Below are 288,358 nucleotides of genomic sequence, written 5' to 3' on the forward strand. Positions count from 1 at the left end.
CCTTTGACACGGTCCGCGCAGTTCGGTGCTTGAAGCGAGTAGCCTAGCTCGGCCGGGTGAAGGGTGAACCTTTGGGTTTGTGGTCTCCGAGCAGCGGGGTGGGGGGGAGCGCTCCCGGCCCGGCTCGGCTCGGCTCGGCTCGGCTCCCGGGACTCCACTAATTTGTCTGACTGGCTTTGGCCAAGGCGACAGCACCAACCCCTCCCCCCCATTCTCCACAGCACCGAGCGCTGCTTGAAGGCCGGCACTGCGCTCGAGCCCCAGGAAATTCGAAAAAAAACCGTCACCAGCCTGGGCAGAGAGTGGGCGGCCGGTGAGAGAGGGAGCTGGCGGAGAGTGGGCGGGTGGCCCGGGGAGAGAGAGAGTGTGGGCGGTCGGGGAGAGAGAGTGTGTGGGCGGCCAGGGGGAGAGAGAGTGTGTGGGCGGCCGGGGGGAGAGAGAGTGTGTGGGCGGCAGGGGGGAGAGAGAGAGAGAGAGAGAGAGTGGGCGGGCGGTCCGGTATACCCCCCGGTAATCCCCCCACCCCCCACCGAGAGCCGGCGTGTGGCTACGGGGCGGCCGACAGGCGCCCTTGTTACGGGGCGAGGAGCCGGAGTGAAGTGAACCGGAGAGAGAGGAGGGACCGGCCATCGCTCAACCCAGAGAGTCAAACACTCTGCAGCGGGCAGACGCTGCCTTTATTATCCACACAGGTAATGTTTGTTTTTTTTTAAATTCTCGGATTAAAGTTAACCGGTGTGTTTGTTGCTAACATGGCTCTGGGATATTGTTTTGACCATTTCTTGACTGGCCTTGCCCTTTCCCACCACTTGTCTCGGCTATCGCTCATTTATAAGGACGGGTTTAATGACAGGAAATACAAGTTTTTATATCTTGCTGAGGGGAAGTGTTATGCTGAAGCGGATGTCAGCCTGTCATGGAAACAAGTCCTGGGACTGCAGGAGGAAATTATAGCAAAAGAAAGCGACCGTGGGAAGAGGGTGACGATTCAGCATTCCGGCCCATGATCTCATCCTTCATTAATTAGCGCCTCGTCCAAGATTCAGCTCTTGTTTATTAATAATGGGAATAAAATGGTGACCAGGACAATCCACAGGAATTTGTCCATCGCACCACAAGGTGCAAGTGGCAACCCTGTGCAGTTTAATTGTAGGAATCCTGTAACTGCTTCCTAAACTGGCAGTTTCTCAACCGTTTAATTTTTTTCGTGTACACAATGAAAATTGACACTTGGAAGTCTTTGATTTGACTTTGAAGCAGTTGGGTGTTTCATAATATACTCGTTGAAACTTAAAAAGCTGCTGTTCAGTCTCAGTTATCTGTCCAATGTGTGAAAGTACAAAGTTCGTCAATGGGTTTGAGTTTAGTTTCTATTTATCAGAATGTTAATGCTGCACCAACATGCATGGCATGAATTTAATAATCTACATAAATGACATTGTAAGCCTAACTGTTAAGTTTGCTGAACTTGTAGAGAAAGCAAGTAAACTGAATTCTCATTTTATTTCTATGTTCTATACATGAGTAATTTGTCATGGCATCTTGTTCCTGCCTGTTCAAGTTAGCGTGAAATAAATTCCCCCAAAATTTTCAATACTGAAACTATGCCTAAGACAAAGACAGCAAAATATGTCCATGATCACAAAGAGTAACTATTTCATCATATTGAAGCCCTGGCTGTGTTAACTATTTAAATTGATATCTGAAGAAACTTAAAGCAATCTGAATTACAATACACTTGCTTGAAGATTTTAACTACCCCTGTAGAACGTTGCTCATTTCAATTTAAAAAAATCTCAGGGTCTTTGCTGTACAACTTGTGGAGTTAGGTGAATAGCTGAACTTCAATATAGATAAATGTGAGGTAGGTAGGATTTGATAGGAAGAGTAGGATGCCACATACTCCTTGGAAATAAGTGTCTAAATGGGGTAAAAGAAGAGAGGGATAGAGGTACCTAGATCATATAGCAACACATCATTTAAAAAAAAACAAAGCATTGGATTACATTTCTAGAAGGATGGAATTGAAAAAAGGTTGTTGAACTTGTATAAAACTTTTGTTGAACCACATGCAGTACTATAAACAGTTCTGGTCTCCACATTATTATCAAAAGGATATAGCATCATGAGAGAAGGTATATCTTTTTTGCACCAGGACGAACCCAGAACTGAGAGTTTCCTATCAGAGAAAAAATGAACAGGCTAGGGCTCTTCTTTCCGGGAAAAAAGCTTGAAGGGTAACCTGATAGAAATATTCAAGATTATGAAAGGGTTTGATAGGGTGGCTGTAGAGAAGGTGTCTCCACTTATGGATCACATTTGAACTAGGGACGATAAGGATAAGATACTCATCAATAAATGCAATAGAGAATTCAGGCGAAACTTCTTTATCCAGAGAGTAGTTAGAATGTGGAACTCTATACCACAGGATATGTTGATGAGGTTCGATAAGGGGTTTGTGTGGAGCATATAAACTGACATGACACCTGTTGGACCAAAGGGCCTGTTTCTGTACTGTAAGAAGCAGAAGTGGCACATAAGATTTCTGCTGTATATTTATGTAACCCGCTGTCCAGCAGTATGAGACACTCTCTGATGTAGGTGCTTTGAGATTTTTTTGATGCCAACATTGTGGCTGTAAAGTATACAACATGAGATCCTTTTCCACTTAAGTTATTAGAGAATCGAGCTGATCTGAGGATGATGGGACTAACTAAGTTAGGAATATGTTTGAATATTTTCTGAACACTGGACACTTAATTTGCTGTTGTTCTGAAATTATATCAGTACGCTTCATACAAATCTATACTGCATTTATCTGTAATTTGTTTGCTGTTATTTTAGTGGATATGTTTAAAACAGATTAGCACCTTCCATTAGAATAGTAGAAAGAGCAACTTCAAATAAATGTATTGCTCATCAATATTCCATGGCATGCATAATTCCAGTGGCCAAAATTTTTTCGCATATGGTGCCACAAAGTTAAATTTTGTTGCCAATATCAATGAAGAAAATTCTTTGAAAATTCTTCACTGCTTCCAATGCGGTTTCCTCTACATTGCAGAGACCAAATGCAGACTGGGTCACTGCTTTGCGGAACACCTTCGGTCTGTCTGCAAGCATGACCCAGACATCCCTGTCGCTTGTCATTTCAACACTCCACCCTGCTCTCATGCCCACATATCTGTCCTTGGCCTGCTGCATTGTTCTAGGGAAGGTCAACGCAAACAGCACCTCATCTTCCGACTAGGCACTTTGCAGCCTTCCGGACTGAATATTGAGTTCAACAATTTTAGATCATGAACTGTCTCCTCCATCCCCACCCCCTTTCCGATCCCCCTTTTTTCCAATAATTTATATAGATTTTTCTTTTCCCACCTATTTCCGTTATTTTAAAATGTATTTCCATCCATTGTTTTATCTCTACCTTTTTAGCCTTTTTCGATCCCTTCCCCCCCACCCCACCCCCCACTAGGGCTATCTGTACCTTGCTCGTCTGGCTTTCTACCCTTAATGTCACCTATAATCACATTCCTTAGATAATATCACCACCTTCAACACCTCTTTGTCCTTTTGTCTATGACATCTTTTGGTTATCTCCAAAACCTTTCCCACCCCCCCAAACCAGCTTATATTTCACCTCTTTTCTATCTTTCCTTAGAGTCATATGGACTCGAAATGTTAACTGAATCCCTCTACGCAGATGCTGTCAGACCAGCTGAGTTTTTCCAGGTATTTTTATTTTTGTTTTGGATTTCCAACATCCGCAGTTTTTAGCTTTTGTATTAAAATTCTTTGAGTGTTGTCCCCATGTTCTGTTGGTCTGTGTAACCATACTGTATTTCCTAATCTTGACAAGAAGCTGTGGAAATCTTCTACATGCTTAGCTCCTACGAAGAAACTTGATTAATTGTGTTTAAATCCATAGTGGCAAGTTGTAAAATTGAAACTAACTACATGTGATGCTGGATTGGTTTAAAAAGAGACTCAACTGACTCAGTGATGCCCTCCTTTACTTCATTAAAAGGTGCTTGCTACTCTACCTGATCTGGCTGCACGCGATTCAAGTCCCCCACAGTCAAATGATCTTGCAAATTGTTCACTTGTCAGAGTAATACAATCTCCAGGTGACCCACCGCCTTCTCAGGACGACTGGAGATGAGCAATAAATGGCTTTTTTGCTCACATCCTGAGAATAAATATTTGAAAAAAGCAACTACCTAAACCATAAATTTATGGCAATAATTGGTGCCTGAACTTTAAAATTTACCTTTTTTAATTTTGAGGTTCCTGCTATGAGACCCAAATCCTGTAATGAGGGTCGCTGCATGTTAACTTTTGTATGGTAGTATTTGTCTGTATACTTTTGCTCAGTATCAATTATATTAGAATTTGCAGTATCTTCAAATAATGTGTGCTGTTTGGGAAATATTTTAAAATGTAATCCACTTCTCCTTCTGAAACATAATTGGAAGAATTTTTGATCAAGAAGGATTTCCATCTGTGTGTGGTTTCCAGTTCATACAGATTATCAAGTTGTGTAGTTGGGGCATAATCCAACTCTGGATGAAAACTATGTCAGATCTGATGTTGCATGGTGTGTAATTCCAGTGCACTGTTGACCTTGGTTTTAAAATGTGCATTGGGGCTTCCTTCGACTTGCGTGTTCAGAGACTGAATGCGCTAAATGTTTACATTTGAAATTTAAGTTTAACCGGTGGGAGGAGTTACTGAGCATGCATGTGAGCTCTGATGAGCAGAAAACTCTCCTGGACAGGAATATTGCAGTTCTAGTCAGGCGGTTTAATCGACATACTGCTATCTAATCTGAAACTGCTACTATAGCTATCAATCATTGAAATGTAATTGCAGCATAAATACAATGGAAGGACTAGTATGAAAATTATATCTACTACTGTGTACATCTAAATTATATCTACTACCTAGTGTGTAGTCACTTAAATATATATATATATTGAAATACGGATAAAAAATTGATGAAAAAGCATTGATAACTTCTGTTATGCAATTGAATCTTCATTAAACTATAATGGTTGATATGGAAAATATTAAAAGTGATCGAAGATTTTACTTTTGACTATACTTGGTATATGACTGTTTCTTCAGCTTCTTGCCTAAATATTATTGTTAGTGGTGTTCTCTTACTGTTGTAATACATTGTGTGTGAGATCTACTTCTCCAACACTCCAAATAAAAATTTTGTTTTTATAACAGCAAATGTGGAAATAAATTCACAAAACAGAAACAAATTATATTTGTACAAATATTTTCAGTTCCCTTCCAAAATACAAATTGCAAACCTTAAAGATCAATATTTCAGGAATTGCAGGAGATTGAAACAAAAGTTAGTGTCTGACATTTATTGTATGTGGCACACAGAACAAATGAGCCATGGAAATCGGCCACAGTAACAAGTCAGCAGTTTTTAACCGAAGATTTTCAGCCCCCTGCTGCAATTTAGATGCCAGTCATCAAGTGGCTTGTGCCTCCTTTTGTTTATTGTAAATATTTTGTTTTCAATATATGAAATAGCCATTACAAAAGCTGAACGTAAGTTCAGTTAAGGAGTTTAGTTTTTAATTTGATTAATTTACTTGGCACTATTGCTAAATCAGATTCACTTTCCTCCTGTACTGTGGTGCAAATATGCTTTTTCCCCCCTCCATTATTTCTCACATTCTACAGGAGTAGGATGAGGTACTGATGGGACCAGAGGCTGGGTTACATTAAGATCTTTTGGACTCTGGGACAACGTGTGTGATTTTCCCAATCCTTTACAAGTAACTTACCCCATTTTGTCCAATTGGTCTGTAGGTAAGTGTTGATTTTGGCTGGTTAAATATACTGATACTTGAGTTCTTCTTAGGGTGCACATAGAAACTAGGAGTAGCATTCGGCCCTTTGAGCCTGCTCCACCATTCATTATGATCATGGCTGATCATCCAACTCAATAGCCAGCTCCCGCTTTCTCCCCATATCCCTTGATTCCCATCGACCCAAGAGCTATATATAACTCCTTCTTGAAAACATACAATGTTTTGGCCTCAACCACTTTCTGTGGTAGTGAATTCCACAGGCTCACCACTCTCTGGGTGAAGAAATTTCGCCTCATCTCAGTGCTAAATGGGCCACCCTGCATTCTCAGACTGTGACCCCTGGTTCTGGACTCCCCCACCATCAGGAACATCGTTCCTGCATCAACACTGTCTAGCCCTGTTAGAATTTTATAGGTTTCTATGAGATCCCCCTCATACTTCTGAACTTCAGCGAATATAATCCTAACCGACTCAATCTCTCATCACATGTTAGTCCCGCCATCCCAGGAATCAGTCTGGTAAACCTTCGCTGCACTCCCTCTATAAGCTCTCCACTGTGCAGGTGATATTCAAGTATAACTTTGAGTTTGATGCTGATTTGCCATGGGATGGATGAATCCTATGCCCGTAGAGACATTTGGTGTTTATTGAAAACAAAAACAGAATTACCTGGAAAAACTCAGCAGGTCTGGCAGCATCGGCGGAGAAGAAAAGAGTTGACGTTTCGAGTCCTCATGACCCTTCGACAGAACTCAGAGTTCTGTCGAAGGGTCATGAGGACTCGAAACGTCAACTCTTTTCTTCTCCGCCGATGCTGCCAGACCTGCTGAGTTTTTCCAGGTAATTCTGTTTTTGTTTTGGATTTCCAGCATCCGCAGTTTTTTTGTTTTTATCTTGGTGTTTATTGAAACTAATTTGATGCATTCTCTTACCCCATTTTGGCAAGGTAACTTTTTCACTGTGTTGTCTACTTGCAGTCAATCTTCAGCATACTCAAGTTTGAGAAAAGATTGGTGTCAATGAGCAATTAGTAGCTCTATAGCCCTGAAAGTGATTTCAAGATTTGCTATTTATGTAGCACCTTTCATGACCACCAGAAGACTCAAAGTGCTTTACAGCCAGTGAAGCACTTTTGAAGTGTAGTGACTCTTGTAATGCAAAAAATGCAGCAGCTAATTTGCACGCAACAAACTTCCACAAACAGCAATGTGGTTATGACGAGATTTATTTTTGTCTGAAGTTGACTGTTGATTGCAGTGTCCTGGTCTCATAAAGATGTTAAAGTAACCCCAGCCTCTGGCCCTGTTGGTATCCTCGTCTTATTCCTGCAGACTGTGAGAAATAATGGAGGAGAGAAAACATATTTTCACCACAGTACAGGAGGAGAATGAACCTTAGCAATAGTGCCAAATAAATTAATCAAAATAAAATAAAATCCAAGCTCTTTAACTCAGGGATAGAAATTGGGCAAGACACCAGGGATAATAATTACCCTGCTTTTCTTAGAAATAGTGCCATGAGATCTTTTTACATCTACCTGAGATGGCAGATGGAACTTTGGTTTAAAGGAACCTTTGACAGTGCAACAGTCCCTCACCACTGGACTAGAGTGTCAGCCTAGGCTTTTGTGCTCAAGTACTGGAGTAGGAATTGAACCCAGAATTGTCTGACTTGGAGGTAAGAGTGCCATCAACTGAGCCACTGCTGACGCACAATATTTAACACCATTGCTTTAGCTGCAGGTTCCAGTTACATCTGCCTACAGTCAGTACATGTCATGGTGCAACTTCTCTCTCTTGCTTAGGTTGGGAGGATCTCTTTCTGTGCAAAGAGTGTCCCATCAGTCAATGCTGAGTTTCCTTTCAAACCTTGATTACTGATATATTGGTACTTCATGGCTCTCTGGGATTCTATGAAGAAGGGTGAATGCTGGCATATGGACAGTTTTGAAATAAATTATCTGTTTCTCTGCAGTAAATACCATTTAATACTGCTGCTTACTGCAAACTTTGGAAATGTTGGTTCTTTTAACTTTTTTGGTCAATCAGCTCTTGTGGTTGCGGAAGTTCAGAATGCGTCTTGATGTTAGAATTTGAACTTAGCCTCTACTGAGTCACAGAATTTTACTTCTTCACTTCTGTACTGCTTTTGTGTAATTTGTTTGTACATGGAGGTTGATTGAAGAAAGTTGAATTACTTAATGATAATGGTTTTCCAAAAACATTTCAATTTTGCATAGAAAACTGCTCCTATTCTTCCTTTTGACACCAAGCATATCACAGAGGTAATCACTGTGTATATTTAGAGTCCCTTGTTTCAATTTCAGTTGTTCCACCTAATCCACACAAGAATTGGAGCATGTTTCACAATGAGGCACTTGGGCACTGAACTTGTGCAAAGCAGCACCACCTGACTAACATGGCCTCTGCACTTTTAAACTGACATTGTGTGCAATAGTTTTCCTGGTTTTGATGGAATACTCCATTGTACCAGCATGTTAACTTCCAAATGAAGACAATACCTGCAGTAACCTATTAAATAATACGTTTGTCTAACCTTGTTGTTGTGGCTGCAAAACAGATGGTGCCTCATTATTATTTTGTGGCGATGTGATTTTTGACATGAGTTATATTTTTAAGAGTAACTTTGGGTCATGTGAGCTTTGCCACTTGTCTTGTGGTTAGCTTGAGGCAATACAAATTAATATTTCAAGGAGCCCTAATTAATAATTATGCTGTAGTTATACATTACTATCAGATTTAACCTGAAGATGAAATACCAACCACATATCCATTCCATCACCAAGCCCACCTACTGTCATATCAATAACATTGCCCAACTCCATTTCCCAGCACCTTTGCACACCTCCCCACCCAACCCCACCACGCCTCGGCTCCAGCTCATTGGCTGCTGAAACTCTTATCGTTCCTTTGTTGCTTCTGTACTTGACAATTCTGCCCTGGCTAGCTGCCCACCTTCCATCCTGGATAATTTTAAGCTCATCAAACCCTGCCTCACCAAACCCTGTTATTGTGGACCTCCGTTGGTTTCCAAGGATTGCTTTTTGTTTTCAAATCCTTGCATGGCCTCACCCCCTGCCTATCTCTGTAACCCCGCCCCCCACCTCCCCCAACCCTAAAACCCACTGAGAAATCTGTGCTCCTCCAATTCTGGCCCATGTTAATCATGGTGCAGCCAAGGCTGCTCTGGAATTCTTTCCCTAAACCTATCCAATTTATTTTTAATTCATTCATGGGATGGTGGTGTCACTGACTAGGCCAGCGTCCCTAATTGCCTTGGCTTACTAGGCCATTTCAGAGGGCATTCAGACTCAACCACATTGTTGTGGGTCTGGAGTCATGTGTAGGCCAGACCAAGTAAGGATGGCAGATTTCCTTCCCTGAAGGATATTAGTGAACCAGATGGGTTTTTTTGCAATAATCGTTTCATGGTCATCATTAGAGTTTTAATTCCAGGTTTTTTACTGAATTAAAACGGTAACATCTGCCATGGTGGGATCCAAACCCTGGTCCCCAGGGCATTACCCTGGATCTCTGGATTACTAGTCTGATGACAATACCACCACGCCACTGCCTCCACGTTGTGAGACAGGTTCGTTTTACCTTACTGATCACCTTTGTTGTTGCAATAGTAATCCTGCTCAGCATTAAAGGAATCGCAGGTTCAGACAATTGGTGCATGTGCTTGACTGAGGAGCCAATGGTGCGAAGCTACCATCTGTGGGATTATGACTGAATGCCTCTAAGTCAGAATCTGCCACCCCCCCCCAAAGTTACTTCTCTACCTCCCTTTCTTCCTTTAAGATGTTCCTGAAAATCTATCTCTTTGACTGACTTTTGGTCATCTGTCCTAATGCTCTTTTTATGGCTCAGAGCTAAATTTTGTTTGATTAAGACTCCTGTGAAGCAACCAGGGTGGTGGGGGGTGGTGGGTAGGAGTGGGTTGCTATTTAGAGGTGCTATATAAATTAAAGTTATTAATTTATTATCAATTTATGGAAATGTACTTCTTTGCGCAAAAATAAAAATTATATTTTGCTTCAGTATTGTCGTGTTGGACAATGTGTTGGAGTGAACTGTTGTCTTGTTACCCCTGATAACCATTACTTTTGGAAAAGTGCTGTGTCTTTTTTTTCCCATTTGCTTATTTTTATTTAAATTGGTGTATAATTTCAGCTTGGCACAGATTTGAGTGAAGTTGAGTCTGGAAGTTGTAGGTTCAAGCCTCAGTCAGATATTTAAGTGCAAAATCTGTGTAGACCTGAGGCAATGCTGCATTGTCAGAGGTTCCATCTGCCAGATAAGTTATTAAGATGAGATCCGGTCTATTTGTTTGGCGTAAAATATCTCACTTTCCAAAAGGTACTACTCAATTTTTTTTATTAATTCATGGGGCTTGTGTGTCACTGGTATGACCAACATTTATTGCTCATCCCTAATTTCCCTTAGAGGAAATGTTGGTGAGCTATCAGCTTGAACTGTTGGCATTTGTGTGATATAGGTTCACCCACATTGCTATTGGGAAGAGAATTCTGGGATTTTGATCCAGCAATTTGAAGGAAGAGTGATACATTTCCAAGTTAGGATGGTATGTGGCTTGGGGGAGAACTTGCAGCTGGTGGTGTTCCCCAATCATCTGCTGCCCTTGTCCTTCGGGGTGGTACAGGTTGCTGGTTTGGGAAGACGCTGACAAAGAAGCCTCAGCAGTTGTTGCAGTGCACCTTTAGGAGGTGCATACTGCAGCTAAGCTTTGCCAGTGGTGGAGAGGGTGGATGGAGTACTAATTCAAGCAGACTGCTTTGTCCTGCATGGTGTCAAGCTTCTTTGAGTCTTGTTGGAGCTGCATTCATCTAGGCAAATGCAGAGTATTTCACGACAGTCCTTACTTGTGTCTTGTAGATTTTTATTTTCAAATCAAATATTTATTGACGAGGCATATTTCTTAGTGCAAAACACAATTAATGCAGTTGTTATTCACTGTGGTACTGACAAAGCCCAATAGGTATTGTGTTTCATTTAAGTTGGCTTCCACCTTGCAAAGTAATCCATTTATTATTGGTGCTATTCTTCACATGGTCACAGTACTATGCTCCTGTGCTATTCCATTACTCCAGCTTCTTGGGATTGTTAACAGCACCGTAATGGGACAGAATAACAAAGAGGAAAAGGGATACCCCCAGGATATTGGCAAAGATCGCTAGCTGTATGTCTGTGGTTCTCCTCCTCCTAGGGGTTTATAAATTAGATCCCACTGCAAGCCCTGACTCAAGACCAGCGGCACTATCGATGGTGGACTGGCTTGGGATGTGAGGAGGTAAGTTACTTGCTGCAGAATCTAGCTTTTCACTTTGTCTTGAAGCAACAGTATTTATTTGGCTGGTACAGTAAAGTTTCCCTTAGTGGTGACTCCCCTCCCTCCCCACTCCCTTCCCTCCCTACTCTCTTCCCCCCCCCCCCCCCCCCCCCCCCCCCCCCACCCTTCCTTCCTCCCCCCGGAGTCTGCTTTGGGCTGCAGTAGAGTGCTTAAGTTGGAGTTTGGCGACTGAGGAAATTTACAGGTTAATTTCTGTCTAAAGCCTAGTCTTTCTTTAATTTAGTAGTTAACTAATAGTTACTGTTTGGTTTGGAAGAAGGTGAGTTTTAGGCCAGCTTTAAAACAGGGTTTATACAGGCTCTGCTTGCAGCTACAACTAGTTAATTGGATAACTGGTTTAAACAGGTTCTTAGAGGCTGGATTCAGAGAGTATAAAAACAGGCCAGCCTACAGTGCTGACATTGTCTACACTTCAGTGCTGCTTTGGGCTGCAGTAGAGTGCTTAAGTTGGAGTTCGGTGACTGAGGGAGTTTGGTGAGGAGGGAATGAGGTGATCCTTTGAGTACTGTGAGTACGGTAAGGTAAGTATTTACTACTTTTATCGCTTATAGCTTTTAAGGTCTTATTTTGTGGTTCTTCATTTGTAAGGGCTATATTCTGTAACAACGAGGAGCAGGGAAGAAGGCCCCTAGAGTAATCAATATTATTTGATATTAAGTATCTTTCAAAAGGTTTAATTTAATTTAAAGGGGTAGGTCATGGCAGGAGAGCTCAAAGCCGTGGTGTGCTCCACTGCTCTATGTGGGAAGCCGGGAACATTTCCAGTGCCCGAGGCCTGCATGCGTGCAGGAAGTGTCTCAAGCTGTAGCACCTGGAAGCCTGGGTTTCAGTGCTGGAGCGGTGACTGGGGACACTGGAGCATCCGCAAGATGGAGAGCATTGTGGGCTAAGAATCCACAGGCAGAAAGGGAATGGGTGACCTCCAGGCAGAGCAAGAGGTCTGGGCAGGCAGTGCAGGAATCTCCTGTGGCTATTCCCCTGCAAAACAGATAGACCGCTGTGGATACTGTTGAGGGGAATGGCATCTCGGGAAAGCATTAACAGCCAAATTTGTTGCACCATGGTTGGTTCTGCTGCACAGGGGAGGAGTAAAAAGTGTGGGAATGCAATATTTATAGGGGATTCAATTGTAAGGGAAATGGATGGGCGTTTCTGTGGCCGCAAACAAGACTCCAGGATGGTATGTTGTCTCTCCTGATGCTAGGGCCAAGGATGCCTCAGAGTGACTACAGGACATTCTGAAGGGGGAGGGCGAACAGCCAGTGGTTGTGGTACACATTGGTACAAATGACATAGGACCTCATCCTTTTTTTTTAACCTAACTAAAAGCAGAATATAGGGAGCTGGGAAGTAAGTTGAAAAGTAGGACCTCAAAGGTAGTGACCTCAGGATTACTACCAGTGCCACGTTGCTAGTCAGAGTAGAAGTAGCAGGATATATCAGATGAATACGTGGCTGAAGAGATGGTGTGAGGGAGAGGGTTTCAGATTCCTGGGGCTTTGGGACCGGTTCTGGGTGAAGTGGGACCAGTACAAACTGGATGGGTTACACCTGGGCAGGACTGGGACTGATGTCCTCGGGGGAATATTTCCTAGAGCGGTTGGGAAGGGTTTAAACTAAAATGGCAGGGGAATGGGAACCTATGCAAGGAGTCAGAAGAGGGGGAATCAAGGACAAGAACAAAAGACAGAAGGGGGAATAAGAAAAGTGATAGGCAGAGAAATCAAGGGCAAGAATCAAACAGGGCCTCAGTGAAAAATAGTGGGAATGGGACAAGTAATGTTAAAAAGACGAGCGTTAAGCCTTTGTGCCTTAACGCTAGGAGCACTCGCAATAAAGTGGATGAATTAACTGCGCGAATAGATGTAATCAGGTATGATATAGTCGGGATTACGGAGACTGGGCTGCAGGGTGACCAGGGATGGGAAGTGAACATCCAGGGAATTCTGTATTTAGGAAGGACAAACAAAAAGGAAAAGGCAGTGGAGTTGCATTGCTGGTGAAAGAGGAAATTAATGTAATAGAAAAGATATTAGCTCCGACGATGTGGAATCTGTATGGGTAGAACTGAGAAACACTAAGGGGCAAAAAACGTTAGTGGGGCTTGTATATAGACCCCCAAACTGTCGTGGTGATGTTGGGAATGGCAATAAACAGGAAGTTAGAGACGCATGCAATAAAGGAATATCTGTAATTATGGGTGACTTCAATCTGCATATAGATTGGGCAAATCAAATTAGTAACAATACCATAGAGGAGGAATTCCTGGAGTGTATGCGGGATGTTTTTCTGGACCAATACGTTGAACCAGCTAGAGAACAGGCCATCCTAGACTGCGTCCTGTGTAATGAGAAAGGAATAATTGACAATCTAGTTGTGCGAGGCCCCTTTGGGATGAGCGGCCATAATATGATAGAATTCTTCATCAAGATGGAGAGTGACTTATTTGATTCTGAGTCTAGGGTCCTGAATCTTAAAGGAAACTATGATGGTATGAGGTGCGAGTTGGCTATGATGGATTGGGAAATGTTACTTAAAAAGGATGATGGTGGATAGGCAATGGCAAACATTCAAAGAGCGCATGGGTGAACTGCAACAATTGTTTATTTCTGTCTCGCGCAAAGGTAAAACAGGAAAGGTGGCCAAACGTGGCTTACAAGGGAAATTAGAGATCGTATTAGATCCAAGGAAGAGGCATTCAAATTGGCCAGAAAAAACAACAGACCTGAGGATTGAGATTAGTTTAGAATTCAGCAAAGGAGGACCAAGGGATTGATTAAGGGGAAAATAGAGTACAAGAGTAAGCTTGCGGGGAACATAAAAACTGACTGTAAAACTTTCTATAGGTATGTGAAGAGAAAAAGATTGGTGAAGACAAATATATGTCCCTTACAGTCAGAAACAGGGGAATTTATAATGGGAACAATGAAATGGCTGACCAACTAAATACATACTTTGGTTCTGTCTGTCTTCACAAAGAAGGACAACAACATACCAGAAATGTTGGGTTTAGTGAGAGAAAGGAACTGAAAGAAATCAGTATTAGTAGGGAAATGGTGTTGGGGAAATTGATGGGATTGAAGGCCAATAAATCCCCAGGGCCTGATAATCTACATCCCAGAGTACTTAAGGAAGTAGCCCTAGAAATAGTGGATGCATTGGTAGTCACCTTCTGAGATTCTATAGACTCTGGAACAGTTCCTACAGATTGGAGGGTAGCTAAGGGAGGTAGCTAAGGCAGAAGGGAGATAGAGAGAAAACAAGAATTATAGACCAGTCAGCCTGATGTCGGTAGTGGGGAAAATTCCAGAGTCCATTATAAAAGATTTTATAGCTGAGCACTTGGAAAACAGTGGCAGAATTGGACAGAGCCAGCATGGATTCACAAAAGGGAAATCATGCTTGACAAATCTACTGAAATGTTTTGAGTTTGTAACCAGTAGAGTTAATGAGGGGGAGCCAGTGGATGTGGTTTATGTAGACTTTTAGAAGGCTTTCAACAAAGTCCCACATAAGAGATTAGTGTAAAATTAAAGCATATGGGATTGGGGGTGTAGTGTATTGAGATGATAGAAAACAAGGAAACAAAGAGTAGGAATAAACAGGTCTTTTTCTGGCAGGCAGTGACTAATGGGGTACCGCAGGGATCGGTGCTATTCACCATATATATTAATGATTTGGATGAGGGAACTAAATGTATTGTCTCCAAATTTGTAGATGACACAAAGCTGGGTGGGAGGGTGAGCTGTGAGGGAGATGCAGAGATGGTTCAGTATGATTTGGACAAGCTGAGTGAGTGGGCAAATGCATGGCAGATGCAGTATAATGTGGATAAATGTGAGGTTATCCACTTTGGTAGCAAAAACAGGAAGACAGACTTAATGGGCAAAAAATCAGAGGGAAAATCGACAATGGGGCAAACTTAGGCTTTGCATCTGAATGCACATAGCATTTGGAATAAAACTAACGAGTTAACAACGCAAATAGAGAAAGATAGGTATGATTTGGTGGCAATTACTGAGACGTTACAGGGAGAACAGGTTTTGGAGTTGAATATCCAAGGGTACTTAGTGTTTCGGTAGGATAGGCAGGAAGGAAAAGGAGGTGGTGTAGCTTTGTTAGTAAAGGAAGAGATCAGTGCTATAGTGAGGAATGATATAGGCACTGGAGAGCAAGAGGTAGAGTCAGTCTGGGTAGAAATAAGAAATAGCAAGGGAAAGAAGTCTCTAGTGGGAGTAATCTATAAGTCCCCAAACAGTAGTACAGCAGTAGGGCACAGTATAAACCAGGAAATACTGGGAGCATGTAAAAAAGGCACGGCAATAATCATGGGTGATTTTAATATGCATATAGACTGGACTAATCAAATTGGCAAGGGTAGCCTTGAGGGAGAGTTCATAGAGTGTATTAGAGATTGTTTCTTGGAGCAATATGTTGTGGGACCAACCAGGGAGCAGGCTATTCTGGATTTGGGTTTGTGTAATGAGATGGGATTAATTAATGATCTCATAGTAAAGGATCCTCTAGGGAAGAGTGATCATAGCATGCTAGAATTTGAAGTTCATTTTGACAAAGCGAGAAACTCGAGTCCCATACTAGTGTTCTGGAGTTAAACAAAGGTAACGGCATAGGCATGAGGGCAGATTTGGCTCTAGTGGACTGGGCAGGAATACTACAAGGCAGGACAGTTGATGAACAGTGGCAGATAGTTAAGGAGTTATTCCATTCCTCCCAAGTAAACTATATTCCAAAGAGGAAGAAAGATGGTAAGAGGGGGGAAAAAGCATCCATGGCTAACCAAGGAAGTTAAAGATAACATAAAGGCAAAAACTAAGACACACCAAATTGTAAAGGCCAGTGACAGGCTGGAAGATTGGGAACTTTTAAAGATCAACAAAGGGTTACTAAAAAAAAAATAAAAAGAGCAAAGGTCTAGCGCAAAATGTAAAAACTGATAGAAAAAGCTGATAGAAAAAGCTTCTACAAGTATATAAAAAGAAAGAGAGCAGCTAAGGTGAATGTTGGTCCCTTGGAGGATGAAACTGGGGAGTTAATAGTGGGGAACGCAGAAATGGCAGAGACGCTTAATCAATATTTTGCCTCAGTCTTCACAGTGGACGACACGAGTATCACCCCAATAGTAACAGGTAGTGCAGAAAGTATAGAGAAGGAGGAACTTAGAACAATCACCATCACTAAAGAAAACGTACTGAGCAAACTATTGGGATTAAAGGGTGACATGTCCCCAGGACCTGATGACCTACGTCCCAGGGTCTTAAAGGAAATGGCAGCGGAGGTAGTGGAAGCATTGGCTATAATATTCCAAAATTCCCTGGATTCTGGAAAGCTTCCAGTAGATTGGAAAAATGCTAACATAACGCCCTTATTCAAAAAGGCTGGGGGGGAGGCGGAAAGTAGGAAGCTGTAGACCAGTTAGTTTAACGTCTGTCGTCGGGAAATTGTTGGAATCCATTATTAAGGAAGTAATAATGGGGCATGTGGGAAAGCCAAAATGCAATCCATCAGAGTCAGCATGGTTTTACGAAGAGTAAATCATGTTTGACTAATTTGCTAGAGTTCTTTGAAGATGTGACAAGCAAAGTGAATAATGGGGATCCTGTGGATGTAGTATATCTGGACTTCAAGAAGGCCTTTGATAAGGTGCCGCACAAAAGATTAATACACAAGATAAGATCACACTGAGTTAGGGGTAATATGTTAGCTTGGATAGAGGATTGGCTAACCAACAGAAAGCAGAGAGTCGGGATAAATGGGTCTTTTTCTGGCTGACACGCTGTAACTAGTGGAATGCCACAGAGTTTGGTCCTTGAGCCCCAACTATTTACAATCTATATTAATGACTTGGATTCAGGGAGAGAAGGTACTATAGCTAAATTTGCAGATGACACCAAAATAGGTGGGAAAGTAAGTTGCAGTGAAGAAATAAGGAATTTATAAATGGAGATGGACAGGTTAGTTAAATAGACCAAAATTTGGCAGATGGAGTTTAACGTGGATAAGTGTGAGGTTATCCATTTTGGTCGGAAAAATAAAAAAGAGACTTATGATTTAAATGGAGAGAACCTTCAGAATGCTTCAGTGCAGAGGAATCTGGGTGTTCTTGTGCATGAATCGTTGAAAGTGAGTATGCAGATATAGCAGGTAATAAGGAAGACAAATGGAATTTTGGCATTTATTGCTAAAGGAATAGAGTATAAAAATAGGGAAGTGTTGTTGCAACTGTACAAGGCATTGGTTAGACTGCACTTGGAGAACTGTGCACAGTTTTGGTCCCCTGACTTGAAGGATGTAGGTGCATTGGAGGAGGTTCATTAGATTGCTTCCAGAGATGAGGGGCTTGTCTTATGAGGAGAGATTGAGCAGTTTAGGCCTATACTCGCTAGAGTTTAGAAGGATGAGAGGAGATCTAATTGAGATTTATAAGATGCTAAAGGGAATAAACAAAGTAGATGCAGAGCAGCTGTTTCCTCTTGTGGGGCATTCTAGAACGAGAGGCCATAGTTTTAAGCTAAGGAGGGGTAGATTTAAATCAGAGATGAGGAAGAATTACTTTTCTCAAAGGGTCGTGAATCTGTGGAATTCACTAGCTCAAAGTGCAGTGGATGCCGGGACGCTGAATAAATTTAAGAAGGAGATAGACAGATTTTTAATTAGTAATGGGTTGAAAGGTTATGGGGAGAGGGCAGGAAATTGGAGTTGAGACCAAAATGAGATCAGCCCTGATCGTATTAAATGGTGGGCAGGCTTAAGGGGCTGAATTGCCTACTCCTGCTCCTAGTTCTTAATTTATAGCCATTCAGATAAGAACATGAGAGGGGGGAATGTGCAATGAGACCTGGGTGTCCTTGTACACCAGTTGCTGAAGGTAAGCATGCAGATGCAGCAGGCGGTAAAGAAAGCAAATGGTATGTTAGCCTTCATAGCCAGAGGATTCGAGTACAGGAACAGGGATATCTTGCTGCAATTATACAGGCCTTGGTGAGACCACACCTGGAATATTGTATGTAGTTTTGGTTTCCTTATCTGAGGAAGGATGTTTTTGCTGTAGAGGGAGTGCAGCGAAGATTTACCAGACTGATTCCTGGGATGGCGGGACTGACATATGAGGAGAGATTGAGTAGGATAGGATTATATTCGCTGGAGTCCATAAGAATGAGGGGTATTCTCATAGAAACCTATAAAATGCTAACTAGACTAGAGAGGGTAGATGCAGGAAGGATGTTCCTGATGATGGGGGAGTCCAGAACCAGGGTCACAGTCTGAGGATATGGGGTGGACCATTTAGGACTGAGATGAGGAGAAATTTCTTCACCCAGCGACTGGTGAGCCTGTGGAATTCGCTATTACACAATGTTTTGACCTAAACTACTTTCTATGTTTCAAGAAGGAGTTAGATATATCTCTTGGGGTGAAAGGGATCAAAGGATATAGGGAGTAAGCGGGAGCAGGCTATTCAGTTGGATGATCAGCCATGATCATAATGAATGGCGGAGCGGGCTCGAAAGGCTAAGTGGCCTACTGCTGCTCCTATTTTCTATGTTTCTACGTTTCACCCGCCTCCCTACCCCCTCCCCTCCCTCCGCTGCCTCCTCCCCTCCCTCTGCTCCCCACTTCCTGATGTCCTCCCTACCCCATTCCTGCTCCCCTCCCTCCCACTCCCCCCACCCTTCCTCCCCTCCCTCCCTCCATCCCCGCCCCATCCCCTTGCCCACCCCCTCCCCCCATCTGTTCCTCTCCTTGCCCGCCCCCCCAATCTCTCTCTGTCCCCGCCCCCCTCCCCAATCTCTCTCTGCCCCCTGCCCCCCTCCCCCATGTCTCCCATCCTCCCCACCCCTCCCGTCCGTCCTCCCCACCCCTCCCGTCCATCCTCCCCACCCCCTATCTCTCTCTGCTCTCACCCCCTATCTCTCTCTGCTCTCACCCCCTATCTCTCTCTGCTCTCACCCCCTATCTCTCTCTGCTCTCACCCCCTATCTCTCTCTGCTCTCACCCCCTATCTCTCTCTGCTCTCACCCCCTATCTCTCTCTGCTCTCACCCCCTATCTCTCTCTGCTCTCACCCCCTATCTCTCTCTGCTCTCACCCCCTATCTCTCTCTGCTCTCACCCCCTATCTCTCTCTGCTCTCACCCCCTATCTCTCTCTGCTCTCACCCCCTATCTCTCTCTGCTCTCACCCCCTATCTCTCTCTGCTCTCACCCCCTATCTCTCTCTGCTCTCACCCCCTATCTCTCTCTGCTCTCACCCCCTATCTCTCTCTGCTCTCACCCCCTATCTCTCTCTGCTCTCACCCCCTATCTCTCTCTGCTCTCACCCCCTATCTCTCTCTGCTCTCACCCCCTATCTCTCTCTGCTCTCACCCCCTATCTCTCTCTGCTCTCACCCCCTATCTCTCTCTGCTCTCACCCCCTATCTCTCTCTGCTCTCACCCCCTATCTCTCTCTGCTCTCACCCCCTATCTCTCTCTGCTCTCACCCCCTATCTCTCTCTGCTCTCACCCCCTATCTCTCTCTGCTCTCACCCCCTATCTCTCTCTGCTCTCACCCCCTATCTCTCTCTGCTCTCACCCCCTATCTCTCTCTGCTCTCACCCCCTATCTCTCTCTGCTCTCACCCCCTATCTCTCTCTGCTCTCACCCCCTATCTCTCTCTGCTCTCACCCCCTATCTCTCTCTGCTCTCACCCCCTATCTCTCTCTGCTCTCACCCCCTATCTCTCTCTGCTCTCACCCCCTATCTCTCTCTGCTCTCACCCCCTATCTCTCTCTGCTCTCACCCCCTATCTCTCTCTGCTCTCACCCCCTATCTCTCTCTGCTCTCACCCCCTATCTCTCTCTGCTCTCACCCCCTATCTCTCTCTGCTCTCACCCCCTATCTCTCTCTGCTCTCACCCCCTATCTCTCTCTGCTCTCACCCCCTATCTCTCTCTGCTCTCACCCCCTATCTCTCTCTGCTCTCACCCCCTATCTCTCTCTGCTCTCACCCCCTATCTCTCTCTGCTCTCACCCCCTATCTCTCTCTGCTCTCACCCCCTATCTCTCTCTGCTCTCACCCCCTATCTCTCTCTGCTCTCACCCCCTATCTCTCTCTGCTCTCACCCCCTATCTCTCTCTGCTCTCACCCCCTATCTCTCTCTGCTCTCACCCCCTATCTCTCTCTGCTCTCACCCCCTATCTCTCTCTGCTCTCACCCCCTATCTCTCTCTGCTCTCACCCCCTATCTCTCTCTGCTCTCACCCCCTATCTCTCTCTGCTCTCACCCCCTATCTCTCTCTGCTCTCACCCCCTATCTCTCTCTGCTCTCACCCCCTATCTCTCTCTGCTCTCACCCCCTATCTCTCTCTGCTCTCACCCCCTATCTCTCTCTGCTCTCACCCCCTATCTCTCTCTGCTCTCACCCCCTATCTCTCTCTGCTCTCACCCCCTATCTCTCTCTGCTCTCACCCCCTATCTCTCTCTGCTCTCACCCCCTATCTCTCTCTGCTCTCACCCCCTATCTCTCTCTGCTCTCACCCCCTATCTCTCTCTGCTCTCACCCCCTATCTCTCTCTGCTCTCACCCCCTATCTCTCTCTGCTCTCACCCCCTATCTCTCTCTGCTCTCACCCCCTATCTCTCTCTGCTCTCACCCCCTATCTCTCTCTGCTCTCACCCCCTATCTCTCTCTGCTCTCACCCCCTATCTCTCTCTGCTCTCACCCCCTATCTCTCTCTGCTCTCACCCCCTATCTCTCTCTGCTCTCACCCCCTATCTCTCTCTGCTCTCACCCCCTATCTCTCTCTGCTCTCACCCCCTATCTCTCTCTGCTCTCACCCCCTATCTCTCTCTGCTCTCACCCCCTATCTCTCTCTGCTCTCACCCCCTATCTCTCTCTGCTCTCACCCCCTATCTCTCTCTGCTCTCACCCCCCTATCTCTCTCTGCTCTCACCCCCCATCTCTCTCTGCTCTCACCCCCCTATCTCTCTGCTCTCACCCCCCATCTCTCTCTGCTCTCACCCCCCATCTCTCTCTGCTCTCACCCCCCATCTCTCTCTGCTCTCACCCCCCATCTCTCTCTGCTCTCACCCCCCATCTCTCTCTGCTCTCACCCCCCATCTCTCTCTGCTCTCACCCCCCATCTCTCTCTGCTCTCACCCCCCATCTCTCTCTGCTCTCACCCCCCATCTCTCTCTGCTCTCACCCCCCATCTCTCTCTGCTCTCACCCCCCATCTCTCTCTGCTCTCACCCCCCATCTCTCTCTGCTCTCACCCCCCATCTCTCTCTGCTCTCACCCCCCATCTCTCTCTGCTCTCACCCCCCATCTCTCTCTGCTCTCACCCCCCATCTCTCTCTGCTCTCACCCCCCATCTCTCTCTGCTCTCACCCCCCATCTCTCTCTGCTCTCACCCCCCATCTCTCTCTGCTCTCACCCCCCATCTCTCTCTGCTCTCACCCCCCATCTCTCTCTGCTCTCACCCCCCATCTCTCTCTGCTCTCACCCCCCATCTCTCTCTGCTCTCACCCCCCATCTCTCTCTGCTCTCACCCCCCATCTCTCTCTGCTCTCACCCCCCATCTCTCTCTGCTCTCACCCCCCATCTCTCTCTGCTCTCACCCCCCATCTCTCTCTGCTCTCACCCCCCATCTCTCTCTGCTCTCACCCCCCATCTCTCTCTGCTCTCACCCCCCATCTCTCTCTGCTCTCACCCCCCATCTCTCTCTGCTCTCACCCCCCATCTCTCTCTGCTCTCACCCCCCATCTCTCTCTGCTCTCACCCCCCATCTCTCTCTGCTCTCACCCCCCATCTCTCTCTGCTCTCACCCCCCATCTCTCTCTGCTCTCACCCCCCATCTCTCTCTGCTCTCACCCCCCATCTCTCTCTGCTCTCACCCCCCATCTCTCTCTGCTCTCACCCCCCATCTCTCTCTGCTCTCACCCCCCATCTCTCTCTGCTCTCACCCCCCATCTCTCTCTGCTCTCACCCCCCATCTCTCTCTGCTCTCACCCCCCATCTCTCTCTGCTCTCACCCCCCATCTCTCTCTGCTCTCACCCCCCATCTCTCTCTGCTCTCACCCCCCATCTCTCTCTGCTCTCACCCCCCATCTCTCTCTGCTCTCACCCCCCATCTCTCTCTGCTCTCACCCCCCATCTCTCTCTGCTCTCACCCCCCATCTCTCTCTGCTCTCACCCCCCATCTCTCTCTGCTCTCACCCCCCATCTCTCTCTGCTCTCACCCCCCATCTCTCTCTGCTCTCACCCCCCATCTCTCTCTGCTCTCACCCCCCATCTCTCTCTGCTCTCACCCCCCATCTCTCTCTGCTCTCACCCCCCATCTCTCTCTGCTCTCACCCCCCATCTCTCTCTGCTCTCACCCCCCATCTCTCTCTGCTCTCACCCCCCATCTCTCTCTGCTCTCACCCCCCATCTCTCTCTGCTCTCACCCCCCATCTCTCTCTGCTCTCACCCCCCATCTCTCTCTGCTCTCACCCCCCATCTCTCTCTGCTCTCACCCCCCATCTCTCTCTGCTCTCACCCCCCATCTCTCTCTGCTCTCACCCCCCATCTCTCTCTGCTCTCACCCCCCATCTCTCTGCTCTCACCCCCCATCTCTCTCTGCTCTCACCCCCCATCTCTCTCTGCTCTCACCCCCCATCTCTCTCTGCTCTCACCCCCCATCTCTCTCTGCTCTCACCCCCCATCTCTCTCTGCTCTCACCCCCCATCTCTCTCTGCTCTCACCCCCCATCTCTCTCTGCTCTCACCCCCCATCTCTCTCTGCTCTCACCCCCCATCTCTCTCTGCTCTCACCCCCCATCTCTCTCTGCTCTCACCCCCCATCTCTCTCTGCTCTCACCCCCCATCTCTCTCTGCTCTCACCCCCCATCTCTCTCTGCTCTCACCCCCTATCTCTCCTTAGAGCATCATAACTCTGAGTTAATTTAAAATAAATGGCTCTTCAGGGAAGTAGAACAGATCATGACTGGTACCATTTTGGTAAATCCTCTCCAAGGCCTTGTCATCATTTCTAAGGGGTGGTGCCCAAATTAGACACATTGGTGTGTGTGTGTGCAAGTGCGCGCGTGCGTGCGGGCGTGCGTGGTTAGGAGGGAGGGGGTTGGGGTACCACAGTATGTTTTTCGCCATTCATTACTACATTCTGCATTCTGTCTTTCAGCTGATTTTATACCCACCACAATACTGCCCCATTCATTCAATGGGCTTCATAACCAGAAAATAGTCTCAGGCCTTATACATTTTCATGATTCTATCCAAACTTTTGAGGATATTTCCACATTATATAAAACTTGTCTTTTGGAGTTATGTACAAATACAATTTTCAGTTTACAAAAATTGTCAAGAAAATGCATTGATCTTTGTAAATGTTCATGTATTTGAATTTGAACTTTTTGATGGAATTTGAACTTTAGATGCAAACTGCTTCCACTAAATTGATGATTACTTCAGAAACCTATTTACTGTTTTGATCTTGGGTCTTTAGCCATCATCCACAAGAACAAGGTTAAATTTGGTTTTGAGCTTTCTTTATAAAGTCAAAGTGAATTTCTGACAGACATTAAGCACAGGTAAGCCCTACTTTATATTGGAAATACTCATATTTTATCAGCATGCAATGCCATTACATAAGAGATCCTTCTCATTGCAAGGTGGATATTGAAGTCACATGATCATTTCACCATTTGTTTTGAGTGCATGTAGCCTGCTGTGCATCATTCCATCATTTGCAGCTGTATATTTGGCTGGCTAGGTACCACACTCAATGCCTTTTCTAACCCCAATTTATCTATATACATACCTTCCTTGTAATATTCACATTCAATTGTATCTAAAAACATATATTAGATTACACATCCAGTTTTTATTTAAACAGTACATTGTTCTGGATGTGTGCACGTAGTTCCACCTGATCCTGTCGCATAACTTCCAAAACACAAACATGCCAGCACCTTTTAACATTGAAAAGCGAGTAAAGGCACATCACAAAGGAAGAGGGAGGAAAAGACGATGCCCAGCCAAACATTGGAGAAATTAGGAGAATGACCAAAATCTGGTGAAAGACGTGGGTTTCAAGGAACACCTTCCTTGTAAGGTGTTCCTTGAAACCCACCTCTTTCACCAGATTTTGGTCATTCTCCTAATTTCACCTATGTTTGGCTGGGCATCGTCTTTTCCTCCCTCTTCCTTTGTGATGTGCCTTTACTCGCTTTTCAATGTTAAAAGGTGCTGGCATGTTTGTGTTTTGGAAGTTATGCGACAGGATCAGGTGGAACTACGTGCACACATCCAGAACAATGTACTGTTTAAATAAAAACTGGATGTGTAATCTAATATATGTTTTCAGATACAATTGAATGTGAATATTATTAGGCCATATATTTTAAATGTCTTTAAATTTACCTTGTTCCTCGTCATAAAGTGCTGAAGGAGTAATTTTTTTTTAGCTGGTTACTGTGCAAATCTGGAATCACTTATTTCAGACTAATGAGATTGACAAAAAATTGCTTATGATTGAGGGTGAGTGGCAGTGAGACATGGAAGTTGCTACTCTAATCTAAAGGTTGTGCTTACAGATGAACTAGGATGGAAGGTGAAGATGGTTAGGGTGTGAATGTTTCTTTGGGGCTGGAACTATGGATAGTGTTGTGCAGGAGAGAGATTTGTATGATCCATGGGTTAAAAATGCACTAAAGCCGCAGACTTGTATAATGTGAAATTTTCTTCACTAAAACAACAGTTGGGGGTAGGGAGTGTAGGGGGGATGGGAGCTACCCACATAAAAACACTAATGTAGAAATGTAAAAGTTGTGCTAAAATAGATGCTGTGTGAAATCTGTTTTATCTCAGTTATTACAATGGAGGAATATAATGGAAATTCATCTTGATCTTGAGAGAGAATCATTCCTGCTTTTTGTTTTCCACACTCGCTGGTAAGTGATTTAAAAGTGGTCTTATCAGAGTAACAAGTATTGTATTTCTTGGTTGGGATTTTGCATAGTCTGGTGTGATGCAAAAAAACCTTGTGCTTGCATAGCATATTTTAATATTTAAAAAAATACAATAAGTTTTACAAGATTGGGGTGAATCTGAGTGACTTATAAAAAGAACAAGTAGGTTCTAGACATTTTTAAAGTAGGTAAAGTGGTTAAAAAGGCAGACAGGTTTAGAAGAAGAATTTTAGTGAAATGAGGGCTGAGGGTGGCAAATAGTAAGCCTCATTCAGAAAAGTAGAGGGTATTGTCAGGATGTACAGTGAGAAGGAGGTTGAGGAGTAGGGTAGAATATTGAGAGAGTTATATATAAAGACAACAATTTAAAATGTTTTGTGAGCCAATGGAGGTCAACAAAGATGAATTTCATAATTGAAAAGAAAGTAGGAGAATCATTGGAGAATAGCCAGTTTATCCTTGCCCCCTCCCCACCTTCTCATCTACATGCTGCCCCTCTGCGATATTATCTATAGGCACAGCGTTATTTTCTCTCATGTATTCAAAAGTAATATATATTAGAAAAAAGAATTAGTCATGAGTAAGAATGCCATAAAATAACACACAAATTGTTGCCTTCATGGCTTGTACAAAGTCCCACTGTGAGTGCAATAAAGTTCTGATTCATTTTTATTAATTGTGTATTGACTAATTGTAGGCAAAATGTTATATTGTTGCTGTAGTTGTAAGTTAGTTTGAGCTGTAATAGATATGGATGATAGTTGGCCAATGCTGTGTCTTTATTCAAAGCAACTTTTATCCCTTTCGATAAGCAACTACCAGCTTGGTTCAATGGGACCACTCTGTTTGAGCCTCATGGGCACCCATTTGTCAAAATTGAGAACATAATCTAGGCTAGTATCTAGGGCAATACCAAGTGAGCACCGAAGCACATAGTGCCGCCTTTTGGATAAACCGTGAATTTGAGGCTTCTCTACTGCTCGGCTAGACATCAAATGCTGCCACTGTATCTTTTAAGAAAAGCTGTGGAGTTTTCCTGGTTAATGTTTAACTCTCAATCAACATCACTAGAACATGGATCATACAGTCATTATGCACCGAAGGAGGCCATTTGGTTCGTCGTAAAGCAATCCAGTCACTTGCATTCCCCAGCTCCATCCTCGTAGCCCTGTAAATTTATTTCCCTCAATTGTCCATCCAATTTCCTTTTCAAATCATTGATTGTGTCTGTTTCCACTATTCTTGTAGGTAAAGTGTTGCAGGTCATTAACACCTGCTGTGTTTAAAAAAAAAATCTTTCTCTCATCTGCCCCTGCATCTCTTGCCCAAAACCAGCATCTTGTCATCTATTGCATTACTCTGTGGACCTTGCTATTATGCATAGCAATTTATGCAATTGGCCGCCATCAAAATAATATTGACTACACTTTAAAAGGTGTTTAGTGGTATGAAGTGTTTTGGGATGTCATGAGGAAGCAAGGAAGGTCATACAAATAACAGCCTTCTTTCTGTACAGAGAGGAAAAATTCTAGTTACAACCCAAAAAAAGTTTTAATTTTATCATATTTGTAATTTCTCAATCCTTTGTTTTTATTTTGCTCAATCCTTTATTGTAGAACCACTCTTAAGTAATAAATGTATTTCTATTATTGCTGATGACGTGATGATCTTGAAGGTAACTGCCAGTAATGGGCACTCCCTTCCTACTTTTGCTATACAGTTTGCTGTTTTTTTTGTTGATAGCTGCTCTGCTAGACTTAAACTGGCACAAAGACAAATTATTAACTTTTTGTGACATTGTTTTGAAAGTTAGACAAAAGTGAAAGGAAAATCAATTTCCTTGTCTCTTACTTGGCTCACATCCCAATTATGTGTTCTACTGTTTTTGGGAGCTTCCTGTGCGTAACTTGGCTGCCACATTTCCTACATTACAGCAGTAACTACATTGTGAATGTTATTTGCCTATATGCGATGGCCACTGTAACCAGGAAATTAACAATCCATTCTCTGCAAGTTACTGATACACAACACATGAATTAAATCTGTCCCCCTACACTGAAGGAATCTTCTTTTGCCATCTCTTGACTCATCTTGCTTCCATTAAAAATCACAGCAGTCTGTTGAATTAAACCAAATTGGTTCTAGCAGATTCCACATTGGATATGAATTAGCCAATATTGTGCCCCTTAATGGATTACAATATCGAACTGTCACTTGTAGTAAGTTAGCACTCTTGATTCAACTTTCTAACGAATGTTTAGTCCAAGCATCTTATGAGCTTGTGATTTTGTTAAATTGGCTACTGATAGCTTACTAAAAAAGCCCTGGTGGCAGTGATCTGCAGTGAGGAAGCTATTAACTAAGAGATTGTCTGTCTGATCTGGCTGAGTGGGAATCAACTACTGACCTGATCAGTTTCACTCCCTGCCATTTCATCTTTGTTAATAACCATCACAAGTTGTGGTGGATGGGGGATGTGGTGAGTGGTGTTGGGGCCATGGATGTGTGGGTGACTGAAGCCAGTGGGGCTACCTGAAGTGACTTTATGATGGATAATCACACTTTAATGAGATGCAAACAGCTGCTCGACGTGCCCCAAATAGTTGGCGCGTTTAACACTGTTTAAGTGCGTCTTTTGTAATTGACTCCTATGGTGATAGCAAATTTGGCCGTTATCGTCATTTGGCCAATATAGGCTGCTCTCCAGGATCAGTACTAAATGCGTGCTTTGCATCCCTCTTCACAAAAGAAGAGGATGCCCTCAATAGCACATTAAAGGAGAAACCCTTGTCAGAACCCTCAGTGGATTTTGTTGAAATAAGCTCCTGGCAGTGCTCTTTTATAGAATGGCAGTTTGTGAGATTCTTTTTTAATCTTTGAACATTTATCACAGATGGTGAGCTCTTGCTGTCCAGCTACACAATTTTAATTGAATTAATGTTGGTTTTTTTTACCCTGAAATTTGCGGTGAGTTGATATGTATGATATGTTTGGAGTTGCCACAATACTGCAGAACACTTTGTTTATGTACCTGTATTTCCACCAGTGAACTGGTGTTCAAGTGAAGCTGTCAGACTAAAATTAGTAAGTACTTGCATTTGCTTTGGCAAGGATAAATATGTACATATAAAGGTGATGTACCAGTGTATGGCTTTCTTGGGTTAGAGTAACCAATATAGTACGGTTATGTAACATTTAGCCTTCATCTTATTTATTCTATAGGAGTCAATTTTGTCAATCATTGGAGAAGAATCCAGAACCAGATTCATGGGGACGGTACTATTGTTCCATAAATCTACTCTGAAACCATTGCCTTTATCAAGGTCTTTCTTTATTGATTCCAATGAAATCTCTTTAACGCCTAATACCAGCCCTCCCATTGCTAGATTTGTAGACCAAGGCTGTTAATATTTGCTGGTCTGGATCCTGTTTCCAATTGTTAGCAACAGGCTGCAATGTTGGGTCAGTTCCTTGGCAGAGAAGCATGAATTACTCTGCAATGTCCTCAACAACATGGATTTATTTTTGAGTTCCAGGAACCTTGAAGAGTCTGGTGGAAGAGTACATTATTACCTTGCTTATTAGTATCATAGAAACTTGTTTAAGTAACTGCTTATTTAATAATTTTCTAACCTGTTTCTCAATATAAATCACAAGTTGTGATATGCAACAGAAGAAATAGGACCACATAAAACAACTCTGGGCACCACACTTCAGGAAGGATGTCAAGGCCTTGGAGAGGCCTTTACCAAAATGATTTTAGGGATGAGGGTGTTAAGTTATTTGTAGAGTCTACAGAAATTGGGGTCACTCTTAAAGCGAAGAAGGTTAAGGGGAGGCCTAATAGAGGTATTCAAAATTGAGGGGGTTTTTTTATCGAGTAGTGAGTAACTGTTTCTTCTGGCAAGTGGGCAAGTAACAGATTTATAGATTTAAATAATTGTCAAAAGAATGAGAAATCTCTTCACATAGAAGGTTGGCTGCAGCCAATGTCAATTATGGTAAGCCCCTTCTCTTTTCATTTAGCTTCATCTTTTGTATGAAAATTCCAATCAGCTGATTTAATGTAGTCTTTTCCAGCGTGTCCCATGTCATTTGGGTCCTTTTTTTATATTCATTTGTTGAAACTGGTGGTGAGCCATCTCCTTAAACCATTGCAGTCTGTGTGAAGGTACACCTAGAATGTTGTTCTGTGAGAAGTTCCAAGATTTTGACCCAGTGATGATAAATGAACTGCAATATAATTCCATGTCAGGATGGTGTGAAATTTGGAGAGAAATTTGTAGATGGTGGTGTTGTCATACACCTGCTGACCTTGTCCTTCTAGGTGGCTGGGGTTGCAGATTTGGAAGATGCTGCCAAAGGAACCTTGCTGAGTTGCTGCATTCCATCTTGTTGATAGTATGCACTGCAGCCACGCTGTTGGAGGGAGTGAAGGTTTGCAGGGTGAATAGGTGCTCGTCCTATGAGTTGCTTTGTCTTGAGAATGTTGTTGGAGCGGCATTCGTTTAGGCAAGTGGAGAGCATGCCATCACATTCATGACTTATGTTTTGTATATGTGGGAAGGCTTTGGGATTCGGGAGGTGGCCTTTCCCTGCTCCTCCTTGTGTTTAAACTGAAAAAGGGGTAGATTGAGGCAGAATGTAAGAGAGCATTACTTGAGGGTGGCCACTTTTTGCAATAGCTTACTAAGGGAGATTATGGAAACAAGTGACTTGGATGATCTCAAAGTAAAACTGGGTAAATATGTTGGAGACACACATTACTGTTTCTGAGATGTGGGTGATATTGCTATCATAGTATGTATGCTTATTATCCTGAGTCACAGTGAGCACATTGAGTAAATCATTAAGGATAAACTGCTTAAGGATGGAAACTTTACCTCCTTGAAAGGTATTATTGTACCAGTTGGATTTTCATGACAAACTGGCAGCTCTCCTATGAGGTTGTGAAACTTGGAACCTGAAAACCCACCAAGAAAAGAAACTGGATGCCTTTGACACCAACTGTTCTTGAAAGACTCTTAGCCTATATTTTAGGAAGTTATACCCAGCACTGAAGTAAGAAAATTCTCAGAACAGCCTCTAGTTTCATTATCATCTGCAAAAGATGGCTCAGCTGTCTTGGCCATGTCACCTGATTTTCATCAACATGGCCTGCTCATCAGGACATGCAGTGGGCTCCTACTGGATGGAAAAGAAGAGGGTGACCCAAGATGAAATGGTGCTAGATTGTCAGTAGAGATCTCCAGCTGGTGAACAGAGGCTGGAACGTTGGCTGTGGTTAGGAGAGAATGGGGTGCTTTTTCCACCTCGTGTGTCTCTAGATGTGGGAGCTAATAGGTTTAAGTCTGACAGCTTATATGGTTGTTTGTTGATGCTGGTCCAAAATTATTGAAAAATATTGAATTCAGTTTCATAAACTGCCATGATGGGAATTTAATTCACAATCTGTGGTTCCCACCATAACCACTACTGGGTTGTCACCATAATCAGTTTAAAAGGTTGAGTTTGACTGCCAAGCTCTGCAGTGTGGAAACCTGCTCCGAAATACATGCTGAAGTACAAAAACAATTTTTCTTGCCAAGATATCTTAACTCCTGTCTTCCCTCAGCTTCTTCAGTGAACAGCATCTGATCCTCAGTGAGTTCAGCCACCAGGCCAATGCGTAATGATGTGTCTCCTGAATTTACTGCTCCCTTAACCTTCCTTAAACTCTCCCTCCATGTGAACTCCCCAACTCTCATTCATGGCCACCCCTTTGACCTTGTCACCTTACATGGTCTCACAACTCCTATCCTATAAATCACTCATAAAGCCATTTCAGATCACATCCTTGTAGGTAAGGGTCTGAAGCATTTGCAACAATCTTCAGCCAGGAGTGCCGAGTGGATGATTCAGCTCCGCCTCCTCTAGAGGTTCCCAGCATCACAGCCAATTTGATTCATTCCACGTGATAGTAAGAAACACCCGAAGGTACTGCATCCTGCAAAGGCTATGGGCCCTGACAATATTCTGGCAAAAGCACCGGAGACTTTTGCTCCAGAACTTGCCATGCCCCTAGCCAAGCTGTTACAGTACAGCTACAACACTGGCATCTACCCGACAATGTGGAAAATTGCCCAGGTATATCCTGTACACAACAAAAAGCAGGAAAGGCCCAACCTGGTCAATTACTGCCCCATCAGTCTCCTCTCTGTCATCAGTAAAGTGATGGAAGGGGTCATCAACAGTGCTATCAAATGGTACACGCTTAGCAGTAACCTCACTGATGCTCAGTTTGTGTTGTGCCAGCGTCACTCAGCTTCTGACCTCATTACTGCCTTGGTTCAAACATGGACAAAGGAGCTGAACTTCAGAGGTGAGGTGAGAGTAACTACCCTAGACATCAGTGCAGCATTTGATCGCGTGGGCATCGAGGAGCCCTAGCAAAATTGGACTCAATGGGAATCAGGGGGAAAACCTCCACTGGTTGGAGTCATACCTAGCACAAAGGAAGATGGTTGTGGTTGTTGGAGGTCAATCATCTCAGTTCAAGGACATCATGGCAGGAGTTCCTCAGGGTAGTGTTTTAGGCATAACCATCTTCAGCTGCTTCATCAATGACCTTCTTTCCATCATTAAGTCAGAAGTGGGGATGTTCGATACTGATTGCACAATGTTCGGCACCATTCGCAACTCCTCAGATACTGAAGCAGTCTATGTCCAAATGCAGCAAGACCTGGACAATATCCAGGCTTGTGCTGACAAGTGGCAAGTAATATTCGCACCACACAAGTACCAGACAATGACCATCTCCATCTTGCCCCTTGACGTTCCCTAGCATTACCATCACTGAATCCCTTGCTATCAACATCCTGCGGGTTACCATTGACCAGAAACTGAACTGGATTAGCCATATAAATACTGTGCTACAAGAGCAGGCTAGAAGCTAGGAATCCTGTGCTAAGTAACTCACCCTTTGACTCCCCAAAGCCTGTTCACCCATCTACAAGATTGAAGTCAGGAGTGTGATGGAATACTCTCCACATGCCTGAATGAGTACAACTCCAACAACACTCAAGTAGCTTGACACATCCAAGACAAAGCAGCCTGCTTGATTGCTACCCCATCCAGAAACATTCATGCCCTCCACCACCGAAGAGCAGCAACAGTGCATACCATCTACAGGATGTGCAGCAGAAACTCACCAACGTTCCTTAGGCAGCACCTTCCAAACCCACGTCTGCTATCATTAGAAGGGCAAGGGCAATAGATACATGGGAACATCACCACCTGGAAATTCCCCTCTAAGCCACTCACCATCCTGACTTGGAAATATATCACCGTTCTTTCACTGTCACTGAGTCAAAATCCTGGAAACCCCTCCCTAATAGCACTGTGGGTGTACCTACACCACAGGGACTGCAGCGGTTTAAGAAGGAAGCTCACTGTCACGTTCTCAAGGGCAATTCGGGATGGGCAATAAATGCTGGCCAAGCCAGCGAAGCCCAGATCCCATAAATGAATTTAAAAAAGCACTCTCTGCCCACATTCCCCTTCCACACCCAACACTACTTCCTTAGTATTTTTCCCTTGGAAAAGACAAGCCCCCCCCAACCCCAATTCACTTGCAACTGCACTTTCAAAAACCCAGCTGTCTAGCCCTTGGCCCTCCATTTGCTGCAACATTTCTACAGCTACTCAGCACCTTCACCTCCATCTTTGCCATCGTCCTCAATAAAACAATTACTCACTGTCACCCTGACATTCATCTGGTATGGCCCTCATCCCTGCTCCCTTAAGTCCAAGGTTGAGACTCTCAGTGGGTGAGGGTGAAGTGAATGAGAGCACCCTGAGACTGGGACTGAGCCAGACACACACAATCCTACCCTATCACACTCTAAAGGTCATGTTTGTTTATTTATTAGTCATTTTTAAAAGTGATCAATTTATTGCTTTGATTTTTTTTTGCTCAGCTAGTTGTTTCTTTTCATACCTCAGCCTTTTCTTTTAAATTCATGTTCAAAGTTGTGCCAACCCTTAACTTTCCGGAATTTGCTCATCGGCCCCTTGAGTGAGAAAAACTTTGAAATGTGGCCCCCGCCCCCCCGCCAATGTGAGAAGGTTGGACAAGCCTGCACTGGAGGATCAATGCTCACTTTGGTTACTCTTCTGTCCTTTTTAAATACTTGTAGAAACTCTTATCTGTTATATTTCTAGCTCATCCTCTAATTTCTCCCTCCTTTTTTTTTGGTAATTCTTTGCTGGTTCTTAAAATCTGTCCAACCTTCTGACCCGCTACTAATCTTAGCGGAATTGTACAGTGTTTCTTTCAATTTGATACTATCCTAAGACTTCCTTATATAGCCAAAGATGATGCATCCTTCTCAGAGAGGCTTTCTTTCTCACCTGGATAAATCTTTGCTGAGAGTTGTTTAATATCTCCTTTAAAGTCTGCCATTGCATCTTCAGTGTTAGTTTTTAACCTAATTTAACAGTTCACTTTAGCTAACTATGCTTTCATACCCCTTTATTAACCCTATTTATGTTTAAATGCTATTCTTAGACCCACGCTTCTCACTTTTAAAATGATGTGAAATTCTATCATGTTATGATTGCTTTGTCTAGAGGCTTCTTAACTCTGAGGTTATTGATTAATCCTGTATCATTGCACATTACCAAGTTTGGAACAGCCTGCTTCCTGGTTGGGGCCTGAATGTACAGCTCTAAGAGTTGTCCCAAATATACTCTATGCACTCATTTTTCAGGCTCCCTTTGCCAATCTGATTTGTCCAATCTACATGTAGATTAGAGTCACCCATGATTATTGCAGTATCTTCCTTTCTTGCATGCCCCAGTTACTACTTCCTGTATACTCTCCTACCGTGTAACTATGTTAGAAGGCCTATAGGCAACTACCACATGTGGTCTCTTTCCTATTTCTTATCTCTACCCAAACTGATTCTACATCTTGCTCTTGCAAGTAAAGGTCGTCTCTCATGACTGTCATCCTTAATTAACAGAGCTATCCACCACCGTTCCCTAGCTTCCTGTCTTTCAGAAATGTCATATATCCTTTAATTTCAGAACCCATCATTGGTCACTATGCAACCATGTCTCTTATCGGGTCATACATATTGATTTCTTTGTGTTAACAATTCATCCAATTTTTTTTACAAATGCTGCATGCCTTTTAACTCTCTTTTTACTACTTCTGCAATCTTATTGTAGCCTTATCTGCTGGTGCACTCTTCAGTTTGCATGTTCTGTTCTTTTTGTTATCATTACCCAAATCGCTACCCTGCTATATTACCTTGTCATTTCCCTTTAATTTACCACATCTCCCCTCACTTAATTCCTGACCCCCACTGTTTAGTTTAAAGCTCTCACCACTGTTCTAGTTATAACGATTTGCCAGAACTCTGGCCCCAGCATTGTTCAGGTGAAGACGGTCTCAAGGGTACGGCTCCCACTTGCCCCAGTACTGGTGCCAGTGCCCCACGAATCCAAACCCACTTCTCCCACACCAGTATTTGAGCCATGCATTCATCTCTCTATTCTTATTTACTCAATGGCAATTTGCTCCTGCCTCAGGTAATAATCTGGAGGTTACCCACTTACTGCAACTGCATCACCTGCCCTGCCATCTTTATTACGCGTTAACTTAATTTTTCTTAATTTATAATTAATAAACTCTACAACTAGTAATAAGCTTTACTATTGCTAGCAATTCTTGCCACGACTAATAAAACCTTATTAATAAATTACCCATGTTTCGGAAGATTATTTTTCTTATTTTGATTAATGTTATATTTACCTCTAAAATTCCCTAGATAAGAGAAAATGCTCACCAACCAATCACTTTTGTTAATATGTCATACTTCACTTTTCTTTGGAATGCTCTGAACCCACAGACTCAGCGCCTAGCTCTTCAAACTCTCGCCACTGTCTCTAGGTTCTTCTTTTAATGGTAGAATCTAACCAATAATTATACATATTTTTTAATCTGACATTTGGGAATACACTGTTGGGTGAAATTAGAGAAAAGTCTTTTTTCTCTCTTGCGTGTTCTCCCATTTGTGCCAAATATCTCTCTCTTTTCTGTCTCATTCTTTTTTGTTTACTTGCTCAAGCTCTATTTCACGATCTCCCTGCCTTTTGACTTAATTTTTTTCTCTGCCCACCCCTTTCCTACTGTCCAGATCGATCTAGTTTTTGTTTTTCACTTCCTCCCTTAAGTCTTCACCACATATATTCTTGTTCAGCCCCTCTTCTCTTGCTGCATATCTCTGTGTATCCTGTTCTGGCTTCACCTAGAGTCATTGAATGTTACAGCAGAAAAAAGCTGATGTGACCAAGCAAGTCTTTGCCAGTCTATTCTTCTCACCCTTTTGTTTCCCATACTCTTTTTTAAATATTACTCTTTTTTAATATTGCTCTTTTTTTAAATCTATTATCTAACTTTACTACTCATGTTAGTTCTCAACCTTGTCATTTCCCATGACCTATTATTTCTCTGATCCCTAGGGACAGGACCATCTTCGACCACTTTCTTGTATCCCTCACAATTTACATTACCCTATTCCCTTTCTACACCCACTCCTGGAAGAAAATGTCTTCAACCAATTCACTTACAACTACTGTTTAAAAGTTTCAAATAGCTTTCGACCCTCCATTCACCATAACACTTGTATAGGATGTCAGTTGCTAAACCACTCTTCTGCATTTATAATTTTCTCTGAAGACCTGTTTTGAGTAAAACATCTTTACTCTCCTGTCCTGGTTTCTCTCCTGTCCTTCTTCAGTCCCTTAAGTCTAATTGTGTACAATTAGAAGCTATCTGGGGCCCGCTAGTTTAGTCAGATTGGATTGCATTGAGCACTATCGGAACTCTATCTTTTCTGTTAAATCACCCACTACTGTGTGATCATCCTAGATAAACCCATAACTACTACTTGTGCTACCAACCATGTTCTTTAAACTCATCTTCCCTGGCCCCTCTTCTTGCTTCCAACACTGGTGTTGAGCTCCTGGGCTTTTTTTATGACCCAGCTTAGAGACTACCCATTCAACTGACTTTGCTGCTTCTCCTGTTACTCCTGGCCTCCAAGCCAAACTTGCTCTCAACCCCAAGACACCCCATCTCTTTAACCATTATGCTTGCAACTCCTGTAGCTTTGCTCCCGCCTCTTTCTTCTCCACTGCCCCTTTAAATTCCCTTATGTATCCCTTGCATATGTTTCCCTGTGCTCCGGTATTGTCCCTTGCTCTTTCAAAATGGTCGGCTTCATCCACCATCCCATTTTGAAAAGCTGTCCCTCAACCCTTCTGTCCTTGCAAATAAGTGCCTCATTCAAGCTTCTCTTTTCTCTCAAGTCCTTGAAGGTGTTGTCACTTCTCAAATTCATGCTCACCTCTCCTGAAAATATGCTTCTGTCCTCAATTTCACTGCCCTGCCTCTCCGTTCACTCTCTTTTAAGACCATCCTTCAATATCCATCTCTTTGACCAAGATTATTGCTCACCCCAGGCTCCATCTTTGGCATATTGGACCAGGAGTAGACCATTCAGCCCTTCAAGCTGTTCCACCATTCAGTTAGATAAGAGCTGATCTGGACCTGAATTCAATCTATCCAACTTGGCTCTGTGACCTTTAATACCCTTCCCTAACAAAAATCTAACAACAGCATTGTTGCAATTTTCAATTGATCCCCAGCCTCAACTTATTTTTGGGAGAGTAAGTTCCATATTTTAACTACCCTTTGTGTGTCAAAGTGTTTTCTGGCATCACACCAGAACAACTTAGCTCTAACTTTAACATTACGCCCTCTTTTCTGACTCCTTCACCTGGCAAGTCAGATAGATAGACTGAGAGAAACTGTCAAATTCTTTAGTCATCTTAAATACCTCAATTAGATCACCCTTGGGTATGCAAGCTTAGTTGATGTAGCCCTGGTATTGGTCTGATGAATCTGTGCTACCCTTCCCCTGAGGCCAATATATCCTTCCTTTGGTGCAGTGCCCAGAACTGAATACAGTGCTTCAGATGGGTCTAACCAGAGCTATACAGCTATAGCCAACTTCTGCCCCTTTGTATTGCAGCCCTCGTGGCCTTTTACAAAAAATACTCTTGATCTATCTCCCTTAGGTACAAAGTGGATGATCTCATACTTTCCAACATTGAACTCTCTCTGCCACAGTTTTGATTACTTACTCAGTCTATCAATGTCCCTTTGCCACTCTCTGCTCCCAGTTACACAACTTGCTGTGCCACTTAGTCACTTCGTGAAATCAGAAAATGTGAATATACAGCTCTCTATTGCTTCATGGAGTCATTGGTAAATGCAGTGAAAAACTGAGACCCCAGTATAGATCTCTGGGGGGACTCCACCAGTCATATCCTGCCAATTTGAATAGGTACCCATTATCCCTATTGCATGTTTCCTACCCTCAAGCCAATAAGTTGCCTCCAATTGCATGCACGCTCATTTTTGTTACGTGTCTGTCTTACATGGAATCTTGTCAAAAACCTTCAGGATGTCTCTGTAAGTAACATCCTACAGATAACCCCTTATCCACCATGTTAGTTACCTGCTCAAAAATATTCAAATAGAGTCATTAGACTTGACTTATCCTTTACAAATCTTTGTTGGCGCTCCCTGATCAGCTCATATTTGTTCTTAATAACAGATTCTAGTAACTTCCCAACAACTGATGTTAGACTGATGGATGTATAATTTCCTAGTTTATTCTCCTACCCTTCTTAAATAATAGTGGCATAGACAGTTTTCCAATTCATGGAGACAAGTTCTGGACTTGCCCACAAGAGGAAATATCCTTTCCATGTCCACCTTGTCAATACTGTTCATGGTTCTTATATACTTCAATCAAGTCACCCCTTAGTCTTCTAATCTCCAGTGGAAACAAGTCCAGTCTATTTAATCTTTCTTTATTAAACAGCCCACTCATTCCAGGTATCAATTTAGTAAACCTCCCCTGAACCGCCTCCAATGCATTTACATCCTTCCTAATAGAACTGTGTGTGTATCTACACCACATGGACTGCAGCGGTTCAAGAAGGCAGCTCACCACCATCTTCTCAAGGACAACTAGGGATGGGCCCAGCCAGCGAAGCCCACATCCCATGAATGAATAATAAAAAAAGAGACTAAAAGTGCACACAGTATTCAAAATGTAATCTCACCAATGCCCTATAAAAACTGAAGCATAACATCCTTACTTTAATGTTCAATTCCTCTCATTATAAAGGATAGCATTCCATTAGCCTTCTTAATTACTTACTGTACCTGCATACTAACTTTTTGTGACTCATGTACCAGAACACCTAGATCCTTCTGCACCTCGCAATTCTGCAGTCTTTCTCTATTTAAATAATACTATGCTTTTTTTATTCTTCCTGCCATACTGAGCAACTTTACATTTTCCCACATTACACTCCATTTGCCAGATTTTTGCCCACTCACTCAACCTACCTATATCCGCCTGCAACCTCCTTAGGTCCTCTTCACAGCCTACTATCCTACTTATCTTTACGTCATCTGTAAATTTAGCTACCATGCCTTCGCTCCCCTCACCTAAGACATTAATATAAATTAATTAACATAATAAAAAGCTGAGGCACCAGCACAGACCTCTGCGGGACTCCACTTGTCACATTCTGTCAATCAGAAAAAGACCCATTTACACACACACACTCTATTCTGCCAGCATGCTTCTTCTATTCATGCTAATATTTTATGCCCTACTCCATGAGCTTTTATTTTCCACAATAACCTTTGATGTGGCACCTTACCAAATGCCTTTTGGAAATCCGAGTATGGTATGTCTACAGGTTCCCCTTTATCCACAGCACATGTTACTCCTTCAAAGAACTTCAATAAATTGGTTAAACATGATTTCCCTTTCACAAAACCATGCTGACTCTTCCCGATTTTGAGTTTTTCCAAGTGCCCAGTTATAACCTCCTTAATAGTTGATTCTGACACCTTCTCTATGACAGATGTCAAGATAGCTGGCCTATACTTTCCTGTTTTCTTTCTCCCTGCCTTCTTGAATAGAGGGGTTATATTTGCTACTTTCGAGTCTGATGGAACGTTTCCAGAATCTTGGGAATGTTAATGCCACCTCATTAGCCACTTCATTAGCCACCTTTTTAAGACTTTAGGATGAAGTCCATCAGGACCCTGAGACTTATCAGCCTGCAGCTCCATCAGTTTCCTTAGTACCACTCCCCTAGTGACTGTAATTTCACCAAGTTCCTCTCTCCCTTTCACTGCTGGGTTTACAGATATTATTGGAATGTTTTTTGTGTCCTCCATAGTGAAGGCATGAACAAAATATTTGTTTATTTCGTTCGTCATTTCCTTACTATCTATTATTAACTCCCCATTGTCACTCTCTGGAGGACCAACGCACGCTTGTTATCCGTTTTTACATTTCTAGCTCGCTTTCTCTCCTGGTTAACCTTTTAGTCTGTGCTCAGAATATAAAGAATTGCAATCATCCGACCAGTGTCTCATCTTTGTGCGGTTATATGTTTTTTTCCCTAAGTTTGATGCTTTCCTTAACTTCCTTAGTTAACCATGGATGGTGGGTCCTCCCCCTATAATTTTTCTTTACAGTAGGAATGTACTTATTCTGAATACCCTGAAATACCCCTCTAAATATCTGCCAATGCTTCCCTGTTGATCTATCCTCCAATCTAAGATCCTATTTCACTTCAGTTAGCTCAGCTTTCATGCCCACATAGCTGCCCTTATTTAAGTTTAAAATACCAGTCTTATACCCACTCTTCTCCCTTTCAAACTGATTGTAAAATTCAATCATGTTGTAGTTGTTGCTATCTAGGGGTGCCTTCACTCTGAGGTTATTAATAAGTCCTGTCACATTACACAATGCCAGGCCTAATATAACCTGCTCTCTGGTTGGTTCCAGCACATGCTCTTCTAAGAAACTCTCAAAAGCATTCTATGAACTGCTCATCCAGGCTACCACGACCATCTGATTTTTCCAGTTTATACGTAGATTAAAATCACCCATGATTATTGCCATCCCTTTTTCACAAGCACTCAATATTTCTCATACACTTGTCCTACGTTTTGGTTCGGGGCCTGTGGACCACTCCCAATAGTGATGACTTTCCCCTACTATTCCTCATGTCCACCTAAACCGATTTTACATCCTGATGTCCTGAGCCAAGGTCATCTCTAACTATTGCACCAATGCCATCCTTGATTTAAAGTGCTACCCCACCACCTAGCTCCCTATTTTTCTTGAAGGTCATATACCCCTCAACATTCAGGACCCTATCCTTGTCATCCTGCAGCCATGTCTCCGTAATTGCTGTTGGACCATATTTATTTACTTCAATGTGTGCTGTCAATTCATTACTTTGTTATCAATGCTATGCGCATTCAGATACAGAGCCTTTAGTTTTGTTTTTTTGTTGTCTTTGTAAGATATAGTCTTGACTGTTGGTGAATTCTTTCTCTCTGTCCCTTCCTGCCATTCTCTGATCCTCATTTCCCATATTACTATTATGCTCTCCTGCCTCGAGTCTACCCCTTGATTTGCTACATCTACTCAAACTTGATCCCAAGCACCTTGTACCTGTTTGACAACTGTGAAGTCTGAGGCTTCTCCCCTACTGTCTGCTTGGTCCCTTTACCTGCCTCACTCATGGTCACATCCTCCTATCCCTCGTGATTGACCAAAACAGATGACCCTATTCTAAGAGGTGTGACCGTCTTCTGGAACTAAGTGTCCAGGTTTTTCTCCTGCTCCCTTATGTTGTACCATGTCTGCAGTTTGGCTTCCAGATCAATAATCCTGATCCAGAATTCCTCTAGCTGCTTACATTTTCTGCAGGTGTCCTGGATCACTTTGGTGTTCAAGTTTACCCACATTCCACAGCTGCAACATAACACCTCTCCTGCCATTGTTACTTATGTTATTTAGTTCATTTCATTACTTTCTAAATTAGCTTGGAATAATTGCTATATATACTATAATTTACTGTGCTTATGAAAAACTTGTACCTCCTGCAACTAAAAGTTATACGTTTCTTAATTACACAGATATATGTTTTAGGTATTTTAATTATTTTATTATTTATTTTAAAGTTTTAGTTATTTTTATTTAGTTATATTTATTTATTATTTTACTTATTTTAATTTATAAACCCTACTGCTCCCTATAAACTTTACTACTGCTCCTGGCTCTCCTTGCACTCTTTCTGCGCCCCCAGTTGCCTCATGCTCTCTGAGTTCCCCTGCATGGTACACATTGCAACCACTGTGCATTGGCAGTGGAGGGGAGTGAATGTTCAAGGTGGTGGATGAGATGCTAATCAAGCAGGTTGCTTTGTCCTGGATGCTGTCGAGCTTCTTGAGTGTTGCCTGGATGAGTAAATCTCCATCAAGTGGAGAGTATTCCTTCACACTCCTGACTTGTGTCTTGTAGATGGTAGACGGTCATTGGGGAGTCAGGAGGTGAGTTACTCGCTGCAGGATTATCAGCCTCCGAACTGTTCTTGTAGCCACAGTATTTATGTGGCTGGTCCAGTTCAGTGTCTGGTTAATGGTAAGCCCCCATGATGTTGATAGTGGGGAATTCAACAATGCCATTGAATGTCAAGGGGTGATGGTTAGATTCTCTCTTGTTGGAGATGGTAATTGCCTGGCACTTGTGTGGTGCAAATGTTACTTGCCACTTATCAGTCTAAGCCTGGACGTTGTTTAGGTTTTGCTGCATATGGACACAGACTGCTTCAGTTTCTGAATGATGTTGAACATTGTGCAATCGTCAGCGAACATCCACACTTCTGACCTCATGATGGAGAGATGAAGCAGCTGAAGATGGTTGTGTCTAGGACACTATTCTAGGGAACTCCTGCAGCGATGTCCTGGGACTGAGATGATTGACCTGTGAAAACTATAACCATCTTCCTTTATGCTAGGTATGACTTCAGTTTTGCTTGGGGACTTGTTGTCACATTCGGTCAAATGCTGTCTTGATATTGAGAGCAGTTACTCTCATCTCACCTCTGGAGTTCAGCTCATTTATGTTTAGACCATGGCTGTGAATGAGGTCAGGAGCTGAGTGGCCCTGTCAGAATCCAAACTGAGCAGGTTATTGCGTAACTGCCACTTGATGGCGTTGTCAATTATCCCTTCAATCACTTTGCTGATAGAAGAACGATGGGGTGATAATTGGCAGGATTGGATTAGTCCTGCTTTTTATGGGATTGCTAAATTGCCAGGTAGATGTCAATGTTGTAGCTGTACTGGAACAGCTTGGCTAGTTCTGGAGCCTTTGTAATGTTCAGTGCCTTCAGCAATTTCTTGATGATATGTGGAGCGAATTGAATTGGCTGACAACTGGCATCTGTGATGCTCGGGATCTCTGGAGGAGGCTGAGATAGATCATCCACGTGGCATTTCTCACTAAAGATGGTTGCAATTGCTTCAGACTTGTCTTTTGTACTGATGCGCTGGGCTATCCCATCATTGAGGATGGGGATATTTGTGGAGCTGCCTCCTCCAGTTAATTGTTTAATTGTCCACCACCATTCATGACTGGATGTGGCAGGACTGTAGAGCTTAGATCTGACCTGTTGGTTGTAGGATCACTTAACTCGATCCACCACACGCTGGTTCTGCTGTTTGGCTTGCAAGTAGTTCTCTGTTGTAGTTTCACCAGGTTGACACTTCATTTTTAGGTATACCTCGTGCTGACCCTCCTACTCCCTAGCTTCAAGGGAATTGTAGAGTGGGGATATGCCAGGCCATGAGATTAAAGATTGTGGTTGAATACAATTCTCTTGCTGCTAATGACTCTGCCCCACATATGCCCAGTTTTGAGCTGCTGTATGTATTCTAAATCTATCTGATTTAACACCATGGTAGTGCCACACAACACAATGGTGAGTTCCCTCAATATGAAGATGTGACTTGGTCTCCACAGGAACTGTGCAGATGTGACTTGGTCTCCACAGGAACTGTGCAGTACTGTCATGGACAGATGCATCTGTGTTGTTAGATTAGCGAGGATGAGACCAAATAGGTTTTCCCTCTTGGTTCCCTCGCCACTTGCTTCAGGCGCATTCTTGCAGTTATGTCCTTTAGCATTCGGCCAGCTTGGTCAGTAGTGGTGCTAATGAGCCAATTTTGGTGTTGGACATTGGAGCCTGTCGCCCACTGTACATTCTGTGCACTTGCCACCATCTGCTTCTTCCAATTGGTGTTCAACATGGAGGTGTGCTGATCATCAGCTGGGGGAGATGCGGTTGCGCTAGGTGGTGATCAGCAGGACGTTTCCTTGCCTAAGATAAAAGCAAAATACTGCAGATGCTGGAAATCTGAAATTAAAACAAAAATAGCTGGAAAAACTCAGCAGGTCTGACAGCATCTGTGGAGAGGAAAACAGAGTTAACGTTTCGAGTTCGTGTGACTCTTCATCAGACAGTTCTGATGAAGAGCCATACGGACTTGAAACGTTAACTCTGTCTTCCTCTCCACAGATGCTGTCAGACCTGCTGAGTTTTTCTAGCTGTTTTTGTTTCAGGTTTCCTTGCTTATGTTTGACTCGATGCCATGAAACTTTTTATGGGGTCTGGAGTCAATATTGAGGACTCCCAGGGCAGCTCCCTCCCAACTGTATACCACTGTGCCACCACCTTTGGTGGGTCTGTCCTGCTGGTAGGACAGACTTTTCCAGGGATGGTGCTGGTGGTGCCTGGGACATTCTGTAAGTTATGATTTGGTGAGTATGACTATGTCAGGCTGTTGCTTCACTAGTCTTTAGGCCAGCTCTGCCATTTATGGCATAAACCCCTAGATATTAGCAAGGAGGACTTTTCAGGGTTGGGGTTCTGTTGTTTCTGATGCCTAGGTCGATGCTGAGTGGTCCATTTGGTTTTGTTCCTTCATTCTTTTAATTCTTTATAGCAATTTTGTACATCTGAGTGGCTTACCAGACCATTTCAGAGGGAATTTAAGAGTCAGACACATTGCTGTGGGTCTTGGAATCACATGTAGGCCAGACCAGATAAGGATGTTAGTGATAAAAGCAAAGAACTGCGGATGCTGGAAATCCAAAACAAAAACAAAAATACCTGGAAAAACTCAGCAGGTCTGGCAGCATCGGTGGAGAGGAGGACAGTTAACGTTTTGAACGGTTCTGTTGGAGTCATGCGGACTCAAAACGTCAACTGTGCTCCTCTCCACCGATGCTGCAAGGATGTTAGTGAGCCAGATGGGTTTTTACGACAATCATCAATGGTGGTCACTAATGATCACCATTACTGAGCCTAGCTTTTAATTCTAGATTTATTATTTGTGCCACTTCTCACTGGCATAATATATTCCACTGAGATGAATGTTTCCCTCGGCCAAGTGGGAAATGGAGATTCGGGGAAATGTTGACTGCAATGATTTGCTCAATTTTGAAATGTGGTTTGGTGTAGAGCCCTGGACTGTTTACTGACTACTGCTACTGTCAATCCTTGAGTGTTTTCAATGTTTATACTAAGGATAGCTGTTGTGATGTAATTCACTGTTCTTTTAGCAGAGCTACGTAGACAGTTCTTTACCATGATGTCCAGAGTGTATTCATCAGAAATGGCATTTGGCCATCCTCCCTCCCACCACCAACCCCAGCTCCCAGCTCCCTACCCAAAAAGTTCAGTCGCTAACTCTTCACTTTGATGCACTGAAATATGTGGATCAGGAAATATGCAGATTTGATCTTCAGTCATTGCTGGATTATATATACATAGCCTGGTATCAAGGGAAGGTAAATGAACAAAGCATCTCTGATAATGTCGCTTTTGCTACAAATACATTTGTGTGAACTTTGGATGCAGAGAACATTTTGGCCACCCAATGGTCAAAAAGATTGCTGACAGATGGTTTCCAGACTAGTAGGTGAAAAATGGCTCATTAGGTGAGACACCAGAAAGCTGCTGTTGTGCTGAAATTGCAAATGGACCTCAGCATGTGCCTTCAGGAGAAGTGGCATAAATACCGTCATAACTCCTAAAGAGGGAAAAAACTCTTTCCTACTTTATCCACCCTTGAATTGTGATAGCAGTGGGAATGGTTTATGCTGCTTATTGGTAGTAATATTCTATTTTATTAATGTTACGTGGTCCAGAATATAGGCGTGATTTAAGGTGGTTGTTGCATCAGTTGCTATGTTCTGTTCTTTGAAGGCCAGTGAATCTTTTAAACATAAAAAGAGTTACAAAATTGTCTTGGGAATATTTTCTCTGCAAAAATATGTTTACATAGAAGTTAAATAATCATTCTGATTATTCACTGGATTTAAGCCATTTTCAAGTCTTGAATAGGAACAGTTGAGAAAATAGATGTGAAAAGAAGCTCTTGTGATGCAAACTTTTCCAAGATCTCAAACCTACAGGACATTGAAGTTCTGTAGCAGTCAGCAGATCAAGTCAAAATTAATTACAGGATTCTTCAGAAGTGCTTTAGCTGCATTACACAGTGCACAAAAGAAGGAATGGCAGACAGATCAGCAGGCAACAGGTCATACTGCCTGCAATTGTTAGTTAACTACTAACCCCAACTTGAAGTCTCTGACATTCCTTCTTAGCACTGGCTGGGTAGAAAAGGCATTGACTTTACGCTGGCTTAGAGACAAGACCAATGTCAGTCACTGTTTGTAAATACACCTACAGCCAATTTATACCTTTTGGGAAGTACAGCCAATATCAGTCTAAGTCATATCCCCCTGCATTTTGTTCCTACATCTTTCAAAATCAACATAGGCATCATCTGCACTATTAGCTGGTGTGCTGCCTGCCCATGTATCAGATGAGGAACTGATGGATGAGTCAGCACAGGGCAGCATTTTCATCTCTCTTCCATTGAAGAGCACAGTAAAGATAGCCATTGTTGTATCCCCCAATCTTGAGTAGTCACTGATGGCAACTGTTTGGCTATTTTGAGTATCATTAAGTGACTACATCATGTAGATATGATGTGCTACATCACCCAGGGTTGTATTTTGAATGTATGCCTTGCTGCAGTATGGGTATGAATGATGAGCTGTGAAAGAGCTGTAGAGAGCCATTTATAAATGTAGAATGGGTAGGCATCAAATTGTAGCACGTATGTTTCATCATCTGGTTGATAGGATTATTGTGCAATCTTGCCTTGTCAGTACCCTTAAATAGCCAAGTGGTTATGGTACTGGGCTTATAACCCCAAGATCAAGAGTTCAAATCTCACAATGGCAAACTATGAAACAATGTAACTTCATCTGAATAGGAACAGATGGAAACGTGTTTGTACTCGAAAGAATTACAGTGCGATCAAGTGGGCAATTGTTAGCTTGGCTTAAATAGCCAAGTGGTTATGATAATGGGTTTGTAACCCCAAGATCAAGAGTTCAAATCTCACAATGGCAAAACTATGAAACAATGTAACTTCATTTGGAACAGATGGAAATGGATTTGTACTCAAAAGAGTTACTATTAAGGGGCTTGGCCTAAATAGCCAAGTGGTTATGGTACTGGGTTTGTAACCCCAAGATCAAGAGTTCAAATCTCACAATGGCAAACTGTGAAACATGTAACTTCATCTGAAACAGATGGAAACAGGTTTGTACTCGAAAGAGTATCAAGAGTTCAAATCTCACAATGGCAAACTATGAAACAATGTAACTTCATCTGAAACAGATGGAAACGGGTTTGTACTCGAAAGAGTTACAACCCATCCTGGTAGTTGCACTGTGCTTCTTTGAGAGTTGAGAGTTCCAAACAGGTGCTACTCTCATGCATCCCTCAATTCCACTTCAGCAACCATTAGCTTGATTTAGACTCTAATTTCACCTTCAGGCTATCGACTTTTTTTTGCTTTCAAATTTATTTTACCTTAATTTAATTAATCTTAGGCAGCCTGAAAAATTTTAATAAATTTATAGGCTTTTGATACCAACAATTTTCAGTCTGTAGTCTATGACTTTTAAAAATTTCTCCTTTTACATTTTGTTGTCAGCTGTTCAAAGGACTGCTTATGTGCACTATTCCCCCACCCCCTTTGTTAAGTTCCTGTTGTCAAGTTGAATATCAGGCCAGGAACTTGCCATGAGTATTTGAGGACAACATGCAGCACAGTCGTGAAGTTGGCCCAGTGTGATATTAACTCGCTGTTGTGTGGTCTTGTCACTTTAATGTGCAAATCAAAAACCTTATCCTGCTGTTCTTGGTGGTTTGGCACTATTGTATTTGGTACAGAGTAATACTTTGTTTTTAGTCTGCAGCTGTTGGCTTAGTTGTGTGATCCATGATACATTTGTCTCAGAAATGTAATTCTGTCTTAAAAAATTGAACCAATGAATCCCTTGACAGTGGGTGGGAGTGAAGTACGTGGAAACCTGATGTTACCATTCAGTATCAGTCAGCTGCACATTCTGTAAATATTTAAGGATGTGCTGTATGGAATTTGTCTGGAGCATTGAATTGAAAATGTTTGGAAATGCATCTTGGATGTTGGTATTTTTATTTGCTTTTGTGTACTTCTGCCCCGTGATCTTAAAATGCACATGCTTCTGGGGACTAGGATTCTGCGGTCATGTTCAATAAAATCCACTCCACTGCAGCACATATGGGTGGATTAATCCCTTTCATTACTGAAAGATCAGATTGCTTGTCTGACATCCATTCCTGGATGAGTTGAGTTGTAAGTTGTAGCTTTTCCAGATCAACATTGGGAAGACTCAAGCTGTCATCTTTAACTTGTACCACAAGCACTGCCCTTTTCCCACCTATTCCTTTCCCTTCACATTCCAGGCTGACCAGATAGTTTACAGCTATGACAGCCTATTTGACCATGATCTTGGTTTCTGACCTCAAATGCTGCCTACCATAAAAATTACTTGCTTTTATTTCTGCAATATTGCCTGGCTGTGTCCCTTCTCCTGCTGAAACCGTAATAAATCTCAAAAATAACCAGTCCAAAATTCTATTTCATGGTCCACTTTCCTGCAGCCTGTAAGTGTCAATTTGTAAAATGTTACTATCCTCCTGTCCTGCACACTCGCCATACATATTGCTGCTGATGGCTTGAGTCTTTCCAATGTTGAGCTAGAAGAAGCTATAACTTACAACTCATTCAGGAATGGATGTTAGACAAGCAATCTGATCTTTCAGTAATGGAAAGGATTAATCCACCCTTTTGTGCTGCAGTATTGTGGATGTTATTGAGCATGACCACAGAATCCTAGTCCACAGAACCATGTGCACTTTGTCAGCTAAGTCCACTGCAGCACATATGGGTGGATTAATCCCTTTCATTACTTAAAATCGTCATCCTTGTTGTTACATTTCTTTGTCCCATGCTAGCTTAGGCATGTTCGCAGGATGGAAGACAGTTGCATACCCAAGGATTTTCTGTATGGTGAGGGAGCAGAGTAGGAAGACAAGTAGGACGTCGAGAGCTCTGCTTTAAGGATGCTTGCAAGTGTGACATGAAAGCCCTAATCATCAATTTTTACACCCGGGGGACTCTCCAAAAGACGGAGGAAAACGACATCACCTGTGGACTGGCGTGCACCACCACGGCCATCAGTGGCTGCAACAGCTTGGTAATAGGAGCCAACACTAAAAGCAACAGCCCACAACGACACCTGATAACCATTTCATAAGTGGCACTTGTGGCAGCACCTGCCTCTCATAGCTGTTTCTCTTCAGGCATAAGCAAAAGTACAAAAAATCTCCCCAAGAGATTTAATTTGCTGAATGTGTATCATCATATGTAGATTGAACGATACTGATGATGACGACACTATATCCACAATCTCTTCCAACCTTATGTTCCCCATGACCATTCCATTCTTCTGACTCTAACATTTTGCATACCACCCCCACTTGCATAATTGCAAGTTGTCCCTGTTGATTATAGATTTGTTTTACTACTGACTTTGTGGTAGGGCAAATCATATGGTAGTCTTCAAATATGGCAATATATGAATATCTGAAATAGGAGCAGGAGTAGATCATTCAACCCCAGGAACCTGGTCTGTCATTCAATGAAATGGTGTTTGATCATCTACTCCTGTTACATTCTCTAAAATTATCCCCATATCCCTGATTCCCTAAGAATTCAAAAATCTGCTGACCCCTCACTTAAATATATTCAACGACTGAGCAGCCAGAGATCTCGGCAATAGGGAATTCCAAAGATTCAGAAAAACTTTTGAGTTAAGAGTTTTTTATTCAGGAACTGTAACGACCCCTTCCCCTTTTACTTCTGGACTCCAAGGACATCTTCCCATCATCTACTCTGCCAGATGCCTTTAGAATTTTACATTTTAATCAGATCACCTCTTATTCTTCTATGACTCCGTAGAATTTAGGCCTGGTCTACTTAGTTTCTCCTCCATAGAGCAATCCCCTCAGTCCAGGAATCAGTCTAGTGAACCTTCATTGCACTCCCCCTAATGTAAGAATGTCTTTTCTTGGGCAAGGAGATCAAATTGGTACTCAGTTGTTGTGGCATGGCAGATGGTAAATGATGAGCTGCTCAAATTCCAGGGTGAAACTTGAAACAGCTGCCAAAACAGTTTTAGCAATTTGTATAGTACAGGAGTGGTTCTGAAATCCAGAAATGATTTCCCTGACTACTTGTGATAATTTTATAGTAAAGTAAACATTTATTAAAAGAATAAAGGAAAAAATAAAACACAATTACATTCAAATTTAAGAATGCCTTCACATAGCAAAAAGCACTTTTAAAAACAGTTCCACAAATCTTAACTACCCCCAGAGCTAACCTTTTCTTTTTCTGTTCAACTATCCTTACAGATTTTAAAATCTACAGAGGTCCAGTAAGTTTTACCATAATGGTTTTTCCTTGGGGTGAACTCTGAGGCTGGCAGCAATTGATTCTTTCAGTCTGGCTTTGTTCACAGTGACCAGCTACCCTGCTGTCTTCTGGGAGATCAAAGTAGCTACCTCCTCATAGAGGCTTCAATATTTCATTAAATACAATCCTTCCCTTTAATCTCTCTTTCTCTACCGGTCTCTTCAGAAATGCTTCCTTCCTGGAATTAATTAAATTATTCTTTACTTTGGTTCTCGTCCTTGTAAAACCAAACTTACCCTAACTTTACCTCACTTCCTTACACCCTTTTACAACCTGCATATATCACACCTTGAACTAAAACAAGTCAATTCAAAACTAAGATAAAAGCAAAATACTGCGGATGCTGGAAATTGGAAACAAAACAGAAAATGCTGGAAAATTTCTGCAGGTCTAACAGCACTTGTGGAGAGAGAAAAACGGAGTTAAGGTTTCGAGCCCTTATGACTCTGAAGAAGAGTCATAAGGACTCGAAACGTTAACTTTTTTTCTCCACAAGTGGTGTTAGACCTATTGAGTTTTTCCAGCATTTTCTGTTTTTGTTTCAGTTCAAAACTATTCCTGTTATTGCTTTATGTGAAACTCTGATTGAAGTTCCTCTTGGTTCATTAACATATCAAAACCGCTGTTGGCTTTAGACCCTTGCAGTCACTCTAACTCTTAATGTAATTACACCCTGACTTCCAGTACATAAGAAAATATGCCAGGGTTATTACCAGAAGAAAAATATTACAATTTCTTGTTTTCTTGACACAGTATTCCACTTGTGGTCTCACCAAGGCAATATACAGGTGGAACAAGACTCCTCCACTCTTGTATTTCAATACCTGTAATATAAAAGCTAGCATAGAACTTGTGAGGATGATGGCTGATGATTGCACTGTTATGATGTGGCAGATGATGTGTGCCAAGTGGACCTAATCCACGAGGGAAACTTGGTCGCGCTATCACAACGGTTTTGCAATTCGTATTTATTACAAGGTGCATGCACTGAATTCAGAAGTAACAAGTCTGCCAAGATCTTTTAAAGGTTTTAAAAATATCTTTTAAAAAAAAATTAAAATTAAAATATTTATTAAACAAAATTTAAAAGATTTCAAGTACAATCACTACGATATAACTCCTAAAAGTCCAAATTAATCTGATCCCCAGTTACACTCCCTTTTAAGGCAATTGTCCAAAATAGATTTTAGATTTTAAAAAACTCAGCAAGTTAACACAATACCCTGGATAGTGGAATTCCAAATGGCTTTTCTCCAGCTCCAGTTTCGCATAACAGCAGACATGCTGGAGGCTTCATTAAGACTATTTCGCACACTCCTGTTAGATCTTACGTGGCCTTCTCCTGACACACAGCCTTTCATTATTCTTTATATATGTTTCTCTCTTAATATGTAAATTTTATTGTTCCATGCATCTCTGAAACTGTATCGCCCTCATAATATAAAAACTTTCATGTTGTCACTATATATTGTCAGTAACCTTTGGGGAAAAATAAACACATTTCCTTAGCCTTGCTTATCTGGCTAGTTGTAAACAGACTGGCCTCCCTTTGAAATTCAAATATCCCTACGTTTATTTAAAAATGCAAATTCCCTTCACACCTTGCATGCTAAGCCAGTATCCATGTTTACTCATTAGCATGTCAAACATCTAGCTTATTTTTGGTAAGTTAACTTTGCAGTCTGTTGATTCCAAACATAATTAAATCACACAAAAACCCAACTATACTTACTCCCATAAATCTATTTCATGTTAAACCAGAAAAATATTATGAATATTATTAAACTTTCAGGACATGCACAATGTTCAGCACTGTTTGTGACTCGTCAGATATTAGAGCAGTGCATGTCCATGTGCAACAATACCTGGACAACATCCAGGCTTGGGCTGATAAGTGGCAAGTGACATAGTCATAGAGGTCTATAGTACAGAAAAAGGCCCTTCGGCCCATCGAGTCTGCACCGCTCAAACAAGTACCAAATTATTCTAATCCCATTTTCCAGCACTAGGCCCATAGCCTTGTTTGCCATGGCATTGCAAGTGCACATCCAAATACTTCTTAAATGTTATGAGGGTATCTGTCTCTACCACCCTTTCAGGCAGTGAGTTTCAGATTTCCACCACCCTCTGGGTGAAAAAATTCTCCTTCACTTCCCCTCTAAACCTCCTGCTCCTTACCTTAATCTATGCCCCCCCTGGCTATTGATCCTTCCACCAAGGGGAAAAGTTCCTTCCTGTCTACCCTATCTAAGTCCTTCATAATTTTATACACCTCAATCATGTCCCCTCTCAATCTCCTCTGCTCCAGGGAAAATAACCCCAGTCTATCCAATCTTTTCTCATAACTAAAACTCTCCAGCCCAGGCAACATCCTGGTAAATCTCCTCTGCACTCTCTCTAGTGCAATCACACCCTCCCTATTATGCGGATTCCAAAACTGCATGCAATACTCCAGCTGTGGCCTAACCAGCATTTTATACAGTTCCAGCATAACCTCCCTGCTCTTATATTCCGTGCCTCGGCTAATAAAGGCAAGTATCCCATATGCCTTTTTAACCACCTTATCTACCTGCCTCACTACCTTAAGGGACCGGTGGACGTGCACGCCAAGGTCCCTCTGATCCTTGGTACTTCCCAGGGTCCTACCATTCATCGTGTATTCCTGTGCCTTGTTTGTCCTGCCCACATGCATCACCTCACACTTATCCAGATTAAATTCCATTTGCCGCTGATCAGCCCATCTGACAAGCCGTCTGTATGCACCTCACGATTTACCATCCCACCAATTTTTGTGTCATCCGCGAACTTACTGATCACCCCTCCTACATTCAAGTCTAAATTGTTCACATATACCTCAAACAGCAAAGGACCCAACACTGATCCCTGTGGAACCCCACTGGAGACGGGCATCCAGTCACAACAAAACCCCTCGACCATCACCCTCTGCTTCTTGCCACTCAGCCAATTCTGGATCAATTTGCCAAATTTTCTTTGGATCCCATGGGCTCTTACCTTTGTTATCAGTCTGCCATGCGGGACCTTATCAAAAGCCTTGCTGAAGTCCAAATAGACCACGTCAGATGCATTGCCCTCAAGTACACCTCTTCGAAAAATTCAATCAAATTGGTCAGACATGACGTCCCCTTAACAAAACCATGCTGACTGTCTTTGATTAATCTGCCTCCAAGTGTAGATTAATTCTGTCCCTCAGAACTGCTTCCAATAGTTTCCCCACCACTGAGGTTAGACTGACTGGCCTGTCGTTCCCTGGTTTATCCCTTCCTCCCTTCTTGAATAATGGTACCACACTGGCTGTCCTCCAGTACCCTGGCACCTCTCCTGTGGCCAGAGAGACATTGAAAATTATCGTCAGCGCCCCTGCTATCTCCTCCCTTGCTTTACTCAACAGCCTGGGATACATTTCATCTGGGCCTGGAGAATTATCTACTTTTAAGCCTGCCAGACTATTTAGAAGCTCCTCCCTTTCTATGCTAATTTCTTCAATTATATCACAATTCCTGCCTGATTTCCATACCCACATTGTCCCTCTCACTTGTTTGTGCCACACAAGTGGCAGGCAAGTACCATCTCCAACAAGAAAGAATCTGACCATCTCCTTATGCAATGCCATTGCATATCATTGCTAAATCCCCCACTATCCACATCCTGGGGGTTAATATTGACCAGAAACTAAGTAAGCTCAATTTCTCCAAGCTCAGCTCTCCCATGCGACCCATCTTTAACCTCAATCCTGTTCCCACTAACTGCTAACGATCCAACTTCCCTCATTGTTCCCATGTTAGCTGCTTGGGTACTCTCCTCCTCTACTTCAGATCTGCTGTCATCACCTTTCTCCTCAATATAAAACCAATCCGCAGCCTGCTGTTCTTGCAAGTTACCTTAATTTTGCAAAGTCATTGAACATGCTATCACCTCCCAAATCCATGCATATCTTTCCTGGAACTCCATGTTTGACTTTCTCCCTGCTTTCTCCCAGTTTTCCAGCCCTGCTATCTGTACTGAAAGGGCTCTTGTCAAAGTCACAAATGACCCCCTATGTGACTGTAATAGAAGTAAATTATCCTTCTTTGACCTCCTTCACCTAACTGCAGCTTTCGACACCATCACCATCTCTAGCGCCTCGCCAACATGATCTAGCTTGGTGGAAATGCATTCACCTGGTTCTATTCTTATCTATTTAATCATAGCCAGAGAATTGCCTGCAATGGGTTCTCTTCCTGCTCCTACACAGTTACAAGGTCTTTCCTTGGCCCATTCTATTTCTCATTTTATCATACTTGACCCTGAGATGAGCTTGCAACCGCATATTCAATAAGACTGCCTGTTTCCACCTTTATAACATTGTCAGATTCTGCCCCTCCCTCAGCTCGTCTATTGCTGAAACCCTTATTCACGCCTTTGTTATCTCAAATTCACTCTTGGCTGGGCTGCCACATTATGCATTCTGTAAACTTGAGGACATCCAAAACTCTGCCCATTCATATCATGTCCCATTCACCCAACATTCTTGTGCTCACTGACCTACATTGGGCCCCAGTTACACAACTCATTTTAAAATTATACCCTGACTTTGCCCCATATCCCTTAATACCTTTGGTTAACAAAATCTATTAACATCAAATTTAAAATTAACAATTGATTTTGCAACATTTGGCATTTATGGAAGAGTGTTCCAAACTCATACCAAACTTTGTGTAGAAGTGTTTTCTAATTTCACTCCTGAAAGGTGGTTCTTCTAATTTTTAGAGTGTGTCTCCAGTCCTAGACTCTTCAGCCAGCGGGATAAGTTTCTCCCTATCTGCCATTTCTGCTCCCCTTAATACCTAAAACTTCGGACAGTTGGAGAATTATTTCAATTTTTGTAATACACCTCACCTAGAGACAAGTGTTCTCAGTGCTCTTTATAGGACGGTGGACAAAGAGTGCAGGAAAGGGAAAAAAGACAGGGCAAAAACACTCAACATTCTCCTTAAAAACCCCCTTTTTTTTAAAGAAAAGGGTGTTAAGGAATTAGAGAGGGCCGATGTTTGCTGAGGGATTTGCTGCTAGTGGTGAAGGAGTTGTGAATGCGGTATAAGCTAATGGCTGAGGAATTAGGAGAGTGCATGGGATTGTCTAACTGGAGAACTTGGTTGAGGTAGGTTGAGGAGACTCTGGGGAACCATTTGATGATGAGCTAAGAGTCCTGATCCTTAGGCATAGATATCTAGATGATATTGGTGAGGAGGGTTCCAACCCTTTGTGAGGGTGAGAACTTAGTATATGTTTGAGACCCAATTTGGATGGTAGAATCAAAGACACTGATGAGGACAGCATTGTGTCTCGAGTGATGAGCTGTGGATGGGGAGTGATGGGATTGGATTTGAGATGTGTTTCTAAGGAGGCAACTTTGCAGTGTTTAGATTGGATGTAAGGATGGAAGCTGAGCTTGAGCTTACTAGTATGATAGGGTTACAAATCTCTTAAGCATAGAGTGAGGTGGCAGGGAGGGAGATTGATGACAGGTGAGGGCAATGGCATGTAGATGTTGGGATAAACTTTAGTTTTGCTGATTGAAGTTTTGGTTTACACAGATGTAGATATTAGAAATAGACAGTTGCAGAAAGTAACTGCTTGAAGGTCAATGGATGGTTCAGAGGTAGGACTGAGTGGTGTCCTACCCGATGATGTCACTCGGGGCAAGTGTATAAATGGTGAAAAGGAGGGGACCAAGGATGAAGCTGTGAAGGACATCAGAGGTTAATGTACAGTCCCAGGAGAAGTTATCAGTAGAAGCGATGTAATACCATAAGGTGACCAGTAGAACTGTGTCTTAAAAATGAAGGAAATGCACTTGAATGTAAGGTGGTAACTGCATCAAAGGCAGCAGAGAGGATAGAGAGGATCAGTCACATTCTAACAGAATATTATTTTAGGGCATAAAAGCAAAATAGTGCAGATTCTGGAAAATAAAATCAAAGTGCTGGAAGAACTCAGGTCTGGCAGCATCTGTGGAGAGAGACAGTTAATATTTTGTGACAGTTGACTCAGTCTTACTGAGGTGGCCTGGTCTGACATCTGATTGGAAAGTTTTGAATAGGGAGAGGATGCTGAAATTATTGTTGATGTTAATGATCTAATACTGATATTAGTAGAAGAACAGGTAGTTCTTTTGATATCCTGAATATCTTTCTCCTCTCAACCAGTATCAAAATAGGTCAACATGTTTATTTATCTCATGGTTGCCTTGGAACTTACAGGTTATAATAGTCAATGTACTTCAAAGGTGATTTTACAAAGTGCTTTGAGTTTCCAAGACAGTAAGATGCTATATGTCCTTTTAGTTCATGCCATCCTGCTCTTTGCCAACATGACATTAAATATTTTGTAAGCACCTTTATTTAAGCCCTTTAAATAATGCACAAGCTTTGTAAATACTTCAATTTGCTTTAATGCTGTATTTTTTTATTGCTGTGTTGCCATGCTGTATGCTGGCACTGTAACATTATACAGTGCTTCACACGTTATTAAATTACTTCAAAAAACGATGTTACACTGCTTATAAATTGTAAAATGTATGTCATGTACATCTGTTGTAGTTTCTCCATAAGATAAAAGCAGTGCATGGGTTTCTCCCAGCAAATTCACAGATTCAAGAGTTTTGGCTTCTGATTGTTACACTGTTAACCACTTAAAATGAATGAGTTATTGCTGGCATCACAATTATCAATATTTCTGATATTTTGAAGATTCATTATAATGGTTGGAATTTTACACTACCTGCCTGATTGGGCCCCATTGGGCCTGCCCCACTTAACTGCTTCTCTGGTGTCTAACACTAGTTTAGTCCGGGGACTGACTGCAGTCCTGGTTGTGCTGCTGGGACTAAAGAGCTCCTGACTTTCTGATTGGCTGGGTGCTCTTAGCCCTGGGGCCAGAGGAGGTGGGTTCACCCTTGACTTTCCAGCTGATGGGTGGGGCCATCACCTCTATTAAATCCTGGTCACTATCTTTCATTTGCAACTTTCAATTTCAGTAAGTGGGGTCCATTGGATAATGAATATGCAGTATCCTGTTTAGAACTTCTGACTTTTTTGTTCTCCACTAAAGCCTATGTTTCTTTGGCTATTGTTTCAGGTGACGGGAAAGTGATAAAATGCCTGAAGTTTTTCTTTGTCTAATGCTAATAGATATAGAATACTGGGGTTGGATTTTGCTCACTTTGAAATTTAGCTTTGTTGAATCTTTTCAGAATTTTCTGCTAAAAGTGATCGCTTTTTTGCCCTTGCTTATTTCTTTACGTTACTCCTTGGCGTTGTTAATTCCTTTTACAATGGTTATAATTTCATGGGTGGTGGTCTCAAGTGACCATTATTGACTGTGAAATGTCAGCAGATGTGCGCAGTTCAGGTATTGGCACACCAGCTCGGATGCAAGAATTGTGAATTCAACATTTGAAATTAGTATTGTAATTTTTTTCTGAAGAAATACTATAATTGAGATTCCTTTTAACCACATCAATTGCTCTTAGTGTGCTATTTTTACTGTAATGTTTCTTATGCATAAGAAGCCAAACTATTGACCATTCGTCATAACTATTCCTTTCTCATTGCAGCACATGCTTATCAACAAGAAGAATAGAGAAACTATTGGCTCCCATATGTCAGTATTTCAGTAATTCAGTAGAAGATAGAAAAGTAGATAGCAAACTTGATTGTGGAAACAAACATTGAACTTCAGAATCCTGAAACTGAAGAATGAAAGCATAAAAGAATGACCAAATTTAAGGACTGGAAACTGTGATTGAAATATGTGAGTAAACTTAATTGTGAACATTAGCTTTGTTGAAAGTCTCTGTTTTTATTTATCATTAATTGAAGAAGAAAAAATGTTGTTTGGCTGCAAAGGGGTCTGGTCTTTTTGAGGAAAGTCTTAATTTGAATACTCATTATTTGTGAAATTAATACTTCTGAAATTCCTTCATGCATCTTGCATTAGAAAACTGAGCAGACAAGCACCTAATTCCCAAAAGCATCCAATTTTTTAAGCAATGCTAAATTGCCTGATCTTTCAGTGCTCATACCCTTGTGTAATCATTTTTCCAGTGTCATAACAGAGGGCATGCAATTATTGGTGTAAAATAAAACTGGGCTTAATTGATCCACATTAGTGTAACTCTTTTGAGTCAAAACAATTAAACTAAATCAGGGACAAAGTAAAAGCAGCCCCGAAAGGGAAACTGCAAGAACAAAAGACAAAATGCAAAGAAAACTTACCAACATTAAATCAAAATGTGAATTAGTGCACCCCTTATTGGACCAGCCTTGGTTAATTGGTCTCATATCTGAGACTGAAGATCTTGGGTTCAAGCCCCATTCCAGAGACTTGAGCACATAATCTATGATGTGGCTTCAATGCAGTATTAAGACAGTACTGCACTGTTCGAGGTGCTGTCTTTTCAGTGATAATACACTCTCAGTGGATTTAAAAGATCTGATGATGCTTTTTGAAGAAGAGCAGGGGAGGTCTTGTGTTTCATTCATGTCACAAATAGCACTAAAACACTATCATTTAACTTGATGCTGTTTGTGGAACTTTGCTGAATTCAAATTGGCTGCTATGTTTACCATGTTACAAAGGTGACTGAATTTCAAAAGCACTTTATTTACTGTGAAGCATTTGGGATGGCCTGAGGTTTTGAAAGGCACAGTATAAATGCAAGTTCATTCTTTCTACACAGACAGTGAAAAGGTAGATCTACAATTATTTCAGATCTTGCTGGATAAGAAAAGCTACTTGCTTCTGTCAGTTGTTTGTGACACTGTTTGATGGAGAAAGAGTATTGTTCCCCTTAAAAATATGTAGACTCAAGATAATGCGTGCTGCCCCTGTTCCACCTGATTCATTTGGCAAGCTCAATGGTGTCTGTCCTGGAAGAGGTTCTTGGGCTAAGTTCTAAATAGTCCCTGTTAATTTCTCTATGGTGGAGATTGGGATGGACTTGGTCCATCCTTGCTTTGGGGACCTTGGAGTGGATGAATCAGCATGGGCAGGGAGATTCCTTACAAAAGAAAAGGCCTCTCCCGTGACACTACATCCTGCACAGTTAAGTTCATGGTCCTCTTCACTCTCTGACCATTTCTATTATTTTCTGTGAGGCACTTAGCAGAGGCTGACTATCTCCATTGGCAGGAGGTAAAATTGTTCCTCTTCATGGGCAACTAATGTACGCATCCTGGAAATTGGCCGATGTCCCAGAAGTGAGCTATCTCCCTGCCCCTGCTAAGGAGCTACCATTTTTGCGGGTCATATTAGATTCATATTTAAACCAAGTGTATAGGTTCTTGTACTTCTATTTTGTAAAAGGAACTTAGAAGAAGAATCTAGCTCTTGGTACCTCTGTAAGGCCTATATTTACACCTTTCTATCTGTTATGACCTTGTAGTTTCAAATATGTAGCATTGAAAACATCACATTTTCTTTTGGACAACTTCCTTTTGCTTCCACAGGCTCCAAATATGACTCTGATGAAATTCCACTCCAGATGTATTGACAGTGCTCATGTTTGTCCAGGGACAGTGAGAAGGCTTATGCAGACCTTCCTCTATTCCTTTATTTACATAGTGTTCTCTGTGTCCTATGTGGAAAGGAAAGACATCTCCCTTTTCAGTAAGGGGGCCCTACAGCTTTTGCTGTGATAGAAGGTGACAAGGAGACACTCAAGGCTCAGATTTTATGGTCAAGGTGCAGTCAGGACTGCATGTGAAGAGCAGGTCAATGGAGTGTTTGCACTCACATTCACCTACAGGTTGAGGAAGACATTAAATACTGAATTTGGGAAGATTCAAAACATAACAGTGGGTGATCTTTGAGGAAGAACTCTTTCAGTCCATGTACATTCCAATAAGAGGGAAAGGCAGATAAACCAAAGTCAGGGCTCCTTGAATGACAAGGAAGATAGCGACTATGATGAAACAAAAAAGAGGATGTATGCTGCATGACAGCTGAATTCTTCAAGTGAAAACCAGGCCAAATATAATTAAGTTGAGAGGGGAAGTGATGCAGAAAATACAACTGGGAAAGAGAGAATGTGAGAATAGAACAGCAGTTAACATAAAAGAGAACCAAAAAATCAATACAGGCATGTAAATAGTAGGGAGGTCATAAGATATGGGCTTAAGAGAGACAAAGAAGGCAATATATGTTGAGAGGCACAAGGAAAGACTAAAATACTTGATGAGTACTTTGTATTGCTGTTTACTGTAAAACATTGGGAGAGCAGAGATGGTAAATATAACGGATGTGGTAAAAATTGATAGGAAGGATGAACTGGAAAGGCTGGCTATGCTTTCAGTGGATAAATCAGCTGGTTTAGATACGTTCCAGGTTGCTAAAGGGATAGAGATAGTGGAAGGGCTCGCCATAATCTTCCAGTGTTCCCAAGATACGGGAGTTGCTAGGGGATTGGAGAGTGGCAAATCTGACAACCTTATTCAAGACAGGGTGTAAGGACATTCCTATTGACAAAATACCAAATAAAAGGCTGGTTAACAAAATTGAGGCTCATGGATTAGGAGGGTCATTGTTAGCTTGGATAAAAAATTGGCATAAGGACAGAAAACAGTGAGTTGTGGTAAATTGTTGCTTTTCTGATTGGAGGATGGTAGATAGTTATGTTCCCCTAGGGTTAGCACTAGAACCACTTTTTTGATCTATATAAATGACTTGGATCCTGGAATGCAGAGTAAAATTTAAAAATTCGGTGATGATTCCAAACTAGGAGGTTTGGCAGACCTGGTGTGGAGGATGATACCAAATGACTGCAACAAGACATAGGTAGCGGAATGGACAGACAAGTGGCAGAATTTAATACACAGAAGTATGAGGTGATAGATAAAGCAGAATAATAGGGAAAGGCAATCTAGACTAAATGAAAGCGTTAAAATGTGTGCAGGGACAGAGGCATCATGTGTGTCAGTCTTTGAAGGTGTCTGGATATATTGAGAGAATGGTTAGCAAAGCATATGAGATCTTGATTTCATAAATAGAGGTTTGGGTACAAAAACAGGGAGGTTATGCTGAATGTGTAGAAACAGGGAGGTTATGCTGAATGTGTAGAAAGCTCTGGTTTGGCCACAACTAGAGTATTTTGTGAAGCTCCGGTTACCACACTTTAGGAAAGGTGCAAGGGTCCTTCAGAGGGCTCAGATGAGGTTTACCAGAATAGTCCCTGAGATGAGTGATTTTAGCTACAAGGCTAAGTTGGAGAAGAGTCATAGAGGTCTACAGCACAGAAAAAGGCCCTTCGGCCTATCAAGTCTGCGCCAGTCAAACAAGTACCTAACTATTCTAATCCCATTTTCCAGCGTTAGGCCCATAGACTTGTATGTCATGGCATTGCAGGTGCGTATCCAAATATTAATTAACTGTTTTGAGGGTATCTGCCTCTACCACCCTCTCAGGCAGTGAGTTCTGGATTCCCACCACCCTCTGGGTGAAAAAAATTCTCCCTCACACCCCCTCTAAACCTCCTGCCCCTCAACTTAAATCTATGCCCCTTGGTTATTGATCCCTCCACCAAGGGGATAAATTCCTTCCTGTCCACCCTACCTATGCCCATCATAATTTTATACACCTCAATCGTGTCCCCCCTCAATCTCTGCTCCAGGGAAAATAATCCCAGTCTATCCAATCTCTCCTCATAACTAAAACTCTCCAGCCCAGGCAACATCCTGGTAAATCTTCTCTGCACTCTCTCTAGTGCAATCTCATTGTTCCTATACTGTGGATTCCAGAATTGCATGCAATACCCTAGCTGTGGCCTAACCAGCATTTTATACAGTTCCAGCATAACCTCCCTGCTCTTATATTCTATGCCTCGGCTAATAAAGGTAAGTATCCCATATGCCTTTTTAACCACCTTATCTACCTGTCCTGCTACCTTAAGGGACCAGTGGACATGCATGCCAAGGTCCCTCTGATCCTTGGTACTTCCCAGGGTCCGACCATTCATCGTGTATTCCTGTGCCTTGTTTGTTTGTTTGCTGGGATTGTTCTCTTTTGAGAGGCAAGGGTTATGGGGACAAGGCAGGAAAGTGGAGTTGAGGATTATCAGATCAGCCATGATCTCATTGAATGGCGGAGCAAACTTGATGGGTCGAATGGCCTACTTCTGTCCCTATGTCTTATGGCCTAAGAGAGATTTGACAAAGGCGTACAAGACTGACAGTATTAGATGAGGTATGCAAAGGAAAACTGTTCCCATTAGTTGATGGTACAAGGGGTAGAGGGCACAGATTTAAGGTTTTGGCAAGTAATGCAGGGGGGATGAGAGGAAGAATTTTTTTACATGGCTAGTGGTAATGACCTGGAATTTGCTGCCTACAGGGTGGAGGAAGAGCGAAGGAATGATTTCAATAGAAAATTTGATGGACACTTGAGGAAAATAAACTTAAGAGCTGTGAGGATGGAGTTGGGGAATGGGACCCTCAATGGGCTGAATGGCCCCCTGTTCTGTATTACTCTTATCAGTGTGCGCATTTGTTCTGTATTCTGCAGTGGCTTGCACAAATAATTTGTCCTCAAAAAGCTGCTTGCTTGCCTGGGGTACTTTTTATCTTCAAACACCCTTTATTGTTTTCAATGACAAGAACTTGTATAACAAACCTTATACTGTACTCTCAGAATAAATCCTACACTTTTGGTATGTACGACCATTAAAGACTCTCTATCATATTCATGTGCTCTTGTTTTGGAAAGTGCAGTGGTCAACTGCATAGGTATGGCAGGCCTCAGGAAGACAACATTTCATAAATGATCACAGACAAAGGAGCCAGAAAAAAGGCAGCATTTATAAACCAGCAAGGCACACCAGATCTCAAGCATTTGGCACAGTTCAAATAACTGTCTGCAATAGGGCTGATCACTCTAGTTCCTATTGGGGAAGGACTTGCACTTTGCACACTGGACTCACTGACTTTGCTGTCTCCCAATGGATGTGAAAGTTTAAAAGGTATGTCCTTGCTTTTTAGAGTGCCTATTTCAGGGAACTATATTCAGTTGTTAGGGAAGTGGAACTTCAATTCGAAACCATTGAAGGGAGCGTGGAAAATGGCTTTGGCTGGCCCAGTATGGGCATCAGTTTGTATCACTACAGAGGGCTGTAGAGGTTGGGCCATTAAGTATATTCAAGGCTGAGATAGACAGATTTTTAATCAGTAAGGGAATCAAGGGTTATGGGGAAAAGGCAGGAAGGTGGAGTTGAGGATTATCAGATTCAGCCACGATCTCACTGAATGGCGGAGCAGACTCAATGGGCCGAATGGCCTACTTATGCTCCTACGCCTTATGGTCTTTTGGAGTTAAAATGGAGGAGGAAGGAACTTGCCAGGAATGATGTGGACTGCTACAAATTAGAAAAGCCAGGATATTGGGATTTTTTTTTTTGAACCGTTAATGTATCAGCCAAATGTGCAAATTAAGCACCTTGTAATATAGAATGTGCCTCTGGGAAAAAACCTTTTAGGGATTTGCAGTTTTATACAGATGGAGTAAGAATAAATATTTTATTCTTAATGAGTGGAGACCCACAAAACATATGTGGTCAAATCAGTATCTTCATTGCAGCAGTACTTCTTTAAATATAGGATATCTAGGTATTTCACCAAAGGCTTCAACAGAATCAAAACCTCTCACCCTGGAAAATGCTACATAAGGCGTCTAATATGTAAAAACAGTCCTAGGAATATAAGTACAAGTTTTGTAAAGAATCTGGCTGTGTGATTTGTTTATAGTTATAGAATATAAAAGTCTAATTGGAAACTGTTCTCTGAGTTGAAAAGATAGTTTTGCATCTAATGGTTCAATGTTATTGAAGGAATAAACACTCAATTCCCTTGAAATCTGTCTATTATAATTTCAGGACCTATCAAAGAAAATAGCTTCCTAACCACCAATTTTGTTCCATGAGAAAGTCCTTGTTTAGGATTCTGGTTTCGTAGCAACATGGTAACTGCTGCTTCTTTAAATCTAAGTTTGTGCGGTGGCATGTCCATTGGAGTTAGACTGTGTAGAAACTCTACCCTGGAGGGTACAGACTGTTAACATCACCTTCGTCTATGGAATTAACGTGATGTATTCTTTTAATTCAACTGACCAGCTTTCCTAAAACTTTTTCATTCAAATCTAGTGAGTCTTCAAAATAACTTTTGAACAATAAGTTGCATCAAATAATTTGTCCCTGCCATTTGGACACACTTAACCAATTCCATCACCTCCCATACCATTGCCATTCTTTCATGTCACTGCCATACCATTGCCATTCTTTCATACTATCACCATCCCTCCCATGCCAACCCTATCCTGCTCTTGTCATCTCCATCTCTCCTATCAATCTCTCCAGCTAGGGTAACTTTATTTTTTGGTTCCCTTACCTTCCAACAATTTAGTTCTCCACTAACCCTGCCGCCAACCATTAGAAACCGCATTCCAGTTCTCTGCATGCCCCATGTTCCTCCACACGCACCAGCACCACCACCAGGCACTCTTCTTAAATTGGTCAATCAAACAGTTGGGACAGACACTATAGAAGATTTTTAGTGAATTTTCAGCCAATTGGAAAATCAAGATGGAGAATGAAACCAAGTTCAAAAATTGACTTTAAAGATTTGAGCAATTTGATTTCAGTTTTTATACCCATTGGTGTCAGCAACTGACACCAGTTGTTATAGTCTTTTGAATGTTTGACCAGTAAGAATACACAAGTTCTCATTTCAACCTATTAGTTAATGCATGTAAGTACCATCTTGCAATCTCTTTTTTTGATTAATTAATGGGGATGTGGGCATTGCTGGCAGGGTCAGTATTCATTCCCAATCCATAATTGCTCTTGAGAAGGTGGTGTGCTGCCACCTTGAACTGCTGCAGTCCATGTATCGAAGGTATTCTTAGTGTTGTTGGGTAGGGAGTTCAAGGATTTTGACCCAACAACAATGAATGAGCACTGGGTGATATATTTCCAAGTCAGGATGGTGTGTGACTTGCCAGGTGCTGGTAGTCCAATGCACCTACTGCCTTTGTTCTTCTAGATGGTAGAGGTTGTGGGCTTGGAAGATGCTGTCGTGGAAGCCTCAGTGAGTTCCTGCAGTGCACCCTGTAGATGTTTGATATTGTAGCCATGGTGTGCCAGTGTAGAGAGACATGGTGGATTTTTAAAATTATTATTCATTCCTGGGATGTGTGCGGCCTTGAAAAGGTGGTGGTGAGCCACCTCCTTGCACTGTTCTTGTGGCGTAGGTATACCCACATTGGAAGGGAGTTCCAAGATTTTGACCCAGTGACAATGAAGGACGGATGCTGTGTGACTTGGAAGGGAAGTTGGAGATGGTGAGGCTCCCATGTGTCTGCTGCTCTTTTTCTTTTAGGTGGTAGAGGTCACAGGTTTGGAAGGTGCTGTTGAAGGAGCCGTGGTGAGTTGCTGCAGTGCAATTTGTCGATGGTAAACATTTCTGCCACTGTCCGCTGGTGATGGGGGAAGTGAATGTTAAAGGTTGTGGGTGGAGTGCTGATCAAGTGGGTGGCACTGAGCTTCTTGAGTGTTGTTGGTCTGCACTCATCCAGGCAAGTGGGAAGTATTCCATCACATTCCTGACTTGTGCTTTGTAGATGGTGGACAGGCTTTGGGGAGTCTGGAAATGTTACTCTCTGCAAAATGCCTAGCTTCTTTCCTGGTTTTGTAGCCACAGAATTTCTACAGCTGGCCCAGTTAATTTTATGGTCTATAGTGAGCCCCAGGATGATGATGGTAGAGGATTAAGCAATGGTAATGCTGTTGAATGTGAAGTGGATATGGTCAGATTCTCTCTTGCTGGAGATGGGCACTGCCTGGCACTTGTGTGGCATGAATGTTTCTTGCTACTTGTCATCCCAAACCTGAAGGTTAACCAGATCATGCTGCATTGCAGGCACAGACTGCTTCAGTCACTGAGGAGTGGCAAATGGTACTGAACACTATAATCATCAGCCAACACCCCCACTTCAAATTTTGTTGGAGAGAAGGCCATTGATGAAAGACTGAAGATGGTTGTGCCTAAGACACTACCCTGAAGGAGTCCTGTAGCGATGTCCAGGGATTGAGATGAATGACCTCCAACTATCCCAACCATCTTACGATGACTCTGACCAGTGGAGTGTTTTCCCCCTGATTACTGTTGACTTCAATTTTGCTAGGGCTCCTTGATGCCACACTTAGTCAAATGCAGACTTGATGTCAATGGCAGTCTCTCCCACCTCATCTCTAGAATTCAGCTCTTTTGTCCATTTTTGGAGCAAGGCTGTAATAAAGTCTGGCCCTGGCAGAGCCCAAACTGAGCATTGGTGAGCAGATTATTGATTAGTAAATGCATTGATAACACTGTCAGTGACATCTGGGGCTTGATTTAATGGATTGCCATAATCCCTGCCCCCTCTGGCTAAAATGTCCAGGGCGTGCCCGCCCACGAACCTGATGGCTGCCAAGCTCTGAGAGCAGTGTTAAGTGGTTGGAGTTGGAACTTCCACCCCTCTTGGGAGGAAGTCCCACCTTGAAGGGCTGCCAACCAATTAGTTGGCCAGCCTATAGTCCCAGCAGCCGTGAATGGTGGCCAGTGCTGGGACCGCGGGCAGTCCCACCACACTGAGGAGCCCTGGTAAGTCCCAGGAGGCTGGTACCAGGTTAACAAGCCCCAGTGAGGGAGATTGGGGCCCACAAAGGAGGTTACTCCCTCCTTGCCTGATCCCAGCCCAGACAGCTACAGTACTGACTATTTTTAGCAATGCCTGGTGCTGCTCCTGGCATGCTGTCCTGCAATCCTCATTGAATCCGGATTAGTCCTGTAGTTTGATGGTAATGGTAGAGTAAGGGATATATCAGGCATGAGGTACAGACTGTGGCTGAACACAATTCTATTGCTGCTGATGGCCCACAGCATCTCGTGGATGTCCAGCTTTAAGCTACTAGCCTGTCTGAATCTATCACATTTAGGCAAAGTGCTAGTGCCACACCAAATGATTGTGTGTCCTCTGTGTGAAGATGAGACTTTGTCTCCACAAGGATTGTGTGGTAGCCGGGAGCATTGTGATAATGTTGCTTGATTTGTGTTCCCAAGGCCAGGACCAATGTTCCAGAGCATGAGTATAATTCGCACCATGGTAACTGGGAAAATTTAAGTTGAATTAATTACTAAATCTGAATTTAAAAAGCTAATCTTAAAAATGATAATCGTGAAACTATTGGAATGTCATAAAACTCCATCTAGTTCACAGATGTCCTTCGGGGGGAAATCTGCTGTCTTTACCCTGTCTGGCCACCATGCGCCAGTAGACCCATAACAATGTGGTTGACTCTTAAGTATGCTCTGAGGTGGCCTGGCAAGCCTGTTGTATCAAACAGCTTCAGAAAAGTTAAGTAGGATTAAAACTGAATAGACTGCCTGGCATTGACCCAGGCACCAGAAACAACAAAGGCAAACCCTGCCCTACCCTCCCTGCAGAATTCTCCTTACTAAAATCTGGGGACTTGTGCCAAAATTGTGAGAGCTGTCCCATGGACTGTCAGACTGTTGTTTGTAGTCTTGCAGCCAATGTTCCGAACACCTCCATTGCCATCTCTGGGTGTGTTCTGTCCCACTGTCAGGACCGACCCACCACAGTTGGAAACAGAATGGCATGCAGTTGGGAAGAAGTGGACCTGGGAGTCCTCAAGATTGACTCTGGACCCCATGAGGTATCCAGGCATCAGGTTAAACATGGCCCAGGAAACTTTCTGCTGATTACCACCTACTGCCCTCCCTTAGCTGATGAATCAATGCTCCTCCATGTTGAGCACCATTTGGAAGAAACACTGAGGGTAGTAAGGGCATACAATGTTCTCTGGCTGGGGGACCTCACTGTCCACCAACAAGAGTGGCTTGGCATACGAACATGCAGACATACGAATTAGGAGCAGGAGTAGGCCACTTGGCCTGTCGAGCCTGCTCTGCCATTCAATAAGATCATGGCTGATCTGACTATAAGCTCAGCTTCACAATCCCACCTATCCCCGATAACCTTTCACTCCCTCGCTTATCAAGAATCTATCAAGCCCTGCCTTAAAAAGGCTTCCATTGCCTTTTGAGAAAGAGAGTTCCGAAGACTCATGACACACAGAACAAAGTTTCTCATCTGTCTTAAATGGGTGACGCCTTATTTTTAAGCAGAATCACAGAATTTTAACTGCACAGAAGGAAGCCATTCAGCCCAACTTGTCTGCACTGGCTCTTTGAGCATTTTATGACCTTCTGCCATTTCTCTGCCTTTTCCTGTACTACTGTACATTGTTTCTATTCAAATAGTCATCTAATGCCCCCTCGAATGCCTCGATCGAACTTGCCTCCACCACACTTCCTGGCAGTGCATTCCAGACCCGAACCATTCGTTGTGTGAAAAAGATTTTTCTTATGTCACATTTGTTTCTTTTGCAAATCACTTTAAATCTGCGCCTTGTTCTTGATCCTTTTACAAGCGGGAGCAGCTTCTCCCTATCTACTTTGTCCAGCCCCTCATGATTTTGAACATCTCTATCAAATCTCCTCTTAGCCTTCTTTACCAAGGTGAACAGTCCCAACCTCTCCATTCTATCCTCATAGCTCAAGTTTCTCATCCCTGGAACCATTCTTGTAAACCTCTTCTGCACTCTCTCCAATGTGTTCACATCCTTCCTATAGTGTGGCGCCCAGAACTGTACACAGTACTCCAGCTGAGGTCTAACTAGTGTCTTATATAAATTCAGCATAACCTCCCTGCTCTTGTACTCTGCCTCTATTAATAAAGCCTGGAGAATCCAGTCAGCCACACTTTATTCCACAAAATAGGAGGTGGGAAGCTGCCATTAGAAATAGAATAATTGTTTTAAATCACAGCAGTCTCGTGGTTGTGGAATTTCCTGTGAAGCAACATTGGAAAGTCATACTCAAAATTATGGCCATTCTACCAATGACCATTTTCCAGTCAAGCTAAAACCTATGAAATTTTAAAATGGGCATAAACAAGCGGTGAACTATTCCACATATTCCTTTAAGTATGAAAATCAGAGCTGAATGTTACATCACCGTCATTCATATACGTTAGCCATAGCAAGCTTAAGAACATCCAGTCATGGGACGCTTCAGTTTTTAAATGTGATTCATTCTGAAACCATGCAAATATGTTTTAAGAAACAGAAAGTACTCTGCAGACCTTGGTGACAAATTCTTAAATTGCTTAAAAATCACATGTAAACCAGAAATGCGCTTGAAATGCACCATTTTTACCCAGGCTTTGAATCAGCATTACTGTAAATGTGTCTCTTTAGCCTGGTGTGGAACCATTACGATGAGCCAAGGTGTATTAGGATGCAAGGGTCAATACAACGGGTGTAAAAGAGCAAAGAAAGTTCACCTGCAGGATTTGTGGCTTACTCTGTCAATCTCAAATTGAAACTGTTGTTTTAAAATATTTTAACTTGTCCCAAAATTTAATTATACCGTAAAATGTGGCAGATAATTTTCCCTTTAATATCCAAATTTTGGTTTATCATAGAAATGTATACTCAGCATGACTTAAGTTGATCTAATCTTACAAACTACAGATGTGTGTTGTGTTCTGCTGATCCAGAGAGATAATTCTGGTGAAAACTTAAAAAGCAAAAATGGTTGTAGAGTGCTTAGCTTCAAATCATTGGGCTCCACACAGTTTTTCATCTTGTTGGTTTCTGTTCCCCATTTAATTAATAATGCTGATGCTTGTTCTATTTAATGTGGGCAAATGGCTTTGGGAATTGTCGAGCCATATTTTTGCTGCTGTAGTTTCAGGGTCACTATTGTGTATGTAGCCTACATTTCTAACTGGCAGAAATCCACAGTGCACTCTTGGTAGTAAATGTAAATAAAATTGAGGGTCATCATTATCCTCTGCTGGTCCTCTGGATCAATCTCTGGCACCTGGTTCATTTGCTGCCTTTTGAAGGTTCATGGATCCATCCTTATTCCTTCGATGGCTCAGAACAAACGGCGCTCCTCTTCTGTTTCCTGAACTGGATTTCATTTGTCCACTTTTTCTCAAGCTGTGTTTTCCACTACTGGCTCCAAGTTAAACCTTGAATTTCCTGCTGACTCACAACTTGGGCTTAGGTTTGTCACTGAATCAGGCTTCATGCTAGAGTTGCTTCCTGCTTGGAGCCATACCCTCTTCAGGCAGGCTGTTTGATATTTTGGACGGGCTGCAGTTCTTGTCTCAGACGCGACCTTAACTTTTTTTTCTTCCCATTGCTACTGGTCCAGAAGTAACCAACTTCTCCAGCTTGCTCTTTGAGGCTAATTTATCGAGTCAATCCCTGATGTGTCTTTTCCCTAACCTCGGTGAATCATCAGTCATTGTCCCACTCCATTTTATCTTCCTGACCATTAGTTCAGTCATGAACATTTCAGCTCAACAACAGCAACAACTTGCATTTATATAGCATCTTTAACCTTGTAAAGCTTGCCTAGGCACTTCATAGGAGTGTTATCAAATGAAATTTCACTCTAAGCCACAAAAAAAGTTATTAGGATAAGTGACCAAAAACTTGGTCAAAAAAAGAGAGGTTTTAAGGAGAGTCTTAAAGGAGAAGAAAGGCAGAGTTTTAGGATGGGAACTCTGGAGCTTCAGGTCTCAGCAGCAGAACCTATAACCAGCACTGGTGCTACTGTTGGAATTGTGGATGTGCAAAGAGGCCAGAATTGGAGGTGCACAGATATCTCTGAAGGTTGTTGATCAGGAGGAAGTTCCAGAGATGGGGATGGGTGAGGACATGGTTAGATTTGAAAACAAGAATTAGAATTTTAAAGTTGAGGCATTTATCAACTGAGAGCCCATGTAGGTCAAAAAGTACATGGGAGATGGGTGAACGGGACTTGGTGCAAGTTAAGATACAGGCAACAATTTTAAATGAACTTAAGTTTGTGGAGGGTGGAATGTGGGAGGCCAGCCATGAATGCTTTGGAATAGTCAAGTTTCGGGGTGAAAAGAAACATGGATGAAGGTTTCAGAAAATGCTAGAATCTATTATTAAGGAGGTTATAGCAAAGCATTTCGAAAACCTCTGCTATCGGGCAGAGTCTAAATGGTTTTGTGAAAAGGAAATGTATGGCTAATTTATTGGAGTTCTTTGAGGGAGTAATAAGCAAAGTGGATAAAGGGGAACCTGTGGATGTACTGTACTTGGATTACCAGAAGGCATTTAACAAGGTGCCACATCAATGGTTACTGTGCAAGATAAGAGCTCATGGTGTAGGGGGTAACATGTAAGCATGGATAGAAGATTTGTTAGGTAACAGGAAACAGCAGGTATAAATGGATCATTTTTGGATTGGCAATATGTGAGAGTGGAGTGCCACAGGGATCAGTGCTGGGCCTCAACTATTTACAATTTATATCAATGATTTGGATGAAGGGACCGAACGTTTTGTTGCTAATTTTGCTGATGACACAAAGATAGGTAGGAAAGTTGTGAAGAGGACATAAGGATCCTGCAACAGAATATAGATAAGTTGTGAGTGGGCAAAAATTTGGCAGATGGAATATAATGTGGGAAGATCTGAACTTGTCTACTTTGCAAGAAGAATAGAAAAGCAGCATGTTACTTAGATGGAGAGAGATTGCAGCACTCTGAGATACCCAGGGATCTGGGTGTCCTGGTACATGAGTCACACAAATTCAATTAGTATGCAGGTAGAGCAAGTGATGAAGAAGGCAAATTGAATGCTGTTGGTTTTTGCAAGGGGAATGGAATATAAAAGTAGGGATGTTTTGCTACAGTTGTACAGGGCCTTGGTGAGGCCACATCTGGAGTCCTTATTTAAGAAAGGTGAAATGACCGATGCAGTTGGTAAAGCGGAGTTATTTTAAAATCCCAGAGGGAAACTTTAAACAACTGTCATAATCAATAATTTTAAGTGCTTAAAAGAAATGCGACTCTAAACTCAGGAATCAGAACACCAGTTCTCGAGGTTTTACATGAACTAAATGAAACATTTTATTAATTTACACGGGTTAAAATATATATATACATGGCTATAAATTACTACTGTCATAACTTTTAACAAAGTCCCAAACTAATCTCCATTAAGGCAACAGCAACCCTAGACTTGACCAAAACACCAGGCAAAGCCTTTTCACCTTATGAATTCAAAATGAGGTTATTTTCACTGTGGAGCCAGTGGACCAGTTGCAGGCTTACAGCTGCCTTTTGATCTTACATTGCCTCTGCCTGCACACCTGAAAACTGATGAAGTTATACCTACCACCACTGATTGAATTCAAAGTCTCATTGTCTCACCAGCCTCTTTGAACTCCACTTTTTAACAATGAAACCCCTTTCATAGTATCAATTTTATTAGTAAGATAAACATATAGCTTGGTATCTGTTAGAAAAGTGTCAAGTTTTCACCCTACTTCTTGAATGCTCTATTCAAAAAATGCAAATGTACACTATCTCCTATTTCAAAACGAGTACACCTCAAAGCACTCATACTAGCTGCCTTCAGTCCAGTTAAGACATACCCGTAGACTAACCTCTATTTTAAATAAAAATATTTTCCAAAATATTAGATATGTTAATAGCTTCATGATAAAAGGATATAAATGCATTAGAAGCAGTTCAGAGAAGGTTCACCCGACTGATACCTGAGATTGGATTCCTTATGAGGGAAGGTTGGACAGGCAGGGCCTACATTCATTGGAGTTTAGAAGAATGAAAGGTGACCTTATTGAAACATATCCTGAGGGGATTTGACAGGGTGGATACCAGGAGGATATTTCCCCTTGTGGGAGATGCTAGAACTAGCAAACGCAGTTTTAAAATATGGAGCCTCCCATTTAAGACAGCTGAGAAGAAAATATTTTCGCTGAGGATTGAGTGTCTTTGGAACTCTCTTCCCCAGAGAGTGGTGGAAGCAAGGTCATTGAATATTTTTAAGGTAGAGAGAGAGGTAGATCCTTGATTAAGGATCTGACAAGGGAGTCAAAGGTTATGGTGGGTTAAGCTCGAAAGTGGAGTTGAGTCCACAATTAGATCAGCCATGATCTTATTGAATGGCGGAGCAGTCTCAAGGGGCTGATTGGCCTACTCCTCATATGTTCAGGGGTGAAGTCATGGATGGATCTCTCTATATTGGGGTGGACAAACCTTTTAGCCAGAGGGTATAGAAATTGTATGGGAGGGGCCAGCCATAAATACTCAAGAAATGAGCAGCCTTTATTAAGATAACTGTAGCATCATAACGATGCACCACATACAGTAATCAAACACACCCTATTTTTCATGCCCTCTTGGCTTACTGTGAACAATGCGGTTGGTCACCCTTCTTTACAATGGCATCAAAGTCTGGTGTCAGTCTTTTTCTCTCTTCACAGATGCTGCTTGAGCTGCTGAGTACTTCCAACATTTTCTGTTTTTATTTCAGATTTTTAGTATCCGCAGTTTTTACTTTCATCTTGCCAATATAAATGCTGTTTTTTTGAGATCTACAATATGGTGTTGCAAGAGTCACTGTGGGAAAAACATTAAAAAGAGAAAGAAAATTTGGTGAGACCAAAGGCACCTCAGAAGAAATGCCTGCATCTTGTGGGAAGCACAGTGACCTGAATCCTCTCTCTATCTCTTAACCCTGGAGCTGGGATTTCATAACCTCATGGCACTTTAAAGGTGCTACTGAGTGTATCTGTAATTTATTCCACACCTGTTAAGAACACATTCCTAAATTTTCAGTTTTCTCAAAACACAAAACTCTAATCTAAAACATGCACTCTTCACTTTCTATTGCATTCATTATCCTTTTAAAAATTCAAACCTTACATGCACCTCTGGCAGGGGCAGAAGATGCTTTTTCAACTCTTACTTTCAGGAGTGCATAAATAACTAATCACTGCCCCGTGTAGAAGACAGGAAGGAATATATATGTGTTTGTCCATATCATCCTGGCTACTTTATAAAATTATTATTCTATTTAAATCAACAAATAACTGGACTGATAAAATAGCCACTGCTGATCACATGGTGGTAGTTTTGGAACTTTGAACAGTTTAAAAATGGACAAAGGCAAACACATCAAAGCCCTGGAATGTTACACTCCTTGCATTCTATAAACATTCTAGCTAAGCCAACACAAAGGATTGTAGACAAGACATCTGCACCTGTCAGCTATGGACAAAAGCAGAGCTATTTGTGACGACTCATCTCCAACATTGTGCTAATTGTTCTAAAGTTACCTGCTCAAAACAAATTGGGATTTGCCAATTACCTTAAATCAAGTTAGCTGAATAGCTCGACCTGAGACCGCCCTGTCACATGACCAAGACATGAGCTGTTTTGAGTTGCTTTATACAGATTTCGGATTCCATCTTCAGTCTGCTGTTTAACATCTGAGTGGCAGACCACACAGAAGCAAACTCCGGCCGGGTTGGACAACAGGCCCTCATCTCCTGACCCAGCTGGAAAGATTTTGTATCATCGCTTACATCACTGATTCAATCTCTGCATGCCTACTTCATCTTGGGACATCAACAATACCGGAAAAGTGAATCTTACGGCATTGGTTTTCAGACAGCCGACCTCTGCGACTGAAGTCCTCATTGGACTTCGATTCTGGACTCACGTGAAACCATAATTGTTATTTTTATCGTGGTTTTTGCCTTGAACCCCTTTTTTTCTCCTTATCCCTCTTTCATTGTATGAATGTAAAATAGGGGCAGACACTGCAAAACCGCTTCCTGCGTATTGTGTGTGTAAAATAAACCAACCTCCACCTTAACTCGAGTTTGTTGTGGCGTTATCAGTACAGGATTAGATCACTCCAAACTGAAGGGTGGGGGAACATAGGCTACCAATTATAAAAGGGGGAAATCAAAAATCAAAACACCTTTCTGTTTACAGATGAGCAGCGAGTGGAGAGATCAGGGCTGTTCTACATAAACCCCCCCGCTTCCTGTCCGTAACATCACCGAGATACAAATCTCAAAATGTTAAACGGAGTTTGCTTGTGGAGACCTTCAGTCATACATATCTTGGAACTCGCTGCAGGAAGCAGCATTTATGCTTCAACATTTTAATCCCTTGACCACCAACAGAACTGTAGATCAGGTCTTTACTGGGTTTACAAATCTACCATCCTCTACTTCTTTTGGCAGTTACCTTAAATTTTTGCCCTTCAGGAACTGACCCTTCTGCCACTAGAAACAATTTCTCCTTTTTATCTAATCAATAACCTTCATGATTTTGAACATCTCCACATCCCTGATACCTATGTGGCTATAGGAATTTATAATATAAAAAGTTGACAGGACGTACAAATAGATGCAAGATTTTTTAATAGATTAGAGATATGTAATGATTCTAGTGGGTGAAGACATTCTTCAGTATATTACTATGCCAATGCAGACCTGAAGGTCACAGATACAAATCCTGGACTGTCAGCACCCATGGTACCAGATTTCAGCAAGAATCCACATATTCAATGAGGCAATGAGATAATTGGGGAAACAAAACTACAAGAGTTGACTTGACTTTTCATAGAATATTAAAACCTAAGCGCAAAATAAGTTTTGAAGTTAGTGTATATACTTGCAAAACCAAAAGCAAATCGAAACTGCAGTAATCTTGAATGTTCGTTTAGCTTGTGCTACTCTCATGCTGCTCCATGTCCATTCACCCCTTTAAAATGCTGGCCACACTCTCCAAGAAAAGCCCACCTCTGGCGTCCAGTCATTGGCCAACTCCAACTTACTAGGAAATATTTCCGTTGCCATTGAAGTACTTCCCATGAAGTTCTCCAGGATCTCCATTTTACTTCCACAGTTCCTGACGCCAATCAGCTAAGAGCAAGTCAGCATGTACTCTCCGCACAGCCCGCTTTTGCCAGCGCTGCAGCCACAGGCTGGATTGGAAGCATCCACTCGCTGGATGTGTCTTGCCCAGGTCTGCTCAACAATCTTGTGGATCAGCTGAAATTTATAGTGGAGGATGGAAGGCCACTCAGGATAGTATTGGAACAGCTGAGCCTGGGTGTGACAAAGGCATAGGTGAGGGCTTTAGCATCCAGCAAGCTGAGACAGGCGGAGTTGACCAATGTTAGGAGGTGGAAGTAGGCAAGTGATGGAGAGGAAATGGGGTTTGAAGTTATGCTTCTGTTTGAATAGAATGCCTAGATTGCAAGCAGTCTGGTTCAGCCTGAGATAACGGCTGGAGAGGTGGGTGGAATTGGTAGTGAGGATATAAAGTTAGTTGCAAATTTAAGAGAAGCAGTGGAGAAGTAGAGCTCGGTGTTGTTGGGTCAATATGGAAACCTGACACCATGTCTGCAATGATCTTGCCAAAGGGCAGAATAGAGATGAAAAAGAGGTGCCCATGGACAGATCCTTTGAGTCTCTGCAGACAACAGTACGGAGGCAGGAGGGGAAGCCATTGTTGGAGGTGCTCTGACTATAATCAGGTAGGTAAGAACCAAGCAAGGATGAGCTTGGAGGAAAGGTAGAGGGTGGTGTAATTGACCATGTGAAAAGCTGCAGAGAGGATAGGGTGAGAATGCAACATGCAGTTGCAAAGGATATTATTTGTTACTTTGGCTGTTTCAGTACTGTGCAGAGCCAGCACCCAATTAGAGAAATTCAGACATGGAATTGCAGGAAAGATGGACGTGTATTTGGATCCACGGCCATAATAAATTTTGACAACTGTACTTTCCTCATTAAATTCTATTGCACGTGTTTATTTCTAGTTTGGAGCTCCTTTTATTCAATATCATCATAAATTACCTGGAGCTGGAAGTCACAAGCACGTTGGTTAAATTTAAGGATAATAAATGCTATTGAAGTTGTAGATTGCAAAGCTGAACAGGATAAACTATAAGAAAAGTTGAATACACTTCAAAATCCTGTCTGCAACAATCAGATCTGTATGCTTTGGGTGTTTTTAGCAGAGCTGGCTGCAGCAATGACGGAGCTTGTTTGAAGCTTCATCACTGAAGTACAGCCTCCCGAATTGGAGCTCATGAAATTGGGAATTTATTAGGGTTGGTACATTCTGTTGATGGATATCATTGAAAAGATCTGCATCTCCTCTTGTGCTGCCTGATTAATTTTGCTTTCTGTACAGTTCCTACTGCTGCTCTTCCTCCAACATTAAGTGCATGGCAGAGATTGTGACAAGTGGCTCACCTCCTGCTAAGCCTGTTCACTATCTACAAGGGTCAAGTCAGATGGATGTACACCTCTTATCTGGATGGATGTAGCCATAACCATCCATCAAGAATTTTTATATTATCCAAGATGGAGCAGTTTGGTGGTCCTGTCATGAAGTTTACTATCCAACCACTCTATTACCAGCACACTGTGGCTGGAATATGTATGAACTGCAGCAACGCAAGGTTACTTGGCCATTTTAATACACAACTAAACACAGTTAAATGCAAGGAACGGGTAAAGGAAATGAAGGTTGCTGCTCAATCTGCTAAAATGATAATGGGAAAGAGGATTATAGACAGTTATAGAAGTAACAGACAAAGGTTTTAGTTATATGAATACTGGTGAGCCGTTGAAGGATGTTCAAGGAAACATTATGAAGTACTCACTGGGTGTAGCAGTGACATTCGATGATTACTTTGCATCAGTTTTTACTCTCAGACAATGGTGAAATGTGGAGTTGAGGTAGATCATAGGGTTATGATCTTATTTAATGGTGGAAAAAGCTTGAAGGGTTGGATGCTCTATTCCTAGTTGAGCATAAAACCAGGAAGTGTTTTATTATTTACGTTATTAAATCCAACAATAATATAAATGACATTTTTTTTAGATAGATTAAAGAGCATGAAAATAGAGCAGCTGAGTCAGATAATATCCATCTGAGAATCTGTGGGGAAATGGGACATGTGCTACATGAGCCCTTAGCCTTTATATTTTGATAGCTCACTGCACCCTGGGACAGTTCCCCTTCTTCAAAACAAAAGGCGCCAAGACTAACCTGGATACTTATAGGTCCATTAGTTTGATATCAGTAATGGGGAAGATGCTTGAGAGAAGTATTAGCGATGCAAAAGGAGCTCATGTCTTATAAATGTAATTGTAATTTTTTTATTAAGTCATCAAGATGGTGAATAAGGATAGCTCAGTTGACACTGCCTGCCTTGACTTCCAAACGTATTTAATAAGGCACCACACAAGATGTTTCTCTACAAGCCTGAAAGGGTGGTAGAGGCAGAAACCCTCATAACATTTAAGAAGTATTTGGATGTGCACTTGCAACGCCATTCCATACAAGGCTATGGGCCTAGTGCTGGAAAATGGGATTAGAATAGTTAGGTACTTGTTTGAGCGGCACATATTCGATGGGCTGAAGGGCCGCCTTCTGTGCTGTAGACCTCTATGACTCTGAGTTCAAATCCTCTGGTATTTGTGCTAATATAATAAACTAGATTGAGAACTACCTGGCAAAATGTAGGCCGAAAGTAGTTTTCGATGGTTTTACTTCTGTTGGAGATCGGTCACCGGTAGGGGGGGGACTGTTGTTTTTATGACAGTATCTATAATAATATGCAGTTCTTGTCTGTGTGGAATGTTTAAATTGGTCAGTTTAAAGAGTGTGTCTGTGGTGGGTTTATATGGTGGACAATCCCTGGGTACTCTTAGTACCCATTACAATAAAATTTGAAAATATCTAATTAACCAATTGTCATCCCACAGGCGCAGAACAACTTCACTAAACATCAAACACTTCAAGGGGTGAAGGGGAGGAGTTATATGGGTGGAGTAATGACATGGGGAGGGGTGTCATGAAGAGATATTAATGTTGAAAATGTTATTGGAAATTATTTTAAAATTGGAGTTGTAGTAGGATCTGTGTCTGTGTGTCTCAATTGGATTAAAGCCAACTAGTCTGGGTGCTTTGGATAGTAGTTAATTAGGTAAACGTAAGGAGGAAAAGGCAAAGTGTACATTTGCATTTGATTAAACCATTCAAAAGAATGGGTTAATCTTGCACCTAGCTGGGAAACACCAAGCAATGTGTTTATGTTACTAATAAAATTGGTGGAATGAAAGGATTATTGTCAAGAGAGGTAAAATTTAAAAAACCTAGTAATACGATGGAAAATCTAGATTCAAAAGGGAAGCTAGATATAAACCGAAACGAGTTTGTGTGAGTCAGAGGCATTTAAGATCTAACCAGCCAGTAAGCCTAGGACTGTGTCTGCAAAGGAAACAAATTGTAAGGGATCTCATTTTGAATTCGTAAGGTCAAATGTGTTTTTTGTCTGTTTAAAGTCTATAAGTTATTGTTGCCTTGGTGAAGATTTACCTGGGAGTGATTAATTTGGGGATTTGTTTATAAGTTATAATTTGTAGACATGTGTATGTGTTTAATTTGCTGTTAAACTAATAAATGTTTAATTTAGTTTTGTATAAAAAAAACTTTTGATGCTTGGTGGTTTTATTTCAAAATTCAGAGCTGTATCTCAAACATACCACTTGAAAATCTAGGTTATGACGGTTGTTCAAGTTTCCCTCTGGGATTTAAACAACTCAGCCTTTACCAACTGCTGTGTTGTAACAAGGGGCATAGCAGGGGGAGGGGAAGTGGCATGGGAGGGCAGGAGTGATGTCATGGCAGGGGAGCAAAGAGAGGGAAGTATGAAGAAAATGCATAGGAGGTATGGAATGGCGGATAAGATGGGGATGATACAAATGTGAAAGGAATGGATGGGTATGGCATGAGAGACATGGGATGGGGATTTAGAGAAGTACTGTTGCACTAAAGGTACTAATTGCACTGCAAATGTATTGTGGATCCCTACTAGTTTTTATTAATATTCCATGAGTAATTGCTGGGGCATGATCTGCAAATTTACAGATGATACCAAGATTTATGTGGGTGTTAACATTGTGGACTGCTTCAGGTAGAACTTGAAGTGTTGGGGAATTGGTCTCATGATTGACAAATTATGTTTAGATTAGAAAAGTGCAGTGTTATAAGAACATTAAAAATAGGAGCAGGAGTAAGTCATTTGGCCCCTCGAGTGTGCTTCGCCATTCAGCAAGATCATGGCTGATCTGATTGCGGCCATAAATATATTTTCCTCCCTCCCCCTCTTAACCCTTGACTCACTTGTAGATCAAAATCTATCTAACTCAGCGTTGAACATATTCAATGACCCAGCCTCTTCTGGTCACTGAGGTAGAGAATTCCAAAAGATTAATGACCCTCAGAGGAGAAATTCCTCTTTATCTCCAAATGCATGTGGGTAGAGCGAATGCCCAACATACAAGCACCACTCAGGGGAAAGTATTAAAGGAGGTGGAGAAAGAGATCTTGGCATTCCAGTGCATACATCTCTAAAGGTTCATGAGCAATGCCAGGAAACCATTGCTAGAGTGAATATGGTGCTTTCATAGGACAACTGATTAGAACATGTGGCATTCTATTTTGTCCTTGTAAAGGACTGTTTCAGGTCTCACTTGGAATAATGTGTCCAATTTTGGTGGCCTGACATGGTCGGTGATAGTAGAGGTTTTGGCAAGGGTGTAGAAGAAGCTGAACCACAAACTGAGAGTTCTACTAAGCCTGTGTTCTCAGTGGACTCTACAGAAGTGAGACCTGGACTACATATGCTAGGCAGGAGGAAAGACTAAAGCCTCAGAATTATCCTCAACATCACTTGACAGGACAAGGTCACCAAACCAGATGTGCTGGAGTATGCTAATTCCACTAGTATACGCTTGTTGCTAAGACAATGATGTCTATGCTGGATCAGCCACATTCATTAGATAGATGATGGCCATACACCCAAAGACCTTCTGAACGGTGAACTGACCACTAGGTCACAACCTCCTGAGTGTAAATACCTCTGTTACAAGGACACCTGTAGACAAGATATGAAGATGGCGGATAATGGCACTGACCACTGGGAGACAATTGCTGACTGCCATGACCTCTGGTGGCTGACTGTTTGAAAGGTCGTTGGAAGAATTGAGCAGAAACAAAAAGCTCAGCTAGCCAAGGAGAGAACCCAGAGAAAAATGAGGCCAGTGAATCATGCACCTTCTCACCCACTGCCTTCCTCTGCAGCAAATGTGGCAGAGATTGCCTTGCCAGAGTGGGGCTCCTGAGCCACCCCAGGCAGTGCTGAACACAGAGATGACCACCACATTGTAAACCATCCTTTCACGAGATAGAAGGCTGCCAGTGTAGAGGAGGGCCTCTAGGCTAATTCCTTGTATAAAGCACCTTATAAGCATGGGAACCATGATGAATAAGTGAAGACCCTTTGGTCCATTCAGCCTGTCCCATACAACTGTGATGCACAATATATACATCCACCTGAAACAGTGATTTCTTTGGAGAGGTGAAAACATATTAAAAACCTCAGGCCAATTTGTGGAGAAAAAAAAACTGGAAAATTCCTCTAGTCCATTTTTGCGATCAAAACAAATCCAGTAGATAACTCAAATTTTGAATTTCCATCAGCACCAACCTGTCCTAAGAGGTGATCTCTGGCCCAGCTCTTGTTTGAAAGGATTCAGGGAATCAGCATCCACTGCATAAGATTGAAGCTTGTTCCAGAGAGTTTACTGTTCTCTGGGGAAAATAATCACCTCATGACATCTGACCTAGATCTGGCCTTATGCAGCATAAAACTGTCACCCCTGGTCCCTCTATTTAATTAAGATAAGCTAAAAGAGCTGGGATTCTACATTTTAGAGAAGGATAAATGTACGGGTAATCAGATTGAGGTTTATAAGACAGTGAAGGGATTTTAGAGTCCCGTTTGACAGTTTGTTTGAATTAAATGCTTCCCAACGGATAGTTGGTCTCTGGCATGGGCTGCTGGCTTGTGCAGTTGTTGCTGATTCCCTGAATTCTAACTGGGAAAGAGGGCGCCTCTGACGAAAAGTAGGTCCAGCAAGGAATTTAGGAGCAGAAAGATCTCCTGAACGAGTTTCAATCCACGTAGGGGATTGAAGGAAGCATCTGAGAGATATTTCCAGAATGTTATGGCCCCTGTAGACGCCGATAACTTTTAAATGAGATGAATTTCCCAAATGACCAACATCAATAACTGAAGGACAAGATTTCATGTTTTAAGACTTTTGCTGGAAGCAACTAGATCAACAGATTAAACAGTACTTTACAGGCAACTAATGATCTGAACCAAAGAAAAGGTACCTTTGCATTGACTAATTAACGCAATTGAGCCATATTTTACAACCCCGTTGACTGTGTACCGCACTTTTGGCAGATGTATGGTGTTACAAAAACAAGTCCAAAGTTATTCCCAACTCTCCAGCAGGCTCCCTTCTCCCTCCCGCTCTAGGTTGAAACTTCAGAGTCCTTCAAGAGTCATTCCACTCTTCCAGATCTGACTCTCACCAGCAAAGCCGACCTCAGTGACTCCTTTTCCTTCAGTCTCCTAAAGTCCTGTCTATTCTGACCCTTTTCTTTCAAACATCAAACCAAATCTCACCAGGATATCTCTCTCTCACTCACTCTCTCTCTCTCTCTCTCTCTCTCACACTCTCTCCCTCACTCTCTCGCATTCACTCACTCTCGCACTCACTCGCTGTCTCGCACTCACTCGCTGTCTCGCACTCACTCGCTCTCTCGCACTCACTCGCTCTCTCGCACTCTCGCTCGCTCGCAATCTCGCTCGCTCGCACTCTCGCTCGCTCGCACTCTCGCTCGCTCGCAATCTCGCTCGCTCGCACTCTCGCTCGCTCGCACTCTCGCTCTCGCGCACTCGCACTCTCGCTCTCTCGCTCTCTCGCGCGCACTCTCGCGCGCACTCTCGCGCGCACTCTCGCGCGCACTCTCGCGCGCACTCTCGCGCGCACTCTCGCGCGCACTCTCGCGCGCACTCTCGCGCGCACTCTCGCGCGCTCTCTCGCTCGCTCTCTCGCTCGCTCGCTCGCTCTCTCGCTCGCTCGCTCTCGCTCTCGCTCACTCGCACTCACTCGCTCTCTCGCACTCGCTCGCTCTCTCGCACTCACTCGCTCTCTCGCACTCACTCGCTCTCTCGCACTCACTCGCTCTCTCGCACTCACTCGCTCTCTCGCACTCACTCGCTCTCTCGCACTCACTCGCTCTCTCGCACTCACTCGCACTCTCGCACTCTCGCTCTCTCTCTCGCTCTCTCGCTCTCTCTCTCGCTCTCTCGCTCTCTCGCTCTCTCGCTCTCTCTCTCGCTCTCTCTCTCTCTCTCTCTCGCTCTCTCTCTCGCTCTCTGTCTCGCTCTCTCGCTCGCTCTCTCGCTCGCTCTCTCTCTCGCTCTCTCTCTCGCTCTCTCGCTCTCTCGCTCGCTTGCTCTTGCTCGCTCTCTCTCGCTCTCTCTCGCTCTCTCTCTCGCTCTCTCGCTCTCTGTCTCGCTCTCTCTCTCGCTCTCTCTCTCGCTCTCTCTCTCGCTCTCTCTCGCGCTCTCTCTCGCGCTCTCTCTCGCGCTCTCTCTCGCGCTCTCTCTCGCGCTCTCTCTCGCGCTCTCTCTCGCGCTCTCTCTCGCGCTCTCTCTCGCGCTCTCGCTCGCGCTCTCGCTCGCGCTCTCGCTCTCTCGCACTCACTCGCTCTCTCGCACTCGCGCTCACTCGCGCTCACTCGCACTCGCGCTCACTCGCACTCGCGCTCACTCGCACTCTCGCTCACTCGCACTCTCGCTCACTCGCACTCTCGCTCACTCTCGCTCACTCTCGCTCACTCTCGCTCACTCTCGCTCACTCTCGCTCACTCTCGCTCACTCTCGCTCTCTCTCGCTCTCTCTCGCTCTCTCTCGCTCTCTCTCGCTCTCTCTCGCTCTCTCTCGCTCTCTCTCGCTCTCTCTCGCTCTCTCTCGCTCTCTCGCTCGCTCGCTCTCGCTTGCTCGCTCTCTCTCGCTCGCTCTCTCGCACGCTCGCTCGCTCTCTCGCACGCTCTCTCGCACGCTTTCTCGCACGCTCTCTCGCACGCTCTCTCGCACGCTCTCTCGCACGCTCTCTCGCACGCTCTCTCGCACGCTCTCTCGCACGCTCTCTCGCACGCTCTCTCGCACGCTCTCTCGCACGCTCTCTCGCACGCTCTCTCGCACGCTCTCTCGCACGCTCTCTCGCACGCTCGCTCGCTCTCTCGCTCTCTCGCTCTCTCGCACTCTCTCTCGCACTCTCTCTCGCTCTCTCGCTCTCTCTCTCGCTCTCTCTCTCGCTCTCTCGCTCTCTCGCTCTCTCTCTCGCTCTCTCGCTCTCTCGCTCTCTCGCTCTCTCGCTCTCTCGCTCTCTCACAGCAGCTGTCACAGATGTGAGAACTATCGTTTGATATTTCAATAGGTTTCTGTTTGAGTTTTTTCCCATTGAAACCAGATTTCATGGGCCTGTCTCTGAGTGGAGGTGTTAAGTATGACCTCACCATCCCCCATTGCATAATGTCCTGTTTCACCTTAAGTTGAAGGGGACATTTTAAAATGAAGACCACCTTGTAAAGTCTAAAATTTGTAACAGCATTTTTTTCCCCAGGTTGACCTGGGTTTTTTGTCTTTTGCTTAGAGGATTGCATGGTTTTGTGTGGTGTTGAGTGTCTGTGTTGTTCTATCCCCTGAGTATCCTTAGAGGATGTCCTCTGGAACTTCCTCCTCAATCTCTGACCATCTTCATGAATTATTGGTGTCGTGGCACTTAGAATAGTGTGTGGAGTTCTGGTTGCGACAATACAAAAATTTTGCATCTACCTGCCTGTAGTGGTTCAAAAAGACAGCTCATTACCACCTTCTCAAGAGCAAGTAGGGATGGGCAATAAATGCTGGCCTAGCCAGTGAAGCTCCAATCCCATGAATGAATAAAAAAAAAAGATATTGAAGCTATTGATCAGATTCAGAAGGAGGCAACCAGAATGATTGAGACATTGAAGAATTGGATTGTGATGAGAAATTAGTAATTGAGCTTGTTTTCACTGGAAAAGAGAAGGATGAGAGATTATTGGCTGAACTTTTAGCCCCCGATGGAGATCAGAATGGAGGCAGCTGCAAAAATTTGTACAGCTCACTGACGTGCCAATTCCCTGGCTCTGTCCAATTCTGGCCTATTCCGGAGATAAATCGACCTGGTTAAGGGCCTATCAAGGCCTATTTTGGAGATCAACTTTGATTTTCTGGGATAAAAACAAAAAAACTGCGGATGCTGGAAATCCAAAACAAAAACAGAATTACCTGGAAAAACTCAGCAGGTCTGGCAGCGAAGGGTCATGAGGACTCGAAACGTCAACTCTTTTCTTCTCCGCCGATGCTGCCAGACCTGCTGAGTTTTTCCAGGTAATTCTGTTTTTGTTTTTGATTTTCTGGTCTGCCTGCAGGCAGCAGGGGCAGTTCTAGTGATGGTGATTCTGGGGTCTGGGAGATTAACTGTAAGGTATGAATCCATCAGAATGACTATGTCAGGCTGTTGTTTGACTAGTCTGTGGGACAGCGCTCCCAATTTTGGCGCAAGATCCCAGATGTTTGTAAGGAGGACTTTGCAGGGTTGTCAGGGCTGAGTTTGCTGTAGTAATATCTGGTGCCTCTGTCGATGCCAGGTGGTATGCCTGGTTCATTCCTTTTAGACTTCATAGTTGTTTGATACAGATGAGTGGCTTGTTAGGCCATTTCAGAGCGAATTTAAGTGTCAACCACATTGCTGTGGGTCTGGGGTCACATGTAGGCCAGACTAGGTAAGGACAGCAGATTTCCTTTCTTAAAGGACATTAGTGAACCAGATGGTTTTTATGACAATCATCAATGGTTTCATAGTCACCATTAGGCCAGCTTTTTAATTCCACATTTATTAATCGAATTTAAACTCCTTCAGCTGCCACGATGGGATTTGAACCTGTATCCCCAGAGCAATCATCTGGGCTCTGGACTTTTAGTCCAGTGGCATTACAACTATGACACCACCTCCCCAAATTTAGTGTTCTATGTAAATGAGGTGGCAGTAATAATGCAGTACTATAACTAGCATAAACAAACCCAACTTAAAATGTTAGCTTACATGGAATTGAAGACTAGACATTGAGTAAACTCGAGGCAGCATGTAACTCTCAACCATTGGAAATTGGTTTGAAAACGTTTTATACTGCTTTATACAGGTGCAAGCACAATGCATTGTGTGTCAGAATATATGCACGACAAAGAACGTTCTGTCTGAAAGGGAGCTTGGGATTGTGGTATAACCATTGACATGATGACATTTAAAAGAATTATACTGTACATATGTGGATGAATTTAATAATTTTAGCATTTTAAATAGTGAGAACAAAGGGAAGAACAAAAGTATGATCCTAAGTGTATATTTACTTATGCCTGTCACCCCTCCTGTTCTGTTTTTAAAATCTAGGCTAGAATCAGCTAGAGAACTGTTCCAGATGTGAAAACATAAACAGGAATTATTGTTCCTCCTACCATTCATCATGTTAATTGAGCAAAGCTTTGTTTCTTTCACTTTGTAATATAACAATGAACTTGCGTTCATATTGCACCATTTAGATCCCAAAGCGCTTCGCTGCTGAAAATGTGCTTTTGAACTGTTGTTACTGTTCTGCAGGTAAATATGGTAGTCAGTTTGTGCACAACAAGTTCTCGCAAATAGCAGGTGAGATAAGTGACTAGATAATCTGTTTGGCGGAATAGGTTGAGAGATGAATATTAGCCAGGACACTGAGAACTACTTTTCTCATCTTCAAATGGTACCACAGGAATCTTGTATATCCACCTTAGAGGGAAGATATTGGGGGATGGTCTGAGAGGGGTCCTTAGTTTAAAGTATTATCCAAAGGATGGCACCTCTAACAGTAAAGGACTCTTAGTACTGCACTCAAGTGTCATCTGAGATAAAGGGCTGGATTTTCATGCCTCCATCCATGTGGGAATGGAGGTGAAAAGGCTTTAAAAATGCTGGGCATGAACCAATTCCAGGATTCCTGCCCCTATTCCCATTTCCATCAGCTTTTTGCTGGCGAGGGATAAAGGTGTGGTTAGTGAACCCGTATGCAAAATTTCCGACCTTGCTGGTTCTATTGCTGGGGTGGACGTTCGGATGCATTAGAGGCCTTTTCCTTGTGGATAAAATCCTCTTCTATGTTCTACAGTATGAAGATTCAAATATGAACTTGTGTAGGGGACCCTAAGGTTTGATTTTCACATTGATTGAAATGTCCTGACACCTACTGGGCCTTTGGAGCACTCATGCAGTATCCACTAGGCACAGAACCAATTAGATATATAATGACACAGGCAATTATTTGAAATGCTCATGAAATAAAACAAAATCGGGCATTCAGCATTCCCTTTCCCCTCTTACAATCTCAAAACTGTATAGCACAGCCAGTGATTTTTTTTTTAATTCATTCAGGGGTTGTGGACTTCGTTGGCTGGGCCAGCATTTATTGCCCATCCTTAGTTATTGAATGCCTGAATTTGTTTTATTTCATGAACATTTCAAAGACTTGCCAATGTTATTATATGGCTCATGAGTTCTGTACTTTGTGGATTCTGGGTGAGTGGGCATGAAGGATGCATGGGGGCCATGGAAGGGGGAATGGGAGATATGGGGGCATGGAAGAAACATGGGAGAGGGGAGAGCAGTGGAGTGAAGAGGGGTGAGGGCTAGAGAGCCTAACAACTATGAACATAACTGGGTCAATGTCCCAGTAAACAGAAGCAGGTCTTCGAACTTGTGAGCCTCGTCATCCACCCGTGCCAATTGCTGCCTCAGGAGGCAGTGGCTCCAACTCCCAGAGACCAAATTATCAGGAGAATGTACTGCCTTTTAGAAATCGGAAACACAAGATAGGAAATGGCCCAAATCGCAGTTCCAAAGCCGAAGGTGAAAATCCACCCTAAAAATTCAAGTCTCTCGAGTGGGTTTTGAATCAATGACCTTCTAACTTTGGCACAAATGCTACAGTTGAGTATAGCTACTAATTTGTGGATAACTAGGAAAGCATTGTTAATAAAATTGGGGCTTTTCCCCTGAAGTTTGGTTCGGTGTAGTTTGGAAAGCTCTGTGTATTTATTTATCTCTATGAACAAGATTACTATTCAACATGAATGGAAATAAAATATTGAACCCCACAAATTCCCACAACATAATTCCTCATTGTATTTTAACAATAATGTCATTGTGATTTCATAAGGTGTTATGACACAGCAGTTGGTAAAGCTGAGTTTTTTAAAAGTCCTAGAGGGAAACTATAAAACAACTGTCATAGCCTATATTTTAAGTGGTATATTTGAGATGCATCTCTAAATTCAGGAATCAGACCACCAGCTCTCACGAGGTTCTTATATCAAATTACATGAGATGTTTATTAATTTACACAAGTTAAACATATACACATGGCTACAAATTACCACAGTCATAACTTTTAAAAATTCCCAAATTAATCTCCACAAAGGCAACAGCAACTATTAGACTTTAAGCAGACACCAGGGAAAGCATTTCCACCTTACAAATTCAAAATGAGGTTCTTTTCACTTTGGTTCTTTTGCAGACACAGTAGTAGGCTTACAGGCTTTGATGTTACATTGCCTCTGCCCTGCATACACAAAACTGTTATCGGTTATACCCCCCCCAACACATCTCATTGAATATAAATTCTCATTGTATCACCAGCCCCTTGAACACCACCCCTCTAACAATAAAACCCCTTTCATAGTACCATTTTTATTAGTAATGTAAGCATTGCTTGGTCTCTGCTACCTAGGTGCCAGATTTCACTCCTCTTCTTGAATGCTCTATTCAACAAAATGCAAATACACTCTACCTCTCCTATATCTCAAAACCAGTATACATCAAAGCTATCTTTAATCCAATTAAGATGCACCCACAGACTAACACTCTATTTTTAAAAAAAAAGTTCTAATAACATTATATACATATTAATAGCTTCATAACAAACGGGAAGAAGATTTTTTTTTATTATTTCTGTAACCACGAAGTCTCATGACGATGTGCTCTTCTGAATGCTTTACCCCTTTGAGTTAGACTGTGCACATTCAGAAAGTTTAGTTTGGAGATCTAGGAAACATTTTTGGGGAGAACCTGTGAAATAATTTAACTTTGTACGTTTAATGTGGTTTGAATATATGTAGGTAAAGCAACATACCAGACTACAAAATGTGGAGCATAGAAGTAATATTTAGGGCAGATTATGAAACAGTTCAAACCTTCAATTTAGCCAATTTTGGAACATCCACTGTTGGATAAAGATATTTCCAACTTGTGTGAAATGTTTTGAACTTCAATGCTCATTAGAAAGCCCCAAAATTTAGTTAACAGTGGCAATATGTGAGTTTTTATCAAATTAATGTTTTTGGTAGAGAAATTGAGAGGATGCTATTTGCTTTCTTAAAGTGCAGCTGAATCCTATTGTGCCTCCATTTTTTTATTGATGGGATTAATTGCAATTAACATGTTTAATTTCAGGCTTTACTGAGTAGAATATTTCATGGAAAAGATGAAAAAGTTTAAGCGACGGCTTTCTCTGACTTTGCGTGGCAGCCAAACAATTGATGAGTCTCTGTCTGAGCTTGCAGAGCAAATGACGATTGAAGAGAATAGCAGTAAAGATAATGGTAAGTTATTTTTTTCAAAGCTTTAAAATTAACATAATGCAATCCTTATTTGAAATGCTCTGTTTAACTGTTGGACTGCTGTAAGCTTCACTTTTAAACTGAATCCTGTACATATGTCACTTTTCTTTATCTAAACCTTTTTGAGTTGAGGTAACTTCAAACCAGAGTGAGTAATGACACAAATGTTTTTGTCACTTATGGCAAAATGGAACTTAGTTTTGCTCATTGTTCAATCAATAAAACGGCTTTTGGCCAAATTTACTCTGCTTCATGTAACTTTCTACACCCTGTATTTAAGCTGGGGACGTTTCTGTAGCAAGTTATTTTATTGACTAGAATATGTGATTTTTTTTTGTCAGGCTGCTGGAGAATGTGCCAGCTTTAGGGATTTACAAAGTGTATTCTGTAGTTCTGCATCTTAAATTAAAGATCATAATAGGGTGTTTCATGGCACAGTGCAATAAGACTGAGGACAGATTGTAAGGTTCTTTTGTGACAGAGCACTGTACACTGTGATGATTTTTTGCATTTAAATTAGTGTGATTTGAAACTTTTATTTAAAATATTGCAAGTAGCAGGTTTTGCTTCTGCTTCTCTGATCATTGCTAGTGAAAATTGTATAAGTGAATACAAAAGGCATAAGTAAAGCTTTGCATTTGGGATCTTGTTCATTTTTTCAACTCCTCGCAGTTCACAAAGCAGCTTCAACATAAGGGAAAACTGCACTGAAGGCGATAAAGTATAAACCAGTCAAGAATGAAAAATTATTAAGGAGGGTAGTAGCAGTCTTCAGGAGGATTGTACAGAGTGGTGAAATTGACTGACACATGGTAGATGAAGTTCAATGCAGAGGTGTGTGAAGCGATATGTTTTGGACGGAAGAGTGAGGAGGTGATATAAGTTAAATGGTACAATTTTAAAGGTGGTGCAGGAGCAGAGATCTAGGGGTTACCTATCTAGGTTTTTGTGGGTTTGAAGGGCAAGTTGATAAGACTATTGTTTTTAAATATATAGGATCCTTGACTCAATAAATAAATGAATACAATGGAAAATGCAAGGAAGCTATGATAAACTTTTATAAATTGCTTATTAGCCCTCAGCTGAAATATTGTCCAGGTACTTGTGATCAGCAGTGAAATCGAAGCTCCAACACTGACTGCATGAAAAACTATAATTCTGTACAATTCTGGTCACCACATTACAGGAAGGGCATAATTGCTTTGGAAAGAGTGCAGAGAAGATTTACAAGAATGCTGCTAGGGCTTGAAAATTGCAGCCATGAGGAAACATTGGATAGGCTGGGGTTGTTTTTCTTAGAATAGAGGAAGCTGAGGGGTGACCTAATTGAGATGTACAAAATTGTGAGGGGCCTAGATAGGGTAGACAGTAAAGACGTTTCCCCTAACTGAGGGGTCAATTTCCAGGGGGCATAGATTTAAGGTGATTGGCAGAAGGATTGGAGGAGACATGAGAAAAATCTTTTTTACCCAGAGGGTGGAGGGCATCTGGAATTCACTGCTGAAATCGATGGTTGAGGCTGAAATGCTCAACTCATTGAAAATGGATCTGTATCTGAAGCACTGTAACCTGTGAGGCTGTGGACCAGGTGCTGAAAAGTGGGATTAAAATGAGTGGCTAATTTCTTTTTCATCATTTTCTGGCCGACACAGACATGATGGGCTGAATGGCCTCTTTCTGTGCAGTAACATTTCTGTGGGTCTACAAACCTACCTTTTCCATAGGCTGCAATAGGAGCTTGCTCTCTGGGTTGCAGCATGGGTTCAATGATAAACTGACTAGGGAGGATTTGTGGCACAGGGCATTGCCGGTGAAGGCACACCCCCTTTGTTGTCTTGAGCCGAAGCCACGCCCCTTAAGCTCTGTCATCAGCTCAGTGACAGGTAAGTGATTATTAATGATTTTCAGTTTTTATTTGAAGTCTTTTTGCAGCTCACTGCTCCCCATCCAGCCCAGCACTGTGGAACTGGTGGGAAGGTCTGGAGGTGCCAGAGGAACGGGAATGTTGTTTTCACACTCCTGTTGATTTAAGAGCTTGCACCCCTGAGCAGGCTTAACACCTGCTAGGAGCAATTCGAAAAAGTTCACACAAAACCTGGTTGAAGTGCTGGGCAATCAGCCAAGTTCACACGTCTGATCCCAGCAGACCCAGAGTCCATTCAGGCATGCCACAACTTCTGGATTTGAGTGTAAGTCGGCTTCCCGGATGTTGCAGTACCATTGCAGCCCATAATAGTGGTGACCTTCTCTGTACAAAAACAGAATTACCTGGAAAAACTCAGCAGGTCTGGCAGCATCGGCGGAGAAGAAAAGAGTTGACGTTTCGAGTCCTCATGACCCTTCAACAGAACTAGGTGAATCCAAGGAAGGGGTGAAATATAAGCTGGTTTAAGGTGTGTGTGTGTGTGTGTGTGTGTGTGGTGGGGGGGGGGGGGAGTGGAGGAGTAGAGGGGGGTGGTTGTAGGGACAAACAAGCAGTGATAGAAGCAGATCATCAAAAGATGTCACAGACAATTAATTCTGTTTTTGTTTTGGATTTCCAGCATCCGCAGTTTTTTTTGCTTTTACCTGTTGTGACCTCTCTGTGTCTGTTGTATTGGGGACTATTATGTCTAATTCTGGGCACCATGCTTTCCTTTTTAGAAAGGATGTTAAGGGCTTAGAAAGGGTGCAGAGGAATTTTTCTGGAATTATATTAGAGATGGGGGACTTCAATTATGTGGAAAGACTATAGAAAGTGGGAATGTTCTAAGAAACAGAGAAAGTTAGGTGGAAAAATAATACAGGTGTTCAAATTAGGGTTTTGATAAGTTTTGCTTAATTTACTCTGAACTGGGAAGGTGGTCAGTGACCAGAGGACAAAGATTTAAGGTAATTGGCAAACGAACCAGAGGGGAACTGAGTTATTTTGTTACACAGTAAATTGTTATGACTTGTTATTACGAAGCCTGGAAAGGTAGGGGAAAATAGATTGAATTGTGATGTTCAGAAAGAAATTCAATAAAAAGGTGCAGGACTATAAGAGAAGAGCAGGGCAAGGGAACTGAGTGGATAGCTCTTTTGAAGACTTGCCAGAGACATATTAGAGAACATGACCTTCAACTCTGCTGCATGAAGTAAGCACCTAAATGCAAAAAGTAAAAACTTCTAAAATGACTGGGAAATTGGAAATAGAAACAAGAAAAAGAATTACCTAACTTGGAAATGGGGCAACCATTGGGCTCACCACAACTTCTGAGCTAAAGCACTCGATGAAAATAAGAATGGGAAGCAGGTGCAGTCCATGGATAGGTTAGAACTTGCAAAGTGAGGAGTTGAAAGAAACAGAGGGATATTAGTTGACTTGCCATACCCGAATAGAATGAAATTGCAATTAGTAGTGCAAATAGGATGTTGGGACTTCACAGAATCATAGAATTTATTGCCCAGTCAGTTGAGTTCAAACCCCCAAACATCCTGTATCTGCACCTTTCTTCAGAGCAGTCATACGAACTCAAAACGTTAACTCTGTTTTTCTCTCCACAGATGCTATTAGGCCTGCTGAGTTTTTCCAGCATTTCCTGTTTTTGTTTCAGGTTTCCAGCATCCTCAGTATTTTGCTTTTATGCTTCCATCTAAGCAGGCAGCTGTTTGCAAGTCGGCCCTTTAAGGTACTGCATGTATGCGGCTGCACAGAAAATTGTCGCAGACGTAAATCCCCCTTGCACTCAAAGAAATGTTGTCCAGAACTGTATCCATAAACTATTTCTGAACAGCTGTATTCAATTCAACTTAAAGCAACATGAGTCTGAAAATAAATGATAAAGGAACTGGGAATGCTGAGAAATCAGGTTGTTAACTACGTGGATATTTTGGTACCAGTGATATGTTCGAGTGCTGAACAGGATAATTAGCATTAGAATTGCGCTCCATGCAAGAACAGCTTTGTTATATATTTTCCTTTTGAGATATGTTAACATGCTGTTAATTGGTCTTTTTCTAATGAATATTAATTTTCTCTTTCATCATCCTTTTGATGAGACCATTGATTTGGGAGTAGACAGCGTTGAGAGTTTTTAATTATCAAATGTGTTTGGCTTTAGACTTTTTAACCAAAGCAGGGTCTTTAACCCCTTCTGAGTGGGTGGATTTGACTCCCCCCCACCATGGTGCACTAATTCCCCTTGTAATCCAATTAACACTTACGCTACTGAACAACAGGCTTTAACTGATTAGCAAACAAATACTGCAGCTTTTGATTCATGGGTTAATTATTTCATCAGTGCATTTTAGTGAATACCAGAATGACTAAGCCTTAATGACCAATGTGCAGCTGGGATCCATGATAGCTACTGCATTAGATGAGCAACACCTCGATAATTATAAGCCCAGCAGTTGAAGGAAGGTGTAAATTTAAAATATCCAAAGTGTTAGCAAGCTAATTGTAATGATCAGAGGAGAGTTTGAGAGGAGGACCATGGGACAGGCAGTCAGCAGCACCTAGACAATCTAGCGTCTACTCTATACTCAAGTAGGAGTAAGGGTAAAATCACTTCTCAGCCTTTTAGCTAAGATCAATTGTAGTCATAAAGCGATGGCCATAACCAGTTGAGCCCCGTACCGTGGAGTACCTAACACCGTCCGGGTGACGGTGAAAGACAGCGAAGGAGGAGCACCCATGGATCGGGCATTCTTCATCAAGCAGATCCTGTTGAAGGCGTGTGGATTTGAAGCGGAGGAGATCTACTTCCTGCAAGACTTCCCCAGCGCTGGATGTTTCGATGTGACTTTCAAGCCTGTGGCAGCTTGTGTCAAGTTCCTGAAGGTGTTCGAGGAGAAGAGAGACCAGCCGGAGATGAAGATCCTGATGGCGGAGCCGCTCTTTGCTCTGCCGTTGCAATGGGACAGTGTGGTGACGGTGCATCTCTACAACCCCTACGTTCCTGTCGCCGACGTGTTCACCTTCCTCGCCAGATACGTCAACAAGGTTAGGAGCTGCACCAAGGTTAGAGACGCCTTCGGGATTTGGACATGCAAACGCCAGGTTAAGGTCACGCTCAAGACCGATGGTAGGGGAGCCATCTTCCACCCTCCTTCCAGCTTCGCTATTGGGGGAAGCCGTGGCTATCTTGTCTACGCTGGGCAGCCCAAACTTTGTCACTCATGTGGCAAGTCTGGTCATGTGGCGGCCAACTGCAGCGCCGCCCTCTGCAAGAACTGCAAACAGGAAGGGCACCAGACAAAGGACTGCAAACAGACTAAATGCTGCAACCTGTGTGGCGAGGCAGGCCACCTCTCCAGGACCTGCCCCAAACGCTGCCTCACTTATGCACAGGCAGCAAAAGCCAACGAAGGGGAAGCAGAGGAAATGCTTCATGTCACTAAAACAAAGGACACTTGCAACCCCCCAACCAACAGGGCCCCCAGTGAGAACACAGAGGGCACAGAGAGAGACAACTTGGAGGAAAAGATTGAGGCAGCAGAGAGCTAATCAACAGCACTGCCCCCTGAACCTCTCATTCCTCAGGAGAGCGAATCAATGGAGGAGGAGGAAGCAGCGGAAAATCAGCAGGTGGAGTGGCAGCTGGTGAAGAGAGCCAAAAGGAAGAAGGGCTAAGAAGGGACCAAGCCACTTCCCAGACAAGTGGCAAGAGGCGTCTCCCATCCAACACGGAAGGCAAGGGCAGCTGCTCTTCGGACGAAGAAGTGCAAGGGCGGCACCTACAGAAGAAGCGGCAAAGCTCTAGGGAGTTGGAGGATGAGACACCCGAGCTCCAGAACATTGGAGACAATGAGGAGACCAGCGCGCCCCAACTTTGCCCACAACCCGAAGAGGCCAGCGCACCCCAGCCCCAGGAATCTGGGAGCAGTGAGGCGCTCAGCGCACCCCAGCTCCGGGAAGCCGGGAGCAGCAACGCCCCAGATGGGGAGAGGATTGGAGAAGCTTCTCCAACAGAGGACATTTCAAATCCCGTTCTCTGCATGAACCCCCAGATGCCACCTGAGCAGAACATTGACAATAGAGTGGTTCAGGACAGTTTCCTCAGCCCATCCAAAGTGAGGCAAGTTGTGAACACTATGGGTATGCAGGAGCAGACCAAAGGTCTGGGACTCTCAGAGGTAATAGGTTTGGTAAGAGACTAAATGCTTTAAAATGGGTGTAAAGATTGTATCCATTACCGTGCTTAGCATTAAGTCTACTACGCGATGTGTTGCGACCTTGGACTACCTTGCCAAGGTCAGAGCTGACCTGTTGTTTCTGCAGGAGTGTGCAATTCTGCACCTCAGCTCCTACAGGCAATGGTCACGATGGTGGTCCCATGGGGCATCGATCTGGGTGGGAGGAAACGACTCTTGTTCCTCCGGCCTGGGTATTCTGCTGTGGAGAGGCAACTTCACCGTCTCCGAGGTTAGGGAGGTGGTGGGCGGGCGCCTCCTCGTAGCAGACGTAATGTACAAGAATGCTGCACTCCGGTTAATTAACGTGTACGCCCCAGCACAAAAGGGCGAGCGGCTGGCGGTTTTTCAGCAGCTCCCACTGCTGCTGGCGACCTCCAGGCCCGTCATTCTGGGCGGTGACTTCAACTGCATCATCAATGCGGCTGGACGATCCAGCAGGGCCGACAGCAGATTGGATGCTACATCTAGTTCCCTGATGGAAACAGTTAAGGTTGCCAAGCTGCACGACGTCTTCAGCAACCTTACAGACGGAGCGCAGCATAGATACACCTGGTTGCGGCCAGACGGGTCCATCCGTTCCAGGATAGACTTCTGTTTGTGTCCCGTGCGGTTGCAGTCAGATCCACCGACATCAAGCTGGTGTTCTTCTCTGACCACTGCATCCTACTGGCTGACTGTCACTTAGAGGAAGACCAGAGGGTGGGCGGGGGGACATGGAAGCTAAACGTGCAACTTCTGACCCCAGAGAACATTGAGGAGCTCAAGAGGGATTACAAAGGTTGGAGAACCGTGAAACCCTTCTGAGTCCCTGACACACTGATAGGAAGCAATCAAGGGAAACATCGAGGTTTTTCATTCTCAAAGGCATCCAGAAAGCTAGAAAGGAACAGAGGGAAATGTCCCGACTCCAGAAAAACATGCAGAATCTGCTCCGGCTGCAGTCGATGGGGGTCGATGTCAAGGAGGAACTCCAAGAGGTGAAGAGCCAACAAGCCTTGCTCTTTGCCTCAGAGGCCTCCAAGATTATCTTCCGTTCCAGAGTCCACTCCGTGGAGCAGGATGAGACGTGCTCACGTTTCTTCTTCCACAAGGTACACAGAAGGAGCTCACTGATCAGCAGCCTGAAGGAAGAAGACGGCTCAGTAAAGTCATCGCAGTTCGACATTTTGAGGATCAGCAAATCCTTTTATGCTGGATTTTATGACGTGAAACCCACAGACAGTACGGCCTCCCAGTCCTTCCTGTCCTCTATCACGGAGGTCTTAGACGACAGTACACAGGAGAGCCTGGACAAACCGCTAACTCCTGACGAACTAACTAAGGCCCTTGAGTCCTTCGAGAACAGTAAAACTCCCGGAAGCGATGGCTTGCCGGCGCAGTTGTATTCGGCTCTGTGGGACTGGATGGGCCCAGACCTGCTAGAAGTGTACCAGAGTATGCTTCTGGCCGGCAGCATGTCAGAATCCATGAGGGAAGGCATCATCACCCTCATCTACAAGCACAAGGGGGAAAGGGAGGAAATTAGAAATTGGCGACCCATTTCACTGTTGAATGTGGACTATAAGGTTCTGTCCAAGGTCATCGCCAATCGGGTCAAGTCCACTCTGGAATTGGTGATCCACCTGACCAGACCTGCACTGTGCCGGACAGGAAGAATTCTAACAGCCTCGTGCTGCTCAGGGATACGATTGCCTATGTGCAGGACAGGGGTGTGGACACGTGCCTCATCAGCCTGGATCAGGAGAAGGCCTTTGACAGAATATCGCACACCTACATGGTGGATGTGCTCTCCAAAATGGGGTTTGGGGAGGGAATTCGCAATTGGATCCAACAACATTGGATCTAACATCAGTAGTGCAGTCTCAATCGATGGGTGGGAATCAGATAGCTTTCCTATTAAATCTGGAGTCAGGCAGGGCTGCCGTCTCTCTCCTGTCCTGTTTGTGTGTTGCATAGAACCCTTTGCTGAGTCCATCAGGAAGGATCCGGGCATAAGAGGAGTGACAATCCCAGGCAGTGGAGGCACTCAGGTCAAAGCCTCCCTGTACATGGACGATGTCGCTGTCTTCTGCTCGGATCTGCTGTTGGTGCGCAGACTGATCCACATCTGCGACCAATTTGAACTGGCCTCAGGAGCCAAGGTAAATTGTGGGAAGAGCGAGGCCATATTCTTTGGGAACTGGGCTGACCGGTCCTTTGTCCCCTTCATCGTCAGGGCTGATGGCCTGAAGGTGCTGGGGATATGGTTCGGAGGGACCGGGGCATGTGTTAGAAACTGAAAGGAGAGAGTGTCTATGGTGAAAAGAAAACTGGGCATGTGGGGGCGATGCTCCCTCTCCTTTCCGGGTAAGAACCTGGTCTTCAGGTGTGAGGCACTCTTGCTGTTGCTGTACATGGCGCAGGTCTGGCCCATTCCACTCTCCTGCGCGATGGCGATCACCCGAGCCATCTTTCGCTTTATCTGGAGGTTGAAAATGGATCGTGTCTGCAGGGACGCGATGTACAAGCCTCTAGATAAAGGGGGAAAAAACGTGCCCAACATCGCCCTCATACTGATGGCCACCTTTGTGTGCGGCTGCATCAAGCTGGGCATAGACCCTTAGTATGCAAACACCAAGTGTCACTACGTGTGAGGTTCTACCTGTCCCCGGTGTTGTGAAGGATGGGTCTGGACACCTTGTTGCGGAACGCTCCAAGTGGTTGGACTGTGCCATCCTACCTGTCCCTTGTGGAAAAATTTATGCAGAGATGCACCTTTGACCACAAGTCCTTCAGGCAGTGGTTGGCATGTAACGTCTTAGAGGCCCTACAGGAAAAGGAGAGGGTGGATCCTATGGGATGGTTCCCCGAGCAGACTGTCAAAGTCATTTGGTAGAATGTCTCATCGCCAGAACCTTCCAACAAGCACCAAGATGTAGCTTGGCTGGTGGTGAGAGAGGCCCTCCCCGTCAGTTCCTTCCAACACGCCAGGAGTCTCACCTCCTCTGCACGTTGCCCTCGAGGTGGCTGTGGTGGGGATGAGACTGTTGTTCACCTCCTTGTGGATTGTGCCTTTGCAAAGAAGGCCTGAAGAGAGATGCAGTGGTTTCTGTCGAGGTTCATCCCGAGCAGTTCTGTGACACAGGACTCTGTGCTCTATGGACTGTTCCCAGGTACACACACCGAGACAAACATCAACTGCAGCTGGAGGATCATCAACTCGGTGAATGATGCTCTTTTGTCTGCACAAAACCTGTTGGTCTTCCAGTGCAAAGAGTTGTCCCTGACCAAGTGTTGCAGACTGGCACATTCCAGGGTCCAGGACTCCGTGCTGAGGGACGCACTTAAGCTTGGGGCAGCTGCCACAAAGGCGCAATGGTGAAAGGTCGCTGTCTAAGACCCTTCTGCCACAGTGCACCGAGGGACTAGGAACTGCTGAGAGCCCCTCGGGCTGTACAGCTCAAAAGGAATGTATGCATTGAATATTAAGTGTATTATAAACGTATTGAAGCACCTCAGAGTGCAACATGATGTATGTTGATAACTCCAATACCGTTGTCTGATTGTCTGCATTGACCATATTGAAATGATTGTAATATTCATTGATTGTATTGATGCACCTTGTGATACATGTGTAAAAGTTGAATCTGATTGTACTTATGTGATGATGATTTTGAAATGGTTTGGAATGTTCTTCCAGATATTTTATGAATAAAGTATATTTTTTATTTTTCAAAAAAAAAATAAGGGTAAAACCCAACAGGCAGTATTTGGCACATAAGGTCTTAGAGGCCCTGCAGGAAAAGGAGTTGGTGGATCCTGTCGGATGGTTCCCTGAGCAGACTGTCAAAAGTCATTTGGCAGAATGCCTCATCGCCAGAACTTTCCAACAAGCACCAGGATGTAGCTTAGCTGGTGGTGAGAAAAGCCCTCCCCGTCAGATCCTTCCAACATGCCAGGAGTCTCACCCCCTCTGCACGTTGCCCTCGAGGTGGCTGTGGTGGGGAAGAGACTGTTGTTCACCTCCTCGTGGAATGTGCCTTTGCAAAGAAGTTGTGGAGAGAGATGCAGTTGGTTTTGTCAAGGTTCATTCTGAGCAGTGCTATGACACAGGACTCTGGGCTCTACGGACTATTCCCAGGGAGATGCACCGAGGCAAACATCGACTGTAGCTGGAGGATCATCAACTCGGTGAAAGACGCTCTTTGGTCTGCCTGAAACTTGTGGTCTTCCAGTGCAAAGAGTTGTCTCCGACCGAGTGTTGCAGACTGGCACATTCCAAGGGCCAGAACTAAATGCTGAGGGACGCACTAAAGCTTGGGGCAGCTGCCGCAAAGACGCAATGGTCACTGTCTATGATCTTTCTGCCTTAGTGCACCAAGGGGCTTGGAAAGGTATAGACTCTTCGGGCTGTACAGCTCACAATAAATGTATGTACCGAATACTAATTGTATTATAATTGTATTGAAGCACCTCAGAGTGCAATATGATATATGTTGATAACTCCAATACCATTGCACTGTCTGACTGTCTGTAATGACCATACTGAAATAACTGTAATATTGATTGATTGTATTGAAGCACCTCATGATCCATGTGTAAAAGTTGAATCTGATTACACTTTTTGTGATGGTGAATTAGAAATGTTTTGTAATCTTCTTTCAGATATTTTATAAGGTATATTTTTTTTTAAAAAAAGGGTTTAAAAAAGGATAAAATAAAAGTAAGGGCTCATATTCCATTTAGTTAAGATATGTCTGGGGAGCTCAGTCCTGTAATTTGCAAATCCTGGGCTATGTGAGAAATCCTGGACACCTCTGGCCGTCTGGATGACCCTATGTGCGTCCAACTGGAGCAACTCGAGCTCCGGCTTTTGGAGCTTGAGCGGCAGCTGGGGGCACTACGGTGCATTAACGAGGCTGAGAGGGTCGTGGATAGCACGTTTCAGGAAGTGGTCACCCCACAGCTTAAGTGCAAGCAGAGAGGGAACAGGTGATCGCCAGAGAGAAGAAGGGGACCAGGCAGGTAGCGAGGGAGTCCCCCAAGTGCATCTTGCTCGCAAACCGTTTTTCGGCCTTGGAAAATGGTGAGAGTGACGGTTCCTCTGTGGAGGCCAACCAGAGACAAGGCCATGGCACTGTGGGTGGTCCAGCTGCTCAGGGCAGGAAGGAGAAGTGTGGAAGGGCAGTAGTGCTGGGGAAATCATTAGTGAGGGGAGTAGACAGGCACTTCTGTGGCTGTAGACATGAATCCAGGATGGTATGATGCCTCCCGGGTGCCAGGGTCAAGGATGTTATGGAATGGTTGCAGGGAATTCTGAAGGGAAAGGGTGAACAGCCAGAGGTCATGGTCCATAGGAAGAATGAGAAATGAGGTCCTGCAAGCAGACTTCAGGGAGTTAGGTAGGAAATTGAAAAGCAGGACTTCAAAGGTAGTAATCTCCGGGTTACTCCTGATGCCACGCAGCAGTGACTATAGGAACAGAAAGATAGAGCAGATGAATGCGTGGCAGGAGAGATGGTGCAGGAGGGAGGGCTTTAGATTCTTGAGGTATTGGGACCGTTTCTGTGGGACCTGTACAAGTTGGACGGGTTACGTCTGAACAGGAATGGCACCAACACCCTCACAGGTTTGCTAATGCCGTTGGGGCAGATTTAAATTAAATTGGCAGGGGGATGGTATACTGAAATGTAGTTCAGAGGGGAGAGAAGCTGAGAAAGCATTAGAAGTTAAAGTGCTAGTAAATGAGTCTAGAAGACAGTGGAAACATAGGCTAGTTAAGAAAGGAGTGAGTTTAGCAAGGCTAAATGGAATATATTTTAATGCAAGGAGCCTGAGGAATAAGATAGATGAGCTGAGGGCACAGAATAGGCACGTGGGAGTATGATGTCATAGCTATGACCGAGACTTAGCTAAAAGGGCAGGATTGGCAGCTCAACATTCCTGGTTATAGGGTATTCAGAAGAGATGGAGAGGGGGTTGCAATGTTGATCAAGGAATCAATTATAGCAGTGAGGAGGGATGATATCTTGGAAGGATCATCAAATGAAGCCATATGGACAGAAGTGAAAAACACAAAAGGGGCAAACATACTGTTGGGTGTGTACTATAGGCCCCTAAACAGTCAGGGAGAAGTAGAGGATCGAATATGTAATCAAACTTCAAAGAAGTATAAGAATAATAGGACAGTAATAGGGGATTTTAATTACCCAAATATTAACTGGGATAGTTTTAGTGTGCAAAGTAGGGAGGGAGCAAAATTCTTAAGTTGCATCCAGGAGAACTTTTTATCCAGTACGTAGAATGCCCAACAAGGGAGGGGGGCAGTTCTGGACCTAATATTTGGAAATGTGCCTGGGCAGGTAGAAGGCGTATCAGTAGGGGAGCATTTTGGAGGTAGTGACCATAACTCATTTCAATTTAGGATAGCAATGGAAAAGGATAAGGTTGGGCTGGGAATAAAAGTTCTAAACTGGGGAGACGCTAACTTTACTAAGGTGAGATGCAATTTGGCCCAAGTGGACTGGAAGCAACTACTTGCAGATAAAAACAAAAACAGAATTACCTGCCAGACCTGCTGAGTTTTTCCAGGTAATTCTGTTTTTGTTTTGGATTTCCAGCATCCGCAGTTTTTTGTTTTTATACTTACATTAAAACTGTGTCAGAGCAGTGGGGGGTATTCAAGGAGGAAACAGCAAGAATACAAGGCAAATGTGTTCCTTTAAAGACAAAGGTGGGGGGGATGGAAAGACCAGGTCTGGAGAACCCTGGATGTCAAGGGACATAACGGTGAGGATTAAGAAAAACCGAGAAGCTTATGGCAGATATCAAGGGCTCAATCTGGTAGAGTCCTTAGAGGTGTATAAAAAGTAGTACAGAGGAGAACTTAAAAAAAAATTAGGAAAGCTAAGAGAGTGCATGAGAAAGCATTGGTGGGTAGAACAAAGGGGTTTTTTTAATATATAAAGAGCAAGAGAGAACTAGGGAAGGAGAATGGGCCAGTTAGGGACCATAGAGGTAATCAGTGTGTGGACCCAGAAGAAGTGGGTACAGTCCTCAGTGAATACTTTGCATTGATCTTCACAATGGAAAAAGATTGCGCAAATGTCGACATCAGGGTGGAGGACTGTGAAATATCAGAGGAAATTAACATAGGTACTAGCGGGTTTAGCGTTCTTAAAAATGGATGCATCCGCAGGTCCGGATGAGATGTATCCCAGGCTGTTGAGGGAGGCAAGGGAAAAGATATCAGGGGCCTTGGCAGTAATTTTCAGATCCTCTTTGGCCATAGGTGAGGTGCCAGAGGATTGGAGGATTGCTAACATTGTCCCATTTTTAAAAAAAGGAGGAAGGGATGGACCAGGAAATTACAGGCCAGTCAGTCTAAGCTCGGTGATGGGGAAGTTAGTAGAAAGAATTCTGAGGGACAGAATATATTTGCACTTGGAGAGACATGGATTAATCAGGGATAATCAGCATGGATTTGTTAAAGGAAGGTCAAGTTTGACAAATTTGATCGAATTTTTTGAGGAGGTAACCAAGAATGTTGGTGAGGGTAATGCATTTGATGTGGTCTACATGGACCTTAGCAAGGCTTTTGATAAGGTCCCTCATGGCAGACTGGCCAAGAAAGTAAAAGCCCATGGGATCCAAGGCAAAGTGACTCGTTGGATTCAAAATTGGCTAAGAGGCAGGAAACAGAGGGTGATGGTACAGGGATGTTTCTATCACTGGAAGTCTTGTTTCTAGTGGGGTTCTGCAGGGCTCGGTGCTGGAGCCCTTGCTGTTTGAGGTGTACATAAATGATTTGGACAAATGTCGGGGGTTTGATCAAGAAATTAGCCGAATGGCCTCCTGCACTGTAGACATCTGAGTCTAACCTAGTGTTCTGTACTTGACCTAGTTGTATCATAAGGAGTAGCAGCTGGTTTTGTCCTGGAGAAGGCCGGATCTAAGTGCCTACAGTAGTATCAGATGAATAAAAAGAAGGAAGATCTCTTTGTTGCACTCTGAATTACTGATCATTAAAATGAGGGAGACAAAAGCTAGTAAGGGAAACAAATTGTTACTATGCATTTAACTTAACTTCAAAATAGAGTTGTTTTAAACCTGCACTGAGTGACAGAGTTGGGATTATTTCAGGGCCTCGCTCTCAGTTCAGCTCTCATACTCTGTCAACTATAATTAGTTGAAACATTCTTAACCCAGTTTCTTTTGATTGTGATGCCATAGCACAGGACTGATCACAGCTTGGCACAAATTGACATGAAATTGTAAACTGGTTTGTTTGCCCCAAAAAAAGGTGGCTACAGTGGGAAATTGAAAAATCATTTTAGTTTGTAGTAGTGGGTACTCACTTGGGGTTGAGACTTAGTAGAGGGAACTGTATCAGCATTGTCCCTGATCTGGGAATGTGTTCTAACACTGCCTAAAATGGAAAGTTCTATTTCCTCACATTTGTATCCATCATATTAGCAGAAGCTTTTTATATGTTTCTTCATACCTCTGTTTATGTACTAATTATTGTGTGTTGCTTATGCATTGGAGCATGAAGTAGTGGTTGGTTACTGTATCTCATAGTCCACAAGTATTTATTGGCTTTCCACGACATCATCATTTTCCAACTGGCCAAGATCAGTCACACCCCATGCTGCGTGACCCTGTTTTGGTAGTATGTATTTAATCCTGGATAGACCAAGAGGAGAAATGTAGTTATTAAAGAAAACAGTGCTCACGTCTGAATAATGTAGCCTTGTCTTCAAAACAAGAATGTTTTCTCCCACTTCCTTCTGACTGGATAAGTGTATGTTACTATATGCAGCTGAAAAGTGAGGAGATGCTTTCCTGAAATTTCAAATAAGGTTTCAAAGAAGAAATTTCAAAGAACATACATTCCTAATTGGGAATTAATCGGACCAAAAGAAACACTCAACTAAAAGTAGAATCGTGACACCTAACTCTTGTTGCCTGTTTAGTATTAAAGCAACTGTCATCTGATGTACTTGATATTAGGCCTGAAAGAATGATATAGTTTGACTTTCATTTTACAAGGACTGGGTTATTAAATTTACATTTCCTGTCTGCTTTTCCTCTGGGTATGGAACACTAACTGAAATAGGAAACAATTTTATTTTTGACAACTTTGTTACAAGGTTTCATGAAGCAGAATTGTTTAGGACACAGGTTAAATTTTTATATTTAATATTGTCCAAATTTTTCTTATTGAACCTTACAGCAGTCACCAGCTATACCTTAGCTATAAATAATTTTCTGTAAGAAAGAGAGACAGTTGTATTGCATTTAATTTATTCCGTAGATTTAGTGTGTAGATAAAAGCACTTAATATAAATTATTAAGTTAATATTAGTTGGCATTGCTGTGCAATAAATTAAGGATAATTGCAAATGACATTTACATATCACAGTTAAATCTACATGTTTTTAATTTTCTTTCAACCCCAGTTACATTCATTGAGTTTTATAATTAGATAATTAAATGAGATGTGATGTGAAGAATATTAAAAGCCAACTGACATTTATCCAGGACTATGAACTAACTTTGTAATTTTGTTGAATCTTTCTGGTCTAACAACACAGCTGCACTTAAATTGTCACTGAATTTTACCTGTACATATTGGAGCATAACAATATTTTTCCATTGTCTGATCTCCTGTAAGTCTAGATTTGACTGTCAGCATGACGGAAAAGTCATATGCCTGGTGCTTTAGAAATTTGTGATGGGCCATTTCATCCATTAATCCTACTAATTATTTTCACACTGTACAACTTTATTCAAAAAATTGGCTATTTTATCCATGAATTGCCTCTTTGTAGTTCACTATAGATAAAAGATAATGTTATGTGATGATTTGTAGGCTAATCATTACACATGTGGCATCAAGAGCTTTTCCAAGTAAGGACAACGTGTATTGGTGTTCTTCATCAAAATCCCCAACATGAAGTCAGCAGGGGGAAAAACAATACATTTGTATTGAGGTGATTAGATCTCTGGTAGATTTCATCACTTTTATACGACCCCTTGGACTAAGGCGAATAAGATAACCTCCTTCCGTTATAAAGAAATGCATGGCTATTGTTCTAACCCTTAAGGTTGTGTAACAGCTTCGTGACAAACAACATGGACTGACAAAACCAGTTCTATGTTGTTGCACTGGGTCTGCTGCTATTATTGTCGGTATCCCAACGCACGCACAATGGTTAGACCTCTGAGGAGATGGTAGAAGGAAGACTGACATTGAAAGTTGATCAGACACAGTCCACTGCAGAACCGACTGCTTGATTTTCTTTAGACTAATATTAAAACTTAGCTCCATGACAATTTCTGTGGCATATTGCCAACATGGATTATCTCGGATGGTACTAGTATCCAAGTTCAAATCAACCACTATACGTTCAAACCATATGTGATAGTTGTAATAACCTGGCAGATTCGTAACTAATAGACTTAGATGACCCTGTATTGAGTTTCCCAGAACTGTTTCAACTGAATAGGAGGACCATGAGGGAAGATGTACCGAAGAATTATGAGAACATGCACATGGTTTTTCCCAACATGTATGCTGACTTGAGGCTAAACTAATGATCTGTGGAGGAGACTTCTTATTTGAAAAATTATCATTACACATCAGTTACAAATCTCTTTTCCAGTTTCATTGAGAATAATGAACCTATTGTACAAGATGGTATTATACTACAGTGAAAATATTTTAGCATTGTCAAGCTTCTGCAAAGAATAATACAATAATTCTGCTTTTCTGCACTTGCTTTTCCAAAAGCATCACCTTATGTAGTCATGTATGTCTGCAGTGAAATAAGACATTCTGAGGAATGAGCAGTGCTCCCTGTTCAACCCATAAACACTGTTAAATGAATTACATTTTTAATGTACAGGATAATAGATTTATGAGAAAATGTGTACTCTGATTTATTCTGTCAATTTGAAAGAGTAACAATAATATATTTGTAATAACTATATGACTGCTATAATTGAGAATTTAAGCCATGAAACGTTCCTTGCATTTAAAAGGATTTAGGGCAACATTAATAGTCGGTCCAGTTACAGCTTACCACCAGTTGATGAAACTCTTCAATATATAATTACATTCCATCACTGCTTTTGATTCCCAGTATATGACAGCAGCACATGAAGTAGTTTTTCCTCTGCTGATGAAATTCAATGGCATGAGTTCAGTCTTATTTTAGTTTTAGGGCTTCTGCATCATGATTCACAGGTTTCACTTTGTCTGAGCCTGCTGCTGAGCTAAAAGGCCTGGCTTTTCTCTTACTATTTTCACGTTGGAATTGAAACGTTTACCTAGACTGCTGCTTCCCTCTCTTGATCTTCGTCGTCCCTCAATGAATTCATGCTCTTCTTGCTTTTGAGTACCAGGATGACATTATTGGCAACAAAAACACAGTTATAAGTGCATTCCTCTTTCATGACCAAGAGATTTGACTGTACTTTTCTCTTATTTGTGTTCTTTCCCATAACTGGTTACTGCTCACCTTTTGCCCCCTGCTTTTTTCTTTCTCTTTTACCCCCTTGTAAAATGGAAGAGGCTCCTGTTAGCCTCCCTGATGAGCAAACTTAAATTAATTTTTATCTGAAAGACATTAGTGTAAATTTAATTACAATGAATTCTTTTTCTGGGCAGTTCCCTTTTTTGCCTGCTTCAGTTGCACTTCTGCATGTTTTTTATTCCTTTTGTTTTCTCTCTCTCTCTCCTTTGCCACGTTTCCTGTATGTAATATATGAATATTTCTCATCTCCACATTCCATTTTTGAGAGAGTCAGTGCCACCTTCAAAGACCAAGTAACAGGTTTTTAGATTCACAGCATGGTTACATCAAGGAGGCCATGTGGCCCTTCATGTCTGTGCTGACTCTCTGAAGGAGCAATTGACCAAGTGACATTCCCCTGCCTTCTCCCTGTAGCCCTGTACATTCTTCCTTTTCAGATAATAATCCAATTCCCTTTGAATGACTTAATTGAACCTGCCTCCACTATACTCTCAGGTAGTGCATTCCAGATCCTAACCACATGCTGTGTGAAAAAATATTTTCCTCATATTGCCATTGCTACTTTTGCCAGTTACCAGTTACCTCAAATATGTGCCCTTTGGTTCTCAAACCTTTCACCGATGGAAACAGTTTCTCCCTCTGTCCAGGCCCCTCATGATTTTGAATACTTCTATTAAATTTCCTCTCAACCTTCCCCTCTTCAAGAAAAATAGTCCCAACTTCTCCAATCTATCTACTGAAGTTCTTCATCACTGGAACTATTCTTGTGAATTTTCTGACCTTCATTTATTTTCCCCCTCACCCCACCCCACCCAATACTGCTTCCCCCTACCTGTGTCATTGTTAAGGATAATTTGCTCAAAGCCTTTACATGAGCCCTTGGAGAAATTGGTACCGCTTGCACTGGGATTCCTGAGGATACTTCAAAAACTAGGGTTTCCCTTCCAAATACAAAAATGTATTATGGAAGCACTTTGAAACATAAATTAAGCAAATGTTAATTCAGCTGAAACTTCAAAGTACGGAGGCAAAAGAATAAACGTTCGGGTTGAGTGAGCTGTGAAACTAGATTTAGCAATGCAGTGTTAGAAGTTTTATAAACCTTGTACATTAGATGTCTTGAGAAACTTCTGTTGGCTTCGCCTAACCAGGTTTGAATTCAGTTTATAATGGGTTTCATTATTGGCGTCACCCGACAAACCATTAAGATTGCAAAAAAAACTGAAAGATTTGATTTGATTTTTAAAAATGTTATAGATTGTGATCCTGAATGAAAATATGAATTGGTACAATATAAAGATCAATTCAGCTCTGCAGACAAAAGATTAATTTGGGCACTTTGTACAAAACCTATTTGGAAGAATTAAGAAAAACAAAGAGTACTGTATTTTTAAACTTGCCTGTTTAAAGCATTTCTTGTGTGTTCATTGGCTTCATTTTAACAAATATTAAATACACTTTTTTTTTACATTAAATAGGTGACAATTATTTTAACTCGTCATTTTTGCTTTATGTGTCTTTAACTCTTTTAGCTAACCTAAGCACACATTAAATAATGTTGTCTTTGTGGCTTCTTTCTGTAGCTTTTTAATACTGCTTTGGTCTGCTGACAGGCTTTTTGCTGTAACTGCAGTAATCTGATCGAAAGCTGCAAAACTAACCAGATTTAAACCACTTCTTTTGCTCCAGATCTAGAATATTTTAGATGGCCCATCTCCAAATTGCCAATATCAGTTGAAGGACAAAAACCTTTTCCTTATAGATTTTCAAAATTTTGGTTGCTGATAGTAACTAGTAAAATAGCCACAATTTATTCTTTGGGATCATGTCATGCTCTTTCATCACATGGTTGTACTCTATATTCTGAACTTACACTTCCAGTTGGTTTGAAACTCTATTTTTGCTGTTTTCAGTTTTGCTGTTGTTATGTGTCTGTTATTCACAAATGTTTTTGTTTCTGGTAACATAATTCCTGCAAGTGCAGAAACACTGTGTGGTAGATAGATATATATATATATATATATATATACGTGTAAGATTCTTGTTTAAAGTGAATTACTCTTCGTGTGATGACTATTGAGGCCAATTTTTTTTTAATTCATCCCCAGGATGTGAGCTTTGCTGGCTGAGTCAGCATTTATTGCCCATCCCCAGTTGCCCTTGAGAAGGTAGTGGTGAGCTGCCTTCTTGAACCACTGCAGTCCATGTGGTGTAGGTACACCCACAGTGCTGTTAGGGAGGGAGTTCCAGGATTTTGACCCAGTGACAGTGAAGGAGCGGCGATGTATTTCCAAGTCAGGATGGTGAGTGACTTGGAGGGGAACTTTCAGGTGTTGGTGCTCCCATGTACCTGCTGCCCTTGTTCTCCTAGGCGGTGGTCATGGATTTGGAAGATGCTGTTGAAGGAGCCTGGGTGAATTCCTGCAATGCATCTTGTAGATGGTACACACTACTGCTACTGTGTGTCGGTGGTGGAGGGAGTGAATGTTTGTGGATGTGATGCCAATCAAACGGGCATCAATATGACAGGAGTTGACTCTCCTGCGTGTTTCACACACCACCTGTCCATCTGAGGTTGACATGCTGCTGCTGGTCACATTTTTTTGTGTTGTCATTGCTACAGGATATCAACTGGTATTCATACTAACTGACACAGCAGTACTTTCTTCTTGCCAACATCATTTGATTAGCTACTGAGTTTTTTTCCCAGCTGTTAACATTGATATGGCATAGCTTGAATCCCTGCATGTCCTCCACAGCCTGTCTGCAGCCCTTGACATGGTTGAGCATGCTATCCTCCTTTTATGCCCTCTGCCATCATCCAGTTGGATGGGACTGCACTTCCCTGTTTCCATTCTTATCCATCTTGTCATTGCCAATGGCTTTCCTTCCCACTCCTGCTCCATTAACTGTTGTTCCTCCAATGATCTATCCTTGTCCCCTCTTATTTCTCATTTACATGCTGCCCTCCAGCGACATCATCAAAAAAACAATCAATTTTCAGATGTACACCCAGCTCCAACTCACCACTACCTCTCTCAACCCTTCGCTGTTTCTAAATTGTCAGACTGCTTGTCTGATATTCAATACTAGATTATAATTGTATTAAATGAGATTAAGTCTATTTGGTGGAGGGCACTCACTGGATGGTTGCTTGAACACATACAAAGAGACACTTACTGACACAGGGTTTGGGTCATGTGAGGAGATATATACCTGTTATGCATCATATGTGAATAAATCTATTCCAAATAAAAAGAGCTCTGGTTTCTTCCTTCACCAGCTGGCCATCAGGGTTATAACACTAATATGCAGAAATTTCCTCCAACTAAATATTGGAAAGAACAAAATTATTTTGCCTAGCCATCTACTCCAACCCTTCTCTTGGCAACTTTGAAACGCTGAGCTAGACTGTTCACATTCTTGGTGTCATATTTGACCCAGAGGTGAGCTTCTGACACTCTTAAAAAACATATTCGTTCTTGGGATGTCGGCATTGTTGAGAAGATGAGCATTTACTGCCCATTTCTAATTGGGTGAACCACCTGCCTAGAACTGCTGCAGACACCCACAGTGTTGTTTGGTGGAAGTTCCAGGATTTTGACCCAGCGATAATGAGGGAAAGGCGATATAGTTCCAAATCAGGATGGTTTACGACTTGGAGGGGTCTTGGTGGTCCTCCCATATGCTTGCTGCCCTTGTTCTTCTTGGCTGTAGAGGTCACAGGTTTTGACAGTGCTGTTGCAAAAACCTTGGCAAATCCGTTAACGCGGAAAATGATAGAGGGAGAATTTCAAAAATAATTTTAAAAACAAGTGAAAATGTCATATTTGCATCGACTCAAAGGGCCATATGAGCTCCTTCTGTGCCCAAGTGACTCTGAGCAGCAAAGTGTGACAAAGTGGATAGTAAGAGTCACCAAAAAGAGTATGAAAGGAAGGAAACTCAAGAGATACCAAAATAAGCACAAAAAACTTGTACAATTATATGAGGGAAAACAAGGTGGTCAGATGGAATATGGGCCCCTTGTAAACTGATGATGGTGATGTTGTCAATTAAAATAAAGAAATGGAGGACATACTAAGTTGTTAGTTTTTCCAGTAGAGAAAGAGATCAACATGCCAGACATCCCAAAGAAACCATTATTGAATCAGAGAAGGACCAGAAACATATTTATATAGCATCTTTAACATAGTAAAACATACCAAACAAACTTCGCAGGATCATTATAAAACAAAATATGACATCAAGCCATAAAAGGAGATATTAGGTCAGATGACCAAAAGCTTGGTCAAAGAGGTAGGGTTTAAGGAGCATCTTAAAGGAGGAAACTGAGGTATAGGGAGTTTTGGATGACTTCAGGCTCACAGATGGTAGAATGTGGGAGAACAACCAGGATTGATAACAATGTTTGAATATACCAATCTCAGATTGCTCCCAGGGAGAGGGAGGAGTTGGCAGTGAGGCAACAAAATTTGGAGCAGGGACTAAAAACTTGGCTTCAGTCTTCCCAATATTTAATAGTAGGTAACCTCTGCTCATCAGTAGTAAGTCGAGTAGTAAGTCTGTACTTTTAGCAGCAGTGGAGGAATCGAGAGGTGGTGGTGAGGTAGAGCTGGGTGTCGTCAGCATGCATGTGTAAACTAATGCTGTGCTTTTGGATGATTTTGCCAGGGGGCAGCATGTAGATAAATGGGAGGGGTCAAGGATAGATGCCTGGGGGATACCAGAGGTAATGGTGTGGGAGGAGTAAGTGAAGCCATTGCAAGTGATTCTCTGGCTCCGATTAGAAGATAAGATTGGAACCAGATGAGAATAGTCCCACTCAGCTGGACAAAAATAGGTGTTGAAGGAGGATGGTGTGGTCAGCCATGTTAAAGGCTGCAGACCGGTCAAGGAGGGAAAGTTTATCTTCGTCACGGCCACACTGGATTTTATCAGTGACTTTGGTAAGAGCTGTTTTGGTACTGCGGCAGGGACGGACACCTGATTGGAGGGATTCAAACATGGAGTTCTGGGAAAGATGGGAATGGATTTGGGAGGCACCAACACATACAAGGACTTTGGAGAAGAAAGCGAGGTTGGAGATTGGACAGTAGTTTGCAAGGATGGTGGGGGTCAAGAGTTTGTTTTTAGGAGAGGGGTGATGGCATTTTAAAGGAGAGAAGGATAACACCTGAAGAGCCAGGATGTAAATTGAAGGCTAGGGCAGTGGGGGGAGCATTAGTGGAAGTTTGGCCAGGTGGGATAGTCGTGGGGGGTGGTACGTGGCAGAGGCAGTTCATCAGATGGCCTCAATCTTAGTGACAAAGAAGTCCATTCACTTATTGTTAGGGAGGGGAGGGGAGAGGAAACTGGAAAGAGGGTTTAAGAAGAAAGATTTGTTTAGAGAAAAGAAGCCAGGGATTATTTTTGTATTCCAGTATAGTCATGAGATAATGAGCAGTTTTAGCAGAGGAGAGCTAGAACCGATAATACTTTGTGATCCATCCAGATCTGGCAGTGGGTGCCTAAACCAGTTGTCCCAGGTCTGTGCCCATGGACCTAAAAGAGCAGAGACGAGGGCCTTACCACAGGGAACGGCCAAGGTGAGGCAGTTATGATTTTATTGGGAACGAAGGCATCAAAAGTAGAGGTGAAGGGTGCATTTGAGCACGTTAGTAGCTGCAGAAATGTTGCAGTGAATGGAGAGCAAAGGCTTGAAAATTGGGATTTTGAACATGTTCTAAGTGAATTGGGGACTGGGTAGGGAGTGATACAAGCAAGTGATCAGAGATGACCTCTGTAATTGATGCGAAGGGGCTGGCAAAACCACACGAGATGGCATGGTCAACCAGGTGGCTGTTAATATGGTTTGGGAAGTTTACATGGGGGGAAGGATTTAGGGAGCATAAGATGGAAGTGAACTCATGGGTGAGAGAACATGATGACCAGTGATTTCAACGTCCATCTCAGAAGATGCAAAGTCACTCAGTGCAGAGGCTGAGGGAGGAAAGCAGTGAAGATATCTTGGTGACACACAGTAGCGAATGATGATTTTGAAAGATAATTGAGCGGTTGGAATAGGAGAAATTCTCAAAGGAGGGGAAAGTGCCAGAGGAGTAAGGGGTCAGGCCAAGGTGTGACCTGGAGATTAGCGCCATGACTGTCTTGGCAGCGCAAACTGTGTAAAACATTGCCAGGTGGGGAGATGTCATCACCCCTCAGCCAAGTTTCCAGTAAAGCCGTGATTTTGTTGTAAGCATCCATGGATGGCAAGGGTGTTGTTCAGAAGTGAACGGACATTCTGGAGGGAGATGGGTAGAGGGTTGGACTTAACAAAATTAATGTAAGCAAGATAAAAGTAATGGAAACATTTATGGCACTAAAGAGTGACAGATCTCCAAGACCAGATAGTTTCCGTCAAGGGTTTTAAAATAAGTAGGTGAGAACTCTCTGGTTACCTTAACTACAATCTTCCAAAGTTCTCTCGATTTGGAAGCCTTTCCTTTAGGTTGAAAAAATTGTATTTGTCTTTCCACTGTTTCAAAAAGGTGACAAGAGGAAACTAGGGAATTATAGACCAGTTCACCTAACATCTTTCATCAATAAGTTGTTGGAGTCTATAATTAACTGAAAGCCATCAAATTTTCAGCTGATCGGAGAGAGACTCTGCATGGATTTGTAAAGGGTAGATGACGCCTGACAAATTCAATTGAAGTCTTTAAAGAGGTGACTAATGGACAGGGGCATATCTGTGCATGTTATTTATATGCACTTCCAGAAAGCATTTAATAAAATCCCTCATAAGAGACTGATACTAAGGTTGGAGCTCATGCAATTGAAAGTAGATTATTGACCTAGTTGGAAAATTGGCCGAATGGAAGGAGAAAGTGGGGATAATGGACATGTACTCTCATTGGCAGGATGTGACTAGTGGTGTCCTGCAACAATAGCCCACATTCATTAATGACTCAAATGATATGATAGAAAGCCACGTATACAAATTTGCCAATAACACAAAGATACAACATATTGTAAGCAGTGTAGATGGAAGCGTAAAATTATAAAGAAATATTGAAAAGATTAAGCGAATGGGCAAAACTGGAAAATGGATTTTATTGCTGTCAAATGTAATGTCATCCACAGAGAACCTCAAAAGAATAGAACAGGGTACTTTTCTCAGGGTAGTCTTCAACTGTAAAAATGTGTATAGACTTTTTTATTTTCTTTTCTCATTCATTTTTTCTCTCCTTTATAAGACAATCTTTAAATTCTCCATCATCTTTCTCTTCCTGATCCTCTTTTAAGAGGAAGCTTGGGTGTTTTGATTTGCTCAGCACTTTGCAGATGTGAGAAACCTCATTACAGTTGTTTTGTCTAATGATTAAACCTTTGTTCATTTTCAAACTGCCTGCATGTCTTTTAGTAAATGGACTGTTCCAGTTCTAGCTGTTTCTCCTTCCAGCATTGGAAACTTCCCCACTGCTATTTTGAAGGTAGTTGGTAACACAAGGGTGAGGGCCAGAGTTATTTTTGTACTATCTTAATCAAATAATAACTTTTTGTTTTTTAATATTTGCCACACTAAGGTCATTATCCAAAACTTAACAACTGAGAGAACATTATTCAGTATTTGTTTATTGTATAAGCACTTGGGAGCCTACTTTGCTCCCCCTTTTTGAGGAATGAGCTCAAGTTACTGTGTTGGAAAGTTCTGTTCTTAGTATTTGCCATAACTTAATGAGCCAGCAAGCTGGATGCTTGCATTCCAATACTCTTTAATGTTCTATGAAATTCTTGCCTTGGGTAGTATTTGTTCTATCTGACCCACAAAACTACAGTGTCAATTTCTTGTTTACTCCACTGGTATAAATAGGAGCATTGATATTGTGATACTGCTGTATGCTGTAAATTGCTACTTTAACTATCAAATGTAAATAGAAAAATGAAACTCAAAAATGTTACAGAAATAAAATGTTACAGAAAACAAAAACTCAAGCCTCCTGAGTTCAAACCACTAATAAATCAGCCTATACTTTGCTGCACTGCACTTTGCTGCTAGCTGGTATGAAACAAGTTCCTGATTAAGTCTCTAACAAGATCAATAACAATCTTAAGTGGCCTAAGTTTGGACAAATATAGCTGTAGGGCATGAATAGAGTAGTAACTTTGTGAATAAGTCAATTGTTAATGATTGCCATAGGCCAAAAGCCATGGAAGCTTTTCATCTTACAAGGATGCATTTATGGAATGTGGTGTTACAGCTGAACTTCATTGTTGCAGTTTTCATAGGCAGAATTTTAATTGCCAATGTGAGGGATGGGTGGGAGGAGGGGCTAGAGGGCAGTTTTGGTTTGATGGGTGCTTAAAACCCTAAAAAATGTTTGTCTGTTATGATCCCGTCCACTTCTTGGTTTAGCTCTGTCATGTATGGAGGCAGGCAGGAAACTCCTGTTGAGTCATGGGGTAAGTGGTTTCAATATTTAAACAGTCATATTAAATATTCAATATTTAATTGTGGACTTAACCCAAAATTCTGGCTTTAGTAGTTAGCAAAAGGGTTTCCTGAGTGGTGTGAAACTTGTTAGGATCAACAAGGTGAGGGGCTATTGTTCAATGAAAACTTTAAAAAGTGAAACTGCATAGTTGCTGGCTGCCAATATGAAAGGCTTGTGCTCACAGAATTTGCTCAGAGGTCCAAATTTCACTGCTTCATAGGCAATTTCCAACTCTTAGAAATCATTTCTATCTAACTTTTACTTTACTGTCTTTGATCTGATTTTCCTTGATGCCATCTTTCATTTGTAACCTGGGAGCAGAATGTGAAATGCTACCTTAGACATATGATGAACAGGAGCAACACAAACAGCCACATCAACTGCCTTCTTCTCAACTACATGCTGCTCTACACCATGGACCTAAAGGGAACGGACACATATCAAATTCGAGGTGAAACCCACAAAAGAGGGTCCATAGGCAGAGAATCAGCTCTCTTGAATTGCTTGAGCACTAGTGCCTAGGGCTTTCACAGCAGATCATTGCTGTCATTTGCAGCCTCCTGGAGAAAGACCTCCTGTACTATGGACACCCATTGCCAATGGCCATCAAGATGGCTACCACTGGGGGACCACCCCGGTTCTCTGCCTCTCCATGAAGTTGTGTGCTCTTTTCACCTGCAAGAAGAGAAAGCAAAGTTATGAGTGTGAGAACTGGTTTGTGCAGAGAGGATTGTGGAGGATGGCTGTGAGGTCTGGGTGCGAGATAAGATGAGTGTGAGTGTTGGTAGTTGAATGGGCATGTGAGGGTAGGTCCACAGAGAGAGAGAGGAATGAGTAGAGCTGCAAGATTTGTTGGTCTGAGAGGTACTGTGTAGGAGAATACTAGGACAGTCAAAGTGTAGGTGTTAGCTCTTGAAAGTATTATGCCACTTACCTTTCCTGCCTTTATCAGGTTATTGAACCTCTCAGGGCACTGTATCCAGGTTCAAGGGATCATATACCTGCTGCTTAAGGGGGGTGGCCGGTGTGGAAAGCTTTTTCTCTTCCATTCCTGTGGTTTTTTAAAATCATTCATAGGATATGAGCACCATTGACTAGCCAGCATTTTTTGCCCATCCCAAATTGCTATTTATTGGTGGTGGTGAGCTGCCTTCTTGAACCACAGCAGTCCATGTAGTGTAGGTGCACCCACAGTGCTGTTAGGGAGGGAACTCCAGGATTTTGACTCAGCGACAGTGAAGGAATGGCAATATATTTCCGAGTCAGGATGGTGTGTGGCGTGGAGGGGAACTTCAGGTGGTAGTCCCATGCATCTACTGCCCTTGTCCTTCTAGATGGTAGTGGTCGTGGGCTCGGAAGGTGCTGTCTAAGGAGCCTAGGTGAGTTCCTGCAGTGCATCTTGTAGATGGTACACACTGTTGGCACTGTGTGGTAATATTGGATGTGGTGCCAATCAAGCGGGGTGCTTTGTCCTGGATGGTGTCCAGCTTCTTGATTGTTGTTAGAGCTGCACTCATCCAGGCAAGTGAAGAATATTCTATCACACTCCTGACTTGTGCCTTGTAGATGGTGGACAGGCTTTGGGGAGTCAGGAAGTGAGTTAACTTGCCACAGGATTGCTAGCGTCTGACCTCCTTGTAGCCACAGTATTTATATGGCTAGCCCAATTCAGTTTCTGGCCAATGGTGACCCACAGAATGTTGTTAGTGGAGGATTCAGCAATGGCAATGCCATTGAATGTCAAGGGCCGATGGTTAGATTCTCTCTTGTTAGAGATAGTCATTGCCCAGCATTTGTGTGGCCTGAATGTTACTTGCCACTTGTCAGTCCAAGCCTGGATATTGTCCATGTCTTGCTGCATTTGGATGTGGTGCTGAACGTTGTGCAATCTTCAGCGAACATCCCCACTTCTGACCTTATGATTGAAGGAAGGTCGTTGAAGAAGCAGCTGAAGATGGTTGGGACGAGGACATTACCCTGAGGAACACCTGCAGTGATGTCCTGAAACTCAGATGATTGACCTCAACAACCAGCCATCTTTCCTTGTGCTTCATATGACTCCAACCAGTGGCGTGCTTTCCCCCTGATTCCCATTCCCTCCAGTTTTTCTATGGCTCCTTGATGCCACACTTGGTCAAATACTGCCTTCATGCCAAGGGCAGTCACTCTCACCTCACTTTTGGAGTTCAGCTCTTTTGTCCATGTTTGAACCAAGGCTGTAATGAGGTCACGAGCTGAGTGATCCTGATGGAACCCAAACCAAGCGTAAGTGAGCAGGTTATTGCTGAGTAAGTGCTGCTTGATAGCACTGTTGATGACCCATCACTTTACTGATGGTTGAGAGTATACTGATAAGGCACCCTTGGCCGGAAAGACTTTGTCCTTTTTGTGTACAGGACATATGTGGACAATTTTCCAGATTGTCGGGTAGATGACAGTATTGTAGCGCAGGGCAAGTTCTCGTGCACAAGTCTTCAGTGCATGTTAATGATGCCTCATCAAGCAATGTAGAATTCAGGCATTCTGACTCCAACCAGGGCCCATTTATCTGCCAATCCTTCCTTTGACAGAGTTTTAGTGGGATTTTAGTCAAGTTTATTCAAATAGTTTGAAAACTCATAAGAAGCTGTGAAAGCTCGGATAAACAAACCAAGGATTGCATTGAACCCCACCCAAAAGATTTACACATGGAGATACTTTCTTCCTAAAGAAAGCTAATGAATTATTATTGATCCAAGAAGGTAAAGAGTATTGGATGCCTTTGTAATAAATTATGGAATGAAAATGGTCTGAAGTTGTCCAAGAATTGTCAATATTTTTTTCTGACTTGGAATCAATATACCAGTTCAGTAAAGTTACCATTTTCACTTCCTCCTTCCCTAACCCCCTTTAAAGGTCTTTCTGGTTTTGGCCAGTGTGAATATTTTTATGTATTGCATGGACATTTTCAAAACAGCTTTTATGTACTTACTATGTGTCATGCCAGTGCTGCAGTCTAGCATTTTGATATTGGGTATAAATACTTTATGTAATAAACTTAAAGGATTAAGAAAAAATGTTGTCTAAGAACTCTCTATTTCTAAACAACTACCAGCAACCAAATTATGACAAGGTTTCCAAAAATTATTTTACCATTTTTTTGAAATCGAATATGTCAGTTGCACAAAAACGTGCACTCTTAAGAACTATTTGCTTTTTTGGCATTCTCTTTTATGACCAAAACTGTACAGAACTAGTGATTTTGTTGGTAAAATCAACTGATGTCTGTAATTCGCTTTATTCTTCACTGATCATGTTTAACATTTATGTAGCTTTTAAAAAATTTAGCTATGTTGATGTAAAGGTTAACAGTATGTTTAGGTGCAATATATGTTGACATGAAGTGGAGTTTCTCTAAAAATATTGAATATGCTAATATATTGAAACAAAATGCATTACCTGTCAGACACCAAACAGTATGTTTATATTGTTTTTTTTTTCTTTCTCTCGATCAACCACCCATTTTACCTTTCCTTCTGATCTGTTTCTGCTTTATGGATTCCTTCGTTGGGACAAACCGTTGGCTTTCAAAAATCACAGAGCCAATTGTGAAGAATGGCAGGCCTGCGACATCGCACAGTATGCACTCCTTTCTCCACCAGTATGCAGGCTCTTTCAAAAAGCCCCCTCTGCGGAGACCCCATAGCGTGATTGGTGGGAGCCTCGGCTCTTTCATTTCCATGCCCAGGAATGGTGGTGGTAGACTAGGTGATTACCAAGCGATTGTCTGTCTGTATAGTTTTGTTACACCTAAATGTTTTGCACAATATTGAATTGTCTTGTGCATGAAGTAGTTTGCTATCTTCATTATTATTTCAATGCATATTTAATTTACTGTAAAATTGTTTTGGAGTTGTTTTCTGCATGGTTTTTATTTCTTGACAAAATTTAACCTCCAGTCTTCCAGGTGAGTGCTGGTAAAATGAATGTGTGAGTATGTACCTATTAGTACAGTAGATGTACAGCTATATTATGGTTTAAGGTTGACTCATCTCCAGAAGTACTTTCTTTAGCTAACCAGTAAGTAACTTTGTGGAGTGAGCTTGATATTGATAGGAGATGAAGCTGATTTGCAAAATTTGGCAAGGACAATCTATTTTGTCTGTCATCGAATGTCGAAATAACATGGTTTGTACATGTCAAAAGTGTCAATTCATCAAAATATTTTACAATAATGTATTCTAAAGCTTGCATTATTTGCAGATTTACAATGGGAACCCAGTAAGTGAACTTCTTGGCTGGAAATATTTTTGCATGTATCTTTTGGACAAAGTACTTTGGCTGAACACATTTTGATGTCTTAAAGCCTGCATTCAAAGGTGTTCTTGAAAAAAAAATCATAAGCAATATAAATTCTCGTTAGCCTTGAATGTAGTGTACGTTTATTTCCACCAACATGTATAATTGAGAAGTTTGGTAATTTTATGTAAATACTTGGCAGTGTAACATTTCTTATAAAATTTAGGGGTAAAAACAAAATAAAAGCTTTCCTACTATAATCCCAGCTAAATCAATTTCAATTCATAAATGCTGTTGCATATCTTATGGGAAGCCCTTTCAGCCGTTATGCCTCCTCCTTAATTATATAAATGAACTGCCTCTATTGAAATCATCAAATTCGTCTCATCTCTTTTAGCATAAATCATTTGAGCTGCTAATCCTTATGAAATAGCAAAACTGCACATCGTGAAGGACATAATATTACTGTGTTTTCTGCTGATTACACCAGAAGTTTAACGTGAGAATTTATCTGAGAATCACTTTGCATTCAGATGGATTATATACACAAAAATTAATAAATTTTGATTTTTTTTAGACTATTATATCGTAAATGATTTGGAATAAAGTGATAAGTATTCTAGCACTAAAATTAGTTTCACTTAATGGTTAAAACATGATAAAAGTTATTTTAGCAAGTGACTCTGCTCCTTATCGAGGAATGTTACATTGATTGTACCATCTCATTATCTCATTATGTTTTTCACTGTAATCTGTTATTATTTAAAAAACATAAATAAATAGGAATTCTTCAGTGTTAAATACTATAGGTTGTACCTGTAAAATGACTACATTACATCTGTTCATGAATCCTATCTAATCCTATGAAATAACTGAAAACATTGTTATCCTACAAGTCAACATTTAAAAATGCAGGCATAAATCTTCGAAATTTAATATTTTTCATTTTCATAATCGAAAAGCTACACTCCCATCTTATTCTACATTCACATTCTTCTTCAAATTTAAGTGACTAACCTTTTCACTCAGTTATTTTGAATACATATTGTGTCATGTCATACCTGGCTGTGAAAACTTACAGCTTAGACTAATAAGAACTTCTGAGTCACCTCAGTATATTCAGGAATAAAAGGTATGAGGATGCCCTTGCTGACCTTCATTTGTGTGTCAGATCTTGGTTCTAAGCTGCTTTTATCTGTTGGCCCTAATAACTCAAAATTGTCTGTTTTGAAAATTTGCATCTAGGTAGTTCAACGTTACAATGCTATGGTCCTCTTAACTGATCAAAACTGTTTAAAGTAACATCGTGACATCTGAGTAAAATAGATATGGACTTGGCATTGTTTAGATGCAGTTTAATAGTCTTAGCTTGGTTGTTGAGAGATGGAACAAAATGTGGGCAATCGTGGGTTTGTGGGGCGGGGGGCGGTTGTTGGTTGTTAATCCTATGGTTACGTTTTCTGAAGCATTGATTTAGGAATCTGTATTTTTTTAAAAAAAGAAAAATTTCCAAGATGCTTGTGTTTCGTGTTATTGTGATTTTTCTCCTGTTTTGGACTATCTGGATATCTTGATCTGCCAGTTGAGAATGATCTGGCTATTCGTACTGATGTGTGAGCAGTTGGCAGCAGGCATTCATGAAGTGGGAAAGATAAAATAAGAGAGTAATCAGTATGTAGTTTCTCCCTTCACCTCCACAATTGGTGTTCCAATCAAAGTAAACTTTCACTCTTGTATTCGTTTGAGGTTATTAGCTACAAGATATTCCTGTCACATCATACAAGTAGCATAGTTAACAGGCAATGAAAATGACAACGTTTTGATATAAAAGGTTGGATTTCTCCAGAATTTGTTTCTGTATTCTGAATTTTAAATTTGTCTGTTTTTGCTAAAGGTAAAATTTGACATGGTCCAGTTGCCCTCTCCCCTTCCCACCAGTAGGATAACTTTTATGATGGGCTAAAGGCTCTTTGTAGCATTTCAACTAGAAACTGTTCACGGATTGACTAAAACTTCTCATCACTGACTCCCGACAACAACTTGCATTTATATAAAATTTTTAACATAGTGAAATGCCAAAAGGGCTTCACAAAGGTGTATTCAATAAATGAACACTGAGCCAAAGAGGAGATATTAGAATGTTTAATGAGATGTGTTTTGCAAAGTGTCTAAAGGAAGTGAGGCAGAGGGCAACGTGAGGGAATTACAAAGTACAAAATCTACACAGCTGAAAACATGGGGTGGGGTGCACAGGCAGCTAGAGTTGGAAGAATGGAGTGTTTGGGGTTGTAGGGCTAGATTTAAAACTGGTGATGTTATGGGGCCAGACCTTATTTTTAGGTAAGCAATGATGGAAGTAATGGATGTGTGGGGCTTGGTTCTGGTTACGCTTTGGGCTGTAGAATTTTGTCTGAGCTGAAGGTTACAGAGTGGCAGATGGGTGTGCTAGCCAGGAGGTCAGTGGAATAGTTGAATCACAAAGTGATAAAGGCTTGGATGAGGATTTCAGCAGCATAAGGCTTGAGGTACACAGTGCATGGAGATGGAAGTAGACAGTTCTCGTGATAGAGAGAAATACAATCCCTTGTTAATCCATGCTGTGGTTTTAGTGTCCTTTCTATAATGGAGCACCCAAAACTGCATGCAGTACTTGAACTGTGGCCTCACTAATATACAAATTAAACAAATTTATCAATACTTACTCTTGTACATTGCACCTCTGTTAATAAAGCCAAAAGTGCTGTTTGACTTTTTAATGGCTTTTTCTACCCGCACTTGCAATTCCAAGTTGGTTCATCCACATTTTTCAGTGTCTTATACTTGTTTTCCGCCTAAAATGTATTACTTCTTACATGTCTGTACTTAAATTGCTTCTTCTACTTGTCTATCCACTCTTCTTATATAAGCCTTTCTTTCCCCCCAAGTTTCTTGAGTCATCTTATCAAATGTCTTCTGAAAATTCATCAACAATTCATAGACCCTACATATACTGCATTCTCTCTATTTCATTGATCACTTCAAAACATATTTGAATTTGTTGAATGCGGCTTGCCTTTAATAAATCCTTGCTGTCTGCCCCTTATTAGCCTATGTATTCTCTTGTGGCTGCCTTCCATCTCATAAAATGATGCTTTGCGCACTGGTATTTTCAGCATCACCTGGTTTGGCTCAAAAGCCCCACTCTGGCATGGCAGTCTGCTGCATTTGCCACAGAGGAAAACAGTGGGTGAGATGGTGCACAATTCAAAGAACAAAGAAAAGTACAGCACAGGAACAGGTCCTTTGGCCCTCCAAGCCTGCAGAGATCATATTGCCCGTCAACTAAAACATTTTGCACTTCTGGGGTCGGTATCCCTCTATTCCCATCCTATTCATGTATTTGTCAATCTGCCTCTTAAACACCACTATCATATCTGCTTCCACCACCTCCTCTGGCAGTGAATTCTAGACACTCACTGCCCTCTGCATTAAAAACTTGCCCCGCACATCTTCTCTAAAGTTTTCTCCTCTGACCTTAAATCTATGTCCCCTAGTAATTGACTCTTCCACCCTGGGAAAAAGCTTCTGACTATCTTCTCTGTCCATGCCACTCATAATTTTGTAAACTTCTATCAAGTCGCCCCTCAATCTCCGTCGCTCTAGTGAGAACAATCTGAGTTTCTCCAACCTTTCCTCATAGCTAATAACCTCCAGACCAGGCAGCATCCTGGTAAACCTCCTCTGCACCCTCTCCAATGCCTCCATATCCTTCTGGTAATGTGGCGACCAGAATTGCACGCAATATTCCAAGTGTGGCCTAACCAAGGTTCTAAACAGCTGCAGCATGACTTACCAGCTTTTATACTTAATACCCCGCCAATGAAGGCAAGCAAGCCATATGCCTTCCTGACTACCTTATCCACCTGCATTGCCACTTTCAGTGACCTGTGGACCTGTACATCCAGACCTCTCTGCCTGTCAATGCACTTAAGGGCTCTGCCATTTACTGTATAATTCCTGCCTATATTAGACCTTCCAAGATGCATTACCTCGCATTTGTCCAGATTAAACTCCATCTGCCATTTCTCCACCCAAGTCTCCAATTGATCTATATCCCATTGTATCCTTTGACAATCCTCTTTACTATCTGCAACTCCTCCAACCTTAGTGTTGTCTGCAAACTTACTAATGAGCCCAGTTACATTTTCCTCCAAATCATTTACGTATACTACAAACAGCAAAGGTCCCAGCACTGATTCCTGCGGAACACCACTAGTCTCAGCTCTCCATTCAGAAAATCACCCTTCCACTGCTACCCTCTGTCTTTTATGACCAAGCCAATTCTGTATCCATCTTGCCAGCTCACCTCTGATCCCATGCGACTTTACCTTCTGTACCAATCTGCCATGAGGGACCTTGTCAAAGGCCTTATTGAAATCCATGTAGATAACATCAATTGCCCTTCCATCGTCGATCATCTTTGTCACTTCCTTGAAAAACTTGATCAAGTTAGTGAGACACAACCTCCCCTTCACAAAACCATGCTGCCTCTCACTAATACACCCATTTGCTTCCAAACGGTAGTAAATCCTGTCACGAAGAATCTTCTCCAATAATTTCTCTACCACTGATGTAAGGCTCACTGGCCTGTAATTTCCTGGATTATCCCTGCTACCTTTCTTAAACAATGGAACAACATTGGCCATTCTCCAGTCTTCTGGGACTTCACCCGTAGCCAATGAGGATACAAAGATTTCTGTCAAGGCCCCAGCAATCTCCTCCCTTGCCTCCCTCAGTACTCTGGGCCTCTGTTTTCTCTGGGCCCTCTTCTCAGCCAACTGAACTTCTCATTTCTGTTTGCTTCTTCCAGTGCCCTTTCAAACAGTCAGCCTCCACAGGCAATGGCCTTCAGCAACTGTACCGGTTGTCCCTGTCGATATCTGCTATTTTCATATTTTGCTTGCAAGTGTCCTTGTAACGAAGGTATGAATGCCCAGGTGGGTGGTTGGTCCAATGACCAATTCACCATACAGAACGTCTTTGGGTATACAGCTGTCATAAATCTGATGAATGGTTGATGTGGCGAGTCAGCGGAAACTTCATATGCTTAGCAATGAGTGTATGCTGATGGAATTAACATGCTCCAGGACCTCTGAGTTGGTGACCTTGTCCTGCCAAGAGATGCCGATGATGTGTGTCTGTGACAGCGAAGGTGGAAACTGTTCGGCCTTTACTCCTGCGTAGCATATGTTGTTCAGGTCTCACCACTGTCGAGGTGTGCGTTGAGGACACAGGCTTGGTAGACTCTCAGTTTGGTGTCCTCAGCTTGCTGTTGTTCTACACTCTTACTCAGCTTGGACTTTGCAGTGCAGCTTTTGTGGTGCATGTGTTGGTTTCAACATCAAGTGAGATTGCTGGTGATTGTGAAGCCTGGATATCTGAAGCTATTAACCACCTCTAGCGTCATATTGTCAATGCTGATAGCTGGTGGTATGACAACATCCTGGACCATGACATTTGTCTTCCTGATACTGATGGTCCAGCCAAATTCTTTACAGGTGTGAGGGAGTCTGTCCATTTACAGTTGCAGGTGTTCCTCAGTATGGAATGTTAATGCAACATTGTCAACGTGGAGCTACTCTCTGATGAGTACTTAGTGCACCTTGATGAGGATCTTAGGTAGGCAAGGCTGAGCAAAAATTCTGGTATGAAAATAGAAACCTCTGTAGATGCCCTGAAGGCAGGAGCTGTGAGAAGAATATGCGAAAGAGTGTTGGTGCCAGAACACAACCTTATTTAACCCCGCTGTGGTCTCAAAAGGGTTCCAATGTTGTCCCGTCATAGCTGACCATACTCATCACGTTGTCATAGAAAGAGGAGATCACGATGAACAGTTTCTCGAGCAGTTTAAATAGACCATCTCTGCTCACATAGTCAAATGCCTTGGTGAAATCGATGAGGGCAATATATGTAAAGGGGCTCCTTTGTTCAAGGCATTTCTCTTGCAGCTGCTGGACTGAGAAGATCGTGTGAATATCTCAGAATGCGCCCAGAGTCACTCGATAGAATTTCAGAGCAGTTAGAAATATATCTTGAATTATGGAATCTTAGCATTTGCTCAGAACTGGCAAAAGTCTGACTGGCCTATAGCTGCAGTTTTCATATTTACAGTGCAGATGTAATGGTGATCTGCTTATTCCTCCATGGCTTGCAGTGCTGCGTTTTCTCTTAGTTGTTCAAAGGAGCCTCTCATTTCCAACTTCAGTGAGAAATGAGCAATATGACTAGGGAAAGAATACTTGAAGTGGTTTACCATTGTCTTCCTTGTGTGTGTTTAAAGGAAAAACAAGTCCTCTTCTCTAGGAATCCTTCACATGTAAGCAGCCATTGTCACTCGAGGTTCTAGCTCTTCTGCCATCACCACAGAAAATTTGTTGGTTCTGCCATTGGCCAAGACCCGTAATCCTGAGCACGGGACTGTTACCTGGGCCTGAGGTGACTCGCAAAAGGGCAAGGCTGACAACCCCCTGATGTCTCAAATGACCCTGTTACCCTGTGAATTTACAATCAATTGAGAAATTGGGCTGGAGTCTCTGCTATCTCCTCTTTGACTTCTTTCAATAACCTAGGGTGTATGCTATCAGGGACTTGCAACTTATCCACTCTGAATTCTCTATCTCTTTAGCATTATTCTGTATCCTCCAGTATACCTGTATTCTCACTTTTATGTTCAATCGTGAAAAGGGATGCAAAGTATTTGTTTAATATATCTCTGCATTTGGACTTGTTAATCCTTGAGCAATCTTACCCTCTCTAATTGTTTTGAACATGCAAATAAGTTTGTTTCATGGAATAATAGGTACTTGCAGCACAGAAAGAGGCCATTTGATCTGTCATGCCGCTACTGATTCTCTAAAAAAGCTATTGTGCTTAGTTTTGCTTTTTGTCTGTAATCCTGTAAATTCAAGTACCTGTCCAAATCCCTTTTAAAACTCTTTATGGGATTGGTTTCCACCACCTTTCAGAGCATTTTAGATCCCAGCAATTCTATTGAGAAATTTTTCACCACTCCTCTAGATCTTTTGCCAATGATTTTATATATACAGTCAGGAGGAAGTGGCCCTGGGAGTCCTCAACATTGACTTTAAACCCCTTGAAGTCTCATGGGTCAGGATTTACTGGTCCCGCCACAAAGTCAATGGACATTGGCTGCCTGCCTGAATTTTCCATTCCGCCCACGACAGGCCCCCCCCCTGAAATCTGGCCATGGTATCAGGTCAAACCTGAGTGCTCTTCCATCTGGAAAACCGCTTGAAAGAAGCACTGAAGGTAGCAACAACACAATGTACCCTGGGTGGGAGCCTTGAATGTCATCACCAAGATTCGCTCAGCAGCGTTACCACTGACTTTGACTTTGAGCTGGCAGTGTCTTGAAGGACATTTCTGCCAGATTGAGCCTGCAGCAGGTAGTGAGAGAACCAACAAGGAAGAAAGATCTGCTCGACCTCATCCACGCCAATTTAACTGTTGGAGATGTATCTGCCCATGATAGTACTGGGTAGGAATGACCATTGCACAGTCATGTAAAGACAAGGTCCTGTCTTCAAACTGAGAACACCCCTCCAGTATGATGTATGGCACTATTACCATACTAAATGGGATAGACTCATGACAGATCTTAACAGCTCAAGCTGGGATCCATGAGGCACCGTGGGACAGCAGCAGAATTGTACTTTACCACAACCTATAACCTCAGCCCAGTATACCCTCACTCTACCTTTACCTTAAGCCAGGGAACCAAACCTGACTGAGGAGTGTAGGAGAACATGCCAGGAGCAGCACCAGGCATACCTAAAATTGACACCCCAAACTGGTGAAGTTGCACCACAGGACTGCATGCATGCTAGACAATTGAAGAAGCATGTTATAGATGGAGTTCAACAGTTCTGCAACCAACAGATCAGAGCAAAGCACTACAGTCCTGCATTATCCAGTGGTGAACGGTGGTGGAGAATTAACTAATTTGAGGAAGCTCCATAAATATCCTCACCTTCCGTAATGGTGGAGCCCAGCATATCTTTGCAAAAGACAAGGCTGAAGTATTTACAATCAACTTCAGCCAAAATTGCTGAATGGATGATCCATCTTGGCCTCCTCCTGAGGTCCCATCATCACAGCCAATTCAGTTTACTCCAAGTTATATGAAAAGCTGAAGGTAATGAAGGTAACAAAGGCTATGGGCCCTGACAACATCCTGGCTGTAATAGCAAAGACTTTGTGCTCAAGAATTAGCTGTGTCTCTAGCCAAGCTGTTCCAGTACAGCTACAACATTGGAAAATTGCACATCAGTTTACTCTTGATCATCAGCAAAACGATGGAAGGTATTGTGACAATGCTGCCGAGCAGCACTTAGTCATCAATAACCTGCTGTTGAATGCACGGTTTGGGTTCCGCCAGGGCTGTTGGGCTTCAGACTTCATTACAGCCTTGGTCCAAAAATGGATGAAGGAGCTGAATTTCAGAGTTGAGGTGAGAATGACTGCCCTTGACATCAAGGCAGCAATTGATCAAGGGGCCCTGTCAAAATTGAAGTCCTGATATAAAATGGGAGCAATTCTGAGATTGTTACCCTTTGAGGCCTTGTTTTTAATCTTTTTTACAGTTCTTGAAACTCTGCTTGAAGTACCTCAATACACTCTTGATCTTCTCTCACTTTTCATATACTTAGCCTTATTATCCTTATATTGCCTGTAAGCATTTTCATGTTCCCTTTTATCTTGTAATCTCAAGTTTTGCCTCACCATGATGCTTTTTGTATTCCTTGTAGTTATTTTAGACCAAAAGTTATCAAATAACCTCCCTTTAAATTTCAATTTATTTTCAATTTGTGGAATTCTTATTTGTTCTATCCCATTTTCACCATCAGGCTTGAAGTTCTGAGATGCCCTCCCTAAACTTTCTCACCTCTCTACCTCAGTTTCTTCCTCTAAGACACTCCTTAAAGCCTATTTCTTTGACCAAGCATTTGGCCATCTGCCCTGATATCTCCTAAGTGGCCCAGTGTCTAATTTTGCTTTATAACACTCCTGTGAAGTGCCTAGGACATTTTATTAGATAAATATAAGTTTTTGCTGGACTAAAAACATACCAATTTAGGAAGCAGTCTTTTTTATTTAATTGAAACTAATTATTGAGGTAATTGTGAGCTACCATACCGAAAATAGCATGCATATAACTTTCATAATTACATAGTCTTTGGTAGTTAGTGTTGGCTTAAGGAGGAGTCAGAAACAAAATGTTGTTTGGATTGTGAAAAATGACATTCCTGTTAGCTGCCTTTATCTAGAAGCATTGATAGGTATGAATATGCTGTTGTCGCTGCAGTTCTGAATTAGAACAAATATCTGAAAAATACATCCCATGTAGTGTGAAATTGTACTATCATTGAAAAATAAATGGTTGTTAGTGATGCTGAATTATTTATTTGTAAATTAATTAATGCAACAAAATTGATTGCATCACCATTAAATATTTTCTTTTCAAAAAAAATGTGAAACAACTTGAAAGATAAATTAATTTCCCAGCAGGAATTTTAATTTCTGGCCAATACACTTGATAAAGAAGAAAATATATTTTGTTCAGAGTGAAGCAAATTAATTATCTTAAACAAGTGTCCATGTTTTACGTTGAGCAGGCACTATTGAATCAATTTTTGTAGTTTTAAAAATTCTGTGTATTACCTGTAAAATCTCTTAGCTAAGAGAATATTCCACGCACTGAAAATAATGATTATAGAATATTATAGGTTTTGGCAAGTTCAAAAAATTAAAATGTTAGTTGAAAATGCAGTTAAAAGTAGAAATTATATGCTGGTTGTGATGAAGTATAAATAACATAGTATTGTGCCAAAATGTTGCTACATTTTAAAATTCTCTTCTGTATATGGTTTTTAGAATATTATCTAAAAGCATAGAAATAGCTTTGTGTCTTGGGTACAGGTTTCAAGATACTGTAGCTGATTTCTCTTTCTGCCCCCTGTTAGACATAGTACATGAGAATTTGAAAATAGGTTCAGACGGTGAGAGTGACCAAGCTTCTGGAACATCATCTGATGAGGTGCAGTCACCTACACGTGTTCGTATGAGGAATCACTTACACAGGAGAATCTCCATGGAGGTAGGTTTGATTTAACAATTCAAGAAATACAGAATGGTTTAAAATTACCATTTGATTACCTGATCAGTTATCTGGCGAAGTTTTCTTTGCTCAACTCTACCGTAGGAGCTAAAACAGCCTAAATAAGAACAGGCCTTTGATACGATTACAAATCATGTACCTTGTGTACATCATTAACGTCTTACCTGTCAAATATGTCAGATCTTAAACTGTAGTGTTAGTAATGTTGCATCTCAATCTTACATGATTAACTATGAGGCAAAATATCATAATCAACTTAACCACTGTATGTTGTTTTGTCAATTAAATATTTAAGTGAATATTGTGAACAAATCGAAAGCAGCAAAAGAGTAATAAATACAACACGGAGCAAGCAAAGCCCTCTATATCCTTTAAAGCCACCGTTTACAAATAAACAATCAATATAGAACTGGCCAAAAAAATCTCAACTTGCTTGTCTCACAGCTTTAAGATGGTATTTTTCTCCCACATTCAGGTCAGTACATAAAGCTTAAGAATAACATAATTGAACAAACATTTAAAACATTATAGAACTTTGGAAAAAAGACACATCCACAGAATTGCAAGTGTAATGTTAGAAATTCTTTCAAAAATGTCCTCTAAATAAGGATCTTGGAACTTGAGTTGGAACTTTCATTTGGGTCTTGGAGTTTTTCATGTTGCTTATGATATTGTGACAACCAGGTAGAAAACTCCATCCAATAGTAGGCAGAATTGAAAGAATAGAAAATAGAGAATTAAATATCTTGCTTATCATTGTTTTTTTTTTTTACAGTTCAAGCCATCATATAGAAATTTTGATGCAATGATGTTTTGATATGATCTTATTTTATATGGTTGAGCAGGTGAAAAGAAAATATAATAATTTTTATAACGTTATTGGAATTTATTGGTAGGAATAGTGGGGTCTGGATTTGGTGTGTGGGGGTAACCTAATTGAATTAAAGACAGCTTGTCTGAAGGATTTGATGTATCAGAAGAGAAGCTAGGTTTGAAATGTTAAATAGGTAAACATGACTGAAGTTTTAGAATGTGTGGTGTAAAGGAAAAATTTGCATTTTTCGATAAGCAAAAGAGATGATGGGTGAAATGTTACATTTAGCCAGAAGAAGCCAATTGGTGTGTTTATTTTTTCCCAAAGCTTACTAATAAAATTGGTACTATGAAAGATTTTTATTATTAGAAAAGCAGAGTTGAAAAGACATATTGGGAGAATGGGATTTACATTAAAAAGTAAGAAACCTGTTTAAAGGAGATGAGGTTGTGTGTTAGTGGAAGGTATTCTAAGATCTAACAAGTGTAAAAAGCCTCCAGCCTCTAAACCTCAAGTTGCTGTCTACATGAACTGAAGTGAAGAAAACTCACTTTGAATTCGACTGTTCAGGGTATCGTGTTACTTTTCCTGGGTCTTTTAAAATCTATTTACTGTTGCCTTAACAGAGGTCTAACTGGGAGTTGGATTAACTAGGGCAGCTAAGAGTTATCATAGTAGCAATTTGTAAACCTATGTATGTGTTTAAAATAATTCTTTTAATTAATAAAGGTTTAATTTAATTTTGTAAGAAACCTATAAGACTCACTGGTCTTATTACTACTGAATTCAAGGCACACAGCTCAAAATAAACACAAATTGTAAAATAGTTGTGGCAGTTGTTTCAAGTTTCCCTCTGGGATTTGAACAACTCAGGATTTACTATTCGCTGTGCCATAATAAAATTGGGGGCTCTTTGCGGTATATATATGAAATTCCTGGATTGGTTTGGAATTGGTGAATCTTAAGGTTACAAGTACGAGAAGCACTTTGAATGCAGGAGTTTGTGTGAGGTTTTCTTTAAGTGGTGAGACTGCAATATGGCTTTGGTAGTTGCAAAGACTTGTCTGGGAGTTGATGTTATAACTTTGGTTGGTTTACAAAAAGCAAACCAAGCTAAGTTAATGGAATTGGCAGATAAGTTACAATTAGGGTTACCTGCAGGGTATAGGAAATCTGACATAATTGAAGGTATTGCAAAGCATTTGAAATTGGAAAGAATACTTGGGAGACCAGGTTCTCCAAGAAGTGGCTCAGTTACAAATGACGAAAACTTGAGCTAGAGGCAGCAGAAAAAGAGAGAGACAGAATTCCAGCTTAAAATGCTGACAGTTAAAAAAAGAGATACCAGGAGGTGAGGAAGGACTTATATTTCCAGATCAGAAAACAGTGGTGAAATGTTTAAATTTGTACAAGCTCCTCCAAAGCTTGAGGAAAGAGATATTGAAGCATTCTTTATTTCATTTGAGAAGATCGATAAACAGATGAAATGGCCATGGGAAAACTGGACATTGCTGTTACAATCCAGGTTGGTGGGTAGAGCACGAGGTTTATGCTTCACTGTCAGAAGAAATGTCGGTGAACTATGCTGTGGTAAGAAAGGCTATTTTGACTGCATATGAGTTGGTTCCTGAGGCATACAGGTTGAAATTTAGGAATATGAGAAAACAACCTGGGAAAACTTATATTAAGTTTGAAAGAGTAAAACAAAGTAATTTTGACTGGTATATATGGATATTAAAGGTAGAGACGACATATGAGGCTCTGATAGAAGTAATTCTTTTGGAAGAACTTAAAAGATTCAATTCCATTGGTAGTGGGAACTCATGGAGGAACGGAGGGTTGAAACGGTAAGACAAGCAGCTGAGATAGCAATGATTGAGTTAGTTCATAGAGCTAAACCTTTCTTCGTCACCCTTTTGAATCCGAGAAGGATTGAAAGTGGGAAGGTAAAAGGAAGGTGGGTAGTCAGGGAAGAGGAGTAAGTGGAAATTCTCAGTCAGTTTTTTTTTCCAGAATAAAAGGAAGGTGTTGAGGGTAGAAGTGACTGAGGGTAGAAAATTGAGGTGTTTTCATTGTAATAAAGTTGGACACACGTTATTCAGTGTGTTGGAAACTGCAGGGATAATCTGTAGGAATTATTGGGGTACAGAAATGTTCTGGAAGTAAAAGTATTTTGGTTTCTGAGGGTCAGGCACAGGAAAAACCAGTGGTTTGTGTTCAGGTAAAACAGGAAGAGACAGCGATAGGTAAAGAAGTGGGAATGTGTTCACAATTTACCCAAGAGAATTCCGAGGAGCAGATTGCAGAAATGTTTAAGGATTATTTTGTGAAGGGGAAGTCTTTCCATGTGTACAGGGTGGAGTAGGTAAAGATCTTAAAATTTTAAGAGGCATAGAGGTTTTTCAATCCTCAATGTTGTGGGATGGTGATATTTGTTGTTCAGAGGGATTATTGCATGAACAGGTGATAATAAGTGGGGTTCATGGAGATGCTAAACCTAATCCATTGTGGAAGGTAAATTTAAGGAGTAAGTGGAAAACAGGTGAAGTGATTGTTGAAGTAATGGAAAAATTGCCCATTGCAGAGGTTCAATTTATTTTGGGTAATGATATAGCTGGGTCACAGATGTGGGTGATGCCTGTGGTAGTTGAGCAGCCTGTAGAAGTGTTTTAACAGGAGTGTTGCAGAGAGAGTATCCTGGATTGCTTCCAGATTGTGTGATGATAAGATCACAGGCACTTGGCTTGAAAGAAGAACATGAAGTTCAAAGGCAGGGAGAAGGTGTGGAAATTCAATTAGTTGACACTGAAACAAAAACAGAATTACCTGGAAAAACTCAGCAGGTCTGGCAGCATCGACGGAGAAGAAAAGAATTGACGTTTCGAGTCCTCATGACCCTTCAACAGAACTGAGTGAATCTAAGGAGAGGGGTGAAATATAAGCTGGTTCTGGGGGGGCGGTGGGTGGGGGGTGGTGGTGTGGTTGTAGGGACAAGCAAGCAGTGATAGGAGCAGATAATCAAAAGATGTCACAGACAAAAGAACACAAAGGTGTTGAAGGCGGTGATATTATCTAAACGAATGTGCTAATTAAGAATGGATGGTAGGGTACTCAAGGTACAGCTCTAGTGGGGGTGGCATAAAAGATTTAAAAATAATGGAAATAGGTGGGTAAAGAAAAATCTATATAAATTATTGGAAAAAACAAAAGGAAGGGGGAAGAGACAGAAAGGGGGTGGGGATGGAGGAGGGAGTTCAAGATCTAAAGTTGTTGAATTCAAGATTCAGTCCGGAAGGCTGTAAAGTGCCTAGCTGACCCCTTTCCTAAGATTCACTCAGTTCTGTTGAAGGGTCATGAGGACTCGAAACGTCAACTCTTCTCGGCTGATGCTGCCAGACCTGCTGAGTTTTTCTAGGTAATTCTGTTTTTGTTTTGGATTTCCAGCATCCGCAGTTTTTTTGTTTTTAATCACTGAGTTTGATAACATTGTTCATGGGGAAAAGAACAGATGACAATGAAGCTGAGGTGTTTAACGCAAGGCAGTTAGTGAAGTTACAGAAAAAGGATTTGCAACTAAAACAGTTATATCAGACAACTTGCTCTGAAACAGAGACAGAATGTATTCCAGAATGTTATTACCTTAAGGGTAATGTTTTAATGAGAAAAAGGCAGCCTTATCATGCTTCAGCAAATGAAAGTTGGAGGGAGGTGCATCATATTGTAATACCATTTAGATATAGAAATGAGACCCTGAGAATAGCTCATGATATTGCAATGTGGGGACATCTAAGAATTAGACACAGGCAAAAGTACAAAAACATTTTTATTGGTCTGGATTTCATAGGGATGTAGTCAAATTTTGTAGAACATGTCAGCTCATAGGGAAACCAGAAGCAATGGTGATTAAGCCGGCACCTTTAATTCCAATTCCAGCATTTGAAGAACCTTTTCCTAAGGTCATGATTGATTGTGTAGGACCCCTCCCTAAGACTAAAAGTGGAAATCAGTACTTACAATAATGTATGTGTCTACAAGGTTTCCTGAAGTGATATCTTTGAGAAATATTGCAACAAAGAAAATTGTGGAAAAGTTGACTAATTCATTTTACAAGATATGGTTTACCTAAAGAAATACAATCAGATCAGGGGTCAAATTTCATGTCACAGCTGTTTAAGGCAGTAATGAACAGTTTGGGGATAAAACAATTTAAGTCAACAGCTTACCATCCTCAGTCATAAGGGCTTCAGAAAGATGGCATCAAACTCTTAAAAACTATGATGAGAGTGTATAGTCAGGAGTATCCACTGGATTGGGTAGGAGAATTCCATTGTTGTTGTTTGCTATTCGGGATGCTCCTAATGCATCAACTGGTTTTAATCCTTTTTGAACTAGTTTATGGCCATGAGGTAATGGGACCATTAAAATTGATTCATGAGAAATTGGTGGGTCAATATTCAGAAACTACTCTCCTGGATTATGTATCAAACTTCAGAGAAAGATTGGACAGAGCATGTGAGTTGGCTAGGGAACATTTAAAGATGTCACAGCAAGTGATGAAAGTGAGGGCAGACAGGAAAGCAGTTTTGTTGCTGGGGAGAAAGTGCTAGTTCGGTTACCCGTACTGGGTGACTCGTTAAAGGCAAAGTTTAGGGGGCTTGCAGGATTAAAATGAAACATTGAAGTAAATTATTTAATAAATACTCTAGATAGAAGAAAAAAAGTAGAGGGTGTGTCATCTAATATGCTTAAAAAGTACTTTGACAGGGAAGAGGACCAAAAGGAGGTAGTAGTGGTGGCAGATAATGAGAAAGAGGTGGAAATGCAGGATTCTGAAATGATTTTCCTCTAATCAAATTGGATAATGAGGGGTTAATGTCAAAGTGATTTGGGGAAGTTATTGCAGTCACACACAGCTTTTTGTGGGAATAAGCTAGGGAGGACAAATTTAGCTATACATGATGTATGTGTAGGAGTTTCATCTTCGATAAGGCAACATTCTTATCGATTAAATCTGGCAAAGTTATCACAAGTAAAGAAAGAAATCGAATTTATGCTTCAAAATGATATCATTGAGTCTAGTTGCAGTAACTGGAATTCGCCTGTTGTGCCAGTACTGAAACCGGATGGAACACAAAGACTGTGTGGATGATCGAAAGGTGAATGTAGTGAAAAAAGCAGATTCATATCCTATACCACAGTTGGAAGATTGCATTGAGAAAGTGGGACAATCAAAATTTATCACAAAAGATTGACTTGCTAAGAGGATATTGGCAAGTACCATTATCGGAGAAAGCAAAGGAGATATCAGCTTTTGTGACGCCAGATGGACTATATCAGTTTAAAGTCATGCCATTTGGTATGTAAATTGCACCTGCAACATTTCAAAGACTGACAAAGTAATTGCAGTCCTAAGCAATTGTGCTGTTTACATTGATGACTTGATAGTTTTCAGTCAGACGTGGGAGGAGCATTGATAGCATCCAGAAGAGTTGTTTTGTCGATGAAGCAGCCAATTTGGTAATGACCTTGGCTAAAAGTGAATTTGCAAAAGCACAAGTTACGTACCTAGGCCATGCCATTGTACATGGTAAGGTGGCTCCGGGAGATGTGAAAGTCAAGGCTATCGTGGATTTCTCCGTGCCTACAACAAAACGAGAAATTTTGAGATTTCTGGGCATGAGTAGGTTTTACCAGATTTTAGCAGTGTGGTAATTTTAGCATTGACTGAACCATTAAAAAGAACAAGAATTTCAATGGACATAGGAGTGTCAGAAAGCATTTGACAGTTTATTAACTACAGCACTAGCTTTGGCAGTACCCAATTATGCCAAACAATTTAAGTTGGCCATTGACACAAGGGATATAGGCATTGGGGCCATACTGTTACGAGATGAAGAAAATGGAATTGAAGAACTGATAGGGTATTTTTCACGAAAGTTGAATGTACAGCAGAGAACATATTCAATGATTGAAAACGAAACTTTGGATTTGATGTTAGCATTGCAGAATTTTGAGATTTATGTGGCAATTCGTCAGAAACAATTGTTTACACAGACCACAATCCTTTAAAGTTTCTGGACAAATTTTGAGAATGAAGTGCAAGGCTATTCAGATGGAGTTTATATTTAATCTACAGATTATATATGTGGCTGGATGAGAAAATCTGTTGCAGATGCATTGTCAAGAGTTTAAAGCTTAAAGGGGAATTGGACATTTAAAACCTGGATACTGGACTGGAATGATTTTTGTTGATACCAAGGATTTCTATATTATATATATATATATATATATATATATATATTGCTATGTTAATACATGCATCTGGTAATGTAATAGTTTAATAAGCATAGGAGCTAATGTAAAATGGGATAAGAAAATGAAACTATCTTCTTAAATTATGACGGTTCATTTTTAGTAAGGAGGGGGCTTTCAGGAAAATATCAATTTTCATAATATTATTGGAATTTATTGTAAGGTAGGAATAGTGGGGCCTGGGTAGTGTGTGTGCACGTGTGGGACATAATTAAAGACAGCTGGTTGGAAGGCTTTGATGTATCAGAAGAGAAATTAGGTTTGAAATGTTAAATAGGTAAATGGCTGAAGTTTTAGAATGTGAAGTGCAAAGGGAAAATTTGCATTTTTAGATAAGCCAGAGTAATTTGAATTCCAAAAGAGGTAGTGGGTGAAATGTTACACTTAGCCAGAAGAAGCCAAACAGTGTGTTTGTTTTTCCCAAAGCTTACTAATAAAATTGGTGCTATGAAAGCTTTTTATTATGAGAAAAGTAGAGTTGAAAAAACATATTGGGAGAATGGGGTTTATGTTAAAAAGGGGAGAAACCTACATAAAAAGATGAGGCGATGTGTAAGAGGAAAGAATTCTAAGATCTGACAAGTGTGAAAAGGCCTCCAGCTTCTAAGCCTCAAGTTGCTGTCTACACGAACTGAAGTGAAGAAAACTCGCTTTGAATTCGACTATTCAGGGTATTGTGTTACTTTTCCTGGTCTTTTAAAATCGCTGTGTTTTACTGATGCCTCAACGGAGGTGTAACTGGGAGTTAGATTAACTAGGAGAGCTAGGAGTTATCGTAGTAATAATTTGTAAACCTATGTATTTGTTTAAAATCATTTTTTTTAATTAATAAAGGTTTAATTTATTTTGTAAGAAACCTATAAGACTTGGTGGCCTTATTACTGAATTCAAAGGCACACATCTCAACATAAATACAAATTGTAAAATAGTTGTGGCAGTTGTTTCAAGTTTCCCTCTGGGATTTTAACAGGTCAGCTTTTATCTTTCACTGTGCTATGAAAGTAGGACCGAGCAGCAAAAGTTTGAGGCATTTTGCATCATTCTCAGTGTCAATCAGCTTGAATCATCACTTGTGAATCCTTGTTCAGGTGTTGATCGTCAAGAGTTTTGACAGCAGGAAGATCCCTTTCTTCTCTGCCACTGTAATTCTAATACAGTAGCCATAGATTCTTAAAGCACAAGAAGTAGGCCATTTGGTCCATCATTCAGATATCAGCGTTTGGAAAGGGCTATCAACTTAATTTCACTCCTTTCCCTTAGCTCTCTAAACTACTTGTACTCAAATGTATATCAAGTTCCTTTTGAAAGTTATTATTGAATCTGCTTCCATCATCCTTCCTGACAGTACATTGCCATGTTAAAAAAAAGTCCTCATCTTCCACTCTTGGTTTATGTGCAAATTTTCTTAAATCTGCATCTTGTCGTTACTTGCCAGTGGAAACAGGGTAAATAAGGAGAAACTATCAAAGCCCTCTATTAAACCTATTAAAACCTTAAATCCCCCTTGACCTTCTGAGCTTCTCTGGTTTCTTACTACCACTGAAATTCCTCATTCCTGACATTCTGGTAAATTTCCTCTTAACATCCATCAGAAAGTAAGAATTAGGCAGTTAGTTCTTCACCAATAAATATTTGTCTATCTTTTGTTTCAAAAATCTACAAAAATAGCAATCCAAAAGCAACTAATTCACTAGTTTGTTTAACTTGTGAAGTCATAAGAACTCCTTCATGCTCACTGCTAAAAATGACCCCATCTGTGAATAAGCCTAAATTGTATTCTTTCAGGGTGTGGGAGTATTGCCCATGTTGCCCGTCCCTCATTGCCCTTGAGAAGGTGGTGGTGAGCCACCTTATTTGAACTGCTGCAGCCCATGTTGTGTTGTACAACCACAGAGCTGTTCGGGAGAGAGTTCCTGGATTTAGACCCAGTGACAGTGAAGGATCTGTGATAGATTTCCAAATCAGGATGGTGAGTGGCTTTGAGGAGAATTTGCAGATGGTGATGTTCCCATGCATCTGCTGCCCTTGGCTTTCGAGGTGGTGGAGGTCACGGGCTTGGAAGGTGCTGTTGAAGGATCCTTGGTGAGTTTTTGTAGTGCATCTTGTAGATGGTACACACTCCTGCCACTGTGTATTGGTGGTGGAGGATGGGGTGTCAGTCAGCTGGGCTGCTTTGTCCTGGATGATGTCAAGCTTCTTGAGTGTTGTTGGAGCCGCACTCGTCCAGACAAGAGGAGAGTATTCCATCACAATCCAGACTTGTGCCTTGTCGATGGTGAGCAGGCTCTGGGGAGTCGGGAGGTGAGTTACTCGCCATAGATTCCCAGCCTCTGACCTGCTCTTGTAGTCACAGTATTTATATGGCTGATCCAGTTTGGTTTCTGGTCAATGGTAACCCTCCCCCCCCAGGATGTTGATAGAGGAGGGTTCGTCGATGGTAATGCCATTGAATGTCGAGAGATGGTTAGATTCTCTCTTGTTGGAGTTGGTCATTGCCTGGCATTTGTGGCAGGACTGTTACTTGCCATGTATCAGCCTAAGCCTGAATATAGTCCAGGTCTTGCTGCATATGGACATGAAGTGTTTCAGTATCTGAAAAGTCGTGAATGGTGCTGAACATTGTGCAAACATCCCCGCTCCTGACCTTATGATGGAGGGAAGGTCATTAATGAAGCAGCTGAAGATGGTTGGGCCAAGGACACAACCCTGAGTAACTCAAAATTGATAATTTAATCTGCTGTGAAAACTTCTGGTATGCCTGATGTCTTCTGAAATAACATAATAGCGAAATTCTTATATTCAGGATGCACCATCCCAGAGTACTTTGTAAATAGTGTCTCACTTCATTTCGGATAAATGAGCTTAGCTGTGACCTGAAGTACAGATCATGACTGATCTACATTCATAATTCTTGTAGACTCTCAACCAAGGAGTAACCTTTTTATTTTGAAGACAGATTTTGAGGGAAAATCTGGTCAGATTGTTGAGGGGACCGGATTCTTTTCTTGGAATTCAGGCTCTTAAAATTGTGATATTCAGGTTTCCCAGGAGCCGATGGTGTGAACACCAGTTGGCATTCATAATATTCAACAAAAATACAATGCCAGCCTGTCATTTACAAGACAAGCAATAAAAGGATGAAATTCTGTGCTATATGGACTCTACGTAATGCTACCAATCTATTCTGACCTCACTAGACAGGCAGACACTCAGTATTAATATAAAAGGAACAAAATACTGCGATGCTGGGAATCGAAAATAAAAACAAAATGTGCTGGGAAAACTGAACAGGTCAGGCAATCAATTTTTTTTTAGCCCCAGAGGCGCTACTGGTAACAGTTTGGGAGAACAGTCTTTGCTGCCCTCATGTGGTTAATTTTAATTTAAACTGCAGGATTGTAGTATTGGTTTCTCTCACTTCCAAGAAGAAAAAAATGATAAAGGAGACTGTCAGTTAGAAGATCAGAGGGTAGTTACAGATGGCAGTGGCCATTAGGCCCATCATAATTCATCCATCACCTCCCCATTTATATTATCCAATTGTTTTAAGTGATTCCAGCACCCTTGCTTCTAGTACTCCATCTGGAAGTTTCATTCACACATCGGTCACTTTTTCTGTAAAAACAGACTTCCTGACAAATTTTCTAACTAAGGTTTGTCTCATCCTCATACGAACAAGGTTGTTTCATTCAGCTCCTCAAGCGTGATCCACTATTCTGTTAGATCCTGACGGATCTGTATCTCAACTCCATTTACCCATTGAATAAAAACATTTTTTTTTTTAAATTTTAATGGACCCAGCCTTACCTGCATTTGAAGAGGGTCTTCCAGCTTTCTCTATTGTGCTTTGTGTGGAAAACATGCTTCCTAATTTCGCTCCTAACTCACCTAGGTATAATTTTAAGATTATACGCCTTGATCTGGATTAAGAGGCAAGAGTTTCTCTTCCTACTCTTATCGAATCTCTTTGTAATTTTAAGGACCATGAGTAGATACCCTTCAACCTTCTAAACTTGAAAATGCAAACCAGGTTTATGGAACTTGTCCTTATAACTTAACCATTTAAGCCTTAATATTATGGTTCTTATCTGCACCGCCTCCAATGCTTGATTGTCTCTTATTTCTTGGCGACCAATATTGGATTTAATATTTGTGGTCATTGCACTGTACAGTTTGATAATTATCGCCTCTGACTTGTTTCCTATTGTTTTGGCTGGGCAGTTCAATATCCTTTTGGCTTTGATTGCTGCTCTGCATTTCTTTAACATTGAGCCCTCTAAGACTCATAACTCTCTTCATTTATCCTTAGCTATTTCCATACCATTCATTGATTACGTTGTCGATTTTACCTTCTTATCTGTAGCGCTCTGTACATGTGTGCATTGATTTCATGTGCCCACTTAACAGCTTTGTTAAACATGTGCTATAATTTCTGAGCTGTCTTTTCTAATTTCATATCCCCTCCTTGTGTGGGTTCATCTGAAAATTTGCCCACTTTGCATTGACTTTGAATCCAGATGATTTACATAAATTAAAAACCCCGGTGTCCCCAGCACTGAAAATCACCACTCAACACACACCTTGCCCTCATAAACTTGCTCCCCCCACAAAAAGACTGTGGCATAACTCTATGAACAAATATTCATTGTTACCTACAGTCAGCTATGTTCTTGATTTCTAGCACTTGCCCTGAATCCCAATAGTTCAATTAATGTCCTCTGAGATTTAACATTTTAAAAAGATGTTTGGGAATTGAGGGGCATCACATCATGAAACTTAGCACAGTCTGCTCATTGGTCACTTCCTCAAAGAGAAGATTGGTCAAGCAGGATCTTTCCCTTTGATTTTGGAGGCTGCAACCTCTTTTTTTGAATTAAGAGAGAAAGGTGGGAAAGTAAATCTCTGAATTGTCCTTTTTAGTTTGTAATGTTTGTAATTTGGATTTCCACTGACATTTTGCTAACGTAAAGAAAAATTCATTTTCCAGCATTTAGCAACATCAAGGTGAAGGTAAGAACATGTGGGCACCAATGAATAAGAGTAGGGATATTAAATTACAAGCAGCATGTTTCCAAATCACAAGAACTTTTTATTGACTTAATGTAAAACACCAAGAGACCACAGTGTGATGTTATTTTTTAACTAAGTTATTCTAACTTTTACACAACAAATTTATTTGCAATTTGTTTTCTGACGGGTGATGGAATGGAAATTTTGTAATCTTGATCAAGCTTTTCAAATGTATATTTAGGGGAAGCTGGTGGCATAATGGTAATGTCACTGGACTAGTAGCCAGAGTCCCAGGAGGGGCACAGGTTCAAATCTCACCATGGCAGCTGGTGAAATTTAAATTAATAAAATCTGGAATTAAAAGCTCATGAAACCATTGTCGATTGGTGTCATCTGGTTTACTAATGTCATTTAGAGAAGGAAATGCCTAAATGTGACTCCCGACCCATAGCAATGTGATTGACACTTAAATGCATCTAAATGGCCCAGCAGACCACTCAGTTGTACCAAACTGTTACAAAGTCAAAAAGGAATGAAACCAGATAGACCAACTAGCACCAGAAACGACAGTGATACACCCAGCCCTGTCGACCCTGCAAAGTCACCCTTGCTAACACCTGGCAGTAAAGTTGTATGCAGTTGGGTGGGAGTTGCCCTGGGAGACCTCAACATTGACTCTGGATCCCATGAAATCTCATGGCATCAAGTTAAACATGGTCAAGGAAACCTCCTGTTGACTACCATGTACTATGCAACCCCGCCCCGCAACCCCCTCACAGCTGATGAATCGGTACTCCTTCATGTTGAACACCAGTTGGAAGCACTGAGGGTGGCAAGGGCACAGAATCCCCTCTGGAAGCGGGGGAACTTCAATGTCCATCACCAAGAGTGGCTCGGTAGCACTACTACTGGCCAAGTCATTAAGGACATTGCTGCAGGCCCGGTCTGGCAGCAGGTAGTGGTGAGGGAACAAACATGAGGGAAACACCACCTCATCCTCACCAATCTATCTGTTGCAGATGCCTCTGTCCATCGCACAATATTGTAGGGACCATGTCCCATCTTCACATTGATCATGTTGTGTGGCACTACCACCGTGCTAAATGGGATAGAGTTCAAATAGACCTCGCAGCTCAAAACTGTGCATCCATTGGGGCTCTGTGGATCATCATCAGCAGCAGAATTGTAGATAACCACAGTTTGTAACCTCAAGGCCTGGCGTATCTCCCACTCTACCATGACCATCAAGCCGTTGATTCAGTTCTGGTTCATTGAAGAGTGCAGGAGTGTATGCCAGGAAAAGCACCAAGAATATCTAAAAATGAGGTGTCAACCTGTATACCACAGGACAGCTTGCATGCCAAACAGCAGAAGCAGCATGTGATAGTCAGTGCTAAGCGGCCCCAAAACTCAAAGCTCCTTGGTTCTGCTATTTCCAGTCGTGAATGATGGTGGACAGTTAAACAACTTGCAGTAGGAAGAGGCTCCACAAATATCCCCATCCTCAATGATGGAGGAGCCCAACAGATCAATGCAGAAGCAGAACCTTAAAGGTAATAATCTGGATTATTACCTGAGCCACATGCAAATTGGTATAGGGCAAATAAGATTAGAGAGATGAATGCATGGCTCAAAGACTGGTGTGGGAGAAACGGGCTCTGGTTTGTGGGGCACTGGCACCAGTACTGGGGAAAATGTGGGCTGTACTGTTGGGACAGTCTACACCTGAACCATACTGGGACGAGTGTTCTTGCGAATCACATAACTTGGGAAGTAGAGAGGGCTTTAAACTAAAGGGGGTTTTGGTGGGGGGTGGGGGGGTGCGCGCAAGGGATCGAGCTTGGGTGGATGTAGTAAATCAAGGGATAGAGTAAAAGCAGGAGAGCAAAATGGTAGTATGGGAAATGAGGGTCTGAGAATGGCAGGAAGGGACAGAGAAAAAACCTAATAATACATCAATAGTCACGACTAGATGTTACAAAGCTAACAAAGAGACAAAACTAAAGGCTCCATCTGCGTGTAGCATTCATAAAGTAAAAGAATTGATAGCGCACGTTGAACTAAATAAATATGGTCTGATAACCATTATGGAAACATGGCTGCAGGATGACAAGGATTTGGCCCTGAATATTGAGCAGTATATGACATTAAGAAGGATAGGAAGCTCAGTAAAGGTGGAGGGGTAGCTCTGTTGATCAAGGGTGGCATTAGTGCAAGTCATAAAATAAAACAACAAACTTGGTGATTATAGAGTAATACAAAGAGTTGGATGACATTTGTGTAAATATGTCATGCCTGTGAATGACGTTACTGATAGTAGATTTTAGGAAAAAAAGACTTGCATTTATATAGCACTTTTCACAACCACCAAACATCTCAAAGTGCTTTACAACTAATGAAGTGCTTCAGAAGAGTTGCCTATGTTGTAATGCAGAAAATGTGGCAGCCAATTTGCACACAGGAAATTCTCATGAACAGCAATGTGATAATGACTAGATAATAGGGTCCTGAATATTGAGGGACATATGACCTCCAAGAAGAATAGGAAGCTAGGTACAGCACTGTTAATAAAGTATGGCATTTGTGCAATCGTTAGAGATGACCTTGGTTCAGGAGATCAGAACGTAGAATCAGTTTGGGTGGAGATGAGGAATAGTAGGGGAAAGAAGTCACTATTGGGGTGGTCTACAGGCCCCCTAACAGTAACCACAACGTAGGACAAAGTATACGAAAAGAAATATTGGCAATTGTGATAAGGGGATGGCAATAATCATGGGTGATCTTAATCTACCTATAAAGTGGAAAATTCAGATTGGCAATAATAGCCTGGACAAGGAATTCATAGAATGCTTTCGAGAGAGTTTCTTAGAGCAACATGTTCTGGAACCATCCAGAGAGCAGGTTATATTAGACTTGGTATTTTGTAATGTGACAGGATTAATTAATGACCTCAAGAGTAAAGGCACCCCTAGGTAGCAGCGACCACAATATGATTGAATTTTACATTCAGTATGAAAGGAAGAAGAGTGGGTCTAAGACTAGTATTTTAAACTTAAATAAGGGCAACTATGTGGGCATGAAAGCTGATCTAGCTGAAGTGAACTGGGATCCTAGGCTAGGGGATAGATCAATAGAGAAGCAGTGGCAGACATTTAAGATGATATTTCAGAATACTCAGAATAAGTATATTCCTACTATAAAGAAAAATTCTAAAGGGAGGACCCACCATCCATGATTAACTAAAGAAGTTAAGGAAAGCATCAAACTTAAGGAAAAAGTATATTAATGCACAAAGATGAGGGGCAAGTCAGAGAATTGGTCAGAATGTGAAGAACGGTAGAGAATGACTAAAAGGTTAATCAGGAGTAAGAAATACGGGCATGAGAGGAAGCTAGCTAGAAATGTAAAAACAGATAGCAAGCTGCTACCTAGGGGTGCCTTTACTCTTGAGGTCATTAATTAATCCTGTAACAGGTATTTAAAAAAGAAAAGGGTAAGTAAAGTGAGTGTTGGTCCTCTAGAGAGTGAGAATGGGAAGTTAATAGTAGATTATATGGAAGTGGCAAATGAAATGACCAAGTATTTTGCCCTCCCTTCACTATAGAGGATACAAAAAAAATTCCAGTAATAGCTATAAATCAGGAGGTGGAGGTGAGAGAGGAACTGGGTGAAATTACAATCTCTAGGGAAGTGGTATTGAGCAAACTGATGGCTCTGCATCTGACAAGTTTCCAGGGCCTGATGGACTTCATCCTGGGGTCTTAAAAGAGGAGGCTAATGAGGTAGTAGATGCTTTGGTATTAATTTTCTAAAATTCCTAGATTCTGGAAAGGTTCCATCAGAAACGTGCAAACATAACCCTTCTATTCAAGAAGAGAGGGAGGCAGAAAACAGGAATCTATATGCCAGTTAGCTTGATGTCTGTTGTGGGGAAGGTGTTAGAGTCGATCATTAAGAGTGTTATAGCTGGACACTTAAGAGAAACCCAAGGTAATCAGAAAGAGTCAGCATGGTTTTTTGAAAGGGAAATCAAGTTTAACCAATTTTATTGGAGCTCTTTGAAGGAGTAACATGTGCTGTGGATAAAGGGGAACCTGTAGACGTACTATACTCGGATTTGCAGAAAGCACTTGATAAGCTGCCACATCGAAGGTTATTGCAGAAAATAAAAGCTCATGGTGTCGTGGTAATGTATTAGCTTGGATAGAAGTTTGGCATGCTGGCAGAATACAGAGTATATGTGTAAATAGGTCTTTTTCTGATTGGCAGGATGTGCTAATTAGAGCCCTGCAGGAGTCTGTGCTGGGGCCTCAACTTTTTAAAGTTGATACCAATGACTTAGATGAAGGGAGTGAAGATAAGATAGCTAAACTTGCACATGACACAAAGCTAGGTAGGAGAGTATGTTGAGAAGAGGACATAAGGAGGTTGCAGACGGATATAAGTAGATTGAGTGACTGGGCAAAAATATGGCAGATGGAGTATAATATGGGAAAATGTGAAGCTGTTCACTTTGACAGGAAGGATAAAAAAAGCAGAGTGCTACTCAAATGGAGAATGCTGCAGAATTCAGAGCTGCGGAGGGATCTAAATGTTCTCCTGCATGAGCCACAAAGGGTTGGTATGCAGGTCCAGCATGTAATTAAGAAGGCGAATGTGATGCTTATTATGAGAAGAATTGAACATCAAAGTAAGGATGGCATGCTTCAGTTTTTACAGGGCATTAGTGAGACCACACCTCGAATATTGTATGCAGTTTTGGTCTCCTTATTTAAGGAAGGATGTAAATGCATTGGAGGCGGTTTAGAGGAGGTTTACTAGATTTACCTGGAATGAGTTGGTTGACTTATAAGGAAGGGTTACACAGACTGGGCTTGCTTCCACTGGAGTTTAGAAGAGTGAGGGGTCACTTCAATCAAGTATAATAAGATCCTGAACGCTATTTTCAAGGTTGACGTGGAAAGGATGCTTTCTGTTGTAGGTGAGTCCAGAACTAGGCAGTCATGGAAACACCACCACCTGCAAGTGCTCCTCCCAAGTCTCACACGATCTTGTCCTGGAAATATATTGCAGTTCCCTCATCATTGCTGGATCAAACTCCTAGAATTGCTGACTTATCATTAAACTGTCAAGTCTGCAGGTGATTTCCCCAAGGGTCAGTATTTAGATGGGGAAGAGAAGAGGACTGAAAGTAGATCCTTTGAGGCTGCAGGAGTGGGTAGGAGGAGAAATAATTGTTAAGCTGTTATGGTATGATAGGATTGAGAGAAATCAAACAAGGAAGTAGAGTCCCATGGTGCTGGACATTGGAGAGCTTGGTAGAATTTTAGACTAATGATTTGCTTCATTTTCTGCTTTTCAGGATGTCAATAAACGGCTATCGCTTCCTGCAGACATTAGATTACCTGATGGGTATTTGGAAAAACTGCAAATGAACAGTCCACCTTTTGATCAGCCTATGAGTAGAAGATCCCGCAGAGCTTCCCTTGTGAGTATTATTTTGTTATCAGCAGTCATGAAATTTGTGTTAGCTTTTGACCACTGTTACCCTTCTCTTATAAATCCTGGATTTTATCTCTTTTCCAGTGATTCCAAAAAAAATTTGTAAAATTGCTCATTCCATTTAGTTCACCTCCTCTAAATACTTCATTGTTTGCTTTTTGCAGTAATCATGCATCCCTTAATAATCCCCAATAAAATTTGTGGAATGAAAGCCTGGCAAGATTCTGACTTCTAAATTTTCATGTGATGCTAGCATCACCTAATTTATCGGAGGGGTAGACAAAGGGAAAAACCACCACACTCATGGTTTGATTTCCCCTCTATGCTGGAGTTACAATCCTTGGGCACAGTGATTGAGAAATACCCCAGCATCCATGTAAGAAGGAAAGGCAAAGCAGCCAGATCTTCTGCTACAAATTGTTGTCAGGTGATCCACTGCATTTATGTAAATGATACATATATAGAAGCAGGATTATACGTGATGGTCTGTAGTACATTAATAAACAACAGAAATGGTTTGAACAGCCAAAATAGAGCAGATTTTCCTCTCCCATTATGAACAGGAAAAGGTGCCAGAAATCCATGATGCTGGGTCTTTCTTGCACATGACTAGAAGGTGCAGTGACCATGTAGGCAGGTGCGTGAGACTCCCTCCTGAGCAAAGTGAGAAAGAAAACTGAATTGAATTGACAAGAGAAGTGATGTCCTTACACATACTGCATCATTTTCCAGCTCTTTCAAGGAGTGAATGTGATGGTTAAACAATGCTTATAGAAACTGGAGTTAGGAGTTAGTGGGCTGTGCTTTGAGACAGAAGGATCTTTAAAGGGGCAGCTAGCAATGTTGGTTTTGGAGCATTAGTAATGCCAGTGTTCTCAATCTTTTAGTCACATGGCTGCACAGCATCATTGGCAGCAGTTTTGTTCCTCACAGAAGTAGCAGCTGCAAGAGCATAATTCCGTTTTGTCTATACACTGTTGCACAAAACTTCCCACCTACTACTTTGAATGAGCATCGAATCCAAGGCAGTTATCCTGTCTAATGCTCACTGAGGACATTTAAATTATCTGAAATCAGAAATGCTGCTGGACTCAGCGGTGCACACAAAATGTATGTAGCAATACTGATGCCGCATTGAATGGGTTAGGAGGAGCAAGATCAGTCCCAGTATCCCTGACTCTTTCCCCCTGAATAAACCTTCTGGATAAGGTATCAAACAGAATATCGTGATAGTATTCTTGAAGGGACAGATGTGCTCCACATCAATGGTAACATGCATGATGGCCCCTTATACAAAAGCGTCCAAGTAAATTAAAGATTAATCCTGACTCTAGGCTGAGAACAGTGTGCCATTGCTGCAATGTTTTTTCTGCCATATCATTTTTTTTTCTTGAATTAAGAATTTATAGCTGGAAGTTAGCAGCTGCCACCTGTCCAGTGTGCATGTCTGAAACAGGTATTACATTTCTTTAATATGCTAATCGGAGACCTATTTTGGGGCCCTAACCCCTGGGGCAGAATTTTTCCATCGGTGCGTGGGGACGGGACCCACATGCCGCCGCGTAAAATGACCCGACGTCACTGCACGCCAGTGTGATATTTCGGTGGGTGGGGTGTGCGACAATCTCTGTGGCGCATCCGCCATTAATTAACGAGCCACTTAAGGCTCCAATGACAGGGATTTTGCGATAGCCTTGCGATCTTTGACTCATCGCATCTGCGGAACCGACAGGCGGGTAGCAGAAATTTGTATGAACCTCATCCACGGGCAGGAGAAGAGGGCTCAGTGGGGTTGTGATTCTACAGATTTAAAAGTTATTGTACAAAAGTTACTGAAACTTGCCTGTGTGCTGGAAAACTTCAAAATGCATACCAGCTGCTTGGACTGGACTCAAGCTTCAGGTCAGCACTTTGCAGTGAGGATTTGTTTTGGGGCCTATAGGTTTCAGGAAGCCTCCCTGAGCCTGGGAGTGGGAGATGATCTCTCCACTGAAGCACCTTCTCCAAGGAGAAAGGGAGGGTGAGAAGGGGGAGGAGGCCAGGAGTTCACATTCAGCCTCCATGAGTGCCACATTTGGGAGGACAGGCACAAGGGGTGCAGGGCCAAAAGATAGTCCAAGGCGGAAGGGGCTGCAGAAGACGCCACTATCCTGCTGCCAAGGTATACAGGCAGTGAAGAGGCTCCGTCTATCAATGGAGACAGTCAACACTATCTGTCAGATGATTGGGCCTGATCTCTGCTAACTGTGTGGCTGGACACCCCATGCCTGTGGCTCTGATGGTCACCACTGTCCTCAACCTCTATGCCTCTGGCTCCTTCCAGGGGTCGGCGGGTGATCTTTGTGGTGTCTCACAATCAGCTGTCCACACATGTGTCAAGCAGGTCACTTCCTTTTCAGATAATCCAGTTTCTTCTTGAATGCCTTGATTGGACTTTCCTCCACCACACTCAGGCAGTCCATTCCAGACCCTAACCACTCGCCTTGTGAGAATGTTTCCATCTAATACTACCCTTGACCTCCTTAGAAAGATACGGATGAATCTTTCTTGCTGAATTTTTGTTTTGTAATGGAGTGTAATTTTGTTGAGTATTTTGAATTGCTTCTTTAAATGTTTCCCACTGTTCATTTACTGCCATACCTTATAATCTATTTACCTTTGGCCAGCTCTCCCCTCACGCCTATGTAATTTGTTTTGTTCAAGTTTAGGATTCTTGTTTGGGTCTGGAATAAGTCACTTTCAAACTTAATATGACATTCAGTTGTATTGTGATCCATTATTTTTAAATGGATCTTTAGTATGAGATTGCGAATTACCTCATTACACAATACTAGATCTAAAATAGTTTTATCTCTAGTTGGTTCCACAACATTTTGCTCCTGGTAACTCTCTCAAAAACATTCTACTCATCTTCTAGATCACCCTTGCTAATTTGATTGGTCCAGTCTATATGAAGATTAAAGTCCCCCACAATTATTGCATTGCCTTTGTTACACGTTCCAACAATTTCTTGTTTAATGCTCTGTCCAGAAGTATAACTACTGTCGGAGGCCTATAAACTACTCCCACCAGCGTTGATTTTCCTAATTTCCATCATACTTTCTGATCACCTGAGCCAAGTTCCTGGCTCACTAATGTCATCCTTTAATATCAGGCTACCTCTTCTTTTCCATTCTGCCTGTCTTCAAAATGTTTACCCTGGAATATTTATTTCCCAGCCTTGGTCACCTTGTAACCTATTTCTGCAACGGCGGTTAGATTAAACCATTTATCTCTATATGTGCCACCAGTTCATTATCTTATTTTGGATACTTTGCACGTTCAGATAAGAAACCTCTTAATTTAACTTTAACAATTATTCCTTGCATGAACCTTATTTTCTGATGCACTATTGCCATTAAGCTCCCTGTCACACTCTGCTTGTCTTTACCCACGCCACTGTTTTATTACTTCAATTTTTTATTTAGATTTCTAAATTTCCTGTTACCAGAACTCTTATTCCACCCATCCACTGCCTCCATTAGTTTAAAGCCTTATCCATGGTCTTAGTTATACGTTTTGCCAGGACATTAATCCCAGCTGGGTTTCATTGGAACCTATATCAACAAAACACTTCCCTCTTTTCCCAGTACTCATGCCAGTGCCCCATGGTATCAAAACCCCTTCTTCCCACACTAATGAGTCACAGGTTTAATTCTCTTCTTGACTATGTCAGTTAGCGTTAGGCCCAAGTAACAATCCAGAGCTAAAAACAGAAAGTGCTGGAAAAACTCTCCACAGGTGCTGTCAGACCTGCTGAGTTTTTCCAGCACTTTGTTTTTGTTTCAGATTTCCAGCATCCGTAGTATTTTGCTTTTAACAATCTAGAAATGATTATCTTTATGGTTTCATTTTAATTTGCACACTAACTCCTCAAACTCTCTCAACAGACTATTATTCCTATTTCTACCTATGACATTGGTTCTTGCATGGATTGCAACAACTGGATCCTCCCCCTGCCACTCCAAGTTTGTCTCCAACTGCAAAGAGATGTCCTTAACCCTGTCACTGTGCAGGCAAGACAACCTTTGGAGCTCCCAGTTGCACCTGCAGAGAACAGTATCTATTCCCCTGACAATACTGTCTTCTATCACTGCTACATTCCTTTTCACTCCCCCCCACTTGAATGGTGCCATGGTCAGTTTGCCCATCCATCCTGCAGCCTTTGTTCTCATCCACACAGGTAGCAAGTACCATGTACCTGTTTGTCTAAGTGAATGAATGAGGCTATTCCATTATGACATGCTGGACCTCCATACCTGCCTAACATCTCAGTCAGAACCTCCTATCCCTGACCATTAGCCAACTGTAAAATTCTTCTTAACCTAAGGGTTGTAACTACCTCCTGGAGTAAAGTGTCCAGATAACTGCCCTCCCTGATGACCCACAATGACTGCAACTCAGACTCCAATCAAGCTGCAGACACTTACTGCAGAAATGGTCGTCTGAGACTCCCACATGTTGCAGTCACAGCACACCACTAACCCTGTCATGCCTGTCTAACCTAATCACTTAACTTAATCAATTAATTACTAATTTGGATAGCTAAAGTAATATTAAGTTAAATTCTTTGAACTTAATGACAAAAGAAGAGCACTCACCATCCAAATGAGGTAAAACAAAAAGGATAAAAAGCCTTCCCCTTCTGCAGAGAATTCCCATTTGTACCAAATTCCCAACTTTGCAGTCTGTTCCTAAAGTACTCTGTTCTCAAACTCTCTGTGATAGCAAAACGCTATCTACTTTTATAGAGAGCTAATAACTCTCACCCAAGTTACAGCTGCTAAGTCAGTAATTAACACTTATTCAGGCAGCCATTTTCAATTGATTTCAGTTAACTGCCATTCCCAGGTAGTTTCTACTAACTAGATAGCTTAACCTGCTTGTGGCTTTAAAGTTCTAAGTCAGAGTCGGACTGTTGATTTAAATTGTAGCTTGAGAGATACTTACCAGAGAGAGACCCCAATTGCACCAAGTTTCTGACTTAGAATTGGGTTCACAAAGCACTCTGTTTTCAGAGCGCTTTGTGTTTCCCCACTCAGCAGACAGATCTGCTGTGTTTTCTGCATTTTAACCAATTCATCCGATCTGTTAAAACTAGAATGTGGAGATGAACAGCTGTGACATGTTTGAATGGGAGAGTAACAGAAATTTTATACATCGTCAAAGGTTAAGTTGTTATATTTTAAATTCAGACTTAGTAAAATACTGGATTCCTTCAGAATTGGCATTTTTGAAACAGCCCTTGGCACAAGAATGGTCCAGAGCACATTGTCGTTATTTTCAACATCACTTGTATGCAGTTTGAGTTACCTGTGCCAAATGCATTGCATCACTATGCTGTTCAATTGTGTGGTTCATTAACATTTTTCATGAAACTATTTTTACTTTGACCAATTAAGTCTTCCATAAGCTATTTTTGTGAGGATGGGGAGGGCAAAGGGGGTGAAAGCACCAGTTTTAGGCATTTCTCAGGCTGCTTCACTTCCTGCCCTGGTGCAAGTAACCTGGATACACCTTTCCTGTTGTGTTTTCAAGATTGCATCCAGAATTGAGTAATTCTCATGTCTCACTCCAACTTCAAGTTGTATTTCATGAACTTTTGAGGGAAATTTTCAGTCAATCAGTTAAACTTTATGCTTAAATGCTTTGTATATCATTTATATGTTTTGGTGTGAAAAACAGAAAGGCAGAGTATTATTTAAATGGTGATATATTGGGAAATGTGGATGTACAAAGGGATTTGGGTGTCCTTGTACACCAGTCAATGAAAGTAAACAGGCAGGTGCAGCAAGCAATTAGGAAGGCAAATGGTATATTGGCCTTCATTGCAAGAGGATTTGAGTTCAGAAGTGGGGATGTCTTACTGCAGTTATACAGGGTCTCAGCCACACCCTGGAGTATTGCTTGCAGTTTTGGTCTCTCTACCTAAGAAAGGATATAGTGCTATAGAGGGAGTGCAGCAAAGGTTCACTAGGCTGATACCGAGAATGGCAGGATTGTCGTATGAGGAGAGATTGGTTCGACTTGGGCCTGTCTTCACTAGAGTTTAGAAGAATGAGGGGGATCTGATTGAAATGTATAAAATTCTGACAGGGTTAGACAAACTAGATGCAGGGAGGATGTTTCCCTGGGTTGGGGAGTCTAGAACCAGGGGCCACAGTCTCAGGATATGGGGCAGGCCATTTAGGATTGAAATGAGGAAAAAATTCTTCACTCAGAGGGTGGTCAACCTGTGGAATTTTCTACCACAGAAGGCTGTGAAGGCCGGGTTACTGAGTATATTCAAGAAAGAAATTGATAATTTTTTCGATATTAGTGGTATTAAAGGGTATAGAGAGAAAGCGGGAATATGGCGTTGAGATTGAGGATCAGCCATGATCATATTGAATAGCAGAGCAGACTCAAAGGGCTGAATGGCCTACTCCAGCTCCTAGTTTCTATGTTTAAAATAATGCCAGCCAAAAAATGGATTTAACGAAAAGGTCACCCAGCAGAAAATTTCTTGACCAATCTACACTTAAATTCTCCACTTTCATTACTTTAATTACAAGACACATTTTTAGCACAGCAGATGTAATTTTCAGTGAATGGAAACCAACCTACGTGTATTTTACATTCCATCTTCTTATGTGCATAGCACCCTGCAGACAGCAGATACAGAACTAAATCTCTCAAATTTGGTCCTGGTGGTTATTGAGGGGTTACAAAACCTTGGGGCAATTGCACTGATGTACTAAAGGGCAGATTGTGGATTTTTTTCTCGGTGAATGTTCCAGTAACCTTGGTTCAGCAAATAGCTCAGTGTATCAACTTGGACTTTCACAATATAAAATTCCGAGCAACTACATAGTTTGACGAGCAATTGCACGACCAGTAGCAATACTTTGAAAAACTTTGCGGGTGTCCTTTGCTGACTTTTTGGTTTGGTCTCTGTCCAACTTGTTACCTGATCTTTTCCATGCGCTGAAGTAATTTTGCTTTTTCTTTGCAGCACATCTTTAATTAACATAAAGTGTGAGCCAGAGCAAATGTTTTAACTCTGTGCAGCACCAAATGTGACCTGTTTACTCAGAGGCCAGCTCAACTTTGTATTTTTTGATTGATATATTGGATGTCAATTTAAAATAGCAACTCCTGCTTAAGATTGTTCCAGTTAACCTCAGCGTACTACTGTGCTTGCAGCTTAATGTTCCATTTTAAGTACCAGTGAGTCCCACTAATGACCAAATATGGCAGCTGTTGTTTTATTATCTCCAGTTGAAGAACAAACCTGTTGGGTGAAGCTGCAATAATTTTGTTTGCATCCTGGTGATTGTTGGTAACAATTAAGTTATTAATTAAGAGAATTGTGTATTAATGATTGGAAGATCAAATCCTTTTAAAAGTATTAGATGGACAAAAAATGAAGCGGTAAATTTGAATGTAATTGGGCACCTTTATATTCATTTCCTGATCCTATTTGAGGAGAGAAAACCTTTGTCTCCCCTTGCTTTATGCACTTGGCTGTGTTGTGTAAAGCAAAACCCAGAATGCAAATATGCAGGAACAATTCCTAAGATAGAAAAAGCAGTTTCAGGGAAAAGCTGTATGAGCCCTAATATAATGGCGCTTTAGCTGTGCCTGCCAAAACCATAAAACTTCAGAGAACATAGTGCGAGTAGTCGAGTCCTGCAAATGTTATTTTTGGTAGTGCAATGAAATTTAGTAGAAAAAAAATGTCTGGTTTGATTTTTCATATATTGAAATGATTGTTACTCATTATGTTATTTGGTTAAGAAAACAATGCATTTAATGCAATCAGTAATCGATTATTGCTATGTGATTCAAGTTTTAACCATTTTTTTATAGTCTGAGATTGGATTCGGGAAGCTAGAAACTTACGTTAAGTTGGACAAACTTGGAGAGGTGAGTAACTCTGCTGTCTTTCAGTAGTTTGCAACTGGAGGTATAGAATAAAGAGGTAATGCAACTAAAGTGGTAAATTCTAGTAATTGATACGATCATCTGTGCAGCTTAATCAAATGGGTGGTACATTTCACTATATTGCAAACTGAATGCAAAGTAAATCAGATTTCCAGTAAACATGATCATTGGTAGGATGCTCTGCATGTTTCCAACAATACTTAAGTTCAGTACTCTCCACCCATCTGGGATACCATAGCTGTTTTTGCTGGGCTATCTGTAAATAATTTAATGTCTCTGCACATAAATTGTCACTGCATGTGCATTTTTTTTTTAAAGCAAAAATTATTCGGTGGATTATTCCAAGTACACACATGCATAAATTTTAGCATACTGCTTTAAACATTGAAAAATGCCAACATTTCCATGTAGAGCTCCTTTTCTGTTAAGGAAAAATAACTGGCAGGGTAGGTACCATAAATTATGTATATTTTTCTAAATATAATGTGTATTCTTCTATTACATACGAGCATAGGAATTAGGAACAGGTTCAGGAATTCACTCCTTGAGCCTGCACTGCCATTCAATAAGAGCATGGCTGATCTGATTGTGGCCTCAATGCCACTGTCCTACCCCCAATTACCCTCATGAATCAAAATCTACCTCTGCTTTAAAAATATTCAATGACTCTGCCTGTGCCATTCTCTGGGGAAGAGAGTTCCACAGTCTCATGACCTTCTGAGAGAACATCCTTTCAGCATCCACTCTCAAGCTGTCTCGGCCTTATATGTTTCTTTAAGATCACCTCTCATTCATCTAAACTCCAATGGATACAGACCCAACCTATCAAACCTTTCCTCTTAAAATAACCCGTCATCCCAGGAATCAGCTGAGTGAACTTACTCTAAACTACTTCTAATGCATTTATGTCCTTTCTTAAATAAGGAGACCAAAACTGTCCACGGTACTCCAGATGTGGTCTCACCAATGCCCTGCACAGCAAAATATTCCTAATTTTATACTCCATTCCCCTTGCAATAAACGACACCATTCCATTTTCCTTCCTAATCATTGCTGTACCTACTTTTGTGATTCATGTACCAGGAGACCCAGATCCCTCTGCACCACAGAATCTTGCAATCTCTCTCCGTTTAGATAATATACTGCTTTTTATTCTTCTTGCCAAGGTCGACAAGTTCACATTTTCTCACATTATACTCCATCCGCCAATTTTTTTCCTACTCACTTAATCTATCTACATCCCTTTGCAAACCCCTTATGTCCTCTTCGCAGTTTAATTTTCTACCCAGCTTTGTGTCATCAGCAAATTTTGCAACTATACATTCAGTCCCTTCAACAAAATCATTGCTATAGATTGTAAATAGTTGAGGCCCCAGCACTGATCCCTGTGGCACTCCACTCATCACATTTTGCCAACTGGAAAATGATCCATTTATGCCTACTGTCTGTTAGCTAACCCTCAATCCATGCTAATAAGTTACCTGCTATGACATGAGTTCATTCTTTATGTAGTAACCTTTGATGTGCCACTTTGTTAAATACCTTTTGGAAATCTGAAGTACAACACGTTCAGGGGTTCCCCTTTATCCACATTGCTAGTTACTTCCTCAAAGAACTCTAATAAATTAGTCAAATATTATTTCCCTTTCAAAATCCACGTTGAATCTGCCTGATTGCATTGAGATTTTCTAAATGCCCTGCTATAACCGCTTTAATAATAGATTCTGGCATTTTCCTTATGACAGATGTTGAGGTAACCGGCCTATAGTTTCCTACTTTCTGTCTCCCTCTTTGAATGGAAGAGTTACATTTGCTATTTTCCAATCTGATGGGGCATTTCCAGAATCTAAGGAATTTTGGTAAATTAAAACCAGTGCATCAACTATCTCAGCAGCCAATTCCTTTAAGACCCTTGGCTGAAGTCCAGTTGCAACTTTAGAAAATATAACCCACAATAAATTATGATTGCTTTGAAGATTTGTTTCCAGTATATTTGTGTTTTGATAATGTTTGAACCTTGAGACATAATTGGGGATACTTAATTGGAGGATTTCCTGATTCTGACAGTGTAAAAAAACTGAATTTTGCAGTAATTTGGGTTTGTTTCTGCAGTTCTGTCATTTGTTCAGTGAATTTAAACTTGCCTTGGTAATGATAAATAACCCCAAAAAACTTAAAAATAAATGGAATTCATGGCACAACTAGTGGCGATTGTAGCCTCAGACTTATTATGTTTGGCGTGAGTTAAAACCCAGAAAAGTCAAAGATCAAGCAAGAGACAAGTACGCAATTTAAAAAACCACAATTTCAAGTAAATGAGGAAAGAACTTAAGCAAATTGATTGGGGTTTGCTCAATAACAAAGCAAACAAGCGGAATATTTTAAAAGATGTAATGCTGAGCATAACTAATGAAAGAATATTCCCATTGGTCAGTGAAACAGCAGCAAGGGCCAAAAATTTAGGATTAGTAAAGAATGTACAAATAGGAGGGAAGTTAGAAAATGGGAAAAAGATCTAGAAAAAAGGAAACAAGCTGAAAAGTAAGCAAAATGGAAAAGGAAAGCATTGGACAGACTAAATTAAAGGAAGATATAAAGAGACAGTGAATAAGTAGTCAGGGAACAGGAGTGTAAAGGAGGATTAAAATTAATGAAAGGAACTGCTATTGAAAATGAGTTAAAACAGTCTTTGTAGCAATATACAAGTGTCTACTAAAACAGGAGAACTAGAGACAATACTACATTGTTAGGAACTAGATTTAGTAGGAATTACTTAGACATGGCTATAGAAAAATCAGGTCTGGAAATGAAACATTGCAGAGCATGCAAAAGCGAAATGCTGCAGATGCTGAAAATCTGAAATAAAATCAGAAAATGCTGGAAACACTCAGGTCAGGTGACGCCTTGGAGAGAAACAGCTTACATGTTTCTGATTAATGATGACTCTTCAACAGAACCTAGGAAAGACAAATGTATAAGATTTTGAACAAGTGAAAGTGAGGTGGGGTGGGGTGCGGGTAGGTGCAGTGGGAAGAACAAAAAACTGAACCATTAAAAAAAGGCCTATGAAAACATATCTCATGGCTTTTCTCGTTCCTTTCTTTATTCCTTTACATTCAGGTGGATGCTTTCTTTACTTAATCCATTGCCACAAAACCTTTTGTCATTTAATCTCTCCTGCCCTCCACTACATCACAGACTTTCCCTTTTGTGCTTCCTTCCCCCGCGCTATTTTATTTGATCAAAACCTATTGCATTTCTATCTTTCCTTGCTTCTGAGGAAGGGTCATCGTTGACCTGAAGCATTAATTCTGTTTCTCTCCACACATGCTGCCTGATCTGCTGAGTGTTTCCAGCACTTTCTGTTCTTATTACGGGGTATAACATATTTAGAAAAGATGGAGAGGGGGGGAAAACGAGAATTGGAATATCAGTGCTAGTTGGCAATAATATACTGGTCATATAAAAAGTGATGCAGAAATAGAATCCATATAGATGGAGATAAGAGACAGTAAAGGATTAACTTTACTAATAGGGCTAATCTACAGACCCACCCAATAGTGGAAGAGGTTGGAGGAAGAAACATGCAATTAAATTAGGGAAATGAGTAAAAAGCAAAGAATAATAATCATGGAAGATTTCAAATACCCTGAAATTAATTGATCCAAAGCGGTAGGTAAAGAGAATAAGGGAATGGAGTTCTTAAAATATGTACAGGACTCTTTCTTTCTAACTCGGTATGTGAGAAATCCAACAAGGGAATATTTGCTACTGGATCTGGTAATGGGGAATGAACTAGAGCAGGTAAGAGAAGTAAAAATAGAAGGAACAGCTAGGCACTAGTGACCATAATGTAATATGCTTTAAGATAATTGAGAAGGACATAAGTATGGCAAAGGCTAGGTTAATAGATTGGAGAACAACTGATTTTTGAAGGCTGTGAATAGAACTGGGGATAATAAAATGGACAGCAGTATTGCCTATAATAATGTAGAACAGCTATAAAACAATCTTCAATGGAGTCCAGGAAAAAATGGATAAATAAAGCCATTATGGAAAAAAATTAAGATGGCATACACTAAGTGCATGGACAGCAAGGGAGAGCATGACAAGGGAGAATATCAGGACATTGGAGGAACAGTCAAAAGAACTATCAGGAAGGCAGAGGAACTAAGAAACTATATAGGAACATAAAATATTCTACAGGCTCATAATTTTTTTTTTAAGTTAGGATGGGAACAGGGTCACTGAGGAACAGATAGGCTGAAATCACAGGTAGGGATAGCAAAGTGGCAGAAATATTAAAAAAATACTTTTCTTCAGTATTTACCAGGGAGATGGATCAAGTAGATATGCTGGCGGAAAATGAGATTAGAAATGATGTAACTACATTTAAAATAAAAAGAGGAGAAATATTAAATAAATTAGTCAAACTCCCAAGGGATAAGACTCCTGGTTCAGACAGGCTACATCTGCACCTTTTCTGGTTCTGAGCCTATTTTCTCTTGAGTTTAGAAGTATGAGAGATGATCTCAGTGAAGCATACAAAATTCTTTCAGGGCTCAACAAGGTAGATGCAGGAAGGAAGTTTCCCCTGCCTGGCGGGTGGTATGGGGGCAGTCTCCGAATAGGACTGAAATGAGGAATTTTTTTACTCAGGGTAGTGAATCTTTGGAAATCTGTACCCCAGAGCACTGTGGAGGCTCAGCTGTTGAGAATATTCAAGACAGAGACTGATAGATTTCTAGATATTAAAGATATCAAGGGAGATGGGGATATTGCAGGAAAATGGCGCTGAGGCAGAAGATCAGTCGTGATCTAGTTGAATGGCTTTCTGCTTCTATTTCCTATGTTCTTATGGTTTTAAAATAAGCTAGAGAAGAGAGCACAGCTGCTATTGTTAATTGTATATTAAATATATTACATTGAATACACAATGTATCTTTTTTCAGCAATACTCAAGTACTGTACTACCAAGCGACTAATTGTATATTAATTGTATGTAGTTGGTGGGAATTAACTAGGCATTCACTTATGCTCCTACAAATAGGAACAGACTAAAAATAGATTTGTTGCTTAAGGGTGAAAGTTGGAAAATAAAAAAAAAAGTTCAAACTAAAATCCTAGTGGCAATTGTGAATTGATGTAAATCAATGTTCTCGGAGTCTGAAACTTATGAACAGTGGAAGACTGAAGTGGATATGTGGACACTAGTTACAACACTACCAAAGAGATGACAAGCTATAGCATTGTGTTGTTTTCAATAAGCAATTAAAGTATCAGTTGGATAGTGATGAAGAGTAGGACCTTCCATTGGAGTTCCTGGATGAAATCCACAAGAAAGCTGATCATTTAAATGCCTCTGAGGCATGATCAGAATTTGATAGATTTTGGTGTGACCATATCATGGATACCAACAGATGGTATAAAAGTTTGTCAAACTTCAATTTAGGGATCCTTGCATCTGTAAAAGTATTTAAATTACTATATTGTGCTAAGGTGTCTCATCTGGATAGGCAACTCATTCTAACTGGCATTTGGCCCTCGCAAAAAGAGACTCTGTTGAATCTGATCTCCGCTGCCTTAAAATCATTCTTTAGGTAACTGTCATTTCCTTTAGCTTTCATGTAGCAAATGAGACATCCTGAGATGATGCAAAGAATAGAAGACTCAATGATTGCCAGATTTCAAAATAGTCCAGGTACCAGTCACAGCCATTGGTATAACAGAAAGATTTAAAAACAGGAAGAATGAGGATGAAAACACTTAGCAGACCTGGCTATTACAGCAGAGACAAAGTTGGAACAAAAATAATGGCCGAATGAATCCAAGGAATGGCAAAGGAACAGTTAATAGGTGATTAAAGTGTTACACAAAGTATTATTATGCGATGAACTGTCCCAACTGAGGGTACAGGGTCCTTGAAATTACACATGATGCAGAGGATTTTGATTAAGACGATGAAGATATCGATGAATCTGAAAAGATTATATTGGTCACAAAGAGGTTTAATCCTCTGATGAATGAGTTAGCTGTGGATTCTTTTAACGCTGCAGTACGAGACAGTGCTTGTACTTCAAGATTATGTGGAATAGATTGGTTAAAATGTTACCTTGACTCGCTTAGTGGGGACTGACGCAAGGTTATGGAATAATAAAGTATGTTTGCTTTAGGTATTGTCATGGCAACACATTGAGGTGTAATTCTGTGTAAAATAATTGGAGTAAGTACTTTAGGTGTAGCCTCTAGTGAAATAACTATGCTGCAATGAATAAGGCGCAAATGTAATTTGACATGGAACATGAGAATGCAATTATTTTTGAAACGTCAATTGATCTGCAGTTTACCCAGTCAGGACATTAAGAAAACTTGATGTTTCTGATTAGAGTTTCAGACAAATATTAATGGTTTCAGGTGATAAGCATCAGAGTAAAAAAATGGAAGTTATCTTAGTTACATAGACAATTTCCACACCTTGTCAAATTAAAAATCCTGCTAACAGATGCAGGTGTGGTTGATGAAGAGTATGTGAGGCTAATCAAATTGATTAGTGAGAATTGTGAAATCTGTGAAAAGGATCAGAGGATGTCGCCACATCCTATTAGAAGCCTTCCATTGGCACGTGACTTTAACAATGTTGTTGCCGTGGATCTAAAGGTATGGGACGCAAACAAAAATATTTTCATCTTACGTTTTATAGACCAGATTTAGTCTTTCTACAAATAAATAGTTAAGGACAAATCGGTTATTATAGACAAAATCATGGAGAAATGAATTGGGACTGGACTTGGGACACCAGTGAAGTTTCTGACTGATAATGAAGGAAAATTTGCCAAAGAATTCAGATGTGTGTGAAAACATGAATCCCGCAGCTGCAAGTTCTTTTAACAATGGACTTTATAAGAGAACCGCGACCCATCATGTCCACGCTGCAGACTTGTTCGTTACAGAACTTCAAGTGTATCTCTGCATATTTTTAGATGCGATAAGGGTTTCTGTTTTTAAGGAGGTGAGCACCAGATGCCCCCACGCTCTAGATTGAAAGATATTTCCTAACCTCCCTACTTTCAAACCTATGCCCCCTGCTCGTTGACCCCTTTGCTAAGGGGAGTAAGTGCTTCCTGTCCTCTATCTAGGACATTCATAATTTTATAAATCTCAATTGAATGCCCCCTTAGCTTCCTTTATGACAAAGAAAAAATCTCAACCTATCCACTCTTCCCTCAAAGCTAAAATTCTCCATTGCTGATAACATCCACATAAATCCTTTTTGCATCCTTTCAAGTATGATCATGTCCTTCCTGTAATGTAATGACCAGAACTGTACACAGTACTCTAGCTGTGATTTATCTGGTATCTTACATAGTTTTAGCATGACCTCCCCATTCTTGTATTCTGCACCTCATAACAAAGGAAAGTATTCCATATGTCATCTTAACTTATGTTGTCCTGCTACCTTCTGGGACATGTGGACATATGCTTCAAGATCCTTCTGTTCCTCTACGCTACTAGGTATCCTGTCATTTATTGTGTATTCTTTTGCCGCCTTTCCGCAACACGTTTGCATCATCTCACACTTCTCCAGATTGAATCCCAGTTGCTACTTTTCTGCTCACCTGACCAATTCAGCAATATCTTACTCACTGTCAGTCTCATGGTCAATTTTCATTTAATCTGCAAATTTCTTAATCATGTCCCTGACATTTAAGTCTAAATCATTGATAAATACTGCGAAAAATTAGGGACCTAGTACTAAGCCTTGCAAAACCCCACTGGAAGCAGCCTTCTAGTCACAAAAACACTCATTGATTATTACCCTTTGTCTCTTGCCTCTGAACCGATTTTTAGATTAAACTTACCACGTGCCATGGAATCCCATGAACTTTTACTTTCCTGAGCAGTCTGCCTGGTGAAGCTTTGCCAAAAACCTTGCTAAAATCCATGTAGACTACCTTGAACATACTACCCTCGTCAACTTCTTGTTACCTCAAAATATTCGATCAGGGTAGTCAGACACGAACCTCCCTTAACAAATCCGTGCTGACTATCCTTGATTTATCAGTTCCTTTCTAAATGACATTAGCTACTGCCCCTCAGAATATTTTTTTTACAATAATTTGCCCACCAGGTTTTTGGTTGACTGGCCTGTTATTGTTCAAGCGATTCCTTTTCTCCCTTTTCAAACAGCAGTGCTAGTATGATAATCCAATAAATAGTAATCTCAGAAGAAGATGATACCATCTGACAAAGCTCTTCAGATTTTTTAAAGTATAAAAAATCCTGCAATGTTGTGTACCTATCAATGGAAGTTTGTACACTCATTCACTTTTGCCATGACTTCTAAGATCATTTGGCAATGTGATGCATGAAAGGCTACTTCAGCATAAAGCAATGAGGATCCATGTTAAATTTGAACAAAGTGAATGCAATTCAATAATAAACTAACATGGATTGAATCCACTAAAGCAGCCAGGTAACTGCTGCTGAGTTAAACAAAAAATGTAAGTTGTCAGAGGATATAGATAAAATTTGAAAGGAATAAAAGTGCAGTGAACTGTAATGCGAAGAAAAAAAATGGGTAACGTATGCACTCCATGAATGGCATTGAAATAGCTAAGGTTGCTGTTGAATGGGTTTTCATAGATTCTGTCCAATGCATCCAATCGTTGCAGAGCAAGAATAAACGAGCAAATTGAAACAGTAAACTGTAAATCTGAGGAAGTCCTAATTAAACACTGTTATGGTCAGACCACTGTTGAGTATGTGCTGTTCTAGTCTTTGAGACTCAAGTGGAAGTTTAAAGTCAAGGCTCTCTTCTGGGCATTTCCACAATTGTCAGAGGGCTGAGTAATGAGGAATACGTTTTTTAATAGGAAGCAAGCGAGAATGACCTTCATAGAGGTAATATGAAGTAATATAGAAAAAGTATTTCCAAAGCTATAAGTTGAACTAAATTATGATAAATAATGAAGGAGCACATGTTCAAACTAGTACACAACAAATTTAGGAGCACAAACATGGAGCCATGTAAGAAATGGACAAAAGTTAGGATGTTGCTGGACAGATGGGCTAACTGTTACTCCTCCTCATTTGATCACAAGATAATTACAGATGAAAGTCATTTGGCCTATCTCAAGTCATTCATCAAGAGAAATCCGTAATATGCCCAAATAGCACCTAATTATTTTGTAAATTATAACTGGGTTTCTACCTACACTGTTCTACAATTTATTCCACATGTTGGTCACTCTCTGTGAAAATGAATCACCTGATAGCAGTCCTAAAATCTTTTGCTATGTTTGAATTCCAAGTTCTACTCTTGCAATTCATTGTAACTTTCTGGGTTAATTTTTCAGTGCCTTGAACAATTGTATATGTCTTTTCTGAGACCACCTTTTAAAGCCAAAATCTTAAATTTCTCCAATTTTTCCTCATAACTGAGACTTTTCACATTGGGAATCAGCTTTGTAATTTTTCTGTACACTGTGTCTAGCACTTAAATGTCTCTTTTTGTTTGCTGATGAGCAGAACTGAATGAAATATATATGATGTGCTGAATTTTCAGGTCCCAGGGAACTGGGGATACTCAGGCGCCAGGGGACAAAAGTATTGGCAGCATCCAGCATATTGATGAGTTTCATCAGGGTAGTGGAGGAGAGGATGGCCCTGAGATTCCACCTGATCCATTAACAGCTCTTGTTAACATTGTTGAAGAGCTCATTGTGGGCTTGTTAAGGGACATGTTTTGATTTTGATGGGGATGCATGGGCTGCATGCACTGTCTGGGGCAGACCAGGTGAATGGAGCCAGGGACACACTCGGGAACCAGTCGTGGCTACCCTAGGAAATTGGGTAGGCCCCATGAAAGGGTGTACAGTGCAGAGGGACACTCAAGCGCCATTGGGTCAGTGTAGTTTGCACTGAGAGTCGTCAGTTAGTGCTCAAGTACTACAGGGGTCATCACCCTCCTGGCATTGTGGGTCATAAGAAGAGGGGGAAAGGCTGCCAGATAGAACTGGGAGGGCTACCTGAGCACAAGGAAGGCAGCAACTGGCAATGGGAACACAGCTCTCAGATTTTGGGTCCAGTGGAGATGAGGAACAACTCCCTCTACAGGAAGGTCAGAGCCCCAGGCATCAGGAAGGTAGAGGAGAGAGAGACGAGAGACAGGAAGAACCCATAGGCCATACCCTCAGCATAGGATTTACAGCCGAAGAACAAGCTACCTTAAGATGATCTGAACCAATGCTGCAGGAGACCGTGAACTCTCTTGGCAGATGGTCACAGAAATCTATGCTCTCTTCGCTAAAGATCTCATACCTCGCAGCACCCTGCTTACCATGTCCTGCCAACCAGCAGTCAAATTTACTCTGGCCTTAAACTTCTTCACTCCTGGTTCCTTGCAAGAATCAGCTGTGAACCTTGGTGGCATCTTGCAAACAGCTGCATTTCACTCCATCATGCAGATCACTAATGAACCCTTTGTGAAAATTCGAGTACGTTCAGTTCCAGACAGACACAGCCTCACCAGAACAGAGGGCAGTGGGTTTTCCCTCCATTCCTGGATTCCTGCAGGCACAGCTCACCATTGATTGATTGCACCCATGTGGCCATCAAGGCACCCAGCGATCAGCCAGTGAGATTTATCAATAGGTTTCCACTTCCGTAACATTCAGCTGGTCTGTGACCACAATAAGAGCTTTCTCGTGTGTGCGTTTGCTTTCCTGGCAGCTGTCATGACTCATTCATTCTCTGCTGGTCCAGGCTATAGCAGCTCTACACTCAAATCTGAAGAGATGGTTAATTACCCCTTTATGAAAGCCCAAGATAGAGAGACAGAGGAGATACAACCAAAGCCATCTCAGTTGGACAACCATTGGGCAGGCCATCGGGCTTCTGAAGATGCAGTTCTAGCACCAGGGTCAGCCGGGTGGTGTCCTGCTGATGATAATTGCGCCCATGGAACTTTTAAGTGAAAGCTGTTGTTGAATAGGACTCCGTATGAATAAAGAACATCATACTGTGGAACTATGTAGCTACCTAGTGCCACATTTATGCAGGGAGTGATGGGGTGCTTGTGGTTGTGTCAGACTTATCTTTGTTGTGTCAACTATTTAAAGTGAAATTTACCTTTTTTATTTGAAGTATCATTAACCTGTTAGTAATGTTGAATTTACATTGGTTCTGATTTGTGTTGAAGTAAAAGCTACCAAAAGTGGAATCTTGTTGGTAATTTCATCATTTGGGAATTGTTCAGTAAATTTGGTTATTTTGGTTTATGGTTTCGCCACGGTCATCATGACAATGTCAGGACCCAGTGTCAGAATCAATGACAGGTCAGCACCCTCAGCTGAGAATTTTTGGTGAGACTTGGCCCAAAAAAGTGAGAGAATTTATAAGTAAATTTTTGGTGATATTGATTACCTGGGATGAACATGTTGCTTATACCTACTATTCCTTATTACAGGGTACCTATGCAACAGTGTTTAAAGGAAGAAGTAAGCTGACTGATAACTTGGTAGCCTTGAAAGAAATCAGGCTGGAGCATGAAGAGGGCGCACCTTGTACAGCAATACGGGAAGGTAAAATAGTCCCATTACACGTAATGTCTTCGTCATTTAACAAATGTGATGTAATCTTGCACAGCTAACTTTAAATATGTAGGATCATTTAGAGATAAAGCCACAACAAACAAATTGTAGATTTCAGAAGTTCTGTCCAACTCTATTTACTTGCAAGTCCAATACCCATTTCAAATAAAACATTTTGCATTAAAATGTGATTTATGTTTATACTTAAAGGATATTTATTGCTGGTTTTCTTTGTCTCTCTAGTCTCGTTACTGAAGGACCTGAAGCATGCAAACATAGTCACTTTACATGATATTATTCACACAGAAAAGTCATTGACACTAGTATTTGAATACTTGGTAAGATTTGTCCTTGTACAGTTTGTGCTAGTCATTGTTTATGTGAAAAGTCATTATGAGGAAAAATGAAGGAATCTGATTTCACATTTTGAATTCCTGCATTTTGTAGGACAAGGACCTGAAACAGTACATGGATGACTGTGGAAGCATAATGAACATGCACAATGTGACGGTGAGGACTAAAACTAACAAACAACAGCTGTGAGTCATTTGTTGCATGCAAGTGCTGTTCGATTAAGCTTACTGTTTCGCTTTGTAGATATTTTTATTCCAGATTTTACGGGGCTTGGCCTACTGTCACAAGCGGAAAGTGTTGCACCGAGATCTGAAACCGCAGAACCTGCTGATAAATGAGAAAGGGGAACTAAAGCTTGCTGACTTTGGTATGAAGCAATAATTAAATATTACATATTGGTGATAAGCCTTGTATGTGTTAAGTTCCATAATTCATTCTGCATCATATCTGTATTTCCAATTTATTTAACGCCTACACATAAACAGAGATTACCCTTGTGCCTTGGGACGGGGGTTATCACTTCTGTACAATCCCATTAAAAAAAAATTTGTTTTAGTAGTCAGGTGAATTTACCCTAACTCTGTAAGAGGGCAAAGGTCATTATGTGCCAAGCCTTCACTTTTAAGTTATTGACAGGAAGCTGTTTGCCTTCCACGTATTTTTACCAGTTTCTACCCTGGTAGACAACGAATATCAGTTAAAATCTGCCTTAATTTTGTGTTTGGTCCTTCAGGGCTATAGTTTGACATCTGTACCTGTTAAGTGATTGAAGTGTTCAGCTCCCTGAATAATGCATTGACTCCATTGATGTAGCCCTCTGAACTGCCCAAAACAAATATCTCAGTTTTTGAGCTGACACGTTAGTGCCAATATCAAAACGCAGCCTGTTGATGCTGGCAATCCTCCAGAATGTTTTTAAAGCAACTTGAGAAACAATTTTCCTTGTTCCAACTTATGACCAGCATTATGCAAGAGGTACTGCAATGATTCTCAATTAAAACTAGAGAGTTGTACAGGGTGGTAGGCAACTACCAGCAGAGGAACTGGATGATATCAGCAGAGCATTATTGTTGCACTAAGGCTCCTTAGACAGGACCTTCCAAATCCACGACCGCTACCATCTAGAAGGTCAAGGGCAGCAGATAGATGGGAATGCCACCACCTAGAAGTTCCCCTCCAAGCCACTCACCACCCTGACTTGGAAATATATTGCTGTTCCTTTACTGTCACTGGGTCAAAATCCTGAAGCTCCCTCCCTAACAGTACTGTGGGTGTACCTACACCACATGGACTGGAGCGCTTCAAGAAGGCAGCTCACCACCACCTTCTCAGGTGGCAACTAAGGATGGGCAATAAATGCTGGCTCAGCCAGCATAGCCCACGTCCCATGAATGAATTAAAAAAATAAACAACAGGAAAGCTTCTTGAATAGTAGTTCTACCAGGCTGGAAACAAAACAACCATTTTGTTAAATACAAACTGATTTTATTTTTTCCCACCCTTATTCTCAGAAGGGGATGGGGAAATGAGGATAAGCTGTCACACATAGAAGGCTCTACATTGAGTTGGATGTCAAGTGTGCAGTGCTAACTAAGCAGAGTCATGATAATGGGGTTGCCAATCCTGCCTGGCTGCGTACGAACATACAAAATAGGAGCAGATGTAGGCCATTCGGCCCCTTGAGCCTGCTCTGCTATTCAATGTTATCATGGCTGATCTGTTTGTGTTTCGAACTCCACATTCCAACCACCCCAGATAACCTTTGGCTTCCTTGCCTAACAAGAAACTATCCATCAGCTCCTTAAAAATATCCAATGACCCTGCCTTTACCACCTTCTGAGGCAGAGAGCTCCATAGTTGCACAACCCTCAGAGAGAAAAAAATTCCCTAATTTCTGTCCTAAAAGGGTGATTGCTAATTTTAAAACAGTGCCCCCTAGTTCTGGACTCACCCACAAGAGGAAACATCCTTTCCACGTCCACCTTGTCAAAACCATTCAGGATCTTATATACTTCAACCAAGTCACCCCTCACTCTTCTGAACTCCAACGGAAACAAGCCCAGCCTGTCCAACCTTTCCTCTTAAGATAACCTACTCATTCCAGGTATCGATCTAGTAAAGCCCCTCTGAACTGCCTCCAACGCAGTTACACCCCTCCTTAAATAAGGAGACCAAAACTGCACACAGTATTCGAGATGTGATCTCACCAATTCCCTGTATAACTGAAGCATAACATCCTTACTTTTATGCTACAAGCTGGTGCTGGTGGACTAGAGATCTGCTGATGTACTGTTATTTAAAGAGGGAGGAAGGGATAGCCTGAGTAATTACTGGCCAGTCAGCCTCAGCTTGGTGGTGGACAAGTTATTGAATAAAATTCTGGCGACAGTCTAAAATGTCATTTAGGAAGGCACAGATTAATCAAGGACACCTGGTCTCTGCATCCAGCTTTCATGCCTGTGGAACTTATTTCTAGCAATGATTTTTGCATTTATTAAGGAAAGTCATGTCTGACTAAATTTATTGAATTTTTTGAGGAGGTAACAAGAAGAGTCAATGAGGGTCAGGCATTTGGTGGAGTCTACAGGGATTTTAGCAAGGTTTTAGCTGAGGTCCCACATTTTTTTATTATTAATTCATGGGACGTGGGCTTTGCTGGTTGGGCCAGCATTTATTGCGCATCTCTAGTTATCCTTGAGAAGGTGGTGGTGAGCTGCTGCCTTGAAGGGCTGCAGTCCATGAGGTGTTGGTACACCCACAGTGCTGTTAGGAAGGGAGTTCCAGGATTTTGACCCAGCAACAGTGAAGGAATGGCAATATATTTCCAAATCAGGATGGTGAGTGACTTGGAGGGGAACTTCTGGTGTTCCCATCTATCTGCTGCCCTTATCCTTCTAGATGGTAGTGGTTATAGGTTTAGAAGGTGCTGTTGAAGGAGCCTTGGTGAGTTCCTGCAGTGTATCTTGTAGGTGGTACATAATACTGCTACTGTGCATTGGTGGTGGAGGGAGTGAATGTTTGTGGATGTGGTGCCAATCAAGTGGGCTGCTTTGTTCTGGACGATGTCAAGCTTCTTGAGTGTTGTGGGAGCTGCACTCATCCAGGCAAGTAGGGAGTATTCCATCACACTCCTAACTTGTGCCTTGTAGACTTTGGGGAGATATGGCAGATTAGTCAAAAAAGTAAAAATCCATGGGATCCAAGGGAAATTGGAATGTTGGATTCAAAATTGCCTCAGAGGCAAGATGCAAAGGATAATGATGGACAAGCGTTTTCATGTTTGGAAGGCTGTTTCCATTATATGGGGAGGCAGTGGCATAGTGGTATTGTCACTAGACTAGTATTCCAGAGACCCAGGGTAATTATCTGGGGACCCGGCTTTGAATCCCACCATGGCAGATGGTGAAATCTGAATTCAATAAAAATCTGGAATTAAAAGTCCATTCTGGTTTTGGTTAAAAAAAAACATCTGGTTCACTAACGCCCTTTAGGGAAGGAAATCTGTCATCCTTACCTGGTCTGGCCTACATGTGACTCCAGACCCACTACAGTGTGGTTGACTATTAAAAATGTCCTCTGAACAAGAGGCAATTAGGGATGGGTGATAAATGCTGGCCTAGCCAACGGTGCCTATATCCCATGAACAAATAAGGAAAAATTGGGATTCTGCAGGGCTCAATGCTGGGTCGCTTATATATCAATGTGTAATATATCAATGATTTAGATTTAAATGTAGGGGGCATGATTAAGAATTTTGCAGATGATATGAAAAGTGGTGTTGTGGTTGATGATGAGGGCATAAGCCATAGGCTGCTGGAAGATGGATTGGTCAGTTTGTGGGAAAAGTGGCAAATTCAACCTGGACAAATGTAAGGTAAAACATTTGGGGATGACAAACAAGGTAATGGTGTAGGCAATAAATGATAGGATACTGAAGTGTAGAGGAATGGGGGACATTGGAGTACATGTCCACAAATCCCTGGAGGTAGCAGCACAGGTAGATAAGGTGGTTAAAAACGCATATGGGATACCTTCCTTTTACTGAGGCATATAATATAAGAGCTGGAATATTATGCTAGAGCTATATAAGTGAACTGCTGTTAGACTGCAGTTAAGCGTACTGCATACAGTTTTGGTCACCACATTGCAGGAAGGTTGTGATCACACTAGAGAGGGCACAGAGGATATTTATGAGGATGTTGCCAGGAATGAAGAATTTTAGCAATGAAGAGAGATTGCTTAGACTGGATTTGTTTTCTTTGGAACAAAGGACGCTGAGCGGAAATTTAATTGAGGTGTATAAAATTATGAGGGGCCTGGAGAGGGTGGATAGGAAGAGCCTATTTCCATTAGCTGAGAGGTCAATAATAAGGGGGCATAAATTTAAAGAAATCGGTAAAAGGATTAGAGGGGCTGAAGGATAATTTTTCACCTAGAGAGTGGTGAGCATCTGAAGCTCACTGCCTGAAAGGGTGCTAAAGGCAAAAGCCCTGATCACATTTTAAAGAAAATACATGGATGTACACTTGAAGTGCTCTAGCCTACAGGGCTATGGACCAAGATCTGGAAGGGGGAATTTGGTTAAATAACTCTTTCTCGGCTGGCAAAGGCACGATGGGTGAAACTACAACCTCCTGTGCCATAATGTTCTTATGTTTCAGTTATCATAAAATAGACTTCTACATAGGCTATAATATAATCTTATATTAAAGTCTATAACATATATATTTTTTTATATATAGACCATAATATAGTCTCCATTATATACAAACTTACATTATCTTAACATAAAACAGTATGAAAGAGCAAGAAGGGGGAAGAATTTTTGAAGCATATACAGGAGAACTTCCATGAATGATATAATTGTAGCCTCATGAGGAAGGAAACAGTGCTAGATCTAGTTCTGGGTGGGGCATGTGGAACATGTTTCAGTTGGGAATTGTTGGAAATAGTGATCACAATATCATTAGGTTTAGAATAGTTATGGAAAGGGGCAAGAAACAATCAAATGTAAAAATTCTCAACTGCAGCGGGCTAATTTCACTGTTGAAAAGGGATCTGGCTCAGGTGGATCTGGCTTAGGTGGATCAGAAATGAAGATTGGCATGTAATACAGTAAATGAATACTGAGAGGCCTTCAAGGAGGGAATAGTTCAGGTACAAACTAAACACGTTCTTATGAGGAGGAATGAAAGAATCTCCAAAGATAAGGTTTACTGGATGGCTAAAGAGAGTTAAAATGAAACAAGTTTATGATAAGTTTCACCATGAATAAAGAGGAGGCATTAAAAAGGCTGGTTCCATTTAGAATTGATCCGAAGGTACTGAGGGAAGTGGAAATGGAAATTGCAAAGGCAATGACCATAACCTGCCAATCCCCAGAGATATGGGGTTGGCTCCAGAGAATTGGGCAATTGCAAATGTTCAGTAAAGGGTCTAAAGATAAACCCAGCATCTACAGACTGTTTAACAGTCAGTTTGACATTGGTAATGGGAAAGCTTTTGGAGATTATAATTTGGGACAAAATTAAGTCACTTGGATAAGTGCAGATTAATTGGGGAAAGCCAGCCTGAATTTGTTAAAGGCAAATTTTGTTTAAACTATTTTGATCAAGTTTTTGGATGTGGTTGATGTATATATGGACTTTCAAAAGATGATTGAAGTGCCACAGAATAGACTTGGCAGCAGAGTTGAAGCCCATGGGATAAAAGGGAAAGAAGCAACATGGATACAAAGCTGACTTGAGTGACAGGAAATGGAGTGGTGGTGAATGGTTGTTTTGGGAATTGGAGGAAGGTATACAGTGGCGTTCCCCAAGGATCGGCATTAGGACCACAGCTTTTCTTGGTCTATACTATTGACCTAGATTTGGGTGTACAAAGCACAATCTCAAAATTTGCAGATGATACTAAGTTTGGAAGTATTGTGAACTATGAGGAGGATAACGATAGACTTTAAGAGGATGTAGGCTAGTGGACTTAAGTGGAATGGATATGGCAGATAAAATTTAATGAAGTGTGAAGTGGCATACTTTGGTAGAAAGAATGAGGAAAGGCGAAATAAAATAAAGCACACAAGCCTAAAGTGGATACAGGAACAGACACACCTGGAAGTATACGTGCACAGATCACTGAAGGTGGAAGGACAGATTGAGAGAGCAGGAGAAAAGGCAAATGGGATCATAGGAAATGAGAGCAGGAATAGGCCATTCAGCCCCTCGATCTTGCGCTGCCATTCAACTAAATCATGGCTGATCTACCTCAATGCCATTTTCCTGCACTACCCCATGTCCCTTGATGCCTTTAATATCTAAAAATCTGTCAATCTCTGTCTTGAACATACTCAATGACTGAGCCTCCAGAGGGCCCTGAGATAGAGAATTGGAAAGATTCACCACCCTCTGACTGAAGGAATTCCTCCTCATCTCAGTCTTAAAAGGCCAACCAGGGGAAGTCGGAAAAATTCCCGACTCGGCCCCTACGCCTCGAGAGAAAGAGCCTTTCTCCCGAGATCTTTATTGGTGAGTAGGGGCTGGAGTCGGGCCAGCCAACGCACGAAGAAGTGCAGAGGCAGCCGAATGCTGTCGAATGCTGAGACAGGTTGTTTAAATGACCCACCTCGGTGCCATGGGACTTTGTCCCAGCTAAAATAAAAACACACACGCCCTCCATCCCTCACATCCCCTTCGACCCCCAAATAGTCCTCATGCCCTCCCCACACCCATGACCCCTTATGCTCCCTATGCCAAGCTCCCCCCCCCCCCCCACCCACCTCCTATGGCCCCTCATGCCCCATATGCTAAGTTCTGCTCCTTCACCCACCTACATAGCCTCTCATGCCCTCTATGCCAAATTGTGACACTTCCATGCCCATTGATCCACTGTACACTTTCTAGAACCAGTGTAAAGTGGCATTATATAAAAAAAGAACTTGAAAAGAAGTCATTCATTGAGAACATTCTCCTATGTTTGAAAAAAAAGGTTTGAAACTAATAGAAGTGTCAATCATCCAGGCCCTTTGAAGTTTCAAAAACCACAAACCCTTGAAACCACTTAACTTGTGTAAACAAAAATTGTAAAATTGACCTCAGAGATCAAAGAGCCTGAGCTGTCAATCAAATAATGCATCCTCTGGAGAGCAGGTGTTCTATTATTATAATAACTGTCTGGTCTCTCATCCAAGCCTGGCTATGTATGCTTGGCCGAGAGTCCAGTCATCTATTAGGGAAAGAATGTAGTCTGCATAGCTGAGGGCTGCTATGCAAATGAGTTTTTCTCCCTGTCGGCGATTTTCCATGGCTAAGACTGTCAGGCTTTCCACATGATCTTCTCTTGATGTTCCCATTCACGTGTAGATTTTTGACCCATTCTAACTAAGTGGAAACTGGTTAATGGGTCATCAGCTGCTACGGCACTGGTTTAAGCAATCCTGTAGAAATATGAGATTCATAATCAAGTGGTATCCTATTGGTTCTGTGAAAGGGTCATGAGGACTCGAAACGTCAACTCTTTTCTTCTCCGCCGATGCTGCCAGACCTGCTGAGTTTTTCCAGGTAATTCTATTTTTGTTTTGGATTTCCAGCATCCGCAGTTTTTTGTTTTTGCTTTTATCTCTATGTTGGTATCTTATTGGTGCCTGTTGCAGGCCCTGTTTCAAGCTAACAATCGCAGACTCTCTACGAGAGCCAAGCCTGCTACAATTCAGGCAATGACGCCAGCCATCTACATAGTGTCATGCACATGCTTGTTCAGCTGTAGTAACCATGTGACCATTGTACCTTGATTCTCATTATCATTTTTACTAATCTAAGAAGTCACCATGAATCAAAGTATGTTTGACTCCTTCCTGTTGTAGACACTGTTCTAATCTGTTGACGAGTTTTAGTAGTTAGTGTAACTTACCTTAACAGCTCTTGCCTAAGATTGTTTCCATTTCACTTAACCTCTGGAAATTATCTGCCACCTCTGACTTCTTTCATTGAGAGGAAATATTATTTAGTTGACATGCATATTGCATTTTTTTAAATGTAAATGGGATTAAAGAAGTTTATCAAACTGGTTTGTTTGCTTTGGAAGCAAAGGTTTAGGCTATCTAGAGGTACCATCCTTAGGATGCACATGGCCAAATTTAAGTTTACCTTGCTCAAACTGTAGAATTACACATTGGAAGAAAAATACAAATAAATACATAAAAGCAAAAGGTTCATTTTCGTGAGGTGTGCTGGTTTGACTAATTCTGGTAATTGTAATTTAAAAAATATAAATTTCAACTTTAATGTATTTATGAAATTGTTTATATATCATAAAGTGGTGCCGAATATGGCACTGAAATATCTGCACTCATTGGCAGAATTTTATGGACTCCACCGGCAGGTTTGTCGGGGAGGGACCATAAAATTCTGCAGGTGTCCTCCTCACCAGCCAACCTGGCGGCAGTTTGATGGAGGGCAGAGGGCAGGTAAGGCTTGGGGCAGACTGCCCACCCTCACCCCAATTGATGGCCATTTAAGGGCCGCTTCCCACCCAGTCACAATTTTTAGGCTGGCAGGAAGAGGTCAGGAATGAGGCCGTGGGGTGGGGGAGGGGGGGGTGGGGGGGGTTTGGGTGGGGGCTGGGGAGGCTTGGCCAGTCACCCTCCTTGGCCAGGCAGGGGGATTGTGGGTGTGCCTCGCTCATGGGCTCCCTTTCCCAATTGGGATATCCCCCCACCAACAGCCACACCCCCAGGCCTTCTCTCCCAGTTCAGCCAAGAGCAGCCTGGTTCAGCATCCTGGGCTCCCAGCTCTTTGCACTGTGGGACTGGGTATCATCTCAGTAAGTGACCATTACTCCGGTAGTACTGCTCAGACTAGAGAGCTACTGGCCAACCTGATTGGCTGGCAGCTCTCTGTGGCAGCACTTCTTCCCCAGTTGGAGGCAAAAGGCCCATGTCCAGCCAATTAATGTTCCATAGAGATTAAAGGGCAGATGGGCAGCCATCAGGAACAGTGGGGGATGGTGATGCATTCCCTGCTGACTTTTTCAGTGGTGGGGCAAAGAACCCCTGTCTCTCAGCCTGTCTAATGTAGAAGGGGCATCCTATCTGGTGATATAGCCTGCAAACAATTGACTGTCTGCCATTATTAAATTTTCAGTTTAGAGTAAATTGTTAATAAGCTGAGCATGTGCTGACTATGAGCACCGTAATAATAAACCACCGCAGAATATCCCAAAACACTTGACAGCCAATGAAGTACTTCTGAAATATAGCCACTGTTCCAATGTAGAGAAATGTGACAACCATTTGCATTCAGCAAGGACCAATGAACAGATAATTCTAATAATGTTGGCAGATGGATAAATATTAGCTAGAGTGCTGGGAGAGCTCTCTGTTGCTCTTCAAATAGTGCCATTAGATCTTTACATCCATTTCAGTGGGGAGACAAGTCCTCACTTTAAAGTCTTATCCAAAGTACAGCACATAATTCAGTGTAGGTATTTAGATTGTCAAGGTCAATCTAACATATTTGCTCAAACCCACAACCTTATCTGACTCTCAGATGTGAGTGCAACCACTAAGTCAAGGCTGATCCTAAAAGAAAGGAAAATTATAATTACTTACCAGACCTGAGGGATCCTCATTGTTTGAATGAAGCTGAACCTCCATTTACATAGCTCCCTTCCAGCTGTTCATTTTGTGAACTGTCATGTTTTGCAGATGTTTTGAGGTATTGTAGAAGTCTTGTTGCTTCCTACTCCAGGCATTGAGTTAAAATTATGCCCCAGAACTAGGATGTTCCATCAGGAAATGGAGAAACATTGTCTGCTATCTAGAATGTGAATTTTTTTAAACACTGCATCACTGGTTTTTTCCTGCGAAAGGAGGGCAGGCAAGACTCTTTTTTTGTATGTTGTTTTGGTCACAAAGAATGTGGAAGTCATTATTAGTTTTAAATTATCCGTCATTCACTCATAATGCTCATTCCTAGTATTACCACCACTATTTTTATTCTGAGTGACTGATAATGCAAACCAAAGGGTGGGATTTTCCCCCATTGCACCAAGTGCGGGAGCGGGCGTGAGAAATATTGTACCCTCTGGCCACAATGGCAGGTTTTTGCACCATATCGTCCATCCCCCCCATTTCATTAATTATTCGCACGCATGAAACATGCCAGGTCGCTGGTGGATGGCCTCTGTTTGCCCGCCCCACCGTCAGCTCACCAAATCCTCATTCTGGGCACCGTATTTAAAATACAGACAGGCACAAGCTTCTCGATGTCGGCAGCCCAAGACTGTTCCACTAACAACACAGCCCCCGAAACCCAAGTTGACGGCAGCCACCAAATTCAGTGACGCCTCACTGGAGTGCCTGCTGGATGCATTCGAGGCCTGCCGCCATGTCCCTACTATCCCTACTCTGGCTGCAAGAGGTCCAGCAAGGTGACCAATCCGGCTTGGGAGGTGGTGGCAGTGGTGGTCAGTGTCAACATAGCCCAGAAGAGGTCAGCCACCCAGTGCTGGAAGAGGATGAATGATCTCACCAGTTTCAGCAGGGTAAGTCAACCATCTCATCACTCTCAACTCTCGCACTTACAAGCCCATCACACATTCACTGGCATCTCGCTCACTGCGAGTTCAAGGGACATCACCACTCACTCTCTCACACACCCTCACATCTCCATTGGACTCATCTACTCTGGAGATCGCATCCTCATCCCATCCATGGCTCCCCTCACCACCCACTCATGCCAGACATCCTTATCATCTGCCCTGACACATATCTTGCTCACATTCTCTCCATCTGTCTTTATGCAGGACAAGCTAGCACACAATAAAAGGGAGAGGCTCCAGACTAGGGATGGAATGTCTGACATGAAGGCCCTCACAGAGTTCAAGAATCAAGCTGGATGGAGAGGACATTGACCGTGCCTGCGCTGAGGGTGAGGTTCGCAGCGCACACCCAAGTGAGGATCCTGCACCAGCTCATCCTTCAGACAAACATACTGAGAGTGCTTTGTCCTGGTTTAGAGTCACCTGCCATGCACTAATTATCTCTCCTTTGTCTCATAGGCTCATCTGGAAAGCGCCCAATGGCATCCACAAGCCTCATCTCCAGCCCTGAGGGCACCTCGGATGAGGAACCAGAGGAGAGCATCATAGAAGACCTGTCACAGTGCTCACCCGCACCCTCCACCAGAGCAGAGGGACACATCTCGATGGGACCTAGTTCTAGAGTAGGCTCGGGGTCATGATCTGGTAAGCACAGCATACAATCTGGTCCACAGCAGGCGGAGGTAGGGACATCTGAGGTCGCCAACACTCGGAGGACTGCTGGAGACCGTGATTCTGCTGAGTCCTAGTCAGGTGACGAGCCTCAGGACTCGGTCCTAAATCAGTTGCTGGAGCTGCAGCAACAGTCAAGGCATTATCAGGAAGGGATGTCAGCTGCACTCCTCAGGTTACAACATATGATGGAGGAGTCCGTCCATCTGTCTGTCCGAGGAGGGTGCACCTGCCCCACAGCAGGCCATGCAAAGCAGGCCTGAGCCCCCCACAGGGCGCCAGCCAAGGTCATCACAGACGACAGCAGTCAGCAGGCTGTCTCCACGTTCACTGTGGATGTCTGGGAATTACTAAGATATAGCTGGAGGGTTAGGAAAGTTAAAAAGATTTAGGAGCATAGCGGTGATATGGGTGTTGACCACATGTATGTAATGTACACAGATGTAAATAGAATCGTGCCCATTTCACATCTATTGTGTGTGCCTCCTTTTTACGTACTGTGTTGCTGTCAATCAGGTATGATATCATGGTCCCTCCCCCATTTATCTCACATATATCGCTATCATAGGCCTCTCATCTACTTAGTGTGCTTCCATATCACCACAGTGTGTGTCCCTTTTGCACATCATTCTTAATGTTGAGTGTGTTTGTGGAACAACCTCGTTCACATGCTTTGCAGGGTCATGTCATCGTTATTGGCTGTGTAAGATTGAAGCAGAGGTGTTCTTGTCACTTGTCTGCACTCTTGAAAGGTGAAGGTGCAGTGTCTAAGGAAACATGCATGGAGAAGGATCATGAATCCATGTACTGTCTGTCTCTTGGCAGGGTTTTCATGCTATGAGCCTATGCTCGAGCTCGTGTGTGCTGTCAGTCAACTGCGTTTTTGACTTTGAGTGTACATCTGCTAGGCTCACCAGTAAGTGGAGGCACCTTGCCACCTCAGAGTGCCAAAGCTCAGCCTCTCTCACTGTGCAGTTGTGTGTCTTGCGGGGACAAGGCTGTCATCACAAGCTAAGGAAACAGCGCTATGCATCCCTTCACCTCAGCATTCGCCAAGGTCACTGATGCTAATTGCAGTGGTGTTTTCTGATGGGCAGTTGAAGTTTTGAGCATATTCTGGAAGTGCACAGCATTGCTTTAGACAATGTGTAGGGGAGCAATGGGATAGGAGCAAGGAGCTGAAGTGTGCTCTTTATTCGAAATGATATGTGCCCTTGAGGACTTCATGCTGTGTGTGTATTGTGGACTTGGCAAGGGTCAGGGCTGGCCATGAGGGCACAATGTTTGTGTTAAAAAGGAGCCATGATAATGTCCAGCAGGCAAGTGTTTGAAGTTGTTATGCTCAGGTGGTCCGCATGCATATTAAGCTGAAGATAAGTGCAGCCCAGGATCTCTAACTGAGTGTGCTGGATGTCGGTGTGATTTGGGAGAATGCAGCACAGCTGACTGAGTTATCTCTAAATTGATTCACAGCAGCAGAAAGTCATTGGCTGCCTTGTCCCAAGTGTGAATTATTTGATTCACCATCAATGTTACACAAGCTTGGCCTAAATAGCCAAGTGGTTATGGTACTGGGTTTGTAACCCTAAGATCAAGAGTTCAAATCTCACAATGGCAAACTATGAAACAATGTAACTTCATCTGAAACAGATGGAAACAGGTTTACTCAAAAAAGAGTATCAATGTTACACAAGCTTGGCCTAAATAGCCAAGTGGTTATGGTACTGGGTTTGTAACCCCCAGATGAAGAGTTCAAATCTCACAATGGCAAACTATGAAACAATGTAACTTCATCTGAAACAGATGGAAACAGGTTTACTCAAAAGAGTATCAATGTTACACAGAGTACATATTCCGTTGCTTGAGATGGATCTCCTTGAGGAGCCTTGTCACATTGAGGGCATACAGTTACGAGACCACTGAGGATCATGCAACAGCTCCTGGCTCTTGTAGGGTGCTGTTGGGACCAGGATGCTAGAGAGGTGCTTGAAGAGGCAGCACCTTCTGATGCCAGGACACCCTCCTCCAGTTAGCACCTCATCTCAGCAAGGACACAAGCTGCTGAGGGTTAATCATCCTTTAAATTATCAGGACAATGTGCGACTGATGTGTAACTTATTCACTTTCATGTTGAAGTGCATGAGCAAAATGAGAGGGTACTGACTACAACTCATCATCCTCCTGACGGAATCTGGTGGCCATCAGGGCTTCACCGCCTGCCTCGTCTGGTCCGTGTTATGGCCTCTTCCCCTGCAGCCTTGGCTTCCTCAAACTCATCACCCTCAGCCCTTTTGAGAGGAGACATGCAGCTCCTCCATCACATCATCTGGCATATCCTCACCGCTTGGCAGTGCCAGATTGTGTAGCACGCAGCAAGCAATAATGATCCATGAGACCCTCTGGGCACTGCATTGGAGTGCTCTGGCAGACCTGCCTAGTCATCGGAATCACATCTTTAGGATCCCTATGGTGTGCTCCACCAAAGCTTGGGAAGAGGAACGAGCCTTGTTGTACCTTCTGCAGGCATCTGAGGCCATCGAATGGGCGTCATCAGCCACTTCCTTTGTGGGTACCCTTTGTCACTGAGGAGCCTGCCCTGGATCCTGTATGGTTCCTCGAAGATGTCCAGGATCTGTAATCTACTCCAGATGTGTGAGTGGTGGACTCTTCCTGGGTATCTGGAGCAAACCTGCAAGATCAGTTTCTTGTGGTCGCAGACCAGCTGTACATTGAGCGAGTGGTAGTCTTCCTGGTTTATGTAGTGCAGTGCTTGTTGCCAGGGAGCTTTTACAGCCACATGAGTGCAGTCAATGGCACCCTGCACCTTTGGAAAGCCAGCAATCTCAGCAAAGCCAGTGCTCTAGTATCCCAGTTTGCTTGATCTCTGTGGAAGTTGATGTAATTATGGGCCTTGGCAATAAGGGCATCTATGACCTCATGTATGCATTTTTGAGTGGACGCTTGAAAGATCCCACAGAGGCCCCCTGGAAGGAGCCACTGGTGTAGAAGCTCAGAGTGCCTTTACCTTCAGAGCCACTGGCACCGGATGCCCTCCCAATCTCCATGGCACCAATTCCTGGAGAATGCAACAAATGTGAGTCACCAGATCCCTGGAAATGCGGAGTTGCCAGCAACACTGGTTCTCGCTCACCTGCAGGTAAAACGTCCGAGTTCTGTACACCCTGGGCCTTGCAAGTCTCACGTGAATAGGCACCATTGATTTACTTTCCTGATTCCCTGCACTGTCATTAAAAGATTCCTAACGTGTCTCAGCTGTGCCTCTCTCCTCATTTGGGAATGCACAGTTCAGTTGTGTGCCAATGTTATCAGCTCCCCCACCCCCAGTGCATGCAGTTGCCTCTAACCTGCCAGCATAGCGTCTCTGCATTTTAATTTTGCACTGCGCCATCACTGCAGGTTGGAAGATGGTGGTGCAGAACTCTCACTGAGTATGGAAGTACCTCCCGTCATCCCAGAAGAACTTTATGTTCAGATTTCCCCCCCTCACAGACCTCCCTATCCACGCCTGTATTCCTTAATCCCGTCGTGCTTCTGGTGCATGTCCCATTTGTTAGCCCCTGAACATTTTGAAGTGGATGTGCCTATAGCCCATGTGGACCTTGCCCATCCCCATCATGAGGCCACTTATACTATTCAACCAACCCCCCGCCCCCCGCAGCCTCTCCCCAGTCATGTGTCAAGCTTCCCCACTCTTAACCAGTACAGGCCTAGCCGTGCAGCCCCTTCTCCTGTGTGAGAGCACTTTCTCCCCTTCCCTAGTACAAGCTTAGCCCTGCAGCCCATGAAAAGCCACCCATGCCTTACCACTGGTCTAGTCGGTAGGGAGTTGCTTGTGATAACCCCCCAAAAGTGATATGGAAATCTGCAAGGCTGATGTTGATTTCCATGAGCGCTACACGATGCAAGGTAGGAGAACTAACCTCAAAGTGAGGAACAAAGTGCAGGCGCATGTTGCTTATATCCCATTGTGAAACACATCATTCTAATTTCACGCCAAAGTGCACTGATGATCTGGCATGGACAGGAGGATGATTCTGGTGAGGAGACTTTATAATGACATGCAAAAATATTTGAATGTCATTCTACATTGGGAAGTTGACAGCTGGAGTGCACAATTGCGACCTGGTTTTATGACATTGTTAAACCGATTTTTGGGCTTCTCACAATATTTTCCACTCCCGCCCACCACAACACCTGCCATGAATGGGAGCAGAAAATCCCGGACAATTTTTTGTCTTTTTTAAGTAAATAGAAATCATAACTCAAAAAGCTATTTTTTTTTTTATGATGCAACTGAATAATCCAATTAATTGGTGTGTTAAAAAAATGTAGTTTTCAACTTTGGCTGGTTAAGATTATTTTGCACCTGCATTTTAATGAGCATTACTTAAATGCACCATGTTGCATTGTCAGATATATAATCCATTATATCAAACATTGAATCTTCCTTTCTTTGCAGGTTTGGCAAGAGCCAAGTCAGTTCCTACAAAGACATACTCAAATGAAGTTGTAACTTTGTGGTACAGGCCTCCAGATGTACTCTTGGGCTCTTCAGAGTATTCAACACAGATCGACATGTGGTATGTAAAATTGACTGCGGTTTAGACTTTCTTTGGCTGGGAGGATATCTAATTTACCATTTTAGGGATCTATTGTATCCAGTAAAAGGACCACTCTCATAATCAAGCCCTTTCGCCCCCTATGAACATTTCCAAAGCTCCGAAGCGGAATCATATTGGAACGTCGGAACTGTTCAGAAGAGGCCTCATATTGAACTCTAAATGTTGACTCCTGTTTCTCCCTGCATATATGCTGCCAGACCTGTTTTTCCAGCACTTTGTTTTTATTTCAGATCTCCAGTATCCACAGCGTTTTACTTTAAAATATATGTTTGATGTATTTAAGAGTGGTAACTTGGTACAGTTTTATTAATAAAGCTGAAAATGATTTTATTACAAAAATAATTTTTAATCGGTGTCTAACCCACTGTAACCCTATTTTAAATAACTGAAAATAACTTTTAAAAACTATACAAAGCCATTTTTTCATTGCATTAGTGTACAGTAGGCAATTTCATAATAAATTAAAAGAAAATTATGTTACCTATTATTGCCCTTCTCCCTAAAAAAAGCTTAATTTTAAGAGCCTCATAGGCTCATGAATGAGCGCAATTAATGGAAACTTACCAGGGTGATTAATTAGATCTGGGGGTGTGGTCAGTTTTATGCTAGCTTCTAGCACAACATTTTTTAAACTAGCGTGGAAGATTGTGGAAACCCAATTTGCGCAGAATGTAATTTGCCCTTGAAATTCCTCAATCGTTTCTGATAACTTGGCTGAATTGTGTTAGCACAACCTGAAAGGAAGCACTCAGCTTTGATGCTGAAAATTATTCATCAGAAAAGGCACAAAGCCTTCTGATTTTCGTGTTCTTCAGATAACTAAAACAATACCACTGTCAGACTTACAAATCAGGTTTATTAAAAGTAAAAATTAAACAGCAAAAGATTAGTGCAGCAGGTTTTACATGGCTACAGAGTTCAACTTACTGACTCTTCAGTTCACATTTCACTAAGTTTCCTGATAAGATTAAAATTAGGTCAATGTTTGTAATAAAAAAACATGAATGTGGAACTGCATCTGCCTCCTTTTAACATAGCATCTTAACTTTCTCATCAATGGAATTGAAAGGAGTGATGATAAAGCTTTCAGATGTATTTTCTGGTGGACATGGGGCTTAGACAAGTTCAAAGCAAACATTCAACAATCAGAAGACGCAGTGGCACTTAGCTGACTTTCATATAAAATAGCCTATGACAATCCAATCATTAAAGACGATACGCTTCTCTGGCATCCAGCCTTGAGTAAGTACATAGAACTCTAAAATAGCTGGTGATTACTTGCAGTGACCTGCCTAAAATAAAGCAGTCCGACCTGCTGTGGCATTTCCATCCACACGTCAGGAATTTGGATTCTTTCCCAACTTGGAAAATCAAACCCTGAAATAAGCAAATTAAAGTGAGCACTAAAAATCCCATAAATGGACATTTAAGCAATCTTTTCATGACCTAAAATGTGATCTCCCAATCCATCAGAATATTAATTCTGTTTTATTATTTTAAACCAAATTCTCTGCCAAGTGACTGACAGTGTATATTGCTGCATGTTTCAATGGTCTAATTTGTGATATTGTGATAGACTTAAAAATGTTTTAATTGATGAGTGACACCATTGCTTTTCTTTAACCTTGTGATGTTCCAAGTGAGATGGCATTATTATGATTGTTTTTTGTTCCATCATGCAATTTCCCAAAATGTTTAATTTAAAAAGTAAAATATTTCATTTTCCATGAAGTTCTGTGGAAAGTCTTACTGCAAAGCACAAGGTGAGCACAATGCTGTCACCCTATGTGGAATGCAGGGCGGGGTTGACTAGACAGCTTTTCCACTGCTGGAGTTCAGCCCTCAATGGCTGCCCATAAATTCTATCATGGCTGACATTCTTCCATTTGTGAGAGATGATGGGAATGCAGCCTCAGTATTTTGGTGAGGTCAGATTAAATCATATTCTGCACTCTCTTTTTGATGGCTGAACAAACCAATTCTGGAAAGACAAAGTCTGCCACAAGTGCCACACATGAAGTTGCCCCTTGCCAGTGGTGTGGGATGATCTTTGCTGACACTTTGTTTGCAGGGCTGGTGTCTGCCTTGGAGCTTCTGAAACCATGTGTCATTGTGATAGTGAGCTCTTGCCCACAGCTAGTGTTGCCATATGCATCAACCATCAACTAGAGTTTCCCCACTTGTCATGATTGATGTTGAGGGCTTTCATGTCTCTTTTTTACAGCATCCAGCTTTGGGTCCCTTGCTGGTCTTTTGGCACGGATCATCCCAGTTTAGCATATCCATCTTTCATTCTGTGCACATGCCGAAGCCAATGAAGAGTTTTTTTAAGCATGCTTGGCATTTTTGCCCTAGAAAGGACTGCTTCATTGATGAATTTGTCTTAGATTCAGGTCAGATTGAGGAGGAAGTGATAGCAAATTTTGTTGGTACATCTAATGACAAATGACTGGAGAAAGAGTTGGGGGCAAGCCACCTTGACTGTGAACATTAAAAGGGCAGTCAGATTTCTCAAGCCCCAGAACCAATTAAGATCAGAAGGCTGACCAAGAAAAGTTCAAGAAGTCTGATATTGGGACAGTTTTTCAAACAATACATTCTAGAACCACTAGGGAGCAGGCTATTTTAGACCTGGTAATGTATAATGAGATAGAAACAACTAATTACCATATTGTAAAGGCTCCTTTAGGCAAGAGATAGAATTTCACACTTAGTTTAGGGTGAGAAACCTGGATCTGAAACTAATGTCTCTTAAACATAAATAAAAGCCATTACAAGGGTATGAAGACAGAGTTGGCTAAAGTGGGCTAGGAAAATATGTTAAAAGATAAGACAGGAGAGAAGAAGTGGTGGACATTTAAGGAGATATTTCATAGCTTTCAACTAAGAAATTTCCATTGATAGAGAATTACTCTACGAGAAGGATGCACCATCTGTGGCTATCTAAGGAAATTAAAGATGGTATCAAATTGAAAGAAAAGGTGTACAATGCTGCGATTATTAGTGGTAGCCAAGAAGATTAGGAAAATTTTAGAAACCAGCAAAAGATTACTTAAAATTGAGGGAGCAATTGGAGTATGAGAGAAAACTAGCAAGAAATATAAAAACAGACAGTAAAAGCTTCTGCAAATATGTGAAAAGGGAAAGAGTAGTTAAGGAGTGAAATCTGCAAACGTTAATGGTTCAAAGAGACTTGGGTGTGTTCATTCAAGGAACCCAGAAAATTAGCATGCAGGTGTAGCAAGCAATTAGGAAGGCAAATGGCATGTTGACCTTTATTGCAAGGAGATTGGAGTATAAGAATAAAGAAGTCCTGCTACAATTGTACAGGGTTTTGGTGAGACCATATCTAGAACACTGTGCAGTTTTGGTCTCCATATTTATGAAAGGGTTTACTCACATTGGAGGTGGTACAGCAAAGGTTCACTAGATTGGTCACTAGGATGAGGGAGTTGTCCTATGGTGAGAGGATAAGTAAATTGAGTTTATATTCTCTGGATTTTTAGAAGAATGAGAGGTGATTTCATTGAAATCTACAAAATTGTGAAGGGGCTTGATGGGGTGGACACTGAGAGATTCTTTCCGCTGGTCGTGGAGTCTAAAACACGGGAATACAGTTTCAGGATAAGGGGCTGAGCATTTAGGACTCGGGTGAGGAGAAATTACTTCACTCAAAGGGTTGTGAATCTTTGGAATTCTTTACCCAGAGGGCTGTGGATGCTTATTTAAGGCTGTGATAGACAGATTTTTGACGTCTCAGGGAACCAAAGGATATGGAGAGCAGGCAGGAAAATGGAGTTGAAGCCCAAGATCAGCCATGATTGTAATGAATGGCTCCTATTTCTTGTGTTCTAAGGTGAACATTGGTCCCTTAGAGGATGACACTGGGGAATTAATAATGGGAAACAAGGAAATGGCAGAAACTTTGAACAAGTATTTTGTATCAGTCTTCACAATAGAAGACACAAAAAACGTTCCAAGAATAGTAGAAAATCAAGAGGCAAATGGGAGAATGGAATCTTGATCACTAGATGAGAAAATACGAGGAAAACTAATGGGACTAAAGCCTGACAAGTCCCCTGGACTTGATGGCCTGCATCCTAGTTTCTTAAAAGAAGCGACTGTGGAGAAAGCGGATGCATTGGTTATAATCTTATAAATTCCCTAGATTCTGAAAAGATCCCAGCGGATTGGAAAATTACAAATATAACACCTCTGCTCAAGAAATGAGGGGGACAGAAAACAGGAAAGTCTAGGCCAGTTAGCCTAACATCTGTCATTGAGAAAATGCTAGAAACTATTATTAAGTGGTAACAGGACATTTAGAAAATCATATTACAATCAGGCTGAGTCACCATTGTTTTGTAGAAGGGAAATTGTGCTTGACAAATTTATTAGAGTTCTTTGAGGATGTATCAAGCAGGGTGGTTAAAGGGGAACCTGTACATAAAGTGTAGTTGGATTTCCAAAAGGTGTTCAATAAGGTGCCACATAAAAGGTTACTACACAAAGTAAGAGCTCAAGGTGTTAGGTGTAATATATTAAAATGGCTAGAAGATTGGCTAAGTAACAAGGAATACAGAGTTGGGATAAATGGGTTGGCAAACTGAAACTAGCAGTGTGCAACAGGGATCAGTGCTGGGACATCAACTATTTATGATCTATGTTAATGACTTGGATAAAGGGACCGAATGTATTATAGCCAAATTTACTGGTGATACAAAGATAGGTTGGAAAGCAAGTTGTGAGAAGGGCACAGAGTCTGCAAAGGAGTATAGATAGGTGAAGTGAGCTGGCAAAAATTTGGCAAATGGAGTATAATATGGGAAAATGTGAATTTGTCCACTTTGGTGGGAGGAATAGAAAAGCAGAATGTTATTTAAGTGGAGAGAGATCGCAAAATGATGCGATACAAAGGAATGTATCTTGCACATGTATCCCAAAAAGTTAGCATGTAGGTACAGCAAATAATTAGGAAGGCAAATGGAATATTGGCCTTTGTTGCAAGGGGGATGGAGTATAAAAGTAGGGAAGTCTTCGTGCAGTGGTACAGGACATTGGTGACACCACACCTGGAGTACTTTTGGCATTAGTACAGCTGATTTACAAACTACTGGTGCAATCTTGTAATACACCATATATAACCAAGTTTGATGAGTTCTTTAGGCTACCTTCTATTTCATGGTAGTTCATCTGGTTCATTAAGAGCTCCAGTACTACTGATACTTCCTGTAGTAGGGAATCCTCCCCCACAAACTCAATTTCATCCTTTGCTTAACCTTTTTGAACTTTCCAAAATTTTATTTTATGGTTCTTCAGACTTTGTTGATATTCACACACCAACAATATGGATCTCCTACTTGCACCAACATCTTTCCAGTAAAGACCGCACCCTAAACTGGTTCTACCATCACGTAAAAGATAGTGTTCTGCACTGATGCTTTCCTAACCACGATAACCTGTGATAAAGAGCAGAAAATTTATCATGTCCCTTCTAGGCACCTTTGAATGATTAGGTACAATCAGAGTCATGAACATAAGATGCTTGGACCATTACTGGGAGTGACCCAAAATTTGCAAAAGTCACATTGGACTTCCATTTTCCTCATGTATTACTTATGAGTTAATTTGTGAAATGCAACAAGATGAAAGACTGATCTATTTGAATCCAATCATACACCGCCATTGCATCTTGCCCACTAAAATCACTACATTTATACAATGGAAATCACAAGTGTGTTATGTCTTCGGATTAAAACACATCGAAGTAAAAAGATGAAGAATGAAAAGATGAAACACTGCATTTCCACACTTTTGCAGGCAGTATTCTGAATTAGCAGGAATTACTGGTTTAAACTGATGTAGCAGCAAATAACGGTCTTATGTCCAATGACAAGCACAATAGATTGATAAATCAATTTTTAAAATGCAATTCCACAGCTCTTTTAGCCTTTTGTAAAGCAAAACCTTTAAGAATCTTTACTTCTATATAATCTGCTTTAATCTTAGCTAACCAGCCAGGTTATCGTGGTTAGGAATGCATCAGTGCAGAGCACTATCTTTTACATGATGGTAAAACCAGTTTAGGGTGCAGTCTTTACTGGAAAGATGTTGGTGCAAGTACGAGATCCATATTGTTGGTGTGTGAATATCAACAAAGCCTGAAGAACCATAAAATAAAATTTTGTGAAGTTCAAAAACGTTAAGCAAAGGATGAAATTGAGTTTGTGGGGGAGGATTCCCTACTACAGGAAGTATCGGTAGTGCTGGAGCTCTTTTCCACGGAGAGATCTAGGCATTTATGTGTCTTGAAGTGTTTGTGAGCAGAGATATTTGAACACTGGGGAAAGGTCATATGAATTCTGGACAAAGTGAGTTAGCCATACTATCCCCATGATTATCTGAGCTAGGTACTTTATCTACAACATATAGTGTACCTTTTATTTATAGAATGGTAACTACTATGAACAAATAGTCAACCCTTTTCTATTGTGGATATTTTTTTTGTTGCTGCTAAGAGGAATTGACCAACAATTTTGAGAAAGATGTATGTTACAAGTATGATGTGTACGTTTAAATTTTAAAATACAGTTCTAAAAGATTCATTTGTGTGAACTACAATGTCTTGTGCTTTCACTTGTTGCAGGGGTGTTGGGTGTATCTTCTATGAAATGGCATCTGGAAGACCTTTGTTTCCTGGTTCCACTGTAGAAGACGAATTGCACTTGATTTTCAGGCTACTGGGTATGTTGGCAATTCTGTTGTAAATGTAATGAGTTTTAGTCATAGCACAAATAGTATTAGTCCTATGCCTAAATATTTATTACATTTAATTGGAATAATACTTTTACCTATATAGAATCATTCAGTCATATTGACACAGAGAAGGCTATTTGGCCTATCAAATCCATGCCAGTTCTCTTCAGTGCAATTCAGTCCCATTCCCATGTTCTATTCCTATAGCCCTGAAAGTTTATTGCTGTCAAGTGTCCAACAAATTTCCTTTGATTATCTCTACTTCCACTACCCTTTTAGGCAGCAAGTTCTAGTTCATTACCATTCACTGAATAAAAAAGCTCTTCCTCGCATCTCCTCATATTTAAGGTTTTTAGCAAGAGATCTGTATCCCCTTAGTCCTTGTACCTAATGAGAACAGCTTTTTTTTATCTACCTTACCAAAACCTTTCATAATTTTGTGCACTGCTATCAGATCTCCCCTCAACCTCCCTTTCTCCAAGGAGACCAACCCCAGCTAAACTTGTAGCTAAATTCCTTCACCCCTGGAACTATTCTGGTAAAGCTCCTCTCCATCTTTTCAAAAACCTTCGCATCTTTCCTAAAGTATGCTGACCTGAACCAGATGCAACACTCTAGTTGTGCCCTAACCAGTTTTATAAAGGTTATGCATTACCTCTCTACTTTTGTACTTGTTCTCTTTTGTTTATGAAACCCAAAATCATATATGCTTTGCTAACTAGTCTCTCAATACTTTCAAAGATCTAATCACATGAACCCCAGATCCCTCTGAGCCTGCCCTGCCCATTCTTTAGAACTCTGCCATTAACTTAGTATTGCCATGTCCTATTCCTTCTGTTAAAGTGCATCACCTCACAGTTCTCTCTATTAAATTTAATCTGTCCATTCTGCTAGCCCATCTATGTCCTGTTGTAGTCCACATCTCCAAGTTTGGTATCACCAGCAAATTTTGAATTTTCCTTGATTCCAATATCCAAGTTATTTATGTATCTCAAGTAAAGCAGTGGTCCTAGCACTGACTTATTGGGGCACGCCACTGTCTACCATCCTTCAGTCTGAAAAACAGCCATTTACCACTACTCACTGCTGTCTGTCCTTAAGTCAATTTTTTTATCCAAGCTGACACTGACCTCCTATTCCATGAGCCTCAATTTTATTATCCAGCCTTTTGTATGGTACTTTGTCAAGCATTTTCTTAAAGTACATAAAGACAACATCTGCATTTTCTTCATCAACTTAATCAGTTACTTCATCAAATAATTCAATCAGATTGGTGAAACAGCTACCTTTTACAAATCAGTACGGGCTCTCCTTAATTAATACAAACCTTTTAATAAGTGTTTTCCCTGACTATTGTTTCTAATACCTTATCCATCATTGATGTTAAACTGACCAGCCTGTTGTTGCTAGGAAGGCCTTGTGTCCTTTTTTGAACAAGGGTGTTTACATCTGCTGTTTTGCAGTGCCCTAGCACCTCTCCCACATCTAGGAAAGATTGGAAGATTATGGCAAACCTTTCCGTTATCTCCACTTCCCTTAGCAACTTTAAACATAGCTAGCTTTTCCAGTGCATCCTGCCTATCAATTTACATCCAGTCCATTACCTCTACCATCTGCACTTCTATTGACACCTTTTCAGCATCCTCTCCTTTAATAAATAGCAATACAAAGTACTCATTAAGTATTCTAGCCTTGCCGTGTATCTCTAAGCATATATCATTTTCTTTGTGCCTGATAGGCCCCACCCAGTCTCTTACTACCTGTTTACTATTTACATGCCGGTAGAAGATTTTTGAGTTCCCTTTCATGTTAACTGCCATTCTATTCTTATATTCTCTCTTTGCCAGTCTTATTTCCCTCTTCACTTCCTCTCTCAACTTACTGTATTTGATTTAGTTCTCACTGGAAATATTCAGTTGACAGGAATCATAAAACCTCTTTTTTTTGTTTCACCATATTCTCTACCTCCTTCATTATCCAAGGAACCCTGACTTTTGTTCTCCTGCCTTTCCATGTTGTTGGAAAGTACCCAGCCTGTACCCAAAATCTCATACAGTCAGCAATTTGCAATCTGGTATATGTCCCAACATGTGAGGGTGAATAGCATTGTGATTAGCTAGAGTTTCACATGGAATGGTATTATGGTCACTATTTCCCAGTGAATCTTTCAGATCCATTTTTGATTGGTTACGTTTAAAGACATGGCCCGTAACTTATGAACTTCCAGGAGTCGTAACTGGGAGGTACCCCAAAGATGCACTGGTTAAGGATTGCCCGGCAATTGCCCAAGAAGTACAAACTTCCCTTGGGCAATTGCCCTTCAATCACAGCGATCTGAAAGTACGATTTAAATCACAAATTTCAGATGGTTCTGACTGTCTTACAGGAATAGCTACCCAAGAAAAGTTAGGAGAATTAAAATCACTTCTAACTCCTGGATAACTATAATACTGACCCCCCCGGGATTCTCCCCCACACCTCCACAGGACCCCTACTGAACACCTGACCCATCCACTGACCACCCCACCCAACAGCCACCCTTCCACTGACCACCTGACCCACCCCACTGACCACACCCCCAACCACCTGATCTGCCCCACTGATCACCTGACTCCCCCAACGACCACCTGACCCTCCCCCCCCAACTGACCCACAGACCACCTGACCCCCAACCTTCTGACTACACCCAGACCACCCGATTCGAACCCCCACTAATCCTACCCACTTAACTTACAAACCTACCTTCTTCCTGGCTTGAAAGTGGCTTGACCTTTAAACTTACCTGCTTTACAGCAGCTAGTGCCATAAAAAATGGGCATGGCCTTCTTAACTCCAATGGTACAGCCCTCAACTGAAAGCCACAGGAGCGTGCTGCCCTATTCTGACTCAAGCTGGGCGAGAAAGGATCATCTGGATTTCGGGCTAGGAAACTGGGAGCGGAGTGGCAATCCGACACTGATTGCTACTCCACGGAAGTTCAGGCCCATGTTTCACTCTCAAAAGATAATTTCTTCTAAAAAGAGGAAGCAATCATATCCCTAAAGGATACTTTCAACTGTCTTATAATGACTATATTGGCTCTCCACCCGCTCCTCAATATTGAATTTATGATGCATTAAAACATCCCATAATTCTGGGGAGAGAGCACCCAAACCTAATTTCAAATACTGCCACCAACAATTTTGCCTCTTTCTGGAACCTTGAATGGCTTTTTGCTCCAATTATGGAGCTGGTATCTTTCAGCTGGACTATTAAAACTGATGTTTTATTGCTTATGTTGCTTTTTGTAGCCTCCACACATGTGCAATTCTCTGCCATTGGCATAATCACGTACACACCCTGAGAAATGACATTTTCAAGCCGCATCTTAACAGCACCCCACCCCCCCCCCCCAACTCCCATCTGCCTGATCCACCCTACACGTCGGCAGTTGCTCCTTGACCTCTCCAGCTTCTGCCTCAAAGCAAAATTGAAAAGGTCATATGTGGACCACAATAATATTAAAAATCTAACGGAGAGCACAAAAAAATTAAGACTGCAATAGGGAAAGCTGAGGAAATATGAGAAAAAGAACTTTTTAAAAACCTCGAAGTATTTTATGGTATGGTAGAAGCAGCCACAACAGTAGCTTCCAAAAGGGAATTGGATACAAACTTGAAAAGGAAAGAAATTACGTTGGTATGGGGAAAATGCAGGCAAGTGAGACTAATTGGATGGATCATTCAAAGAGCTGGCATAGTCAGATGGGCCAAATGATGGCCTCTTGTGCTGTTTGATTCTTAAGAAATCAATAAAAAGGAAATTGAAAAAGTGCGAGGAAAGGATTCTCAGTTTGTATATGATTTAATTGATGATGGTATTTAATAAATAACATAGCTTTTTACTAAGGGGGAGGATATTGGAGAAGAGAATCTAAAGCGATTGAGAGCAAGGTAAACAATATTATGGATTAAAGGATAATTTTATGTAAGTTGTTGGGCTAAACGAATAAAAAACACAAGAACATTGCAGAATACATCTAGAGCCTGATGGAAATGAAAGAATCTAATTGAAGAGGGCCTTAGAAATGATGGGGCCAATTTTAACTTGGGATGGGGTTGGTCTGTTGATGAGGTTCAAAGTGGATGGAACACCTGGAAATTGAGAAGGAAATGAGGCCCAGAAAACTTTTAAGGGGCAGACCTCAGTTTAACCTTGCACCTGTCTTCCTCCTGCAACTGGCAGGAATAATGCTATAGCCAGCATACAAGAGTGGAAACTGGATGTGGGACCCAAGGGTACCTTTCATAAGGTAAGTGCTGGGGAGGCATGTGGATTGGTAACAGGCGATGTTTGAATTCTGTCTTTTAAAATAATTAATTTGTAGAAGCTTAAAAAGCAAGGCCTTCAGTTACTGAATGCATGTTGAAGTCAGTGAGGCCAGTTTGTGGAATTCAATGAATTGTCTCATCCCAGGCCAAGATAGCCTCTATTCATCTTAACTTCAGCAGGAAATGCATATGTCAAACGTACCCCAAAGTGAAAATGCTGAGGTGAGGGGTAGGGAGGAGTGAGAGAAGAGTGGTAATTGGTTTTTATTACATAGATCTATTGTCAAACCATTACCAGGAATAAAGCCATTCTCATAACCCACAAAAAGAGCAATACAGGGACGCTCATCTGATCCCTATTCCAGTATCCATATCTATGACTTCAACCCTGTTCTGCAGCTTTAGATTTAATTTCCTATTTCAAAGAGAAACACTCTGTAATTCCACACCTAATTTCCTAAACCATGGCCCAATCTGCACAATGCTGTACACATCCATGATGCAGTGTCTAGAAAGCACAGACCATCAATGATACAAGCGAGTACCCTGACCTGGCCTGTGAATGAAGCAGTAAATTGCACCATGAGTACACCACCCAATTTCCCAGCATCACAATGATTAACAAAGTTTCCTTCCCTGTTGGCCAATTTCTCCTCCCAGTTTGTTACCAATCCCAGAGTCTCATAAGGCTTTCTGCTGAGTCATGTGAGTCAAAACAGAACGTGGCTCAGTTGTACATTTGTGAAGTAGCTTTTGGATGAACATTCTTTGATCATAACAAATTCCTGAAAAGGAATCAAAACAGCAGAATGTTTGGAATGCACTGCTTTAATGATAGAGAGTACTTTAGATGCATTGGGCTTCCTATCAAACAGCACAAGTTGTCCATTGAGGTCAGTTTGCTGGTAAAGCAAGTTCCCACTATTGCCAGGAATCCAGTTTTACCATATTTAAAGGATATTGGTAAACTTCCTTGAATAATCAGCAGTAGCTGTCCAAGACAAGGGCAAATATTCCATTGTGCATGGCATTGTCACACAATTTGACATAGCTAAGATACTTGCAGAGGCAGTTGATGGGATTTCCCTTCTCATTGCAGGCACCTGTTGTAGAATGCTGAAACATTCAGAAAGAATGATAAAAATGAATAATTTGGGGATTTTCTTGAAGGAACAATCTAGCTGTCACTGGACAAGATCCTACTGGGGAGGTCAACATGGTCCCAAAAAGCAAATGAAAGCTGTTCTATCATTTTACCATCCTTCCACATGCACCAAAGGAGACCATGCTCTCAATTTTGGTTTTCTCCCAAGCTCAAGAGATGGTTGTCTTGGAATTGTCTGAGGATTTGTAAATGTGATCAGGTGCCAAAACTGCTGCTAGAACTATAGGAAAGATTAAATCAAATCAGGAAAATTCAAGTTTTCACAATATTTCAAGTTATTCTTGACCCCTGGTCCTCAAATGCCTTCAAACTGAGGGAAAAGCTCAAGAAGGTCATCATCCACAGTTGAAGTTAACCTGAGGCATGAACTGTGGAATGTATACATACACAGGGCTTTTCAGTCTCCAAACAGAATACCTGAAGTTCACATGTACTACCAGTACAAAATTCTGTTTTTCAGTCAGACTTCGAGTCCAAAGTACCTGCCTACTTGTAGAGGCAGCCTCTTCAATGATCAGTTTGCATGTTCAGCTGTACTTGTACAACTACTTGGTAATAGCAAAATCAGAAGGAACTATCAACAGGTTTCCATCCTACTTTAGCAGCAGGTCTTCATGACCAATTACAGGAAATTAAAACTAAGATTGACATGGGACCTCTCATGAAGTCAGTTTCCAAGCATGAGAATATAGACTTCCTACCACCCTCTCACCTGTCAGGTTTAGGTGAGTTCTTCAAATACAGGTTAAGCATTAACTGTATTAATATTCTAATACTGATGTTTTTGAAAAAAAATTGCATTTATATAGCAATTTTCAAGACCTCAATGTCTCAGAATACTTTACAGCTTATTAAATACTTGTTTGAAGTGAAATCGCTGTCATAATGTTGGAAATGTGGCAGTCAATTGCACACAGCAAGCTTCTAAAAACAGCAATGTGATAATTGACCAGATAATTTGTTTGGATGATGTTGATTGCAGGATGGATGTTGACCAAGAAAGTGTGGATAGCTCCCTTGCCAATCTTCAAAATAGTGCCATGGAATTTTTTACATCCATTTGGTTTAACCTTGGTTTAACACCTCATCTGAAAGCTGGCACCTTCGACAGTCCGGCAATTTTCAGAACTTCACTAGAGCGCCAGCCTTGATTATTGTGCTGCCTGTGTGATATCATCCGCAGACTTGCTTGAACAGTGATTAAAGCTAAATGCTTTAGCACACTGGACCCTTGCACCATGCCTGAGAGAATAATATCACCATTAAACAATCGAAAACTCCTTTGAAAAAGGCTGGAAACAAGGAATTCAACTCTGTATAAACAGACTTGAACTTCAACAACTTTTTCTGGTCCTTCAGGTAATTCTGGAATCAGAACACAACAAAAATATATGTGACCCAGCAAAGTAACCATCTTCCACTGTACCTGTCCTCAGTTAGTCTTCTGCCTTAATTTTGTGCACAGAAGTTCTTAGCCTTGTCTTGCCTCTGAGTGAGAAGGTTATTAGCTTGTAATCTCAGCTGACATTTCAGTGTGGGTGAGATATTAAACTGAGGCCTCATCTGCCCTCTCAAGTAATGTAAAAGGTTCTTTGACATTTGAAGAAATACTGGGATGCTCTCGGCAGTTGCCTTGTCACTATTCCTCAAGCAACATCATTGAAAAAAATACTGCTGTATATGGGGTCTTGCTGTGCACAGATTATCTACTCTGTTTCTTACATTATAACAATGCCTACATTTCAAAAGTACTTACTTGGCAGTAAAATGTTTTGGAATGTCCGGAGGACCGGAAAGGCACTATTATATATTGAAGTTTTCTTTTGTTCATATGTAGCAAATGTGCACTACAATTCTGCATCTGGCATTCTAACAACTTGCAGGTTGCCAACAAGATGTGAAATGATTGTCAGTTGGGCTAGTGTGGCACATTTTTGTGTGCTGGAAACTACATATATTAATGCTCAGGACCCTGTTCTTTGCAGACAGAATATCTACAAACATTATGCCTGTTTCAGCTAAACAAAATAAGTGACAGTCATTCACTGATTCATTCCTCAGGGCAATGCCTTGACCCATCAGAGTCAAGCTACCTGGTTTAAATTTCAAACAATGCTTGGCAGTTAACTGTCAGTCACCATAAACTGGTGCATTCTCCAAGGCAAAGCCTCTACCAATCAGAGCCCACTTGCCAATTAATCAGCACTCTTCTCATGTGGTATAAATTGTTGTTCCCTTTGCATCTGGTATTCTTGCAAATTGTCCTGATGAATGCAAGATGAAAAGCTTCAACATAAAGTCACTCTCTTTCAGCAATACTCAAGTTCTGCACTATGAAATGACTCTATGTGAGGCATCTTTGAGACTCAATCAGTTACAAGAATTGACCTTGACCTTTTGACCCACATTCACAGATGAGCTCGTCTAGTGATGGATGTCAGGAGTACACTTCAACATGATATTGTTGGAGTTCACTGCAGGACATTTATCTACTGTCATAGAGGTCCCAAATGGAGAAGGTTCTTGAATACCTTCACTCCGTTTTTTCGTTAAACATGGGCTAGTACTCCTATGATGGTTCAACATATTTGTCCACTGCATTACCGAACTATACAGATGAAGATGATCCAGAGTTTGATTCCCAGTTTCATGCTGAATTAACTGATACGCTCAGTAGAGGTGCAGTGCTTGGCTTTCAGAGCTTTAATCTGTGAAGAGGAATAGAGGCTGGGATTCCTGCTCTTGAAGACTCTGATGCCTGATTAAAGTTATGTGTACACAGTACATTTGGTATTACCATAGTAGACACTTCGAAACTCAGTGTTGATGATCAGACATGAATAATGGCCTCTTGGATAACGTGTGTTGACCGCCAAGGTCATCAGGGCCGACATGACAGCAGAGTCAGCAATCTGCCTCCAGTGCCGCTGCCAGCGATGAGGAGCACAGATGGTGACTGGCATTCATTGAATGGCAGGGGTATGGAATAAAGAAAGTTGAGGACACTTAAATAATTCTTGTACTGGCCAAAGCTTGGTTCCTTGATCATATGGTTGTCTCCTAAACAGGCAAGAATTGATACAGATGAATAGTCATATCTGCCACTGTATGCTTTCATTGATGGCATTGCTATTAATGGAATCAGTTTAGGAGATTTAGGGTCGCAGTAATTGGAAGGGACCACACTGCTGAACTCCCTTAGAGTTACCTGAGGCTTACAGCAAAAAGAATAGTTTGTCCAGTACCACTATCACAGTTATAACTTAAATCCACTAGTGTGTGATATGTCAATGATCTTTATCATGCCTAATGGTGCCAATTCAGAACATACCACACATTAGAGTGGAAATTGATCTCCTGGTATGAATTTTTTTAAAGAATGTTTCTCAGGTGGTTCTCCCTCGTAGGTTGATAATTTCTATTCTCATGTGCAAGTTGAATTTCTTTTAAAGAATGTGCCATTTCCACACACTGACATCAATCACTTTGTTGAGCACAGGGTTAGAAAAACACTTGTGAAATGAACTATGAAATCTTAAAATCATGTTAGTATTTTCTCTGAGTATTTGCATCATACTAATGGACTTCTTTAATGCAGGCACGCCTACAGAGGAGACATGGCCAGGAATATCTTCAAATGAGGAATTTAAGGCTTACAACTTTCCTAAATATAAGCCTCAACTTGTGATTAATCATGCTCCAAGGTACTGATAGTCAATTGTGTTTATTAATAGGGTCAGTTTAATTAAGCATGAAATGAGTTGTGATTTACTCTGTCTGTGGCTATCACAACATATGTGAACCATGAAAGGTGCAAGGAATTGGGAATTTACATCAAGTAAGTAGAACATAAGCTGACTCAGATGCACTAGGGGAAAATGCCCATGGCGGGGAGAAGATCAGGAGCGGGCATGTGGAGGCACACCTCCGATCGGCGCCCCCGATTGGAGGCGCGCAGCCATTTTACATGGGTGAACCAATTAAGGCCCACCCAGCGTGACATCCACAAGGAAGCACTGTGCACTCCCTGTTCAGGCTGGGGGGGAGATTCCCTGAGCCGAGAGTGCGCTCTTTCACACATGCGTGCGAAAGAGTGCGCTCATCTCCTTGAGGCTAAGTGCTGCCTCAGGGAGATCGGCTCCACAATAAAAAAAATCTTAAAAACGGAAATAAAAAAATTTCCCTGACGTGTCCCCTCATGTGACACTGTCACTTGAGTTGGGGCATGTCCATCGCTTTTAAATACACTTTTATTAAATTTTTAAAAACCTTCATGAAACCTCATCCCACCTGTGGATGAGGTTTCATGCTTTTTCCAATGCCCGCCAGGGCTCCTGACCTGCCTGCCAACCTTAAGGTTGGACAGGAAGGTCCACTAATCACGTTAATTAGTTTGTCAGTGGCCTCAATAGATTTGATGTGTCGGTTAGCAGAGCTCGCTCGCCGGCCGGGAAATCCTGGTCCATGCATAGCAGATATTCTTCAGTGTGGATAAATACAATACAATGTAGTTAGGTCTGTAAAACTCCCAAATATGTGCATGCCAAGCAGGGATACCCATTGAAGGCTGTGGAGCAGGAGAGGAACCTCGTATCATAGTGGATGAATACCGAATGTCAGTGCTTATTGCAACAAGACCATTAATAACCATGTGTAGATTATTAGCAAAAGCTGTAGTTAAAATATCACAACAGTTTTTAAAGTTTTATCTTCAAAATGATAAAGTGGGTAAAAGAATTTAGTATGAAGACAAAATGTTGAGATTTTAAACAGTTGATTTCTATAAGTTGCCGAATGTTCTGAATATTTGTAAAAGTTGGCAGTCTAACTGGGCAGTGAGAGCAGAACTTAACCTAATCAAGGAAGATTAGAGACCACGAATTATTTTTCACACGACGTAGTGATATGTGGAATAGGTTTCAAACTAATGCTATGCGGAGTAACCCCTTTAAAAACAAGAAATATCTCTATGAATGGTATTGAAAAGTGCAAAGATTTCCATGAATGATTTCTGTGCTGCTGAGAGCGCAGGTGGCTTAGGTGAGGAATCCTGTGGTCAGACTGGAATCTTATTGTAAGGTTTAAATAAATATACTTCATTGTCTTCTTGGAGCTTTTTCTTATGGCTTTTACCTACATTCGGTTGCCTCCTTTAATGGACTGGAATAGGTAGAATCTAAGTTTGATTAATTTGTATGTCTTGTGAAGGTAATCAGCTTGATACAGTTATTCATACATAAGTGTTCCTGCCTATCTACCTCACTCCTGGAGGCATAAAACAACTATAAGGACAGATGAGTGTGCTAATGTAACTTACTTTTTCTTACAGATTAGACACGGAAGGAATTGATCTGTTATCGAATTTTTTACAAGTAAGTTGAATAATTGAAATGTTGATGATTCTTTCAACATAGATTGAAGTAATTTTTGTTTTTTGTTTAAAAAAAATTAAGAGGTATCTAATTACTTTGCAGTACCAGGCGAAGAAGAGAATTTCTGCAGAAGATGCCATGAAGCATCTTTACTTTAAAAGCCTTGGAACAAGGGCACACACTCTACCTGATGGTAAATCAATTACTGATTCGTAATAAGTGGTAACCTTTTAAGAGACTCCAAATTCCCATGGTGTTACAGGAAGTCTTTACCAAGTGTAGATTCCAGGTGAAGTTTTGGTTAGAGGCTGAAGATATTTTGATCAGATCACACAAACTTAATTAAGTCCTCACTTTAAAGTCAAGCATTCTGCCCTTATTTTTATTTTTCATTCTATATCACTTTTTCCATATTTATAATGGAAACTGCCTGTGTAAACTTACTATTCTATATTTACAGCCTACAGTTGGTAGGATGTGGCTACACCAGCAGAAGGTTGCAATTACATTAGGACTAATTTACATAAGCAATTTCCATTATAAATGTGGATGTAGGAATTGATAATGGAAACGTTAACACAAGATTTCTCTCACTTGCTCTCTCTGCATCCTCTTCTGATTCTGTTTCCCTCTTCTCTCCCCAATTTATTTTTTTCTTTTGGGTGGTGCTACGTGATTTAACATGATGTAGCAGACAGAGGAGCTACAGGCCGCATTTGGAATGGGGGTTAATCCACTGCTTTCATCATATTCCCTACTCTTTCAATTCCTCATTTCCCTTCCTGGTGTAGCCTCTCCTATTTTGAGACACCTGCTCAGTGCACATATTCTCTCCGCATACTTGTTCGGACACTCACTTCATCCTTAACTCATCATCCACTCCCACTAAGGGTGGGTGAGGCGAGGCCTCATTCTAAACTACTGCTCCCCCTCTCTTACCCTACCACCCTATATGGCTCCCTCAAAGATAATTTGGTTACTTTCAAAATTCAATTTTAAAGAATCAAATTAAAATGTGAGAGGAAAAGAAACTGCCTGTCTACTTTTCTTTCTCTTTGTATCATTATTTGTCTCTATATCTCTGTCTTATAGACACAACTGCCAGCGTTCACTGTCATTACTCCTCTGAAACTGACAGCTTTTTGAGTCTACACATAGTTGGAATAATGTGGAAATCCAGAAGTTGCTGTCAGTGATTCTGTGCTTCCTTATACTATGTGCTGTTGAAGTTCCCCCAAACTATAATCAAGTAGAAATCACTGAAGTGACTAGATCTTGCCCTTCCACTATTGGTGTCACTGTTAGAACCCTTGAAAAATTTGAACCTTGCTGAATGAGGCATAACTGGGTTTTTAACAGCATTCAAAATTTATAATCATTGCTGACCAACCTCGCTAGCTCTGAAAAAACCTGCTTGAAATGTCATATTTCCCCAATATTAGAAAAAAATACAAGTTTATTTAAAAAAAATTTAAAGCTTATGATATTTCAGATCCCTCCTTAATCCAATGTATACGCCCTAATCATTTATTTTGTTTTCTAAAAGTTTAAATTTAAAATGAAAAATTTCAACTCGTTTTACTTCCTGGTTTGCTGTCTGTGAGAATATGTCAGTATAATTGGTTTCTTACACAGTTTGATGACATCACTATTATTGGGTACCTTAGAGATCCTCTTGACATGGCACCAGATTCAAGCTTGCTTCGAGAAAGAGGAAATCCACACCATAGAGATAGCTGGACCTTTGTGGGTAGCTTGCTTTGAAGTTAGCAGTGACTGCCTTTATTTTGCCTCCGTGAAATCTAGGCCTACGTCTTACAAGCCTTTAGCATTCACCTTTTCTAAGGTGAGATAAGTATTTAGATTCAAAATGCAACTGAGTTGTTTTGCTTACCTTCTCTTGCTATCTTCCTTTCGTTTCTCAATCACCAGAACAAAGGGGCATAACCATTTAAGAGTGAAACCAGGAGACACTTTTCATACAAATAGTAATTGAAATCAGGAACTCCTAGCTTCAAAAGACTGGATGCTGGGGCTCAACTGAATTTTTTAATGACTGGGATCAATCTTTTATTGGGTAACAATATCAAGGGATATGAATCAAAGGCTGGTAAATGGAGTTGAGGTAATGATCAACTGTGATCTATTTGAATGGCAAAACAAGGAGCTGGATGACCTGCTCCCGTTCCTGTGATTCTACGTTGGTGGTACCCATAATAAATGTGGATAAAGAAATTTATGATGAAAAATATTGACACAGGAAAGTGGACAGAAGTATGACAACAACAATTCAAATAGGGCAGATAAAAGATTTAATTTTTATTGTATTATTGATCATCTCTTTTTGTACATTGTGTTGAATGCACAAATATGAATTGGAGAAGTACTAAAATATATGTTAGTGACGTGATTATATTGTAGCAAAATATGATTGATGCTAACATTTGCTTCATGGCAGCATTATGTCCAACTGCATGGAAAACCTGCTTCCTGCTAACCAACTCGTCAATAATTAAGATCAGATCTTAATACTCTACAGCCATAGAAACATTATGGAGAGGGAAGCAAACTCTGAGGCTGGAATGATGCTCTTTGCCGTATGATCAAAAATTTTAAAGTGAACGTTTATTTTCTTTGAGATCTTTTTCAGTTTCTCTCATGAACGGAATTACCATTTTGTAGGAGTGTTCAGATACAGTAACTCTGATACATCTGTCCTCAGGCTGGCACTGTGACACTGAAAGATTCTTTATCTCTACCCCTTTGTATCAGGTGCCTCGGTTTTCTCGCTAAATGAAATTCAGCTGCAAAAGGATCCTGGCTACAGAACCTCATCATATCCAGAGACAAGTAAGCTTTATTGTTTATGGAACTAAAATAGCTCATTTTTAAAAAATGTGGCACTTTGCACATCTGCTTCTGCCCCAAAAACCAACCTCCTCCTCCTTTTATATTGGTACCATGCACAAGCAAATTAGTCAGGTGTGCATCACAGTAAGAGCATGTGACCTTTTTTAAACATTTTCTATTAAATGGTTTTCTGGCCTCCACACAATAACAACTTCTCATGGTTATTTTGTTCCCCACCCCCCACAGTTGGTAATTTTGAGAGTGCTTAACTCAGGTGAAGGAGAATCCTTTAGCTTACAGTAAAGTATCCAGTCTGTGTGTTTATTATATATATTTGTGATGTGAGTCATTGGCAAGACCAGCATTTATTGCTCATTCCTAACTGCCCTTGAGAAGATGGTGGCGAGCGACCTCCTCAAACTGTGACCATCGATGAGGTGTAGTCGCACCCACAATGCTGCTAGTGAGGGAATTACAGGATTTTGACCCAGTGAAATTGAAGGAACGGAAATATATTTCCAGGTCAGAATGATGTATGATATGGAGGGTAAGTGGTGGTGTCACCACCTGCTGCCCTGTTCTTCTAGGTGGGAAAAGGTACAGGTTTGGAGATGGTGCTTTTGAAGGGCCTTTGCGCATTTCTATGGCGCATCTTGTAATATGTGCAAACAGCTGCCATTGTTCACCAGTAATGGATTCCGTAAATGTTTATGGTCTTGGATGGTTTGTCAATCAGTCAGGCTGCTTTGTCTTGAATGGCATTGACCTTGAGTGTTGGAGCTACACTCATTCAGGCAACTGGATAGTATTCCCTCACACTCCTGACCTTGTAGATGATGGACAAGCTTTGGGGAGCCAGGAGGTGAGTTGCTTACCGCTGAATTACCTTCCCTGACTTACTCTTGCAGCCACAGTATTTATGTGGCTGGTCCAGTTAAGTTTCTGGTCAGTGATGACCCCTATGATATTGATGGTGGGAGTTTCAGCTTTGGTAATGCCGTTAAATCTCAGGGGAGGTGATTAGGTTCTATCTTGTTGGAGATGGTCATTGTCTGGCACTTGTGGGGCACAAATGTTACTTGCCACTTAGTGCTGAATGTTATCCAGGTCCTACTACATGCGGATAGGGACTATATCTGTCAGCAATCTCTCATGTGGAAGATGATTCTTTCTTGTTTAGAGCTGGGTTGAAGTGAGGTGTCAGTGTTGGTTGTGGGCTCGCGGATGGCTTTTGAGCCCTATCTTAGCTTTGCAGGATCTCGCACAGTGAGAGCATTGGTTGTCAGCAGGTAGAGGTGGTGGCAGATTGTTGGCTCGAACAGCTGACCTCTCTTTCTGTGTCTCTTGCTGTTCTTTCTCAATGGCTGTTACTATTGATTGATTGGGAAGTCTTCACACTATTTTTGGTGATGACTTGCCATCTTGTTTACAATTGGGCATCTGCTTCCCATGTGTTGATAATATAGCGAATCTTCATGGAGGCTTTGAGATTGTCTTTGAAATGTTCCTTTGGCCCCCATGTGAACAAACTCCCTGGCATGGCTGTGAGCAGAGCACCTGTTGGAGCAGTCTTGTGTCAGGCATTCTGATGGCATGACCCATGTCTCTGCTGATGTGAGATTCTCATGGCCTCTGTACTTGTCAGAACAGTCATGTTTGTTCTTTTGTCCTTTCACTTGATTCACATGATCCTTCTAAGACAGCGTTGATGATGTTGTTCTAGGGCCTTGGTATGGTGTCAAGCTTCAGCACTGTAGAGAAACTCGGAGTAACCAGTGCCCAATAGACTTTGTTTAATGTTAGCCCTGATATCACAATTCTCGAGTACGTAATTTACTATAGGCTGAGCTAGCACATGGATATGATGGTGTACCTCTTCATCGATGTCAGCTTTTTGGGATAGATAGTTTCCAACATTTCACCATGAATCTCAATTGAAGACATTGCATTTGGTATATTTGGTGTGGGTTGGTAGAGGGCTTTGGTCTTCTGGGTGTTCAGGGCAAGTCCTGTTCTCATGGAGCTGCCTCCTCTCCTCCATTAGTTGCTTAGCTGCCCACCATTATTTATGGCAGGATTGCAGAGGTTTGGTATGATTTGTTAGTTATAGGATTGTTTAGCCCCATCTTTAGCATGCTGCATATGCTGTGTTTAGCACACATGTAGTTCTGTGTTGGAGCTTTGCCAGATTGGCACTTCATTTTTAGCTATGCCTGGTGTTGCTCCTGGCATGCTCTCCTACAGTCCTTATTGAACCAAGGTTGGTCCCCTGGTTTGAGTCGATGAGGGATATACCAGGTTACAGATTGTGGTTGAATACAATTCTGCTGTTACTGATGGCCCACAGAACCTCAAAGACAACCAGTTTTGATCTGGTCTGAATCCAAACCATTTAGCACAGTGATAATGCCACACAACACAATGGAGGGTGTCCACAATGTAAAAAAAAAAGGACTTCATCTCCACAAAGACTGTCCATCAGGACTCAGCTCACTTGGCCAGTTTTGCGACTGAGCCAATCTTGGTAATAAGCATTGAGGTTCCCTACCCAGAGTACATTCCAAGCCCTTGCTCAGTCAGTGCTTCTTCCAAGTGTTCAACATGGAGAAATACTGTTTCATCATTGTCGGAGGGTGGTAGATGGTATCAGCAGGAGTTTCCTTGCCCACGTTTGACCTGATGTTACATGGTCCAGAGTCAGTGTTGATAACTCCCAGGGCCATTCCTTCCCGACTGTTTAACAGTATTGACATCTCTGATGGGTCTGTCCTGCCAGTGAGACAGGCCATAGCTAGGGATAGTGATGGAAGGGTCGGGGCATTGACTGAAAGGCATAATTAAGTAAGCCTGATGACGACAGGCTGTTGCTTGACCAGCCTATGGGGACAACTCGTAATTTTGGCACAAATCCTCAAACATTTAGTGAGGAGGACTGTGGGGTTGATTGGGCTACATGTGTTGCTAAATTATCAGACAACTTTTATCCAACATCCAATACTGGCTAAGCAAAAATTTCCTCCAATTAAGTATTTGGAAGACTGAAGCCATTTTCTTTGCTCCCCACTATAAACTCTATTCCTAGATAGTGATTCCCTCTCCCTGACAATTATCTGAGACTAAACCAGACTGTTTGCATCCTTTGTCATATTTGAACCAGAGCTGGGCATCCGACCACATATTGGTGCTTTTAGTAAGACAACTTTTTTCCACATCCGTAACATTGCCCAACTTTGCCCTTGCCTCAGCTCATCTGCTCTAAAATTGGTGCCTTTGATACCTCTCGAATTGACTGTTCTGTCAGATTCCTATATTCAACCCCCCACAAGCTTGAGGTCACCCAAAACACAGCTTGCACTCAGACCAGTTCACCACCACCCCTGTGCTCATTGATCTACATTGGCTGCCGGTCAAGCAATGGCTTGATTTTAAAATTCTCATTCTTGTTTTCAAATCCCTCCATGGCCTCACCTTTCCCTATCTCGATAATCACCTCCAGCCTCACAGCTGCCCAAGGTAGCTACACTCTTCTAATTCTGGCCTTTTGAACAGCCCCAATTTTAATCACTCCAGCCTTCAGCTGTCTAGGCCTGAGGCTGAAATTAAGAAATAATTGTAGGGGAAACATTTTATCAACATCTACTAACAGATATATTAAAAGCCTAAAAGTACCACCTCACCTGTCTAAGAACAGTAAAAGGGACTGCTTAGTCCATGAACATTCTAAAAGATTTTGTAGCACCAATAAGCTTTTGTGCCAACCACTAAACTTAATAGTTGACAGGACTGTAAAGCTCTAGGGATAGGAATTCAATTCAGTGCAGCTGTTCCCCTTATTTGAAGAGTCAGTCACGAGGGGACACAAGTTCAAGGTGAGGGGCAGGAGGTTTAGGGGGCGATGTGAGGAAAAACCTTTTTTACCCAGAGGGTGGTGACAGTCTGGAATGCACTGCCTGGGAGGGTGGTGGAGGCAGGTTGCCTCTCATCCTTTAAAAAGTACCGGGATGAGCACTTGGCACGTCATAACATTCAAGGCTATTGGCCAGGTGTTGGTAAATGGGATTAGGTAGGTAGGTAGGTCAGGTGTTTCTCACATGTCGGTGCAGACTCGATGGGCCGAAGGGCCTCGTCTGCACTGTGTGATTCTGTGATAAATGGAGCAAAATAATAGCAGCAGCATTATGTTGTTACTGGCCTATCAATCCAGAGGCCTGGACTAATGAACCAGAGATTTGAGTTTGAATCCCACCATGGCATCTGGGGAATTTAAATTCAATGAATTAAATAAATCTGGAATAAAGAGCTAACATCAATAATGGTGACCATGAAACTATTGGATTGTTGTAAAAATCCATCTGGTTCACTAATGACTCTTAGGGAAGGAAATCTGCTGTCCTTACCTGGTCTGGCCTACATGCAACTCCAGACACACAGCAATGTTGTTGACTCTTAAATGCCCTCTGAAATGGCCTAGCAAGCCAATCAGTTGTACCAAACTGTTTACAAAAAGTCAAAAAAGAGTATCGACCTGGCATCAAATATGATAAAAGCACATAACTCATAACTATATAGCGTCTTTAATATAATAATACATAAGGTTTTCCACAGGAGTGTTACAAAGTAATATTAGGGCAGATGACCAAATACTTACTCAAAGAAGCAGGTTTTAAGGAGGTTTTAAGCAGGTCTTAAAGGAAGAAAAAAGAGAGGTAGAGCAGCGAAGAGGTTTAGGGAGGGAATTCCAGACCCTTAATGTCCATTTAGCCTTAATAATGTTCAGAAATGTGCTTTTGGGGAAAGGGTCAAATGCCATTTCAGACAGCAGAAGAAACACTACCTCTGTTTGTAACCCTGGACAGACAAACTACCCTGGCATTGGCAACCTGGGGTCTAGATGATAACTCCTGGGCTTCACCTGCAAGCCTATGGTCAGTTGCTTACCTGGATGCTAACTTAGTAGCAGCTAGCTGACCAGTGGGAACAGCATGTTAGGTAAGGGAGCCCACTGCCAGGGTCCAAAAGATCAGAACCCAGAACACATTTAATCTGCAGGAGAGGTTTTCGGAAGGTGTCTCAATCAATGAGTGAGCCCAGCACAGGGGAGACCTAAAGTTTCCTCATGAAACTCAGTGGAGAACTCCTGCTGCCTCTTGTCTCCACATGGATAGTTAAAATAAGTTACCTGATTGTCTCTTTTCTAGCTCCAGCTCTTCTCCTGTTGGGCTCACCTGGTGCAAAAGCTTACAATGTACAGGTTAAAATAGCAATCCAGCCCCCATGACGTCATTAGAGCCCACTCTGCATATTTGAAAGAAATATACCACCAGTTTTCAACAGTTTTCCTTCTCTCCTGTTCAGAAGAGTAGGTTAAAAATGGTGGGAAAGGAGTTGAGAAATCAGCATTTAAGTAACCTGAGTGACTTTAACTGCCAACTCTGTTCTTGCAGAGTGGACAGAGTTAAAATCATCCCTATTATGTCACCTGACAATATACCAATTTGTATTATTTCTAACTAGAAGACCCTATTTTTGAATCAGTGAACTGGTGCCTTATCAAAAAAATAACCTATTGTATTGGATAGCAGAGCTCCCTTCAAACAGGTGCATCACCCTAGGAAAACTATCTTTGGGCTCATTCCCAAATCCTCTTCCAAGGGCTCAGGGCAGACATTGTTGCTATAAACCATAAAATATTTTGATTTTTTAAAAAAGCTCTTGTTCATTCATTAGCAATTTTTCAATGTTTAATATTTTAAGCAAGGATAATTTTAAGAGTATGCAAGTTCAGAAGAATCCAGTATGTATTGTCCTTACTTAATAACTGACAATTTAGTATTTATAGTTCTTTGTGATCCCCACGCAGGCATCATGAAGTAAAAGAAGTAGTACTGATAGCAGGCAAGTTATTGCACTATCAAACTGGTTTTAATGCATCTTTTTGTTTTCCAGCACATGGGAAAAACAGAAGACAGAGTATGCTGTTCTAGGCTGTCGTGCAAAATAATAGACTTGAATTCCATTGGCTTGCCATTTACATCGCAGTTACCCAGAATTTTGATTTGAAGACAACAATTTCCATAAGTTAGAGTGGATCATAACTTGAATATCAACATGTCTCTTTTACTGCCCTTCTTGCGATGTAGTCTTATTCTGATGTGTAGATGGTTTTATATTCGCAAGTCACATTGAGACATTTTTGTGTGTGTGTAAATATATATGTATAATACATGTGTATGCACACACATACATTTACACATACACATGAACAGGAAAAAACAGTTTTATGGTTCACCTTTGTTGTTTTATAGCCAGTAGGTTACAGCTGCTGTTGTAACTTCAGCTGCAGTTTTGTGCAGTACTGGAAACAAAGTGCTTATTTATTGGGAATCATTGCTGCTAAACGACTACTGTCCATAAACCACATCTTGGTGGTATAGCGGAAAATGTGAGTGGCTTGTAGCATGTGAATGCATCTGTTTCTTCTAATAACTGTTTCCAGCATTTTGCAGATTTTATCGTTACGTTTAGTTACAAATGCCCTTGAATATTTAAATATTTGCAGAGCTTCACTTTTTAAAATATGATTGTGATGAGGAATCTTGCACCTCCTAAGCTCATGGTGTAGAACATTTAAATTTGTTTTGAAATCTTGTGTGGCTGACAGGGAAACTGGTTAGCGTTTTCTAAAAAAATCTATTTAAGGAATTTAAGCATCAAATCTGCCTTTTCATTACTAAAGATTACAAATTTATTGCACCTATTTTTTTCCATGTCATTTTATGAAGACACGGGAATTTTGACGGTTCAATTTTATATCTGATCTGTTATTTCTGCATCATTTTGTAATGATTTCACTACAGAACTTATGTTTCTCAATGAGTATCATAAGTAGGCTTTTGTTAATGGTAACAGTATTTGTATGTTTGCCTTTCCAAATAATGGTTTTAGTGGACCTACATTTTAGGATTACTGTTAATATATAATTGTTAAAATATCAGATTCGTAGCAAATGCAAATAATCATTGATATTTTTTCTGGACTTTTACTGTAAACTTATTCAGGGTCCTATCATTTTCACAAATTTACATAGTTTGTTATTTAACAGTGTTAAGAATATTTTGTATGTTTAATTTTATTTGTGAACTGTGATGATGGCATGTTGAAAAACTGTTTACTCGTTGCTTGTGACTGATTTTAATTGAAATTTTGTAAGAAGAGAAAGGAAACAGATTCATTGGTAACATTGTACATTGGACCACTACTGTTCATCAAAATGATTCCAGGCTGAGTTCGGTATATCTTACTAAAACTGCTGTGCTATTTCTGACTGACAGTACTATTTTTTTTGAAAGTATAAATATTACAGTGATTTCTTGTTTTAACTGATCATAGTTTTTTTGTGTCCTATTGTGTAACCAGTTCTAGTTTCTGAAACTGAAACATTGCTATGATCAATGAAAATAATTGGTAAAATTCACCTCAAGCCCACTGATACCTCAACTGCACTTCTTCCTATTCGCTTCCTCTGAGGACACTCTTCCATTCTGCCAGTTTCGCCTTCTCCATCACATGCCACACTCCATACCAGTTCTTCTGATATGTCTTCCTTTTTCAACCTTTCACCAGCCGTGGGCGTCGGTGGCTAAGCCAGCATTTACTGCCCATCCTAATTGCCCTGAAGAACTGCCACCTTGAACTGCTGCAGTCCCATATGGTGTAGGTACACCCACAGTGCTATTAGGGAGGGAGTTCCAGGATTTTGACCCAGTGACAGTGAGAGAATAGCAATATAGTTCCAAGTCAGGATGGTATGTGCCTTGGAGGGGAACTTGCAAGTGGTGGTGTTCCCATTTGTCTGCCGTCCTTGTCCTTCGAGGCTTTGGAACGTGGTGTCAAAGGAACCTTGGTGAGTGGCTGCAGTGCATCTTGTAGATTGGACACACAGCTGCCACTGTGCATCGGTGGTGGAGGGAGTGGATGTTGAAGGTGGTGGATGGGGTACCAATCAAGTGTGCTGCTGCTTTATCCTGGGTGGTGTCGATCTTCTTGAATGTTTTTGGAGCTGCACTCATCTAGACAAGTGGACAGTATTCAATTCACTCCTGACTTGTGCCTTGTAGATGGTGGACAGGTTTTGGGGAGTCAGACTGAATTCCCAGCTTCTGACCTGCCCTTGTGGCCACAGTATTTATATGGCTGGCCCAGTTCAGTTTCTAGTCAATGGTAAACCTCTGGATGTTGATAGTGGGGGAATCAGCAATGGTAATGCCATGGAATGTTAAGGAGCGATGGTTAGATTCTCTCTTGTTGGAGATGGTCATTGCTTGGTACTTGTGTAGTGCGGATGTTACTTGCCAACTATCAGCAAAAGCCTGAATGTTGTTCAGTCTTCCTGCATATGGGTACGAACTGCTTCAGTATCTATCTGAGGAGTCGCGAATGGTGCTGAACATTGTGCAATCATCAGTGAAGATCCACACTTCTGATCTTACGATGGAGGGAAGGTCATTAATGATGCAGCAGAAGATGGTTGTGCCTAGGACACTACCCTGAGGAATTCCTGCAGCGAGGGCCTGAGACTGAGGTGATTGACCTCCAATAACCACAACCATCTTCCTTTGTGCTAGGTATGACTCCAACCAGTGGAGAGATTTCCCCCTGATTCCCATTCAGCCCAGTTTTGCTAGGGCCCTTTGATACCACACTAAGTCAAATCCTGCTTTGATATCAAGGGCAGTCACTCTCACCTCACCTCTAGAGTTCAACTCTTTTTTTGTCCATGTTTGAGCCAAGGCTGGAATGAGGTCAGGAGCTGAGTAGCTCTGGCGGAACCCAAACTTAGTGGCAGTGAGCAGGATATTGCTGAGTAAGTGCCACTTGACCGAGGTACTTCTGATGAAGATTGTTGCAATTGCTTCAGCCTTGTCTTTTGCATGGACTTACTGGGCTCCCCCCGTCATTGAGGATGGGGATATTTGTGGAGCCGCCTCCTCCAGTTCGTTGTTTAATTGTTCACCACCATTCATGACTGGATGTGGCAGGACTTCAGAGCTTAGATCTGACCTGTTGGTTGTGGGATCGCTTAGCTCTGTCTATTGCATGCTACTTTCACTGTTTGGCACACAAGTAGTCCTGTGTTATAGCTTCACCTCATTTTTAGGTATGCCTGGTGCTGCTCCTGACATGCCCTCCTGCACTCTTCATTGGACCAGGGTTGATTCCCTGGCTTAATGGAAATGGTAGAGTGGGGGATATGCCAGGCCCTGAGGTGACGGATTGTGGTTGAATACGCTGCTGCTGGTGGCCCACAGCGCCTCATGAATGCCCAGTTTTGACTTGCCAGACCTATTCGAAATCCATCCTATTTAGCACTGTGGTAGTGCCACACAACACAATGGAGGGTATCCACAGTATGAAGACGGGACTTCGTCTCCACAATGACTTTGTGGTGGTCACTGCTGTCAATACTTTCATGGACAGGTGCATCTGCAACAAGTAGATTGGTGAGGACAAGGTCAAGTAGGTTTTTCCTTGCTGGTTCCCTCACCACCTGCTGCAGACCCAGTCTAGCAGCTATGTCCTTTAGGACTCAGCTAGCTCAGTCAGTAGTGGTGCTCCTGAGCTACTCAGTGATGGACATTGAAATCCCCACCGAGAATACATTATGTTCTTGCCACCCTCAAGTGGTGCTCAACACTGAGGAGTACTGATTCATCAGCTGGGGTTGGGGGGACAAGACCAGGAATTCACCTCATCATGGTTGACAGAGTCCTCAATCATGTCTGTTCCATTTCTCACATTTCTGCTCTCTCCTGTACCCCTCCCTCCCAGAATTATTACAGGATTCCACTTGTCCTCAACTTCCATCCCTAAACACAATACATTCTCCTTTACACTGTGTTGACCAAACACAGATCGAGTGACCGCTTTGTGGAATACCTGCATTCAGTTCGCAAGCATGACCACGAGCTTCTGGTTTGCCTGTCATTTATATCTCCGCCTACTCTGTCTCTGACCTCCCTGTGCTCAGCTGCCTACACTGTTCCAGTGCAGTTCAATAATAGGTCAAGGAACAGCACCTCATCTTTCGATTGGGCACTTTACAGCTTCCTGGACTCAACTTTGAATTAGATCGTAACCTCTTACCTCTTTTTTCAGACAAAAGATGTTGGTGATAACTCTGCTGCTTACCATTTATTTACACCAGCTCTATACATATCTTTTGTTTCTTTATTTCCCATCACTGTCTCCTTTTGACTTACACCACATCTTTTGTCATTTAATTCCCATTGTCTACCCCACTATTGCAGGCCTGCCTTTTTGTTCTCCCCACCCACAACACTAGCCCCTCCAACCAACCTTTCCCTGCCTCTGTAGTTGCTTAAGCCCTGTTACGGTTCTAACTTTTTCCAGTTCTGACAAAAAGTCATTGACCTGAAACATTAACTCTGTTTCTCTCTCTCCACAGATGGATGAAGGAAATTTATCTCTATCCTTCGCTAATAGTTATTTGTATTAAGGTACTTAATTGGAAGAAAATCACATGATCCTTGTCAAAAATATTAGGCTTGTGCTATGATGGAGTCATTTTGCCATTCCCTCAGCTCTTAAAAGCTATTCAGGAATTGCAATACTTTTTAACAAAAAAAAATGTGACTGCTATTTGTAAATCATTTTATTTGTATATGAATATCTAGAAAAATTATGGGAAAACGATTGGGAAGAAAATCTGCCATTTCCTCTGTTTCCATTTAATTTTCTTTCTTTTATTCTAACCACATTCATACTGGCCCCTCCCCGTATGGCATATATTGATTTCTCTTTGGCCAAGAAGCAAGTAATTGTGGAAACTGCAGCTTTTCAGATTGAAATTTTGACCTTTTTTTGGAATTTTACCAGTCTGGAGCAGGTCCTTATTTTTCGCTGCCTTGCTTAGTGCAAAATAATGAAAGTATTTATTTTTAACGGTGGCATAGAGTACAAAAGCAAGGAAGTTATGTCAAACTCGTATAGAACTTCAACTGGAGTATTGCCTCCAGTCCTGGGCACCACACTTGAAGAAAGATGTGAAGTATAATCAAGGGTGCAGAAAAGATTCATGAGAATGGTCCCAGGGATGAGGAACTTCAGTTGCATAGATAGATTGAAACAGTTGGGACTGTTTTCCTTGGAGAAGAGAAAGTTGAGAGGAGATTTGAAGAGATGTATTCAAAATCATCGGAGTCTGGACAGAGTAGATAGAGAGAAACTGTTCCCACTCATGAAAGGATCGAGAATAAGAGGGCACAGATTTAAGATAATTGGCAAAAAAAGCAATGGTGACACAAGCAAAAACTTTCATGCAGCGTGTGGTTACGACCCGGAATGGCACCGCCTGAGAGTGTGGTGGAGGCAGGTTCAATTGAAGCATCCAAAAGGGAATTGGATTATTATCTGAAAAGGAAGAATGTACAGGACTACCAGGAGAAGACAGCAGAGTAACATTAGATAAATTGCTCCTAGCGAGAGTTGATGCAGACACAACCACCAAATGGCCCTCCCCTTTGCTATAACAGCTCTGAGATTCTGTAATTATTGCTAATAAATCAGCACTTGCCACTTCTCTGTAGCTGAGGGTTTTTCTTTGTTATCTGGTAGTTTCAATTATATAATCTGCATGGGGACCCTTCTGCTATTGTAATACATTACAGGTTATGTGCTGCATCTGTAAACTGAAGCAGCTTATAACAAAGAGGTTTAAAACTGAAATGGATGGAATAGAACTGATGAAAGAAGTGGTACAGATGGTTAAAGGGTTAAGTTGAAAGGAAGGGAGGTAGTTTAATTGTGCAGTGGTTTAGATTATTTAATAAGAGTTAACTCGCCACATAATCATATAATAAACTTTTTTGTGACCATTAATTTTCAGCAGAAAAACCTGTTTTATATTTGACAAATCTTTTTTGTGATACCTGTATCTATTTTTTCCCTTTCGTTTTGATGACTATGCCACGTACCTTAAGCTTACATTTTTGTGTAGGTGCTTTCAATGGGGAAGGTTGTACATTTAGTTGTTTAAGACTTTATTTATTTTACCAGACCTATTTGAAGAGAACTAATTTGCAGGGTTATGGTGAGCAAGCTGGGGTATAGGACAAAATTGTATACCTCTTTCAAAGTACTGGCACAGGCACAATGTGCCAAATGGCCTTGGTTTGTGCTGTAAGATTCTCTAATTCTACTACAAAACTTTTGTTGTCTAAAATGCTTATTTTCTTCTGATGCTGTATGTTTATACCCTACTTAATGCATCTTTTCAGTTTTAGTTCACTTGTCATCTTTACCGTGGAACTTTTTGTGATATCTTGTCAAATCCTTCTTGGCTCTGGCAGCTGGAGAACTGAAACCGTGTTTACTCCCTGCCTAACAAACATTAACATAAGGTAAAAACAAAAAAACTGCGGATGCTGGAAATCCAAAACAAAACAAAAGGTCATGAGGACTCGAAACGTCAACTCTTTTCTTCTCCGCCGATGCTGCCAGACCTGCTGAGTTTTTCCAGGTAATTCTGTTTTTGATTAACATAAGGTAGTTATTTTTGTGGTCAGAAACAAGCATATTAATTCATGTTTGCATTTACAAACAAATGGATGGGCAGGAAAATGCCAGCTGGTCCATTAAGCCATGATGTGTGAAACATCAGAATAAAGAGAACTTGAGTAGGGGATGTCAAATGTTATTAAAAGTTCTCTGTCCCCTCCAGTTTCTGCCTCCTCATGAGGGAAGTGATGAAAATTATTTCTCCAGTTCAACATAGCATCGGTCACTTATGTAGGACAAACCCTCCTACTGGCTTATCTGACGGTTGTCTTCTGCAGTGATCAAGAAGGATCCTATGGCATTGAGTGCTTAATGCAATGATGACTTTAACTAGGGCAGTTGACATTATCCGCAATAGAGGTTGCTGTTGATGGCAAACTCAGACACTGCAACTACAATGAATTGGAGGAAATGAAACTTCTTGTCTGATCTACCCAGGTTGGAGTGGTGCGGTCTGTATGCAGAGTTCTTGGCTAGCACCTAATGACTGAAATGTCTTTGGACCTGCAAGTGACGTCCTCATTCAGGATATGCAACAGTTTGGGAATTAACAAGCTGAATCTGATCCAATTTTCCTTTTGAAAGGAACTCTTTGCACAGAAAAAGTTAAGATTGTACTAAAGTAACAGGGAAACAACCTCTAGAGGTTTCTACCAAAAAGAGAAAACATCTGACCAAAATAAAATACTACGCTATCTTTAACAAGATCTAATGAGCAGACTTCACTGCTGGAGCACATTTGTCCAATTATAAAAGTCAAAGATAATTTTGTTGGTAGAGCCTAACCCAAACTCCTGAAATTTGATGTAGGATCTAATCAAATTCATTTATTAAGTGCCACATACCCTGGTTACACAGCTTTGACCAAAGTCCCCAAATGAATGGAATAGATTGTGTCAAATTTTACGATGCTCTCTGGTAGTGTCCGTGGGGTGGGGCCTTGTTAAAGTAGTCTTCAAGTGTATGTGAATGAAACAAGTTTTCAGTATGTGAAGCATAAATACACATATTTTGGCTGGGGCAGTCTCACTTGCAACAGTGTCTCCTATACATTTTCTCTTTCCCTCCCCCCTCTTGTGTAAAAGAAAAGTTAATAGTTGAGCAGAGTGTAACTGACTGGCTGAGCACATGGCTTCATCTTGAGCAGATTAAAGGCCTGTGATTTGTTTCGAGATGATTGATATTACATCAGGTACATATATTCCTCCAAAGTGGTTGACTTAACTGACCTCAAGTGTGTTACCAAGCCTTGCTCCAACTGAATTCAATGGAAATCAAAGAAAATTGTTCAGTGGTTGAAATCTTTCTTAATGCAGAGGAAGTGACTGATGGTCTGTTGGAGGCCAAACATCTTAGCCACAGGACATCACGGGAGGAGTTTCTTGGGACAGTATCCTAAGTCCAGCTATCTTCAGCTCTCTCATCAATGACTTCTTATCCATCATAAGACCATAAGATGTAGGAGCAGAAGTAGGCCATTTGGCCCATCCAGTCTGCTCTGCCATTCAATAAGAACATGGCTGATCTGATGATCCTCAATTCCATTTTCCTGTCTTTTTCCCATAACACTTGATTCCCTTACTGATTAAAAATCTGTCTATCTCAGTCTTGAATATACTTAACGATCCAGCCTCTGCAGTCCTCTGTGGTAAAGAATTCCACAGATTCACTACCCTCTGAGCGAAGAAATTCTTCCTCCTCTCTGTTTTGAATGGGCAACCCCTGATCCTGAGATTATGCCCTCTGGTCCTAGACATTCCCACAAGGGGAAACAACCTCTCAGCATCTACCCTGTCAAGCCCCCTAAGAATCTTGTATCTTTCAATAAGGTCACCTCTCATTCTTCTAGGCCACAATAGTATGCGCGTTGGGTGGGCGCGCACCCAACCTGAATGAGCGTAAAATGACACGAGATGAAGTTGGGCAAGCATCCTGACATCATCGCGTGATATTTCAACCAGTGGGCACACAGAGTTGGCAGTGTGCCTGACAACAACTAAAAGGCCCATTAAGGCCATTAAAGTCCCAATTAAATATTTTTTGCTGCCTGTCCAACCTTGCAATTGGTGGGCAAGCTAAAAGGCCAAGCAGCCTTTGGACTTTTTAGGAAACCTCATACATGGGCGGGATGAGGTTTCCAACAGCAATTAAATATAAAATTAAAAATGTAACATTTCATTAAGAACAATCCCTGCTCATGTGACAGAGTCACATGAGGGAATGTGTATTTTTTACCATTTCATAATTTATTTTTCATTCTTATATCTTCAGCTCCTGAGGCAGTTTTGTGCCTTAGGGAGCTTTTCCTGCGCAAATGTGCGAATTTGCGTCCTCACCATCCTTCCCCTTCCCCCCCCATCATCCCCCACACACACACCCACAGGCAGCACTGCTACGTGTGTTTCACGCTGGACAGGCCTTAATTGGCCAGCCAGCGTGAAATCGCAGTCCGGCCCCGATTATGGGCGGCGTCTGGACTGAGCCTGCCCAACGAGGGTTATATTCTGACCCTGAACTCCAATGAGTACAGGCCCAACCTACTCAACCTCTCTTCATAAGAAAATCCCTCCATACCCAGGATCAACCTAGTGAAATGTCCCTGGACTGCTTCCAATGCCAGCATATCTTTCCTTAGAGAAGGGGACCAGAACTGTTCACAGTATCCTAGGTGTGGACTAACTAGTGCCTTATATAGTTTTGCAAGACATACCTATTTTTATACTCCATTCCCTTTGAAATAAAGGCCAACATTCCATTTGCGTTCCCTATTACCTGCTAAACTTGTATGCTAGCTTTTTGTGATTCATGCACGAGGACCCCCAAATCTGCAGTCTTTCTTCATTTAAGTAATATTCAGCTGCTCTATTCTTCCTGCCAAAGTGCAAAACCTCACATTTTCCAACATATATTCCATCTGCCAAGTTTTTGCCCACTCACTCAACCTGCCTGTATCCCTCTGTAGACTGTGTCATCCTCATCATTATTTTTGTGTCATCTGCAAGTATATTCACTTCCCTCATACAAATCATTAATATATATTGTAAATAATTGTGGCCCCAGCACTGATCCCTAGTGGCACTCCACTAGTTATAGGTTGCCATCCTGAAAACACCCCGCTTATCCCAACTCGGTCTTCTATTAGTTAGCCAATGCTCTATCCATGCTAATGTACTACCCCCAACACCATGGGCTCTTAAGTAGCCTTATGTGCGGCATCTTATCAAATGTCTTTTGGAAATCCAAATATATTACATCTGTCCCTTGAAGAATTCTAATAAATTTGTCAGGCATGATTTCCCCTTCATGAAGCCATGCTGATTCTGCTTGATTATATTATGTATTTCTAAATGCTCTGCTATTACATCCTTTATAATAGACTCCAACATTTTCCCAATGATGGATGTTAAGCTAACTGGCCTATGGTTACCTGTTTTTTGTCTTCCTTTTTGAATGGGGTGTTACATTGGCAGTGTTGGCATAAGGTTAGAAGTGGGACTGTTCCTTAATTATTGCAGTGTTCAGTTCCATTTGCAATTCCCCAGATAATGAAGCAATCCATGCCTACAGACAGCAAGACCTGGACAGCATTCAAGCTTGAGCTGATATGTGGCAGAAATGTTACCTGCCACTTAAGGCCCATCTCCAACAAGTGTGAGTCTAACCATCCTTGCTTGACATTATCATTGCCAAATTTCCAACTGGAAATTCAGTTGGATCAGCCACATGAATGCCCTAGCTATTAGAGGAGATCAGAAGCTGAATATGCTGCTGAGAATGACTCACCTGCTGCCTCCCTATAGCTTCTCCATCATCTACAAAACACAAGTCAGGAGTGTGATGAAATTATCTTCACTTGCCTGGATAGTACAGCAACATTTGAGGCTCAACGCCATCTAGGACAAAACTAGGCTTCACTGGCATTACATATACTAGTGTAAACATCCGCCCCTTCCACCATTGGTGTTTTATAGCTGATACGTACTATCTACAGGAAACTCTGCAGCACCTCCCAAACCCACAATCTCTATCAGTTAGAAGGACAGAGGTAGCAGATGCATGGGAACATTATCTCCATCAAATCACAATCTGCCCTGGTTTGGATATATATCGCCATTCCTACATGGTAATTGACTCAAAAACCTGGAACTCCCTGCCTAACACCATTTCCAATTAGGACTGCAGTGATTCAAGAAGAAGATCCAATAACAAGCACTCAAAGGCACATCAGGAAGGACAATAAATGTTGGCTTTGTCATCAGTGCCTGCGGCCAAAATGGGAAAAAGCAACTCAGCTGCAATGATGGAAATTGACATGCATACAGAGATAATAGGCATTTAAATGTAAGGAAGTGTGTTTGGACATTGGCAGCTGGAATCACACAACAAAAATACATCTGATAGCATCTATGGGGCCCAAAATGTTAAATTAGTATTAACTGGAGGTAGGGAATCTCTAACCTTTCCAACATGTGCATGCGCTGGCATTGAAAGTGATAATGAATCAAAACAATTTGTTATATGTAAAAGTATCATTAGTTGTCAAATCATTATCATATCTTTAATTGTAATTGTTCAATTGCATAATTTTTGTTTTGGTTTTAAAAATCCAATGGATGAATCCACTGTGTGGTCTAATACTAAACTGGAGAACAGAAGATCACACGTTTATTTCCTGGGCCAGAACTTTACACTGAGGCAGTGGCCCTGTGCATGCACCCGCCCGCCCGCTGAGCTGGGAAGCCCCAATCTACTTTTAAGGTTGTTGGCCTGTTAATTGGCTCAGGTTGTGGCTCCTGGCACCTTCTGAGTGGAAGACCTCTCTGAGTTGCCAGCCAGTCAGATGGCTGGCAGTGCTCTAGTCCCAGCAATGCCACTGGGAGTGGTGGCCACTGCTGAAACTACATGAGCAGCATGGAGGCCAGATTCATGGGTAAGAGGGGCTGCTTCACCAGGGCCAGTCAGCAGATGCAGTGACGGGGGAATCAGCTCGTGTGGTACTCACAGGAGGTACCCCCCCCCCCCACTACCACTCCCAAGCCTGCTGTCAGGCTACCAGAGTTTAACTGGCAACCTCACCATATGGCAAAAGGGCTAGAAGGTTGGGAACAGATGAAGCCTGTGGAGAATATAAAGAAAGTAGGAAGAAACTTAAGCAAGGAGTCAGGGGAGCTAAAAGGGGTCATGAAAAGTCATTGGCAACCAGGATTAAGAAAAGTCCCAAGGCCTTTTATACATATGTAAAAAGCAAAAGGGTAGCCAGGGAAAGGGTAGACACACTCAGGGACAGAGGTGAGAACCTGTGTGTGGAGCCAGAAGAAATGGGAGAGAAACTAAATGAGTACTTCTTATAAGTATTCACCAAAGAGAAGGACTTAGCGGTTGATTTGTCTAGGGAAGAATGTGCAGATAGCCTAGATCACGTTGAGATCAAAATAGAGGTGTTAGGCGTCTTGAAGAATATTAAGGTGGATAAGTCCCCAGGGCCAGATAGGATCTACCCCAGAGTACTGAGGGAGGCAAGGGAGGAGATTGCTGGGGCCTTGACAGAAATCTTTGTATCCTCACTGGCTACGTGTGAGGTCCCAGAGGACTGGAGAATGGCCAATGTTCCATTGTTTAAGAAGGGTAGCAGGGATAATCCAGGAAATTACAGGGCGGTGAGCCTTACGTCAGTGGTAGGGAAATTATTGGAGAAGATTCTTCGTGACAGTATTTACTACCGTTTGGAAGCAAATGGGTGTATTAGTGAGAGGCAGCATGGTTTTGTGAAGGGGAGGTCATGTCTCACTAACTTGATCAAGTTTTTCGAGGAAGTGACAAAGATGATTGACGATGGAAGGGCAGTGGATGTTATCTACATGGATTTCAGTAAGCCCTTTGACAAGGTCCCTCATGGCAGACTGGTACAGAAGATAAAGTTGCACGGGATCAGAGGTGAGCTGGCAAGATGGATACAGAATTGGCTTGGTCATAGAAGACAGAGGGTAGCAATGGAAGGGTGCTTTTCTGAATGGAGAGCTGTGACTAGTGGTGTTCCGCAGGGATCAGTCCTGGGTCCTTTGCTGTTTGTAGTATACGTAAATGATTTGGAGGAAAATGTAACTGGGCTAATTAGTAAGTTTGCAGATGACACTAAGGTTGGAGGAGTTGCAGATAATGAGGATTGTCAAAGGATACAATGGGATATAGATCGGTTGGAGACTTGGGCGGAGAAATGGCAGATGGAGTTTAATTTGGACAAATGCGAGGTAATGCATTTTGGAAGGTCTAATACAGGTAGGAATTATACAGTAAATGGCAGAACCCTTAAGTGCACAGGTCCACAGGTCACTGAAAGTGGCAACGCAAGTGGATAAGATAGTTAGGAAGGCATATGGCATGCTTGCCTTCATTGGCAGGGGTATTGAGTATAAAAGCTGGTAAGTCAAACTGCAGCTATATAGAACTTGGTTAGGCCACACTTAGAATATTGCGTGCAATTCTGGTCGCCACATTACCAGAAGGATATGGAGGTGTTGGAGAGGGTGCAGAGAAGGTTTACCAGGATGCTGCCTGGTCTGGAGGTTATTAGCTATGAGGAGAGGTTGGAGAAACTCAAATTGTTCTCACTAGAGCAACAGAGATTAAAGGCGACTTGATAGAAGTTTACAAAATTATGAGTGGCATGGACAGAGTAGATAGAAGCTTTTTCCGAGGGTGGAAGAGTCAATTACTGGGGACATAGATTTAAGGTGAGAGGAGAAAACTTTAGAGGAGATGTGCGGGGCAAGTTTTTTATGCAGAGGGTAGTGAATGTCTGGAATTCGCTGCCAGAGGAGGTGGTGGAAGCAGGTACGATAGTGGTGTTTAAGAAGCAGCTTGACAAATACGTGAATAGGATGGGAATAGAGGGATACAGACCCTGGAAGTGCAAAATGTTTTAGTTTGACAGGCAATATGATCAGCGCAGCCTTGGAGGGCTGAAGGGCCTGTTCCTGTGCTGTACTTTTTTTTGTTCTTTGTTGTTCTTATCTCGAATCAAATAAAGCTGGAGAAATTGTGATCTGCCCATGTAGGTAACTTAGCTTCTGTTTGGGAAGAATAGCAGATTGATCATGCATTTCTAATAGAAGTTTACTACATATTAAAAGGTAGTGTTAATTGGTAAATGAGCTAGTTAGCCTTACTATTGAATGTCGAATGTTGAAATAAATCATTGTTCATACTTAATCCAATTCAGACAGTTGTACTGCTGAGCCAAAGGTGTAATAAATTACAAGACGAGGCCCCTCTTCACTGTATAAAATTTTAAGCGATTAATTGGTTTGTTATGAAGCACATTTTTAGCATCTGGCACACAGATTCTCCTATTAGAGGTACTGATTTATTAATGTCGATATATGAAGGAGGACATTTGAGAATATCATCTGAGGTACTCAGAATAACCTGACAGTCGTCTTGCCCCATGTTATTTAAGACAAAAGAGCTGAACTCCCGAGGTGAGGTGAGAGTGACTGCCCTTGACATCAAGGCCAAATTTGACCAAGTGCAGCAGCAAGGAGCCCTAGCAAAATTGGAGTCAATGGGAATTGGGGGGAAAATTCTCCATTGGTTAGAGTCATACCTAGCACAAAGGAAGCTGGTTGTGGTTGTTGGAGGTCAATCATCTCCGGTCCAGGACATCATTGTGGGAGTTCTTCAGGGTAGTGTCCTCGGCCAAACCATCTTCAGCTGCTTCATCAATGACCTTCTTTCCACCATAAGGTCAGAAGCGGGGATATTCACTGATGATTGCACAATGTTCAGCACCATTCATGACTCCTCAGTTACTGAGGCAGTCCATGTCCAAAGACAATATCCAGTCTTGGGCTGACAAGTGGCAAGTAACATTTGCGCCACACAAGAGAGAATCTAATCATCTCCCATCAACCATCTCCAACAAGAGACAATCTAATCATCGCCCCTTGACGTTCAATGGCATTACCATCACTGAATCCCCCACTATTAACATCCTGGGGGTTACCATTGACCAGAAACTGAACTGGACTAGCCATATAAATACTGTGGCTACAAGAACAGGTCAGAGGCTAGGAATCCTGTGACATGTAACTCACCTCCTGACTCCCCAAACCCTGTCCACCATTTACAAGGAACAAGTCAGGAGTGTGATGGAATACTCCCCACTTGCCTGGATGAGTGCAGCTCCCACGACATTCGAGAAGCTTGACACCGTCCAGGACAAAGGAGCCCGCTTGACTGGCACCACATCCACAAACATTCACTCGCTCCACCACCGACGCACAGTAGGAATTCACTAAGCCTCCTCAGACAGCACCTTCCAAACCCACGACTACTACCATCTAGAAGGACAAGAGCAGCAGATAGATGGGAACACCACCACCTGGAAGTTCCCCTTCCAGCCACTCACCATCCTGACTTGGAAATATATCGCCATTCCTTCGTTGTCTCTGGTTCAAAATCCTGGAACTCCCTTCCTAACAGCAGTGGGTATACCCACAGCACATGGACTGCAGCGGTTCAAGAAGGCAGCTCACCGCTGCCTTCTCGAGGGCAATTAGGGATGGGCAATAAATGCTGGCCCAGCCAGCGAAACCCACACCCGTAAATGAATTTTTAAAAATTAATTATGTACGGTAATCATATAGGCAACTAAACCTTACTGTGATACATATACTTTCTAGCACTGTAGTAGCTGTGTTCCCATTCTGGTCCATGCTGTACCATGTCTCTTTGTTGGTGTAATTTTAACCCCTATTGCACTGCTGTTCCTTAACCTCTTGCTAGAGTAGTACCTTCAAGGAATTGTCTCATTATCCTGATGTCTGGAAAAAAGATTTGAAAATAGTTTGCTGAGAATCTAGCATTTATTGAATTACAACAAGTACAAACTTGTAGCCAAAGTACAAATACATGGCAAACCTGCCTATAATACATATAAACTGCAATGCTTTTTATTTAAAAAAAAAACTTACACTGAAAATAACATCAATCTTACTGGCTAATACATAGTATCACGTCCTTTAACAGCCAATAATTGAAAACTGATACAAAGTTTCAATTATTTAACAATGCTAATAATCTGCCATTACAACAGGTTTACAGTTAATTTACAAGTTACATAAAACACACAAGCATAAGTAGGCACAGCTGGTTAACATTCATTAAAAGCACAGTGCATAAAACGCAAGGTACAGGAAACGGTTATATACTTATTGCCAACTTCATTATAAAACGACGAGGAGAAGAAACCTAATCAAAACACTTGTAAAAGGATATTTAATCCATACTTCATAATATAACTGACGACTTCGTATCAATGATGCAAGAACACTGATAAAAATTAAAGCTGAACATTGTCCTACATTTTGGCATTTAACTGGACCCTTTTGCTCCTTCAATAAGGCAGTATCATGATTTCTGGGAATTGGATGAAAGCAGCAAGGGAGAAACCCCATCCAAACTAGGAATTGGAATTGGCATGTGTCCATTCACTAGGGTCGGAAACTGGAGACAGAAAAAATTGACACAATTAAAATTACTTCACAGTAGCAAGTGATCAGCTCAATGTTTTGGCCACAGAAAAGGAAATACACATGAACATACAAAACAAGTATGGGGAAGTACCAGCTGGCCCATGGAGTCTGTCCATCCCATTCCAAACACTCACTTTTTTGTCCCCTTCCCATGGCCATGACAGAGTCCACTTGCCAACCAATCAGCACTCTCTTCTCATACAGTATAAATTGTTGTTTCCCCGACATTGGTATTTTCTTGCTTATTGTCCTGATGAGTGCAAGATGAAAAGCTTTGACAAAAAATCTCCTTTTCAGCAATAGTCAATTTCTGTACTACCAAACGACTAGTTTCTGTTTAATAATATATGGTAAAGCGGAGCAAATGCCAGCTTAGTGTAGCTCCAATCAATCTACTAAATCCAGCAAGGTTAATGGTTTAAACATAAAGATGAAATAACCTTATTGTAGAAATGCTGCAGCACCACCATTGGCAAGAGTGTGTAATTTCAGCATGCCAAGTTTACATAGGCAGTTTCTATTACATATGTGGACAGAGACGTTTATAATGGACATAATGCATGATTTTAAAATGGAATTACGCCCGCTTTCCCTGGGTCTAATTATCCCATTTAATTATCTTCTATCTATAGACCACACTTGGCCTCGACTCCCTCTGTGCCACACCTTTAGAAAATGAAAGTAAATATCCATGACCTGCTTTTTTGTTTGCTGCACTGTTTCGACTTATTTTCATTTTCTTACATGGACATTTGAAAAAAAACACTTTGGTGCCAAGAACACAAACATTGTTGGACTAATTTAAAGGATTGATCAGATTATTGTACAGTGCACGAGGCGGCTATTTGGCCCATCATGCCTCTGCTGGCTCTTTGAAAGAATTATCCATTTAGTCCAACTCCCCTCCTCTTTCCCCATAGCTCTGCAAATTTCCTCACTTAAAGTAGTTACACAATTCCTGTTTGAAAATTATTGAATCTGTTTCTTAAAGTCATGTATCCCAGACCATAACAACTGTGGAAATTCCACATGTTGGCTCTGGTTCTTTTGAAAATTACTTTACATTTATGACCCCTGCTTAGCAAACCTGTAACTGCAGTATCTCTTTATTTACGCCATCAAAAGCATTCATGAATTTTAATACCTTGTCAAATCTCCTCTTAGCCTTATCTGCCCTTAAGAGAACAATACCAGTCTATCCATATAATTGTAGTCCTTCATTCCTAGTACTATTTCAGTAAATCTCCTCTGTACCCTCCCTAAGGCCTTGGTATCTTTTCCAAAGTGTGGTGGCCAGAATTGAACACATTGCACCAACTGAGGCCTAACCAACATTTTTTAAAGTTTTAGCATAACTTCCTTGCTTTTTGTACTCTATATCTCTATTTAGGGATTGGAATTGGCATGTGTCCATTCACTAGGGTCATACACTGGTGACAGAAACATGCAACAAAATTAAAATTACTTTGCTGCAGCAAGTGAACAGTCTAATGCTCAACATTTTGGCCACAGAAAAGACAAATACACACAAACATGCCTTTTTAACAGTCTTCTCAGCTTGTTTTCCCTCTGTCCCTTTAAAATTGCATCATTTAGTCTGTATTGCCCCACCTCATTCTTCCTACCAAAATGAATCATTTCCCACTTAAGAGTCAAGCCAGCATTACATTTCATCTGCTATGAATCTGCCCATTTCACTAGTGTCTATGAAAACCTTAAGTCTGTTACTATCCTCCTCATTATTTACTACATTTACAAGTTGTGTATCATCTGCAAACTTTGAAATTATGCCCTGCAAGCCCAAGTCCAAGTCACTAATGCATCTAAAACAGCAGTGATCCCAATACTGACCTCTGGGAGACACCACTGTAAATTTCCCCCTCGTCTGAAAAACAACCGAACACTGTTCTCTGCTTTCTGTGTTCCTGAACCAGTTTCGTATCCACGTGGCTGCTGCCTTTTAAATTCCATGGGCTTTAATTTTGCTAGCAAGTCTATTACATAATTAAACATCTTTTGAAAGTCCACATGTATGACATCAACTACCCCATCCTTTCATTACTTCAAAGAGCTCAAACAAATTTGAATATCATCAAAAAGATTGTGCCTTTTCAGAGAATTACACATGGTACATTTAAAGCAATTTCCAGAATGTACAGAGGTTTTCTTTTGTTTATAGTAATTTTGAATTTAAACTAAGTGATGGAAGGAAGCTGCATTAAATAAATTTGTGCTGTTTGCTCCACAAATAGTGATGAAATTCACTAACTTATGGTGAAACAACCAACTTACACACAAAGCTGTGTTGCTATGGGAACCCATATAGCCCTGGCTGTGCTGAAAAGCTGCTGCTATGGGAACCCATAAAGGTCCTGGCTATGCTTTCCTTTGGATGGGATACATAGAAAATTCTTTGTTCCAATCCTATTCAAGGCTCCTCCCTCACCTCTTTTTCTGGAGTATTGATGACTGTATCACTGCCCCTGTTCTCACACCAAACTGGAAAATTTAATTAACTTTGCTTCAGATTTCCACCCCTCATTCACCTTCACATGGTCCATCTCGAAATCTTCCCTTTCATTCCTTGACTCCTCTATTTCCATTTCTGGGACTAGGATGTCAACCAGTAATATCTCCTATAAGCTCACTGACTCCCACATCTACCTTGACTACACTTGCTCACACCCCACTTCCTATAAGGACTTTATTCCATTCTCCTAGTATCTCCATCTCCATTGCATCTGTTCTGACAATGTAACCTTCCATACCAGTGTTTTTGATATGACTTCCTTTTCCTCTACCAAGAATTCCCTGCCACTATGGTTGACAAGACTCTTAACTGTGTCCGTCCCATTTCCTATGCTTCTGTCCTCACCCCTACCCTCCCAGAACCATGAGAAAGTTCACTTAGATTGTGTTTCCCACTCCATCAGCCTCCACATTAAACAGATCAATCTCTGCTACTTCGAAGTAATTCCATCACCAATCCCAGCTTCATCTCCCCTCCACTTACAGCATTCTGAAGGGACCATTGTCTCCACGACACCCTGGTCCACTTTTTAAATTACCTTTAACACTCCCCCCAGGCCACTTCCCACTGCACCTTTCACTCCCTCGCTTTCCATCATTCAGGACTTCAAACACCCCTTCCACGTGAAACAGCAATTTACTTGTACTTTGAACTTACTATACTGTATTCATTGCTCCCAATATAGGCCTCAACCTTAGGAAGACCTAAATACTGATTGGGTGCTTGATTTGATGATCATCTCCATTCAATCCACAACCATAACCCTGAGCTTCCAGTTGCCTGTCATCTTAATTCTCTGCCCTGCTCCCACTCTGACCTCCCTGTCCTCAGCCTCCTGCAGTTTCCAATGAATATGAACACTAGTTCAAGGAATGGAACCTTCTAACATTCTATTAACCACTTTACAACCCTTAGGGTTCAACACTCAGTTTGATATCAGATCAGAACCACTGCTCCAATTTCTTTGGTATTGGTGATTCTGCTATTTCAACCTCGTCCAGACCCATCATTTGTTTATTTACTTGGCCTATTACCATCCCCTTTTGCCTTGCACCATCAGCCCTTATCTCCCCTGCCTTCCACTCTATCAGAGACCTTCCCTCTTTTTATTTCCTCGCCCCAAACCACCCCTTTTCCAGTACTTGCTTAAAACTTGATTAACATCTTCCAGTTCTGATTAAAATGTAATAAAAAAGCAAGGTGAGACTTGTATTTCCATAGCACCTTTCAAAGCACTTTATGACCAATAAAGTACTTTTGAAGTTTAATCACTAATAGGAAACACAGCAACAAATTTGTGCACAGCAAGCTCCCACAAACAGCAATAATGATAATGACTAGATAATATGTTTTAGTGATGTTGACTGATAATACAAATATTGGCCAGGACACCAGGGTTAACCTGCCAGCTTTTCTTCAAAATTATGCCATGGGATCATTTACAACCACCGGAGAGAGCAGGTTTAGCACCTCCTTTGAGAAACAGCACCTCCAGCAATGCAGTACTCCCTCAGTACTGTACTGGAGCATCAGCCTTGATTATTTTTTTTCCAAAATATACTTTATTCATAAGATTTCTAAAAATACATTCCAAAACATTTCAAACTGAATATTACAGAAAGTGCAATAAAATTCAACTTATCTCTCCATACAGCATGTTCCACTCTGAGATGCCTCAATGCAATTTCAATACTCTTGAAGTTTATAATTTACATTCCGTTAGCCTTGGTGTTTGTGCTCAAGACCTGGGGCAGGACTTGAACCCGCAATTTTCAGAGACAGAGATAAGGATTGAGTCACAGTTGATACCACAGTTGTGACCTGACACATTAACTCTGCTTCTTTCTCCACAGCTGTTACCTCAGCTGCCAAGTGCTTAAACATTTTCTATTTTTATTTAGACAGGAAATTTTGTTTTGCTATCCTCACAAATCCAAGATCTGTCTGAGATCTTCCAATGGTGAAAACCAACTGTAAAATGTGATGTATGCTAGTTACGTGAAGCATTTCATATCTGCTGTTGACTGTAATATGCATTTTGCAACCTCGTATAACTAACTGACCCCCTTCTTAATTGAATGGACATGATTTTACAAGCTCCCACCTACCCGGCCCTTAGATATGAGGATTTAGGAAACAATCATTTCAACTTGAGATTTCCTAAGACTCATGACAGAGGCTTTTTTCGTAACTGTCAATCGAATTATCCTGTACTACAAATGTCATCAGATGTATATAGTAACATTTGCTGTACAAACTGGGTATATTGTAAATATTTTATTGGGCAACATGAGTTTTTTTTTACAAATAAAAATTATCTTTGCATTCCACAAATTATAATGAAAGATACAAAAGCAGGAGTTGTAAAATGTTTAAAGTGTATCCTTTGAAATAGTGGAGCTTATTCCAGTATATTCAGATAAGATTAGTTAAGTTTTAATAGCTGAGCAAAGAATTATGAGTAAAAACTGTTCTAAAACCCAACATTATCAGAAACACTCAGCAAGCCAGGCAATATCTGTGGAGAGAGAAGCAAGTTTCAAGACAATGGCCTTCTATCAGGACTGGAAGATGGTTTTATTTAAGTACAGAAGTGGAGAAAGGGGAGAGTGGGAATGGAGGGGATGAAAGACCAAAGAGATAAAAGCAAAAAACTGTGGATGCTGGAAATCCAAAACAAAAACAAAAATACCTGGAAAAACTCAGCAAGTCTGGCAGCATCTGCGGAGAGGAGAATAGTTAACGGTTCGAGTCCGAATGACCCTACAACAGAACCAAAGAGGAAAGTCCTGTGATAGCATAGGGGAAAGGAGAGATTTATTGGAAAAAAGGATGATGGTGCAAGGCAAAAATGAGTGGTAATGGGACAAGTAAAGAGACAAAAGTTGTGTGAATAGTTATAGCAAATAACAGCTGAGGGCAGAGGAAGGAAGCAGGAAACACTCGGCAAACAGGAGAATGTTCCTATGACCCGGGAGTATGACTGTGTAAGTGGTGAGACCCCTAGAGGTGGGAGCCACCCCACCAGCCATGTACTGAAAAGGGATCTCCTACCATAACACCAGCTCAGACCCACCACCATAAAACTAGCTCAGACTTCCCCCCTCCCCCCAACACCAACTACAACACCAGCTCAAAAACCACACCCCCTGGGGTCCAACCCCCTCAACCCATGCAACAGTCCACATCCCACTTCAACTCAAGCACCAATCCACAACTCCACAATTCCTGTTGGCTCTGGTGCAGGCACCCTCTCATCACTAACAAATATTGTCTGTGAAATTGGCCAAGATCTAACGTTGCTAAACTTTATGGAAGTGTTGAATCGAAAGAAGGGATGCTGGTAGAAAGAAAGAAAAGACTTGCATTTATATAGAGTTTCACGCCACCACTGGATATCTCAAAGCCAATGAAGTATTTTTGAAGCGTAGTCACTTGTAATGTTGGAAGCGAGGCAGCCAATCTGCACACAGCAAATTCCCATAAACAACAATGTGACAGTGACCAGATAATGATTTTTGCAATGTTAATTGTTCTTTTAGATTGATGTGAGCTTCATTGGAACAGTGTAGGAGGTCAAGGGCAGAGTGGTCAGAGTGGGAGTGGAGCAGAGAATGAAAATGGCAAGTGCCTGGAAACCCAGGGTCACACTTGTGGACTGAACGGATGTGTGCTTTTGGTCTTCCCAATGTGGAGGAGACTACATTGTGTAAGACCAAATGCCATTTACTGGGGAGATAGTGATGTAGTGATAATATTACTGGACTAGTAATCGAAACGCTGAGCCTAATGCTCTGGGGACAGGGATTCAAATCCCACCATGGTAGCTGGTGAAATTTAAATTCAATTAATAAACCTGGAATTAAAAACTAGCCTCAGTGACCATGAAACCACTGATGATTCACTGACACCCCTTTAGGGAAGGAAATCTGCTGTCCTTGTCTGGTATATGTGACTCCAGACTGCCCTCTGAAATGGCCTAGCAAGCCACTCAGTTCAAGGGCGGGGGGGCAGTTAGGGATCGGCAACAAATGCCGGCCTTGCCATCAATGCCCACGTCCCACGAAAGACTAAAGGGGAAAAAAAATATATTAAATTGAAAGCTGTATGAGTAAATTGCTGTTTCACCCAGAAGTGGTGTTCGGAACTCCGTACAGTGAGAAGGGAAGAGGTAAAAGGGCAGGTGTCGCACTCTTGCAATTGTGTGGAAAGGGTGTTGGGGTAACTGAGGAGTGAACCAGGGTGTCATGGAAAGGTCCCTCATGCTGAAAGGGTAAGATATGTTTGTTGGTGGCAGGAGGCAGAGGTGATGGAAAATGATCCACTGACTGACTATGAAGGCTGGTGGGGTGAAAGGTGAGAACTGCTTGTGATTCTCAGAGGGGGAACTAAGCACAGGAAAATGGATGGTCACTGTTGAGAATCTGTGGAGGGAAATCCTTGGCTATGGAAAAAGGATAACATCAGAAGCCTTAATATGGAAGAAGGCACCATCAGAACAGATGCAACAGAGACAAAGGAACTGTGAGAACGAAATACAGTCCTTACATGAGTTAGGATGGGAAGAACTGTAATCAAGATGGCTGTGGAATTGTTACTTCTTAGGAGATGTTAGTTGACAGCCTATCTCTTGAAATGGAGTTAGAGAACTGAAAGGAAAGATTCAGAAGTGGACTACGTAAGGCTGAGGCAAGGTTGGAAATTAGAAGCAAAAGTTGTTAATCTACAGTTGACTTCCTTTAGGTAATTTCTGTCATTATGAACACTTTATGAAGCATTAACTTTTATGTAAATGTCCTTTGATTAAAGTTTATAATCTGCAGATATTTTTTGCAAATGACTATTTTTGCTTATATCCTAAAATCAAAGAATGGTTACATCACAGAGGCCATTCATCCCTTCAAGTTCATGCCAGCTCTCAGCTTGTCCCACTCCCTGCCTTTTCCTTGTAGCCCTAATTTTTTCCTCTTTGGGGGCTTATCCAGTTCCCTTTGGAAATCTATGATTGAACCTGCCTTCACCATATGCTTGGGCAGTGCATTCCAGTCCTAACCGCATAAAAAGATTTTAATCATGTCACCTTTGGTTGTTTTGCCATTCACTTTAAATCAATGTCCTCTGGTTCTCGACCCTTCAGCCTATGGGAACAGTTTCTCTCTCTGTATTCTGTCTAAGCACCTCATGATTTTGGACACCTCTATCAAGTCTCCTCTCAACCTTCACTTTTCTGAGGAGAACAGCACCAGCTTTTCCAATCCATCCATGTAACTCAACTCCCTCATCCCTGGATCATTCTCACAAAATCCTTTCTGCAGTCCCTCTAAAATCTTCATGTATTTCCTAGAGTGCGGCGCCCAGAATTGGATACAATATTTAGTTGAGGGCCAACCAGTGTTTTCTCAAGATTCACGATGACCTCCTTGCTTTTAGACTCTATGCCTCTGTTTATAAAGCCCAGGATGTTTTGCCTTTTTAGCCACTTTCTCAATCTGCCTTCTCACCTTCAATGAATCATGCACATACACCTCAAGCTCTCATTGTTTTATATTATATTGACAGAATAATTCCTCCTTGAAGTTGTCAAATATTATTTTTAATAATTAGTAAACATGGTAAATATTTCAATATTAGTTTGTTGCTATATTCGAATATTGAAAACAGTGCAACCTGGCCGATTAAGTTGATACAAATCATGTGGACGAAGATCCTTGAGTTGCTTATGTGCAATTCTCCTAAACTCCACTAAGGATTGTCAATTAGAAACTTGGCCAAAAGCTGATATAAGTCATCATAAGTGCAGCAGCATGAGAGATCTTGTAGTGCAATGGTAGCATCCCTACCTTTGGGCCAGAAATTTTGCGTTCATGTCCCACGCCAGGACTTGTTGGCTAGGGAAGGAGTGGTTATGACACAGTCCAATGGGCTGATAACCAGCTCAGAATTCCTTCAACTGTTTAGCAACCGTTCCAAAAGGGGGAAAAATGAATGAAGAAGACTGCAGTGGTGTTTCAGTGTTAGACAGTCATGAATTTAAATGATGTGGCTGTGAAATGAGTGTTATTACCCTTGGACTAATTATACATTTCCAACCCAAGTTCTGAATGGTAAACGATGACTTTCCAGGCTAAAAGTGGTGGATGACTCCACTTCAGCAAGCAGTGGGACCAGGGCCACATTTTACGGGCAGCAGTTCCTATTAAAGTTGGCTGCCACCCCCACAAGGTGCCCAATTACAGGACAGTCAGCTCAGCAGCGTCACCGCTAACTGTGGCTATTGCTGGGGCTGTACCTGAAGGATGAGGGTGCATTGATGGATAGCATCTTCACAACCAGGTGAGTGGGGTCTGGGGGTGTTGGGGCCAGTCGGGTGGGGGGGGGGGGTGGGGTTGTAGGGGATGATCAGTGAGGGAAGGGGATGCCACTGCTTCTGCAGGGTCCATTTGTGCCCAAAAAGGAGGCCCCTCCCAACTCCCAGAGCCTGCTGGGGGGCCGCCATGGTGGTCTCCCTGGAGGGCCCCCCCCCACCTCCTGCTGCTGGTAAAATGCCAGCAGTGGTGATATAATTAGCCAGGTGGACTCCTGAAAGGCAACACGTCTGCCACTTTACGCACTACCGCCAGCAAAATGGGATGACAGTGGAAGATGATGGGCATCCTCCAACATTTTCCCATTTTGCCAGCCTGCCCGCTTGAGCCCATCCCCACAGGCCGTATAAAATTCAGTCCGTAGACTATTTTTAAAGAAAAGTTGGCAACAGATGAGTTGCAAAGCTACAATCTGTAACTGCCAACATTGTAAACCTGCACATCAACCAAGGTTATTACTTACAATTAACATGTTGTACACACAGCTAGTTTGAGTTGATCGCTCTGATATTAATGTTTAACAATCAGCACATACCTGAAATAAAGACCCTGGCCCCTGCAGTCTGGCAGGACTCAAGGGAGCTACTGGACTTAGAGTACTCCAAAAGTGAATACTGGAGAGTAAGGGGCTTGGTGTCAACAGAATTCCATTAGGAGTCTATAATGATAAAAGAAAATGTAATTAGACTGATCAATAAGTGGCCTTGGTAGCTATGGCTCAGTGGCAGCTCTTTCAACATCGAGTTAGGAGGCTTTGGGTTGAAGTCCCACTGCATAGACTTGAGCACAAATATCTAGGCTGACACTCCAAAGCAATACTGAGGGAATGCTGCACTGTCAGAGGGTTAGTACAAAGGGAGTGTTGCACTGTTGGAGGGTCAGTACTGAGGTAGCATTGCACTATTGGAGGCTCAGTACTGAGGGAGCGCTGCACTGTCAGAGGATTAGTACAGAGGGAGCGCTGCACTGTTGGAGGGTCAGTACTGAGGGAGCGCTGCACTGTCAGAGGATTAGTACTGAGGGAGTGCTGCACTGTCGAAGGATCAGCACTGAGGGAGCGCTGCACTATCAGAGGGTTAATACTGAGGGAGTGCTGCACTGTCAGAGGGTTAGTACTGAGGGAGTGCGGCATTGTCAGAGGGTTAGTACTGAGGGACCACGGCACTGTCGGAGGCTCAGTACTCAGGGAGCGTTGCACTGTTAGAGGGTCAGTACTGAAGGATCACTGCACATCGGAGGGTCAGGACTGAGAGACTCCTGCACTGTTGCAGGGAGACTACCGAGGGAGTGCTGCACCGTCGGTGGAAGGGTACTGAGGGAGCACTGCACTGTCAGTGGGAGGGTACTGAGGGAGCACTGCACTGTGTTAGAGGTCATGCCTTTTGGATGAGAAGTTAAACCAAGGCCCCATCTACTCTCTCAGGTGGATGTAAAAGATCCTATGGTTATTATCACATTGTGAGATCTTGCTGTGTGTAATTTGGGTGCTGCAACAACGATATTTCAACAGTAACTACAATTCAATAATTTTTAATTGGCTGTAAAGTGTTTTGGGATGTCCTAAGGTCATGAAAGGTGCTATGAAATGTCAGTCCTTTGTTCCTTTAAGTCAAGGCAAATTATATAATGCACCAGTCACAGCATTATGAATATCTGTACTAAACTAATAATCTAAGTGGAAGAATTCTTCACCTCAGCATAAAGTACTGAAGCTGTAGATTTGTCCCAGCTTGGGGCAGCACTGCATGTCTAATTTTGGATTTGGGCCCTATGTAAAATATAAAACTATAAATATTTATTATGACTTATTGAAAAGAACTGAGAATACTTGCATTTGTATAGCACCTTTCACAACCTCAAGAAAACCCAAAACACTTTACAACCAAATAAACACCATTGAAGTATCATTGTTGTTATAATGTCCAGAAACGCATCAAACAATATGCACACAGCAAGGCCCCACAAAAACTGCAAATGAGCAACAGCTGCTTTAAGGAGGAGATAGTTTAGGTACAGCTGAGGTATATTCCCATGAGGGGGAAAAGGTAGGAACTAGAGCTCCCCAGATGCTGAAAGAGAGAGTAAGATGTAGCAGAAAAAGTGAATGGATTGCAAATGTCAGGTTGATAATACAAGTGAGAATCAGGCTGGATACAGAACGTTCAGAGGTGAGGTAAAAAGGGAAATAAGAGGGGCAAAGGGAGGGTCTAAAAATAAACTAACAGCTAACAAGAAAGGGAATCCAAAGTCTCCTATGGACAGTAGTTTTGTTTTGGGCTGAAGTCGAGTTCCCCAGGGGTCGGTATTAGGAGCATACCTTTTTGTGATATTTATTAATGACTAGGATTTGTGTGTGTTCAGGGCACAATTTCAAAATTTGCAGGTGACACGAAACTTGAAGTATTGTGAACTGTGAGGAGAATAGTGAAAGACTTCAAGAGGACGTACACAGGTTAGTAGAATAGGTCAAAAACTGACAGATGAAATTTAACTCCGAGAAATGCAAAGTGATACGTTTCGGTAGGAAAAATGAAGAGAAGCTATATAAACAAAGGGCATGATTCAAAAAGGGGTACAGGAGCAGAGTGACCTGGGGGTATATGTGCACAAATCATTGAAAGTGGCTGGGTAGATTGAGAAAGCAGTTAATAAAGCATACAACACCCTAATCTTTATTAGTAGGGACATAGAGTTAAAAGGAAGCAAGTTATGATGGACTTTGGTTCAAGGTGAACTGAAGTAGTTGTCTAACTCTAGGCAGTTCACTTTAGGAAGCGTGCGAAGGCATTAGAGTGCAGAAAGATTTACAACAATGGTTCCAGTGATGAGGAACTTCAGCTACATTGATAGATTGGAGAAGTTGGGACTGTTCTCCATAAAGAAGAGAAGGCTGAGAAGAGATTTGATAGAGGTATTCAAAATCATGAGGGGTCTGGACAGAGTGGATAGGGACAGACTGTTCCCATTGGTGGAAGGGTCGAGAACCAGAGGACACAGATATAAAGTGATTGGCAGGACAGCCAGAATATTATGCAGCAAGTTGTTAAGATCTGAATTGCATATCCTGAAAAAATGGTAGAGACAAACTTAATTGTGGCTTTCAAAGGGAATTGGATAAGCACCTGAAGGGAAATAAAGTGCAGGATTATGCGGATAGGGCAGGGCAATGGGACTAGCCGAATTGCTCCTGCAGAGAGCTAGCACAGGCCTGATGGGCCAAATGGCTCTTTTCTGTAATGTAACTATTCTATGATTCTATAATCTGTTTAATAAAATTGAAGGAAAAATGTTGGCCTTCAAATACATCCATCTGTGATAGCAGGCAGGCCCTCGGTTTAAAATCTCACCTGAATAACAGTGCAGCACTGACTCAGTACTGGACTAAATTGTCAGTCTGGATTACACGCTGAATTAAGTGGAGCGAACTCACAACGTTCTGAATCTGGTGATAGTGCCACACACTGAGTTACAGCTGTCATTCATTAACATTTGAACCTGTTCATTCACAAAGTAATTATATATAAAATGCATTTACAAAAATAACTTGAAACAAATAAGTAACTGGGGAAAGCTGGTACTCTTTCCCCTAAAGGCTACAAGATGTGGGAGACAAAAACATTTGACTGATGCAGTTTGCAATGGTCTTCTGAGGTTTGGCCAGAAGCGTGTTGTTAGGGAGGAGTAGAGGAAGCTCTATTCTGTATCTAATCATGTTCTAGCTAATCTTGGAACTCCTGGCAATAAGAAGTGTGAAAAATGTATTCTTTCAATCCTTAGAACTAATGGTTGGAGAAAATAAAACTCATCCTTTTAAAAAAAAACCTGATTCAAGATCGTGGAAAACTTCTTTTTAGAATTATATTCGCATTCCACTTTGAAGATGCAGAATTTTTGAATCTAGTGAATAGAAAATTGTATCAACTGATACATTTTTGGATTTGCTTGCCAAGATTTTACACAATTACACAGCACATTTATCAATCTGTGTAATTAAGAGGTTTTGTGTTGAAAACTTCATTGTTTTATGTAAATGTGATTTAACTAACTGACCTGTGCAGTGAAGAACGCAGGGGTAAGGGATCCTGAAGGAAGTGCTGGGCTGTTGAGCGCTATCGAGCTGGCGTCAGTGTTGGTTATGACTAAAGGAGGAGCTGGAATCTCCAGGCCTTTAGGTTTCTTAGCCTTTGGAAGATGGATCTGTCTCTGCTCAGACGGACAAGGCGATTTGGCCTTCGAGCCCGATGAGAGGTTTAAGGGCTGAATAGACTGTTCTGAATCAAAGGCATCAAGTTCGATAATGCACGCCTTCTGGTATCCTGTTGAGGTGGTGGTGTTTGAGGATGATGAAGCAACAGGAGAATGATGTGATGATAAAGGCGATGATGTTTTAGAAGTGAGAGCTGTGAAAAAAGTTGATGCAACCACAGCTTCTGGTGGAGGAGAATGTGACGATGGAACTGAGACAATGGGCATGCTGACCGGCCTTTCGCTTTTATTTGTTACAAATCTTATAACAGTCCTGACCTCCTCAGGGGTAGGTTTTCTGGCAATTTTCTCTTCTGGCTTTTCCATTTTGATTGACTTGAAAAAGTCTGACCTGTTCTGCAAAGAGTTAATGGTGAAAGAAGTATATAACCCAGAGTGGATATAATCATTGCGACTGGGGCTTCTGCTGGTAGATAATGTAATTTGCTGGTGGTCTCTGCTCTCTGAAATTGACTGAGTGTCGCTATCCCTGAGCAAACTGTTTTCCCTACTGGATTCCAGTGAGTGGGGATCCATTTTTAAAATGTCTGGAAATGAGACAAATTTGTAAACAAACTTCTGCCCAATCACCTTCTTAATAATATTCTGTGGAGGGAAAGGAAAAAATAACTTTTATTAGATTTTGAACCATTTGAAACTTAAACCCTATTTAACAAGTAGAAACGCAGTTAACAAAAATGAAAGAAATTAGAGAAGTATATCAGTCAACCGAAGTAATTAAAAGGATGGAGGAAGAACCAATCGCAGAGATTTTCCCAGGGATTCTCCCACTCTGCCAAAGTAACCTTAGCTGAAACTCTGTTCACACGGAGAAACCAGGTTTCTGTCAACTGCAGAGTGGGAGGACCCCCAGTGAAATTCCCAGCTCCAATTTGTGTGAGCTTGTGTGTTAGCCTGTTTTAATCCACCTCGGTAATATTTTTAATCCAGTCGATAGTAAACATCCCGGACCTTGGAGAATCTTTGTCATCCTTGGAATACTAACAACCCCTCCAACTTCTCCAATCCGGATTGGCTCTTGGGGAATCACACTTTGGACTGGCATCTAGTCACTTTCCTGTTCCTGCCAGGTACTCAGGAGGCTTTACCAACATTAGTTCACAAATTACTTCCTTCAAAATTCCTGAATAGCAAAACACCAATAATGACCCAGGAATCCTGGGGTGGGATTGGAGGGGAAAGAGGGCTGGGACCATGATGTGTAAGGAAAGCTATCATTTGAAAAATGACCATGACCCTACAAGGTTTTTACTGGGCTCTCAGGCCGATCACAGATATCACAACAGCCGCATCAAACTATTATCAATTCTTCATGAACAACACATAACCTGCTACCAAAACAGGCCCGCCAAAAATATTGTCCTGGGAATTGGTCAAATTTAAACAGTAATGTGTGATAAACAGGTTAGGGTACTCCGTTCAGCTGTCTTACAGATACTATCTACAGAAATGTAAGCAAAACAAAGGAATTAGTCAATAGATTCACATATTCCGATTCCTGTGGCATTTCACTATGGGTATTCATGGAAAAGAAACTCCATTTCACTTTTGACTGCTTCGTGCAGTCACAATTTTTGGCTCTTTACAGTAGTTTTACACTCAGGTTCTCTCCATCCTGGAGCGCATGTAAAATGCAGCCCTGTGTCTCGCTCAGCTTGTGAGAATTACTTGATTTTCCCTCTGTAAAGGGAATAGAATTCACCTAGTGGTGCGGGACAGTACACAGAGTAATGGTTTTCTGTTATGATCATTGGCTCTCGCTATTGTTGGGCTGGAAAAGGGGTGTGTTTCCGGGGGGGGGCGGGGGGGGGGGGGGGTGGTTGGTGGTCATGTAAAATAGGGCAGGTGCCCAGCCGACCACCTTTCCTCCCTCACCTGAGCCCATCCCTATAATATGAAGCGGGGTGGGTGCTGAAATCAACATCCTGCCTGCCATATTCAAATGGTTATCAAGGGTCAAGTAGGCCTGTTACCAAGCCAATTGACCCTGAAAACACGCTGCCTACTCCATAAAGCATTTGACGTGAACAGCCAGGACTCTGTTTTTAAAAGAGCGGGAAGGAAGGGGGAATTCAATCCTTTTGAGGATTGGAGGCAGACCCCCTAAGATTGAACCCCCTGCTTTCGCCCTAACCTCCCCTAAAATCTAAACCCAAACCCACTCCCCCTCCCCTCTGACCTACCAAAATCCTCCCAGGCCAAGACTCCAGACTTACCAGCTTTGGGGATCCATGGGCCTTCTTACCCCTCTCCCTGCAGTCCCAGTAGCAGCCACTAATCTGTTCTTGGTGCTGCCGGGACTGTTGGAGCTGTCGGCCAACCAGATTTGCTGGCAGCTCCCATAGGCGAGACTTCCTCCCCAGTTAGGGGTGGAACTCCCACTCGGCCCTTGTTAAGTTCGCCCGCGGCAAATTATTGCTGCGGAGTGGGCCGGCCTGAAGTGGGTTGGCACTGTGACAACTTTGCTTCCGGAGGTGGGGGGAGGGGGCACACGGGCTATCCACTCGTGCTACTTGAGCTCCTTCGAGTAGGCATCTTCTCACAACAGAGTGGGATGTTTGAAATTGTACAGAACAAGCCACCCCGCTGTGCAACTGATTTAAATCACAATTCAGGAATTCTTTTCCGAGATCCTAAATGGAACAAACATCATGAATCTGTCGACCGAAATATAAATGAGGAAACCCAACTTCTGCCTCTTGGGGGTACAGCCTTGATATCCCAAGTTTAAGAAAGTTCTTAAGATTGATGTCTCAATAATCACTAACAGCTCCCATAAATGATCTCTGCTTGGAAAGTTTAGTTGTAGGAAGTTGTTCCACCAAAGTTCAAACATGAAGAATCAGCTGCAAGGGTCTGGCTTGTAAAGTCAAACAAAAGCAATATTAAGAACTTGAGAACCTTCTCAAAATGTGGGGGGGTCTTCTACAAAAGAGAGCAGAGCAAGAAGTGCAATTGACTCCTTGGAACTGACCGTGGGGTTGGGGGGATGGCATGTTTGTATATTGTATGTGAAGAAGGAATTATTGACCATTGATGACCACTTTTTAATGATTTTTTCCTCTAATATTCTTCAATCTCTTTTCTGCCTATTCTAAAAGCTAATCCAGAGAAGTGCACGCATTCCTTCCTAACAGCAATCTGGGTGTTCCTACACCACATGGACTGCAGCGGTTCAAAAAGGCAGCTCACCACCACCTTCTCAAGGGCAATTAGGGCCCACATCCCAAGAAAGAATAAGACAAATCCTTCTCAGGTAGTCTGTTACTCATGACTCCTGGAAACAGTGAGAAGAAATCTGTTTTTGTAGAATGCTGATTTCTGAAACCATTACCACTCCTGTTCCTCTGCAACAAGTACTCTCGACTACGTTTATAGAAACCATAGTAAATCTTTGAGTATCACTGTGGAAAAAGGTATCTATTGTAAGAATTTCAACTGTGGGTAATGTTGTGGTCATCTAACTGGACTTGTATTCCAGAGGCCTGGACTAATGATCAGGACACATGAATTCATATTTCACCACAGCAGCTAGTTTAAAATAAGTCTGAAATATAAAGCTAGTCCCAGTAATGGTGACCGTGAAACTATCAACTGTTGTAAAAACCCATCTGGTTCACTAATGTCCTTTAGGGAAGGAAATCTGCCAGCTTTACCTAGTCTGGCCTACACGTGACTCCAGACCCACAGCAATGTGGTTGACTCTTAACTGCCTCTGAAATGGCCCAGCAAACCACTCAGTTGTATACAAGGACAATGAGTGTTGAGCAATAAATGCTGGCCTTGCCAATAATGTCCATATCCTGCAGATGAATAAAAAGTGCTAAAAGTAGTTTTGGATTCCCGAATGAACAGATAGACAGGCCACTTTGCTGCCTGCTTGTGTGTTTATCAAGGTGAAGAATAAGAGGCTGCATCAAGCACTCCCAGGTGAGGCGCAGCACACCTAGAGGAGGTTAAAACTCCCAAACAAGTCCTGGTCCCTGTCACCAAAAGACTGCCCCCTACTACACTAGTTTAGTTTATTTTTCCATTTCCCACACCAGCCAGAATGTGGGTTGCTAATCAACGCCAGTTATTTGCAGTGGGCCCAATGACCCACCTCAGGGTCTGAACCTTCTCAAAACCATTGCAGACAACGATTCTTACAGTCAGCACAAAGAGGACAGTTTCATAATTCAGGAGCTGGGTTTAAACCCCGGAACCAGAGCTAACCTCCAGCACCAACATTATTACAGATGATCAGTATTTAGGCTGGCCCATATAACAACCTCTTCAGTGTCTGTAGAAATATGTTCCAATCTATTTGTTGAGAATTTTTTCTTCAGTTTGTTAGTTTCAGATTACTTCATTCCATAAATGATTGAAACTTAAATAGAAGTATTTCTAACCTGGCTTCTTCCCCACTTTAATAATAAAGCCTTTGGCAGCAAATTACTTTGTGCAATCTTTTCTATTTAGTCAGAGATTAAAGAAGAAAGATTTCTGTTTGGTTTTAGAGATTGCAAGGAGCAGTTTTCAAAAAAAAACTTACTAAAAGAACTCACCTCAGCTGGGGTGCAGTGTTACCTCCAGACGGTGAGAGTGTGACTGCAGACAGCAGAGGGCAGCAAATCTCATGGAAACTTAAAAATCTTAGTGGGTTTAACAGAGTAAGCACTGAGAGATTGCTTTTCCTGATTGGGGGCTCTAAGACATAGGGCGGAATTTTCCAAGCCCGCTGGCAGTGAGGCTGATAGGTGGCGTGTGCAGAAAATATGGTGGGACCCACTTCATGGGACCCACTTCATGACGGCATGAAGGCAGATCGAGATCTTCCGCTCAGCCCACCAACGGCAGGCCACGCTTCCTGCCATCAGTCAGCGGGGAACTAATTGCAATACATCAGCATTTAATTAAAAGGCCATCCCTCCAGGAAGTTGGATCCCTGCCGTATCGTCTGTCCACATTGGCGGGAAAGCACGCCGATGTGTTTCACAACAGCACACAGGCAACGTACACTTGGCGGCCTTCACTTTGGGGAAACCGAGGTGAGTGAGCAGCAGCATTCTCCACATCTCGTCCAATGCTTACAGGCCTCAGAGGCACCAAGGGGCGGGGGCAGCTGATGCCTGGCCCCACAGGTGAGTGCTGAGGGGTGGGGGGTGTCTGGGGGAAAGTGTTGGTCAGCCTCGGAGGCTAATGCTGGTGGGGTGGGAGGCAGTCAACTGCTGCCCTGGTACTGTATTCCGCACACAAGCAATCGAAGTGGGGGCAGGGTAAACGAGGGAAGTGGCCACACATTAGGGACACTTGCATAAACTGACCACACCTCAGGCGCAGCCATGGTGATATGACTGGGGTCAGGCTCTAGCCTGCCCACCCAGGCAAGCAACGTGGAGGCACCAAAGGGTCACCAAGCGCTCTACACCTTAACCCCCCCACCTCCACTGGTACAGACTGTGAGTCCTCCACCACTTTACTGGACCGTGGGACAGTTGGGTGGCGCACGTTGTACAATCTCCTGGCCAACACTGGCCATGTAGCAGTCACTGCTGGAGGCGCTCACAGCCCCTTGCAATCTCAGCATCCCAGTTTGGACCAGTGTCCCCCATGTCGCAGGTTGACAGGGCAGCCATGCAGCGCACTCATCACTGGCCATCCGAGGGGTGACCAGTGCTCTCCGGGAAGCATTAAGGATGGTCACACAGGGGCAGGAAAGGTGCTAAGAACAGCCATCTCTCTCTTTCATGCTGCAGGAGGACCACATCAGGATTATGGATCCTGGTGACCTAGCTGTTTGCCTGATGACCTACAGTGAGAGAAGACGGAGGAGAGAGTGACCGTGGCTCCTGTCTGCGCAATGGCAGGAGCAGTAACCTCTTGAAGAAGGGGCAGCTGGGGCTACACACACTGCCCAGGAGCGACAGTGAGCCGTGGCTGGTCGGCGCCTAGCGACACCCAAGGTCTATAGACACCACCTGCCATTGCTGCAGATGACTGAGAACCAGTGTCGCCGACGACTGCGCATGTCTAGGGACCTGGTGGCTCACATCTGCCACTTACTGCATTTATGAGGTCACGGATGCCATCTTCTCCGTGGCAACTTTGTGCATTTCGCCCGGGACCTGGACAGCCAGGATGCAAGAGCCATTGGATTCGCCCTGATCTCAGGATTCCCACAGGTGCAGGGTGCGATTGACTGCGCTCATGTGGCGCTCAAATCTCCATCACTACATTCATCAACCACAAGGGCTTCCACTCACTGAATGTGCAGCTGGTGTGCGACCACCAGAAACGCATCCTGCAGGTGTGCGCAAGGTTTCCAGGGAGTGTGCACGATGCCTACATCCTCAGTCAGTCACAGATCCCTGGAGTCTTCCAGGGTCCACAGGGGCTGCAGGGTTGACTCCTCAGGGACAAGGGCTACCTGCAGAGGACATGGCTGATCACACCCGTGCGGCGGCCTCAGACTGCAGCAGAGCGACGCAATAATGAGGCTCATGCTGCAACTCGCAACTTGGTGGAGCAAACCATCGGAATGTTGAAGATTAAGTTCCGGTGCCTGGACCGGTCCGGTGGAGCCCTGCAATACAGTCCGCAGAGGGTGTCACACATCATCATTGTCTGCTGTGCCCTTTACAACCTGGCACTACAACAGGGAGAGCCGCCGGCTAAGGAGGAGATTGGGGAGCTGGAGGTCTCCTCCAATGAGGAGGACGCTGATGGGGAAGAGGGTGAGGGGGTCCTCGGTGGTGACGACAACGGGGATGAGGTCCTCGTTCTGGCTAGACGAGGCAGGCACACTCGGGAGGCCCTAACAGCTGCCAGATTTGTGGAGGATGATGACGACATGCAGTGAGGACACTCCATGAATCTTCACACAGCCTCTGAGAATGTCTGACCCCTGTCTGGCCAAAGGCAGCTTGCTTGCACTCCATGATCAAGGCCACCTCAGAGATACTGCCGTGAAACTTTAGACACATCTGATGCTGTGTCCGCCTTCAGCACCTCAGCCCTTCAGGAGCTGGTGCACAGTGTCACTGGTCGTTGATACTAGTGTGATGGGGGCCAGCCCCACCTTAAGAGTGCTGAGAGCACACAGAGAGAATGATGGAACTCTGTGACTTGCCCACTACATTCTGGCAGTCGAGGTGCAGGCATCAGTAACGTTTCTAGGGAGTCTGAGGCTGGACCATCACTTTGGTCTGAAGGCTGCACAGAGCACAGGGAAGAGGCCCTGGACTGAGACACCTGCCTTTATCTTGTACAGAAAGATTTCACATCCGAGTGCCAAGAACACTGCTCATCAGAACAAGGAGCCATAGGCAGGGAGACATTCTCGGGAGTTTATTGACAATAATGAACAGTATGGACAAGTGACCAACACCCATGCAGTTACTTTTCTTTAACTGTCCTAACCCTACCGCTATGTCTTGATGCTCCCTGGACAAGCATATTGGAGGTGGAGGCAGGCGTCCTCTGCAGGGCCAAGACCTAGAGGGCCCTGGCCTGCTTTCGGGGTCCTGCTGTGTGGCAGTGGCACTCTCCTCGGCCTGTGAAGCTGGACCTGCAGAGGTCACAGGAAGAGGGGAGTCAGATGGGCTGGTCACCACCACAGTCACCTGGGTGGATCAGCAGGCGTGGACCTGTTGATCCTCCTCCCCATGGATGCCCAAGGGCCCCTGGCTGACTCCATGAACAGAAGGGGTAGCTGGAATGAGATCGAGTTGCCCAGCACCCCTCTCACATACATGCTGTTGGAGGCCAACTATGGCATCAGCGATGGAGTTGAGCCTGTGCAGCAGCACAGAAGTGACATCCTGGACCAAGGTCTCCATGGCAACCGCCACCCTGCCAGTGTTGACCTCGGTGCTTTGCAATGCCGAAGCTATCACTTCAGCCTGAAGATGGATGGACTCCTCCATCATGCCTTGCAATCTGAGGAGTGCAGTGGACATCTCGTCCTGATGTTCCCGAGCTTGCCTTTGCAGCTCCAGCAACTGTGACATGACCGAGTCTGGAGGCTCATCACCTGACTCGGACCCAGCAATGTTCTGGCCTCCAGCAGTCCTCGGAGTGCTGGGGACCTGGGAAGTCCCTCCCTCTGCCTGCTGTGGATCAGACAGTGCAATGTGCTCACCAGATTGTGACCCCGAGGCTACTGTAAAACTAGGTCCCACCGAGGTGTGTGTCTGCACTGGTGGAGGGTGTGGGTGAGCGCTGTGACAGGACTTCAGGGAGTGTGCCTTCAGATTCCTCTTCGAAGGTTTCTTCAGGCTTGTTTGGCAGATGTGCCTGTGAAAGCAAAGGGAGATAATTAGTGCATGGCAGTGACCTGTGAAAGAGGACATGTCACTCACAGCATGGTTGTCCGATGGATGTTGCACTGCTGGATTCTCACTTGGTAGAGCAGCGCCAACCTCACTGTCAGCACAGGACTGGTCCCGGTCATTGCCGGCCAGCTGGATGGCTCTGTTTTCAAATTCTGTGAGAACTTTGAATTCTGGCATCCCTTCACCTGTCTGTGACCTATCTCTCCTGTTGTGAGCCAGTTTGTCCTGCATGGATAGAGATGAGGAGAGTGTATCAGGATGCCTGCCAGGCCTGATAAGTATGCCTGGCTTGTGTGGGTGTGAGTGGTCCCATGGATGGGATGAGGATAATGATGGTGTGTGTGAGAGAGTGAATGGTGATGTTCCTTGCACTGGCAGTGAGTGAGGGCCCTGTGGATGTTTGATGGGTTTGTGAGTGTGTGAGCTGTGAGTGATGAAAAAAAATGACTTACTCTGGCAGTGCGGAGGAGATCATTCATCCTTTTGCGGCACTGAGTGGTTGTCCTCTTCTGAAGGGTATTGGTGCTAATCACCGCCTCCCAAGCCAGGTTGGTGACATTGCTGCCCATCCTGCGGCCAGAGCGGGGGTGGAGCACATCCTGGCGGGCCTCCACGGCATCCAGCAGTCGCTCGAGGGACCCGTCATTGAAGGGGGGAGCTGCAGTCTTTTTGCCTTTGCTGGCCATGTCTCCCAGGCAGCGGTGGTGAGCTGGTGGCAATGAGCACTTTGCTGGTGGCTGCTTTTTAAAGATGGTGGCCGGCATGAGGCAACAGCAGGGTGATGGCAAGTGGGCAACTGAGAGCCTGTCCGCCATGGAAACAGCATGTTTCACGGGAGTGAATAAATAATGAGGCAGGCACGGGAAGATATGGCGTGAAAACCCACCATTTTCACCGGCAGGTAGGACTCCATTTTACCCGACTGCTAACACACTGTGCAATTCTGGGAAAATTCAGCCCATAAGTATCACGTCTTAGAATAAGGGGTGACTATTTTGGATTGAGCTGAGGAAAACCTTCTTCATGGAAAAATTTCTTCGCTCAAAGGGTTGTGAATCTTTGGAATTTTCTATCACACGGAGCTCAGTCATTAAGTATATTTAAGACAGAGATCAATAGATTTTGGACACTTAAAGGATCAAGGGATATGGGGATAAGGTGGGATTGTGTTGTTGATGTACAAGTTAAATAAGGATCTTATTGAATGGTGAAGCAGGCTCAAGGGGCTGGTTGACCTGCTCCTAATTCTTATGTTCTCCAATACTGTCAATATCTGTCAAAAAACCATCAAGTAGTCCTTTCCTTTGGAACTCAGACTCCAACTTAAAGATAAAAAATGCTGGAAAAACTCAGCAGGCCTGACAGCATCAGTGGAGAGAAAGACAGAGTTAACATTTCGAGTCCATGTGACTCTTCTTCAGACTCTTCTTCAGTCATATGGACTCGAAACGTTAACTCTGTCTTTCTCTCTACAGATGCTGTCAGACCTGATGAGTTTTTCCAGTATTTTTTGTTTTTGTTTCAGATTTCCAGCATCGGCAGTACTTTGCCTTTATCCACCTCAAAGATGTTTTATCCTCTCCCTTTGTTGAGTCTCCCGACACCTTGCATGAGTGACAGGATATGTTTTCACTCTACGCCCAATCTCCCAAATCAGGATGAAAAGTAAATGGCTGATCGGGAAAGAATTCCCCCTTCGATTTCTTCCTCCCTCCTTGGGGAAAATAACCACAGCACAATGCACCATGCCAAAATTAGGAAACTCACCATCCGGAGCAACAGACCGGAATCTCATTCCCAATGGCGTATGTAGAAACATGCACACATCTCACATGAACATATCCCCAATCATCTGAACCCCCCATTGCAAAATACTGTACTCCACCCCAATGTACTGTACCCCATCCCCAATATTCTGCACCCCATCCTAAAAAACTGTACTCCAAATACTATACCCCTCCCAAAATACTGTACCCATACCCAATATACTGTACCCCATCTCAAATATATTGTACCCCATCCCCAATATACTGAACCCCATCCCCAATATACTGTACCCCATCCCCAATATACTGTACCACATCCCAAAATACCTCATCCCATCCCAATATACTCAACCCCAAGCTTCCCAAACTAGGGGTCTCGACCCCATGACTGCCACTGAGCCCTAACTGCATGTTAACAGTTGTGAGTGCCCTTGAAATCCTCATATTATTTTCATGGTGGCCATTGCTTCAGGCTTGATTCCTGCCCCAGAAAACAAACTGAAAAGTTTTAAAAAATATGTGAAGAATGAAAACTCTGCCCCTACACCCTCCCCCTGCTCTCACAGGTCTCCAATTCCATCCATCATCCTACCTACTCTCACAGCTCCCACTGAGGAGTCACAGAAATTTTGAAACTGGGATCCCAGTGGGATACGGTTTGGGAAGCACGGTTGCACCCCATCCCCAACATACTATACCCTTTCAAAAAATACTGTGGTCCTTCCCAAAATACTTCATCCCATCCCTAAATACAGCATCCCTTCCCAATATATTGCACCCATTTCCCAAAATACTGTACCCCATCCCAAGCTACAACATCCCTTCCCAATATTCTGTAGCCCATCCCCAATATCTTGTACCCCGTCCCAAAATACTCCACTCATCCCCGATACTCTTATACTACTGAGGCTTTATAAGGCTCTGGTCAGACCACATTTAGAATATTATGAGCAATTTTGGGCCCCGTATCTCAGGAAGGAGGTGCTGGCCCTGGAGAGGGTCCAGAGGAGGTTCACGAGAACGATCCCAGGAATGAAAGGCTTAACATATGAGGAATGTTTGAGGACTGTGGGTCTATACTTGATGAAGTTTAGAAGGATGAGGGGGGATCTGATTGAAACTTACAGAACACTGAAAGGCCTGGATAGAGTGGACGTGGAGAAGATGTTTCCATTAGTAGGAGAGACTAGGACCTGAGGGCACAGCCTCAGAGTAAAGGGAAGGCCTTTTAGAACAGAGATGAGGAGAAACTTCTTTAGCCAGAGAGTGGTGAATCTAGGGAATTCATTACCACAGAAGACTGTGGAGGCCAGGTCAATGAGTGTATTTAAGACAGAGATAAATAGGTTCTTAAAAATAAAAACAAAAAACTGCAGATGCTGGAAATCCAAAACAAAAACAGAATTACCTGGAAAAACTCAGCAGGTCTGGCAGCATCGGCAGAGAAGAAAAGAGTTGACGTTTTGAGTCCTCATGACCCTTCAACAGAACTGATCTTTCTTTACAAGGAGAGGGAAATATAAGCTTGTTTAAGGTGGGGCTGAGGGGGGGGCTGGGGGGGTTCTTGATTGGTAAGGGGATCAAAGGTTACGGGGAAAAGGCAGGAGAATGGGGTTGAGAAACTTATCAGCCATGATTGAATGGCGGAGCAGACTCGATGGGCCGAATGGCCTAATTTTTGCTCCTATGTCTTATGGTCTTATGGTCTGTACCCCATCTCCAATACACTGTACCCCATCCCAATTTGCTGTACCCCATCTCCAATATACTGTATCCCACCCAATCCCTAATATACTTTGCCACCAAATCTCTTCCTTTCAACTCCTTTGTGAGATAGATCTGGTTTTGAACACTTTGAATTCAAATCTTCCAAACTTCAGGTTCTATTTTGGAACATTTTGTTTCATTAATAATCAGTGGCAGACAATGGTTTTCACATTCTGCTGTTCACTACCTTATCATAATAATATCGGAGTGCTCGGCTCAGTTTATCATAGTTCATGTTGGTTTTGTTTTTCCTTAGTCCCCAGAGTTTAGCGACTTCCTCTGCTTTCAGGAGTTTGAATTCCCCATCATTGGAAGTCCAACAGATCAGGTGTTCGTGCTTTTGGTCCAGCAGTAACTGCAGCAGGAACTGCCACAGTGTAATGGCACTCTCCATACCTGCAACAAACAAATACATTTAATCACCATTTCACAACTGTCAAATTTGGAAATACAAAAATACATCAGTGTAGCTGAATAATAAAGGGTATTTCCATGTAAATCATACCGAGTTTTATCTATTCTTTCATGGGATGTGGGCATCGCTGGCAAGACCAGTGCTTCTTGCCCATCCTGAACTGCCCTCGAACTGGGTGACTTGCTGGGCCATTTCAGAGGGCAGTTAAGAGTCAACCTCATTGCTATGGGTCTGGAGTCACATGTAGGCCAGACCAGGTAAGGACGGCAGATTTCCTTCCCTAAAGGACATTAGTGAACCAGATGGGTTTTTACAACAATCAATGATTGCTGTCATGGTTACCATTACTGAGACTAATTTTATAATTCCAGATTTATTGATTGAATTTAAATTCCACCAGTTGCCGTGGTGGGATTTGAATCCATGTGCCCAGAGCATCAGCCTGGGCCTCTGGTTTAGTGACATTACCACTACTTGAATTTCTCCAGTTAAGGCTCCAGAACCTGTTTTAGTTTTTGTTTCTCCTACTGGCCACCTTGTCTGTTTCCAAGAGAGGATACTTACTAGAGCTGGGTCAAAGTCACTCAGGAGGTGGGAGTTGTTCCATTAAATACATTCTGGTCATTTATTGAAAGCTTCCTCATGCTAATTTTTTTCCGGCCTGTTTCATCCTTCATCCCTGGTAGAGAACAGACAGGAAACCTGTAACTAGGTCTCTGCTTGTGTCACTTTACAGTTTACTATAGTATGTGTACGAGATGTGACCTGCATTGTTTACTCTTGCCTTTTAACCTCTCCTTGTTGCCTCCCGGAAGGCCTAGGCACAGTTAGAAACCTTTCACAGGGTCAGAGCCACAAACCTCCCTCCTGCTATTAAATATATATCAATCCACTGCAATCCAGTTAATATCCTGGTAAGCATAAGAAATAAGAGCAAGCGGTAGACTATTGCGCCCCGAACCCTTCCACCATTTAATACAATCATGGCTGATCTTCAGCCTCAGCTCCACTTTCCTGTCTGAACCCATCCACCCTGCCATTCCTTGATTCCCTGAGAGATTATAAATCTATCAATCACAGTTTTAAATGTATACAACGATGGAGCATTCACAGCCCTCTGGAGAAGAGAATTCCAAAGATTCAAAACGTTCTAATTGAAGAGATTTCTCCTCATCTCAGTCCTAAATGGTCGACCACTTATCCTGGGACTGTGCCCGATGGTTTAGACTCCCTGACCAGATGAAATATTCAAGACAGAGACTAATAGATTTCTAGATATTAAAGATATCAAGGGATATAGTGAGAGTGTGGGAAAATGGCACTGAGGTAGAAGATAAGCCATGATCTAGCTGAATGGCGGAGCAGACGCGAGGGGCTGAATGGCCTTCTGCTCCTATTTCCTATGTTCCTATATTAAGCTGCCCCTTCAGATGGATATAAAAGATCCCATTGCATGAATTGGAAGAAGCGCATTCCTTCCCCAGTGTCATGGCCAACATTTATCCCTCAATCAGAATGATTAAATAGATTAACTGGTCTCTTGCTGCTGCTTTACCTATTTTCCAATTCACTAATGTCCTTTAGAAAAAGAAACCTGCTGTCCTTACCTGGTCTGGCCTACATGTGACTCCAGACTCTCAGCAATCTCTACTCGCTGCTCTCTGAAATGGCCTAGCGAGTCACTCAGTTGTATCAAACCACTACAGAAAAGTAGAAAAAGAGTAAAACTGGATGGACCACCCGGCATCGACCTAGGCACCAAAAACAACATAGGCATACCCAAAACAAAAACAGAATTACCTGGAAAAACTCAGCAGGTCTGGCAGCATTGGCGGAGAAGAAAAAAGTTGACGTTTCGAGTCCTCATGACCCTTCAACAGAACTGAGTGAAATTAGGAGAGGAGTGAAATATAAGCTGGTTTAGGTGGGGGGGGCGGGGGGAGAAGTTGGGGGGGCGGTGTGGTTGTAGGGACAAGCAAGCAGTGTTAGGAGCAGATAATCAAAAGATGTCACAGACAAAAGAACAAGGAGGTGTTGAAGGTGGTGATATTATCTAAACAAATGTGATAATTAGGAATGGATGGCAGGACACACAAGGTACAGCTCTAGTGGGGGTGGGGTGGAATAAGACTAACTGGGCATAAAAGGTATAGATTTAAAAATAATGGAAATAGGTGGGAAAAGAAAAATCTATATAAATTATTGGAAAAAACAAAAGGGAGGGGGAAGAAACGGAAAGGGGGTGGAGATGGTCCCAGTTAAGGCATAGGCAGAATTTTGGATGATCTCAAGTTTATGGTTGGTAGCATGTGCCCCATTCATCTCCAGACTGAACCATTCCAAACCCCTCTTGGCCAGTTCCTATCCACCAACCTCTATAAACTTCAACTCATCCAAACTCCAATATTTGCATCCATGGCAACACTTAACCATCAGTCCTTTCCTCACTACCCCATAGAGGAAACAAAGGGTTGAATGTGTGTTCCAGCAGCAGATGAGCTGAGACAGGGGCAGAGTCAGACAGCGTTACAGAGTTGGAAATTGATAGGCTAAGCGATGGTATGATTTGGAGGTTGAAAGCTCATCTTGGAGTCAAATGTGTCACCAAGGTTATAAATAATCTGGTTCAGCCCCAGACTGTCAGAGAAATGGATGGAATCAGTAGCTTAGGGAGCAGAGGTTGTGACAGAGACTAAAGGCACTAGCTTCAGTCTTCCCGAAATTTAATGGGAGAATATTTCTGCTTATTTAATACTAGATGTGGGACAAGCTGTCTGATAGTTTAATGACAGCGAAGGAGTCAAGAGAGCTGGCGGTGAGGTAGAGCTGGGTGTCTTCAGTGTACATGGGAAAACTAACACTGTTGATATCACTGACACTTTTGGACAACATCGGCTGCGAAAAGGAGGGCGCCAAGGATTGATCCTGGGGGGACACCAGAGGTAACGGTGCGGGGGCAGGAAGGAAAGCCATTGCAAGTGGTTCCCTGGCTGTGATTAAATGGATAAGAATGGAACCAGGCAAGTGTAGTTCCACTCAGCTGGACAACAGTGGAGAGGCATTGGAAGATTCAGACCTCATGATATCAAGAAACGGCTGAAGGCATTGGATACCAAAAAGGCTATGGGCCCTGACAACATTCAGGTATTAGTGTTGAAGACATGAGCTCCAGAGCTGGGCACACCCTAGCCAAGCTGTTCCAGTACAGTTATAACACAGGCATCTACCCAGCAATGTGAAAAATTGCCCAGGTGTGTCCTGTACACAAAAATCAGGACAAATACCACCCAGCCAATTACAGCCCCATTAGTCTACTCTTGATCATCAGTAAAGTGATGGAAAGTGTCACTGACAGTGCTATCAAGCGGCACTTATTGACGCTAAGTTTGGATTCCGCCAGGGCCTCTCAGCTCCTGACCTCATTACAGCCTTGGTTCAAACATGGACAAAAGAGCTGAACTACAGAGGTGAGGTGAGAGTGACTGCCCTTGATTTCAGGGCTGCATTTGACCAAGTGTGGAATCAAGGAGTCCTGGCAAAATTGGAGTCAATGGGAATCAGGAGAAAAACCCTCCACTGGTTGGAGTCATACTTAGCACAAAGGAAGATGGTTGTGGTTGTTGGAGGTCAATCATCTCATTTCCAGGACATCAATGCAGGAGTCCTTCAGGGTAGTGTCCTAGGCTCAACCATCTTCAGCTGCCTCATCAATGACTTTCCTCCCAAGATAAGGTAAAAGGGGGAATGTTCGCTGATGATTGCACAATGTTCAGCACCATTGGTGACTCCTCAGATACTGAAGCAGTCCATGTCCAAATGCAGCAAGACCTGGACAATATCTAGGCTTGGGCTGACAAGTGGTAAGTAACATTCATGCGACACAAGTGCCAGGCAATGACCATCTCCAACAAGAGAGAATCTAACCATCGCCCCTTGACGTTCAATGGCATTACCATCACTGAATCCCCCATTATCCCATTATCAACATCCTGGGGGTTACCATGACCAGAAACTGAACTGGACTAACCATATAAATACGGTGGCTACAAGAGCAGATCAGAGGCTGGGAATTCTGCGGTGAGTAACTCACCTCCTGACTCCCCAGAGCCTGTCCACCATATACAAGGAACAAGTCAGAAGTGTGATGGAATACTCTCCTCTTGCCTAGATGAGTGCAGCTCCAACAACACTTAGGAAGCTCGACAACATCCAGAATACATCTGACTGCTTGATCAGCACCTCATCCACCAACTTAAATGTTTGCTCCCTGCACCACCAACGCACAGCAGCAGCAATGTATACCATCTACAAGATGCACTGCAAGAATTCACCAAGGCTCCTTTGACAGCATCTTCCAAACCCACGACCACTACCATCTAGAAGGACAAGGGCAGCAGACACATGGGAACACCACCACCTGGAAGTTCCCCTCCAAGTCACTCACCATTCTGACTTGGAAATATATCACTGTTCCTTCACTGTCGCTGGGTCAAAATCCTGAAACTCCCTTCCTAACAGCACTGTGGGTGTACCTACATCACATGGACTGCAGCGGTTCAAGAAGGCAGCTCACCACCACCTTCTCAAGGGTAACTAGGGATGGGCAATAAATGCTGTCCCAGCCAGTGAATCCCACATTGCATAAATGAATAACTAGAAGATGGTTTGCAGTTAAGAAAGAAGCCGGGGTTATCTTTCAATTCCAGGATGATTCTGGGATAGTGAGCAGTTTTAGCAGAGGAGGACAGGCCCTGATAGTACTTTATGTGGTCCAGCCAGATCTGACAGTGGATGACAAATCATGTGTCTGCCATATCCTTTCAAGTCTGCATCCCTTGGAGTTGAAGGAGTGGAGATGAGGGCCATACCAGGGTGAACAGCCAGGGTGAGAGAGAGTAATTGTTTAACTAGGGCATTAAAGGTGGAGGTGAAGGCATAGATGGGTAAATCAGTGGTTGTCAAATTGAGCGGACACCTAAAGCTGGACAGTTCGGATTTTGAAAGTGCAACTGTAAGTGAACTGGGGGATAGTTTATTCCAGGGATATATACAGAAGGAGGTGGAGTTTGGTCATGGAAGGCAGATGTAGGTGAAGATTGGTACAAGATAGTCAACAGTGATGGCGTTATCTGGAATTGATACGAGGGGAGTAGTGAGGTCGCGTCAGCTCAAGGGGGTGGCCATGAATATGGGTTGGGGAGTTTACATGGAGGGAGATTTAGGGAGGATAAGAAGAGGATAAGAACTCACGGGGGAGATAGAGGTTGAACTCACTGAGGATGAGAAGTCACTCGGTGCAGTGACTGAGGGAGAAATCCAGTGAAGATATCTCAGTAAGAAAATTTTTTATTGCACTTGGGTAGATGACAGAGAATGAAGATTTTGAATGAGAGGTGAGTGGAGTGGAACAAGGTGAGATTCTCAAAGAAGGAGAAAGTGCTAGAGAGGTGGAGGCGGGGGTCAAGCCAAGGTGGCAGTTGGTGATAAGAGCCACACCACCATGGTGACGGTATGGGTGAGGCACTTGGTGGAAGATATAGCCAGGTAGGGAGGCTTCATTGAGTGGGAAAGTGTCATCACCCCTCAGCCAGGCTTCTGCCAAGGCCCTGATGTCACTGCAATCATCCATAATAAACTCATGGATGGCAAGAGTCTAGTTCACAACTGAACAAATATTTTGGAGGTAATGTGGAGAGGGACAGTGGAGAGCTGTTCTGCTGCCAGAGTCCCACAGGGTCAGCAGGGGACAGAAAGGAGATTGGCTGCTGGTGAAAGTGCTGGGTGGGAGGTTTGTCGAGATAGTGGGCTGGGGCACTTGGATTTGCTGCTCATAATGAGCCAGAGACAAAAATCTTGAGCATTTTGGAGGATGTGAAGGGAGGATTGGAGGAAAATTGTAGGCTTATCAAAGAAAGAGTCAAGCCAGTTACGGACAAGGAACAGGAGGAAGATCAAAGAAAAACTATACAAGAATGGTTGCAGTGATGAGGAACTTCAGTTATGTAAATAGATTGGAGAAGTTGGGACTGTGTCCCATGGACAAAAGGTGAGAGGAGATTTGTTAGAGGCACTCATTGCAAATGAAAGCCAATCAGACCTGACAGCATCAATCCCCAGTAATAGAGACTCCCTCTTCCGTCCCCACTTACCCTGTTCCCCCTCCCCCCTCCCCTTGCCCTGTTCCCCCCTCCCCTCCCCTTCCCTCTCTCCTCCTGGACCCCACCACTTCCACCCCCATCTCTGTCCCACAGTCTAGAAACAATCTGGATTCCCAGTATATGTCAGTAAACTAACAGAGGAATGGATCCACAAGGCTACATGCCTGTACAATCAAGATTTTAAGTTTTGAATGTACTACCAATGTTTTCTTGCCAGACCTTTGACTTTATTGTTCTAATACATAGATAAATCACTTCTTATTAAATCACTAGTTGCAAGGGAAGGACAGTACCAGCAGAGCAATCGTTGACTCATCACATGAATTTGCTCTGCAAACTTCTCTCTCTCACTCCTCCTTTAAAATGCAGCTTAAAACTCACCTTTTTGACTATGCATTTGCTCACCTGTCCTAACAGCTCCCGTATCTCAGTGTACCTCAGTGTCAGTTGTTGTCTGATTCTACTCCTGTGAAACACCTCGGTATGTTTTGTTAGGCTAAAGGTACTATGTAAATATATGTTCTTGTCTAAATGCAAGTTGTTGTTATCACACATGCCACACTGGCACCTGCTTTCAGTGTTTCTTTAGTCTGCCATTACACACAACACACCAATCAGCAGGTGATACCAAAACACTCAAAAACAGAATGATGATCTATAATTCAGTAAAACTCTAGAGTAGCTCCAGCAAGCTGCCTAGTCTACTTTCAAAAAGGACTTCCATCTCTGATTGCATACTGCTGTAAACTCAACAAAACTCTTTCCTGGGTCAAGTCACATTTAACTGAGAACCTGCACATCTACTTACACCACAGACATAGATTTTCCCCCAGCTCATGATTTATGGATTATTCAATATCCTATCAATTTATTATCTTCACAAGAAGTGATGAAAAATGGCAGTATTTGATATCATCTGAATTACATTCAATCCTAAACCTTGAAAATTCAGATTGCTTAATCAAATGGAGTTTCAGACTGCTGTGTGGTGTATTGTGGAGAGCTACTGGAGCAGATTGTATCAGAAAAGTGTTGTTAAGAGACATATCTCCATCGTGCGAACTGTAACTCTGTGGTAGCTCACACCTCTGCATCAGAAAGTTCAAGTCCCACTCGAGACACTTGAGCTTGTAATCTACGTTAACAGTATTAAGAGAAAAAGAAATAGCTTATATAGTACCTTTCACAACCTCAGGATGTCCCAAAGCACTTTTTAAAGCCAATAAGGTACTTTTGAAGTGTTGTACTGAGGGGCTGCAGCAGTGTTGGAGATGCTATCCTTCAGATGAGGTGTTAAACTTGTCAGGTTGACGCAAAAGATCACATGGCACTATTGAAAGAGGAGTCGGACAGTTCTCCACAGTATGCTGGCCAATATTTATCCCTCAATCAACATCATTAAACACTATGTCTGGTTGTTATCACATTGTTGTTTGTGGGATCTTGCTGTGTACAAATTGGCTGCTGCATTATCCGCATTATAACAGTTACTACATTTCAAAGGTACTTATATAAGAACATAAAAACGTCAGAAATAGGAGCAGGAGAAGGCTATTTGGGCCATCAAGCCTGTCCCACCATTTGATAAGATCATGGCTGATCTGATGGTGACCTTCGCTCCATTTCCCTGCCTGTCCCCCCCCAGTAACCCTTGACTTCCTTGTTGATCAAAAAATCTGTCAAACTCATCCTTGAATGGGGGAAAGAATTCCATAGACTAACAACTCTCTGAGAGAAGAAATTCCTCATCCCTGTCTTAAATAGGAGACCCTTTATTCTGAAACTGTCGCCCTAGTCCTAGATTCCCCACAAGGAGGAACATCCTCTCAGTATCCACCATGCGAAGCCCCATCAGAATCTTATATGTTTCAGTAAGATCACCTCTCATTCTTCTAAACTCCACTGAGTAAAGGTCAAGCTGCTCAGCCTTTCCTCATAAGACAAACGCCTTTATCCCAGGAATCAGCCTCGTGAACATTCTCTGAACTGCATCCAATGCAAGTATAACTCTCCTTAACTAAGGAGACCTAAACTGTACACAGTATTCTAGGTGTGGTCTCACCAATACCTTATGTAGTTGTAGCAAGACTTCCCTCGCTGTAAAGTGCATTTACACTTTAAGTGCAGGATGTCCTGAGGTTGATTTTGAACCAACAAGCGAAGAAGTCATCTTAGATTTAGTAATGAGCCCAATAATCTATCAGAAGGGGAACACCTAGCGACCTAGTGACCATAATACAGATTCAATACTGGATGAGAAAGCGACGATTGAAACACAAATTGAGGTTTTAAATCTACACAAAGCTAAATTTGGAGTGATGAGGCAGACATTGACTACATACACTGGACAGAACTATTAGTGAATAAAACTATGGATTAACAGTGGGAGGTGTTCAAGAAAGTATTTGGTAGAATACAAGATCTGTAATAAACTAAATCAGAGGGCTTATAAAAAAAAACATTCTATGGACTGGGACAGAATTAAAGAACAGGAGAGGGATAAAAAAATGGCAAGAGCAGAGAAAAAACTTGCAAGGGATATCAGGGATAATACTAAAGGGTGTTTTTTTTACAAATATACTAACAAAACACAGGGTGGCTAAGAGTAATGGAGGTCCCTTAGAGACAGGTGATGTTGTGAATGGAAATCAGGACATGGCAGACTTAATAGTAATTCTGTATTGACCTTCATATGCAGGAGATGATCAGGCTAAAATAGCAGGGATACAAGGCAAAGTAAAAATAAATCAGGGAAGAACTGACTAGCTTCAATGTAAATTAGATAATGGCAAAACTGATGAGATTAAAGATAGACAAATCCCCAGCACCCTATGGTTTCCACTGCAGAGGATCAAAAGTTGAGAGAATTGTTGGTGTTTCAACTCTCTCAATTCAGGAATTATCTCCATGGATTGCAAACTTGTCAATATCATTCCATTATTTAAGAAGTGTAAGTGGAATAGATAAGGAAATTATAGGTCGATTAGTCTAATGTCAGTTTCAGGGGCATATAAACACACGAGCATACGAGTTAGGGGCAGGAGTAGGCCACTCAGCCCTTCAAGTCTGCTCCGCCATTCAATAAAATCATGGCTGATCTGACTGTAACCTGCCGCCTACCCCTGATATCCTTTCACCCCCTTGTTTATCAAGAATCTATTTAGCTCTGCCTTGAAAACATTCAAAGGCTTTGGTATCACTGCCTTTTAAGGAAGAGAGTTCCAAAGACTCACAACCTTCTGAGAGAAAAAATTTCTCCTCATCTCTGTCTTAAATGGGCGACACTTTATTTTTAAACAGTGACCCCTAGTTCTAGATTCTCCCACAAGTGGAAACATCCTCTCCACATCCGCCCTGTCAAGACCACTCAGGATCTTATATGTTTCAATCAAATCGCCTTTTACTCTTCTAAACTCCTGCAGATACAAGCCTAACCTGTCCAACCTTTCCTCATAAGACAACCTTAGTATTAGTTCAGTGAACTTTCTCTGAACTAACGCATTTACATCCTCCTTTAAATAAGGAGACCAATTCTGTACACAGTACTTCAGATGTGGCCTCACCAATGCCCTGTATAACTGAAGCATAACCTCCTTACTTTTGTATTCAATTCCCCTCACAATTAACAATAACATTCTATTAACTTTCCTAATTACTTGCTAAAGTTATGAGAATTTGCTATGAGGGACCAAGTGACTGAACATTTTGACAAATACGAACTGATTAGTGACACAACATGGATTTGTAAAGGGTTAAGCAATGGCTAATGAAATTAGTTTTCTTTTGAGGAGGTGACTAATGTGGAACATTAAGGGAGTGTCTATGGGTGTTATTTATCTGGACCTCCTGAAAGTATTTGACAAGATTCTGCATAAGAGACTTTTAATAAAAATGAGAGTGCATGGAATTGGAGATGTCCAATTGGCTGGGACATGGAATTGGAGATGACCAATTGGCTGGGTCAGGGAATTGGAGTTGTCCAATTGGCTGGGACAGGGAATTGGAGATGTCCAATAGGCTGGGACGGGGAATTGGGGATGTCCAATTGGCTGGGACGGGGAATTGGAGATGTCCAATTGGCTGGGACGGGGAATTGGAGATGTCCAATTGGCTGGGACGGGGAATTGGAGATGTCCAATTGGCTGGGACGGGGAATTGGAGATGTCCAATTGGCTGGGACAGGGAATTGGAGATGTCCAATTGGCTGGGACGGGGAATTGGAGATGTCCAATTGGCTGGGACGGGGAATTGGAGATGTCCAATTGGCTGGGACGGGGAATTGGAGATGTCCAATTGGCTGGGACGGGGAATTGGAGATGTCCAATTGGCTGGGACGGGGAATTGGAGATGTCCAATTGGCTGGGACGGGGAATTGGAGATGTCCAATTGGCTGGGACGGGGAATTAGTGATGTCCAATTGGCTGGGACAGGGAATTGGAGATGACCAATTGCTGGGACAGGGAATTGGAGATGTCCGGTTGGCTGGCACAGGGAATTGGAGATGTCCAATTGGCTGGGACGGGGAATTGGAGATGTCCAATTGGCTGGGACAGGGAATTGGAGATGTCCAATTGGCTGGGACGGGGAATTGGAGATGTCCAATTGGCTGGGACGGGGAATTGGAGATGTCCAATTGGCTGGGACGGGGAATTAGTGATGTCCAATTGGCTGGGACAGGGAATTGGAGATGACCAATTGCTGGGACAGGGAATTGGAGATGTCCGGTTGGCTGGCACAGGGAATTGGAGATGTCCAATTGGCTGGGACAGGGAATTGGCGATGTCCAATTGGCTGGCACAGGGAATTGGAGATGTCCAATTGGCTGGGACAGGGAATTGGAGATGTCCAATTGGCTGGGACAGGGAATTGGAGATGACCAATTGGCTGGGACAGGGAATTGGAGATGACCAATTGGCTGGGACAGGGAATTGGAGATGTCCAATTGGCTGGGACAGGGAAATTGTTAGGAGATAGGAGAAAGAGTTGGGATAAAGGGATGTGCTCAAACTGGCAGGATATATCCCCCAGGCATCTATACCACCCCTTTATTATAATTTATAAATGAGTTAGGTGAAGGAATGGAACATATCTACAAGTTCTCCAATGACACTGATTTAGGTGAAGAATAAATAGTGTAGTTGGGAGCAGAAAGTTGAAAAGGGACGTTGATTGATTAAGTGAATGGGTAAAAGTGTAGCAGATGGAGTTCAGTGTGGGGAAGTGTGAGATCATCCACATTAGACCTCACTCACTCACTTTTCCAGAACTGCTTCATCCAATTCAGGTTCCAACTCCCTGCGAACCTATATCAACAGGAAATGGGCGCTAAGCAGGGCACAACCAGGTCGGGACACCAGTCCATTACAGATAAAGCAGTGAATTTTCTAAATAGAAAGAAGACTATGGAGGAGCAGAGAGATTTAGGGATCCAGGTACAAAAACCACAAAAGCTAGCAGACAGGTACAAAAAAAACCTTAAAAGATGAAAGGCCTTCATAACAAGACAGATGGAATACAAAGGGGTTGAAGTTACATTATAGTTGTACAGAGCTCTGGTTAGATCCCATCTGGAGTTCTGGTCATGGCAGCTCAGGAAGGATAGATTAGCCTTGGAGGGGATGCAGCATGTTAGAGAATGACACCTGGGCTGAAAGGGTTAAATTATGATGGTAGGTTGCATTGAGTAGGCTTGTATTCCCTTGTATATAGAAGCTTAAGGGGTGATCTAATTGTGGCATTTCAGACAGTGGCATAGTGTTAATGTCACTAGTAATCCAGAGATCTAGGCTAATGCTCTGGGGACATGGGTTTAAATCCCACCAAAGCAGCTGGTGGAACTTGAACCAGTTAATAAATCTGGAATTGAAAGCTAGTCTCAGTAATGGTGACCATGAAACCATTGTTGATTGTTGTAAAACCCATCTGGTTCACTAATGTCCTTTAGGGAAGGAAATCTGCCATCCTTACCAGGTCTGGCCTACATGCATCTCCAGACCCACAGCAATGTGGTTGACTCTTAACTTCCCTCTGAAATAACCTAGAAAGGTCAGTTCAAAGGCAATTAGGAATGGGCAACAAATGCTGGCCTTCCAGTGAGGCCCACATCCCATGAAAGAATAAAGAAGAAAAGTATGATGAAAAGATTTCATTGGGAAGAGTGCGAGTCCAGAAGAAAGGGGACATAACCTTCAAATGACAGCCAGGCCATTCAGGGGTGATGTCAGAAAGTACTTCTTCACACAAAGGGTTTTGGAAATCTGAAACACGCTCATCCCCAGCTGGAGGTCAATAGAAAATTTCAGAAATGAGGTTGCTAGATAAGCTTAGGGTATTAAGGACTATGGATCTACGGTGGCTAGATGGAGTCACAGGTCAGATAATATTTAATTGAATGGTGAAACAGGCTCAAGGAGCTGAATGGCTTCCTTCTGTTCCTATGTTCCTAAGAAAGGAGCTATATAAATGCAAGTGTTATTATTTTTTTTAAGACTTTCATTAAATTAAAATGCATAATAAAGCACATGGTAGCCAAAGGATGTACTTCATTGCAGAGCTGGAGAAAGTGAGAGAAATCAGTAAGAAGAGAGCCTTGGCCTCATTAGCTTGGATGAGAGCTATACTACACCATACATTTGACAGTGGTGATTCGAGACTGCAGAGCAGAGTCAGCAAGAATCTAAAGGTTGTCTTGTGGACTACATCACACACTCTGCCGGCCACAAGGGGCCTCAGTGTGTGTTAGTCCCCATCCCCCACCAGCTGGTTTCAATGTTAGGGTAGATCAAGTGGCAGCATCTGCTTTCTCTTATCATTTGAAATACTCAGTACGGAGTTTAGAAAGTGCCCAGGAGCACCTGAACACTAAAAGCTGGTTTCTTGGCAGACTTGAGTCATACTGTATGCTGGTTACAAGCCCAAGTTGAATGAAGTGCCCTTTTGCAGTGAAATCTCATGGCTTGACTATCAACAAGAACTTGCATTTATATAGCACCTTTAACCTATAAAACAAAGCAAGGTTCTTCACAGGAATATCAGAAAAAACTGGGCTTCAAACCAAATAAAGACCTATTAAGGGGATGGACAAAGAGCTGGGTTTTAGGGAGGGCATTAACTGAGGATAGAGAGAAGTGAAGACGGAGACGGATTTAGGGAGGGAATTCCATACCGTGGGGCCTAGACAGGTGAAGGCACAACTGTCAATGGTGGGAAAATGGAAGGAGTAAAAGAATTGCCTCCCTAAACTCCTCCACTTCTCTTTCTCTCTCTCTCTACTCCTTTAAGATGCTGCTTAAATCCTAACCCTTTGACCAAGCTTTCAGTTACCTGTTCTAATATCTCCTAATGTAACTCAGTATCAAATTGTGTTTGATAACACTCCTGTGAAGAGTCTTGGGATGTTTTAGTATGTTAAAGACACCATGTAAATGCAAGTTGTTGTTGCTCATCAGGCCAGAGGCAGGTGAGTAGATAGTCTTAGATTCAGGTTTCAAAGAAGAACTGTATTCTTGAGTAATGCTGTCAGTTGTGTGATGATGCTCAAAAACACCATTTGATATCAAAGCAAATGTGACAGTATAACTGCAATCTGAATGTATTTATCCTTAATAAACCTTTACAGCAGCTGTAAAGTGCAGCCCTGACTCTAACCAATAGTTAGCAACTATATAAGGGAGGCCCTCAGTGGCCCTGCAACCTGTTGCCGAACTTCCACCCTTTCCCCACAGTCACTCCCAATAAAACAAACATCTAACACGACTCAGGTCCAGGCAGCTCCATCAACAGAACCACAACGGCAATTCCTGCAGATACAGTGACAGTGAGGACAGCAATGGAAAATACTAGAAAAAAATGAAGAGTATGCATCTAAAAATGAGGAAATTGCACAGTATGGGAGTGGTGAGTGCACATTTCTGAATCCTGAGTTTGAATCACCATGTCAAAGGTTGCAGGATTCTTTGGAATTCTTTGGGTCTCAGGCACAACCCACATCCAAGCCACCTTCTAACGCCCTCCCCCGATCTCCAGTGCAATACTACCTATCTCTCGATTTAAGTGATACCAATCATGGATAAGACATTGGCAGGGAAAATTGTGCAAGGTTTCCAGCAAACTAGTCCAGGGTGGGGAGTGTGACATTGTGTGAGGGGGCAGTGAGTCACCATGGCAACTCTAGGGTGGTGAAGAATTCAGGCTGTGAGGAGGAAGATGAACACGTATGTACTTTGGGAAGGTGTTGAAAAATGTACATAGGTTGTGATTCATCCATGGTGGCTTTTGATAAAATATTCTAATGGACAGCCCATGACATTAAGCAGGACAATTTGCACTCCAGGTAGTGTTCCATGATGATTTGAGGGTCAGTAGTGCAGTTTTACCTCTAGCAGGAGGGGAGAAGAAAGGGGGAGGGGTGCTGGTAGCCCTGATAATAAAGGACAATATAGGGACATTAGTGAGAAAGCATCTTGGCTCAGAAGATCAGGAAGTAGAATCAAGATGGGTGGAGGTTAAGAATAGCAAGAGTCAGAAAACGCTTGTGGGAGTAGTTTACAGTCCCCCCTAACATTTGTTATGCCACTGAACAGAGCATTCAACAAAACATTATTGAAGCTTGTAACAAAGGCAATATAATAATTCTTCTTCAGTTCTCTGCCCAAAGGCAGGTCCGAGCCACAGCACTGCAATCTCCGCCAGGGGTAGGGCAAAGAGGCAGATCCCAAATCCACCCCCGCCAGAACAGAGATCGAGCCCTGTTCTGTTGGCACCAATTTGATTCACAATGGCCGTCGAGCCAACTGAGCCAACCAATCCCCCAAGGATTCTGAGTTGCTATGACAATGTACACTTTTGTTGTAGCCTGGAGCTATGAGTGGTTCCAATTTCTTTCCATCACATGGCTGACCAGGAATGTCTCTCACTCTCACCACCTGCCATTGGTGTGTGTTGGAAGGATTTACAGATTTATACTCAACCTGTTGGGCTGTGTTATGAACACACCTTCCACGGCCAGCAAGTACTGGAGTGGAACTTGGACCCAGAGCTTCTGGCTCAGAGACAGGGACACCATCAACTATGACACAAGACCCTCCCTAATGTTATGATTATGGGGGACTTTGATCTTCATATAGATTGGTACAATCAAATTGGCAAAGGTGATCTAGAAAGTGAGTGTGTAGACAGGGAGACAGCAGCATGATGTCACTGAACTAGTAATCCAAGGGCCCAGGCTAATGCTCTGGCAATATGGGTTCAAATCCCATCATGGCAGCTGGTGGAATTTAAATTCAATTAATAAAATCTGGAATGTAAAGCTACACCATGAAAACTATCACTGATTGTCATAGAATCCCATCTGGTTCACTAATACTCTTTAGGGAAGAAAATATGCCATCTTTTCCTGGTCTGGCCTACACGTGGCTCCAGATCCACAGCAATATGGTTGGCTCTTAACTGCCCTCTAGCTTAGCAAGCCATTCAGTTCAAGGGTAATTAGGGATGGGCAACAAATGCTGGCCTTGGCAGTGACACCCAAACTCCATGAAGGAATAAAAAACAAATATAGTCATGACTGTTTCCTAGAGCATTATGCTGTGGAACCAACATTTTTTTTTCAATCTGATTTTGTGCAATGAGGCTGGGTTAAATAGCGATGTCATAATAAAAGATCCACTGGGAAATAGTGATCATAATACAGCTGAATTCCATATTATGATTAAAAATGATGTACTCCAGTTACAAACAAAAAGCTTAAACATAAACAAAGCCAATTATATTGGCATGAGGGGAGAACTAGCTAAGATTGATGGGTAAATACACTAAAAGGTAGGGCATTAAATAAATAGTGGGAACATTTAAAGAAGCAATTTGAAGTGTTCAACAAAAATGCATTCCATTGAAAAAACAAAAATTCAGCAAGAAAGCTCCAATCCTGGCTTCCTAAGGAGTTTGAGGAAAGTATTAGATTAAAGAATGAGGCTTATAATGTTGCAAAGAATGGTATTAAGTCTGAGGATTGGGAGCATTTGAGAAACCAGCAAATGGCCACCAAAAGGTGGATAAAAAGGGGAAAAATAGAATGAGTGTAAGCTAGCCAAGAATATAAAAACAGATTGTAAGAGCTTTACAAGCATTTGAAAGAAAGAAAGTAGCTAAAGTAATACTTGTTCCTTAGAGGCTAAGAAAAGAAAAATCATCATGGAGAATGAGGAAATTGCAAAGACATTAAACAAATATTTTGTGTCTATCTTCATAGTAGAATGCACAAATTACATACCAGAAATAGAGGGTAACCTAGGTGCTAAAAAGAGTGAGGAAATTAAAGTAATTAATATCAGGCAAGAAAAAGTATTCGAGAAACCCAAGGGGCTAAAATCTAATAAATCCCCATGACCTGATGGCCTACACCATAGGGTTCTAAAAGATTAGCAAGCACGTCCACTATCTCTGCAGCTAAGATTTTCCAAAATTCCCTAGATTCTGAAATGGTCCCAGCAAATATACTACCACAATTCAAGAAAGCAAGGAGAGAGAAAACAGGGAACTACAGGCCAGTTAGCTTGGCATCATTGGGAAAGTGCTGGAATCTATTATTAAGGAAGCCTTAACAATACATTTGGGAAAGTATAGTATGATTAGAACAAGTCAACATGATTTTACAAAAGGGAAGTCCCATTTGACAAATGCATTAGTTTTTTGAGAATTTAACTAATAGGGCAGATAAAGGGGGTCCAGTAGATCTAATATACTTAGATTTCCAAAAGGCATTCAATAATGTGCCACACAAAAGGTTAATACAACAGATATGGGGTTGGGGATGATGTATTTGCATGGATAGAGGATTGGTTAATGGACAGGAACAGAGAGTAGGCATAAATGAGGCATTTTCAAGTTGGCAAACTATGACTAGTGGAGTGCCACAAGGATCAGTGTTGATGCCTTAGTTATTTACAATCTATATTAATGACTTAGATGAAGAGACAGAGAGTAATGTATCTAAACTTGCTGATGATAACAAGTTAGGTGGGAGCATAAGCTGTGAGGAGGGCACAAGGAGGCTGCAAAGAGATAGAGACAGATTAATTTTCGGGCAACAGGTGGCAGATGGAGTATAATGTAGGGAAGTTTGGCTGTTAAGTACAGAAAAGTAGAATATTTTTTTAAAAGGTGTGAAACTTGTAAATGTTGATATTCAGAGAATCTTGGGACTGCTTTGTACAAGGAACACAATGTTAGCATGCAGATATAACAAGCAATTAGGAAGGCATGTTGGCCTTTATTGCAAGCGGATTGGAGTACAAGAGTCTTGCTAAGGTGAGACCAGACCTGGAACACTGTGTGCAATTTTGGTTCTCATATTTAAGGAAGGGTATACTTGCATTGGAGGCGGTACAGCGAAGGTTCACTAGATTGGCCCCAGAATGAGAGAATTGTCCTATGATGAAGTGTGGAGTAAATTGGGTCTATGTTCTCTAGAGTTTAGAAGAATGAGAGGTGTTTCATTGAAATGTATAAGATTCTGAAGGGGATTGGCTGGGTAGACACAGACATTTTTTCCCCTGGCTGGGAATCTAGAATATGGGGGCACAGCCTCAGGATAACAGGTCAATCATTTAAGACTGAGATAAGGAGAAATTTCTTCACTCAAAGAGTTCTGAATCTTTGCAATTCAGTCAATACTTCTAAAAATTTAACACAGACTGTTAAGATGGCTGCCACAAATCATGTGAATTTTCATATTTGGACTACAGTCAGTATTAAGTCTATGACAAATGCCTAATTAAATATGAACATAGGTGAAAGTACCTCACAGCCATTTGTGGAATTCACACATCTCATTGTTTAAGGATGGGCCAACACCAAAAGACTATGGAATTTCCAGAATGCCTATCTCCATGTTTATTACTAGACAAAAGGAAAGATCAAAGCTAAATGGCCACTATAAACTTCCCATTTTATCACAATAGCCTCTCCCATCCAAACTACACTGGATGGGCTCCAGAATGTTAACCCAGCGGTCATGTAATTGCTGTTTCAAGGACCGCAGGTTTATTATCCCTAGACCTAGCAGATCCATCAGAACCATCAATCATCAGCTAGTTTCAAAGCCAGAGTCTGAAACTAGCTGTAAATCATCAAGCAGCCAAAGTACTTAAGCTGTTCCAGTTTCAAAGTTCACCTGAGAATCCACCTCCTAGAAATTCGACTGCAAGAAACCTCATAACCTGCTGATAATCCTCACTTAAACTTTAAATTATTGAATCCATCAAGAAACCACAGGCTTGCCACTTGGGAGACCAGAAATCTTAATTAATCGCAGACTGAAGTAGCTGCAACCTAAAGTAACTGTAATCTGTAGAAGTGCACTATCTTTACCTGAATCCAATCTTTGTGCATGTGTATGCATGCGTGAGACTGAGTATGTGACACTGAGTTAATTCAATGTAAGTGTGTGAGAATAAGTAACCTTCTTTATTTTAAACTCATGAAAACTTGCTGCTGAATTATTAAATTAGAATACGTACTGCAAGAGTTAAAAAAGACATACCTATTTCCATACAAAACATATGGATTACGGACAGTAAGAGAGGACATACACTCTGTCCATGACAGAACTGGAGGCTGCATATGGGATTCAAATCAAATTTTAAAGGATAATTTTAAGTAGAAGGGAAACATGACATAACCAAAATTGTTTAAACAGAAACAAAAGAACTTATAGCGGTAAGCTTTGTAATACTAATAATAGAAAGTAAGGTGTGTGAATTCAATGTAAAAGCATTCATGTAATAGGAGGTCTTAACTTGGGCTAAGTTAGCATCCCTAACCATAGAACAGCTAAAAGCCATGGCAAGTAGAATGTCATACACGTCATAAAGCATGGAAGCCCCGAGGTATTAAAGTTGCTGTCTGGAGGTATTAAAATTGCTGTCTGACCACCTTGGCCAGACTTGGAACAAGCAGAAGTTATAGAACCAGAACCAGACCAAGTTAACTTATATTCTCCTAGAAGAGCAGAGGCTAGAGTTAGAGTTTCAGGCAAGGGAGAAAGAGAGAATAAGGAATCCCAGAAGGAAAAGGAGTAGAGAAATTTCCAGGAAAAGTTATGGGTCATGGAATAAAAGGGACAGTAGCAACATGGATACAAAATTGGTTGAGGGATAGGAAACAGAGTAATGGTTAATGGGTATTTTTCGGGCTGGAGGAAGGTTTGTAGTGGAGCTCACCAGGGGTCGGTATTGGGACCCTTGCTTTTCCTGATATATATTAGTGATCTAGATCTTGGTGAGCAGTGGACAATTTCAAAGTTTGTGAACAACACAAAACTTGGGAGAATTGTATACCGTGAGGAGGACAGTGTTGAACTTCAAAAGGACATTGACACATTGGTCGAGTGGACAGATAGGTGGCAGATGAAGTTCAATGCGGAAAAGTGTGAGGTGATAGACTTCGGTACAAGGAACATGGAGAGACAGTATAAAATAAAGGATACTATTCTAAAGGGTGTGCAGGAGCAGAGAGACCTGGGTGTATATGTACATAAGGCATTAAAGGTGGCAGGACAGGTAGAGAGAGCTGTTTCTAAAGCATACAGTATTCTAGGCTTCATTAATATGGCATATAGCACAAGAGCAGGGAGGTTATGATGAACTTATGTAACACACTGGTTTGGCCTCAGCTGGAGTATTGTGTACAATTCTGGACGCTAAATTCGCGGATGACACAAAGATTGGCCGGGTGGTTAACAGTGAGGTTGAGTGTCTTGGGCTACAGGAAGATATAGACAGGATGGTCAAATGGGTAGATAAGTGGAGATGGAATTTAACCCTGAAAAGTGTGAGGTGATACACTTTGGAAGGAGTAATTTGACAAGGAAGTATTCAATGAACGGCATGACACTAGGAAGTTCTGAGGAACAAAGGGACCGTGTGTGTCCATAGATCTCTGAAGGCAGAGGGGCATGTTAGTGGGGTGATGAAAAAGGCATTTGGGACACTTGCCTTTATCAATCGAGACATAGATTACAAAAGTAGGGAGGTCATGTTGGAGTTGTATAGAACCTTGGTGAGGCCACAGCTGGAGCACTGTGTACAGTTCTGGTTGCCACATTATAGGAAGGATGTGATTGCACTGGAGGGGGTGCAGAGGAGATTCACCAGGATGTTGCCTGGGATGAAACATTTAAGTTATGAAGAGAGGTTGGATAGACTTGGGTTGTCTTCGTTGGAGCAGAAAAGACTGAGGGGCAACCTGATCGAGGTGTACAAGATTATAAGGGACATGGACAGGGTGGATAGGGAGAAGCTGTTCCCCTTAGTTGAAGGGTCAGTCACGAGAGGGCATAAGTTCAAGGTGAGGGGCCGGGGGTTTAGGGGGGATGTGAGGAAAAACTTTTTTACCCAGAGGGTGGTGACGGTCTGGAATGCGCTGTCTGGGAGAGTGGTGGAGGCGGGTTGCCTCACATCCTTTAAAAAGTACCTGGATGAGCACTTGACTCGTCATAACATTCAAGGCTATGGGTCAAGTGCTGGTAAATGGGATTAGGTAGGTAGGTCAGGTGTTTCTCACGTGTCGGTGCAGACTCGATGGGCTGAAGGGCCTCTTCTGCACTGTGATTCTGATTCTGTGATACACTATGGAAAAGATGTGAACACATTGGAGAGAGTGCAGAAGAGATTTACAAAAATGGTTCCAGGGGTGAGACTCTTTAGTTATGAGGAAAGATTGGAGAAGTTGGGACTGTTTTCCTTGGAGAGGAGAAGGCTAAGAGGAGACTTGATAGAAGTTTTCAAAATCATGAGGGGCCTGGACAGAGTAGATAGGGAGAAACTGTTCCCGCTCATAAATGGATCGAGAACCAGAGGGCACAGTTTTAAAGTGTTTTCCAAAAGAAGCAAATGTGAGGTAAGAAAAAACTTTTTCACACAGCGAATAGTTAGGGTTTGGAATGCACTGTCTGGAAGTGTGGTGGAGGCAGGTTCAATTGAGGCATTCAGCAGGTATTGGATGATTATTTAAATAGGAACAATGTGCAGGGCTATGGGGAAAAGGCTCAGTGAGCCGGTGTAGACACAACTCCATCTACACTGTAACAATTCTGTGGTTCTGAGAGCAGGGGCAAGCCTTCCAGCTGGAGAAGCTTGAGAAGGAATGGCAAGCACAAAAGGATACAGAATTAAGGCAGATTCAAGAACTTGCCTTTACCTCATGGAAACGCCACTGATAATTCAACTATCCACAGCTTTGGTTTCTTAAAGCATTCCCAATTAGTTCCCAAGTTTGAAGAAGATGATTTGGAAACCTTCCTCACAATCTTTGAGAAGCTGGCAGATTAGTTAAAGTGGCTGGCAGAGTCTTGGACTCTCCGAATGCAAGGTCAGATAATAGGGAAAACCCGCGAGGTATATTCCATGTACCCTGCAGACAGCTCTGCAAGCTAAGAACAGGTGCTATCCTGAATGCTTATGAATTAATGCCAGAAGCATGCCACCAGAGATTTAGGAATTCTCAGCAAAAACCCACTCAGAGCTTCCTTGAATTTGAATTTGAAAGAACTGAATAGCTCGAATTTGACTGGTGAATGCAGCGCTCAAAACTGACCACACGTACGAGGGATTAAGGGAAATACTCCTGTTCCAGGAGTTCAAAAACTGCCTCTTGTACAACCTTAAAACCCATATGAAGAAAGAGTTTCCAAAGCCAGAGGTGCAGCTATCATAGCAGACGACTATGAACTAACCCACAAACCTCTAACTCAGAATAAACCTGGGTTTAGTAACTCCTACAAGCCAGGGAGAGATAGGGCGGAGGTGGATGAAACAGAAACAAGCTCCAGAGAAAAGGATAGCAGGGAAGTAAAAGCAGATCAGTCTCCCATTTTTAAAAGAAACAGCCTGGATGGTAAACCAGCAGGAGGCCACCCTGTATGTTTTCAGTTTCAAGTAAAAGTTCCGCCAGTCCGTACTTCCAACATCTCTAGTTTCTATTATCAGTAAAGTGCCTCTAGCACTGCCCGATCAGTTATGAATACAAGTTTCTTCTTTAAGATGCAAAATGGCCACAACAATGGGAGACTCCAGAAACCTGTTACATGGAGTCACCTGGTGGGCAGAACCTGCATCATATTGTGATGATTGACAGCAGAAATAAGTGGAAAATGTTGCTTTAAAAAAATGACCAAGAAGTGTAATAAAAAGTAATAAAGTTCAAAGTTTGTGCCTCATCCAATGTTGTTAATAAAAATCAACCTTGCCTCGGGTTAAATACAGGAAGATGAGTTCATCTTTTCAGTGGGACTGCAGTGCCACCATTGGCAGGAAGATATAATTAGTGTGACATGTTTACATAGACAGCGTCCATTATAAAAGTGATACTGGAATTTATAATGGGAAAAGTTAACAGAAATGTGTACAGACATAAGATTTAGAATGTATGCCAGAGAAATATGGATATACAGCATCAACACTTGTAAATTTACGAAAATGCTCAATACAAATGGACTGAATTATTCAGATATATTAGTATAATTACCCAGTCGTTTCATTTTTAATTTCTTATGTCAAAATTAATAAAATGATTTGAGAACTAAATGTTCTACTAGGGAAAAGATCATTGTGACCCACAATTGTTTATGAATTTTTGATTTCTTTGCATGTTTTGTCACTCGCAGGATTTAGGTAGTAGTTTCCTGAAAGCACTTCCTGCAGATTGCAGCCTGTTCAGTAGCTCAATAAACTGTGAAACTGTCTAACTGTGGACTTCCTTTCATTATACTTCACAGCTCCACACAGGAAAACTACAGAGAAGGGGAGAAATAATTTTGTGCAAACTAAATTTTAAAAGGTTCACATTCCTCAAATTCCTTTATCAAACTCAGTCAATAGTCTTCAGGTTATTTCTGATCCAAGTCAGTTCGAAACTTCCGAAAAGCTGCACTTCAGTAGGTATTTATGTAACATTTGATCAGAGCAAAGGTGACATATTTCAAACCCCTCATACTAAACCTGAATCTTGCGCCTTCTCAGCCCACAGTCTTCCTGTGCAGCAAATGCAGCAGTCACTGCCATGCCAGAGTGGGCTCCTGAGCCATACCAGGCAATGCTGAACACAGCTGGCCAAAACAGCACAAACCACCGTCTTGCGAGACTGAAGGCTGCCAGGGGACAGCTTAACCTAATCACTTTCTAATGTTCAATTGCACAAGGTGATCCAGAGCGGATGTCATGTCTGAGTGAGCACTGCTTCGAATGTTATGTAAAGATAGTTTTACTGGTGACCTGGCCAACATTTATCTCCCAAACAGATGATCTGGTTATTATCCCATTGCTGTTTATGGGATCTTGCAATGCAGAGGGGCAGAGTCCAACATAAAGGTTCAGGTTGGCAGTCCAGATTCACTGGGAGCTCTTGACTGTGTAATTGGCCAAGCTGCATGGCCCCTAACACCAGGAAAGATTCAGACAGACCAGCCATGCAGTAAAACTGTGCTTGAGGCTGAGAACTAAGCCTGCCTAGAGTGGAGGCTGATCAGAGGGACTAGGACCACTCAGCGCCCCTGCATGAGCTGCGTGCCCAACAACCCCTTCTTGCTGTGTATAAATCCACATTTCCCATATTACACTAGTGACTACACTTCAAAAGTACTTCATTGGCTATGAAGCGCTTTGGAGTGTCCTGAGGTTGTGAAAGGTGGTATATAAATACAAGTTCTCTCTTCCTTACCAATTTAAATGTTCCAGCAGAGTATTGCTCAGTATATTTTGATGTATTGTCAACACTTGTTGCTAATCGTGAAAGCACAACTGGTGAGCTCCAAATTCCCATCACACACAAGGAGCTGTTGACATTTAGTAGGCACTAATCCCAGGGGGAACACAGTCCTAATAGGAACAGCCCTCTGCTGAAATATTGGGAAAGGTACAGACAGATCAGCCATGATCTGATTGAATGATGGAATAGACCGGAGGGGCTGAATGGCCTCCTCCATGTTTCAAGTTGTCCAGACCAGCCTGGGTCTGGTAGCCATCAACCTTTCATAAATAGCAAACAGAGACCTGGGGGAAGCCCAACATCATTTATTTTCTCACACACACTTTCTCTACCAACCGTACAAAACAGTAGTCTTGCAGAGTGGAAACACTAATGAGATTTTGGTGCTTTATGCACAGACATTGCTAAATCGTGACTAAATCTACTCTCTGCTGCAGCGAATGGAAAATACAGGGAGCGCCACTCATATCCTGCGTGCAGCATCACATTACATACAAACTTCAGTCAAACTCCCCCCAACCACAGACCCATGTTAGTAGACAGCAGCTGGTGAGCAAAGAGTTAACCTCACTGCCCCTTGCACTTGGAGACCAAGAGACTCTTTGTTTCCACCAGTGACTCACTCCCAGTATGTTGCTGCTGCCAGTTTTAAACCGGAAGCCCAAAGCAATTAAGCCTTTGCTGTTTCTAGACAGGCGAGGAACATTCAGAAAGCAGCCTTCCCAACCACACACACTCCAATCCCACACATCTTCCACAAACCTGATGCACCCCCTAAACTCCAAACACCCCAAAACTCACACACTCCAACCCCACATGCCCCAAACACCCCAAAATCCACACTCTCCAACCCCACATGCCCCAAACCAAACACGCCCCAAACCCCACAGGCCCCAACCCAAACCCCATACGCCCCAAACCCCACACGCCCCAACCCAAACACGGCCCAAACCCCACACGCCCCAACCCAAACCCCACACGCCCCAAACCCCAGCCCCACACGCCCCAAGCCCCAGCCCCACATGCCCCAACCTCACAAGCCCCAACTGCCCCAAACCCCACAGGCCCCAAACCCCAACCCCACATGCCCCAAACCCCAGCCCCACATGCCCCAAACGACCCAAACCCACATGCCCCAACCCCCCAAACTCCACACGCCCCAACCCAAACCCCACACACCCCAAACCCCAACCCCACATGCCCCAAACCCCACACGCCCCAACCCCACATGCCCCAACCCTGCCAAACTCCACAAGCCCCAACCCAAATCCCACAAACCCCACAAGCCCCAAACCCCACACGCCCCAAACCCCAACACCACAAGCCCCATAAGCCCACACACCCAACCCAAAGCCCACACGCCCCAAACCCCAACCCCACACGCCCCAACCCAAGCCTCAAACCCACATACCTTAAACCCCCACACACAACCCCTCATACCTTAAACACCACATACCTTAAACACCACACACCCCAACCCCACATACCTTAAACCCCACACACCCCAACCCCACAAGCCCCAAACCCCTCCCCTACACCCCATACACGGCTCCACAACCACAAAAACACACCCCCAAAGATCAGGCACCTCCCCTCAAAGCTCAAACACCATTTCCCAACCTCGTATAACTGGCTCCCTAAGCTAAACACCCCTAACATTTAACAGGGATTCTCTTGGGGTTTTTCCCTCCCCCTAATGATTATAAACAAAAATGCAAAGTGAAACTTTCACTGTATCTCCTTCCTCTATCCAACTTACTATCTCGACACTTCTCTCCTTCCTCAGGCCCCGATCCCCCTACTTATAGCAAACAAACTTTCAGAGAGAGACTGAGACATTCACCCAGACACTAACACTTCTCCCCCGCTGTAACTTTGTCTAGGACATCCGGCCTTTCGCTCTCTGCTGCCGAGAGGAGCTCAGTGACGGGTGGGGGGGGGGGGGGCAGAGCTGTAATGTTCACATACCCGAGAGTTGCTGCCTTTGTTATTGTGTGTGGATTAGTTGCCCCTCCGATCCGATCAGCGATGCAAACTGCTTCTTTTTTCCATGCTGACACACGTCTGAAATGTTCTGCTGCTGTAACTGGATCCTCTTGAGCAGGAAGCTGGATCAGGCAGACAAGAGCTCCGGATTACTTCCTTTCCGCATTATTCCCCAGGCTCTTTGCAGTCTGTGTAAACAAGTCTTTCCCCTTCTCCTCTCTGCCCAGTGTCCACACTCAGCACTCCCACCTCTACTTGACGTCAGTACCTTGCCACTCAGGCCCAACATCACAAGGGAGGAGTTTAATGCCACCAGCTCAGATGGTCCTTCCTCTCACCGAAGACTAAACAAGCGCCAGACAGTGCAACATGTTCTCTGTCTGCACTGTCACCCTTGTGTTAATACATACACTGTGGAGAGAATCCCGATTCACCTCAAAAGCTAGGCTGCCTCTCAGTGGCAGACCTCACTGAGTTACAAGGTTTGTTTTAACCCTTGGGCACCTGGGGAAGACAAGACGAGGCTGAAATAAAAACTCTTCGGGTGTCCCCATGATCTGCATCCACTGCCTGACTGGAACAAAGAACCCCAGCCTAACCTCGGCCTCTGGAAGCAGAGGTCACATGAACGAGATCAAACATCAAACCAATATAAATCATGGTATCACCAACTCTACCCCCATCACTGAGCAGCCCTGAAAAATCACAAACTACAACAAACTTTCACTCTAATTTTTAAAAAAGTGAGAGTGAAACCCATCTGCTGTGGTGCAAGTCCTATTGGCCCATTGCCACTGCCAATCCCGCAATGCCTCAATTTTACAACTGTAATTTTTCATGTTTAAAATCCCTCCATGATCTCAGTCCTCCATATCTCTGTAACATCCAGCCCTATAACCTTCTGAAATCTCTGTGTTCCTCCAATTCTGGTCTCTTGCATGCCCCCAGTTCCTTTGGTCCACCATCAGTGTTCGTGCCTTCAGCCATCTCAGCCTGAAGCTCTGGAATTCCCTCCCTAAACCTTTCCAATTCTCTCCTCTTAAAACCTATCTGTGTGAAAAAGATGTATTCGTATCTCCTTATATGGCTCGGTGTCAAAGTTTATCTGATAATGATCAGATAATGCTAGCAGCATCCTTACTATGTTCCTTACTATGTTCTATGCTATAGAAATGCATGTTATTGTACTGGACAACGTGACCACCCTTAACAGGACCGATATTTATGAGTCCATGGTACAATCACACTGACATCTGGAGATATCTGGTACATGTGGGAATGAACATATTAAAGCTGCTGTGCTCCCTCATCGTCAATGGCACTGCCTGACTCAAGATTACCGGCTCCTATATTGCTTTGGGCCTATTCTGCGGGTTCCCGCAGATTGTACATTACTTCAATTAGTCAATCATTTATTTGTTGTGTAATGATGAATCTCCATTGTGTGCTGTCACCAATGCTATTTTCATCATTTGTCTCAATCAGGTGGTGTTGAAACACAGCAAGAGAACGCTAGGTGCTTTCTTGGGCTGGCTCATCCAGGGTTCTCACTAATTTAGCTTTGCTTCCCTAGCTTGTGTTTTGTCATGTTCATATCTTGGGGATTCCCAGCGTTATGGTCTTCGTGGTTTCTGGCTGATAGAGGTGGTCACATGTAGAGATCAAAAGGTTTATTGTTTTGCCCTGAGGACAACCATCTAGTCTGATCCTAAACATCAACTCAGTTTTAGCTTGTTCTTTTCATCACTTCCATTTCATTCTTTCCCCTGTGCACTCTTTACTTCTCTGATGCCTTAGGTCCATGTTCTGATCTTTCTCCTCTTCACAGGTCCCAAGAATTAAGTGTTTTAAATTCACAAATGGTTAACGATATTTTAACCCTTGTGAGTTCTTGTACCATTATCCATCTGTAGGAATTTTCCTGTGAGCTATATTACTGTTTAAAACTGATATCTTGGATCTTGGAAAATACATAATCAGTCAGGCCTGTAATATTTTACAGAGGGCATTATTTTCTCAGTAAAGAATGAAAGTTTAGCCTGTTAAACTGAAGCCTCATTATGCATTCAAAATCACACTATGAGCATTATTTCACAATTTTTTTTCTTAATGAGGCTGTTTGTGGGAGGAAGAGTTTGTGGTCCATTGCTTCAGAGGTTATAATCAGGGCAAATGGTTTTCACGTGTTGTTTTTTCTGAGTTTGGGAAAAACACTGTTTGGAGTAGATATTGGAGATGATCAATGCACTTGCATAATCACAGAATCACACAGTGCAGAAAAGGCCCTTCGGCCCATCGAGTCTGCACCATCACAGCAGTTGAGCTTTCTCAGTGAATTTGGTCGGTCGGCCCATACCCAACCTGGTCACCTCCTACTGCACCAACCATTGTGTATTTGCAAACAAAGAAGAATGCCTTCCTGTGAAAGCACATCTAATGTTGAGAACTTAAGCAAGGAACAAATCTGGAGCCAATGACTCAGCAGCACACGATACAAGGGGACCGACACACTTCTCCATGTACAATCCATGTGCTGATTATCATCTTGGTCAGCGCTGGATGGTTAACAACAATTGCAGGACTGACAACACATGAGATCTTTGCTCTCCTCCAATTATCCAATCCCACTCCTTTTGCTGCACCATTTGCGGCCATGCCTTCATCCATCTAGGCCCTAAAGTCTGGAATTCCCTCCCTAAACCTCTCACCCTCTCCACCCCTCTCTACCTCATGAAGCTCCTGAAAACCTCTTTCCAATATCAGAAAGTCTTCTATTTTGGGGCTGTGTTGGATACTATCTCATGCTGCATCTGTAAAGCATCTTGTGACATTTTTATTACATTAAAGGTGCTATATAAATGCAGATTGTTAAGTGTGAATGGAAGTGTGAGTGAATGAATTTGAATACTAACAGAGTTGATTGGAATGTCACGCTCAATTAAGATGCATCCTGCTCATCTCTAGATATTTCTGCAGTTACGCTATTCATTCAAATATCCTGCTATTTGAATTAAAGCTCAGGGGAATGTTTAAAGCAGCTTGCTGAGCCTGCACAGACTTTGAGGGTTGGAGGGAAAGAAAGCAAAACACTTCCAGGAAAAATTGCTGCAACAACAACACAAGCAAATTACTTTAATGGCCTAGGGGATTGAGTTGCCTCCTGTTGGTGGGTTAGTTAGGGGCTAGACTTCCATTCATGCATGTGACTCCACCACTAAAACACAAGTTTCCTTATGGAACAGGGCTAAGATCTCACACTATATTTTTATGAAATATATTAATGTCATCGTTGTCACTTTCTAAAATTTTAAAACTGGACAATGACCTTTTAACATGACTGAAGCTGAGTCTGGCAGTGACCCTAAACAAAAGAGCTTTCAGAGCAGTATCGTAGAGACTTGCACTTCATTATCTCTGAAGAGACGCTAATGACCTCTGTGGGCTGCAGAGACCAAATTCAAAGATAAGTTACTAAGGCCATCTCCATTTCATAAGCCATGCATGGCCAACCAGAGATGAGTTGTCTGCTAGGACAAAGGATCCTGCAAACTTCCTTTCAAATTTTTAATGGTTGGAATATTAACAATCTGAGGAACCCAGGCAAAGGAATATACACCCTTTGCCAAAGCCAAAGTGGAGAGGTGGGAGTCATGTGACATGACCCCCTAGCTGGGAGAACCAGTAATACCATCTTGCTGTATTGCAAATCAGCCAGCCATCTGCCATCTATCAAGCAGCAGCACAGAAATAGTTGATAGCTCTGTTCAGCTTTGAATGCCTGGCCCCCATCTACACTGTTTCTACTGGAACTTCTATACCATCGTCCACATGATTAATTCAGTTTTGTGTGCCTATCTCATCATGGAACTCATCTCTACTGAGAAAGTGAATTATCCAGCATTAGTTTTCAACCTGCCAACCTCTGTGAAGCAATACACCATTGGACTTTGATTTTGGACTCTGGACCCTGTGAAACAATAATTCTTTAGTCTGTGGTCTTTGCCCTGTAAATCTCTTTCTTTATCCCTCGTTTATTATATGAATGCATAGTAGCGACACCCCACTTACATTTTCAGTGTGTGCGAATAAACTGACCCCCACAGTTCACCCTATCTAAATTTGCTGTGGGATTATTAATAGAAATTGGATCATACCAAAACTGAGGGATTGGGAAATACCCCACCGCTTACAAAGGGGAAGCATATCAAAAGACCTTTCTGCTTACAGATGGGTGGTGAGAAGAGGCATCAGGGCTGTTTAAATTAACCCCCTCTTGTCCATAACACTTAGAAGGGCCTAATTACCTATATGGGGCATGATGGCATTGGTAAAAATACTGATTATTGGGACACTGAATTGCACTACAATCTTTAAAATGCTCCACCTGATTCCGTTTGTTCTGATCTCCATATCATAAAATGGTACAGAGGCACTGGAGAAGTTAGAGAAAGGATTTACTGCAATAATACAAGAGCTAAGAGGTTATAACTCTCAGGAAAGGTTGAATGGGCTGAGGGGCAACCTGATAGAGATCTTTAAAATTATAAAGCAATTTGATAGGGAAGATGTTGAGAAGATGTTTCCACTTATGAGGATGTTCAAAAGTGGGATTCATAAAATAAGAGAGTCACTAATAAATCTATAGGGAGTTCAGGAGAAACTTCTATACCCAGAGAGTGATAACATCAGAACATAAGAAATAGGAGCAGGAGTAGGCCATTCGGCCCCTCAAGCCTGCCCCGTCGTTCAATAAGATCATGGCTGATCTGCCCCAGGCCTCAACTCCTCTTTTGTGTCAGCTCCTCATAGCCCTCAAATCCCCAATATTTCAAAAATCTATCTACCTCTTTAAATATTTTCAGTGATCTACGGGATCACTGATTCGTTTGTGCTTTTCTGTGGCGATTTTTTCTGTAAGTGTTTTGCTTTCTTCCACAACTCTCTGGGGTAGAAAATTTCAGACATTCATTACTCTCTGAGAGAAGAAATTCCTTCACATCTCAATTTTAAATGAGTGCCCCCTTATTCTGTAACTATGTCCCCTAGTTCGAGATTCCCCTACTAGTGGAAACATCTTCTCAACATCTACCCTGTCAAGCCCCCTCAGAATCTTGTACGTTTCAATAAGATCACCCCTCATTCTCCTAAACTCTAATGAATAAAGGCCTAACCTGTTTAGTCATTCTTGATAAGTCAACCTCTTCATCCCAGGAATCAGCCTAGTGAATCTCTTTTGAACTGTCTCCAAAGCCAGTATATCCTTTCTTAAATATGGGGACCAAAACTGTACACAGTACTTCAGGTGTGGCCTCACCAACACCCTGTACAGTTATAACAAGACTTCCCTATTTTTAAACACCAACCCCCTAGCAATACAGGCCAAAATTCCATTTGTCCTCTTAATTACTTGCTGCAGCTGCATGCTAACTGTTTGTGTTTCATGCACAAGATCCCTCTGCATGATTTTGGAGTCTCTCTCCATTTAAATAATAATCTGCTTTTTGATTTTTCATACCAAAGTGCATGACCTCACACTTTCCTACATTAAATTTCATCTGCCAAGCTTTTGCTCACTCACTCAACCTATCTATCTCCCCTTGCAGATTCCTTATATCCTCATCACAACATGCCTTTCCACCTATTTTTGCATCATCAGCAAATTTGGATATATTACATTCTGCCCCCTGCTCCAAGTCATTAATATAGATTGTAAATAATTGAGGCACTAAGACTGATCCTTGTGGCACTCCACTAGTTACGTCTTTCCAATCTAAAAAGACTCATTCTTCCCAACTCTCTGTCTTCTGTGTGTTAACCAATCCTCAATCCATGCTAATACATTACCCCCAATATCATGAGCTCCTATCTTTTGCAATAACCTTTTATGTGGCACCTTATTAAGTGCCTTCTGGAAATCCAAATACACTACATCTACCGGTTCCCCTTTATCAATTCTGCTCGTTATATCCTCAAAGAACTCTAGCATATTTGTCAAACATGATTTCCCTTTCATAAAACCATGTTGACTCTGTTTGATTGCATTAAGCTTTTTCTAAATGTCCTGCTATTTCTTCCTGAGTGATGGATTTTAGCATTTACCCAATGACAGATGTTAAGCTGACTGGCCTATAGTTTCTTGCTTTTTGTGTCCCTTTCTTCTTGAACAGGGGTGTCATATTAATGGTTTTCCAATCTGTTGGGGCCCTCCCGGAATCCAGTGAGTTCTGGAATATTTCGACCATTGCATCCACTATTTCTGCAGCCACTTCCTTTAAAACCCTTGGATGCAGGCCATCAGGTCCTGGAAACTTGTCTGCCTTTAGTCCCATTAGTTTGTCAAATATTTTTTCCCTCGTGATAGAGATTGTTGCAAGATCTTTCCTCCTATTAGCTCCTTGTTTATCTGATATCTTTGGGATGTTTATAGTGTCCTCCACCGTGGAGACCGATGCTAAATATTAGTTTAAAATACCTGCAATTTCCCTGTTCCCCGTTATCAATTCTCTACACATCCTCCAAGGGTCCCACGCTCACTTTAGCTACTCTCTTTCTTTTTATATACCTGTAGAAGCTCCTGCTGTTTGTTTTTATATTTCTTGCCAATTTACTTTTGTAATCAATTTTCTCCCTTTTTATTAGCTTTTTAGTCATCCATTGCTTGTTCCCAAAAAAGTTCCCAATCCTCTGGCCTACCACTAGTTTTTGCCGCTCTGCATGCCTTAGTTTTTGATTGGATAATCTCCTTGACCACCTTTGTTAACCACGGGTGATTCTTCCTTCTCATCAAGTCCTTCTATTCGACCAGGATAAATTTTTGCTGAGCTCCATGAAGCATCTGCTTAAATGTCTGCCACTGCACATTCTTTGACCTTCCCCTTAGTCTATTTTCCCAGCCTGCTTTAGACAACTCTTTCTTCATACCTCTGTAATTGCCCTTATTTAAGTTGGGGATACTGGTTTGAGATCCAAGTTGCTCGTCCTCAAACTGAATTTGAAATTCTACCATATTGTGACTGCTACCCCCTAGTCGATCCTTAACTATGATATCTCTTATTAATCCTACCTCATTACACATTATTAGATCTAAAATAGCCTGTTCCTGGGTAGGTTCTGCAATATATTGCTTTAAGAAACAATCCCTGATGCACTCTACAAATTCATCTTCCATGTTACCCCTGCCAATCTGACTTAACCAGTCAATATGCAGATTAAAATCACCCATGACAATTGTGGCACCCTGGAATGCCTCCATTATTTCCCGATTTGTACTTTGTCCTACAGTGAGGCAACTCTTGTGGGGCATATAAACGACTCCCACTCATGACTTCTTCCCCTCGCTATTCCTTATTTCTACCCAAACTGATCCCACATCACGCTCTATTGCACTATATCAGTACTCACCACCGCACTGATACCTACCTTTATTAACAAAGCTGCCCCGCCTCCTTTTCCTTTTTGCCTATTTTTCTGGAATGTCGACTAACCTTGAATATTGAGTTCCCAGCCTTGGTCACCCTGAAACCACGTCTCTGTAATAGCTATCAGGTCAAAATCATTTATTTCTATTTGTGCGGTCAACTCATCTATCTTGTTATAAATGCTGCGTGCATTCAGATAAAGAGCCTTAAGCTTTAACTTTTCACCATTATTATTCAAATTCAGACTGTGGTCAGGGACAGAAGGGTGTGACTGTGAGTGAGGCAGGTATGGGAATCCAGATTTTAGCTTTGGAGAAGCCTCAGCCAGTTCCCTTTGTTCTGATTTCTGCTGCACTCTTCTGCTTATATTCTCTGCCCCTTCCTGTCACACTTTGATTATCCTTCGCCTCTTCACTGCCCTGCACCTCTGCTCTCTTGTTCTTTTTGATTTTTTAACTTCTCTTCAATTGAAACTGCCCCCCTCCAGCGCCCCCCCCCACCCACCCCCCCACAACCGCCCCCCCCCCCACCCATCCACCGCCTCCACTGCTAATTAGTTTAAAGTCCTATCTATAATCCTAGTTATAAGATTCTCCAGGACACTGGCCCCAGCATGGTCCCAATGGAACAGATCTCTCCTTCCCCAGAACTGGTGCTAGTGGCCCATGAATCGGAACCCATTTCTCCCACACCAATCTTTGAGCCACACATTTACCTCTGTAATCTTAGTTACCCTATGCCAATTTGCACTCGGCTCAGGTATCAATCCGGAAATTATTACATTTGTGGTTCTGCTTTTTAATTTAGCCCCAAGCTGCTCGTAGCCACTCAGCAGAACCTCTTTCCTAGTCCTACCTATGTCGTTGGTACCTACATGGACCACGACAACTGGATCCTTCCCATCCCACTCCAAGTTCCTCTGCAGCCCAGATGAGATATCCTTAACCTTGGCACCAGGTAGGCAACACAGCCTTCGGGACTCTGTCTTTGCTGTAGAGAACAGTATCTATTCCCCTAACTATGCTATTCTGTATTACTACTACATTTCTCTTTTCTCCCCCCACTTGAATGGCGCTCTGTTCCACGGTGCTGTGGACAGTTCGCTCATCCTCCCTGCACTCTCTTTCTTCATCCACACCGGGAGCAAGAACCTCATACCTATTGGACAAGGGCACCAGCTGAGGCTTCTCCAAAGCTAAATTCTGGATCCCCAAACCTACCTCACTCAGTCACACCCTCCTGCCCCTAACCACGGTCCAAATTGATGTAATCAATTGATGTGGCCAATGGAAAAAACAGACATATCTGTTACCGAGATTCTAAGCTGACATTCTTGTTGAGGGACTCTATTGCAGGAAATGCGAAGACGTGTAACTGCCTCCTGAAACACAGTGTCCAGGTAAATCTCCCCCTTCCTGATGTGTCGAATTGTCCGAAGCTCAGACTCCAGCTCATCAACTCTGAGCAGGAGTTCATTGAGCAGCCAACATTGGCTACAGATGTGGTCACTGTGGATCGCACCAATATCCATCAGCTCCCATATACTACAGCTGCAACACATTGCCTGCCCAGCCATCTCTATTCTATTTAATTAATTAATTTGGATGTTAAATATTTTAAAAATGAATTTCTTAACTGTACTCTTTAACTGTAATAACGTCTCCTGATTTAAACCATTTGGCCAATCAAAAGAGACACGAAAGAGATACCCACCAATCACCTACCTATTTTCCTTTGATGTCACACTTCGGCTCTGACAGATAGAAGCAGGTCCTCCTCTCGCACTCTCCTCTCGGTGCTGCTGATCGCCTGCCCCAAGGTCCTCCTCTCACACTCGCCTCTCCTCATTATCTGATGTGAGGAGCAAGGGCAGAGCACTTTATGAACTGAGTGCTAATTCAGAAATTTGATGCAGACGGGGGAAGGAGATGCTGCTTTTTATACCTTTTTATCAACCTCCAGTGGCTGGTGAGTGTCCTTCTTTTGTCTGCAAGCTGGGAGACTAACTTACTATTACTGTAGCTGGGGAAATTAATAACTAATTAGTTAATTAAATAAATAAGCTTAGACAGACATGGCAGTGTTTGTGATGTACTGGAACTGCAATATGTGAGAATCTATGGACAACCATATATGTGGTAAGTGTCTGCAACTTGAGCAACTTCAGCTCAGGTTTGCTGAGCTGGAGGCCAAACTATAGACATTGCAGAACATCAGGGAGGGGGAGAGTTACCTGGACACTTTGTTCGAGGAGAAAGTCATGCCCCTTAGGCTAGGTAGAACTTTAGAGTTTGTCAGTGGTCAGGGTCATGTCAGGGTCAGGGTGTGACTGTGAGTCAGGCAGGAATGGAGATCCAGCAGGTAGAGATGCAGGAACCTCAGCCCTTGACTTTGATGAACATGTACAAGGTGCTCACTACCTGTGTAGAAGAGAACAAGGACTGCAGGGTGGATCAGCAAACTGACCATGGCACCATGGTACAGGATACCAACCAAGTGAGGGCAGCAAAAAAGTGCGGTAGTGATAGGGGACAGTACATTCAGGGAGATAGGTACTGTTCTCTGTAGCTGTGACCAGGAGCTCCAAAGTTGGGTTGCCTGCCTGGTGCCAGAGTTAAGAGCATCTTCTCATGGCTGGAGATGAACTTAGAGTGGGAGGGGTAGGGTCCACGTATGAACCAATATTATAGGCAGAACTAGGAATGATGTTCTGCTGAGAGAGTTCAAGAAGTTAGTGTCCAAATTAACACATGGAATGGACTGTTACCTGAGCCATGTGCCAATTGGCATAGGGTCAAGCAGATTAGACAATTAACCTCGTGGCTCAGAGAGTGGTGTGGGATGAAGGGGTTTCAATTCATGGGACACCAGCATCAGTGCTCAGAAAAGATGGAGCTGTTCCACTGAGATGGGCTCAGATTATATCAGGCTGGGATCAATGTCTTGTCTGATTGTCCTGGCAAATCATATAACTAGGGCTGTGGATAGGGCTTTAAACTAATGGGAGCAGAAAGGGTGTGGGCAGGAGGATTCAGGCAAAGGGAGAATTAGAAATTCAAGAAAAACAAATCAAGGTAATAGAGCAGTGTAATGATGCAAGGAGGAAGTAGAGTGGGACTGGAAGGGACAGAGAGTTTAACGGTAATAGTGCGACAGTGAGTAAAATCCATTCATGGAATAGTAGTAAAAGTAAAATTAAAGGCTCTTTATCTGAATGCATGAAGAATCTGCAATAAGTTGTA

At 42.3% G+C, this 288,358-nt stretch overlaps 2 protein-coding genes across 9 annotated transcripts; one reads left to right on the plus strand and one right to left on the minus strand.

The window, feature by feature from the left end:
* Positions 1 to 431: 431 nt before the first annotated feature.
* On the plus strand, positions 432 to 211,637 carry cdk17 (cyclin-dependent kinase 17). 5 transcript variants are annotated; one of them, XM_041202669.1, is made up of 18 exons: positions 435 to 692; positions 57,696 to 57,892; positions 89,570 to 89,718; positions 119,474 to 119,641; positions 130,195 to 130,328; positions 147,848 to 147,973; positions 155,878 to 155,934; positions 167,420 to 167,534; positions 167,787 to 167,881; positions 167,991 to 168,053; positions 168,141 to 168,264; positions 183,643 to 183,763; positions 190,452 to 190,549; positions 199,635 to 199,740; positions 201,366 to 201,408; positions 201,511 to 201,601; positions 204,181 to 204,258; positions 210,205 to 211,637. In XM_041202669.1, the coding sequence occupies exons 3-18, from the start codon at positions 89,592 to 89,594 to the stop codon at positions 210,240 to 210,242; spliced, it is 1,584 nt and encodes a 527-aa protein (XP_041058603.1). In that variant the 5' UTR covers positions 435 to 692; positions 57,696 to 57,892; positions 89,570 to 89,591; the 3' UTR covers positions 210,243 to 211,637. The 5 variants fall into 5 exon arrangements, 4 of the variants coding, with proteins under 4 accessions (XP_041058603.1, XP_041058605.1, XP_041058604.1 ...); XM_041202671.1 differs by lacking the exon at positions 119,474 to 119,641; XM_041202670.1 differs by lacking the exon at positions 57,696 to 57,892.
* Positions 211,638 to 225,679: 14,042 nt separating this feature from the next.
* On the minus strand, positions 225,680 to 278,119 carry elk3 (ETS transcription factor ELK3). 4 transcript variants are annotated; one of them, XM_041203343.1, is made up of 7 exons: positions 277,681 to 278,111; positions 253,399 to 253,491; positions 252,356 to 252,470; positions 251,564 to 251,772; positions 239,313 to 240,113; positions 235,798 to 235,920; positions 225,680 to 226,338 (listed from the first exon to the last, which is right to left on the minus strand). In XM_041203343.1, the coding sequence occupies exons 4-7, from the start codon at positions 251,768 to 251,770 to the stop codon at positions 226,243 to 226,245; spliced, it is 1,227 nt and encodes a 408-aa protein (XP_041059277.1). In that variant the 5' UTR covers positions 251,771 to 251,772; positions 252,356 to 252,470; positions 253,399 to 253,491; positions 277,681 to 278,111; the 3' UTR covers positions 225,680 to 226,242. The 4 variants fall into 4 exon arrangements, with proteins under 4 accessions (XP_041059277.1, XP_041059278.1, XP_041059276.1 ...); XM_041203344.1 differs by lacking the exon at positions 253,399 to 253,491; XM_041203342.1 differs by lacking the exons at positions 252,356 to 252,470; positions 253,399 to 253,491 and having other exon boundaries at positions 277,681 to 278,108.
* Between the last annotated feature and the right edge of the window lie 10,239 nt (positions 278,120 to 288,358).

The sequence above is a fragment of the Carcharodon carcharias genome, chromosome 13, assembly GCF_017639515.1.
Source record: "Carcharodon carcharias isolate sCarCar2 chromosome 13, sCarCar2.pri, whole genome shotgun sequence".
NCBI lineage: Eukaryota > Metazoa > Chordata > Chondrichthyes > Lamniformes > Lamnidae > Carcharodon > Carcharodon carcharias.

Coding starts and splice junctions, on each gene's coding strand:
- elk3 (XM_041203344.1), bottom strand. CDS start 251,770: ATGGAGAGTGCCATTACACTGTGGCAGTTCCTGCTGCAGTTACTGCTG. Junction 240,114..251,563: donor TCCGATATTATTATGATAAG/GTAGTGAACAGC, acceptor TTCCCTCCACAG/AATATTATTAAGAAGGTGAT. Junction 235,921..239,312: donor CTGCGTTCTTCACTGCACAG/GTCAGTTAGTTA, acceptor TTATCATTATAG/ACTCCTAATGGAATTCTGTT.
- cdk17 (XM_041202669.1), top strand. CDS start 89,592: ATGGAAAAGATGAAAAAGTTTAAGCGACGGCTTTCTCTGACTTTGCGT. Junction 119,642..130,194: donor GAATGGTGGTGGTAGACTAG/GTGATTACCAAG, acceptor GCCCCCTGTTAG/ACATAGTACATGAGAATTTG. Junction 167,882..167,990: donor CACTAGTATTTGAATACTTG/GTAAGATTTGTC, acceptor TGCATTTTGTAG/GACAAGGACCTGAAACAGTA.